At 40.8% G+C, this 227113-nt stretch overlaps 1 protein-coding gene and 1 long non-coding RNA gene across 7 annotated transcripts; both read left to right on the top strand.

Moving 5' to 3' along the window:
- Nucleotides 1-58406: 58406 nt before the first annotated feature.
- On the top strand, nt 58407-66698 carry LOC110362982 (uncharacterized). Its single transcript, XR_002420765.2, has 5 exons — nt 58407-58550; nt 58741-58832; nt 59011-59077; nt 65538-65601; nt 65970-66698. It is a non-coding gene; the product is annotated as an uncharacterized LOC110362982 (long non-coding RNA).
- Nucleotides 66699-98113: 31415 nt separating this feature from the next.
- On the top strand, nt 98114-221559 carry EGFLAM (EGF like, fibronectin type III and laminin G domains). 6 transcript variants are annotated; one of them, XM_065047597.1, is made up of 24 exons: nt 98114-98459; nt 132569-132694; nt 163458-163567; nt 165554-165637; nt 167402-167428; nt 171953-172070; nt 172335-172470; nt 178287-178453; nt 187102-187217; nt 187460-187796; nt 190244-190344; nt 191612-191712; nt 192810-192954; nt 195365-195554; nt 198607-198732; nt 199468-199711; nt 204004-204115; nt 205681-205797; nt 209652-209832; nt 214830-214908; nt 215780-215923; nt 218535-218618; nt 219684-219787; nt 220350-221559. In XM_065047597.1, exons 3-24 carry the CDS (start codon nt 163529-163531, stop codon nt 220502-220504), a joined length of 2907 nt encoding a protein of 968 aa, XP_064903669.1. In that variant the 5' UTR covers nt 98114-98459; nt 132569-132694; nt 163458-163528; the 3' UTR covers nt 220505-221559. The 6 variants fall into 6 exon arrangements, with proteins under 6 accessions (XP_064903669.1, XP_064903668.1, XP_064903664.1 ...); XM_065047596.1 differs by lacking the exon at nt 98114-98459 and adding an exon at nt 212487-212510 and having other exon boundaries at nt 132574-132694; XM_065047592.1 differs by lacking the exons at nt 98114-98459; nt 132569-132694 and adding exons at nt 144370-144698; nt 212487-212510 and having other exon boundaries at nt 163455-163567.
- The last annotated feature ends 5554 nt before the right edge of the window (nt 221560-227113 follow it).

Consider the following 227113-nt stretch of genomic DNA (forward strand, 5'->3'; position numbering starts at 1 on the left):
TTAATTTTATATTTATTTGTTTGTTTGTTTATTTTTTCCCCGGGACATATTTCTCAGATGGGTTAGGAAGTTGAAATCTGAGGTTGAATGTTTTGTATACCTTCACGTATAATGCCTCCTGATGATTATACAGCTACTTTTCCAGATCCTGTCCATGAAAGAGAAGCAGTAAAATCCTGAAGATGAAAACTTATCTTTTCAACCCTTCTGAGAAGCCTGGTAGCAGGGAATGAGAGCAATTGTCCATTCCCAGATGCCTTGTACTATTGCAATGATCCAGACTTTTTCTGAGCTGTTCTTGCTGCTGTATCTCCGTGCTCTGCTCACCTTCAGAGGTCTTTTTTTTCTCTTTACAGCTTTTTAGAAAATGTAACAGATGATGGTAATACCAAAGGTATGCTCTGATGGACTGTTCCAGAGAGGAGGGTTCAGAAATGGCCTTGCACATTGCTTTCCATTGCTATGATAATATTGATTGTAATCACAGGTACTATTTTAAGGAAATTTCTGGCTCAGCAACATGGATTGTATGCTCTTTGTTCAAATCCAAGGCATGGTTCCCACTGCCTGGAGTCTCCAGCAGAGATGCTGTGGGGTGGCCAGATGAGGGCCAAAGAGTGCTGTGAAGGCCTAACATTTTGGGACTGCAAATTGTCTTGGTTAGGTTGATAGAACTAAATGGCTTGATGCTGCCCTGTGCCAATTAATTCCTGCAAAAAACCTTACCCAGGGAGGAAGGTTAAACACTTAAATTTCTATAGCCTAAATCTCAGACTGGAATCTTTGTATCCCATTTTGTGGAGAGTTCCAGAGAAATTAAGCTGTCAGATATATATATATATATATATACACACGTGTGTGTGTATGTATATATTTATACATATGCATATACATATACACATACCTCTGGGGGGAGCAAGCTGATAGACATTTCCCTCAAAGATTGCCCTGTTGAATGCTGTAATTTCTGTGGGGAGGTAGAATAAAAGAGATTAGCCTTCATATGACACAAATGTAGGGAGGAAGTCTTAATTGTTCTTGAGATTGTGATCTAGACATAAACAGTAATTTGGTTCCAGCAGTAAAATGTACATCCAACTGAAATTTGATTTTATTGCTGCAGGCAAAAATGTGCTCATACGATTTGTTACTACCTAAATAGCTACCTCTTTTAACTTCCTCTTTAAAGATTTATGAAGATTTATTCTCCACCATCTTAGTTTGACAGTCTAACCAAAATGGCCATTTGATTTCAATGTTTCTGCTAATTTGTCTGTTTGCTGTGGCTTTAATCTTGATTTGACTGGTTTTTAGGGCTCATTAAGATTAAACATGTTAATAGCTATTTAGTCTTAGTGGCACTGTAACTCAGAGCTCACTGAGAATTACCTCTACTTAAAGTCTAATGAATAGGATAACGAGACTGATTAAAATAATTAAGGGTAGTGGAAATAACACTGGTAGGGAACATGGATAAAAAGACTGTGAGGCAAAAACAAAGACTGATAGAAAATTCTAACCCTGTTCCAACCACTTTTTGCATATGAAAGAGAAGAAAAATAAATCTTGAAACCATACAGGAAATTGGGAATTGCATCCCTCTTGTGATATTCAGAACAGAGGTCTACCTCCTTGGGAGCATATTGGGTGGATCTCTTCCTTGCTAGGTAAGGCTTGATGTACATAAGGAGCCATTGTATGTAATCTGGGATGGAAATTTTAAATGTAGTTCCTTACTGGCTCCTACATGAGCACTGATGCTTGTCAGAAGGTGAGCTCAACCCACTTCAAGGCAGGCTGCACCAGTGGGATGATGCACCTGCTCCGCCTGATCCCAGAGGCCACTGCATCCTTCAGCTACCCCAGCTACTGCCAATACAGCTGTGTCCTCTCCATCTCCTCACCTTCTCCACAGTCTGGGCCTGGCCTTTGCCACCTATGGCTCTAGGACAGCTTATTGTAAGGTGAAGTCTGTTCTGTCTTGTGGTATCAAATAAATCTCATAATGTGTCCGAATTCTTAGGTTCTGCTTTTTTTGTTTGTTTGTTTTTAATTTTAATTTTTATTTTATTTTATTTTATTTTAATTCTTTGCTTGATGATAGATTATTTCTGTAAAATATCTTGTTGTAACAAGGATTTTTGATTACAGTGTGGATAGGCTTGATATCCTCCTAACATCTTGTGCTACTTCAGTGTTTGTACTGTTTGATATCTCATAAAACCTGAAATTCTCATCTGAAAGTACGGAAAGGTTTTTGTTTCTAATTAGGGATACAGAAAGGGTTATTCATGAATACTGCTTTTGGAGCACATGGTGAATCCAGCATAGTGGAGGCAGCTACTTGGAAATCTTCAGGCAAACATCATAATTTTATGCATGCAAATGATTCAGGATGGATAAGACTACCTTGAAGCATTGTTACTGGGCTATAAGCACTTTTTACTTTTAAACCAGTATTTTCCAAGAACTAGACAGCTGCGGTGGCAACAGGTGATAGTATTTGGTGTTGATACTTAGTGCTGATGGTTATCCAGTGTTGGCGTCCACCTTCTGTATCCTGTATCACATTTATGCAGTATGATACAAAGACATAGGAAAAAACAGAGAAAATAGTGATCCAAGTGAGGTGGTATGAGGATGTGCTGTTTCCCATTATTATTTAGTTCACTGAATTTCCCCTATTGGGAAAGACTGAAATTATTTTAGCATAGTTCTCAGGACTTTCACCACTTGTATGGTAAACATATTGCAAAAACTTATTGCTAAAACATGTCGGCCACTGCAGGGAGGTAGCAAAGAAGAGCAGTAGGATGAGGAGGATGGATATATTTACCTCTCCATCATACCTGTAAAGATGACTTTAGCTCTGTGTCCTGTCTTGAGCCAAGGCTGAGAAAGCCTAGCATGTTTTTTTTTGCTAGGCTTTCTGCAGAATGGGAGATTTCATGCTGGGAATGAATATAGCTGGGTAGGACCAGTGCATCTGGGATGGGTGTCTGGTCTTTAAAGGAAGACGATCTGGGTCCTGTGAATGATGCATTGGCTATTTTGGTCTGAAATTTCACCAGTTGCTCATGACCCTTCTCACAAGCCAGGAAGGGCATGGGTTATATTCACAAGTCTTCGTTTAAGACTCATGGATACACAGTAGATCTGACATAAGCTGTTCTGCCATGCCTCAGATTTCATAATCACAGGGCAGTTGGATTCCTGACCGGCTGCACTAGGCAGGAATTTTGGGTTCCAGTTTATGCCGGACGTGTCAGAGACGTGCTGGCACTGTCAGCCACTGATTTTATAACTGTCTCACATAAGGATTTCTGGTTCAGTTATTGTGTTTTGTAAGTGATCTACACAGCACAGGATTAACTTTAATACCCACTAGAGTAATTATCAAAGCATGTGGTATCCTGATGACACACTTACAGCTTCACCTGAACTGGTAGATGCTCTGCTGATTGTAGGCCAGAAAGTTAAAATCCTCAGCCAGTCAGCGGGAAAGAAACTGCCTGTATCTCCTCTCTTCAGATATCTACATAATTTTCAGGTTTGGAGAATGACTTGCTGGGGAAAGCTTGGAAGCATCAAAATTTGAGGTTTCTGGGATGAAGCAGATAGATAGGCCTCTCTCTGTCCACCAGCCTGGTCAGGAGGGTTTAAGTCCCTCAAGCAGGCTGCAGGCTTCAGTGTTAATTGCACAGAATTAAAACACAACTCCCCAGATTTTAGTGACAGCATGGTTTGGTCTGGGTGTTTGAGGGACACCGGGAACCTCATGGTCACTGAATCAAGTGAATCAGAGGCCTTGTTTTTCCACTCCTTGGAGCTGCTGACACCATGGGAAAGAGCTGGGAAAGAGCAGCCTTACAGGTGTGAAGGGTCCAGGAGTGGGAGGCAGCCTCACAGATCTAGTCAGGGCCAGTACTTTGAGGATGATGCTTCATCTGGGTGGCAGTGTGTCCAGAAGAAACCAGCACCTTCAGGATCTTCCTGTTGAGTAACACGAGTACACGTGCTACATGAGCTTCTCTGTGTGCATGCAAGAAAATATGAGGAAAGTATATAAATATGTTCCCTTCATATGTCTTGCACACACCTCAGCCCTTGTATTGCTGTCTTGGTAGACTTCATCTACTGCTTTCCAATAATTTGTACCATGCTGTGTAGAAATGAAAATTTCATCTTTCATTGATCTTGCAAGACACAGAGAAAAAGAGGGTCATTGAGCTCATGTGAACACCTGGCTGTCATTTACCCCTGGTCTTGATCTGGAATTCACAGGAAGACAGAATTTTCTTGTCTCAGATCTTTGTCTTATATGGTGTGGGGAGACTTGGTTCTGACTTGACTGTGACCTGTGGATATAAACCTGTTTCTGTGCAGGAGAGTGTCCCAAGTGGTGACCCATGAGGGCACAGAGTACAGCTAGCACACACAGCCACACTTTCCTAGGAGTTCAGCTAAATGTTTGACAGTAATGGTGATTGATGGTGTGTAAGTAATGCTAAGAGTTGACAGTGAGGCAAGGTCCAAAACAGTTTGGAAACCATTGCCTTGGAACATGTATTAAAAAATAAAGGCTGTGATTTATCATTTTCTTCAGAGAAAAACATTTTAGGCAATTGTGACATGAAACAGTGCGCTGTATCAGATACTTGTGAAGTTAATCTGGTGTTTGCTATCTTATCTTTCTTCAGCAGATGGTAAAGGCCAGGTACTAATTAAGAAGAAGCAGAAAAAAGAAAAGAAAAAAGTTTTAGCTTGACAAAATGCTACATCATGTAATAAATAGCATTGTATTTATTATTTCTACTAACAATTACGGACTGGAATGAGACCTCTCATAAGTAGTAGATCACACCTCCATCTGTCTCGTGCTGGGTTATTCCCCTTGCATTTGAAGCATCTTGTTCTGAACTTATTAAAGTCAGATCATGGAACAGTTGGATGATTAGGACTAAACTTCAGGAGCAGTTTCCCTCCTGTGTTGATATTCACAAGGATAATGGCTGTTCTTAGGTCTGAGACAAGTTACTCATCCGTTTTCAGCTTTTCTAGGTCCTCTTTAGAAAGAGTGCTGGTTTGTTCCTGGATAAACCTCTGCAGACCTGAACTGGATTGAAATATGGAGGCTAAAATGAACTTTACAAATCAACAGATCAGAGATACTGAGTCTCTGCCAGAGAATATCTAAAAAATGAGCACATGAAGGAAGAATGTAAATTGGTAATGAATAATCAGAAATATTTTTTTAGTTGAGGGTTTGATTCAGATTTCTCCGAAATTTCTCAATACAAAGATGTAAAACCTGCTTTGACTTAGCCTTTTGCTGCCCTCCCTCTTTGCAGAGGGCAGACTAGAATGAAGGTGTGGATGTAGACTGCTCTGCTTTGATGTGTGGAGACACAATGATTCTGAGGTGCTGCAAAGCTCTTGGGGCAGCCCAAGGACCAGGTTCCCAGAACTGAAAAATCAGCTTTGAAATATCAAGCTACATTATCAAATTTCACCAAAAAAGAGCATACAGCTGAATCTGGAAGAGTACAGATAAGACACAAGTACAAAACACCCTCAGTTTCCGCAAGTCTGAAAAATGGAGAGAAGCTAAAACCAAAGAGGGAGGGAAAAGACCAGGCAACCCTGCATCAGCTAGCAGTGTCAAATGAGACAGTTAAAGTGAAAGAAATTCTCTGGGCTTGTGCAACAACTTAAACCATTGAAATCAATCAATGAAGGTATCGCTACAGCCGAAGCTGCAAAGTTTTATCTGAGAAGGGCTGAAGAGAGAAATTTAATTCCTGACCCAATACATTAGAGAAGAATAGGATACTTTCAGTTAAAAAAAAAAAAAAAAAAAAAAGAAAGAAAGAAAAACCTTGGCTCATAATAGAAACAGAAATGAAATAATCTGCGGAAAGTTTCTCAGAATCTGTACTTAAAGGACATATTTCATATTTTTCCATGGGAACTATTAAGAAGTGCTCTAAAAATAAAGTTTAAAACCACTTTTCAGTATTCTTAGTGATCCATAATATCTAACAGACATTCCCATCAATATTTTGGAAGGTATAGAAGTAAATTTTATTTTATCTCAATAAAATGCAAATGGATTTGCCTCATCATTAATTAAATATATTTTAATTTTCTTGCATGTTAAGCCATGCTTTTTTGTTCCCTTCCCCTCCTGGCTTCTAGAAAAAAATAAGTTTGTGTTTTGTTTTGTTTTTGTATTTATGTGCATTATTAATGTTGTAACATTGCATGTAAATGTTTGACTCATTTGGCAAAAACTTGCTGTACCAAGAAATATTTATCAGATGTGATGCAGATCTAGATCAAATAAATAGTTTTCCCTTGTAAAGTAAATCGGTTTTCTTAGTATAAAATATGTGCCTTTACTGCATGCAGCTGGCCCTCTTTTGTTTGCCCATATCTGTGTGCAGTCTCGGTAGCCTCTGCGATGGGTTTCCAGTAGTTTCAGGATGGAACATTTGGATTTTTTTTTTTAAATATCACAATTATTGGATTATTTTGTTTGGCTTGACTAAGTATTTGAAAATATCATGTGGTTTGTATTTATTAACGAAACACATGGTCCCTTAGTCTTCCAGTATATCTGAATTTGTTTGTCTCAAAATATTGGCAAGATACACAAGTTGTAATTGTAATTTCCACTGAGTAGCAGTTAGCTTAGACACAGAAATCTAGGTTCAGAGTAGCTAGCAATACTAGCTCTGCAAGGAATTCCTAGCTGGCCATGGTCCTCATGCCCCGCCAGTCTCCTCATAGGCTTTAAAGGTATAAATAGAGAGACACTGGCATATCTCTCTTCCTGCCCCTCCAAGCTTCCAGAAGGGATGACTCCTACTGTGCTTTGTTGCTATAGAAAGGTCTGGCTCAGGGTTTGACAGCTCAAAAGACTGTATAGGAAAACGTGTCTTTTGTGGGGATTAAAAATGACTATTAGACTTTCTTTCCAAAAAACAGGGGAGAAACCTAACGGCATTGATGGACAAGCCCTCAGTATCACAAGCGACTTTGGCCGAAGGTCCTACAGAAACTCCAAACACTGGATGATTTGAGAAAAGACACATCCTTTCTTCAGTGTTGTTACTGGCAATCTCTTCCTGCCTTGTTACTGAGTAAGGGATAAAATGCCACATTTCTGAAGTGTTAGTAATGCCACAAGATGATAAAAATTTAAACCTATCAGACTGGAAATCCAGAGGAAAACCACTCCTATTTAGACTCCTACTTGAAATTCTGCATTTTCTTTAGTGCAATTTTTCTGCCTTATAATTCTCCACCATCTTTCCATGCTGTACTCCAGGGCTGGAATCTGTTATCTAGCCAGTAAAGACTTCAATAAAAAAGATGTTTACAGGACAGAAATCCTTAGTTCTGCAGTATGTAAGGATCCTTTTGAATACTGTCCCTTTATACTCCCTTTGCATTATTTTTAGATTTTCTCTGGGTTATTGTTGTAATTTATCATTCTCCTCCTGGCAAAAGTTCTCTTCTTCAGCTTCAGGTGGCAAGTAATTAATGGAGAAACCATTGATTCTTTTTTCCTTTTCCTTTTCCTTTTCCTTTTCCTTTTCCTTTTCCTTTTCCTTTTCCTTTTCCTTTTCCTTTTCCTTTTCCTTTTCCTTTTCCTTTTCCTTTTCCTTTTCCTTTTCCTTTTCCTTATTAGATGGAATAGTAGTCTAGTATTAAATCCAATTAACTTTTTGCTATATAAAGCTCTGTGAAATTATGACATTCACTTTTTGGTACTCTATTTAGAATATCTGAAAGCTCTGGGTTTTGATCTTATTCCCTGTATCCCTGTATGAGAAGTCTTCTCCCTAATGTGGAGTTTGGAAGAGCTCTTGTACTCAGGAAGGCTTCTGAGATCATAGAAGCCATTGATCAGCTATAATGTGTTTTGATTAAACCCTTCAATATTTTACTTAAGGAACTTAGTGTAAAAGTAGAGGAGAGAAAATCAGCCTGCAGCTGGGCAGGGACGAGTGGGCTAAGCCACAGCTTCAGCACTTTGCTGTTGTCAGCTCTTGGTGGACATCACTACAAAAGTAAATTTTAAGAAGGAATCTGAAAGAGGATAGTGACGCAGTCTTGTGACTGCTTGTGGGGAGCTGCTCCCAAGTGTGGGGACCATTGTGGTTATAAAAAGAAGGTATTTCTTTTAAAATTTAGCAATAGATTATGGCAGTTTGAAATGGGACCATTAGAAAGGACCTGTCTCCAGTGTTTAATTTGGCCATTCAGAATTGGGTAGGAGCTGCAAGGCAAGCTGGGGTAGGCGGTGTTTGGCCGTGCAAGTGCAGATATGGAGTTATAGCTGATGAGAGAGAACAAAGTGCAGATGATGTAATCTATCAAGATTACAGGAAGGAAGCGGCAGAAACTTTGCCAACAATCACGGCTGTCTCTCATTTACTTATTTCTGCTTCTATTTTTTCTTTTCTATGTGTCTGAAATTGATAAAGGTGATTCCAGGAAACAGTGGGGATAAAGGAATCTTTTCTTTAAAAATAGTGATGAGCTTGCTGTAATTGTGTTAATGTTTTTGATAGGTACAGGTGTCGGGGACTTAGTGCTTCCTCATTTTGGCAGCATGTCTAGCACATATGTTATCCTGTAGATGTCATTTTCGATGTCACGGATTTTTTTTCCTTGTGTGAAAGTGATAGAGTGGCTGTGGCCTCCTGAGGCTTATTTTCTGCCTTAGGATTAGAGCAAGTTCAGATCAGCACACAGACACTATGCTGGGAGATGTTTTTCTGTAGTGCTAGCATGCACAATATGAAAAAAAACTGTAATATTTAAAAGCCACTTTGTAATTTTACTTGTTTCCTAGTCATTCAGCATAGATAGCCCTGATGAGAACAATACAAGTAGAAACTAATAAAGAAAACAGAAAATATTGCCACTTGTGAAACAGAAAAAGTGGGAAAAAAGTAACTTTTATAACACTATCGATGAAGGAGTTAAGTGGTGTAAGTTTCTTTTTACCAAATCTGACTTCTTCTAGGAGTATACAGATACCCCAAGAAATTTTCTTACTGGGTCAGTGAAGTGCTTCTAGATAATATGATAAAAGTGATTGCAGATTCCCAGCAGTTTGATGACCCAACAAGTGACTTTTCTGTGTTGCCAACTGTTAAACTGCTGACTGGAAACTTGCCAGCCTTCTACTGTGAATAAGAACAACTTTTTTTCTATTTGATGTTTTTTGATAAATATATATTTGGTTGTTGCCATAATAAAATGCTGTAGAAGTCCCAGTTGTAGCATCTGCTTAATGAAATCCCTCCTGTACCACCTGCTGTGTTTGCCTGATGGATGCCATGCTTCCATTCAGGACTTCTCCCTCGTAACTACAAATGTGTGAACAGAAATGCTTTTCCAAGTGCTCTTATTTACAGTCCTGGATCAACCCACAAGGTCATGGAGTGCCTAGGGAAAACAGTAGCGCTTATTTCCAGAGGTATCATAGTGGCATAACTTCTTAACTCACTCACAAGCTGCATGTGACATTGTCATTTAAAATGTGTTCTCTGGTCTATCCAGAGCTGGTTAGCAATTCAAGGTATGTATCGTTCATGGAGCTGAGTTGTTCATATGCTCTGTAGGGCGTTGATTTAAATTGACTTGAAACAAAAGGGCATTTGATAGTTGGTTTGTATTTCATAAAAAGATACACATGCCTAAAAGAGCTGGCTAATTGTGTGGTTGAATGAAATGAAAAGAGTAAATAAATATTGTCCCAGCATGGGCTATCCTGCTGAAGGAACTATAGCAGAAAACCAAGGGTCTGGGTTTTGCTGTTTTAGAAAAATAAATCTTACCCAGAAAAATAGTAATTCTGGCTTCAGTGGGAGTAGCTACACCTGTGACTGGATTATTTGTAAAAGAGTAACAGAATAAAACTCAAAGTATATACCTGCTAGTTTTTACCTAACGAGGCATTGTCTAAAGGAGCCCCAACAGGGTAAAAAATTCCCTGCTTACTAGAAAAAAAATGAAATGAGGTTGCTGTATTCCTAATTTAAGATTTCTCAGCCATCAGTCTTGGACCTGAGAGATTGTGTTCTTGCAGGATTGAGCTGGTTTAGAGGAGCTATGTCAATCACTGGCCATAGTTATGTCTCTATGTGGTAGATGGTACGTTAAAACTTACAGCGAGTCATACACAGAATTTATCAAGCTTTGAGTGCATGTAAGTGATACACAGACTGGACAAAATGGGTATATACATAATTCCTAACATGGGAATAATTTCTTAAAGTGAGGGAGTACCATAGCACCAAACACAGTTTGAACAGAGCTATATTAAGTCAAAACGTGCTGTAATATGGACCAAATTACTTCCCTGAAATGCTGCTCTGGAGTTGTTAGGACAAGGCTGACTTAGCGCTTGGCTGTTGCTGCTCCAGAAACGTTGTTCCCACCAGGGGCAGATGTGGGTGTTTCTGGACTGCAGCCTGGGTTGCTGTGGAACACGTGAGGTGTCTGGTGTGAGAGGAGAGGCCCAGCACCCAACGGTGGCTGCCCCTCCTGCTCTTACCCCTCCCTTCACCCAGGCTGCAGGTACAGACAAAAGGGGCCAAAAGGGCTGTGCTTGTGATGCTGCTGCTGGACGTTGCCACAGCCCACTCTCTAGCCAGTGCAGCATAAACCCCTTCTGCTGGAGAAAGACTGCAGCTCTGGCTCTGTCGCAGGCTTAGATGTCTGTCTGGATCTCAGTCAGACAGATGCTTGTTTGCTAGATGGATGAATTGTCTGTCTGTAAAACCTGACATGAAGGATATCGTAAAGAAAACAACCTGCCACCGTTCTCTCCTATACCAGTATTTCAATGACTAATGCTTCCTTGGCTTGTCTTGTGTCAACGATCCTTTCCTCTATGTTACGTGCATTCCTGTTGCTTAGTATCATTTGTTTTTATTTTGGTCTTTCTAGGAGAGGCTGTGTAGAGATCAGGCCCATTCTGGCTTCCTCTAAAGTCTGAGAAAATATTGGCCTTGAACCAGCAAAGCACTTACGGTCCGATAATGCTCCTATAAAAGTCAATGGCAAGACTCCCACTCACTTCAACAGTGCAACCCAAAGCGCTGGGATTACTCAGTTTCTTGAAGTTATGAGTGTGCCTGAGTATTTTTGCTGTTTGGAAGCATAACCAATAAAAGCAGTTCTGGAAACTGGGACTTACATGGAGAAGGCCACTAAGTATCGATCATAAAATATTTTCTCTATTGAAGCTAAAAACTAGAATAGCGATGACCTTTTCTGCCCCAGTAGCATTTGTACTCGGCACAAAGACTCGGCCTATTTGATCCACCTTTGGCAAAGTTCCAAGTTGCAATGGTGTTATTTAATGGTTTTGATATCCAGAAGAAATTAATTGTAGGGTATTTCAGGAACTGAACAGAAATGGAAACTGGAAATTCTTTCCTGAACCTGAAATTCAAGATGAAATTGAGTTCTGCAAAGAGAAACCAGTGGAAATACTTGAAGGGCTCCAGAGACACAGCACAGCTGTGGAGTCCCATCTGCTTTACCTGACAGTATTCAGCTCCTTTGGCTCCAGTGGTATCAAAGTCTGTAAAGAAAAGTAATTTTTAGCACTGTTTCCTGTTGTTTTGATGTCTTCTACCCCACTTTGCTCCACAGAGCAGATACTTGTTCAGCATGTTTATCAAAATGTCAGCCCAGTCTTGTGTTCCGCTGCAGCTCCCACGGAAGGCCGTGCAGAAATGCAGACTTAGACACTGAAGGGTTTGCTACAATAGCCACTGCACTCTGTGGGAAGTGGAAGCATAACAGGCTTTGGACAGGCCCAGATCAGTATCATTTAGACAAAAGTGTAGTCTATCACAGACAGAAGTAGATTGTTCCATTCCACTCTAGTTTAAACCCTGCTTCATACCGTATTCACGGTGAGAGATGCTGAGGTACTGGTGTTAGTGGAAGTTTTGTCAATGAATTCATCTGAGCCATGGTTTTGCCCACAATATATAAGGCTTTTGGTAACCTGACTTTTAGGTAATCTACTATTTTGCACCACAGTGTGACTAGACTTATTAAAGAACTCCATATTAAATTCTGGCTTTGCACAGCAAGTGCACAAAAATGCCTGCATACATAATTGTTTAGTTCTCATATAACGTATACTGCATATACTGTTATGCTAACAAATCGAAGGTTTGGACAGTGATACAATTATTGCATATAATTATAATACCTCCTACTCCATATCTGATGAGTGGCTGCAGGTATCACTCGAACTGAGGCCCTTGACTCCTGAGCTGTTGAAAACTGTGACTGTAAAAACTGAGGCTACTAAAAAGTACCACTTCAAAGAAAGGATGTTCTGATAGTCATCAGATCCCTTTCAGCAACTGTTCTACTTTGCATTCTGCCCACAGAAAATGTGTATTTATAAAAGAGGAGTGACAAAGATCAGCATAAACAAAGTTGCCTAATCCCTAATAAAAGGACTGTCAAAAATAAAGATATACCAATAAAAGTAAAGAAAAAAAAAAAGTTGCAGGGTTGATGCCATCATTCGCTTGCATAACACCACCACTACAAGTCTGCATACATACTTTGCCTTTGCAATGGAAATGCTGGACTGCAGCCCTTGGAAATGTAGTTTCACATGAGCTAGGAAGTAATATACCCTACCGAGCTGGCACGTAGCTACCAAACAGGAACCCATGGCTTTGGGTCCTAGCTGTATTTCTGTTTTGCTGTCTGATCTTGGGTAGGTTTGTTAAGAGGAGAGTCAGTAGGTTTGTTAAGAGGGCCTTACTGCACCAGCTCTTCTGAATTTACTTCGTTTTTATCTCCTTGTCTGTTAAGTGCTAATGAAGCTCAGAGGAACCCATGGGACCTCCTCATTAGAGGGGCTGCATTCTTAAAGGCAAAAAAAGCCTTGTACATAAATTATGTGTGCTAATATACTGTTCATCCCACACTCCCCATGACATCCATAATCACCCAGCAGGGCTCGGTGCATGTTTCAAGTGAACATGAGCCACCCTAGTTTAAATCAACCTGTCCAGTCACTTTGCACTATCTCAGTATTGACGCTCACCCCATCATGCTGCATGACAGTGAACAGCTGACAGAATAAATCAGTGATCCTGGACATGACAAGAACTCACTTGACCTTGCTTGACTTGACCTATAATATCTTGTTGGCGCGAGAGGACAGTAGGCTTTCTCTAGTAAAGTAATCATATCCTCACTAATTTTCCTTCATCCTATTCAGAGCATGGTGTTGTGTGTGCATGGAGTGAGGGGATTTGTGAGGGAGGAAATACTTTTTCCTTCTTGAAGATTATTCTAGGAAACCACAATATAAATCTTCATTCAGTAGAGAAGTATTTGTCCCATGAAAAATGTTAATAAAAAAAATCTTGTATAAACTGAATTGGAGAGAGAGTGAGAAAGGTCCAGTGCTTTACTCCTGAGCCTGATCATTATTTTGTGCTGAAGAGACTGGAGAACTGTAAATTTTAATGAATATATTTCTACAAGTTGTCACAGGTTGTTAACTTTGCATGATAATCAGAAAAGAATAGGAAGACTAGAAAACAGGACAAATTTCTGAAACTTACACACTACAGCTCTTCTTCTATGCATTGGAAATCTGACTCAACCAACCATGTGTATGTGGGGAAGCACTGAAAACCTAAAGGTACTAATGAGGTCTTTGCTCATATAAACTTCCCTATGCCAGAATGCAGGTTACTGGGAGACTTAGTGAGCTAAACCACCAGGCATCTATTTCTGCATTTCAACAGGCAGATATCAGATAGATGAAAGGGATGCTAATGAAGGCTGCTTGGATAGTATTATGGTAGATGAAAGAAGTAGTATTGCACATCACAAATTGATTTGTATTTTCCCACACCATTTTTCTCTATTTCAAGTAAAGTTATTACAATTGCAATAGTGGCAAAAATTTATACCAATTATTACTTTAGGTGATGAGATGTCATCAACATGCTAGGCCCTGGACAATCCAAAATCTTACAGTAATATAAAATATATTTCATTTTAGCTGCTGCAACTCTTCCAAGTCTATTCAGACTGATAGATTACATGTTTAATTTATTGTGCTGTTTTCATTGTTCTGTCAAAATAGTTTTTATTTTAATGGAAGCTTTTGTGATTTCTGAAAGAATTTAGTGATAATATAACCAAAAAGATTATTTCCCCACCCTGATTACCAGTGAATTATAAAATAATGCATACCATTAATTCTTACACAGAAATTTCTTACTGAGGTTCATGACCTGCTGGACTTAGCTCCCAAATGTTTGAACTGATGGTACTCATATGTTTTATGTATAAAAATTTGGCATAGATTCTTCCCTTTGTTTCTAAGTTTTGTATCCTCATGGTCATGCAAAAAGTTTTTCCTTTATATTATAGGTATATTTATAGTCTATTTGCTTTTTAGTAATCTTGCCAACATATACGAATATTTGACATACGCTATTTAAGTTTGAGTCACACAAACACCTACATTTTCTGGAAATAAGATACAGTGTCAAAGTACTTTGACACAAGGTCCGTCCTCACTTTTCTGAAGTGAGCCACAGCTGCACAAGAGTGATTTTAGTTACCCATGCCATTCTGAGAAATCCATCCCTGCTTTTGAAGAATGAACTGTTTAGTTTCATCCAGGGTGAGAGAAGTATTGCAGCTTCTATAAAAGTCATGTACACAGAGAACATCACCTGTTACCTTGTCTAAAACTTACAGGGGTAAAGGCAATTTCATTAAATAGATTATATCAAGATAACAGCAGAAGCTTACTGTTTCAGGGTTCTGATTTTCTTTAAGAGATTTATTCATCCAATACTTTTCTTTTTCTTGAGGTATTCAGGTTTTATCCCAGAGTATCAGCTTAGTGCTGCAGCAGAGAGAATGATAGACTCTAAGTGAGTTTTCTGCCGACAAGCGTCCACCAGCTCCAGTGAAGTCGTGCTTGTTTACATGAACTGAAAACTTGGCTCAGTGCCTGGGTGTGTGATAAAAGTTATCTACCTGCTCCTACTTTTTCAGATAGAGACATCCTGTGCGTATCTTGGCTTTCTTCTTTCATTCCATTTAAGTCAGAGGAGGCCTCCAGATAAGGAAAGCCTAGCAGATATAAATAGTGGAAAGCATTAAACTGATATGACTTTAGCAGGAAGCTGCTTTAAAAAGGAGTACTTGGAAATTTTTTCATAATGGCATAAGGATTGAACAACAACAAAAGTGGCTCTTCTACTCAGAACAGATGCAGATGTCTTTAGTTGTAACCATTCATTTGCCTAACTCTTGTAAGCCTGTTTTGGAAAGATGTACTTTCAAGTTCGTGCCATTTTATGGAAAACTATAAAACCTTTGTCTCCTGGAAAGATTATCTCTTTTCTCAACCATAGTGTCACATGTGAGGGGCAGGGAGCACTCTCTAGATTACAGCTCTGCCTAAAAGCTTCTTGTGCATGTGCCCGAGCTGTTTAACAGCCTGTTTTTCTAGCATGCACCCAAGTTTTCAGGAATTTGCCAGCATTTTCCATTTGGGCTTGATATTGCAAATTGAACAAAGACATATTCCTTCTTCACATTCTGCCACTGGTTTTCATTTCTTTTTTCTTTCTTTTTTTTTTTTTTTTTTTTTTTTTTTTTAATACTCAGAGGCTGCAATCTCTCTTTCTGGGAAGTTAGAGCCCTGACTTGTGATCAGTGTGGAGCTGGAAGCTGTGTACCCTGTGCTCTTCTGCTACATGTCAGGGAACATATTTTGCTAAATTCCATTTCAATGCAACTTGTTTCAGAATTATCCATTTGAGATTTCTGTGGAGCTTCTTGAATTACTCATTTATAGCAATGCTGTAGGGTGTAAATCATAATTCATTTTCCAGATTTTTTTTCCAGTGAGGCAACATTTACAAATTTAAAGTAGTATTTTCAGATGCAAAAAAACGTCTCTTGGTAATCCAGTTCCATGCCTTAAGAATTTTAAAGAAAACTTTTTTTGAATGATTCAGGTCTACTGGGAGTTCTTAGTTTCTGCAGTGTAATTTGAATCTCAGTATTTTCCTTCTGAGCATAAATACTATTATCTGTTACATTATACCAACTTTAACTGATTTTACAATAGGGAATTTGAGTGCAGGTGCTCAAAGCAAAAGGGAAAACTAGAAATATTATGTCACCATAGATACATGTTAGAGTTACATTTCAGAACTGTCTTTGACCACTAATGTCCATGGACACAAGTTCTGATAGACATGAAATTCACATTCTTCAAAAAGACCACTATGCCCTTTTATTATTTATTCCAGGTTCAGGTACAATATTGACCAAAATTAATTTCACTGCTAAAAGAATACTTTTCACAAGAAGTGATATGTTTTAAGGACATCTGTTTCATGTCAAACATCACTGCTAAATGTGTGTTTCTTTTTAACTCAGAGCTTATGACAGGTTAGCTTTAACTCAACCCTGTTTTTTGTCATGAGCCCTGTTTCCTGTGTAAAAGGAACGGCAGTTACTGTACAGGTGTGTGTGTTGTGGCCAAAAGAGAAAACTGTAAAATTAGCAAGAGACAACTGAAAAAGGCCACTGTGTGTTTGGGTGGGTTGTCCCAAATCATCAATACATAGTATTTTTTTATACAATAGGACAAAACCCGGAGAGAGCACAGCTGGTTTCTGGTGGGTGAAACCTGAGTTACAGGTAGAAAGATCTTTGCAAGGATGGTGTAGCTGATGTTTGAAAGAGGCAAGTGAAAGCTCATAGTGGTCTAGGATGATAGCAGGGGAAAGCTGGCCATGGGAAATAAGGTCTTATGAAGTGCTAAAACTGTCCATTTTCATTGTACACACCCGCAGCAGTGAGAACTGCTGCCAGAGTCACCATTAAAGTTAGGATTTCCTGGGGAAACTAAAGAAATCCAGTTCACATAATTCAAGCCATCTGCAGTGAGGGAACTCTGCGGGGAGGAAGGAGATGGTCCCCCAGCCAGTGTAGGAGCTCGTGTGCCCATGTACCTCTCCCTGGGCAGGCACTACCGGTGCCAGGGCATGATGTATGCGCAAATGCCGACACCTCTTGAGCATCCTGGCTGGGTTTTAGAAAGAAAACAGAAGCCTGACAAGGGCTGCCTGCTGGCGGGATGGAGCAGGGTCAGGCTCTATTTGGAGCTCTGACACGGGCGGATGCCATAGCTCTGGAGAGGGGACAAGAATTCGGCCACGCTCCTGCAATTAGCATTTCCAGCTCCAAGTGGCTCCCGCTCTACATGTGCTTTCTTGGATGGCCCTTCTGAGAGGTCTAACTTTGCATGTGCTCAATGGGGGGAGGCTTAGCACCCAGCTCTGGGTTTTGAATTTCGCAGAAGGAGCCAGATGCTTAGCGTCCAGGTATTCAGTGCCTAATCTGAAGGGGTTAACTGTTTTATTGGATCTACCTGCAAGAATTTGGCCTTGAGGATCACAGCTCCAATTAGACATTGTAGGAAATGGAAAACCCCACCCCTGCCCCTGCATGCTTTTTAAAATAGTTATATAGATAGGTCTGTGGCGAGCCTTTGTGCAGGCATGCGTGGGGATTCCAATGATAAGCCCCCGGCAAGCTGTATGCATCAAGCAATAGGTTCTGCTTTGGAATGCCATGGGCAAATTTTATGGCATGCTGCAACCTCCTCTTCCCCACTGGACATGTTTTCTCCATTTGCTTTTGATTTTGATTTGACTAAGAAAGGAGAAGTAAATGCTGCTTAAATTAGTTCCTACTTTAAACTTTGTGAATGAGTTTCATGTTGTGATTATAAACTCCTTCATACTCTGAAAATGAAATTAATGAGACTTTCTCCTGAGAGCTGAGGGACTGGGCTGACAGAATGTGACTTTAATAGAGGGGAAAGAAGAGCAAAGACTTGAAATCACTGCATGGCTTTCTGCTTATCCACCTACACATGGAAACAACTGTAGAAATGAGAGTCAGTCAAATTGCACCTAATTTCTGCACTTAATGCAACATTGTTTTCTACCTGCCACCAGGGCATTTAGCGCTGGGTTTTCTGTAATCTCCATCCCAAGCTGACCGAAGTGAAGGGAAAGTGTTGCCTGAGGCCTTTTCCAAGGTTAAGGGTCAACAGAAATAAAATTTACATCCCATTGCTGGGAGGAAAAGAGCTGGGTTTTGCTGCAGGAAAACCACACACTTGTGAAGGACGGTGACAAGATGCCATTCCCGTTAGGAGGGCAAACATCCATGTGGTGTTTTTTTAACACACAGTGAGGTGTTAAACAATGTTCCGCTGAACCTGCATCATGCAGGAATCCTCCAGTCCCTCACTAGGGCCTGACACCAGGTGTGGCGACACTGCCTGAGACCCCTTCTGGGGCCACTCTCTGGGGCCTACAGTCTGCCTAGCTTAGCTATAACATGTGGTACTGGTGAGCAGCCACATGCAGGGCTCTGTGCAAACACAGCTTATTCCCTTTTGCATCAGGCTTGGGTAACCTTGGCTACAGTACATCAGAAGTGACACGGTAGTCCTGGGGATGGACATCTTGGGACACCTGCAGGCCTCCCTCTCCCTTCCCTATATATGTCCTGCTTACTTGTGGTGCTGATAAGGGTATGTCCCACTTAAGCACATCACACTCAATGCAAAGTCTACTGCCAAGGTTGGATCAGGCAGTTCAGCTAGTGCTCTACTCAAAAGAAAGATGCTCCAGAGTTACAGGTTTAGCTTAATGCAAAACAGTATTTAATTAAGTATTTTGAAACAGTATTGGGATCAATGTTTTCTAGAAACCATGTTAAGGCTTGTAGATGTGATATAATGGATAGCACAGGAGTTTCAGTCTGAGACCTTCCAACCTCAAACAAGGAAGATGTGTGTGAGGATACATCAGACTTGAGGTTGATGAACTGTCTGTCTTTTTTTCTTGGCCAGGTCACCTGGGTCTCATTAGTTGCAGTCCAGGGCTATAAAAAGCTTGTGTGTCTTTCTGAGCCAAAGAGGCAGTCTGTGAGACAGTATTCCAGGTGGAAGCATATTATACCAAAATGTAACAGCATTAGAATGTACTTGGTATTCTTTTCCATGCCTCTTTTTATGCCTCCTAACATTTTCTTCAGTTGGGTGAATGTTATTTGTGAAGCTCAGTTCAATGTTTTTCAGGTTATAGCTTCACTGGGCAATGCAATGAGTATTCAGAGGTCCTCGGACTACTGTGTTTCTAAGATGCTGTGTAGCTTCACAAGCACTGTATTTTTATAAGTCTAATAAACTCTGCTTATTTACTAGGTCTAATTATGGATCATGAACTAGCTGGATGACAGACCTCAGAGGTTTGTGATCATCAGTGCAGAGCCTGCTTGGAGGTCTATAGCCAGTGGGGTTCCCCAGGGATCACTACTAGGTCCAGTCCTGTTCAACCTGTTCATCAATGACCTGGATGAGGAGTCTGAGTGCACTCTCAGCAAGTTTGCTGATGATACCAAGCTGGGAGGAAGGGCTGACACACCAGAAGGCTGTGCTGCCACCCAGCGAGAACCGGAAAGGCTGGAGGACTGGACAGGGAAGAACCTAATGAAATTCAACAAGGGCAAGAGTAGGGTCCTGCACCTGGGGAGAAATAACCCCAGGCACCAGTGCAGCTTAGGGGTGGAACTGCTGGAAAGCAGATCTGCAGAGAAGGACTTGGGAGTTATGGTCGACAACAGGTTGACCATGAGGAAACAATGTGCCCTTGTGGCCAAGAAGACAGAAGTACCTGACGTGCATTCAGAAAAATGTGACCAGCAGGTCAAGGGAGGTTGTCCGCACCCTCTACTCTGCTCTTGTGAGGTAGTATCTGGAGTACTACATCCAGTTCTGGGCTCCAAGTTAAAGAAGGACAAGGAATTACTGGAGAGAGTTCAGCGGCGAGCTTACAAAGATTATGAGGGATCTGGAGCAACTTTCTTTTGAGGAGAGACTGAGAGCTGGGTCTGTTCAGCCTGGAGAAGAGAAGGCTGAGAGGGGAATCTCATCAATGTTTATAAATATCTCAAGGTTGGATGTTAAGAGGATGGGACAAGACTCCTTTCAGCGGTGCCCAATGATAGGATGAGGGGCAACAGACCAAGACTGAAGCATAGAAGGTTCCATCTGAATATAAAGAAAAACTGCTACAACTTTAGGGTGCCAGAGCACTGGAACAGGCTGCCCAGAGGGGCTGTGAAGTCTCTGGAGAGATTAAAAACCCACCTGGACACATTCCTGTGCAATCTACTCTAGGTTTACCTGCTTTAGCAGGTGGGTTGGACTAGATGATCTCCAGAGGCCCCTTCCAATGCCAACTATTCTGTGATTCTGTGGTTATTCAGAATGAATTTTGTGCCATCAAGTTCTACTTCGAACCATAGTGTGGCAGGTGCACCACCCCTCACCACACCCCAAAAATACCAGAACCTTCTAGACCCACTGTGGTATGACCACTATGGTCATATGCATGCCTCTTGGTCAACAGACAGGGCTCTTGGCCAATGAAACACCTCAGCTGAGAGAAGGTTCTAGACCTCTGACCATATATGACCACAGCTCAGATTCAACTACTATGGATCCTGCTGGAGATCCCATTTTGAGTTGGTCTTCTCATAGCAGTGGGTCTGCAGCTGGAGACTCTCTCCTTGGGTAGAGATGCCACCTAAGGAAACTCCTTGAGTTTGAGACCTTCATCTTATATAGGTGACTGCGAATTTTAAATTATCGTTCTGGAGTTTGGAGATACCCTGTGTCACCTGTGTAATGATTGGATTCCCCTTCATATCTTGACCCTGTGGTTTACTAAATGTTTGTTGGAGCATAAAGTAATTTTGATTAAGAGCACATTTTATTCTTGGTTAATCACCGGCTAAATAATTTTGGTTGGAAGAGCAAAAATAAATGCGCCTTTTTGAGTTTGCCTTCTGCCTGAGTTGATTATTTTCTGTGCCTCCATGACACATAGTCACTATTTTCCCCGCATTTAACTCTGTTCCCTATTTTGCATTATATTGCATGTACAACCACTGATTTTCATCTGGTGCTCTGTTATTCCTTATAAGCCTTACTTATCTTCCCCAGGCTTGATGAGCCAGGATGTTGTTTCACATTCCAATGTTGCCACCTTGGTATTGTTTTCCTTTGTCTCTGTGTGCACCCATTTATACCTCTGAAAATGTTAAAATTTATGGGGTATCCACTGTTAATTCTTTTCTCTATCACTCCTTGTACTGTGACTTTAAACCATGTTTTAATCCAAATTAGAGATTCCTCCCCATCCAGTGAGTAATTAACCTTTGAGGAGATGGGGTGGAGATTTTTTTCACTGTCTTATGTATTCTGTGTCTGTACTTTTCCAAACAAAGACTTATTAGAAAAATGTAGAAGAAAAAAGTAGTATCTTCCTTGGTTTTGATCTCTTCTGAAAATTCCCATTTCCTTGCTGTGCTGTAGTGAACTTCAGGCTGATGAATAAGTTGGGGACTGACAGAGGAAGCCATGTGTTTTCCTTTGTCATTTACCAAACTGTACAAAGGTATTAGGAAAAGTCCTGAAAGGAGCTTGTGCACCTTGAACAGACGCTTGTTGACTTGACTTAGTGTTGTATTATTCTGGTTGTTTCTTGCCCTCAACACTTGCTCTCCCCTGAGGTTGGGCCTATCCTTGAAGGACACATGGTGAAGGTGCTTCACAGAATGAACTGGCTGAACCTCACATGCTCTTTCCAATGGGATCAATAGCACTAAGGGATACATCCTTTGGGTTTTCATTTCAGTGCTGCCCCACCCATCTTCAGTAGGATTGTGAAATTAAACATTTTTGTTACTTGAATGACATTGTTTGACCATAATGAAGTCAGCATATAATAGAGTCTTTCATTATCCTCAGGCACAGGAGTATATGAATGCAAGACCAACAAGAGAGGCTGGTTGTGTCATTGACTCCTGTCTTCATCAGGGTTGGGGAACCACATCTGAGGTGGTTAGTCCAGAAAAACTTTTACTCCATGTGCCTCAATCTATCAGAGACCACAAAGCACACAATCTCTACCGAATTTAGATCTGGTAAGACAATAAAATCAGTAGTGCTAATGTATTTGAATACCTTGGTCTACAGTATTTTTTTTACATGACTAATCTCCAATATGCTGAAGATTGAAGGGAAAAGAATATAGATGTCAAATTTTATAATAAAGGGGAAAGCAGTTCTCTCCTGATCACTTCAGGTAGCGAGCTGAAGCCGCAAATAAATGCCATGGTATAAGTATGCATCATAAAACAAAGATGATGAAGAAGTGAAGGTGGTATATTCTTTCTGCTCTCCTTGCTGCTAGCATACCAACAAAGCAACAACACAATGACTCATGACTAAAACTTAAAATTATACTATTTTCCAAAATTAGTATTTATTTCTTTTTTGTCTTTTCTTATTGTCTTTTTGTCTCTCCTACAACAGTGAGTCCAACAGTTGTTACACAGTGTACAGAAAATAGAGGACAGAAGGATGATTTGGTTTCAGTCATTTTAAAAGGTATTACAGAAACTTCAGTGAGTTTTACTTTTTTGTTTGTTTGTTTTTAAATTTAAAATGAATTACTAATCAGGTAGCTATATTTATAGGTAGCATAATGTGGATGCTTGTCTCTGTCATATTCCTTGTAGGGTCTGAAATCTTCACTCACTCATCCATCTCCCATGTTAGACCAGTTATTCCTTATGTAATATCTGGAGAATAATTTACTTAGAGACGCTCTTATTTATTCATGTGTAAAACATTGATGGAATGCTTTCCATTTGAAAACAAAACTTCTGATAGTTTAGCATTTATAGTGTGACTCATAACACAATATAGTTATTGAGTTGCCATTTAGATTTATTTCCTAAAGTTGCAGAGAGAACTCTCTAGATCTTGCAGCAGTAGGTTGAACTGCACCACAGATACAATTGCTTAAACTATTTTGCTAATGTTTTGTCTTGAGCTGTAGTTTACCTTGTTTTTTTTATTTTTAAAAGATGTAGGACTTACAAGTTCAAAAAACGTGGATCTCACAAGTTTGTGGAAACTCAGCCTGACCAAAAAAGATATTTGCTGACACCCTAGCATCACACATTCAGTGGTTACTGTGATGTTAAGGAATGCTTTAAATATTTGTTGCCAACACAAAATCATGAGAATTGTACTCATTTGCAGCAGATTTTTTGCTGGCCTTCTGTATTATGATCAAATTTGAGCATAAAAGCCTCAGTAATGACACTGCTCCAGAAATACTGCAGAAAAGGAAAGAATCTCATTAACTTCAGTGAGGTTTTGATTAGGATCTGTATCCATTCCAGTCTTTAGAAACAAACATAAAATCGTCAGTAACAACCTCTGGACTCCTGATCCATGTCTGTAGAGGACATGTTTTGGAGGGAAATTCAGGAAATAACTTGGCTACAACATTCATACCTTATTTCTATAGAAGATATAGGTAATAAAGTAACACACTCATTCACAAAGATGTTTTTGTATATGAAATTTCAGCCCCGATCATCAGAAAGTCCGGATTTTTAAGGTGGAGCCAGTATATATGACAGTAGAAAGTCACTTGTGTTGCAGAACAGTGAAAGTCAGAGCTTTGAAATGTGCTGCAGTTTTAAGATACTAATTCTGGGCATAACTCCAGATACTTTTGGAGTATGTAGAAAGGAAGCCTTTTGACTTTATTTTTTGTAACGATACTGGCAAAAGAAGATGGTAGGGCAGTAAAAATGAAAATTTCTGTTGTTGTAATAGTCAGGAATCAAAGAATGCTTTGAAATACAATTTCATAATTAAAAAGGAATAACGATTTTGCACTCTACCTCTCACAGAATCACAGAATCACAGAATGTTAGGGATTGGAAGGGACCTCAAAAGATCATCTAGCCCAATCCCCCTGCAGAAGCAGGAACACCTAGGTGAGGTTACACAGGAAGGTATCCAGGTAGATTTTGAATGTCTCCAGAACAGGACACTCCACAACCCCCTGGGCAGCCTGTTCCAGTGTCTGTCACCCTCACTGAGCAGAAGTTTCTTCTCAAATTTAAGCAGAACCTCTTGTGTTCCAGTTTGAACCCATTACCCCTTGTCCTACGGCTGGAGCAGTTCCCTTCATTAGAGGAGGTAAAACTATCATAAGAGAATACAGAATCAGAACTAAAAAGTAGCATAAAATGAGAATAGCCTCAGAGAAGCAGTCTCTGATTACAGAAAGTTCCAACTTATTCACACTAAAGGGATAGCAGAACTGAACCTTGTTTGTAGAAATCATGATCAGTAAATACACATGTTTTCTCCTCTCATGTTTGCAAAGGCTAAGGTTTTTTCTCAATATGGCTCCAGCTGACTCTGGGTAGTTCCAGGTATCTGCAAGAGCTTCATACATCTTGCTCATGCTGCCCTGCAGAGTTCTGCAGCTACTGCAGAGACACCACAGAGCCAACACTGGGCCAGATGCAGATGGAACATAATTGCTGAGATGAAGCAGTGCGTTGCTGTGAACCAGCTCTAGCATATCAGAGTGGTGTTGTGGAAAGTTGGGGCTGATTAAATCAGGAGCAACATCATCCTGGGGTGGTGGGATTGAGCTTGCATCACTGGTGCTGCACTTCACTGCAGGCCACACCAGTTTGGATCAACAGCAGTTCTGTATTTCATTGTAGAGGGGAGAGATGCCATAACTCCATGAATCCTAGGCCTGAGGATACTATCACTGAGCAAGTGCCTTAGTAGAAGGCTGTTGTAAATACTTGAGACCAAATGAAGAGCTTAATTTGTTAATAACTTGTTCAATTAGTCATTGCAATATCCTATGTCGTGTTAATTCTGAGGGAACCAATGGACCTGGAGACACCCAAGAAACTGCCCTGGTGTTACATATAGTGTTCTGAAGGCTTTGAGTGCAGGATTTCAATTTGCTTAGAGCGTCTTAAAGTCTTTTTAACTTAAAAAGATACAAGAGGGACGGGAGGCAGCTAGATAATTTAGAAAGTAAAAGAAAGCTCTGTTTCAATCAGATTCCTTCTCCCTTAAACTGTGGAGGGGTTTATTTGTCTAAGGAAAGCTCCTGTTCAATAGTCTTTCAGATTCAACAGTTAATACCTTTCCATTTAGGGAAAAACAAGACATGAGTTGGGTTCTGTGGCTGGACCCAATGTTGCTCCTATCATTAAAATCTGATTCTGTTTCTGAAAACAAAGCAAGATAAGGAGACCAAAGATGCAGAAAAGGGCAGTAGAAACAGCAAACACAGACTATGATTTCTGACCCTCAGATAAACAAAGCTACAGTCACTGCAAAACTTGGCAAGCTTACTAGCATCAGCCTGTTCACTGAACACTGCTTTTAGCTTCCTCTGAAGACACTGGATCACACCAGTGCTTCATAAGACACCCCGTGGGCTATCTAAACTGGAGTTTTCTGAGACAAATGGCTAAAATAATAGACATAGCAAGGGAAAGAAAGAAGATATGAAGGAGATGGTAGGGAAGAAGTAGGCAGGGAAGACATGGCAACAGGAAGGGAAGAAGCATATCTGAGGTAAAGTTTGGGGGTCTTTTGTTGCTGATGGAAGCTGTTATGCCCAGAGGTTCCTCTTCCTGCTGCTCAAACCATGTTTGAAGAAGCTATGTGTCCTGGCATAGTTTGAGCTATTCTTTGATTCCAGAGACTCTTCTTCCATAAGGTTTCTAAAGAGGGGTAGTTTGAATAGTTCATAATTTCATTCATCAGCTGAGTATTAATTACTTCCAGTACTTCCTTTTACATCACTGGTTTCTGAATCCACTCTCATATGTTTTCAACAAACTTAATCTTGATGCCACTCTTGGATAGCATTGTCAGGCTATTATACTGTATTCAGTTTTTCTCAATTTTACTGGCCTTTACAAACAGTGCCCTATAACACGCTATCACAGATGAGTGATTTAGGGTCCTGCTTGCTGCAGAGCAGTATTCAGATCGCTGAATGAAAAGTGTGACTTAACAGAGTTCCATGGCAAAGTTCACTTTATGACCTACTGCATGGAGGAAATATGCCAGGGATTATTGGGTGAGAGTTGTTTTAGAGTGGTTTATATAGAGACAGGAGATGCAAAAAGGTAGAGGGAGGCCCTTCTGTTCAGTCATGAGGTTCAGAATGGATCCCCCTTTGCTTTCTAAACTTCTCAGACGGAAATCTAGGTCAGTCTGGATCCAAATTTAGTCCCAGATTTGGTCAACGGTTTATGTCTAAGAGACATAGGGAGAAAAGGAAAACAGGTAAGGGATTATATGTGTTTATAGCCAAAGGATTATATGTGCACACACAATTTTCATATCACTTGGCTAGGATTTCAAAGTTTCACCATTCTGCATCTCAACCTGCTTACCTCCCCTCTATGGGTCTGGCGTCAGTGCACTCTGAAGTCTGGATCCCAGGACTCTTGAAGTAAACTCTCAGGCATCAACATTCATAGAAATAAATAATTTAATTGAGAAGTACAGCAACAGGGTTGGCTCAAGCTGGGTGCCTTCGCTGAGGTGCTGAGCTGAGCATAGAAATCCCCAGGTAATTATACTTTTATGGACTATTTAGCCACCCCTCACACAATGATTCAGTCCAATAGTAGTCTCTAAGTCTGGGGTCTTCTTGCTTCTCATTGGATTCTCTCACTGTCTTCAGACAGGCCCTTGTTTTGTTTAGCTGCTTTGATATCATTGTTGATAATTTGTAGCTGCTTTGTGCTGGCCTTGAAGGAGGCCATTTTGCTCAAATCGGTCATGTTTTGCTCAAAAAAGTACAAACCAAAGTTACCTTGCAGGTGTTGTTGATAGGTTGTAGCTGCTTTGTTTTCATTAAGCAGATACAACTTTGATTAATATGAGCAGAACTTTACAACACACTGTTTAAGATTTCAGTAAATTTAGCTACTAAGAAACACTAAGCAGACAGCAAACTAAAAATCACAGGTCCTTATAATTCTAAGTGATTAATTCTATTTAAAACATACTTATTTGAGCTAAACAATAAATAAAACTGAAATTGGGTTCATCCGTTGATGTGTGATTTGTAAAAAGATCATTGTCCTACAGCCATGCCTGTCTAGTAGAAGGAGCTCAACGTAGGCTCACACAGGCATTGTATTTATGGAATAAAATGGTTGGCTCAAAGTCAAATTGCATACAGCGGGCAAGGTCTGCACCAGACTCCTTGCACCCAAAACTTATCAGTGTTCAGTGCGTCGTTCTGCTTCCTTGTGAGTTTCCTAGAAGGAGATCCTGGCCCAGCAGCAGCTCAGATCTTTAGCTCCTTATGTGTGGCCGAGGGACTGTGGGGGGTTGACTCCATTCATCACACAGCCTTAGTTAGGTTCTTATGGGATCCAATGAAAGTTTGCATGTATGCAAGGAGCTGGTGTCTGCGCTATCAACACTGCTGGTTTTCAAAAACAATGAGTTAATTTGTCAGAGTTATTCTGTATCCTAAGGATCTTTTGTCTCTAATGGCCAAAGTTCTGCCTGCCTGGCATCTTACTGGATAAAAGCCTTGGTGCTTTCTTTCTTTGAAGATATGGGGAGTGTATGGCCTAATATTTAGTAAAACCTTGGTGAGGGTGTGTTGCTTTTTAGTGACTTTGTTTTCCATCGCAGCAAAGCCCAAGAATGTCCATCTGATTTGATGTGCAGACTCTGCTCAGTTTTAGTGTCGTTGATTGTCCAGCATGTCTATTGTACAATAGCCACGTTCACCTCATTCCAGAGTGGATCCTTTCATTCACTTTGCAAATTATAACTGCTTTGTTAAGGGTTGTTTGTCAAAGGCTCTTAGAGTTTTTGACTTCGATCCTAATGACAATCTAATTTGTGTTATGAACCCAGTTTGTTATCCTTTCTCCTCTTCATTTGTCTATATGAGACAGTTGTTTTTCATGTTTACAACACCCCCAAACTCTTCTATAGGTTGGCCTGTTTTCTACACTCTGTTTAAGAGGACATCTCTCATGTTTCATTTTTATAGGTCATGCAGAACTCTTATAATTTCTTAAGCATAGTTTCATAGTCTGCTCTGCCAGAAATAAATGAAAATTGATGAATACAAGTGCTTCAGAAGCTGCTGCTCTCTGAAGTCTGCCTTCTGTTGGACGTCTCTGCTGGCAGATACAGAATGAAATGTTATAAATGCTTTCCAAAAGTTTCTCCTTTTGTGGAGATTGTTAACTTGGTGCTGGTCATAATGGGAAGACAGAGGAACTGGAGGTGTGTCTAATTGTAGTCTTATTTTCCCCATGTAAGATATTTGGTGTATAAAGGGGGATGTCCTTTTCCCCGCTACTGTTGTGGGATACTCAGTTACTCATCAGTGATGGCAAGAAATCTGCTTTATTCTGTGTTCAACGTCTGTTCTTCAGGATAACAACAGCTTTTCTGTACATGTTCCAGACTGGAGTGCAGTGTAGAGATATGAAAGTAGCTTTGCACATGCCAGCTCAGGTACCGAAAGAGATCAAAAGATGGAAGTCTCCATGAGATAGTTAATTGATTTCTTGTTGGCTTGGACACAAGAAAGAAATCTCATAGATGTTATTTCTCACTCGTTGATGTCCTAACTACTACAGTCACTGAGACCAGGGGGAAATCTTAACAAAGGAAAATAAGACAATGAAGAGAAGGTAATGTAGGTGTGTTTGTTATGAATGACTCATGGCAAGCTAAATTATGTGTTTGGTGGTTATCTTAATGAAGTAAAGAAATGAAGTGCAGTGTGTTTTTGCTCGTGTAAAGTTTTCCTCTGAAAAGCTCATGGATGTGCTATAGGTGTAGCTGCCATAGTGAGACTCTAGACTTTTCTGACTAAGGTTAGTTAAAACAAACATAATCAGTAATTGCTATTTATTCAATAAATACTTATTATTTAATAATAATATATATGAATAAACAATATTATTATTTATTCAATAAATTCAGCTGATGTATGCAGAGCGTGCTTGGGAGTGTTTCTCAGAACCTTCATTATTAATTTTTCGTAACAGCAGTCTGAGAAGAGTCAGGAATTATTGGGAGAAGAGGGCTTAAAAATACTGTGTGAGTTATAACTGTAGAAAAAGACTGAAGTCAATCAAGTAAAGTTTCAAATGCAAACATAGTCTGTTTCACATAAGAAAGAATAAATATAGAATATGGGAAATCTTTCAGGACATGTATTTAATTCATAGAGAAGTATCTGGGGATTATAGTTGATGGCGATTTGAGTATGAGCTGGTAAACAGCACAGCACTAATGAAAAAAATAGCTACTATTGTATTTCATTGAAATACCAAGGGTATTGTATGTGAGGCAAGTGTTCTTAGCTTGCTGTAGTCAACACATGATTTGTAGTACTCTGCTCAGTTCTGGGCAACATGTTTTAAAAGAGACCCAGACAAGCTGGAGAGAGATCAGAGGAGAGAGCTAATGTGATAGATGTTTTGGAAATGAAGACCTGTGTGGAAAGAAGTGAGAATATGTAATGCAGAGATGACTGTTCGGAACACGGGACCTCAATATCTCACATCAAAACAATCTTACAAGGAGAAGCAGCAACATTGTTCATGTTAATCCAGGAGGATGGTAAAAGTAGTTTCTGCTCTTGATAGAGCAGAAATTAAAATACAAAGTGAGCAAGGAGGGCTTGATAGACAGCTGGAACAAAAAAGACAGCTGCCAAGGGAGGGTACGAAACTGCTGTTGTGGGATGCATTTCCAGCTGTTATAACTGTTGATCCATCAAGGACAGCTTCTGGGCTTAAAAAATATTTCTCCAAAGACGCAGGTGACTATTATACAGTCTCTAATTTCTGTCAGATGCTAAAACTGACTTGGCTTTCTCCTTTTTGTCCGGCACCTTCCATCCTTACCTCTCCTTCCGGCCTCAGGTGTGGCCCCAGCTGTTTTGCATCAGTGAAACACTTGGCTGATTGAGTGATTTAAGTTCAAGGAGTGGCATTAATGGAAGCCCTGGAACTACTTCTGGGTTAAAACCTGGATATGTGGGTCTGCTTAGAGATGTTGGGAAGCATTTGTAAAAGATTTTGAGTGCCTAAGGCCGTGAAAGAAGCATCCAGAGACTAAGGAAACTTTGCAGCTAGTAGCAATATGGCTGTCCTGATGCAGTGTGTGTTACCTATGAGCCTTATAAGCAGTCTAATTAGCACCAGGCTTATGCTGTACTGAGGACATGTCTGGTTTGAGGGTCCAAAATACGTTTTCTGCACATCTTTGCCCCGTTTTGTGATACATGCTAACATGTTTGGCTCTAATTTGGAGCTCTCTACCTCATTCTCTGTTGCACAATGTAGATGTAATCCCCGTTTTCCTGAAATGACTGAGAATTAAGAGCTTAACTATGTGCAGAATCTGTCTGTCCTGCAGCTGTTCTCCCATCCGTTACAGCCTGGTCTCAATGAAAGGGGGCTCCTGGTGGTTTATAACAAGGTATTGCCCTCACACTATAGGCCTTATGGATATGCAGTCATCTAAGGTTGCAGAGCACCTGTATTAGACTGTTTACATAATATAACCAAAGGAATAAAAATGACAGGACCAGGAACTGGATTTCTTCTGAATTGTAATCTGTACAGAACTTGTCCTTTTGAAAATACTTAAAATACTGATAGATTAACCCTCGCATCAGCACAGTCAACCAGGGAAATATTTTAAATGAAGTCTCCCAAGTGGAGACAGTGTGATGAAATGGTTTAAGGAACTGCCAGCTTTCCAGAAGGTGTTTTGGCTCCCACGACTTGCATTCTTCCCTCAAAAATTCTGAACACTTGGATAAAAGGAAAATATTTAATAGGAAAAAAAACCCCAACAACTCACAAACCAACACAAAACCCACCACCACCACCACCAAAACCAAACAAATAATCCCCCCCACCCCACCAACCCAAACAGGGGATAAATGCTCATTTAATGCAAATCAGCACCATGAAGGAACAATACTGCTGTTCGCTGTTCAGTATCTTGCTCTTTCTTAGCAGTATTGATCCACAGAAATGTGTTGGTTTTCCCTTTTACAAGACTAGAACCTTTCTGTACCAGCAAACCCTAAACCTATATTTCTGACTTTTTTCCTAATTTTAATGGAACTGTAAAAGGTTTTTTTTTCAGATAAAACTTGGCCATCAGCAGCTGAGTGCATGAAACACAAGGAAGTCTTAGGACATCTGAAAAAGGCAATTTGATGATTTTTAAGATAAAAGAGTACAAACAATAATAAAAGTCAAAGGCATTTTATGAGCACTTTTCATTAACATCTATAACTTCAAAGGATTTTGAGGAATTTTATTGTTCAAATTTCCAGGTCAGTGGTCAGGAGGGCGAATTATACTACGAATGAAATATTAAAAATAAAAATGAAAGGAAGGAATTATAATAAAACATTCACAGTCATTCATGTGCATGTGCAGACATATTTAAATTTACCCAAAAGTTTTGAGGTTTTTTGGCCTGTTCAGAGTATTTGTAAATGCCAGCACTGGTGTAGTCTAAACACCATAAATTGTCTTCTGTTCAGCTGCATTAAAGTCGCTTTACTACAGCATTAACCAGCGAGCTCTGTTTATTACTGCCAACAGTACATTACTTTCTCTTGCTGAGTTTCACTTACACATTCAATGATGTTATTTTGCCCGTCAATTATGCTAAGTGTGTGGACTGCCTAACGGTAGGAGAGACTTCACATTTGATTCCCTTTTCCCACTAACAATATGGTAAACGCAAATGATTACTTGTATTACTGCTATAATTTATTTTACTTGATTGCCAAGCTACTGTCAGAGACAAGATACAGAGATGAAAGAACTTTTGTCTTGAGTCCTGACCATTCTTTTGTCCAGAAAAAATTTACAGAACAGTGAGATGCCCAGGACAAATGTGGCACATCCTACACTTGTACTGCTTGTGTAAACTGAGTCTTTCCTTACCGTTCCCAGAATATATCTTGTGTGGACTGTTCTTGGTCTTCGCAAATGGCTCTTGTCACTGGGTGTGCTCCACACAGCTTGAGGCTCTGTTTACCCTGGGCAGTGTGTTGTTGGGCATTTTTTTGTTATCTCAACAGAAGATGTCAGCTTCTGTGGGAACAGTAGTGACATGTGGCCTGCTCTGACCACATCCACTTTGCTTTGTGACTTGCTAACTGGTGCGGTAGCAAAGCTAATCATGAGGTGAATTGGAGTGCCAGAACCTTATCTTTCCCTGCTGCCATGGAAGTGCTGCTCTGTTCCCCCTCAGCCCAGCTGTGCAATATGAAGCACAGTCTGCTCATGAGTTTGCTGTTTTTGTTTAATCTTGTGTTGTTCTTGTTCCTTTTCTTGTATCAGCTCGGTATTTCCCTAGTAAAGCTTTTGGATCAGCTTGTGAATTTGGCACTCGGTGAATTTCTAGGTAAAGCCTAGAACAGCAGGTTGCTGTAGCGGAAAGATCTGCAATTGCTAGTATGGCTCCTTGTGGCCATGAGGACATTGGTGTTAATTTGAACACTTTTACATCTACCTTCAAAGGGCACTTCTTCATACAGTCTGAGCTTGTGGTAGGCCATAAACATATCTTACCTTCTCAATGTCCTAACTCCTGAGCTTTGTACATTTGTACTTCAAGTCTAGGAACCATCACCTAAGGGTGGTTTTATGCTTACCTCTTTGGAAGATCTCCTGCTATATTATCACATATGACACTGAGACAGATACCCAAGTCTTCAGGCTTTAAGTGTTTTAGAACAACCTCATTTGTTTCAAGACATCATATTAGATATCGTGGGAAAAATCCTATTGTGCACACTTATGCAGCTGCCATGCAGTCATCTAAAAATCTTTCATAGTTGGCTTAAATTGAGTAGTTTGAATAAGCCACAACCTTTACTCTATGAAGAAAGTTATCCATACAAAAATGAAATTATAATAATAACTGTTTTTATGCAGGGTTTTATTTTGCATCGTAGTCACTGACTGGCAAAACTGATCTCTGCTTCCAAATAAACATTTTATTCATTTTTTTTTGGTTGCATTTCTGTCAGTATCCCCATTCAGTTTGGAGATTTTGTACTGATGATAATTAGTTTCAGCTCATACTTACTAACAGGTGTTTCTCCAAATCAGTGAAAATAAACAGAAGTATAATAACATTTTTAAAAGGGTTCATTGTTTTTGTTTTTAGAAGGCCAGAAAAGAAAACACAAATGCAAAAATACAGCAAGGTATCAAATGTGTAAAATCAATACTGTAAAGAAGACATCAGGAAAACACAGCAGTGTCTTCAGCATCAGCTAGCTGACTGCTAAGGATTATATCTTTTGCATGAAGATCTTCTGATGGGTAGAAAAAAAAAATCCTTCCATGACAGGGACTGTAGCTGACAGCCTAAAGCTTTTGCAGTGAGAACTGAGAAAAGTTCTGGATGTTAATAGAAGCTTTTACTGATAATGGCTTGAAGTTCCTGAATACCAGAAGTATGTTATTTCTGGTGTAAGGTTAAAAAGAGCATAATATGGTATTCATTAAACTGTGCAGCCAAAAATAACATCTGTCTCTCATGAATAAGGGATATGGTCTCATTTTATATCTCTTCATATTTGAAAACAGTATTTTTGCTAGAAAACTTAGAGATTTTGTACTCTTTAAAAAAAATCACAGTAATATGATCACACCATTTTAGCACAAAGTGATAAAAATATACACATGTTGGTTGAACTTGGTTATAACAACTTTGGAAACTCTACTCATGATTTTCACTGCCCAAGCAAGCCTTTGTTTGATTTTCTGGTAGGCTACATGGGTATTTGCCACATACACCAGCGATGGAACTGGGTCTTTAATCACTGATCTCTTTAGGCTCTCTGGAACACAGTTCATTCATGAAGACATAAAGTTCAGGCTGCCACTGCAGCAGCCTGAGTCTGTACAGAACCAAATGACTTGGGGAGGTTCTCAACACCTTTAGGTTCCTCTGGTTTAGCTCATGGGACATATTCACCATCACTGGTGTTTCTGTATGAAATTCACGTGTTTTGGTTGCCTAGAAATTATTTATACATTCATCTAGAATTCAGCAATTACTTATCTTCAGCCTGATTTTCATTTTGATTTCACACAAATATTTTTGGTTTTGATTAAGACTTTGTAAGTTCTACAGCAGGTCCATGACATGGGTCAGAGAACTTGGCTGACAGAGGAAAAAGATGACCATTTAAGAATAGGTTATCTTGATTTGTTAGTCTGCTCTTTCTTTCTTTCTATTTATTTTTTTTCTTTCCCCAATAAGAATTTAGTTAGCCAGAGGTGGTTTAAATGTAAATGTAGCAAAATAAGTTTGTGAGTGGATAGCAATTCTGTAATCTCACTTTCCATTTGGTGATGAAGTGTTGTTATTTAAAATGCTTAGCCAAAATGGAGCATTGGAGCCACATTCAATCTTGCAAATTCATCTTTGTTCAGGAGGAGTTTCAAATATGTCAGGAAGCAGTCAAAATTTTCTTGTTCATACACTGCAATCCTTATGACCCGAACAAAATTTGTTCAGAAATGTGCAATGCTGAGGAGCCTCTGATGTCGACCTGAAGCTCGTTGGGTTTATCTTGTGGTGCCTGCCTTTTAGCCATTGTCCCAAATGACAAAATTCACAGTCCTGGTGTAGTCAGGGAGGGGTGCCTGCCCAGTGCCCAAGGAAAGGAGAGGAATGTTAACCCGGGACACTACACAAGTGGCTGATCAGAGACGCTGAGGATGTGGGAAGACTTTCATCCTACTCTGTCTCTTGAAAAAGCTTAGGCAGCTAACTCCAAAGGAAAAGTGCCTCTGTTTCTTCTTGGCATTCGCAGCCATGTATCCTTTCCTGCAAGTAGGTGGGTGGCCAAGCCTTTCTCCCATAGAGTGCAGCTGTAATAGGAGGAGGGGAAGAAGCGTGTGGTGCATTTGCACTTCTGGCAAACAGCTTGGGCAGCAGAGATCTGTCTGAAATAAAGGAGGGTTATGTCCAAGCTCCTACTCCAGTGAATATTTAATTATATATGCAAAAATAGGTCATTATCTAGCTTTAGTCTGGTGTTCTTTCAGTTCAGCAAACCATCCCAAATCAGTTATTCACACAGTTCTCATTCACTCCAGTATCACAACAGCTTCAACAGGAGAGACAGCATTCCTTCAAATGCTCAATATTCTGGTAGTTAAAGCTTTTTCTTTGAAAATTGTCTTCAGATCTCTGCTTCAATTTGTACCTTACCTGGTTTTGAACTTGGTTTATTTACATCCGAATACTTCAGTACTTTACTTATAGACCACTTTGGTCTATCCCACAGTTTAGGCTTCTAAACAAAAATAAAAAGGTTGTTTTGGCATGAAGTCGGTCATTTTGTGAATGGTGAGGAGTGCTTACAGTACTCTTTCTTCCTTAAAATACAGAGATCACCTAATGCATGAAATTTTAAACTGTGCTTTAAATCTGGGGCAGGAACTGAGCTGCACAGTCCAATCATGATCTCTGCAGCTATGTGTATGGCTAGCAGCAAAACTGGATTTACCTAAGAGTTGTTTTGGTGAAAAATTTAGGGTGAAGTGTAGACTGGTCAGAACAGGCATGCATCTCTTCCACACTCTGTTGTGGTAGTTGATACGATTTGTGCGCTGGAACAGTGTAGTTGCAGCAACAGGACTGTCTGCTTGAGCAAAGCTTACCTGTAGAGGTAAGCAGAGCTCTGAGGACTTAAATTTTACATGTAGGTACCTATCTCTAAGTCTTTTGAATGTGAATGTGTTATGTTGTAGTGTTCCTGTTTGTTCTGAGCAATTTCTTTAAGCATGTCAGAGTAGGATTTGGTGTTATTAATATTCAAGATCTAGAATGCATAGTCAAGCAGTAGGAACTTATTACATGCTACAAAAGCAGAAAAAACCTCTCTGCACCAAAGAAATGTGAAATTTAAATACAGGATGAAAACAAAGAGAAACTTGGTAATTGTGGTCTGACCACACTAGATGGCCTAAGCCTTATTGGTGTATTAGAAGGGGGATGCTTAGTAGGTTGAGAGATGTTCTCCTTCCCCTCTCTCTGCCCTGATGAGACCACACCTGCAATGTTGTGTCCAGTTCTGAGCCCCTCAGTTCAAGAAGGACAGGGAACTGCTGGAAAGAGTCCAGCGCAGGGCAACAAAGATGATGAAGGAAGTGGAGCATCTCCCTTATGAGGAAAGGCTGAGGGAGCTGGGTCTCTTTAGCCTGGAGAAGAGGAGACTGAGGGGTGACCTTGTTAATGTTTACAGATATATAAAGGGTGAGTGTCACTAGGATGGAGCCAGGCTCTTCTCGGTGACAACCAATGGTAAGACAAGGGGTAATGGGTTCAAACTGGAACACAAGAGGTTCCACTTAAATTTGAGAAGAAACTTCACAGTGAGGGTGACAGACGCTGGAACAGGCTGCCCAGGGGTGTTGTGGAGTTTCCTTCTCTGGAGACATTCAAAATCCACCTGGACACATTCCTGTGTAACCTCATCTAGGTGTTGCTGCTCCAGCAGGGGGATTGGACTAGAACATCCTTTGAGATCCCTTCCAATCCCTAATGTTGTGGGATTCTGTAATTCTGTGATCTGGAACATGGAAAAACGAGTTATTTTTCTGGTACTTGCAGTGTGTGTGAGATGCACTATTGGGGTTAGCCCAGAAACATTAGAAATGTTAACAAGCAGATCATGCTGTCTGACAATCTGGGTGATTTGGAGATGTCTTGATAGTGAAAGAGATGGTACCTAAAGGATATTAAAGGGAATTTTCAGTATGGATATCTTGTTCCATTTGTCTCAATATTTTACCATGTAGAACAAACAAAATTTGAAGTACTTGTATAGCATCTTATCTAAGGTGACTGTGCAGTACGTATTAGGTTATTGCCTTAGTACTGTTTTCACTTTTGAGATTTAAGATAGGTTTCATTGAAGGCAGTGTATTGTGCAAGAAGCTAATAAGAAATACCATAATGTAGAGAACATTGAATGCCTTGGGATTAGAACTCCCAGTTCAAGAGGATAGGGCCAGTGTTTCCCACCACTTTATTAACATGTTAAATCACAGTCCTCTAATGAAATCCATATCAGCTGTGCTCTGAATGGGCAAATACTGTCTTTCTGATAAGACTCTTAGCTATAACCTGTGGTCCAACTTGCATGGAAAGGAATGAGGAGTTGTTCTCACTGCATGTTTAAGGTCTCAGTTCACCTTGACACCTGGAAATCTGTTTTTCATTGAAATCAAAGAATAATTTCCTAGGAGAATGATGCATTGAAAAGTACTGAGGTGAAAATGTCAGCATTAACTTCATACTTTCTTGTATTTCTCTGGTTGTCACAGATTTAGTATTATTGTGTTGAATATGTCAGAAATATTACTTTTATTCTGGATATGAGGATGCAAAATTACACTATGTTCAGCTAACATACTGTATGCTTTGGTTTTAATTTCAAATCTAATTTAATAAAGATGGCTCAACTGCAGAAGCTAATACGCAGTTGAAGTTGTACAGGAAAAGGTTTGAGGATATAATCTCTGAAGTACTCTGCATAGAACATGAACCTATTTTCAATCTACCTTAAGACTGTTTTTATGTAGTTTTTGAAACATGAAGTGGAGAAGCAATAGTTTTTAAGAGAAAAACAGTCAATGCAGCATATTTTGCATTTAATTAAATGAACCTTGTATACATGTACAATTCTTTAAGTTTTACAGTACTAAAATCTGGTAAGATGTCAGAAGAAGTTAGTTGAGAGAGAGAGATACATCCCTAGAAAATGCAAAATATTATATCTGTGCTTTAAAAGGCAAACTAATTTCTGATCTGCATCTAGCATAAATTCAACAGATTCCACAGGATGAAATCAGAGTGTTTTGTGACAGAGCTGCAGTGAAAACACATGAAAACAAGATTGGGCTAGAAAGTGAAATAGGAATTAAAAAGCACTTATGATAACCATACTCAACTTATGCAAGCAACTGTGGGATGACACTAAAACACTTTTCAGGCATTAAAGAGGCCTCCCAACAACTTGATGAAGTTGCTTATTGCATTCCACTTTACAGATAGGTTAAACTGAAAAAGAATGACATTTAAATGGCTAGGTCCCATGAAGAATCATTGGCAGAGCTGGGAACAGAAGCTTTCTCCTGCTTCTCCATTTTGAGAAAAGCAACAGTTTAAAAAAAAAAAAAACCAACAACAAAGCTTTCAACTTTACTTACAAAATCATAACTTAAAAAATATGGGGATAAAATTATTAATGCTTCTTTAATTTGAAAAGGTTTCCTTGTTCAGAAAAGCAGAGACTAACATTAGCTGAAAAGAAGCAGAATTTCTCAGAAACTATTAGAATGGGTTTGTTTTGAAGCAATTTCTAATGTTTATGCGAGAATTTCTGGTTTTACTAAGAAGATCAACTTTTTCCCATAAATTGGAGTCTTGGTTCATCTGAATTTGTACAAAGGAAAAGATGGGAAATAGAAGGTCAGCCTACCCTTGGATTCAGAGAATACCAGCAAAACCACAGTTTTATTATGGTGCCAATTAAGCAGATTTACACCAAATATCCAATCAGAAGTGTTCATAACAACTTGTTCCCTGAACAGAGGAATGGAGAGTTCCTATGCATTCCTGATCTGTTGTCTGTACAATGCAGGGTCTCCTGCAAGACCTTTGGTTCTCTGTCCCTGCCCCAGCCCCAGCTGTCTCTCTTCTTGTGTGCTTTCCTACAACATTACTGGCATATCCTCAGTTTTACCCAGTTCCCTGGTGTCTCTCCTCCTTTAATAGCCACAAGTCTGGACCTTCACTTCTCTGGGCCCTGCAGCCCCTCAGGTCCCTCATAACAACACAATGTCCTCAACACCCTCTCACATCTCCATCCCACTGGCCTGGCGGCAGGTAGTGAGAGCAGGGATGGGCCAGGGACCTCATTCAGCTCAAAGTGGTAAAGGGATTTGGGTAGTATTAGGGGAGACCTGGGAGACGATAGGATCATGTTCATACAGATATCACAGCCACATAAACATCATTTATCTGTGCAAAATAATAAGACAGTATTTTACAAGCTATGTTATTCAGACACCTGCTTGACTAATATTATAAAGTACTTGAATCGATAATAACCATAATTTACTGAACTTGTGATAACAGTGGGATGTGCAGAAATACAAATGGCAGGAGTAAATGTACCCATGTGAACAGAATTCAATGCCAATACAAAGATAGGAGGAAGGAACCTCTCAGAGAAACTCTGAAGCCCTTTTTGATGGTGCTGACAGAGAAATGGAAGTATTCATTTGCTGTCCAACAAACTGATGTCTATGATAGAGCAGAAGTATGATGTGTTTCTGTGGAAAAGCACCCTTTTCTCACTGGAGTCTCATAGAAGTTTCAGGAATCCCAGACAAAATTCCCAGTCACTTCAGCAGGCTTTGAAAAAGTACAGAAAACCTTCTTTTACCTTCCTATGCACTGAAGTCTGTATTCCTAATGATTTTGCTGCAGTGACAAACTCTGGATGGAGAAGACACTAAAGCTAAAATGAAAACTAAACCCCACTAGCACTATTTTTAAAGCATGACTCTGCTGCCATGGATTTTTTCCAAGAAGTTTTTGCCCATCTGTCCATGAAGCATTTTGCCCTGGCCATATTTTCATCCTCCTCATAAAGGACGTTTCACATCCAGTTGAGTGTCATTAGCTGCCCTTAACGCACTGAAAGTTCTGACGTTTTCTCACCTCCCACGCCTGGGACAGAAAAAGACCCCATCAAAACCATTCAGACTTTAATGCCTCCCCTGCTTCCTTCCTTTTTATGTTCTACAATTATACAGGCAATGAAGAACAGCTGTAACTAAAAAGCAGAATAACCATACTACCATTGCTTAGTGATTTGACTTCTGAGGGAAATACTCATTTCAGGACCGTGAGATTGCAATAGGCTTCAGTGAGTTTTTTGCATATTTTGCTTTGTTCTCCTTTTGGGAATACTTCAGTGTATGGTATTCATGTAGCTTTTTGGCTTGCAGATTACTATGCCACTGCCGGAAAAAGATTTAAACCTAGAAAACATGTTTAACCTATTGTGCCTATATTATGGCAGAGTTTTATTTGATCTTGGCAGGTCAAACATCTTTGGGGAACAGTTGAAAACATCTTTCTAAAATCATTACTGTTAGTCTAAAACAGGTCTCAAAAACTAAATAACTGCAAGCTTTTGTACAAGGGAGCTGTACATTTATGAGACATAGAAATGTTCAGCAGAAGTACTGTGTCTTAGATTAGCCAGGCTGATAACGTTTTATACTGTTCTAAGTGAGATTATGTGATGTATGCTAACAAGGCAATTAAATGTTTAAATGCATTTCTAACAGAGCACATAGATTAATATTATAGCCTTGTCAAAGCTGAGAAGCGTTTAGGATTTTCCGTAAAGGGACGGGCCTATGGGAGATACCAAGTATGAGCCAAAGGAAGGCAGAGAGCCAGTTGTATCAGTTGTCTCTCTGTATCAGAAAATAACTGTATCAGAAAATAACTGTGTAGAATGTAAAGGTTAACATTAAAGAAATTAGCTTAACCATTGGAGCTAAGCTTGTGGAATTGGAGGGAAAGTCATACTGGAAATGAACAACATGCTGATGTGGCCGTGGTGAGTCCCACGTATCTGTGAGATCCAGAGCAGAGAGACACCAAGTGTTCCAATTAACCAAGTGTTCAAACACACTGAAGTTCAGCCTGTGATGCCATTAATATTTCTGGACTTAATGTATACAGAACTGGCACTCTTAAGGACAATTATAGAAGGTCTGGGCTTTGTAACTTAAATAAACTTCTTTGCTTAAAGGATACAAAGAACTCTAAGCCCAGACATGACCCAGCCGTGGTATACAAGGAGGCCTAGAATAAGCAGGAGGCTGAAGTGCCAGGTCCTGTGCTCAAACAGATCTGAGAGTTGTTAGCACATCACGTGGTGTGTATACCACATATCATCCTGGGTCTAGCAAGAGTGGTCAGGCTGTGTGCTCAGGGGCATCTGTGTCCAGGGAATGTCTGCAGCTGGAGGTACACAGTGTCACTGAACTGCTTGCAAGCTGTTAACCCTGCCTGTGGTGTTGTTTCCCCTCCCTGGGAAGTCTGGCTGTGCTGACACTCTCTGGATTTCTCAGTCTCCTTGGCTTACTGATGAGCTAGTCCTGAGACACCAAGGATGCTGATGCATGGTGCAGACATCTGCATGTCTGCTCTCAAGAAGGCAGGATTTATAGTCTGGACTCTGCCTTACACTGATGCAGTCACATGGCATCTGGACTGCAGCTGGTTATGGAACAAGCTGGGAGTGTGAGGGACCATTCATGGGACTGTAGATGTGTTCTGATTCTGCATGTGAAGATGATTTTAAATTCTTCTTTCACAGAAAAATATAAGGGTTAAAACATTCTCCAAAAGAAAGCAGAGGTAGCAAAATCAGTTATCTGTTAGCTTTGTTGGCTGCAGTCCCAGAAGGCTAAAGAGCCATGTGTTTCTTCCATGTCACCTGAACAAAAATGAAACATTGTAAACTAATTGCACTCAAAAAACTCCTGGGTTTGAGCAGTTGCTCCATTTTGTGTAAACTGCTGGGCTTCTAACTATAAGCACTGTTCTCTTACAAATTCAGAAAACTCTTGCTATACATGATGTGTATATCTGGAGAAGGAGAGAAACACATACAAATAGAACAGATATTCCTGACAGAGTCAGCTAACAAACCCCTCATGGTAGAATTAGTTTGCTGGTTTCACTGAAATTGAGTAGATTTGCTTTATGCAGTTGGAATATTTTCTTTTTAGTAGCTAGCATGGTCTTTTGTTTTGGATTTAGTATTGGAGAAATATGTGAGAACACGCTAAGCTTCCTATGCTTTGCCTGCAAAGAACTTATTTCTTTCCAGTGGCTAAGCTGTGTTTTGGAGCAGATATGAAAACAATGTAAGAACTTACTGATATTTTGGCTGTTGCCAAGGAGACCAAGGACTTTTTCAACTTCCCAGTTGCACGTACAGATAGAAGCTGGGAAGAAGAATAGAGGGACAGCACCTAGATTGAAACCCAGGTTGGTCAATGAAATGTTCCCTACCATTGCATGGTAAAGAGCATTGATCTGAAAAAGGCTTACAGCAACAATAATAATTTGCAAACTACTTCAGTATAGACAGTAATACAGAGGCTAAGTGTATTGGGTACTGCATGCATCTTGTTTTTCTGTATTTTAGTTTCATGATTTGAACTCATGCAATGACTTTCTAGAAATTTATTGTATTAAATGTCATTCTGCATCCACTAAGATTATTTTTTGTAAGTAAGATTTCTTTCTGAACTGAACCTATCATTGACTAGCAGTTTTTTCTTTTAAATGAACAGAAAATACAGTTAGGTTGTAATACTGAGGTAGAACTGCCAAGTCTCTGTGAGTGCACATGCTGCTTAGAATTTGCAGTTGTCTTCGTTCTTTTTATTTGTAAGACACTCTTATGCCTAAGCATCCTCTGAAAATGCACCTGATAATAACACTATAATCCCTGAGTTATGGTTCACATACAAATGTGGCTGACATATCAGCTTGCTGTCCATGCAGTCTGCTATTGCTTGTTAGTGCACGTGGGAAAATACATAAGTAATATGCATGCATACCACTTGCCTTGTCACAAATACAGACAAACATTAATAATTTGACCCTCCCATTGTTTAGAGTGATTGCATTGGATGGGGCTCACTTGCTGAAAGGCAAAAGAAAATCATGAGGAATTCAAAGAGTTGGCCCTCTTTCTGAAGGATAGTCCAGTTCCACCATGATCTGAATAAACTGGTGGATTCTATTAATACCTCTCTGTTTAGTAACCTTGAATGTTTAATATAGTACAAGAATATTTCTAATGGCATTATCATTTAGGCATTGATATTAATCTTACACAGGCTTATTAACTAAAGTAAAATGAAGACAAGTGCATTGAAATGTTAGTGGTTAACATCATGGTGACTGACCTGCATTTCAGACTCACACATTGAAATGCAATCTTTTTGACGAATGGTATTCTTTTAGGATCAAAAATAACATTTTTGTTTATTTTTAAATAGAATTAGGACAACCATAAAACTGGAATTTGTCCAGTAAGACAATGAAATATGTGAGTGATCCCACTGCTTTACTACTTATTGCTCAGAAACAGACATTTACTAAAACACTTTCTTGAAGGGTTCCAGACACATTGTTTGATTTCATATATGTAAAAATTGGGCAAAAGTTAATAATGTACAGAATGTAGTGTCTAATGCAGAGGTAGCAAATGAAGCTGCCTGTTTCCTCAAATAAGAGCCTTGAAAACCACAGGATGAAAAAGCATAGTAGAAATAGGAGAAATACTTGAAAGGTCAGACTTCCCGAGTAGGACACAGCAAGAAAAAAGAAGTGATGCTTGCTGTCTGAACATAAAATCTGGATGCTGCTTTTGTATTTTCAGAGGATAACAGATTATTTTAAATTAAAAACTGAAGCCTTGACCTCCGTTGAGAGCAACCGTAAAGCACAGTACACTTACTTTTATGGGCTTAGGGATTGAGTCTGTCTTCCAAGGCCAGACTTGTGTCCTGGTTCAAGCTGTCTGGGATATCTCCTGCATCAGCAGTGAAAGCAAGAATTCCTGTTCCTTGACTGCTCTGAGGGTAGAAGGGTTTTTCCACTGAATAATTCTGCTCATTACAAGGTGAAGGAAGAAGTAGGAGAAGACTGACGGGGGTATCCATCCAGTGCACAGAGTCATGTTCTTGGGTCACCTACAGTCCCAGGCTTTTTTCAGAGGAGGCATGACAATGACAGATATGTGTAGGAAGATGATGTAAAGCATGGGACTGGCAGAAGGTCTGAGGGAAAAGAGGCTATATCGAGTAACCTAGAGACCCTGAGCTTGGCATGATCCTCTTCCACATACATTAGGGCCTGTAGCATGCAGAAAGCAGGTCTCAAACATCCATGCTGGCTTTCCTGCATACTGCTTGAGCACTGTCCTTGGAGCATGAACTTGACTGTCCCATGGGTATGTGCAGTCAAATTGCACTGAGAAGGGTGCTAAAGGCAGGGATGAGGTCTTCTTCCATATTACAGCTGTTCATGTAACACATATTTGCATCATGAACCTCTGGAGGCATTCATTCTGAAGATAAATAATCTACTCTATCATCAGCTGTGTTACTCTGGGCTGGAAGGGAATCTTGCACTGTCATTGCAGTTTGTGCAGAGAACTGTGGTCAGTCAGCTTTGGTCCGGCTGCTATCACCAGCACTTGTTTTCACATTAGTTCCAGTTACTTCACTGGCATTCCACTGAATTGATTTTAATATACCATTGTGGATATGAATTCAGTGTGCACACAGTCTGGACAGGGTTTGTTTGTTTCTATTTTGATGGTTTGTTTGTCTTGGAGATAATTTTAGGGCAGGGCTGATATTCTTACCCTGTCCAAAGAAAAAGGCAGACTGTAGCCTCACTGCCACAGTGCAAGGATCCCATTTGATGCTTTTTTCTTTGCCAGAACAGGCAGCCAAACTTCTTCAAGTATCTCTATACTTTTGTTTGTTTATTTGTTTTTTAAAGTAAGCCAGCTTGAAAATATGCATGTCCCATCATATGCATTCAAGGGAGAATTAATTTCACTGTTGTGTGCTCAGGTTTGTGCAGCTTCTTTAGATATCTCAAACCATGATTTAAATCATGACATTTTCTACTTTCACTATTGAAAGAGTCAGTACAAACACAGCAGCATCAATTACACTGAGTGGATGATCCCATTTCTTATACGGTGCTTTGAACATGCAAAACACTGAGGTATTACATGTTACAGTTTTTTATAACATCTTCTTGATGAGAATAGATTCTATTTCAAACATAACTTTGCTACACAAGGCTTTTACATCATCCAGCCCTGGTGGCAGCTCTGCACATGAAACTTAGCAGTTCTCCACACATTTGCAATTATAGAACTAGAAACGAGGGTGAAAGTGAACCTTTCTGATTGTTACTAAGAAGGAAGTCCTTGGAAGGTCTCCTCAGGGAACTGTAACCATGAGAATTAAGAGGGCTGCACAGAGAAGTGAGTAGTCTTTGTTGCTGTCTCCATGCCAGAGCCGGGGAGCTGATGTGAAGGCTGTTGTGCTTTACTTCTCTGCTTTCTATGCAGAGGAAATTCTTCCATTGATGTATCTGCTGCTATCAAACACTTGTTTTCTCATTCAGTGTCCTTTTCAGATGAATAGGTCAGTTTTATTCTCAGGAGCATGCACTTCTCTACCTCAGTGCTGCAGGAGTCTAACTCTATGTGCTCTTTGTGATAGACAGCCAGTATCTGGTTGTGTGAGAACGAAATAGTTTTTCAGGAGTTTCAACAGCACAAATTCATCCAGCAATACGTTCAGATGTTTTCTGATGAAGTTGGAAGCAAATACAAACTATTTATTTTGTTGCTGTTGTGAATCACACTAGACACAAATTGAGTGACTTTTTTCTTAAATAAAAACAGACATCGGTTTACTCTGTCAATGAAACACTTTCTGTTTAATGATTCTATCTGATACACCAACACAATGTACACCAATAGTTTGACCATTTCTATTAGCTGTGTTGACTAAATACATTTTTAAGATCTTCAATCCTTTCCATTTTTTTTTTGAAAAAAGGGTGTCTATTATAAAACATATTCTTTCAAATCGTTATGAGATAATTTAGTGGTTTATGTGTATAGTATATAATTTTTTCAGTGGAGAAAATTCACATGTAATGACCTCCAAAGCCTACCATCAAAAGGCCAAGGCTTAAGTAACTTTACCTCATTTTGATGTTTTATTCTGATCTTGAAACATGGTTGTATTGACTTTTTGTCTTCTATCTCACTGATTGTATCTCCAGTTTTGGTACTTAAACAGATATGAAGAGTAACAGGCATTTGGAAGGCCTTAAAGACAGCCAGAAGAATGTAGACATTTCTGTAAGTGGATGTGAGGGAAGCATGAGGCTAGATTGTAAAACCCAAATGACCTGGTCACCACACACTGTCTCTCTTTTCCCCACTCAAGCAGACTGTAATAGTTTAACAGAAGCCTAGAGCCTGATTCTATGTATCCCAATTTATTTTAATTTTTAGATCAAACACAAAATGTTTCAAAACATAGACTGAGTTTTGATTTATACTTCTACCATTGTTTGGTAGTTCAATAGAGGAGCAATGACTCTATCTTTCTGCCTGCACTAAAAGGTCATTTCCCAACACTGTTTAATGCAGCCTAACTAGATGTCGTGTCTATCCACTTTAACAAGACTTTCTGATGCAAAGCACAGCTTGGTGAAACATAGGTCAAATAGGACCTGAAATGTTGAGAAGCAAGCTCCACTATTTGTTGTTAACTCAGATTGTTCTATGCCCTGAGTAAGCAGAGCAGCAGACAAACACAAACAGCTTACTGCCTAAAAACCTCAGATGAGGAAAGGAACTAGCGAAAAAGCAGGACAGTGGAGAAGTGGCTGTAAGCATCATCCTGTCTACTTGTATTTTTAGTATTTTAATTTTGAAAGGAATTTCATTTCTGTATCTTAAAAATCTGGTCAAAGAGGGTCAGGCAGTGATTCTAACATTTGTTTTGAAATACTGTTTTTCAACATGATGCTCTAAAAAATAAATATTACTGAAATGCGAATATCTAAAAGTTCCAAATATACATTACCCTTTCTTTTTTTCTTGTTTTCTTTCTTAGTTGTTCACTTCCATTGCCTGATAGCAATGAGCTGAATGTAGCTTTTTGTTCACCAAGTTCCTTAGAAACCTATGTGCCTCATAGTGCATTAGCCTTATTCATCAAGTATGCCTAGTGCAACATTACATCTTGAAACTCTGTGGAAGTCTCTGATGTATTTTTCTTGCAGAGTCCCATTTCTTAAATCAAGACACTGTCTCCCTGTGATGTGTTTCAATTTATTTACAGATTGAAATGCAAGCATTTAATACTGTAATTGCATCTTTGTTGTCCTGGTCACAAAAGATATTGCATAGCCATCATGGTAACAAAGTAGATCCCATTTCACACCTCCAGTCAAACTTGCACATGTCTTGGTTAGAGAGAGGTCCCTCCCAGAGAAGACAGCTGAACACCCACACAGCATTAGCCAGCTGCATTTGGAGATGGAATTAGGAATAGAATGAACTTCCAAAGGAACAATATTTGAATGGAAGAGAGCCATAAAATGATTTAAACCGGTGAAACAACAAAGTGGAGGCACTATGGGTTTCCAATGACAACTAATGCATTGCGTCTACATCCGGCTCATGGTGTCTTGTAAATGTTTCCTATTTTTCTTTCTAAAGCAAAGTGATCAAAATGTTGTGTTAAGAGTAGGGTTTTTGTTTTGTTTTGTGGTTTTTTGGTGTGAGATTTTTTTTTTTTTTTCCCAAGCTACTCAGAAGCTGCATTGGTTCATATCCTCAGGAATAAATCAATAATATGCTAAAATCAATGTCCATGCCTCAATGGGAAATAAAGAGATCGCACCAGCCCAATCTTTCCTGGCTCTTCAGAAACAAAACTAGAACAACTTAATTGGAGAAAAATGGCAGTCAACTGTGCTGCTCCTCTTTTCTAAAGACAATAGCTTATAAGATGAGAACTGTTCGGGCAGTAGAATTATTGCTTATTGCCAAAAGCAAAATAGGGAATAGAAGATGGGGAAAATCCTAACTGTTGTCAAAGCCTGCGGAGTGATGTGAATATACAGCATTTTGGGCTTCTTCCTTATGTGGCCTCCCAGAACGTGAATGTGATTTACAGCTCTCTGCATACAATTTTTCTTTTTTTTACTTCCAAATATTCCATTATTGTTGCTTCTGACTGAAGGGTTGAAGAGGGCCTGAGGTTTAAAGAGTTGCACACTATGTGCTAAAGTTGGATCAAATGCTCAAATGTGCAATATTCAGGGCCTTTCACTCATCAGTGGCCTCAGTGCTAGGGCTCCTACTTTCGTACTTCTATCTAGTTTGGGTATCAGCTTAGATCTGTGCTTTGGGACAACCATACTTGGGTCAGGAGGGCACAACCACACAGGTGAATGCAGACAGCATTTGGGGAATTAATTCACAACGGTACAGTTAGCTAATTAAAGGAAAGGAATCAGACCCTGCCAACTCTTGAATGTACCAGTGCTGAGACTTTGTTGCAATAGGATGTCATCACCAGTCATCATTGTAGTGCAATTGATTACAACAAAATGAAGCATTAATTTCTCAAGTAGAACTTGAGTAATGACAGAAAATCAAAGACGCCATGGGAGGCTTAGGGTTTACATATGGCTTAAGATAGTGTCTTTGCGATTTTTCCCACTCAGGTTGAGAACCAGTTTGCAGGAAACATGTCAAGATTGAATCAATCATTATTAGTAAGTATAAGGTCTGACCCTCATGTTTTATATTTCTATAATTAGTTCTTTTTCAAATACAAGGAAATGGCTCCATCTGCATTATACTTCCTGTTGATGTTGATGGGTTCAATTCTAATTTCAAGAGGATTTTTGTCAGCAGTCAAATATAGCCTAGTGTATTAAGTGCTGCCTCTGCAGTGCTAGTATTGCATTTGTGCTCCTCTGAAACTACACAGTTCAGCATTGTACAGAAATAAATTGCACTTAAACAACCAGAGCAGGGAATGGTGCCTTTCCTGTTTATCTGGCACAGAACTATCAGGCTGCTAGAGTGTTTAAAGGCATCATAGGTGCCCTAAAACCCTGTTGCACTGTCAAGGAAGTCTCTCTCATTTTACTGGAATATTTTTAAAAGCAAAGGTATACCTTTGAATATACCTATGAAATAGCTTTTTATCTGTTTGTATAATCTATTGTATGTAATGGAACAGTAATAACTGTTTGTAGTTAAGGAAATATATTTAGCTTTCTAGTATGTGCCAAAAATATCCACAGTATTTAGTTTTCTAAGGAAGCTGATGTTCTTGAGATGCATTTCTTCATGGTGAATGGACTTCTCCTGCCTTCTACGCTCTTTTTTATTCATAGGCTGTGTTTGAGAAGCTATTAGATACTTCTGCTTCTCCAGAGTCTGCAGCTAGTTACACCTCTGGTTTGCTTGTGAAAGCATTCAAATACTCATTGCTAACAAGCAATACAATTTTTCATTTTAGTGTTCTACAAGTCCAGTATCTGGGAACTGTTACCACAGATCCTTCAAGTCTTTTCTGTAAAGGGTATGTGACACAATAAATACATCCCCTGGTGCATGTCAGTATATTACATTGCTCAGTGCTAATGGGGAAAAACAGTTAAATCTTCACCTCCTTGCAAGAGCTACAGTTTTTCTTTGCAGTAGTGGCTTTCTCACTCACCGGAATGAGTATGAAACTTCGTATTACTGTTGCTCCAGGACAAAATGTCCATTCTCAGGTCTCCTGTAGCTAGCCCAGGCTGTGCATCTCACATGCACATCAAGGTAGCTCTGGTTACGTGGGTATGCATGTGGGCCAAGATCAGAAACCTGACTGTGTGAGCTCAGATGTTGTTCAGATCCCACTTAACAGCATCATGCCTCTCCAAAGAAAGGCCAGCCAGGGAAAGACTCTCAGGTTTGACTGCCTGCATCCCTCTAGCAATTTATGTGCTTGTAAAGGAACTCTAATTAGTTGTATATGAACTGAAGGACTTCAAAAAATAGACATTTTAATCTTCCTTGCAGTGAGACAGAAACAAGGCCAGTGCCTGTCAGCATAATTTATGGGATCTGGACTGTTTCTCATTCATAGTTCATCACACCTTTACTTTTTTTTCAGCTGAAATTTGTCAATGTTGTGACTGTACAACTGTGGTTAGAGACTTCACTGCATCTGAATGTCAAAAAGGAAAACGGAATGGTATAAGATTGGCCCTGGGACGTGTACTGCAAATGAAGTGTATTGTTGGTGGTTTCTGGTTTAGCTGGGGTGACAGAGTCTCCATTACAGAAATCAGAGGGCTTACTTTTCTGAATAGGGTTGGAGTCCTGCTTTGCTTTGGGTACTCACTTCACCTGTATTGAAACCACAGAGCTAGGTCAGCTGGTCTGCACAAGAGACCTTAGGCCAGAGAACCAGTGGCAGAGGTACGGAAATTCACAGTTTGATCTTATGATGACCAAACCTGAGTAATCACAATTAAGAGATGATTTTGCTACAGAAACTCAATTAGCAGAACAACAGTGGTGTAGACCTAACTTGCCTGTGAGATCTTCTGTCCACGTGGTAGATTAAACAGCACTGGGCACTGGACCTTGGTCTTCTGTATTGTTAAATTGTTAGAATGACCTCAGGCATGGCTTTTACCTGGGTTAACTTCCCCAAACTCTGTGAGTTAGTGCAAAAGCAGGATAACTCCAGTGATCAGCTTGGTGGCAGTGTGGGTTTGATAGCACAGATGCATGTAATTTCATGCCAGTTGTCTCAGCTTAGAGAGGGGAGCACTTAATTGCTATTACAGATGTAGCCTATCGGTCCAACCATGACACATCAGAGGCAGTTCTGGTGGAGCTGTTGTCTCAGGCCTGAAACAGGCACTCAGGGGTCTTACAAATGCCTGGTACCTGGTGCTGAGGAAGCTTTCAAGTGGCTGGGTCTTGGGTTTGTTGTGAATTGTATTAGTCTATATATAGAGACAGATAAGTAGACCAATATTTAATATAAAGTAAAAAAGTTACTTTAAATGTCATATGCATGTGAATGTATATATGAAACATTTTAAAGAACATTTTTTCTCCTTTTTAAAATTTGTAGTCCCCAGAATTCCCACAGGCTTGAGAAAGTGGAAGAACAACAGTTAACATATGTTTTTATTGTAATTGTCCAAAGACAAAACTAACTGAGCAGAGGAAGGCTTAATGGCCCTGGAGGGAGTCCTAGAATATGGTTTTATTTATATTAGAAAATAATCTTTGCTGCAGCCATGGAGTTTGCAGGCTGTGCTGCACAAAAATGGGTATCCTTATGTGGCTGTGAATATGTTCAGTGCAGCAAAGTGGCCAAGTTTCATAGGTGATCTCTAAGGGACGTTGAAGCTGTCAGTTCTAAGTGGTCAAGGACCTAATTCTCTTTTATCTTAACGCTTCTGCCTGTTGTTGAGAAAACAGCTGCTCTCTTTTTGATTTTAAGAGAAGATGACACACTAAAACCAGATTGCACCTTTCAGCCATTTTGAGCTGATTTCATTGCCAGCCAGATACAGGCATTTTGTGTGGGACTGAGTGCCTCAGGAGTGTAGCCCTACAGCAGTACAACTGGAAATGAAACAGGCTGCTTTTGATGAGCAGTCATGCAGTGTTTGGGATGCAACTATTTGACATGGAATATCAGTCTCTTGGAAATGTTATACATCCCTTGTGTCTTGTTTTAGTTAGATTTACCTGTATTGGTTGAGCTGCCCCAGGAGTCCTCAGGAAGCATAGGTTGTGCTGTAAATTAGTTGCCATGATGCAGATGAGAATAATGTTTAATCTCTCTTTTGGATCAGGAAGAAATCATCAAGACCCCAAACTATGTTTTGGCAAGTTATAGTCCAGGATCTTTATCTGCATCACAACCTATATGAATGAGTAATTCTAATCCTTTGTGGGAAGATCATAAATCAGAAATGCATCAGTCACTACAACTTCAGAAAGCCTGTTTATGTAGTTATTTGGTGTCAGGCTAAAAATCCAGACCTTCTCACTCACATAAGCTCCTGCATTCAGAGACACTTCAATAGCTAGTCCCACTGACTCCCATCATCTGCCACGAATGTGACCCCAATAATTTTGTTGAAAAGACGAGTCTTGTGATGCATAAGCCTTTCTCTGCCTGAATACCAGAGTGTGTCTCCATCTATGCTTTTCAGCTTGCTTTGGGTTATTTCTGACTTTAGGACTTTTTACAACAACTATATGGTAGGTAGCTTGGACACCACTCCAGCTAAAGCAGCATAGGCTGTGAATTTTTACATTCATAAAATCACAGAATCATAGAATTATATGGGTTGAAAGGGACCTTAATGCCCATCTAGTTCCAACCCCACCTTCTACTAGACCAGGTTGCTCGAAGCCCTGTTCAACATGACCTTGAACACTTCCAGGAATGGGGCATCCACAGCTTCTCTGGACACCTTGGTCCAGTGCCTTACCACCCTTGTGGTGAACAGTTTCTTCCTTACATCTAAACTAAATCAACCCTATTTTCACTTAAAGCCATTCCTCCTGGTCCTATTGCTACATTCCCTTGTAAAAAGTCCTTCTCCAGCTTTTTTGTAGTTCTCCTTGAGGTACTGGAAGGCTGCTAGAAGATCTCCCTGGAGCCTGTTCTTCTCCAGGCTGAACAACCCCAACTCTCTCAGCCTGTCCTCGTAGGAGAGGTGCTCCAGCCACCTGATCATCTTTGTGGCCCTCCTCTAGACCCACTCCAACAGGCCCATACCCTTTTTTTTTCTGAAAATCATCAGGACCTCTCTATGTATGCCCTATCCTCTATTTTCAAGCCCTCCAGTTCAAGCTGTGCATTTAGCTGTGTTTAGGCACTATGAGTGGGTTTTATCTCCTCACCTAACTTGGCTACATAGAAATGAGGCATCCAGGCTTAGGCAGTAGTTAGGCTCCCTCTATAGTCAGTATCAGATACCTTAGAAGGAGATAATTTTATTTTGGATGTACCCAGACGAGATGCCTGTATAATTGCTATAGATTTAACAGAGGAAAAAGAAGCATCTGACTCAATCTGCTGACTCTAGCAGCTCCAAAATACACAGTACTAAGATATTAACCGTAACTTAGAGCCACAAAAACCCTAAGACATGTTTGATATTCTTGACTTCTTTAGGATAGGAGACAAAAACGCACCTCTGTAACTGAGCTCCATAAAGAAATTCTGAAAATTTGGGTTTGGTTTTGTTTTGGTTTTAAGTCTGTCTTCATTTTCCAGGTGGTATTGTTGATATTCAGGCACAGAAGAACTGTAGGTTGGTAGCAGTTTGACTGCAGGTTGGTGAAGAGCCAAGTTATGGCCCTGATTTTCCTCCAACTCTCTTGGTCAGTAGCACAGTCACCCCAGTCTACCGGAAGATGCTGAGCAGCCATGACCACATTATAAGCTGGTATACCATATGGCAGAGCAGGCAGTGGGAGTGGGAAGCAGAGGTTGTAGACCCTCAGGCATGAGCTGAGAACAGAAGAATTCAAGGAATCAATTTCAGAAAAACAAAGTATTCCAAAGAACTGGTTTGATAAGACCTCCACTGAAATTACTGATTTCTATGAACAATTCCAATTGATACCATTAAAATATATATACATATATATATATACCTAAGCAATATAATTGCTTACAAGAAACAGAATAAATAGTCTTACTATTGAAGTTCCTGCATGTGTTATGACGATAAAAAAATAAACAAATTCTTACTGGAGGCCCTCTAAATATGAAATTGATGGAAAGGGACAATCTATTGCATCTCCAGGTGGGAAGCTAGGTGTCCACATCAAATAGGAAGATATCCCCTTTTGCTATCTGATCTCATCTCATCTCTAATGTAAAGTTCCTTGTATAAAATATGGCAAGTGCATGTATTTAATTTATCAAACTGTTTATAGGCATAGTTGGTCAAGCCTTCAGCCATAGATTTTTTTATTTTGGGTTATCTTAGTAGGTTTGATCTTGTTCCTCAGTTAGTTCTAGTTGTATAAATAGTAAATCTGTTCCTTCTGTCACTTCTGACTTTTGCTTATTCCTTCTTCCATTGGCATCTCTTTTTGGCCTTAGACTAAGAGCCTTAATTTATACAGCATTTGACAAAACATTTCCAGAAGTCTATTAGCATTATTATCTTCCCCTCCAGTGAACTTGGTTCTTTGTTTGTACAGCACATACCACATGAATTCTAAAAGGTGTTGAATACAAAGGCAACAAATCTGTACCTGTGTATCTAGGCAGAGCTATCTTTCTCACTCCAGGCTGGTAAAAACTGAATCACCATACAGCTCAGTGAGGACCAGTTGTTTTTGTGGGTGCATATTTTTTACCTGCGCTTGTACATTTGGCTTCTGGATCATTTGGAAGGAAGTCCCAAGTATCTCTAAGAAAGGAAAGCACTATGAAGAGCAGAGATGAATACAAATATTAATGTTCCCATTGACTGTTTAGAAACCATAGTATTTGATAGCATTTGGGAGAAGCTTTCTGTGTGGCTATATAGTACAAAGTACAGATTCTAAAATGGAATTTTTGCAAAAGGTGAATGAAGTTGCTTTAATCTTTTAAAGTTTTGGGAGACTATAATGTTAGGATCTAATTTGTGCCTTCTCAGAATCAGAATATACTTAAACTTGGCTACACCAGAACATTCATGAACATGTTCTCTTGCAAATCCAGCTCTTCACGTTCACATTACTGTGGTGTTTGACATACTTGCATCAACTTTAAACTTGTCCAAAGAGCTAGGTAAATACAGAAACTGTCCAGATACAGCTTTGCTACTGGGATTTTGTTGCCAGCTATAGCTGAGGTGTAGGTTCAAATCCAGCTCAAGGATAATTTCATAAGATGCAGTCAATTCAGCAAAGGCTACCTGGGAGCAGAGCAGAGATTGCTGTTCAAGCAGTAGAGCTGACACAGGTGCTACAATTCACTCCCCAGTAATTGAACTGGAAATGCTGCCCTCTATTTTTAGGATTTACAAAGGATAATATGCCTTGTCCTGATGACTCTTTTGACTAGCATGGTTAATTTATCCAGTTTCCACAGCTCTGAGGCACAGACCACAGACAGTGCCTTTGACCCTCCTGCCTGAGTGACCAGTTGCCCACTTTTCAGGGCATGACTTTTATCCAAGTTCAGTCCTGTTCCTGTACGTCTTGTGGCAAGCTTGACTGTGTGTGGACACGTGTAAACATATATGTATGTACATATCTGCTTTTGGTGGAGATATCCTCTAAATTCTCTATAGAACTGAAACTCGGCTTTGGTTTTAAATAGTGCAAGGTTAAGCCCTCTTCCCCCTCTCACAGCACCTCCCCCTGAAAAAACCTGTGCATTCCTACATTACATCAGCATTTAGGATTCCTAGAATAATGAATAACAATTGTAGCAGTTTGTCTGAGTGCAGTTCATGCCAAATTTGTGCAACAATTAGAAACACAAACCCAAATGGTTTCACATTTCTAGTGTGAAAACAATGCAGAATGATGGGATAAATGTGTCCAGTTTGGGTTTTGTTTTGCAAAAAAGCCCTCGAAAACCCGAGCTCCAAACACCTGATCCTGCAGAATATTGAAGCTATTACTCAGTGCCAGGCATGTGAATAAACCAGTTGGGTTTGGAAAATTCATAAACGCTCTTTAAGGATTTGCTTAAAAGTTTTGCTGGAGTGATCATCACGGGTGTGCAAGACAGAGCCCTTTCTATTTCTCTGTCAGGTCTCTTGGTGACTATAACAGCAGTTCACTAAAACTTCATGTCAAAACCCATGTAGAATGGACAGAAATTTGTTGAGATTTTGGGTAGGGAGGATGTATGACGAAGGTGCACAGAAATCTATTTGATGGATGTAGGATCAATTTATTTAAAATGTGGTAGTCTTGCCAATCCCGAGATGTGGATAACCTTGAATAACCTTTGACAGCACTCCCAACTCCTCTTTGAACAGAGACATTTGTCAGAGGCCTTAGTTCTGCTCGTGTTGGGCTTCCTCCAAGACACCACTTATGGGATTCTGAGTCAGTGGGGCCCCTGTTCCCCACAGGGTGTCGTGAGAGCACAATGTGCTCAGGCCTCCAAAACCACTGTCCTGGCGGAACTACATTTGTGGCAATCAGGGTAACAGAGGGAAAGACAAAATAACTGGCCTAAGGAATTAATCTATAAGAAAACTCATAGTTTAGGTGCCTTTTATTTTTTCTTTTTTTTTTTTTTTTCCCAATAATCAAAGAAAAGAAGATAATATGTTTGAAGAGGTGGGTGTAGGATGTGTCATCAAATCTGCCAAGCCCTGATGCAGGAAGCAGTTTTAATTCACTGATAAAACTCCACTAGGATTGTTTCTATCAGACCACTGACTAGGATAAAATCATAACACATTCTTTAGGTTTTTGTTTTGTTTTGGTTTGGTTTTGATGTCCTTCAACCAGCACAAGGGGCCCAGTGCCTGAAGTCAACTGACATATCAAATTCAAGAGAATAATCCATGACATTCTAAGAAATGTTGTTGCAAGGTTAACTTACTTTTTTTGCTTTGAAGAGAGACAGTGACTACAGTTAAAAAAAAAAAAAAAAGCACATCAAATAATGGACAGACACAGGTTTCCTTTACAAAGACAGATGCTGCCAGGTTTTTGTTTGTTTGTTTGGGATTTTTTGTTTTGTTTTGTTTGTTTTTAAAGAATAAATCACGCTGCTCTGCTCCACCATCCCTCTTAGTAGCATAAAGGAGGAATACAATCAGTTTATTTCCTGAAGGTTTTAATGTTCTGCCTTTTTGATAAGGACTCTGATTTTCATCAGGCAGTACATTTTCTAACAACAGCAAAAGCGGAAGAAGAAATACTATGCTTAACATAGGCTGGTACTGTGTCAACCCCAGTTCCGTGCCTTTATTTATCTATATATGTTTTGCAGGTATGTGGGTGACACAGTCTTATTGACCACATGGTCATTGGTCTGACAGAGAAAGCTCCAGAACCACTATGGAGTTACATAAATCAAAATTAATATATTGTAGATCAACATGAAGTCTAAAGGCAATCTGTATCTGATTATTTAGCCCTGTTTTACAAGCTTAGTTCAAGTGAATTGCTGTTTATATGTAATGAGCATGGAAAGGAGTATTACAAATGTCCATTACACTATATAAAATCAAAACATATTTGAACTCAGTAACATATAGCACTTGCCAGATTAAGGTGCTAATTAATTATGTCAAGGAATACTGACAGAGAAGGTAATGAAGAAGATACGAAATCCTGGTAGTCTCACTGTAGAGTACTGCTCATAAACAAAGTTGTATTTAGGTAATTCTCAGATACCGAATTTGGTGCTTCTATTTGAGAAAAATGTATCTTAAATTAAGGTTTGGCCGAGGAGACCATATTAAAACTAAATGATGGTGAATGCCAGCTGTCTGTGTTCCATAAAAAGAAATCCTAGTAGCATAACCTTCCTGCAGGAAGAACATATAATATACCACTGAGGATTAAGTAAGAGAAATCTGAAATGAAAGCAAAATTCCATGAATAGCCCCTTCAGTCAGAGATTATAATAAAATGTCAACTGTCTTAATGGGGCAGGTCATCTACTTCTTCCAGTAAACACCCTAATTCAATTTGTTGTCTACAGAAAAGGATTCTTGTTCAGGAGTTGCTACAGGAAACTGAAAACTCTACCTGAATTGAATTTCTGTTACTTAACTATGATCTCCTGGAAAGTGCATAGTTCTAAGTAAATATGTGGACTTCAGCGCATAACATTCACATAATTACCTCAAGTATGTATGAGGAATTACTTAGAAGCATACAATCTCATTCTCTCATAGCCTCATGTTTGATTTCCTAGCTAGAATTTGGAAGATATTGAACTACAATATGAACTGTGATTTAAAAATTGGTTGGCATCAGATATGTTTTTCTTCCTCTTAAGCTTTTTCTCTGTAGATATTCAAGTGAAAGAGCTTTTCTAGAGGAAAAAATAGTTTGAAGTAATGTATTTTGAATTGCTTAGTGAGTAATGGTACTGGGTTCAAATATTTCCCCAGCTGGCCTCCATTTCCAGTTTGCATACTCGGCTGATTTTAGGCCTTCTGGTTCTCAGCAACTTGGTCCAAGCCACCCAGTTTTTTTTCCCCCGTTCTTGCTAGCCCTGCTCCTGGCCTTTCATTCTCATCTGTTCAGGTTAAAACACATGCTGCAAGGATACTGGGTGGTAAGGTGGTAAGTACACATATGCTAACATGTAGCATAGGCTTATTTATCCCTGTCTTTTGAATTGCTTTGAAGGTCACGTAAAGCCTGAATGTCACTTAACTTCGTAGCAGCATGGATGTCAAATATTTTGGACAATCAGTAATATAAACATAACCAAAAGGCCCAATGCAATTGCAAGTCCAAGACACTTAGTATCTTAGGTACCTGATAGTTATTTAAAAGTATAGTCTGTAATTTGGCAGTCCCAGTATGTATAGCACTGTGAACCAGCAGCATGAAAAAAAATCCATTTTCTCGGTCTCTTTACATTGTGTCTTCTTCAGCACCTGTGCCCAAGCAGCCTGGTTGAGAATATGTCCTGAGGACCCATTTGTCTCTTTTATGGCAGTGGATATATTTTTAAGCCTCTGGATAACAGGAGCAGGATCTGAATCCTGTGTTTCTGCAGGGAGAGCTCAGCTGAAATATCAGGTGAGTGTTATCAGTGGATGGAGGGGTTTGCTGGGGACAGGTAGGCAGTAGGTCCCATGCGGTTGCCATGGGACGGGGATAAGAATTTGAGGGCTTATATCAAGCCTATTGTCTCATTAGTTGGGATGTTGCTGCTGAGAAAATGGTGCTCAAGTGGCTTTGGTGATAGGCTCTTTTTTTTTTTTTTCAGTCCACTAGGAAAGCTGAGGAGGTAATTTGCATTTGCTCTGTGAGTCTTGTGCCAAGCAGCTGTTACCACTTTCCTCGAGCTGGCATATCCAGGTAGGTGTTTGGCAACCCTGTTTTAGGAAGAGAAATCTGGAAAGAACCTGACGGGCTGTCTGAGACTGTGAGCACTGCCTTATGTGGACTCCTTCCTAAGCTTCCTGAGCTCAGACTTAAATGCAGGGAGCTTTTCTCCTTGTGCTTCACTCATTGGAAAGCTGCTTTATTGTTTCAGGGAGGGAAAAGAATAGAGGAAGCACATCTATGTCCTTGTGTGAGAGTCAGCCTCTGCAGGTGCCAAGGTGGGTATAAAGTAGCATTGCCAACTGAACAGCTTGCTCAAAATAAGCAAGATTACAATGGAAATTCTCCCTATAAGTTCTGTGGTTCTTTTTTTTTCTGAAGGTGATGCAATTCTTCCTGCGGTTGCATGTACAGGTTTGCATATCATATGTGTAAGTCTGCAAAGTGGGAAGATGTTTCTTCTCTTTTCTGTAAGGTTCAAACAATGCACACACATAATCTCCTTCCTTCTTTTGGGTGAGTTGGGTCTCCTGTGACATATTAAATCAGACATTATATACTTGTTAAGTTTTAATTTAAACCAGTTTCAAATTAACAGAAAACCTTAAGATAAATATTAAAAAATAGAATATAACTACCAAATCTTAAACCTTAATATCTAGGGCTGTGCCTGAATGGTTGCAGGACACATGCCTGACTTCAGCTGGGACCAAGCAGACACAGAACTGAGCCCAGGCCATCTATTGGTTATCTGCAATATCACCCTCAAATGTGACAACCCCGTGATATTTATGAATGTGTATTTTTCTAAAATCAACAGATAGTTCTGCTGCATAGTTCTAACTGAATTCCTTTTTCCAGCTGTAGTAACTAACTACTTTTAAACAAAATTAAATGATTACTACATGGTTTAAAAAAGTGGACTTTGAAGTTCTGGCATACTTCTGTTTAGTTCAGTGAATGCACATGTGTCTTTTTCCACTCATAATTCAACAACAGCGAGGAAAAAAGTATCTTGAATGTTTGGATGCCATTAAGGAAACTCTTATTTTGCTAAGCTTCAATTTGGTTGAATTTGGATGGTTGAATAGCTAAGCCCCCCAACTGGGAAACCCACAGGTATTGTCTGAGATCAAAACCAACCTTAACCACAGCAGCATCCATTAGCAATTCTGTAGCTGCTCTATAAAGGACCTTACAAGGCCAGCTAGCACATGGCCCAGGGGGTCCTGCCAGTGGCCTGTCCTCTGATGTCCTTTTGCTCTATTCCTCCTGGAAAGAGGAAGGGTGGAGCAGGGTGGTTGCTCCTTGGGTCTCCTGTGCAGCCTTTCTCTGCTGATGTTGAGAAGGGATATATTCTCCAGCTTTTTTATCTCATCTCTCCCACTAGAACCAACAAGAGAATTATGATACAGAAAGCCCTGGTGAGTGGGTTGTGTTAGCACTTCTGGGCTGCTCTTCCCAACCTCTCCCCCTTCCAGCTGGGCTGGCTCCCAAGCTGCAGTACCCAGGGTTTTCTTCTCATGCCTGGTGTTGCTGGCAGCAGTTGCTCACCTGGAACCTCTCAGGCCAGGGTCCCCTTGTGCTTCCCTGCTCAGAGCACATATGTAGTGTTTTTTCTTAATTTATAATTTAACAGTGTATGTAGTTCCTCATCAGGCATCAAACAAGGAGATATAATACAGGAATCTCTGTTATTAAACATTTTCCTGTTGTTTTTTTATAATACATGATGCTTTAAAGTGCACTTGCATTTGGTTGAGATTTCTAGGCGTCACTCTCATTGCTGCCAAGAGGTTTACAGTTTTGATACTGACTAGCTGAATTTTTGACATATTGCTTTAAATTGGCAAATGCCTGATCAACATTTGCAGAGACACAGGAAGACACTGATACTGTAATGTATAATTCTATGGATTCATGGCAAATATGGTTATTTAAGAACTTTTCTCAGAGTTACAGTAAAACTGCCTGTTTACAGGCAGACCAAGCTGCAGCAGGATTAATTTACGGCAGTGAATGAACTTGGATGTCTTTCTAGTGTGGTAGTAAAGTTTAACCCTTGGCTTAGTTTAAACAATATTTTCTTTACATGCTTTGATATAAACATTATTTAAAAATGGAGCAATGCCCATTTTTTCTAGCTAAGACTCTTCCCTGCTGCTTTGAATGAGTATATGTAAATAAACTCTAATGCAATTAACTAAACATAACTTCCGTAGACTTTGTTGTAGTGGTTGTGTGTCACATGCTTTGAATTTAGGAGAGGGGGTGATAAGACATGGGCTCATGTGTTTGGTTTTGTAGACTCAGTCCAGACATGAAGTTTCACCAGTTTGTCTGGTTCATACTAGCATTCCTTGTCACTTCAGAGAGCAAAGCCTTTACTGTAAAACTTACGTAAATAAATCAGTTCCAGCTCCCTCTTCATTTGTGAAAGGAACAAATCTTCTGTGACTGTTTCCCATTTTACAGTTCAGTGACAAAAAGGGGAATGCAGCTGCTAAAAAGGGTAGGGTCAGATGGCTGAGAGGCTTCTCCTTCCTTACCTCCCTCCCAGCCCTGGTGCTGATTAGCCAGGGAGAAAGGGAGGCACCTTCCACCAGGCAACCCACTGCAGATGTTCATCATTGCTTTACGTAACACAGGTAAAGGCAAGCCCTGCTCTGGGGAAAGGCTTTGTTTTTCCTTCCACCTATTATTAAATAAATAGGAGAGATAAATAGTCATGGCATAGCAACAAACATCAGGCTGGAGGGGTGAGTGTGCTCCATTGGCTGGGGGGAGAGTCTTAGCACTTGAGAATATAGCCAGGCAGAAACTATGGGGTAATCCCATGGGGTGACTCTTGTGTCAAAACATTTGGGGCATTCCCAATGCCATCTGGGGGTTTGTGTGTTACCAGTGACACACAGGTAGCCCCAGACAAGGGTGAATCCCTCACCTTGCCCAACTTTGGACACAACCTCACAGCATTTTTAAGGATACCCAGATGGCACAGCCACCAGTTTGACTGGAATGGGATTACTCATGAGAAACATCATCATAATTTTGCAAGAAGACCTAACTGAAAGTTGAAAATTGTTTTTAAATGTTGAATTTCATTCTGGAGAAATGATAGATGGCTCCCCATCTGCCTGCTTGGAGAGCTGGGCCCAGTTCACTTGTTGTTTACAGCAGAAAATGGAGCTGGCAGGTGCATCCCTGCCAGACAGCACAGAAACAAAAACATATGCATTTCTTTCCTCAAAATCCTTTCCACAGTAAGTAGTTTTTGTTTGTTTGTTTGTTTTTGGTTTTGTTTTGTTTTGTTTTTTTCCCTATAGTTCAGGGTATTTTTTATTGTGGTAGGGGTTTTCCAGTTCCTCGGGAGTACTAATAACAAAATCCAGCCCCTAAAAGAAGAGTTATAGAGATTCCATAAAAATAGCTTCCTCTGAAAACTCATCCCTTTCTAGATCTGGCTTCTCATATTGTTGTCATTGCTACAGCTTCCTGGTTCTATCAGCTTTTGTGATAACACCTGTGTCCTGCTGAGACTTCTTTAGGTCCATTGGTTCATTCAGATCTCTCTCTTTTTTTTTTTTTTTGATGCATGTATTGGAATTTTTCATCTAGTAAAACACCTGCTTAGCAAACTATATAAAAACACACTGCAGACTCAACTATACAGCAAAATATCAGGTCATGGTAGTTATCTTTGGTCCATTAAAAATTCATGTTTACAATTAAAAAATATATCACATACCATTACACTTTTCTAATAGAAACGAAGAATACCTGAGTAACATTACTAGTCCTTGTATTTACTTTTGCTTTTTCTAGTTGGGAAAAGAGTTCAGTATCCTTTGAACTTTCATCTGAAAACACAAGGTTAAAACAAAAGATTTCTTCAGCACTTTTCTGAAATCTACAGGAAAAGGCAGTTCCACTGTATTTAAGTATTCATTTGAAATCTCTCAATGAAAATCACTGTCAGTGTGCAGTCATCAGTTTTACCCTAGGGAATAAAACTCTTAGCTGTTGTCTTGTCAACAAGATCAATTGAGAGAGTAAGCAGGTTTAATTAGTTCCTTAATTTTCATAAGAAAATCGGTAAGAATAAGAAATGCTCTGCTTGTGAAACCAGCTACCTAGCTCCCTCTTGAGTCAAGATCCTCATGCTCAGGACAAAGGGAAATGCTTATCTTTGTTTTATAAGCATCTGCTGGATTTATTTTGCATTTACTTACACATAAATTACATCAAAATCTCTTTTATCTTACTTTGTAGATCTCAAAGTGATGGTTCTGCAAAGAGGACATACATTTAAATTTCAGCTTGTTGCATTAACATATCCTGGGCTAAAATGTGAACATACTGTCCATTCTCATGATCTTTATTTATTCAAATGCTAATTTATATAAAAACAATACTCTAAAACACAAAATCAGGAGGACAAATGTTCAAAATCACAACAAATAGTAGAAAATGTGGTGAAAACATATTTTAAGAGTTCCTTCACTTTTGCAACAAAACATTCATGTTTTCAATCGTGAGTTACATGCAGAATATCTGTCAGTGACATATGCCCAGGTTGTAGGAGCTACAGTATCAGTCCTCTGCTGGGCATGTGGACAAAAGAAGGTAGTTTTGGCTGTGTGACTGTTGCTTCTCTATGTAGTGTACAGAACTGGGCAAAAGTGAAAATCACACCACACCTTGATTGTCTAATAGGGGCTAATGCGTGCAAGTGAAAAGAAGAGCACTGTTGTTCTTCCATGCTTGCAAGAGGAAAGCTTTAGTTAGTGAAAAGCATCTCCTGGGGTGCAAGAAAGGCTAAGGAGATGGAGAAGAGGCTCAGACTTGTTGGCTGCATCACCTCACAGGTGCTGATGGAGTGCAGAAGCATCTCCTGCCCTTTTTCTTCTTCTTCATTCCCTCTGGGGAGAGATTGAACCTTAAACTGAGGCTTCAAGGACTTCCAAGATTTCTTATTTTGCTTTGCTTGTGGTTCTCAGGGCTTTGCTTTGCCTGTTACTGTTAGCCTTCCCACTTCCATCTGGTTCTGGCAGTTGCCAAGGGGCTGCAAAGGGCTTCTCTGTCATGGTCAAATGAATCAGGAGATTTTTGCTGCCTTCGGAGCCTGTGCAAGATGCAATGCTGCTTTCCTGAGGAAGCAGGAGGGGAACAGCTCCAGATGGCCAACATTTCCACACTTGCTGTATTATGAGTAGAGCCTTGAGAGATTGGACAGAAAGATCCCACCCTCTGCTAGACCACTGGCATCTTTTTGGTGTTCAGCCCTGCCTAAGCTTCTTAGGAAGAAGCATGGGGTTAATTATCTGCTGTGTCTGGGTCTCCTTCCAGGTTTGTTTGAGACAGGCTGTATTCTGCCTCTGAGAAGAAATTAGGAAGGTATTGGGCTCAGCCAGTGGGCTCAGCCTATATTCTAGAGAGGAGAATCCACTATTTTTCTGTTTGAATTACATTTGTTTATTTAAGTTTCTTGTTGTAGATATTATTCCCCAGTGAAAAAGCCTTTTTTTTTCCCCGGTTAAACCTTACTACCAGCTACTAGTCTGCCCTATAAAACTAATTTGTATATACAATAAAAACAGCACCAGATACATCAATGTTTTAGTCCATACTTCTCTCTTGTGACAGCTTCTGCCTAGTAAAGCTAATGACCTAATGTCTTCTGGGGAGGTTACACTGCAGTGGTATTGTATCTGCATAAATCTTTTCCTCATTCATTTTACAGTACAGAAGTAATGAGGACTGTTAACAGGAGATATGGCACTGGCAAGATTTTTATTCGGCTTTAGTTGTTCTGAAATTTGAGATCTAATATAGCCTTGATTCTTTATTAGTATGATGATGCTCCTACAGCTGGTAAGAGGAATGCTGGCTGGTTCTGCAGTCTTGATGGTTTCCATGCTAATTACATTATCCTCTTGTTACAGTCCCGTCAAGTGATTGCTATGAATTACTTTTGACTGTATTTAAGAAAATGTTAACTGCATGAATTTAAATACACAGAAGTCTGGATAGTAAAAGCTGTAAACTTTTGCACTTCCTGTGTGTATTGTTGTATATATGTAATATAAGCAGAAATGTATTAATGAACACATTTAAAAAGTAAAAGTGGATATAAAGAATGCTATGTTGTGCAGCTGAAAGAAAGGGTGCCTGAGAAACTTAGCTTTTTAATTTTTTTTCTTTTGAATATTTATCTTTGTATGTTCATTTCTATGCATCAAATTATGGAAGTTACTTTTCTGGCACAAAAGCACTCCTGGGTCTGAAAATACATACATCTGTGAGTACCCACATAACCATTGTATCCATTCTGAAAATGATAATTGTTTTCAGAAGAGCCTTTTGAGTATTCTGCTAAGTGAAAATAGTCTGAAGGTGGTCGTGTGTATTTTGCAGTGCCGTAAATTTTTAGTTGTCAGGGATTAGTTTCTAGCTTTTATTGTTTCTTATCTGTGGCAGTCCTGCCTGCTGTTCCAAATTTATTTTTATTTCCTTCCTATATTGTATTTTGTTGCCAATTTGTTAGATTTTTCATTTCTAAGTAAAGCTTTCAGTCCCATGCTTTCAGCAAATAAATTTCAAAAGTATATTGGCTTTGGTGATCTCATTCACTTTGGGAGTTGTTATTTGTGTTCAGAAATGATTTGTGTGGTCTAACTGAAGTGGTGTAACTGCATTTAATACTAACTTGATTACCTCTTCTGTGCTGTTTTCCAGCTGGAGTGTATGCTCAAATATACCCGCATGCTTCCAGTGACTCCACATGGTGCCATTGACTATGGTAGGATTTGCAAGCAATATATCTAATTGCACTTTTCATTATGTAGTCAATAGGCATATAAGTTAATTGCACAGTTTTGCTTTCATTTTAGAGATACGATAAAAATTGATTTTCCATGCTTCTTACATTCACTAACTGGGCAGCACAAAACTGCTTCAACGCAGATGAATGTCCAGTGTTTTCAGTAACCAGCATTCCCACTGCTTTAATGGTGGAACCAGCTTTTGACAGATTGTGCAGATGGGTGATGTACTTGCAGATATAGACTCTTATTCTTCCCTGTTCTTAAAAACGCACTGTTAGTAAAGCTGTGGATTTATGCAATACGTGGTTTGCAAGTTACTATTTTTTGCCTCTTCATCTTGAAGGTCCCAGACCGGTTGGCAACATTAGCAGCAACAGAAAGTGCCTTTGGTCCTGTGGATGGACACCTCTTCAGCTGATTGATGTAAACACACTTTAGAATGGTTCTCGGAAATTGCTTTGGGGTTCTGTGCAAACAATCAGGTTAAAAGCATAGATTTCTAATTAAAAATTCCACATACCCCATTAAACTGTCAGTATAGCATATCATTCTGGCTCTTCCTTCCTGTTGGGATGCCTTGACCTGTTCCCTGGATTAGGCATATAAACTCTTCCTCTGCTAGCCCACCCTTCTTGGCACTTTGGTCAACTTCTGTTCTCCAAGTTTGGCCAGCTGGCTACAGCTCCTCTGTAACAAGCAGCCTTCACATCCCATAGCCACAGCCGGCATACTCTGTGCGACTCTATCCACATGGCAGGAGGTCTGAATTTGTTATTGCTCTTGGCAGATTACATACAGATATGGAAATGAGATAATTCATTAATTCATATCAAATTACTTGGATATTGGCTACTAGTGGCTTCCTACCCTTTCCAACATCTGAGTTGTCTTATCCAACAAAATAAGAGGTAATGCTATCTAACCTCTCTAGCTGGGAGTTGTGCTGAAAACTCTGTGCATACACTGATCGTTAATATTTCTGCCAAATTTAGGTGTGGAAAATGACAAAGTTACTTCCTCCAGCTGTTTTTCTTATAAACTTGTTGGAGATACTTGCCCACTGCAGTAAGGCTGACAAAAAGACAATCAGGTATCCATAACTGTCGTGACACATTTATGACTGGGACACCTTTAAGTGATTCCTACTAAACTGAACATTTGCAGGGGCAAAAGTACTATAGGTCCTCAGGAAGGGAAAGAGCAGGGAATGGGCTGTGGGCCAATGTTAAATATTCTACCGATTTGTAATTGACTTGCAGTTTGTTTTCCAAATGGCTATGCTAGGGGAAAATGGACATCTCCGATCTTCTAGTTAATGTGGAAGATATGGGAGAAGTTTTTGCTATCTATCTATCTATCTATCTATCTATCTATCTATCTAATCTATCTATCTATCTCTGTTGAGCACCAAAGATTGTAAGAGAAGATCTGCATGACATTGATAATGTTAATCATTGGGCAGCTTAAGGAAAAGCAACAAGAACCAAATCCAGACTTTCTTGTGTCTGTGTCGATCCCCCAAAGCCAGCAGAGAAGATCATATGGAAACCATTAGCAGACTGCCCTGAAGCCTCCAGCCAGGTGATTGATTGCATCTGTGGCTGCAGGATGGCTACAGTGACTGAAGATGACAGGCATCCAAGTATTTCTTATTCCTTACAGTCACAAAGGGTTGTGCTCCAGCCTCTCTTGGTTTAGTACCATTTGTCCTTAGGTGTGTATATAGTTGCTTAAAGAAACTGCAGAGCTGTGGGATCAGCTGTAATTATACAGAAGATGGGCAGTCAGTGCATGTAACTGAAGGAGGTAGCTATTGTTGTGTATTGATAAGGATCACGGCTGAAAACATTGTGGCGAAACTGGTTCATCCAGCCACAGGAGATAACACATTCAGTATAGGAGGAACTGCAGTTTACATATCAACGACAAGCTAATGAGCCACAGACCAGGCCAGCTGGTCAGATATCAGAAGGTGAAGGATGTGCTGGAGGGCACATAGCCCCATCTTCTGATATGCCCAGCTTGGCAAACAAAGGAGAAAAGCTGAGACCCTTCAGTGTGGCCCAGGACTTGTCCAGACATCAGTCTTTCACAATCACCCTTTCCCCCGCCAGACTTTTCTCTACTCTATAAAAAAGCCCACCTAAAACAGCACTAGCAGGGAATCCATCACCCTGAAGACCTTCAGCCCACGAGCCTTGCCAAAGGGAATCCATCACCCTGAGGACCCTCAGCCCACCAGCTTCGGCGAAGGGAATCCACCCTCAGGACTCTTAGCCCACCAGCCTCACCTCGGGAACTGAACCAGACATCGGAGGATGCTCCTGAACTGCAAACCCCAGCATCCTTGCCGTGGAACACCGAGACCACACATCATTTTACAAGTCCTGTTATCTATGCTGTGGGGCCGTAAGAGTGTCTGGATCCCTCACTTTTTCTTGCTTCCTTTCTCTCTACTCTTTCCTTCTCTCCTTTTTTCTATATCCCTACTTCTTTGTCTCTCCTTCAGTGATACATTACTCTGTTTCTCTCTCTCTTATACCTTAGTTTTCCTTCCCTCTCTACCACTCTCTTTCTCTCTTTTCCTTTTGAACATATCAAGGTAACATCATCTTTAACCTCTGCTGTTGGATTCCGGTTAAATTTCATATGATAGCTACTAATGGTTGCCAATACATCGCCCATAGTAGAACTTTTGTTGTTAATGTGTTGATAAGTTCTGTTATACTTTTGCCAAGTCACTATTTGCTTTAACTAATATTCCAACACGTACTTTTAGTAAAACTCATAATTGAATTGGACCCCATAACCATGCAGAATTCACCCAGAGTTAACTTACACCTGATCTCATCTGTTGAGTCAGGGCACGTGTTGCATTTGGAGTTAACTCATCCCTCATCCCATCTGTTGGGACGGGACGGGACAGCTATGATGACTAATTAATGTCACTTTCTCCTTTGAATTAGGCAAAATTAAAACTGTGGGTTTAGTTAAACGTGGGTGCAGTTAGAGAAGATATTAATTTGGATCTTCAGTTTGGATCAGCTTATTTTGATGTTAGCAACCAGTAGAAAAGTTTGGAACTGAAATCATATCTCGGGAGATTTTCAGAGCTTGGATTTGGGTTTGTGTATCTGTTGGGGTGAAGATCGTTGTTGAGTTTTAAGAGGGGATATGACCAAAACAATGATAAAATATGGTCTAAGGCATTGTTAGTGGTCTTTGAGGTCCTGTGGTCCTTAATGGATGCACTGATATAGAAAACCATTTGTCCTCATGTTACTAGTATCTGAGATGTGTTATTTTCATCACTGAAGTCCTGTAAAGTGACTGCATGGGCTGTGTGGCTGAAGGTGGTAAAGCATATCAAGAGACATTGCTAAAGAAGATATTACTGAAGAAAGTCCTAATTGACGTATCCCAAAGAAAGTTTGTGTGGGAGAACTGGATTTAGAAAGCTGTCTCAATTACATTTTTCACAAAGACAAATAGACTTGCATAATTTAGCAGTTAGGTGTTTGCTGATTTGTTTCTCAAAGTAACCAGTATTTGGGAATAAATTGTGGCAGATATACTGACATCTTCATGCTAACTCATGTGGTTTAGTGAGAGAATGTAGGGAAAAAGGATGAACAGCATTAGAAACAGAATCTGTGATGGGCTGTTACACTGCAAATTTTTATTGGCCTGCGTTGGGTTGATGCTGTTAATCATAAACAGTAGACCTACATGTGAGTTGTGTTGATGGCCAAATGAGTGGCAAAAACATTTCTGCCACAGGATATCACATTTTAGGAAGGCTGAGTAAGTCACACCCATGAGCTGGAGAGCCCTGTGATAAATTGCACTTTTGAAGTTACTTGCTGTGTGCTAGTATGCCCTAATTGTCTAAATTGATTTTAAAAGGTGCAATCTAAAAACAAAAAAACCCACAAACCCAAACCAATAACCGGTTTTTCTTCAGAATGTGACCTACTAAGCCAGGATCATACCCATGTAGGGCAAACAATAATGGGTTAGGAGAGTGGACTTTGACACTCACCACAACTAGAGATGGAAACAATATGCAGTCAAAAATCCAAGAGGGCACATTTCCAATAGTATTAAAGTACTTGTTACTAGACACAGTAGATCATAAGATACTGGATCTTAATCTCCTAGCATTCTTATATGCAAGAATGCTATTTCAAGACATATTAGAAAGCTTTGGGTATATTTTAATGGTTGTTCTTCCTTCACTGACATTAGTTCTGGCTGATTTCTTAAAAGCACTCTCAGGCAGTTGTTTAAATAGTTGTCCTTCAGCACGAGTGTGCACAGTAAATACTGGCAGGGTTTTTGAGGAAGCCTTAACCTGTCAGTACAGATATCGTGACTAAAAGTTAGTGTCTTCCCTACTTCTGCCAGTTAAAACCCCTCCTTTCATGCCCACTTACCATCATTGTCTCTATGGCTGTCTAAAACACGTGTCTTCTGCAGTTAGTGTGCTCACTTAACTGTAATGGTGGCACCTACGAGCCAACCGTGTGTCCTGGCAGCCAAGAGGGCCAACTGTATCCCAGGGTGCATCAAGCACAGCATTGACAGCCGCGCAAGAGAGGTATCGTGGTTTAACCTGAGCTAGCTATACAACCATGATAGCCACTCACTCACCCTCTCCCCGTCCTCCCACATAGGGGAGAGAATTAAAAGGGAAGGGAGAAACATGGATTGTGATAAACACAGTTTAATAAAATAACAAAATGCTAATACACTACTAGTAAATATATATAGAAAATAGAAATAAAAGATACTCAAGGCAATTCCATCCACACTAAGCAGCAAGGCCCAGGAAGCACCACCCTGGTGATGAACAGACAAAAAAAGAGGAAAAAGGCAGAGAGGCTCAGAGGCCTTTGCAAAACAGCAAAAAGGCCATACTAAACATCCTGAACCAAAACTCACCCAGCCCCAGCAAAAAAGAGCGAGGAAAAATAAACCCACATGCAAGAGAAAGTGCCCAAGAGCCAGAGAGAGAATGCCTGAGAGAAAGAGAGAAAGATGGCCCCCTCCTTAAATATGAAACATGATGATAATGAGATGGAATACTCTTGTTGATCAGTCTGGATGTCAGTCAAGCTCTGCCCCATCCATGCCCCCCTTCCTCAATGTCTCACACCTGTAGGCAGAGTGTTCAGAATGTCCTTGGCTCTCAGATCAAAACAATTAAAAACATCAACTCTGTGCTGGTGTGTTACCTCTTGTTCTCAAACTAAGTCCAAATAATGACCATGTTAGCTATGATAAAGAAAGGTTTCTAACTGCATGAAGAAAAATTAACTCATTTTCAGTCGAACCAGCACAGGAGGTGATTGTCCCGCTCTGCTCTGCACTGGTGCGGCCTCACCTGGAGCACTGTGAGCAGTTCTGGGTGCCACATGATAAAAAAATTATAAAGCTACTGGAGAGTGTCCAGAAGAGGACTACAAAGTTGGTGAAGTATTTAGAGGGAAAGCCATATAAGAAGTGGCTAAAGTCACTGGGTTTGTTAATTCTGGAGAAGAGCAGATTGAGGGGAGACCTCATGGTGGCTGCAGCTTCCTCACAAGGGGAGGAGGAGGTGCAGGCACCGATGTCTTCTCTCTGGTGACCAATGACAGAACCTGAGGGAATGGCAGGAAGATGTGCCAGGGGAGGTTTAGGTTGCACATTAGGAAAAGATACTTCACCCAGAGGGTGGTGGAGCACTGAAATAGGCTCCCCAAGGAGGCTGTGACAGCCCCAAATCTGACAGCATTCAAGAAGAGACTGGACAATGCCCTTGGATGCATGGTGTGAACTGTGAAATTGTCGTATGAAGGGATGGGAGTTGGACTTGATGATCTTTGTGGGTCCCTTCCAACTCAGGACATTTTATGACTCTGTGATCTGGCTAATGCGTCACAGTTACCAAGCATGCCCAAGTCACAGAGATGCTTTGGCCTTGCACTTCCAAGCAGGTGGCCAGGAGGGCCAGGACACCACTAAAAAACTCTCTGAAGTGTAAAACTTCAATTTAGCATTATGCTTATATTCACTGGTGCTGTGAGTACAGCTGTTTTCAACTGAAGCAGAGTTTGTAAGACTGGTGTATGCTGCCTTCAGAAGTCTGTTGGCTTGCATGGCTGCTCCTGAGCTATCAGCAAAAAATAATGTGTGGATATACTCTGGGTTTTGGATAGTCCTCACTGAGACCTGTCCTGCTGCAGCTTATGTTCTGTATGTGTCCATACCAGCCCGGGTGTACCTCTCCCCTGCAGGAAAGCTGTCACTGCTCCAGACTGCAAGAGAGATATGGTGCTTAAATACTGTGAACACTATTACGGGATTGCTTACTGCTTAGGACATTTGGAGCTTGTTTTCTCAGCCAGTATAGATGATTTAAACAGATCTGGCAGCCAGGCAAGCTTGAAATCCCTGAAGTCAAATTTTATTTTCCCTTGAGAGAGATTTTAAGTACAAAGCACAACTGATGGAGCAATGGAAATCTTTCAAAGGAAGACGCATATTCCTCTTCAAGAGATGCATCCTGTCAACAAATCCTTTCTTATTTCTAGGCCAGAATGCTTCAGAGGTGCAGTCTGTTTTCATATTTTACAATATAGTTCAGAAGTTACACTGCCTTAGTTTTAGGAGTTATTTTCAAGCTTGTTTAGGTGAATGAAAGCTTAAGCATGTAAAGAAATTACCCCAGGTTGTCAAATTTTGCTAATCCATGGTTATCTATTGATGTTAAAATGACAGTGCTATCTGCTTTGGCAAAGACATATGAGTATCTGCATTGGCTAAAGAAGTGCGTAGAGGCTGTGGCTGTGGCTGTCTGTGTAGTATCTTGAGGTTATTTTGAAAATAGCGATGTATGCCTGAAGGTTAGTAAGTGATCTTCATAGTTTAATAAGTACGTATATGTCTAGTCACACATTTGAGTGAGCTAAGCTGTCGGAGAAAATGAGTATAAAAATTTGACCAAGCTGGCTCGCAGCTCTATGTTGTCTGTTCATTGCTCTGAAAACTGAAATGCAATATTTGTGAGGCCAAACCATGGTGGGACAGGGTAGTTTTGACTGTGCCCAGGCTCTTGTACAGGCCTCATGTTGAGGAAATGGCAGCTGCCATTTGAAGATGACCTGAGCTCAGTTTCCATCTGCTTAAGCAAATGTCAGTCGGGGAGGGAGGAGACCAGTCCTCTTAATTCATGCACAGGGTGCCACTGCCTGACCCAGGTCTACCGCAGTGCCAGTGGCTGTGGCTTCTATGAGATGGAAAACCTACCTACCACTTCTTTCCCTCCAGTAGTACTGGTGCCCTAAACCACTGAGGAATTTAAATCAGTATATTTCTTTTTCAGTGGAGCAATCCCAAGAAATGTGACAGGCACAGCAGACAGTTGCCTTGGTGCGATGTTCCTCAAATCCGTTGTAGCAAATCCTGTTGCAACTGAGCCGCTGGGTTGTGCCTGTTTCTGGAGGACACAGAGCAAAAAATGAGTATAGCCATCTGCCTTTGTATTTCCCATGGAATGTAAAAGCAGTAAATTTTATAGTACCCTGAATTAATCAAAGAAATATTCACTTCATTGAATTTTAGAGACCATGAAATTGCTAGGTGTTATTTAAACATGTGTGATACTTGAAAGAAGAGTGCACTGACAGGAGCTGATCCGTATAGGAGTTGGTGTATTAAAGGCAACTCCCAAAGAAAGCTGCAGATCTGGTGTGATGAAGTGCAGGCCTGCTGCATGTTAGGTAAGCCCTTATTTTTACACGCCCTTTTTTTTTTTTTTTTCTGAAAAGAAAATACTCTGACACCCACACAATTCCTTTACAATAGTGCTGGAAATGTTCTGTTCTATTTTGCATTGCTGGCTGCCATGCTGAGTATTTCCTGTAGGCTTTCTTATACTAAGTATATTTTAATGAAATTAACGATTTAACCACATTTCTGTTTGAATCAATTTAGTGGAAAGAATTTAGTTTCTGTGTCTACTTTCTTTAATCCTGGTGCATACAGGAGTATTTGCATTTTTGCATTTCAGTGGCAGAAACCTGGTATTCAACCATCTTTGGCCTCCATTTGAATGTGCATATATTCTGGTAGTACATCATGGTCCTGACTGAGACCTGCCAAATGTTGTACAAATCAAGAGACAGTCTCTGGTCTAAAGAATGTATAATCTAAAGAATCCTGTCAAACTGGATTAACTTCTCATTTTTCATTTCCTTTGTTGCAGAGTTTACTGTGCTATTAAAAACTTCTTGTTTGTAGAGTGTTACTATCAGCTCATTCACCTCCAATTTAGTTCTGGGCATCATATGCTTTTCATAAATCCAAACTTTCCATAGCCAGGCTTGCAGAAGAATTGAAATGTGCCTGTTTTAAAAGTGAGTTTCTGTTGCATGTGATTAGGGAAATGGAATTGGCATTCTCAGGCTCAAAACTGAGAAAAACCCAAAGTTCATTGACACCAGCTGTAGTATTAGGACCTTACTTGTGATTTTTGAATGTTTGAGATTTGTGGCTCTGAAGAAAACATATGCAACAAAAGCTTATACTGCTATCTTGCTATGGTAGGAATTTAAGGGGTGAAATGCCATCAAAAAGAAATCCTGATTAGAAATTTAATTTAATTTAATTTAATTTAATTTAATTTAATTTCTTACAAATACATGTCACAATGGTTGTCAACTGAACTTTCAAAGCTGACAGTCTCTTGGGCATTAGGGGGGCTGTGTAAATCACCCTGTTCTGCGCAGACAGCCTTTGTGGACCTAGTAACTGTATACTTTTTTTTTGGAAAAGAGCAGGAAGGTGACAAAACAGCAGGGACAACTTAATATGTAGGAATGGCTTCTGAAGTGGGATGGATACTTCATGGTTCCACTTTTACACTCTCAAAATTCGGATTTCTTGGGAGTCTATCTAGCAGCATGATTACTGTCCTTACATCTGCCCTGTCTGTGGTGAGTGCAGCTTTGAAGGGATGTGGAGTAGGGAGAATTTTAAGCTTGCTTTGTGCCTCTTGATGCCATCTGAGGAAAGGTATTGGTCTCCGTGAAACTATGTTCCAGAAAAAAGATCATACCTATTTATAGGAACAAATAATGAAAACGAATATCAGCTCTAGTTGGCAATCTAGTATCTCGTCTGTTATTCCAAGAGTTATTTAACTTCCAGGATTTGTGAAAATACAGCTCTAAGGTGAAAATGTAATTTCCAACTGTCAAGATCCAAGGGGTGTTGCAGCAGATAAAGGATATACAATAGCAACATCTATGCTCAGTTGAGTCCAGGCTATGGACTGGCATTCCGCCCTTGGAGAAACAATGAAGATAAGAACAAAAAAAGTCAGTTAATTACTTACTCAGCATATAAGATTACAGACTTTGACTTTTTACCAGACTTCCAGATGTCTTTTTATTTCAAGGGTCTGTATAAACTTCATCTAAAATATGGTATTTCTTGTCTCCTCTCTGTGAAATGCCTTTATGAGGTGAAGAGGGTTGTTCCAAAGTGCAGGAACTGCTCCCTGCTTATCACCTATTCAGCACAGGGAGCTCTGACTGCTTGGATTAGCTCTGCAAGAATGGGAAGTCAATCACAGACAATTGTTCCAACAAGTCTTTTCAGGGCACATTTTTTCCACACAGATCTTTTCTGACCCAATAAATTAGTAATTAAATTCTCCAAGGGAGTCTGAAACACTCTACTTATTATTAATGTGCTCTAGCCACTGCTTTCTAGACCTCTGAACTAGAAGCAGGAGAGGATATCAGTGTTGTGGCGAGGCAAGAGACCACACACAAAGAATGCAGGTGCTGTTGGGGAAGGAAATTCAACCTTGTGCAGCAGGTCAGAGTAAAAACATGTGTAAACCAAGGGGAAGCAAGGGGATACACTGATACTGAGCTGTACTGATGCAAAGGAGTTATTTTCATCTATCTAGGAGCTGGTTTTCTCAATTTTCATATCCAAGCACTTTCTGGGAAAATGCAAATGATTTGTAAACTAAGAAGAGACTTGATTTAGAATATTTGCAAATTTAGCTTTTGCAAAAATTTCTTTCCTTTGTCTCTTTATTATATCATTTTCTCTGCCCCACTTTTTTCCGTTTTTTATGTCCATGGTGTCAGGTAGAGATACCTGAGCTGACTTTAATGATCTGGGAAAACCACTGAAAGCAGCTCAGTGTCAGCAGACCCCTGTGCCAGACTGGCTCCCTCGTTCTGCTAAGAGAAAAAGGCCTGTCCTTTACCTCCAAATAAGTGTTGATAACATAAAGCCTGAGGGACATGATCCGTCTCTGCAGGGTTCCCAGATCAGGCTCTGCTTGGTCTCTCACTTCCTCAACCACGTCCGCTCTCGGTCTCACATGCTCGCACCTTCTTTTTTTGTCTCTTTGGGGACATGCATGACAGTAGGGCTAAGAATACTTTTGGCCGAGAGCTTCAAAGCTACCGCAGGAGGCAGATGCCTCATTCTCATTGAAGTTCATGGGAACTGTGTGTCTAAATTCTCCATGATACTTGGAGAGTTTCTTTGTAGTGGCTGATCTACCAATACCACTGGAGTACTGCGATCCAAATAGCATGCGCTATCAATGATATCAAACTGACGAGCTGATGATATTATCCTGGTTGCTTGTTCAGCTCCTACTTTGGGCTGCCCTGTGTAGCCTGGTGTGGTCTGGCTTTCTGCTGTCCTCTGCCCTTCCCGTCCCCTGCCTCACCTGAGCTGCCCTCCCTGCCTGCCTGCTTGCCAGCTTCCGCCCTGGAGAAAGATCCTCCCTTTGGCCAGCAAAGCCCTGGAGCAAAACTGCTATGCAAGGGGAGATCTATAGGCTCAGAGTATCCTAGGAATGAAAAAGTTTTCTTGAGGTGATCGCATGTCCTTGAGATCAAGGGGGAATATCAGACCTTCTTGTGCTGCAGTCCCTGTTGCTGTGTAGTGTCCTTAAATGATCCAGGTTTTATGGACAAGAGGGACACTGACAGACTTGCAGGAAACTGTGCAGACTACCTTGCTGCTCCGAGAGCCTCTGTGGTGTTTTGATGCCTTATTTGGTATAAGTAAGAGATTGGCATGGTATTGCCCATCACTAGTCTGTATATAATTAAACTGCTTTCAGATTTCTAACTGCTTTACCTGTGCATTAGTCATACAGTCATTACGCCTAAAACAGCTGGAAGATGTATTTGTTAGTATCACTGATCCTTTATGGTTTTCTAATACTCCATTTTATTGACAATAATAAAAGTGGTATTAGGATGCAAGTGTGTCTGGTCTTGGTTTTATGCATGGATTTTGTGAACGCTGTGTGCTGCTTTGTCTAAAACCCCTTGTACGGCGATACTAACAAGAGTAATGTTAGTAGGAGGATTTAAAGGGAACAAATCCTAATTTCTCCATTAATAATTTAAGTGGTACTTGATCTGGCATTTCTCTTCTTTCAAGTCATCACCCTGACTTAAGTTTCTTCCAGGTTTATTTTCACATACATAAAAATATCTTCCAAGCTTTTAATGAAGACTGGAGATAGAAATGCCTACATTCATATATATATATAAATATATACACACACACACACACATATATATATTATTATTTTTTTTTTCCCAGTGAAATCTGCTGTTGGAACTAAAGGACAAATCTACATAATGTGCAGTACTGGAATCCTGAAAATCAAATGAGCTTTGATTTTTCATTTTCCCTCTTGTTTGGACAATGAAAAATCTCCTCCTCTCTTCTTCAACTGCAATGACATGAAAAAGCCCAACCTATTCCCCCAGAGACAGCATGAATTTGCGAGAAAAAGATTTCCCTTTGAACCTCTTTTCTAAATACACAACTCTTTTCTACCACTGTGATGATTTTATTATTTTTTTCTCCTGCATTTTTCCTGTATGTTTTTTATCTAGTCTAAAAGCTGATTAGATCCGAAGCTGTTTGAATTGTCTTTTGTAAGAAGTTGACAGGAAATGCTACATAGTTGTGGAAGCCTTCTAGGTTTTGATGCAGAATGGCTTGTCCTAGGGGAATCACAGCTTTATCAACAGGGCACTTGTCTGTACCTGAGGCCTCAAATGCTGCAGACATTGTCAAATATATTTGCTTTCTAACAGGCTTTTGCTTTTTTTTTTTTTTTTTTAATATATGAAAAAAAGCTGCAACAGAAAATGTCATGGGTTGATTTACTTAATGCTGTATTACACATTGATACAAATGGTTGTTTGGCTGCAGAGAAGACAGGCTAGCTGGATGTCCCAGGAGTGGGACAGACTGAAGTTGATGGGCATGTTGCAGATAAGATAGTAATGTGTGATTATTCTGTAACTTCAAGGCACCAAACTCTTTAGTCTTTGATTGTCTGTAACTACTATCCACTTGAGCTGGTTGCCCCTCTTCTGTAGGTATGAGAGGAAGATGCATGTACCGTGGAGTATTCATTGTAATGGAAGTACTCAACAGTGAAAGTGTAGTGGCTGGAATTAAACCTATTTATTCTGTATCTGGTTTACTGGAAAGCTGCTATATACAGTTATTGTTCTGGGAAGTGTCACTATTGTGTACTGTCAGAGACCAACCCGTTTTGAGATTGGAACGCCCTGAGAAATCTGATCTACATTTGAAATTGGCCCTGCTTGGAGCAGAGGGATGAACTATGTGACCTCCAGAGGTCCCTTCCAGTCTGAATTATTCTATGATTCTGTGGAAGGTTCACCGATGTATTCAGGAATGTTATCCTGTAAAGCCTCCATCTGGCTATGTTCTAGTCTTGAACTCCATGGGCTACACAGCGAACATCAGCCTCTCCCATATTAAATCTGGCAGGTGAAGAGAGGAAAGTCAAGGTATGTGTGCGAACCATGTGATCATACTGCATCTTACAGGCAAATCTAGGAGGGTTAGAAGTGGTAAAAAGGAACGTCTCAGCTCTGAGAACAAAGCTGTCAAGAAATGCAGTGAGATGGCTTTTCTGGGGAAAGAGGTGTACAGTGGGGCTTCACTATCCTGCACCTGACCAAAGATACCGGGTCAACAAGTGATATTCACTTGGTATCACTCTATCAGTGGTAGTGGATTAAAAGCATTCCTGTTTTTCATCTGCAGCTATAGAGAACGTGTACATGATGGTGTCTTCAAATGGTAATGCAGCACCCAGCATTAATATTTGACACATAAAATGACAGAAAAATCATGACTTTGGAGCAAAACTTCTCCTCCCTGAAGCTGAAAAGCTGTAAACTCACAGCTCGAAGTAAAAGCAATGGCTATAAAAATACCTTTTCCATTGTATGGTGTTTACTGATTTATAGTGAGGTACAGGGGTTTTAGCTGCAGCTTAACAATTTGACACATCCGCATAAGCCTGAAAAATGTCATGTCCTGAACCTTCCTTTTTGCTCATCAGATTTTGTGGGGAGAAAAAAAAAAATGTCCTTCAACAATCATCAGAAAGGGAGCATCTGCCTAAATTAGGCAGGTTCGCAGTTCCATTAAATCCTTTTCTGCTCAGTTGAATGTTTGGTATGTTGTAGCAGACTCTTATCAACAGGAACTACTTGAATATGACACTCAAAGAGAAGCTTTAAAAACTAATGGGATTGTCTGTTTGTTTTTCTTTAAACTGTTAATCAACATCATCTGTTGTTACTAAAGGGCAATTAATAAAGACAATCAAAATTCAGAAGAGAATAACACATGTGGCATCCAATAAAGCCAGTGCAATAGATGTGCAAGGGCAAAAGCAAACCAAAAGCTTTTCAAGTCTGTGTGACCATTACTGTGAAGCACAAGGGACACAGAAGGCATAGGTGACAGTAAGAACATGAGGGATTCCTTTCATGACCACCACAATTGTATTAATTTTTATGATAACATGATTGATTAATAGGACTTGCAGAATTAGAAGGATTAGATCTTTGGAATACCATGTCAACACTAAATATTTTGGTTTTGTTGTTGTTACTGAGGTGGTTTCTTCAATTTGAAATCGGCATTCATTCATATTGTAGAATAAGTCACACTCCAAGCTCTGATAGAACTTTAAGGCAAGAAAAACGTGAACATGTTGTTAAGATGGGAAACGTGATGGAAATGACTCTAGGAGGATTTATGTGAGAAAGGAGACAGAGCGGAGGATTGGAAGGAGATTGATAATCAGGGTATGGGTGACATTGTCTTACTAGAAGTGGTGTAAGAGTGTGAAGCCATTGATAGTGGGAAATGAAGGACATTCTGTTTTGCTCATTTAGATTTTTTCAGTACTTAAATTTTTAAAAAGCCCAAAGCTTTCTAATCAAAAGGGAAAAGAAACACAATCAAACCAAACCAAAATCAAAACGTACCAAAAAAACGAAAACCAAACCCATGTGTTAGTGATGATCATGGAGCTGATGCTGAGTTTGTTTGAATCCATTAGTAACAGTCTTTACATGATGGTGTTTCCTCAGCCCTGGCTTAGAACTGCAGGACTTGGGTTAGTGCAAGCTCTTGGAGATCCCTCTTTGGCTCACTAGTGCAAAGAATAGTTTCCTTTCTGTGCACTAAGTCAGTCTCCTGGGACAAGATGGCTTTTTTGAGACCCTGTTAGCAGAGCTGCAGGACTTTCACATACAAACTCTATACATAAAATAAAATCAATTACACAGAAAATGAACTAATGCTTTAAAAAAAAATAGCAGGACTGAGTCACTCTGCTGCACAAAGGAGTGTAAAGCTGGGACAGCTGGAACTCACTGAATCTGGTGTACAGGGGGCACCCCCAGCAAAAGGGAATTCAACAAACCACCATGCTGAATGGCCAGTCTCTGCTGATAAAGGACAGCAGTCTCCACTGAAGGCATCCCATGGTGGCTTCTTCGCTTGTAATACTCTAGAAAACCTCCTTCTGTTTATTACTTACAGATATTGACTGTGTGACCCACAATATCTGTTTTTTGACCACCACTTCACCCCTTCAGCTGGTAAAGTGATGGGTTATGCGGAACTGTGTTTTCTCCCACACAAGGGGCATACCAAAACCAATAAAGCTAATAAACATTCCCTGCTCTGACTTCTACCTGCAGGATCCTTGGACAGTACAGTTTCATTCCGGCTTCCCAGCAATTGGCCTGACTGTCCAGGGGAACTTCATGCTGCAGTATCTCGCAGTCCAATGTTCTAAACCCCAAACACTTTTTATTTTCTTGCATAATATGCATTATTTCCATCTATTTCTTCCACTTAGCTTCCCCTGTATGTTTGTATACTTGTCTCAGGAAATCTCCTAGCTGCAAACTGATGTAGGCTATAAAAATGTTCTGGAGGTCTATTACTACCTATTAGCCCTGATTTTATACTGCTCCTTACATATCCATTGCTGAGTTGCCTGTGAAAGCAATAAAATATAGCAAGACTGATGTTGTCATACACTGGTGAAATCTGTTTATCGCTATTTTATAAAGGTATTTTATCTCAGGACAGGATTAAAGTAGAAGTATTTTTTCTTTCTACCTATATTTTATTCTCAAATAATGCACAAATAGGCTATGAGTACTATACCTGATTTTGGAGTGCAAAAATGCTTTTCCAGTTTGCAGAAGTCAACTCAGTTCTCTGTTGAATACTTTCTTTCTCTGTTGTTATAAAGCATGTTGGGTGTTCCTTGAGAGGATAACGTTCACTAAGAATCTTACCACTATTACTCCAGCAGCTACTAGATACATACAAATACAAAGTAATTGCATTTAAAAGTTTAAAACCTCTCCTCTTTTTAAAAAGAAACCTCTTTTTCTGGTTGAAAAATGTTCATTCCCTCCCATTTAGGAAAGCTTTAGCACGATCATCAGCTACAGCTGGAGAAAGTTCCTGCTTAGGAAAATTACAAGGAATGAAATAATTCCAGAGTTAGTGAGACATTTTTTCTCTTTTTAATCAAAACGGTATGTCTTCCTGTATTATGCACGTTCATGGAGTCCCCACCCCTGGAGGTATTTAACAGATGTGTAGACGTGGCATTTAAGGACATGGTTTAGTGGTGCACTTAGCAATGCTAGGTTTACAGTTGGACTTGATGATCTTAAAGATCTTTTCCAACCTAAATGATTCAACGATTCTATGACAAAACTTATTCAAGGAAGGGCTGCAAAGAGCTATAAAGATGATTAGGGGTCTGGAATATCTTGCTTATGAGGAAAGCCTGAGAGAGCTGGCTCTCTTCAGCCTGAAGAAGGCCAAGAGGGGATATTATGCTTATAAATATTTCAAAGCTGGACATCAAGAGGATGGACCAGACTCTTTCCAGTGGTGCCCAAAGACCAGGATGAGGGCAATGGGGACAAACTGAAACATAGATGGTTCCATCTGAATATCAGGAGAAACTTCTTTACTTTGAGAGTGCCAGAGCACTGGAACAGGCTGCACAGAGAGGTTGTGGAGGCTCCTTCTCTGGAGACATTCAAAATCTGCCTGGACACATTCCTGTGCGATCTGCTTGCTCTGGGTGAACCTGCTTTAGCAGGTGGGTTGGACTAGATGATCTCCAGAGACCACTTTCAACCCAAACCATTCTGTGATTCTGTGAGTCATTCTGTGAAGGGGCAAGTGAGGTGTTCTCATGTACAAAATAGTCTGGACAATATCCAGCACAAAGCCTGTGGAGGGAGAAAGTGGAAACAGCAGTTATACGAGACAAAAAAAAATAGAAGAAAAATCAGAATCCCAGGTAAGATTTGGATTTTGTGAGATCTGTAGAAACTTGGTAAAACACCCTGGTTTATAGTTTCTTTTCAGTGGACTTATTTTACTCTCATTCTACTGACTTTGCCCAGGTAATATCATATAAGTAAGGTAACTGCCAATGGAGTACGGTTGTGCAAAGCGGAGTATTCCAGTGATACATGCAGATACAGGCAGCTTTGTGATACCACGGCTAATAAATCATGTTGAATGTACTGCTTTCTAGCACTACCCTACGCAGGTGTATATGCTATAACCTGGCAGACAGCACATGCTGAAAATATACTGTACCTAATGTGTATGTTTCTATGATTTATCTGTGTGCTTTTCTGTACTGTACAACACTTTGAGACATTTTTATAACTTATGGCACTCAAACCCATGCATAATAGTACTTTAGTATTTGTTCTCTTGTAGCATCACCTTGGGAATCCAGGAGATATAATACTTCCTTCAGAGGACAAGTATCTATCTATAGCTGCATCTGCAGTAGAATTCATAGCACTTGAAAGGAATGTGTTAAAAGAAAATCTGTCTGTTCAGACTTACACTTAAATATTTGGTTTTACATTATATTTAGGATTGACTGGCTGTCAGCCAAGACAGAGCCTATCACAAATCTAAAACACTAGATGAAAAGATCATGTGGCTAGCAGGTTTTTTTTCTTCAAAATGCTTCTTTTGTTAGTACATTGTGATACTGTGCAATTAAAATGCATGGGAAATACTGTTACTGCATTTTCTTCAGAGAACATCTATCAGACTTTTTTTAGCCATGTAAAGGGCCAGCTCTGTTACTGGAATATTTACTATTTCCACCAACACCAAATGTGTTGTTTGTTACTGTGAAATGTCCCTGTGCTCAGCAGTATTTTTGAAGCACAACCTGATAGAACAATGAAGATGAGATGATGGGGAGTTTCCCCAAGATATGATGGGCTTACAGTAGGACACCCACACAGATTTTTCAGGGGAACTCTAAGTGACTTGCTTTGCTCTTTTGTCTCATTGACATGGGGGTAGAAGTAATTCACAGCTACACCACCAGGCCAGTAATTATAGACAGCGGAGTCTAGGAACTAGGGACTAAGGAGTTAAGTTCAACAATATTAAAAAGCCTTCCATTCCCAAATGTGTAGTCAATTATTCTTAGATGAAATGAGTGATTTAACTGCCCTGGTCAGTGGATGTGGATCTACTGTTTGTTACAAGAGACAGTGTCTCTCTGAGAGGGAGTTGCTATGTCCCAAATCCTCCTGACCTTTTACAGCATGGTCATGGCCTCTTACTTGGAAGCCTGTTTGACAGCCTTCCCCTGTGTTTACTTTGTCTTTCAAGGTACTTTGCTTCTCTCTGTGCCATTCTGTGCTGTGTTCACATTAACCAACGTGTGCACACCTTCTTCACAGTGGTGAATAGCTTAACTAATCAACGCCTCCAAAGAACTTTGAAGTGGAAAGAGTTACAGAGATACAAAATCTTATGACTTCAGATCCGCGCTACTCACATAGCAAAGTTAGAAGGGAACAACATGCCTTGAGCTGTGCTTGGGCATATGCTGGTTCTTCTCCGGCATGTACGTATCTTCTTTTTTTTTGTCAGGTACACACAATGCAGAAGCCAGAGACTGGGGGAAACATTTTTGGAAGACTAACTGCAGGAAACTACATATGTTAGTTTGGGACCAGTCATCCCACTTAATCATTTGGATGCCTTCAGCACCTTTTGCACTAAGACGTTTTACAAAAGTCTCTTCCAGGTGCTATGGGCCAGCCTCTGGTTTTAAATTCTTGGCAAAAGCAAAGGAGTTCTTGCATCAGCTCTTGGAGATGCTTTATGTTATGAAATTTAGGCATAGAGGAAGATTTCCCCTGGAAGATTTGGTCCAAGAAAAAACACTCCTGCTGCGGTGTCTAGCCCAGATGATGCTATTCTTCATCACCCTTACAGCTCCAGAGCACTGAGTGTTATCTGCAGAAATGCAGGGCTGGCAGGAAACACTCCCTGACCTTCCTAAACTGTGGGTGAACCTTCACAGGAATTATCTTAACTTGATATACCACCACCTTTCTTCCAGGGCCCCACCCTGTGCCTGCAGCCATCTCAGGGTAGAAGGCAGCAGCTGGTTAATAGTGCAGAGGAACAGTACATGATTGTTTAGGACAGGAAGTTGCAATATCCACTTGCAAGAATGTAATTGCTTTTGAGCTGGAATGGGGCCAGGACGGTTGAATCCAGCTGGTAGGAACAGCTGCAGCTCTGAAGGCAGCCAAGACTGGCCTGCTGCACAAAGGGGAAGGAGAGAAATGGAGCTTGCCAGCAACCTTCTGAACCCAGAAGTGTGCAGGGGAGGACCCTGCCTACACACCTCATCCTCCCTGCTCCCCTGCACTGTCCATGGGGAAACCCGCAGAGGAGCTAGCCAGATACTGCAGCCAGTCCCAGCCTGGGGCTTGTGGCACTCAGAGGACATTCCAGAGTTCTGTCTGGACTCCAGCTACCCACACTGATCGCCTGTTTGCTTCTATGCGCCCATTCCATTTTGTTCAGCTTTTCCAGCTCTGTATCACTCCACTCCTATCCCTTTGCCTGCTTCTTTTTATGGCAGCTTTCTCCCTTTCATCAGCTAAACATTCTGGCCAATACCCCTCTCCAATGCCAAGGACTACTGTTTTGTTTATGTTGTGCTGTCCAAGGGCTTGTGCGTTTCCTACCACTAGGTCTCTATTTGGACAAGGTCCTTCTGTGGGGCCAGGATGCTGTTCCCTTGGTGTGGCACCTAGCACAAAGCGTCATTCTCTGATGGTTTCTAAGGTGAAATGAAATTTTAAGTGACAATGAACTTTGCATTGTCATAATGTGTTGGGAATCCAACTGTAGATGGAGAATGCTGGCTTAAACACATGCCAGATCCTAAGTCTGTGGTCAAAGGATTTTGCTGCCTTTGATACTGGAAGTCCCCTAGGATAGTAGCAGACCACATGGATCCAACATACAGATTAAACACAACTGTTCAAACACCTTTTTTTTTTTTTTTTTTTTTTTAACTTGAAATTCCTATTTGAAAACCTTAACAAAACCCCCATGAGACTGAAATGGGTATCATGCCACTCTGACACAACAGTGGCTTGATTTTGTGGCTGGGCTGTGAAACCAAAGGTCTTGCACACTCAAAATTCTCCCAGGTTTTCTCCAGCTGCATATGGATTTTCCAGGGTTGATTTTTCAAGTAGAGGTATGTGTGACTTCTGAAAGTGTTAGGAAGCTTGGCAGGTCTGCCAAGCTGTCTAATGCTCTCTGCCGTGTGCAAGTATGGAAAACAAAAACGCTTTTCGCTTAGGAAAATCTCCTGTATTGCCTGGAGGCTCCTTGTGCACAGGACTGCTTCCCACCAGCTTGCTGTATGCCAGAGAAGGATATGGTCACAGGGCTGCTTCTGCTTTCCCCATAGTGCCAAGTCTTGAATTAGCCTGTGTAACTTCTCTAAGGGCAGGTCCATTACTCTTTGGCTCTGTTCAGGTATCATGTTGGGGCTCAGGATACTTCATAGAGTTTCTTAGTACTATATTTTTTTGTTTTTTAATTCACCACAGTCTTGATGAAAAACGCTTTGATCTTACCCAGCTACTTTAGCTTGGTTTAAATTAAAGGAGAGTTTTAGGAAGAGTGCCAGGAGAAGTATTTACAGCATCCAATATAGGTAACACAGTTACAAATGTTTATAAAAGAGGTAGGCAAAGAAATTACAGAAAGAGAACACTTAATCTAATCACAGCAAGCTCATATCTTCCAGGATATTTTGCATTTTGGCTGACATGTCAATGCCCCAAAACCCTTGTTAGGGTCTTTGCTGCCTTTTGTATCAGCAGCTCAGGGCCAGCTCTGTCCTGTGTGAAGGGATCAGCCTTGCCCCAGCTCTCTCTGGGAGGCTTCCCTTCACCATCACCCTTCCCTTCAGTCTCAGGCGGTGCCAGTGTTATGCTGTCCTCTGTGGGTTTGACACCGCACCAAAGCTAACCCTCAAAATACACTCTAATGTTTGCTTTTGCTCAAGCAAGGTCTATGGCTAGGTCTTTCAAAAATGGTAAGCTCCATTTGAAGATAATTAATTTTCAATTAATTAATGTTTGGACATCTGAAAGTAGAAGGCCAAGTAAGATACAGAGACAATGCTCTAGAAAAGGTTATGTTGTGTGGGGTTGAAAGCCGATAAAAAGCTTTACTTTCACACTTGGATGTCACCAGGTGATTCTGTGATAATCTTGCATGTGGAGGGACAGAGCAATTCATGCTCTTGGAGAATGCTCATGCAGGCGATACTTGCTGCAACCTCTTTGGGGTAAGGCATTGGATCATCCTATTTGGCACCATCAGACAACTGCACTGAATATTAAAGAAATAATCAAAAACATTATTTATTACTTTTCTTGATCCACTCTCCAGATCCATAGACAAATTCAATAGTTTTCCTCTTAGTTGAATATGCCTAATAAATATGAAAAAACTGCAAGAAATCAAGATAAAGAAACATCTTGGTTGGCTTATTGCTTTAATGTATATTCTTGGAGGTATTGTATTTTTTCCAGGGTTTTAGTATATGGTTGGTGAAAATGCCCATTGATACTTCTTTGCCCAGATATCATTCCCATATTCTTTGCCATATGTCCTGATGTCTGACTCAGAAGTTGGGACTATCCTTACATGGTGGAAAGCTATGACTTCTTTTCCAAATGCAAGGCTGTAACCATCTTGTCCTCTACAGTGAGCTTTGAAGAGAGAATATCTCTCAGTTGAAACCAGAGTTTGTTCTACAGTTGTTGGCTTTGACTGAATTCAGTTACTCATTTATAAACATTTGCAGAAAAAATGACCTGATAATATGCTGTGACCTATTGGGTATGTATTGCAGTACAATTTTTGGGAGAATGCAGAGTGTCCGTGTCCATTCTTTAGACCAAGAATAGAGATCTTTTTTTTAAAACATAGACATACTGCTATTCAGGGGAACATGCAACTACAGACACTTCAGAGGAAATTTGCAATGGTTTTGAATTTACAACCCTGAAGCCCAAGTAGTGCTTCTCCAAATGTTTAGTTACCACCATTTCTGCAGCTCCATGCACTGCTAAAAGCGCAGCAGAGACCTTGCAGTCCATGGCCACCTCCTCTTCCTCACTGGTTGCACAGCAGAGGTAAAAGACATTGGTGGGAGCACGGAGATAATTCAGATCACATCTTTCCTTACCTTTGAACAGTCAGTAATAACAAAATTGAATCACAACCATTTAGGTGAAAATAAAAATGTAGTTGTAGAAATTAATAACAGCAAACTATTTTGTTCATGTTAATTCAACATCAAAGCCAAAATCCAGTTCAGCCTGCTTTGTGTATTTAGTTTCAGGCATCAATGGGAGACTACTATTTGTGAAAACTCGTGTGAATTAATAATGCATTGGCTTGCCTTTTTAGAATGACTGCAAAAAGTGCACATTAAATTGCAGTCAATGGTAATGTTATGTAGATGGTAAATGGTATGCAAATGGTAAATTTTGTATTTACAAATGTGATTCAAATTGCTTTACAGACTATTTGCAGCTCAGGATTTACTTGCTGAAGAAATTTTGCCCAAAACATGAGCCAGCTTGCTCTGGTGGGTACACAAAGCAGCAGGGAGGAGCAGCAGAGGGTGTGGAGAACAAGCTGCTGGGGCATGGCAGCTGTTGTATTGTGAAGCCTCAGCCCCCAGGGCACGGAGTGTATATGGGCAGAGGAAGAAACAACAGATAACTGAATTGTGGACTATTTATTTATTACCTTATGAGTTACTTTCTTGTGTGTACCATGGAATAACCTGATGGTGAAATATTGGCTTTAAATAAGATGTTTTGATCCAATCTTCTAGCAGCATGGGATGGAGACAGCTTTGGAACATACTGTAATAATAAACACCTAAACCACGGGTATTTACCTGAGAAACACTTTCACTTCAAAAGACTCATAAACATTTCACTGTAACATTTCTGGATTTTATCTAACGTATGCACAGAAAATTCAATAAAATGGTATTCCATGTGGGTTCTTTGTGTTAAGGAGAATGCCATAAAATGTTATTTTAGGTTTCATTGTTCAAGCAGAGTGATGCCGTTGTTTGTTACTTATCTATAAACTTCTTTAAAATGCCTTTATGTGAACATAATTAGCTAAGGACTGATGTTCCACAGTTTGCTGAGAACAAAAATGGGCAGCATTTTTTTTTTTTCTATTCATCAGTCAGTTTTCTTTTAGTTTAAAACACATACATTTTTCAGCAAGGAAGGTAGTCTGTTGACAGTTTGGTTTTGTGAAGGACTCCTACAACACTTGAGATGAAAACTGTCCACTGGCATGTCTTCCTTGCAATGTTTGCTACCCACCCACAGCTAGAAGAAAAGGTCAAATGAATAAGTTTGTAAAAACCAGAGACTGCCTGCAAACAGCTCCCAGAGAGCAATAGGGTCCAAATCCACTGAGGACTTTATTTGTATCGCTAATGGACTAGGTCCATAACTGTATGCAAGCCAGAATGAGGGAGAGATGTTATGGCCAGATCAAACACGGTGGCTGGGGAGGAGGGAGGGAAGCTGGAACCACTCTTTCCTGATGCTAGGCCTGCCAAGGCCTGAGCGTGCTCATATTTCACTGCTACAGCTCCTATGCCATCTTTCTTTTGTGGGGAGTTTGCTATGGCACAACCTCATGGACCCTCTGATCCCCTGGGGTCTGTGGGAGAGTCACTGACTGGCAGGAGCTGGCCTTGTGTTCCTGGGTGGGAGCAGGACCAGGCAGTGTATCCTTAGACACAGTAGCCTAATGACACTCTGACAGCGTGTGACCTAGGGTACCTGAGGACATGCATGTCCTCTGTCCAAATGAAAGGCTTTGCCTGACCCTCTCTTCTGTCCTGAAGGGTGAATCTCATGTGGCAGCTTTCTGACAACTCACTTTGATGCTGCTGCTGTGGAATGGGGTGACAGGAGGCCTGTAATGTCCTTCAGATCTGAGTTGCCCAGGCCTCAAGGGAGTTTAGTTAATTGGAGATATCAACTAAAATTTGCTGCAGTAAATGGAAAGCTTGCATTGACTCCAGAGCTTTTTGGATCAGGTTCCAAATGATTAATTCCTCATAAACAAAGGGAAAAAAAACAGAGATTCCAAAGAGTCAAGTCTGGAAGAACGACAAAATTTGGTTCTATAACTGTCATACTCATTATAAACTGAGTTACATGGTTATATAGCTTCTAATTATCTTGTAATCTTCAGTGCTGTGTGAATATTAATATTTACATATACCATCTGGACATGTAGCATGATTGCCGTATGCTATAGTTCTGTGAGTACTTCCAAGAAATGGCTGTTCAAGAGTGAAACAAAAAACCTCATATAGGCGAATTAAGTTTAGCCTCCAGGAAAAACTTTCAAGTACATTGCTGAAATTCCAGAGTTGAGTATGATATAAACTGCAAAAAAGTTGACTGGGAGGGGGCAGAGGAGGAAGAAAGAAGCGGAGTGGAAATGAAAGTAGAGGAGAAGACGATGAAGAGTGAAGAAGAGGAAGACAAGGGTCTTGAGTTCAGGTGCATTCATTTGCAGCTTTCAACTGAACATTTTTAAAATAGCCAGGTTTAATTCTGTGCTGTTAAAACAGTGATGGTATGGCCAGAATATAGCCTAATAGGTAGGCAAGAAGAAGAGGGCATATGCATTTTCTTCTCCTAGCTTCATGCCTGTATTTTATGTTAGACAGTTGATATGGTCTTAATTCAGCTTTCTTGTACGTTAATCCCATACTTGTGGGATTCCTAGGAAAGGAAGCAAAGTTGCTCACTTTTGCTGATGGTTGGTGAACGAGAGGTTGTTTCAGAAGGTGTTGAGCTGTTGTCTGCTTGGGTGACACCAGCAGTCTGCTCCCCTGGATTTCAAAAGCAGTGTGCCAAGTGCATCTTGTCTATGTGTGAGGGATAGTCATAATCATGTGAAGCAAAGCAGCGAGAATTAACATAGCCTGAAAGATACATTCATTGTAGTCTGAGTTCTTTTGTGTAACTGAGCAGTGCAACTCAAAGATGGACAAGAAAAACTCCCTGCTCCTCCCTTAGCCTTTTCTGGAGCACAAACTGTATTATAGTTAAAATGTGAGGCAGGGTACTTAATAAGTGAATGAGTAGAGACACAAGAGCCAATATTTACCTGAAACTCACACAGATGCAATCACTGCTTTTACATTAGGGACCTGAGGTCCTTGAGTTGTACTATGAGGAGTGAACATAGTACCTTGCATTGACATGGTGTCTAGAGGAAGTGGCAAGGGAAGAGAGATCCATGCAGACATGACATTGCAGCTAAGACAGTGTTATAGGAACCAGGTTAACAAAGAAGGTCTCTTAAGCAAACTAGGCAGCATTTTCTTCCAGAAAGGAGTTCTGAATGTGCAACTTCTTTTGGCTCACAAAGCCTTTTATGGCTAGTGTGTGAAGGGATTTCAGCTGTGGATGTTTGTGATGGAACCAGCAGATCGTTGGTTTCACAGCCTCTTCCACCCTCCCTGGAAGTGGAGCCAATTACAGCTTGAATTGTCCAGCCAGCTTGGAGCTGTCAGTCAGCAGATTATGTCAGTCAGCAATGTTCTGTATTATATATAACAGGCCCTGGATACAATTTAACACACTTCCAATAAATTAAAAAAAATAAAAATTGTTCGGAAGTCTAAGGCAGAAATGCTGGTACAGAGAGTTGTGCAGAGCAAGTGCATGCTCAGGCAGAAAGAAAAGCTCAGACTGAACACTGTCACACTGTGTCACACTGTGTCACACTGTCACACTGGGGCTGCAAGAATAAAAACTTCTGACTGGCCGATTTTAGAAAGATAAAGATGGCAGTAATTTTACATGGTGGGTCTGTTGTGTAGAATTCGCACTGTCAATCAGAAAAAGCCTTTTTGCTCTGTGCGCATTGCCCAGGATAGAGAAATGAACCAGAGATACCATGGCAGTTGTGTGTGTCATGCCAAAGGAAGCCAATTAGTGAGATTTGTCAACAATATTTCCTATGACCTTAATGATATCCTTACTATTGCATACTTATAATGTGTTTGTTTAAGGCTTCTCCACGTGGTTATGTTTGTGCTTGACCAATAGCTTGGGGCCATGTGTCTGATCATGAGGTGTTTTTGCTCTAGAATTAGCATATAAAACAAGTTGTGAGTCCACTCAGGTCCAGCCTGAGCACAGGCCATTTTTCCATACTAGCAGTGTAAAGTGCTCAGAAGCAGATTTGATCTCTAAACCTCCATCCTAAGGCAGGGAACACCACAGTGACTAAAGCTGTCAGCTGGAATCTTCCAGATTTTTGCTTAGCCCTTCTCAGCTGAGATAGTGACTCTCGTGAGCACTTTGATTCAGAGCTAAGCAGAGCAGGGTCACTTCAGTTGGCTGTTGATTTGAAGCTGTCCCACTTTCTTCTGAACTGGGCTGAGTGCTCACATGGCCGTTATTTCGCCTTAGCGCGGAATCGGCAATGGACAGCTGGAACATAACTCAGACAGCTGAGCTGTCTTGCAAGTGATTCTGTGGTTTGCCACTGCGTGTGAGCACCTTACAATTAACATAGCAGTGGAAAAGAGAGCTTAGGTACTCTTCACAGGCCTAGCAAGTTTTTGGTTCCCTGGGAGGTGAAAACTTTCCGAGGTGCCCAAAAACATGACCTGGCTCAAAGCAAGAGGTTTGATTGGTGAACAGCCAGTGGGTCTTGTATCTGGCTTCCTCCCAGGCCAGTGTGAACTTGCCCTTTATTAGTGAGGTTTGACAGGAATCCAGCTCCAGTTTCTGCTCCCTGACTTTACAGACTCTCACGTGAGAAGCTCAACTGCAGAAAAGCAAACTGTGTAAAAGCAGTGAAAAAGTGCTGACCTATCAGTGGATAATATTCTTGCTGTGTTTCCAGGCTTCTTTTTTTTACCCTGTCAGGGACACATGCCTATGACAAGCCAAAGAAACTATATAGATAGCCAGAATATGAGTGGCTGATTCACACTCAGTTGATGTGTTTAAATCTAGAACATTGCTCAGGAAATGCAGGCTCCAGTTGACTGGAGACATGATCGTGTTTCCGTTTGTTTCAGTTACAGCACATGGTGTCCTAATTCTACAGTTAGAGAGGAGACAAGACATCATGCTATATTGGCCAATGTACATGAAGTTTAGTACCGTAGATGTTTCCAGTTGCAGCAATGAATGTCTCCCATCTCTTGACCTCCTAGCTCATGCAAGCGATCTGGAAATATTTGCAGTAAAACTTTTCACACCCAGTGCTGTCCCAAGTCACCTGCTCCCTTACTGTTGTGAAAAAAGCGGGTGAGCACCCTGGGAAGAGAAAACTTAATGGGCAAGAGATCCTATTTTGAGGTGATCTGGGGGTGCATTTCAAAATGTGGTGGGGGAACATCAGTTTTCTGGTTCCAAATGTTGTGCTGCTGTTTTCTATCATTGGTAAAGGCAGATTCATTTTTACCCTAGAGGATGGGCTTCCAATATTTTAATTGTAACAGTTCATGGGCTGCACAGAGTTTTATTTTTGACATATGTTCCCTGGTATATCAGTTGGAATAAATTGCACTCCTTAAAAAGTCATTTGACCCAGTATGGGACATTTCTTTTTATACTAGTTGTTTGTAAATGTTAACACTCAGATGATGATGGGTATCCTTTGAAGTGAACACTGGCCTCTAGATCAACTGCTGAAAATAGCACCTTGGTTGTTTTTGCTATCGTCTGTCTGCTTGAGCTCTCTATAACATATGAGTTGATTGTTTTACAGCTTGGAGGTTATCTTTGACATCTAAAGGGGCAAAGAACATCATTCACTCCTCTTCTCAGTTGGACTTCAGAAGTAGAGAAGGTCTCCAAAATTTCTCTACCTGACAAATTGCACTACAGCAATTTTGATGCAAACACCCAGCACAAATATATTAGTCTTGGGCAGGCAATGAAACATGGAGGAGTCTTCAAAGCAGCAAGGCTGCAGGTTGTTTGCCATGCAGTATCACCAGTAGGTTGCACTAGAAGTTGATTTAAGGGAAAAATCTAGTGAGTGTGAGTGCCTCCCTATTAGACTGGCTAACATGAGGCACCAGAAATGCTGTTATTTTCAGGCAGTACCCTAAGCCCTGGAAATCAGACCTCTTTATGGAGTCTCAAGGGACCTACAGTCATTAGTCACTTTAAAAAAATCCTGACTCTTGTTTGGATAAGGCTTAAAGGATACTGCAAGGTTATTTTCTTTCTTGCTCCTTGCTCTCAGAATAGAATATGCTCCTGAGGAGCTTAATCTTATGGAAAAGCAAGGCATTTTCTGGGTTGCAGATCGTTGCCCAAACAATTCGTACAGACCTTTTCAGGAAGCCAAGAAGGAATTTTACCTCCCCCAAATATTTTTCCCCTTTTTTCTAAGAATATTTGCAGATCTTGCCTATGTTTGTACAAGAAAAGATAAGACACACATGCCTCACTGTGAAATATACATTAAGGAACTCAGGGTGTGATTTATTTCCAGAATATATAACACAATACTCCACAAGCTACATTCATTATCTCATACTCTGAGATGATGGCAACCTGTGCACGTCAAAAAGATTCATCAATGTATCTTTATTTAGAATCCAGCAGGGCATTTGTACACAGCAGTTTTGTGAATATATCAGAAAAGCCAACTTTGTAGCAAATACAAGATTTCTCCCCTAAATAGCAGCAATAAAACCTTTCCAGTGCAGGAATAGGCATGTTCCTTAGAATATGCCCAAACTGGCTGAGATAACATGAAGATATGTCTAAATTTCTGGCAGGTTAGCACTGCCAGAAAACCACCACAAACGCTTCTTCAGGAGGTCCAAAGCCCCAAATAAAAACTGAAAAGACCATCAAAGAAAGGGGTGACTCCACCTGGTCTGAGACAGCAGGCAGGAATGCAGATTATTCATCTGCTGTAGTATGAGAGGGTTTAACTTTCTTCTAAAGCTTCTGGATTTTGTTGGCATTGCCAACATCCATCCACTTCAGTTTTTCTGTGACTGTGATGCATTGTGTCCTTGGTAACAGTTAAAGAAAAAGAACTCATGACTCACTTGAAGGTTCTTGTGAAGGGCTCTGTTAGAGGAAGAGACTTTCTGCTATGCACTAAAGCTGGGATTTGTGGAGGGCAGCTTTTTGGACCTGCTTGCCTTCTCCATTTCCTGGGCTCAGGGCATCTCTGAATAGCAAAGGTCATTGTACTGATGTGTAAAAAGAGCCCTGAACTGATGCTGGTGTGGGCAGCTTGGGCAAAGCCAGAAGTTTGAGATACTGGTCCAGGATGTGCAATTAAACACTAGAAATCACTTTCTCAAGTTCTCATAGAAGCAGAATTAAATTCATTATCTGAAACAATGGTTTTAGCTGAGATTATATAGAAATTTTAAAAGGAAAATTATGTCTCAGATGTCAGTAAAGTGCTAGTCCTTAAACGGATAAGAAATAAGCTTTTCCTGCAATTTGGTCTCTGTAGAACAGATTTCTTGCACTCGAATTGTGGCTGTGGTCACCATTGGAAACAAGACATGAGCAGGATGATTCACAGAGGCAAAACCTTTCCTCATGTGTTGTACTGCTGTGTTTATACATAGGCTATAAAAGATGTAGTGGCTGTTTGGTTTCATTGTATAAAACCGTTGCACAGGACCCAGCTAGCTAACACCAGGCCAAAGCCCCAGAAATCTTTAATTTAGCTGTCTCCAAAAAATAGGGGATATGGTTCTCAGGTTTCAAACTTTCTCTTTGATTGTTAATTTGCTTTAGTGGGATGACTACAAGGCAAATACTCAAAAATTTTGCTGAATAAGGGTCTGAGGAATGTCAAACTGCCAGTTGATTCTAATTAGAATTACTGTCTTAATTAGTCACTCAGTTAATTTTGGCACATCTAAAAGGTGTCCTCACTCGGAGTAAGCTTTCTCTTTCTTCTGATTGGCCTCTGTTTCTCAGTCCTCCTCCACAATATAATCTGTTCTTCAAACAGTACTATTAGCACAAGAATGAGGAACACTTTGCCCTTGTCAAGACTGAACCCTGTATAATTTTCCTCCCTTCCTGAATCATCTGTTGGAAGAATGCAAATCTAGAAAGTTATTTTTAAAATATTATCTCTGTGATTGAATATGGCATCTTTGATGTGGGTGACCCATTCAAAAAATACGTTCTGCTGGTAAATTTTAAGCCTCTTATTAAAGTTTAATCGTGACTTCGTGATATGGATGTCAATACACTTTATTTTAACTTAAATGTCATAGATGGTTTAGAGTTAGAAAAGAAGTTGACATTTCAATGGTCACATGTAGCTGTTCTGGAAGAATAAGGCTCCAGCATTTTATTCTGCTGCTGCACAAGACTGTGGTGTAACTTCTGGCTCCTGTTCCCTGAAACTCTGCATGTACCCCTTGCTGATAGAGCCAGCTCAGGAAGGAGATGTTCCCTTGTCAAGGTAGAGTCTGTGCTTTGTTCTCTTGCTACCCTGGTAGGAATCCTATGTGATTCTTTCTGAATTCATTTTAATTTCATATCTTGTGAGTTCTCATATGTCCCTGAAAAATTCAGAAGACAGCGACACAGATGTGATCTCTTCTGGAGTTAGATGAACATATTCAGAGGACAAGCTATAGGAGAGATGAAGCCAGGCTCTAGCAGTTTTCCTGAACTGTCTCTATCTTAAAAAAATCATAGTGCATCATGGATCCATGACCTTTTATAAACTCATGATGACCATATGTGAACTACTTAGCGTAAGTCACAGAATTTAACTAATCCTTTTTTGTCTTAAGCATGCAAATTCTGTTTCAGCTCAGTGGTACCTGTCTGAAGGACCCTGGTGAAAAACTTTAAGTAGTATGGAAGTCATTGTTCCTGCAGAAATTATTCAGGGACTTAACTACAACTGCTGGTTTGGGTAGACTCCCATAGTTAACTTTGAGGAGATATTTTTGTGTTATTAGGTATATGTGAACAGTAGGCTGAGGAGAGCATGGTTGAGTTTCCAATACTGTGTGGTCTCTCCTGTGTTGGCTGACCTGACTGACTTTGTTATAAAGCCACCTTTTCCGTTTCACTCAATAAATCCTCTAGGTGAAATATACGGTTACAATTCACTACTAGGATAACTTCAGACAAGTAAATGGAAGTGCACTGTGAATAAATTTTAGCCATTGTTTAGTTTTTAAAAACTTCACTCCTCCTTTGATTGAGAACAAAGTTCACAAGGTTGCAGATCCTCCAGAAAGAGCAGAGCCCAAGATTCCTCACATTGTCAAGTGCCAAGGATTTTGCAGTTGGGAGACAGCTTAAAAATATATATGTTTTCAAAAAAATCCATTTGTTAACTCGTTTGTCATCAGTTGATCTCTACTCCAATTTGACCGAGTCTTAACTGAAACTCTTTCCTAATGTTCCCTTATCTCCATCAGCTTTGGACTTATAGCCTATGTGGCCAAATTTAAACAGAGAGGCTCGAAAGGAAAATAGTTTAGCTAGTAGATTAAGTTAACATGCAAGAGCAGGAGGAAGCTGTCATTTTATTTTGTATTTTTAATTTATAGCCACATCCCCAAGAATAAAACCTAGGTCTCACCAATAAACTCATCTGGGGTACATGTGTAAGCAGTTAAAAAAGAATGCTTGACTTTGGCAGTACATCTGTCCTAAATAGTCAAGAAACAGACTGGGAGTTGCTTTTTATTCATTTCACTAAAAAACTTTCAATATGAGATTCTAAAAAAAAAAAGGCAGGGAGTGGGGGAAAACAATGTTCAAAGTTTCTACCCTTATAAATGCATTGAACTTCTGTTGTGAGTTTTGGTCCCCAAAGCCAGAGGAACAGTCAGAATATAAATAATTTTAAACCTCTTTTCCCCTCTAGTCACGTTGACAGCATGATTTCTACAAAGTCACCTCCAAAAGCACCATTTGAAGTAAAACTCTGTTCACCAGATACTTGGGTATTGGGAGTTGCCCTACAGAATTTAAAATAAATGATAATACTTCTTCTTTTTTTTTTTTTTTTTTTCTCCTGATAAGTTTGTTATTGTTATATAATTAAAATAATAAAATGTGCTTGATCCTGGGATCAGGATAAATCTACTAGTGTAGACTGGGTATCCACACTGAAAGACAGAAGTTTAGTGAATTCAGATACACATTTCTTTTGTCCTTTTTCACTCCAGTGGATTTTAATTGACCCAAATCTGTGCAAGCTGCAATGTATTCTAATAGATTTTTAATTTAAAAATAGTTTTGATGAAGTCTTACTGTATTTCTCTTTGGATTACTGCTAATGCTTCATAATTACTGCTTTCTATTTCTATTTATCTTTCTAGTGTTCTTATAGTATATGTTTTCTAATGTTTTGATCACGTACACCAGTAAGGAGGAGTTACAATAGGAAATTTCTCTAGCTCAGGGCAGAGGAGATTGTGTTTTTCATATGATTTTAGGAACTTTTATCCATGAAAATAAAAGAAAATCACATTGACAATTCTGAGAAAAAAAAAAGAGCATGCAAATCATATGGAAATAATTCGCTAAAATATGTATTAAAATATTGGTAAGCTTGAGCCAGTTCTGTATACAAGCTGTTTTAGGGCCTGACTGACCTCCCTGTGGCTCACTGAATAACCGGTTTTCCTTTGTGTCTGCCTAGTTCCAGTGTGCCACCGTGTTTTGGGAACAGGAGACATGCTTGGGAGACAGTTCCATTCTACTTCTCGTTGAAGCCAGTTTTCAGTACAAGGATCTGAATATCGCAAGTTCTTATTTCAAAACAGCCTGCTGAGTCTTTGCATTGGAAGATGAATTAGAAGGAAATGACTGTGACTTTACCTCATCTTTTGTGAAAACGCAGCAGGTTTTCACTGCACTTCCCACAAGGCGAGTGAGGCCAGGTATTGTTTGGAACAAAGAAATGTTTAAACAGCCAAAACCTTTAGAGCCTGCAAGCTGAACACACATGTGAGACAACAGCAGTCACCTCTGTGCTTTTAGCTCTGGTAAGTGGAATTTTAAAGACTTTGGCTTTGATGAATACTAACTTTAATGAAGGTTTCCCTCTAACAAGTGCTGTGTTTTGGGGATGTCTTGGGAAGGACTTTCATTAAAATCTCAATACCATGCTGAAAAGACCTGGGAATAGTTTCCTAACATTCTAACATCCTGATCTCTAGTTACTGTCAATCAGTTGTCCCCACTGAGACAATTATTGTCATTTACACCTACAGCATTTATTTTCAACACTGAACCCTTTGCAGGCTGCATCAAAGAGCAAGTAGCTTAAAAGCAGATACTTGCCATTACATATCAGGTACAACGTCTTTCAAGCCTCTAAAGGCTCTACTTGTGCTCAGCATCAAACACATCAGACACTGTTATGCATATTGCTACAAGTAGATGAACACTTTTAGACAGGATGCTTAACAGGAATGTATTAGTCAATGTGTTCTGTCTCTTGTTCTACATTTTTTTTCTATAAACAGGACAAAACAGCATGAGAAGTCACTCTTTGCAACATCTGCATGTCTATTTAATAGATAAAAATCTTTGTGACTCAGGCTGCTTCTGCCCTGTCTGCCAGGCCTCTGCTGCCACCCACCGTAGGTTGCAGAGGAGAAGCTCCAGGCATGTGGTCAGCTGGAAGTCTTCTGTATCTGTTATCCAGACAAACTGCAAAATGAATCGACCAACAATGTGATTAACTCAGTATGCAGTAATTTGCAATGAAATAATTGTTTTTCTGTAAACAAGTACATCTTCAAATATTTTAAAGGTCTGTTTGCCTTCAGAGGGGTTGCTGGATGATACCGCTTAAATCCTGCAGAAGCAGAATTTGAAACCTGCTAAACTGAGCTTGAATGATGATCTCTGGAAATAGAGAGTAACTGGGGCCAGCTTTTTCTTACATTAGTCTCTGAAATAGCATAGGCACCTTTGAAAATGTCATCCTGTGTTAAAATTCTGTTAGTCGTCCCTGCTCCAAGGAGACCTGATGTAAGTCACTGCTCTTCAATGTGTGGAGACCCAGGACTTTTCTCCTCAAACCATCATATTTGGGTAATGACTTAAAATCATTCATGTCCAGTAGTACTTGGACAATTATATTAGTTACTTAATTATTAACCCAGTTGTCAATGCCTGCCTGTTCCTCAAAAGCAGCACCTTGTTTCTGGCAGGAGGCAGCCATCACCCTGCCGGGCTGGGCCTCCTCAGAGCTCTTCTCATGGCAGCTTTCCCAAACAGTAAATTCCTCTGATATAAAACAGCGCCAAGTTAATTTTATTATCTTATGTCACTAGTACGTGCCAAAATGGTGCTAGTGATGAATCAGTTAGCAAAATCCTTCACCCTGTCCTTTTAGTGTCCCATCTTCCATGCAGTGTTTGGGTATATGGGCTTTGTAAAGGCACCAGTGATAACACTCATGAGCAAAGACTTGTGCGGAGCCATAGATATGTGTAAGCAAGAGAAGGTTGCTGATATGCTGGGAAAATCTGTCTCTTCACAGAGGGCACTCCAAAAATAGTATTCTAACTGGTATGTATTAACTCTTCAATGTCCTCATCCCTTCTGCTGTGCATGTGCTTGGACTGCTTCTTTCAAGTGAGCGGATGTCCCGTTTTCTCTTCAAACATCTCAGAAGTGTGTGATCTGTTGCTTCATGGATTTTAGCATGCTTACTTGTGCACTGAAGTTCAAAACTTGATAAAGAATTTTCACAGATGTTACTGGGGGAAGACGGGCTCTGACATATTCGTACTTTGAGTTCAAACACCCCCATCACAATAAGCTGTGGTCAGAGTTGTCCGCTGCCCAGAAATAGGCCAAGGAGAGGAGAACAGAGAGGTGTGTCTCCTTCTCTTTTCTAGAGGACTGATGGGTAAAAGCTGGGCCTGTGGGCAATCTGTCTTTCCCTCCTAATGTCTTGTACACCCATAGCCAGGAGAAAGGAACAACAGAAAAGCCGCACACCATGAAGGTCCTGTTGGGAGCTGACAGTACACAATAAACATCCTTTTGAGGTTGGCAGAGCTGTACTGTTTGACTGGGGGTCCCCTTAGGTAAATGTGACTCCAGCATCAGGGAAAGGAGCTGCTCCAGGGTGTAGGGCAAGAGTGTCACATCATGAGATTTTCTGAAGTCAGTCAGCAGGTACTTGGGTCTGCCTCATGGTACCTTGTTGGGCTGCTTTTCAAATCGTAAATGGCTTATCAGAAGGGCTAGTCCTAGGGGAAGCTGTCCAAGAAAGTGGACCCAGTCTGCAGCCCAAGTCTGTGCCATGTGTAGCTGATAGTTCATGTTTCTAGCACTGCTGATGGCCCGTACATGTGGCCAGCCTGTCTTTCATTCTCAGTATAAAAGCTTTTTCCCATCAAAGATGCCTTCAGCAGCATGTACTTTTCAGCTGATACAGTCTGGAGAAAGCAAAACCTTTTTCCCCTCACTGCTTTCAGGATGCAAGAGAAATACCCAGCTAAACTATGAGTGGTATCATTTTAGATGCAATGTGAAGATTTCTGGCTGCTTCCTCTGGTGAAACTTTTCCATTTGGCATTAGAATGACATGAGGCTGGGAGGGCCAAATTTCCTCTTTGTGAGAGCAGGTACTTTGATTTGTAGGTGAAGGGAGCAGAAAAACCAAAGTATTATAGTGTAAAATTAAAATCACAAATTGAACTGTTCTGATGCAGGTTGTGGGGAAAGTTTACCCATCATCCTAGCTGGATCCTCTTCAGCCTCTACAGCACAGAGCAAGACAAAAGGACATGATCCACAAGGAAGGGACATGAACACACATTTCTCAGATTGCTGCTAACAACAGTTTTATTAAACAACAGATACATGTCACAACGCAAGGCATTACTGTGCATACTGAACTGAGAGTATGAAGGTCATTTATGTGAAAAATGCATGGTAGACACTTATTGATAAGTTGCAGGCGACCACAGAGAGGAGTGAAAAGCTTTATGTGCTACTAGCATGAAACAGAGTTTTCAGTCCAATGACAGCATTAACTCTACTGAAACCCCTCGGGGTCAATCCTGTAAGTGTGTCCTCATATGCCCAGGATTCATGCATCTCTCTCCATCTGGCTCTTCTCTCAGAACAGTTTTATATTGTTCTACTGACTGTGGTGCATATACCTCTCTGCTCAGATCTTCATGAGAGTAGAACTGAGTAAAGAGACTTCAAGATGAACTTTGTAAAGTTTACAGTGAGACTAGGTGACAGGAAAGCATCTGAAAATTAGCATTTTCAAGGAAGTTAAGGAAGAAGTTTGAGCAAAGAGGCAAACATAGCTGGGCAGAGAAAAATGAATAGTTGTTTCATGGATCCAGAATTAAGTCAGTATAAAGCAAGATAAAACTACATCCTTAAAAATGATGCAAAGCACAAAAGCAAGTGCTTGTAATGTACAAGTTCCAGGTAGGGAACAGGGAGAATGGAAGTGATTTAAGTAGGATTGCTAGTGGGCTGCTAGATGTGGTAATTGAAAATGGGCTACTGTTCATAAATTTAAAAGCTGGATGGGCTTTTTGGGTATGTGTTAATCCAGAGATTGACTCCATATGAGCGGTATGTGAGTGACAGTTTTCTGATTCCAAACCTAGCTCTGTGTGTGACATGGTTTCTCACTGCTTTTTTTACCTTTTGTGTTCTGGAGTAACATCTAGCTTAGACCTTATGGAGAGTTTAACTCTAATCATGTAACAGGACAGCAGGAAATGGAAAGGGGTCATAAAAGCCAGTAGAATTTATATTAAATGGGTCTAACATACCTGAGAGGCATTTGGGTATGGATCTGCTGTACTACGTCCACATACATACATAGGTGATGTGGAGCTCCAGTGTCCAAAGGAAAAATGTTTTGTCTCTATGAGGAACCACCCAAATTCTGTGCAAGAGCCAAAATCTCTTGTCCTCTCCTGGCTGAAATTCAGCTTTTAGGTTTTAAGGGCTGTCTGTAAGTCCAGATGACCAGTCATGACATTGTTATTTTGCTGGTGGATGAGCAGAGTTGGCCTCACCAGGCAGAGCTGAGCAAACCCTGGGGAGCAGGGGATGAGGGCTTTGAAGTGTTGGAGGAAGGTACCAGTGCTGTCCTTCCTTGAGGATCAGACCACCACAAGCCTGAGCAACACTTGCTTTTCAACCAGGTAGATTATTAATGATTTCTAATAATTTCTCCTCATTTTCTTTAGCTATCTGTTTTAAATGAAGGGGTGTTCTTCCTCTATCAGCCCTTTATTGCTGTCTGCCTTTTCCTGTTTTCCAGATGGTAAGGAGCCCTTCACAACTGTTGTATTTCACTGTCTTTGGGGAGTTCTCCTTTTCCTCAAGAGATGGCACATCCCTGTCTGACAAATAAATGGTAGTACATAAGAGATGCGCACAGGGTCATCATGTGCTGCAGAAACAGACCCTCATGTTTTTTGCAATAAAGCAAATTCTATCTGGTGTTCTCATTGCCTCCCACTTGAGCATAGCAATTCTCTGTCGGGTACAGCATCAGATTGCAGTGGAGTTAGCATGTGGTAGCAAGAATGATGCTGGGGGGGGGCTGAAGGAGGGAGAGAATTGCTCTAATTTTAAATCACTGAACTGGCAGCTTCATCTTAGATCAGCTTACTCAGTCTCAAAGGATATTGCTATGATCTATTTAACTGAATTTAACCTCTACTGATACGAGGCAATTAGGTTCCAAAATCAGCAATGAACTTCTGCTAATCAGTCCCCATTTGACACTGTCTTTAGGTTTAAGAGCATTACATTCAAGCTGTGAGAACATGCTTTTAAGTCCAGCTTCAGGACTTCCTGAGTCCCAGCCAACTCATGGGTAGTTCAGTGTGTGTTGCACAGTTTTTAATTGAATGTATTCTGCTGTTCTGACGGTTTTGCAGAACAGGCTGAGCCTAGCTTGTGTCTGAGCTCACCTGGCTCCTGGGCACTTTTGCCTTCAGGAGCGAAGGGGAAGGCAAGAAGCCTCCTTGCGTGTTCTCTTCTGTGTGCACTGAGGTCACCCAGCTCCCACAACCTCTTCCCCATGCAATGCCGGAACTAGCATGGCCACCACAGTCCTATCCTAAAAGAAGGCAGGAAGAGACTGGGAGAGGCCAGCACAGGCGACACCTCTTACTGGAGAAATGCTGAGTCAGTTATCAAAGCAATTCGTATTTGTGGGTCGTGAAGAAGGACAGAAACAGGAATCCACCTTGTTCACATCTTCAATTAACGATGACTAATGGACACAGGAGATGAAACAGTTATTGAATGGCAACAGCAGATCCAAAGTCAGGTTGCTCTGCTGTTCAAATAGGTAAAACCCAGTGGTGATCTTCAGAGGATGGCAGAGTGTCCTGGAGAAAGTTTATGTGTAGGAGAAGAGTAAGCAGCTCTGCTTCTCACCCCATAACTCTTTCCCACAAGCCTCTGTAAAGAGACCTTCCTAAAGAGTAATGCTTGGACATGAAGATGTCTGGTCATCTAGAACCTTGTGGCTTTAAGAAATCAGCCAAATTGATTGATATTTGACTGTATCTAACTGTTCAGAAGCTCCACATTTAGGCAGTCATCTGGAGACACAGGTGAGTCAGGACCCATGTGTTACTGTCCACATGGCCTTCAGTTTTATTATAATGGTTTTCCAGACTGGTGGCTCTTTTGAAGGTATTTTAGGTTTGAAGCTATGCTACCTTTGTTAATACTCACATTGCTGTGATACTTTTCCTTCTTTTAATATCCTGTGACAATCTACAAACTTCTAAGTTTTCTTTATGTAGCCTTAGAGTCTGTGTGAAAGATTTCTTGTTACATCGTTTTCTGATTCTCACCAGTGATGTTTCTTAAACTGCATTTGTTGAAGGCTTAATGCAACAAGCTCTATTTCGCATTCAAGTAAAGACCTTTCATGACTATAAGGGAAGGTAAATGAGAGCAGAAGGTAAGTATTGGCTAGCTAAACTTAAGAACAGTTGAGTTGCTAAGCTATCCCCGTTTCACCTCCTTGCCCATCACCTTCACTCTCACTGTCAGACCTCACAGGTGGTGGTGGTGGCCATTGCTGTGCAGGATTCTTCCTAGTCTGCTTCAAAACACTTGCTTTTCTCTTTGAAGTTTTCTTGGAAGTCTCCTTACAAAGTGAGTTTGAACAAATCTGCTTCTACTTGTGTCATCTTGAGTCTAGGTTCAGATTGTGTCCAGAAGCAGCTCAGCATTTTTTTGTGCCTCAGCCCATGTATAGAGGAAAGCAGCTTACTGAAGTCAAGACCAATAACCAGACCTCTGTATTTCTACTGAAATAGAAATTATGTGGGAAAAGATCAGGCTTTGTTTATTCAGGGCAGAGAAAAGATCCTGCTATGGCTGAGACATAAGGCAGCGGGATATATACATCTAAATGTAATGCTACCAAGGTGCTTGTAGAAGCTCAGAGCTGTCAAGCATCCTCATTGCATTCTAGTGCCTAAACCAAACAGAGAGGAAAAGTGCCTCTGTGATTTAATGACCTTTTCTGGGGTCAGTTTCTAGTGCCATTCATTTGAGGATTGAATCCTTTTTTTTCTTTCTCCCTTCAGCAAATGTTTAAACGTTGAAGTTCACTGTGAGTCTTGGATGAATTTCTGTGCCCTTCCTAAAGCCCTTTGCAGCACTCCCACCTCCCTGCTCCCTGTCTGCTGATGCTGACCTGCTATATAACTTATTTTGTATGAGATTTCAAATAATGCCTGATTTGGACTGCCTGCTGATGTCAAACATAAAAAAAAAAAAAAAAAAAAGCAAAAACAAAAAACCAAAACCCCAAAAACGCAACTTAAAAATCACAAGCGCATTGGTAAATATAGTAGAACTATTACTTTCGTAGGACAGGACTTCTGTGTTCTCAGTCCAGTGTGCTCATTGACTCACTGGATGACCTCGGGGAAAGTGTACTGGAACAGGGATTGACTTCATCAGGCTGGTGACTGACTCATCTCAGCCTTGTATTGGTAAAAGGGCTTCTGTGTCAAAAGATACCCCCACCCCGGACCCTATTCAGCTCTTTTCACTGTTGGACTTCACTGTGAGTTTTCTTTGAAGAAAACAGTACGATCTTTTATGTATGGTAGGAACAGAGTTTGTCTGAACAGAGTGATATAATAGAGAGGTTTCCATCTGCCAAAGATTCAATCCAACATTGATGGGAAAATCTAAAAGAAGCTCCTCCAAATGTTACTGATTCATACTGTAATATTATTGGAAACCAGATATATCTCCATCTTCATCTTTGTGCATTTTCATAACGGACTACCCCAAAGCTCACATCTCTTACTCTCGATTTTGAAAGAAGTATCTAGTAGCTCTTCTCTATGCCATACTTTTATAGTAAGCTTGGAGAATGTTTGCATTGGAAAACTGCCCAGAGAGCATTTTATTGGTCACATTCAATTTAAAAGTGGTTTAGATCTCCCCAAAACCCAGGTTTACAGCATTTAATATTACTAATGGGATGGTAAGATCACCAATCATTTATCAGCATAGAGATATCAGAATGGAAATTGTAAAATGACACATTAATCTTTGAGTTCTCAATATGTCGCCACAGAAACACCCGCTGCCCATTATCCAGCTGTTATGAAAATACCAAGTTCTTAACAACAGACATATTGGAAGAGAGGCAGAAGTGCTGGGGAATGAATATTGCAGTTGGCTCAATCCTCTCTTTTCTTGTTCAGCTTCAGTCACAACCAGTTTTATCTTGCAGGCAGAGCTGCCTGCCTCCCATGGAGAGAGGTCATTGCCAGGCTGTATATAAAAGGGAAGATAAAGAGACAGTTTGTAACCTTTTTTTTTTTTTCTCTTTTTTTCTTTCTTTTTCTTTTTTTTTTTTTTTTTTCTGTTAAATAATGACATAGTCAGTACTCTTACGCAGGGCACTTGGTCTATGATGACAGCAGAGCTCTCATTGGATTCACTGGCACTAGATTAAACTCTCAGGGACCTGACATCCTGACATTTATTACACACACTAGTTATAGTTATAAGGGTGAGCACGGGTTCAAATCACAGGCTGCCCAGTGACAGGGCTGTGTTTTTGCAGCTAACACCACCTCTAGGCTTGGGAGCCCCCCGTGCCCCAGGTTCTGAAAATACCCATAGCCTGTTCTCCAGGGTATGAATTAAAAAACTGAGAAACCACACATTTGAAATTCCTGGCTGACATCCTTATCTGATGAGAGGAGAGTTAGCAGCATTTGCACCTGAGCCTGAATGAACCTAAATCCTCCTGCCTGCTCAAACTGCTTCCCACAAACTTTAATGAGTAAACAAATTTTAGTTAACTCTTACCTCATTAAAAAGCCTGCTTCTCTCTGGATGGAAAAAGGAACTGGAACTGAATAATACATGTATGAAGGTGCTTCTGCCTTTTACTACAAGCCAAAATAATTGATCTCTTAGTAATAAGCAAATTCAAAGGAAATCTTTTCCTTTACGAGTGGGGAGGTGGAAAGTTTGTCTGACACCAAATCTTTTTTGATATACTGGGATGATAGTCTTTCCTTAGACAGAAGGCTCCTCTGGTATGTTCTCCGGCATACACAGGAACAGGCAGTCCAACCTGAGAAGCTCAGCTGTTTTTGGCTCTGTTTACTCCTTCAGACTAACCTCTAGCGAAGCAGAAGAAAAAACTCTTCCCCAGCTGGGGTCAAGCCACTGCCCTTTCTTGGATCAGGAACCGTGCTGTAAAGAGCAGTGCACCGTGCAGGCTCATGGCTCTGGGCAGAAGCAGCATCTTATCCATAGGTTATGGTGCAAATATTTTCCAAAGACTCTTAACGAGAAATGAAATGGCTGCTTTATAACTGGCCTTCATGCAAGCACTGGTTATTTTATTTGTGGAATAGACAATACGGTAAACTGGAGATTCTTCTAATCCAAATGTTCTCAGAAATAGAGAGCAAATTAAGCTATACATGGGTTTTGTCAACTTTAATATGCAGCCCTGCTTTTTTATAAGGAGTACACACAAGCACTTTCCCTGATGAACAAAAGATCTGATGTTAACTGGTACATATTCAAGCTTACAGTTCTTTGGCATGTCTTTCTAATAGCACTGTTGGCCCATCTCTTCCAAAATCAGATCCCACAGGCAAAAGTGTGTTTAAGTCAAACTTTCCTGTGAGACACTTATTTTAAGCTCCACAGAGGCTTTGCAGGTGTGTCAGGAATAACCAGAGCTCATATAACTGCAGGGAAAATAAAAAGATCTGTTTATTCACTTAGCGATCTGGCTGCTTGTGTCATCCATGATGTCAGACAAAAAGTCAGCACCTCTGTTTAACTCATGTTTGCATTTTTCACAGACCAGATATCCTTAAGTACATCTGATATCTGCTCCATATCTTAGGAAGAGTCAGGAGGCATGTGTGAAAATCACAGCAGCAGTTCTATAAGAGATCTAAGCATTCATTCAGTGCCTGTGCATTAACTTTACCAGGGGCTATCCCACACAAGCATGTGTACAGATAATAATGATCCTTTGGGTGCATTTTAGAATGGAAAAAAGCTCCAACTACTGGCCTTGTAGATTCTTGTTGTTCCTTGCCCAGAGCATTTTATTCAACCAGAATAAACACTCTGCTGGGATGATGACCTAGTAGAGCACACTGCAGGGGAAATCATTAATGCCCACACATTTGTTCTGTTGGGCACCACTGCCTAAGAATAAAAAGTCATCTGTGGTGATGCATGTGCACTTTGCAGGGATTAGCCCATCTGTATCTTTCCATTTTTTAATAGAATGCCAGCTACATGAGTGTTTCAGCACTCATGATGATTACTGTATTGTGCATCTGCTAAAACTAATGATGCAAGGAATTTCTGAAGTTCAAACACTTTCTTCATTTCCTAAAGCTCAAAGGTAGAACACTTCTGGGAACTGAATGCAAATTTCTGAATCGAATTAGGAAGAAAATTAGATTAGGAGGGTATTTTTTTCAGATTCTAAGAAATGGGAGTTAAATGTTCTAGTGCAGTAAGACAACACACAGTAGGCAACACATAGTAATAATTCAGAACTAGATAAACATAAGGCTTGATTTACATTTATTTTTGGATGCACAGAATGAGTCAAAGACCCATCTTCTCACTGAAGTAATGGATTTTTTTGAGGGCTTTTTTGAACTGTGCATATGGTACCTGGTTTTCTCTCCAATAGTCTGGGACATTGTTGTGTGTATATATATATATATTTATTTATTTAGTAAGGAATAAACTTGCATTATAAGCATAAAACTCTACCTAGACCTGTCTCTAGCTATTCTTGCCAGCTCTGTAGTCAGCCAGTTTGTTTTCCTGACCTGATCACCTTTTCTAACATAGGCTAACTGCTGAGGCTGACTGCAGCAAAGCATCCATTTCAGCAGAGGGCTGGTATTGGTGGGGAAGATACTGTGTATTGAGGTAGTGTGTGGTTTATGTTGTATTCCCGCTCTGAACTAGCTGTCCATGGAAATGTGCTCAGTGAGCAGATGGTATGGAGAATAACTCTACTCTGAAAGTGTCAAACATCATTAGGCTTTGAAAGTAAAGGAATTTCCTTATGTTGGCAACTGCAGGGTTGCACTACGGATGATTTTCTTTTCTCAGTAAGAAAAAAGCAACTGTTCCCTGCCATAGTACCCTAAAGCAAACTCTTACTCATCTATCAGCTCACCATTCCTCTATGGTGTCCAATATAAGCTGATATGGCCCAAAGATCCCAGACTCGGTAGCTGCTTAGCTGTTTTCAGAATCAAATTCCTAGTCCAGAAAATCTTCTAGTCCTAACTCACTCTTAGGAAAGGTTAAATTTTGGGACTGCTCCAGCTCTTTAGGGAAGGCAGTGTCCCTGAGAGCTGAGGCTTAGACCAAATCGGGTCGGACAGGTTCGAAGGACCACCTTGCACAACCTCACAACCTGCAAGGAGGAAGTAATGTCAGCCACTGTAATTACAGTAATGTGATCCTCCCTGGTTAATACTGTCTTACAGAAGTTCAGTCACAGCTGGATGAAAAGTGATTTTGACTAGGCATAGCATTTGAAACTTCAGGAACACTTGCTGAATAAAAGACATCCCAAAATACTTTACTTCCCTTCAGTGAATACAGTGCAGTGTCAGTAATCATCAGAGGTAAATTCTGATGTCCTTAACTCCTCCTCTCTGCTTTCTCATTTGCCTTCACCTTTCAGCTTTCTTCTCCATGTCCACATGTCACCCAATGCCAGTGCTAGAAAACCTGTATGCTTGTCTCTGGTAATGGTGGAACCACAGCCTGAAGTATCTGATGGTAAAACTTGCTCATTTTGGAAGTTCATATAGTTGCATATTCCTTGCCTTTCCAACATAGTGGTGCAAACTATGATATTGAATGAATGAAGCTGCACAAAAAAACCCCAACTGTTATCTCACAGTATTCACTTTTCTGAATATAGGACCTAACTAAAGAGAAACCTGCAAACTTCTATAGAAATAAATTCTTAATAATGTGGTCTTTTCACTTAGGTTCAGAAGTGTATTAAATGATAGCAGGCATAAAGATGAGTATTAATACTCTTCTGGGTCACGCCTTACTGTTGAGAACAGGTTTGCCCTGTGTTTGGAAACATCTAGAATGATGTGGTGAGACTGTCACAGTACTCTCATGTCTCTAAGAAAATAGCTTTTCCAGTTCCCTTGGCAGAAGGAATACCTGAAGGTTCTTAAGGCAAGGAGCCACGTGCCTGTGGTGCACCTTCACCTTGCTCAGTGGTGTGCCCTGGCACACTTAATTCTTCCCTGACAGGCTTGAACACAGCAATTCTAAACAACTTTTTGTAAAGCAGCCTCTGAAGTCCTAGGACTGCTTGAGAAGGAAACCAAGATTTACAAGACCTAACTAGGACCCTAAATGGAGATTAGCCATGGCTCCTTGAGCTCTGCAGGCATTGCTGCAGAGAACTCATCGGCATTTCCAAGACTGTGGTGCACACGTTTTTAATGGCCTGGTTGCATTAGAGACTGGATGTCTGAACTGAGATTCGCACTGGCATGTCTGACTGCATAACAACAGACAGACGTACCCAAGTCTCCGAGGGCACATTGTTCTGTGTTTGGAGGTGGCTGCCATGTCTCTACAGACCACCTTAGTAGCAGGCTGCCATGTGGGCAGAACAGGTGGTTGTGGGTGGAAGTATCATTTACCCACTGCCATCAGAATGGAGTCACCACACCATACAGTGAGCAGTGTCAGTAGCAGTTGTCTGCCCAAGATTGTGATCCACACAGGCATGGGATTAGAGCAGATTGCTGGTCACAGCCGCCTGAGTCCATAAGCTGCTCAAACGTGAAGAGGGCTAGAAAGTGGGCTGCTGGTTTTGCCTTCTGTCTAAAAATATTTGTATTCAGTATGCTTTACTTAGCACAACACAGCAGAACACAAGCTGGTAGCAACGAAGAAACTTAAGGAAATGCTTTAAATGTGCTAATAAATACATATACCCTGAAGATGAAATAAAAGCAATTTCAGGGCCAGCAGAGATTGCTCTGCAAACACCTTTAGGGAAACTAAACCTGAATATATTTTCCATATAAAATTCTTTAAAGATTGGAAGGAAGAAATGAAATACTTCTTTCCCGCAGGAAGGAGCTCTGTTCCGTGTGTTTCAGCACAATGCAATCTTCTATTGACTGCAGATGTAAAAGCAAATCTGGTGGCTTGGCCCTGGGGCTGTGCTGGGCAGGCATGAAGGTAGCCCACGAGCAAGTGACAGCAGAAAAGGCCGTGCTGCCTGGTGGTGCAGCAGCTCCTCACCGTGGGCATCACTGCTGTAACTCCAGGACCACCTGACCAGGGATTTTTGTGAGGCTAAATCTTCTGTTCACATGACTTCACAGAAGATCTGGGTTTAGCTAAATCTGTCAACTTGTAAACTCATACTTCCATCTCTCAGAGTGCTGCAGTCACTCTTTCAAGTCCTATAAGTGCAATGCATTGAATGATAGTCACTTGGAAAAGCTGATATTTAACAACCAGCCTATGTGTATTTACTGCGAACATCAACTGAAATGTTACAAATACAGGATGTTATAGTATGAACCTCCTTTGTCTCTACAGGGAATATGTTTCTCTCCATCTTCTGTCTAACAGTATGTGACTGTTTCATTAGGAGCCCTGTGATTAGACACAAACCAGTCCTTTGAAGTTGTAAATGCAATTAAAGGTGTCTAGACACAATCCTGGTGTAACTTCCATTATTCTTGAGTAGTACAACACCAAATTCAGTTCACAGGTTTAACTTAACTGAATAATATTCATGATGCTGTATGGAGGAACCACTTTGACAGGTGAATTAAGATTTACTTTATTCAATTTTTATAAAGAGATCAGCACTTAAAGTGCTTTTCATAGGAGCTCAATTCTACAAGGCCAAGCTACTGAATACCATCAAATCTGCATTTTAACTATAGGTTTCCAGTAAATAGACAACACCTTGTAGAATCCAGCTCAAAATTATTCTTATCAGGGAACACAGCATGTTGTCTCTGAAGCTGTAATTTATGTGAAATTTTGCTACTTTCAGTGAACAGAAGGATGTGCAGCACCTTCAAGTATTGAACATTAGCGTTTGGACGATCCTGTCGCAAGTGTTTGATTAAATGGTCTTTCTTTAGCAGGGGTTAAGGATACTCAGTAAATTGCAGAAGTGACCCTGAACATGGATTTATTTCATAGAGTCTTAAAAGAGATTGCTGACACTTAACAGCCTTGTTTACTGCAAAAACTGTTTCAAACGAACACTTATCTAAATGCATTTGTTCCTGAAGGTCAGCACAGGGAAAGGAACAATATGTCCATTAAGGATATCTCTCAGATATGGTTTCTGCTGTTGATTTTTGCTTCATCTGGATACTGTGTCTAGTATTAGTGGTGAACCATGGGATAAAAGCTTTTCAGCAGCAGTGAGTGGTCTTGCAGCCATTCTGGGGCTGCAAGGCTTGTTGCTGGTGCTGACACAGGCATCTGCAAAGATTGTCACAGGGTTAAATGTTACCCTTGGATAAATAGTCTAAAACCTGAGACAATGACAGAGCCATTTGATGCTCAGCAGAGCTTCCGTGGCTAAGCTAAAAGATTTTAGCTCATTTATTTGTGGTTGGTACTAGAGATTGAGGATAACTACAAAATCAGCCCCAGCTGTCAGCAGAATGAACACTGCCATTTAAATGCTCTGTTGAACCTGCCTTTAAATTCTGGCCCAAGTTAAAAGCAGGTATGCTATCTCAATATTCATGGCTTAACAGCAGCAGAAATGCAGGTGATGCACAGAAACCTGTTAGTGATGCCATGTATTGCAAGAATGGGTTCATTTTTGAAGTCTTTGGGGATTCCTGAGAACTACCAAAAGTGAAGTGCTTCAGACTCTGAACTGCTTCTCTTTCTCTCCATTTATTGTATATAAGGATGGCTAAATTTGCAACTCTCCTGATTTTTTGGAATGTGGCTGAGATAAACTTTGCCCTTTTAACTCTTGTTTTTCTTTCCAAACTGTGTTGAAATACTTTCGTCCTGTTTAGTTTTTTATTACAAGGAAAACATACTTGCTCTGCGCTTCTTTGTGTCACCATTTTGACACACCAATCCCTTCTTTTCTCTCCAGGCAGTCTCTGGAGAGCCTGGAAGAGCATAATAGCTCATTGACTTGCAATGTGATTAATCCTTGGATTAGTCAAAATATGATGCAAACAGATCCTGACCCAGTGCTGAATGTTGTTCTTGCCTGTGCATGCAGTGTTAGGTACCTTACAACTGTCTCGAATTGATCAGGACATCCGGATTTTGTAACCTCATTTTATAACTGTTCCTCTCTCTCTAATTCCATCCTGTGAAGTTCTGAGGATATGTAACAAGAAGCCACCCAGTTTCTATTCCTCGCGCTATCTGCCAGCGTCACCTGCTTCTCTGGCATCATCATACAAGCATGCACTGTCACACTCCCCGCTGGAATCTCATCTCGCGGGTTGAGATTCACACCATCACTCAGCCTGACGAGAGTGTTGACTCCTGGAGCCAGAGCTGTGTTTGGGAGAACATAAAAGCACTGGAGTCCCCTACATCTTGGCAGGACTTCAAGGACTATCCCAACCAAGCGATCTTGACAGCATAGTTGTAAACTCCACAGGCCCCAAGGGCTCAGACACCATGATATTTATGCTGCAGACTGGATTGCCAAAATAGTATTGCTGTTATGCTGACATCGGTCTCTGGGTAAGAAGTAGCATTTCTCACACCTGTTAATTGTCATTCGAAAAAATTGAAACTGACTGAAGTGGGCAGTGTGGTTAAGAAAGACAATGCGTGCAAAGCTGTATCCAGTGTTTCTTCTGTTGTCTGTTAAACGAGACTTCTGCTGCATGGGTACCACAAATCTGTGAAAGGCAGTATTAACTGAAGGAATTGCATACTGCATTATCGACGTTCCTGATATATTTAGTACTGTGCTTTTACACTCCTTTCAGTCTTTATTGCAACGTCAATCTCTGCAAAAATGTAAGAAGTCCAGAGCTCTTAAATTAGAAACAGGTTTAGGAAGCACCTAATTGTATTATAAACTACTGTGAGAGTACATGCAGGCTTTCAAATTAAGCATAATCCTTCATACTTTACTCAGCTTTATCCCTGATGGAAATACTATGTATAAGGTAGGTTCTCCACAATGTTTCACCAGACTAGTCTGACTGTAGTAGTAAACCCAGGTATTTCTGTATTAGAAGGCAGTAACTACAACATCGAAGACAAAGAGGTGAAGCTGGAGAAATTTTGGCAGGTATTGCTTCTGGCACTTCAGGCAGTGTGAGATAAGTGCAGTTGCTGACTGTTTCATTTAAAACAGCCAGCACTGAAATTAGTTCATGAAGTCAAGTGTTGACAGCAGATTTCAGACTCAACCTGTTGAAGTAAATAGGACAATTAACACCTTTGATAACTAATTTTTAAGTTCACTTGTGGGGAAAAAACCTTAAGAACTTCAGAAGACATCATTTTATTACTCAGCTCTGATCTTCACTATATTTTCCTGGGAACTGCAAGTTTTTTATATTAGCATAACATTTAAAAAACATCGGACCATGAAGGGCATATTCTGTGACTCAAACAGACTGCTCCATAAGTAGAACATCAGACCAGAATACACAAAATCCTGCTAATAACTTTTAACTCTGTTTTTCTGATCTAAAGATCTAACTTTCTTTCCGAACATACTCATTTGAATTTGGAAAACCTCCATTCATTTCAAACAAGTTATAATAAAAATAAAGCCCCCGTCGGTAATATGAGAATCTCAACCATGGGAAGCCAAACCCCAAACCATCTTGAAATTATTCAGCCTTATATATAGTATCTGCAAAGTACTCCCATCTAATAGTCAGCAGCAATTCATAAGATTCTTAGAAAAAATTCTCCTAATTAACATAAGAAAAATGAGAACAAAGGGTAACATTTTTACAAGTAGCTGAAAACAGGCATCCTAAAACTTAACAACTGCAAGAATTCTGTGATAATACTCCTGCTCAGATTTTCTTCTAGTTTTGTCTCTATTTCTAATAGGAGTGAAAAAATCAGCACTCTAGGCTAAAATGCTGCTGAGCTGTTCACCCCTCACCCCCATTCTGGATATGCCCTCGGACTTCTTACTCATTTTGGCTGTTTAATTTCAGGGTCTACCTTCGCACTTTTCTCCCATGGCCTTTTTTATACGGCTTCTCCCGTCTCATCCAGCCTTCCAGTTTCTGAGACAACGACCTGGCGTTTGAAACCAGCACGAACAGATCCTCCCTGCTCAGTAAAAAACACACAGGAGAGGGAGTTTTGCGGGGAAACAACCGCGGGAGCCCCCGGGGTGAGCGGAGGCCGGAGAAGGGCCCGCAGGACGCGGGCCGGCAGCGCCCCCTGGCGGCCGCTACTGCGCACCACCCCCGCCGCCGCCTCTCCCTGTGAGCGGGACCGTGCGAGCGGGAAGCGCAGCCTCGAACCTGGAGAAGAGAAGGCTGGGAGGGGATTTCATTGATGTTTATAAATATCCCAGGGGTGGGTGTCAAGGGGATGGGACCAGACTCCTTTCGGTGATACCCGGCGCCAGGATGAGGGACAACAGGCAGAGACACAGGAGGTTCCATCTAAACATGAGAAGAAACATCTTTACTCTGAGGGTGCCAGAACGCTGGAACAGGCTGCCCAGAGAGGTTGTGGAGCCTCCTTCTCGGGAGATATTAAAAATCCACCTGGACACATTCCTGTGCGGTCTGCTCTGGGTGAACTTGCTTTAGCAGGTGGGTTGGACTGGGTGATCTCCAGAGGTCCCTTTCAGTCCCAACCATTTTGTGATTCTGTAAAGATTTTCAGTTGTCAAACTCATCTTCCACTTCTTCGTTAAGTTCTGTACTTACCCTGCATTATATAAGTGACTTGAAAAATGTTGGCTGTATTAGCGGCCAACTGTCTGACATTAGAATTTAGAGTGCAAAAATGTTTACATGATGCTAGCTTGCTATTCCAGCTAACGCTATTTTAAACTTACAAATCCCCATCTATTGGCAAAATATTCTTGCCGTAGCATGCTTCTATTAGATTTTTAGAGTAAGTGTTGAGAGGGTCTCTGGCCAAAGCTGTTCCTAGTGCAACCCAAATTCTGAATCCTGATTCGAATTTCTTGGGCAGCTCATATCTTTAGGAATTGCTGCCAGCTTGTGTTGAGCCAAAACTTGGGAAATGTTGACCCCAATATGGAGTTTTGTTCCTGGGCTGCTTAGCCTGGCAATATGTTAACATGGGTGTTTTCAGACTTTTCTGATATGTGGAACCTCTCACTTGCAACTTAAACCCACTGGCAACAGGCCTGATTTCCTTAGTAGTCTTTCAATGAACTCTAAGTCTGAACTCCTGCACTTACTGTAATTAAAGTTATCTTGTTGCTTCTCCAGATCATATACTTTGTGAGTTTACAAGTTTTGATATTGTAGTAGTGCATAAAACCCTTTCAGTTTCTTCCACAGCATTATAAGCGAGCTCTTTTTTTACATTCTTGCTGAAGCTTTATTAGCAAGAAGTGTCACCTGCACAGGGCTTTATGCAAGGACCTTGTCACAGTTATTTGAATTAATCTCAGAGTTGAACATAGAATATTAGATGGATTCCTTCAGCAGTGTTGAAATAGCATAAGTGGGCATATCTGATGCTGACCATGCATGTGATATCCCCAGCAACTGATTGGCGTGCCTTCGAAAGATCAAATTCAGCCTTACTTGCATGGTATAAGATAAAAATCTGGCCTAGGATTTAACTGTACCTGGTAATTAAGTTTAAAGAACAATAATGCCTCACAAACCTCTCCAGGCCTACAATAAGCTTGCTGGAATCTTGGTTGCCATTTCTGCAAACTGTTTACAATTCACATACCTCTGCAAATTCAATCCCAATCTCAAATTGCTGCTCATAAACAACATAGCAGAGATTTGATGTATGAGGGCATGTTCTGAATTCCCCTTCGCTAGCAGTAGCATGGCTAACTTCTAGCTTTAAAGGAACCGTCTTATGTCTCTTCTTATTACAAGCAGCACTCTGTTAAATTCTTTAATACATCTCTCAAACAATTTTTTTGGTGACCAGTATCAGGAAGGCAGATGTAACATGCTTTGTTCTTCTCTTCTTCTGCTAGCTATGTGTAAATGAATCTTTTTCAAAACTGGAGGCAGTGTAGCCTTTGTTAACCATCCCAGAATTTCTCTGGCAGTCCCTCAAAGCCAGATGTTTTTAACCTTCAAAGCAGGATACCAAGCTGATCTTTCAGGCTGTGCTCTTGCTTAGTTTTAATACATGAGTGTTTATTAGTGAACCTCGATAGTGAAATGATAATTAAAAATGAGGTAAACTCTATTCTTTAATGAACTGCATTTTAAAGAGAAGGAGGAAGGTCTTTGCAGGACATATTGTTCAAATAAGAATGAAATAAATTACTTGCCTGTATTTACTTAACAATATACACAAAATTAAGGGCTCTGTCCTCAGTTATTAGCTGTTTCATGAAGACAGGTGAGCATCCCAATATATATGTTACCCTAGGGAACTAAAAAAATTTTGCAGAAATTAAGCTTGAGCTTATTCTAAAAGAATTGTGTTTGAAGAGAGATTTAGGGTCGGAAAAACTAGGAAAGGAGAACTGGGATATACAAGACTGATTCGTGCAAAGTCAAAACCAGAAACTGGTCTCCCTCATTTTAGCTTGCTTTCATTTACCTATGTTTAACCTGACACATGTTTTATGAGCTCACTGAAATCAGAGGAAAGGCTCCTGTCCCAAGCTGGCGTTGTTCCCAGTGGCCATTGATCTAATGGTAAGTTATTTCTAAGAGGCAAGTGACATGGGCCTTAAAAGAACCAGAGATATGAAGTATGCATTCAGACAGGAATACCCATATTTAATATAGCCTAGTCCCAGGGCTGTAGAAGCTGGTTGTCATTTGTCCTCTGTTCTTGGATTGTTATGTACCCCAAGGGTGGGTATTCTCTTGCCTTGGGCAAGTGCTGGGGATGAGGGATAATACAAAAGAGCATGATGGAACAGAGAGTGCAGGGGAGCCCAGTCTGGGCTCCATGACACCGCTGCAAAATGGCCTTCATCTTATTTCTTCTTCACAAGAACGATGCTATAAAACTAGGGCTTTTTCATCTTAATTATGTTGCTCATATTCATGTAAAACTCATTTTAGGATAATGGGCACAAAGCTTATACTTGATTGTGCTTGTGAAGTGGTTGGATCTGGCATTTGGGAGGCATGCTAGCAAAACAGGTATCAAATAACAGACTAGTGAGCCTAAATAAGTCTTATTTGAAAAGCTGGTAGATGCTGGGTTAAAAACTTAGGTCTGGTAGAGACCTGGATTTACATGCCATAGTGGAGAAAGAGCGGTGTGCCTTTACTGGAAGAAAATAGCACCTCAGGGATGTGTTGGAACTCTTTGAAAAATCTCTTGGTTGTGTGGACACATGCTCATCTGCAGAAGGCTTTTGACAAGATTTCTCAAAGTGACAAAATAAGCCCAATCCTCATCTATGACAGAATGAGATTAAAGGTCCTCCATGGATTCATGCGTGATTACAGGTAAAAAGAAAGAGTAACAAGAAGTCAGTTTTTTCAGTCCTCTGCAGATCTGTCCTAGGATCTGTACTATTTGACATATTCATAAATGATGTAGAAAAAACGAGTGAGAAGGAGACTACAAATTTTGCATGTGGTAGTAAATTAGTCAGAGCCTAAACCCCAGAAACTGCTATGAAGGATTACTTGCCTTGCAGAAAGATTTCCTGCTGCTGGTATGCTGGAGGGTGCAATACCCAGTGAGATCCAGTGCTGCCAAACATGAAATGATGCATTTGGAGAAAAAAAAAACAGGCACAGTGATGGAATCACAGTATCACAGTATCACAGTATCACAGTACGTTTGGGATTGGAAGGGACCTCAAAAGATCATCTAGTCCAATCCCCCTGCTGGAGCAGGAACGCCCAGGTGAGGTCGCACAGGAACATGTCCAGGCTGGTTTTGAATGTCTCCAGAGAAGGAGACTCCACAACCTCCCTGGGCAGCCTGTTCCAGTGTTCTGTCACCCTCACTGAGAAGAAGTTTTTTCTCAAATTTAAGTGGAACCTCTTGTGTTCCAGCTTGATCCCATTACCCCTTGTCCTATCATTGTTTGCCAACGAGAAGAGCCTGACTCCATCCTCATGGCACTCACCCTTTATATATTTATAAACATTAATGAGGTCCCCCCTTAGTCTCCTCTTCTCCAAACTAAAGAGACCCAGCTCCCTCAGCCTTTCTTCATAAGGGAGATGCTCCACTCCCTTAATCATCTTCGTTGCCCTACGCTGGACCCTCTCCAGCAGTTCCTTGTCCTTCTGGAACTGAGGGGCCCAGAACTGGACACAATATTCCAGATGTGGTCTCGCCAGGGCGGAGTAGAGGGGAAGGAGGACCTCTCTCGATCTACTAACCACCCACCTTCTAATACACCCCAGGATGCCATTGGCCTTCCTGGCCACAAGGGCACAGTGCTGGCTCATGGTCATCCTGTTGTCCACCAGGACCCCCAGGTCCCTTTCCCCTACACTGCTCTCTAATATGTAATTTCCCAACCTATACTGGAACCTGGGGTTGTTCCTGCCCAGATGCGGGACTCTACACTTTCCCTTGTTAAATTTCATCAGGTTATTCCCCGCCCAACTCTCCAGCCTGTCCAGGTCCCGCTGGATGGCAGCACAGCCTTCTGGCGTGTCAGCCACTCCTCCCAGCTTGGTGTCATCAGCAAACTTGCTGATAGTACACTCAATTCCCTTGTCCAAATTGTTAATGAATATATTGAATATTGAATAATATTGGCCCCAGTACTGACCCCTGAGGCACTCGACTAGATACTGGCCTCCAACTAGACTCTGCACCACTGACTACCACTAGTCAATGGTGCGGAGTCTATAATAATAACACTAGTCTATAATAATAGCACTAGTTATTATTTCCCTGGAAGGAGATTCATAACATATTTCTCTGAAAATGCCATCTTACTTTGCAGAGTTACTTAAGCATAGAATAGCAAGAGTTACTAGGAAAAGGCAGGCAAAAAGGAAATACCATTATGCTACTACAAAAATTTGTGATGTAAGTGTATCCTGACCACTGTTTTCAGTTCAGAACTCATGTTGCTGAGAGAACATAGCAGAACTTAAAAAAAAAGAAAAAAAAAAGAAAAAAAAAAAGATATTTCGAAGGGTGACAAAGATGAGCAAATACTTGCAACAGCATGTGTACAAGAATCGACTAAACAGGCAAGGTTTCTACTGCCTGCAAAAAAACATACATTAGAGGGGAGAACAGAAAAGGTGGCTATACAACTGTGAGTGATATAGAGAAGGTGTTTAGAAAGAGGGTCCATTCTTTTTCATAATAATACCGGAACTCGGGGATGTTAAATAAAACAATGTAAAGTCAGTCAAAAGGAGGTATTTCATCACAGGCACTGAAGTGTGGAAACATTGGCATAGGTTTATGAATACCAAGAGTTAGCATGGATTAGAAAATATGATTAATTAGTTGAATGGAGAGAGAAAGAAAATGCTGCTTGACACAAAGGTAACATTTCTGGCAGAGGAGTTTCTGAGGCAGAAACTGCTGGAGGCTGGGAAAGTACTGTGGGACTGCCTGTAACTCTTCAGGGGCTTTTTCTGGAGAGGAATGCTGAACTGGTTAAATCTACACTGTGACCCACTATAGCCTCCATGTATCTTTATGGCCAGGAGAAGTAGCAATGGAAATTAAGAGTTAAAGGTAAGCAGAGAGTATGGGCTGTGCACGACCCCAGGAACATGCTGAAGGTGCCATGCTGACACCTGGGCTGCTCTACTTTCACTGCAGTTTTTACCCTGTATCAACATGCCAGATGGTATGATAACTAGCCAGAGGGAATGCCTTTTCTGCGGCACTGGTGGTGCCAGGCTGCAATGGAAGGGCAGACAGAGTTCGTGCTCTAGGAAACACGCTCGAAGTAGCAGATGACCTTCCTATCAGGCACTCGAGTACAAGTTCCCTTGTGTTTCTCACAACAATTTTCTTTAATGTAGGATCGTCTGTCTCCTGTATTAGTGTGTGTGTGAGCAACTGAAAATCCACTACAATACCCTTTTTTTCCACTAGATGTCTCACAAAGCCAGTGACAGCCGTCATCGTGCTCAACTTGCACTTCTTTCACCTATAGAAGTTTATTGTCTTTAAAATAAATAGTTTTGCTAAATATAAATGCTTTATTCATCTGTATGCTGATGCTTGAGATAGTACTGTATGATAAACTTAATATTTCAAACGACATTTATTAATCTAGACTTCAGTGTGAATTTATTTTTGCAAGCTGGTCTCTCTTAAAGTTGTAACTTCAGTCAAGTTGTAAATACCTAAGTGAACCACAGGGGAAACGAGAGAACAAACCACCTTGGGAACTGGTGCTTCTCTGCACAGTTCACAACACAGGGCTTCTTTTCAGAGTTGGTCACAATATCTTGTTATTCATGGTGGCTTTTGTTTGCTTGTTTGTTTCTTTGTTTGTTTTGGTGCAGGGAAAAGCCTTTGTAAGGAAGGCTTTTGCTTTCAAATTTCCAGCTCTTACCTCTCTAAACATATGTAATATCTAATATAGAGGTCACCACATGCATTCAAGTTAACTCTGCTTAATGTAGGAAGATCTGCTTTTTAACTATTCCACTGAAGATATGGAGTTCTAATTGCCTGAGTATTAGTATGTTTTCGTTTTTCTACACACAGCCAAGAACTGCTGCTCCTGCTTCAGGAGAGACAACGGTGCTTGATGCATGAGCTGAAAGCTGTTGCAGTTACTGACTCTACAGCTAGCACTGTTCTCTGGAATTCCCTTTCTAGGCATCTAAATTTTGGAGCCCCTGCTCTAGAAGTTGATAAACTATATTCACAGTGAAAATATGAGTTTTGTTATTTTTGCAGTAGTAATACTGCTCACAAAATGGCTTACTAAGATTTTTTTTTTTTTTTTTAACTAAATGCAGACTAAATCTGACATCCTTTCCTTTACAACAGAGACCAGATATACAGACCATACAGTGGCTAAAACACACATTTGGAAAGGTCTCTAGAGCTGTTGAGTGGAATGTTTTTTTGCCCAGAGTAGCATAGTTTCTAGAAAGACACCCAATCTTCAATGACAGGCTGAAAAGTCTACTATGATAATAGGTGTGTTGTTCTGATATGTAATTACTTTCATAGTTAAAAAGGTACATGTTTCTTCACATTGAATTCTTCTAGCTTTACTTAAACACTGGACCTTATTATACCTTTCCCTGTTCAGCTAAGGACTACCAGACTGATATCAAGGCCTAGGAACAAGGTTACTGTATTTGTTACATTTGGTAATACACTTTAAGGCCCGTCATGGTGTCTACATGGTACAAGTTTATAGAGAGATGTAGAAGAGAGACTGCAGGAACCAGATTCAGATTACTTGGAAGAAGCTTATGTTCAAGAGTCTTCACTATTACATCCTTTGGAATGGTTCTCCCTCCACCTATCTGCTCGGTTAGAGCTTGGGAAAATAATATAGAAATTATTTAGAGTAGCATGTTTTAGAAGTGCCTTTTGCTGGGAGGGGAAACCTCTGTGTTTTCACAGCCCTGCCTGGCAGATCCTTTGATAAAGTTAAAATGAGGAGTGAGAGCTGCCTTCTATAGCTAATGTTTGTCTGAAATCACAGTACCTTTTTGGGGGGTGGGTCAGATGATTCGAACTTTTATGGCTATTACAGTGTTAAAACAGAATAATAAGGTTTATCTTCCTTGTTGGTAACAAGATTTTTAGTGCTCCTGTTTTAATCCAAACTTATCACAAAGTTGTCATCCTTCTTCAGAATGAAAAACCTTTTGTATTTTCAACATGTTCTCAGCAGCTGCTGCCAAAATCTGGAGTTCTTTGACTTAATTCTTCTACTTCTACCGTGTCTCAGGGGAGACTTTCTAGCAGTCCTAGGGTGAAAGAAGCACTAGAAACTCTGTCTGCACAATGTGTGCTGAGGGGAGATTTGCCATGCAGTGATAAGAAAGCAGCTGAGGAAATGCTTTAGATACTGACTTTTGAGTTAGGAAGGAGCTGAATCTGGGATAGCAGAATGAAATTTGGGAAACTGAGGAAGAAAAGAGTTTGTGAAAGATGGTTGAGACAGGAATAGAAAGAAGATTTTCTCTAAGTTGGTAAGATTTGGAATAGACCCAAATCAGCTGTTTAGTTCAGTAGTATTTTAGGAAGGTGGGACAATGGGTGGAAGGGGCTTTCCTGGGTCGTAGGTCTGACCTCCTGTGAGACACCACGCACCTACACCCAGTCCAGCTGCATCTGGAAACTAATTTATTCTTGCCCCTTGAGTAGTTGTGTTGGAGGACTTGCTCAGATAGTTACTCCTTTGCTGATCACTAATGTTGTGATTTACAGATTAAATTCACCATGAGCCTGTTTGCAACCATTTTTTAAAATGTCAGCACTACCCTTTATTTTAAATAAGTTTTTTCATTTCTTTTTTTTTAATATCAGAAAACAATCATAGACAGAAATAATTCTCTCAGCCTTCATTTTCTTAATATGTCTAGTCCAATCCTGTTTTTCTCTTCCTTTGGTGAGTTGTTGTCATTGTTGCAAAAGGCCTTTAGGGGCTTTGTTCGCTTGGTGTAGAGATCTAGATGAAAAAAACAGATGTATATTATTGGTTTAATAAGTACACTTAAGCCTGATCCAAAACACAGTGAAAGCAAAAGACTTCCAATAGCTTTTATGGTCCTGATTTGATGCCCTTTAAACATTAAAATATCCTCCAGTGCAGCAGTTGATAAACTGCTGCTGACTGTGGCCTGTGACAATGGAGTATGCTGGGAGTTTCAACACTTCCAACAGGAACTCACCAAGTTAATAATTATGCACCAATATACTTTTACAAAGCTAAATAAGAGAAACATTTGTTCTGTAGTATATTAGTTATGTTTTTCCCCTTGCCAGCACCTTTTTAATTGCACTCCCCCTTTACTATTTATTATTTATCTCTGTAATTGTATTCTTTCAGTACACATAACCTGTTGGGATATAGTTGGTATGAAAGGCACCATAGGACATAAAGTTTTATAGCATGAAGAATTGTTTCTAAATGTTGGACATATTGGCCATTGATTTCATTTTTATTGCACTCTGAAATCATAAGCAACTTCTAACAGCAAACTTTCACATCCTTACAGCAAATAAGCAAGGAAGAAATGAATAATACATTTTATTTATATTGCTTCCTGCAAGTTCCATCTAAGCCCATCAGGCAAAGATTTAATTTTTATTACACTGTCTAGCTAGCAGTTTCACATCCATAACCTACCACAGAGTAAATAACCTATAAGTATTGTTGCATTAAAAAACAAACAAAAAAAACCCCTGAGAACTGCATTACCATTGAATATGGCCCTTAGTTCAGTTTTTACTCAGAGATCTCAGACAGGTATGATGAGTTATATGTTCAAGTGGAGGTGGATGAAATGAAATTAAATTGTATTTAGACAACTAATGAAATGGTTTTGGATAGCCAGACCATTGATTTCGGTATACAAATTAACTAGCTTTGACAATAGGGTTGATGAGACTTCTTTGCAGGTGACACACAAATGTTAGAACAGCCTCTTGTTTATTCCTACAACAATCATCAAACACATGTACCACAGAAGCCTTAAGAATTCAATGTGAGTGTCTTGCCAGCACTCAGATTGCTATCTGAATGTTAGTAAAATGAAGTATAATTCTCTAGTACACTCCCTTTCCAATTAATCCTTCTTCTCCATTTTTTTTTTCCTCCATTCTTGCTAGCAGAACAACCTAAGGATAGTTTTAGCTGTTTTTTTTCCAACAGACATAGTCTGTACTTCGCTGTCTCTGTTGATTTGAGGAGTGTGCTGGTTTGACTGAAAATGGGTAAAATTTCTTCATGCGGTTAGAAACTTTTCTTTCTCACAGATAGCATGCTCATTATTTGGACTTAGTTTGAGAACAAGTGGATAACATCCCAGCACAGAGTTAAAGTTTTTAATTACTCTGGTCTGAGAGCCAAGGACATTCTGAGTGCTCTGCCCATAGGTGTGAGACAGCAAGGCAGAGGTGAGGCAGAGCTTGACTGACATCCAGATTGATCAATAAGAGTATTCCATCCCATTAGTGTCATGCTAATTATTTAAGGAGAGTTGGGAGTTGGAAACTTCTGAATTTGGGGTCTTCTGATCTCTCTGGTTATTCTCTGTCTTCTTCTCTCCACTCTTCCATTTTTCTCTCGAGCTGAGGGAGTTTTGGTCAGGATGTTTAGTTTGACCTTTTGCCATTTTGCAGAGGCCTCTGAGCCTTTCTGCCTTTTTCCTCTTTTTCTATCTCTGGGATTGGCTTTAGGACCAGGTGTGGCTTGCTGGGACTGGCTGCCCAGTTATGGACAGAGTTTGTGAGGAATTGCCTTGAGTATCTTTTATTTCTATTTTATATATATTTACTAGTAGTGTATTAGTGTTTTGTTATTCTATTAAACTGTGTTTATCTCAATGCAAGTTTCTCCCTTCCCTTCCGATTCTCTCCCCTGTTAGGGGTAGAGAGGGGGTGAGTGATCAGCTATCGTGGTTGCATTGCTAGCTAGGGTTAAAAAACAACTAGGAGTTTTTATCAAAATAGTTTCACAGTCTGTTTTAAAGGAGTAACAAGACAGAAAAGGGAATAGGCAGAGCATCAGGATAACAAACAGAAGCACTGTTGTGGCAGCTTTTCAGGCAGCAGAGCCCTTCCACTAAGGTACAGACAAATGCTTATACTAACCCAAATTTTTATATTCATGCTTTCCTGTGCCTGTTTTGCACTGTGTTATTCTATGCTGAAGATGGGGAACCCACTGCAACATAAGACAGATTCCAAGATGGCCTTTGCAATGCCTACGACTGCTCCTCTGGCACAGATGGGGTAGAGGCACCACCCAGACCTACAAGACCCCAGGGGTCTTGACTCTGCTGAGTAGTTTGAACCCTGCATGCCTGAGAGGCTTTTGAAAGTCACTTCTCTATGGCTCAGTTTTCTCATCAGCTATGCAGGTGTACCCCTTCCTAATAAAAGTATTTCAGCTCCACTGATGGAGGTCTCAGAGCTGAGAAATGTCAATACTGTAAAGCAGCATGAGGGTGTTTCCACCATATTCTTGTGACATTGCAGGTAGACACTGTATATAAAACAACTCTGCAAAATAATAAAAAACATTCACCAATAACTTCATGTTCATACTGATCTGAGTGAGTTTTCTTCTACAATGAAGAGAGAGCAAGCAAAAAGTCTGTTCTAAACACAACATAAAGTCTGTAACAATTCCATTTCTTTGAAAGGCTTGACTTTGTGTTTATCATCTCTTATGCTGACAAGGCAGAGCTGGACTCTTGGTAGCCCATTCCCCTTAGGTAGCCAAGGAGGGTTAGTGTCATCACATCAAAGTTTCCTTCAATGGTTGCCTTCCCCCAGGAAGAATGATACAGGATACCTCTCGCAGTCCTATGAGCCACCGTCCTGGCGGCCCTTGAGCACTCTTTTTGTCCTACAATACCCCAGGTTGATCTTTCCTGCCACAACCAGTAGGCTGAAGTAAGGGCTGTCACTGAAATACAAGGGTAGCTCATATGCTTCATTACTACTGTTTCCAGCTATTTGTATTGGTTACATTCAGTCATGTTCATAAGCTTTTCTTCTTACTGCAAAGGCTAGAAACTTACTTATTTCAATTTTCACTGCTGGTTTAATCTCATGACTCTAGTACATGGGTCTCTTAGTGTGGGACTGTGATATTTATAATATGGAGGACAAATGAAGATCAGAATAATTGCTATTTAATTTGGAGGCAAGAAATTACAGTGAGTTGTGTTTTTATTGATGTAGCTCTTCTGCCCATCATCATTCCTTGCTAAGCTTAACTACTCTTCCAAAGGTTCCTTCTTGTTCACCACAATTAGTAATTTTAAACATCTCAGTCCCACTTGGAAATAAATTCAGATCTCAGCTCTTGCCTCACAGCTTCTGTGTCCTTGTGCTCTGCTGCTCTTCTGACCTCTCAATTACTTCCCCAGCCCACTGCTGTGTTCAGCTGCTGTCTTTTTCTCATCTCTTGCAGAAGGCTTACTTCTACAGGCTTAATCAGTATTAAACTGCACTAGGTAGCATTTGACATGATGTTCACAGAAAAAGAAATTAAACCTCTGAATTCTTCTATGTCTTCCTGTGCATCTTTTCCTTGGAAGGGGGTGAACTTCACGGCTCGTACAGGACTCTTCCACTCACCAGCTCTTAAGCTTTTAGGGATTTAATCCCAAGTTCCCTCGCTGACATACATGTTTTCCCCTGAATGTTGTAGCAGAAGTTAGGATACATCTTTGCTGGTCAAGCAGTTGTATTGAACAACAATAGCACTATACATCATCAGAAGTATTTTTCCAATGAGCAGCTCTTGACAGCACAATGCCCTCTCTCATCGGGCGATGCCTATGGATGTGCAGAATACAAAGTCAGACTGTGTGCAGGAGCTGTTTAACAGAACAACACTATGCACTTTACCAACTACAGGCGACAGCGGAAAGGGGAGTGGGGCATGGAAAGTCAGACTGAGAACAAAACTTAGTTCTTAGATACAGAGTCCAAATCTCATAGCAGCTAAGCTCGTCATGCAAAGACCCGTTCAGTAAAAGCAATCCTCCTGAAGATGCATTACAGAAAATGTTCTGACACAGAAATCCTATTTACTACATGATAAATTGAATACAGCACAGCTTTCAGTCCTTTTGCAATAGGAAGGCCCTGTTCTATAGCAGAAAGGATCATCAAGTAATTCCTGTGCAGAGATTTCTGAGACATCAGCTCTGTAATTTTGGGAAGTCACAGGTCTCAGCAAAGGCAATCGATCCATGAGACGTGTACATGTGTAATATAATGCCCATATTCAACAGCAGGTTTCCAAACATATCCCACAGAAATATCTTTTCGTCTCTACACCAGTGCCACATAAAGTGTGAGAAATAAGATGAATTTGGGAGTCTCCTTTTTTTTTCCTCTCGGTCTGGGCAGAAGTCTGAGACTAAAGACCTCAGACAGACCATCCTTCATAATAAATGCTACTAGATTCCAAATATTATTTGCTAATTCACGTTCCACATGCAAATCAGTCCGGTAGATCCCATGCTTTCTCCCAAAACTGGTCTAGTTCTCTAAAGGCCCAAGGTGGGAGGTGCAGAGTGATTGTGAGATGTCCTCTGCTGATGATGGCAGCACACCCAGCTGCGTGCTGTGTGTGTTTTTCTGCCCTGCACAGTTACATTTTGGTTATAAGGTGCTCTATCTCCTCCATGGGGAGTAGATGAAATGAGCATCTCCAGGTGGAGTAACATGAGATAACCAAGATACTGAAATTCTCTCACCAGGCAGTTAACCCTCCAGGCAGGCAAGTCATCTTCACAGTGTGATCTTAAACCAGCGCAGTGAAATTTATGCTTAGGAATGCTTTGCTTTAAACCAGTTGTGTCTGTTGTTCCAGTAAATGAGGACTGCTTTAATGGCTTGCATGGAACAACTCTATCCTACACGGAAATACAAGTGTCCACAGAGCAAATTACTTGAGATTGGCTAAAGAGGGTCCATGTACGGACAAGTGTGGGTTGCAAGGTGACCTCTCTTGGGACTCCTGGTATAATGTGGCTGTGCAGTTTTTTGCTCATCTTCAACATCTCGGGTCCTCTGGGCTCAGTAGGTCACTTGGACATCCCCTTTTTTCTTTGCTCATTCTCTTTCAGTGGTGTTGTGATAAGACAAACACCTGCTGCTGAAGCCATAAGGACTCCTGACTTTCTGGTAAGCACTAAGTTGTACTGGATAAGGGAGAAGCCAAAACTTGTACAACCTCTCACTTCCCCCCACCAGGCCTCAAAGGGATCTGTGTGTGATTTCCATTATGGTACATCCCTCCTCACACTGGAAAAGTGGCAAAACCTCAGGAACATAAATTCTTACATGGATTTTATGTTCAGAGGGTTTTTTTAGTAGGGCCTGTTGACATAGGACATGGGGTAATTGTTTTAAACTAAAAGAGGGCAGATTTAGACTTGACATAAGAAAGACATTTTTAATTTGAGGTTGGTGAAACACTGGAACCATTACCCAGAGAGGTGGTAGATGCCCCATCCCTGGAGACATTCAAGGCCAGGCTGGACAAGGCTCTGAGCAACCTGATCTGGTTGAAGATGTCCCTGCTCATTGCAGAGGGGCTGGACTACATGAGCTTTCAAGGTGCCCTCCAATCCAAAGGATTCTATGACTTTACGATTCTTACCAGGCTTTAAAATGGGTATTTTCTGCTTCCAATGTAAAACACAATAACACTTATCTTTATAACATCAGGTGAGAATGCTGCATCCATCGCTGGGCTGTGAGGGGTTATAAACAGGACTGGAGAGGTTTCTCCTGACTCTCCTGAATGGCTGTCCTTAAAGTGGGACTCAGGAGGCAGGGGGACTATGAATGTTCAGAGATAACATTATTGGCTTGAAAGTTATTTTTAAAATACCCAGAAGAATCAATTTTCTTCCCACTGATTGGCTTTTGCTGTTGGATTCCTCAGAATTTGTGCAGAACACTTTTTTTTCCTCCAATTTAAACTATGACAAATGTGTTTTAAAATGAAACCCTTCATTCTTCACATGGTCATGCAACTGAAAGCTGAAGCTTTACAATGCACATGAAAAAGCTGGGTAACCTAACAAACACATATGGTGTATTTCATTGAAAAAAAGGAAAATCTCTTCCCTCCTTTCCTGGCCAGGCAGCAGCAGAGTTGGAACTCAGCCCTGGGTAACAAGCTGGTCTTGTCCTTCATGCACAGGAAAGAGGGATAGTAAAATGTATCCCAAAAACTGGTGTCTTAAGTGTTGTTATTAGGTCAAAGCATGAAGAATGTTAGAAAAGTCTCCCACAGAGGGTTTGTTGCCTCTTAACCTGAATATTTGAGTGTAGACTAGCATTGAACCTTTCACTGTATCAAAGCAGCTGTGTTTTGGGTGGTTAATGCTCACCCTCCTGTCCTGAACATGCCGCTCTCTCTTCCCATCCATATTGATCTCAGGTCAACTTCTGGATTCCGATTTTGTTAGTAAGCAGAAAAAAATCACTTCAAAGAAAATATTTCACAGAAAGATTAATTCACTGCACTGCAGGTATTCCTTTGCTGAAAAAGGTATTAAGTCTACACCTTAAATCACCTTGATACCCAGTTTTTATGGTCACCTCAAATATTTCCTTTAAAAATTGAGGGATCCAGAGCTTCTATAGCTTCTCAAGAGAACTGTAGTCCTTTGCTGGTTTCTTTACCCTTCTCTTTGGCTTCCTATCTTTAGCACTCTCCTTAGTCTTGTTCCATGTCCTCTGACCTTGCATACCCTGCATGCTTACAGACTTGGCTCTAGTTTTTCCCCCTGGATTTTGCTCTTTGCTGGTCCTGCTCCATCTGGCATTTGCTTCCCCTGTCTATCAAGATGCAACCTCTTATTGAATGTGCTTCGCAAATCTTCCTATTTGCAGTTACGCTGAACGCATTTCAGGACTGTATCCAAGTACTTTCATCTTTGCCTTGCAGACAGAGTGTTTTTTATCTTCTCTGTTAGTTTCTTTCCTCTTTTCTTTTAACCTATCTATTAGTACAGTTTCCCTGTTTACAGGCAAGGCTATGCTAAACTATCTTGTCCTTCCATCTGACCAAATATTTTCTGACTCTTTGGATGATAAGCCATATTATTATGTTTCAAATGCTAGAACCAGTTCCTTGCATGCAACCCTCACTAGTATTTTTTTTGTCCTTTCATCCTAGTGATTCATGTTGGGTATGCAATTACCTTGATTATACATTAACTATGCACATGGTTAATTAAGCATATTTGCATATACAATTTTGGCAACTGCACAATATTAATCTTGCTTTGAAATGATGGCTCTCAATATTTAATAGTTTAACTAGTTACACTGAAGATCATGTCATTCAGTCAGTAGAAGTTATGCATTTCACATCTCCACCATCTGAAAATATGTCAGTTTTTACCTAAACAGTAGTTACTGAGCTATACAGGCTTACAAGGGAAGAAATGGAGAGCTAGGTCATCTGACTGAGGTCAAGCACATCTCATAGACATAATACCATGCAAGCATGACAAAAATTGCAATAGTCCGTCTAGCCTAAGTCATTGTTCTATCTTTTTCTGGGAAGAAAGGGAGGAACAATACAGTCTTTCTCCTTAGCCGTTCATTCATTTCAAAGTGAAAAAGTTTAGCTGTGGTACCCTGTCTCTACCCATCCTTTCTCTGCCTAGTTGCATGGGAAGAGAAGCAAACGTCACAGGTAATAGTTTCATATCTCAGCCTGGGCTGCAGATCTCCAGGGTGAAGGTCAGGAAGGACACCACCAGCTGTGTGTACCAGATAGTGCCAGACCATGAGGGAGAGGGACATCTATAGCCATCTCTTTGCTTTATTTACATAGATAGGTGTGAATGAAAGTTTTCAGTCCCTCTGTTTATGAGAACAGCTCTTGAAAAGGCAAATGTCCCAGTTGTCTACAACTGTCCTTCAATTTTGCTGATTATGCACATGCGTTTTCCCTTTCTGTGCTACTTATTTTCTGGGGGTTATTTCCTCAGAGTTTTCCAGCCTTTTGATCTCTCCAACATCTTCCAAGGTAGACACTAACATCACATTTAGGAAAAGAGAGCAGTCCCTTAGGGCTGGATTGTGAATCTCCAATCTAAGCTGTGTTAGACAAGAGGAGCAGCATCTACTTTGGTGGAAACCGAAGTATAGACTTTAGCTCTATTTCCTGCTCCCTCCCTTGTTCTGGAAAAGCTCGTATCTCTAGCCCATATGATGCCTCCCCACTTCCCTGCTTGCCATCAGCCCCCAACAGTGGCTGGATTCTGCAGAACAGGAGGAACTTCTGTTTCTCCACTCTACCACTGCCCACTTCCTTATGTAAGTAAAGCAGAGAATGAAAGTCTTTTTATTCCCTTTGCTGGCTAAATTGAAGCAGAGTCGATTTAGTTCTCAGACAACATGCCACACTAGCAAATAAATAAATAAATAACCCAAATGATCCCCTACAGCTTTCACAGGCCTACACTTTAGCATTTGATTTCTGAGGCTCCCACTGCAGCTAATTGAAAAGGTCTGTTTGCATCTTGTTTCTAAGTGCTCTGCATGACATGCAAACTATTTTGTGCACATAAAACACAGGCAAGGAATTTAAATGCTTTTAACATGGCCAGGTACTCACAAGTGTTTAAAAAGAAACAGAATCTGTGAGCCCAAGCCCCCAGTGCATGGTTGCATTTCTGAGTCCCAGATTTTGTCTGAAATCCTTCTTGTTCATAAGGAAACAATTTGGCAATTTTTTTACCCCCTAAAACAATTTTGCTTTTTGTTTTTCTAGAGTTCATGAACAATGAGTCTGGAAATAGCAGGATAAGTGGTTACAGCATGTGATTACGACCAGCAGCTGAGTGTGTCTGGAAGGATTGACACAGCCATTGTGACACCAAATCTTTTGCACTCAAAGGTGAGAGATCTGCCAATGGTTCAGGTGTCTGTTCTAATCACAACTGCCTCAAAGTCAGTGTCCTGGTTGCAAAATAGTTTACTATCGTGTGGGTGTGCTTGCACGCAAGCTGTGGATTTTCTGGTGTGGGTTCTGGTCTCTGGCCCGGAGCAGAGCTGCAGTGTGGCTGTGAGCTGCAGCCTTCAAGCCAGAGCATCCTAGGGACATCAGAGGAAAGAAGGCACTGCAGACACACTCCTCCTGCTGTGGCTTTTTGGCTGTGCTGGTCAGAGAAAATAGCAGTTATTTAAAAATTAAAGTCTTCATCAAGTCAGTATCAGTCTAATAGTTACAGTATTGGTTTTCAGCAGTAAATATTGATGTAATACTTCTCAAAATGAAGATGAAACCATTTAAAGTTCCGAATTATGTGCCACATGGGCATCACAGAATATATTTAGTTAATCAAAATCTTGGCAAACTGACAGGCTATGAAGAGTAAAACACATAGTTTATTGGGCAAGGAAGTTGAAAGTGTGAGCCCGGATAAAGTGAAATCTTATTGCATGTAAAGAAGACAGCATTAGATGTATTCAAGTGGCTGTCTTAACAGAAAATAGCGTGGCTTACAACTGTGATTGGTGCAGAAATACAAATAAATTAAATAAAAATTGTTCCGAGAAATATACAGAACTATATTCATGGGGAAAGAGACCTAAGTATGACACCACCAAAACAGGATTCAGTACATTTTAAATTGGCTTAATCCAAGGCGCATCGTGATGTCTCACAGATACAATACAGTGGATGCAAGCTTCTATTATTTCTGTTAACACAGTGCATCTGGAAGCCTGTGAAGATCTGAACAAGTTTTTATGGGCTTAAGTTTGTTCTGTGCTTCTTTCTTTTGAATTTTTTTTTTTTTCTGAATGCAGCAAAAGGTAGAAAAAACACACACGTATCTTCTCTGTGTAAAATAAAAAGTAAAAATAGTTTGTAATGTTAAATATTATGTTAGGTTATTTTTAATTAATGGGAAGACTTGATCATCATTGTCTTTGACCTGGATAAGGTGAGAAAAAAATAACCTTGAAGATTTTGAGGAAGGGCTTGGAAAACTCAAGCAACATTATCAGTGGAATCTTATTTGATGAGTAGGCTGTTTGTCTCCACTTCCCGTTCTGCTGTAGGGTAATGTGTTGGAGCCAGACCCTTGGTCACTGCAGGAGGCTTTGTATTTCTGGAGACGATGCTGTCTCCAAAGGAGCTGTCCTGACTTAAACCTACAGAGGATCTCACCCAATATATTACAAGAGATAATATGGTTGAGTTAAAGAGGACATACATTTATATTCTTATTGGCTACCTGTCTCTTTGTCAGTGGCAATGCTGAAATCAGGATAGGTGTCTGCAAAAGAAAGTCACTGGGGGCATTTGTTGCTATGGCAGGTCCAGATGAAGCCATGAGTATAGAGTGAAATAGCAAAAAATGACTCAGTATTTCCTCTTAATAACATCCTTGGTTTTCTTGCAACCAGTGGTTATGAAATTTGACTCTTTTATGTGGAGGGTCCTTTTGTGAAAAAATACAAATAAAAAAAAAATACTGTCACTTAGTAATTAGAATATTGAAAATAGCCCAGTTCATTCTACTTTATCTATAGTTATTTATATGCCCTATATCACTGCTCTGTCTAGAGCCTGATTCTGATCTGAAAAATAGTGGTATAAACCCAGAATATCTTCATTGACATGGGTAGAGATGGATAGATTACTCTGAGTATAAGCTGTTGTATTTTCATTTTTCAAGCTGTGTAAAGGTCAATATTTACTTTCTTCTTCAAAATAGGTAGTTTATCTAATTTTCGATAGAACTCATCACTTACTAGAACATAAATGTAAAGTAGGCTGCTCTCCAATGCAGTTAGAGCAACTGTTTGTCTGCATTTTCTTGTTCTGTCTGAAAATTTTGTCTGGACAGAATTTAAGAACTTTTGCACATTTTCTAGGATTGCTAGGTATCAGCACAAATGCAGCAGCATGTCTGACAATACTGATTAGGTAACCACATTCCATCTAGCACACATGCTCTTTATACAAACAGAGCAGCACTACACGATGCATGTGCAAATGTGTTTCTGAAAGGAAAACCTGGACAAACCCATAGCAGTACTAATAAAATTATAATAGCACATAATATTGTAAGCTAAAACAGTTTTAAAAATATGTGGCATACTGTAAAGTCCCTAAAAATGTGAAGTTCTCAACTCTTACAACACAGACTCTTAAAAAAGAGGAACTTAATTTTATTTTTCCCTTTAGCTCTATATTGTCAATATTACAGCTTATTTAGGTCATCCTTAACTTTACCATCCTTGTTGCATTGTATCTGTGCAGATATTAAGACTACATAGGAAACCCTATTAATCTGTAGCATGTGCACCTGAAGAACTAAGGAAGCTGTCTCTAGGGTGAATAGCTGCCTCTCTATCGTCTTGATAAGCCAAAGCATAATTTGTTGCTTCCAAACTTTCTATTAGAAAGTAAAATTGATGGGTTCTTCTTCCTGTGTACACATGAGATTTCTGGACTTACTGAGACTACACAGAGTTTTGCTACTTTGCTGTGTTGAGAGCAGTGTAGCTTAGAGGTCTTCATACTGTTTGTTAGCTGAACAGAAAGTCCTACATATGCACATGGATCAAAACATAGGAAAGGAAGTTTTCTGGCTGTAGCAGCTGCACTTTCTGCCTTGAGTTCAACTGCAATAGGAGCAGCGTGGTTGCAGTTTCATGAAGCTCCAGGCAGAGAGATTCTATAAATTATGCCTAAACACCTCAACATTCACCTGAAAAATGGAAAGTCCACTAAGGTCACTAAAAGTCTTTCAGTAGACTTTACCAGCTTTGGATCAAGCCCAGTAAGGCAATTTCATTTGTTAAGTTTGTAGAACTATGTGCTCCAAGTTACAATTTGTCTATTCGTGTCAGATAAATGATAACAGATGCTAACTCAGATAAGGGAAGAATTCACATTCGAATTGCAAGCTGAATATACCTTTCTTTTCACTTTCTCTGACAAAAATGAAGTTAGTAGGTCCATGGCAAGGGGACAACTGGTTCTTTGTGCCCCTGTTCATATCCTCACTAGGTGAGTAGGTTTTCATCTGCACTTGGTGGCATCATGCTCTGCTGTGCAACATGAGGGTGGGCAGCAAGTTGATACTGGGAGGACACAGCATGGTCTTCTCCAGGAATTTAATACATAACTTTGAGTCCAAAGCCTCTCTCTCACAACAACTTGAGATGTTCGCTTGGGATGTCATGTGTCTCCGCAGTGGGCAGCAGAGAAGCCAAAGTTAAGATGGTCAACATTGCAACTGGGGTGTTAATTTTGGGCAAATGAGCTCCAGATGGATAGGGGGTTAGCGGCATGTTGTCCTACACCCTACCCTCTCCCCACCATGATGGGAACATTGAGTGGAAATGCATGTGTCAAAACTGATCCTTAGTGTTAGACAACTGTGCTAGAAAACATCTGGTCTTTTATGTCAAAGACAAAGGAAATTGGGGTGCATGAATAGTCCATAAAATATGCCACACTATGACTACACATAAGTTCATTTGGTCTTGTGCTCTTTGGGAAACAAAGAGCCTCCCAGCTCCTATATGTTAACAGTCTGGGCAGTTCAAGTGCCAGCAGTTGCCTCCAAACAATTGTTCTTAATAACCACAGATGAATTTGCCTCTCAAGAATCTGGTGGAACTTTGGTGTTACCCTATGCAGGTGAAACAAAGCCAAGTTGCCATATTGTGTAAAACGTCTTTCAGCCCAAAGAATAAGAATCATCGCTCTATGATAAAATGAGTGGCTCACTAACGCACTAGTTTCATATTTTTGCAAGCAGGGGCTTTTTCTGATGACAAGAAAGAGATAAGATTATTTCAGTTTAGGCTTATAAAACAAATAAAGCAATTTCCTTGTGTTTTCTAGGCCAAAACCGAAAAAGCTAAAGGTTTCACAATTTCTTCACCATGTAATCCTATCTTGGTGCTGTCAGTATCTCAATGGTCTATTGATTGGATCTTGCTACTGGTATTTTTAAAGAAGTATTATTTCTCTGCTAGAGCAAACATGAAAAACTGCTTTTAAAGATCTTTTAAAAGTTTTATGATTTTTCAAAAGCTTCTTAGAGGCTTATCAACTCTAAGGCAGCTTGAATGAAAATCACATTCCTTCTGCACGTATAGCAGAAGCAGACAATTGTGTACCTGTCTCTAGTGTATGTGTACTCCTTCCAACAGAGTGGGAATTATCAGCAGGTTTGACAAAAACATGAATTGTGGTACTTTTTATGTGTTATTTCTGCAGAATTCATCTCCTCTCCCTCTTATTCCCTGTAAATAAACTATGCAAGTCCAAAGATGCATGGAGTTAACCCTAAAATCTGGATGGTTCTTTGTGATCTCTTTTTTCCTCATTCTGAAATCCTGATCAAGAAAGTGGAGGAAATACCCCAGCAGATTGTACAATAAATATTAGCAATGTACCAGTCTGTGAGATTAACAGATGAGGGTATGGGAAGAGCATACATATTACATTAATTAGAAAACCAAAGAAAGTCAGTCTTTGAAGTCATATTTTTTGAGAGCAGCAGAAAGACAGAAATGGGAAAACGAACATGAAGACAGTGTCCTGAGCAACCCAGAGCACTGTGGATCATTCATTTTTCTTTATACCATCATAATAAACTGAAAAGAAAGAAAAAATAGGTCTTAATTGTATAGCACATAATTTTCCTAATGTCACTCACACTTGCAAATGCTGAAGATGTAATATTTGGTGCAAACAAACTTTATGAGTGTCTAAAGCAACACTCAGGTTTGTAAAAGATCTCCCTTCCACTGTTTTGCCTTACATTTACTATAGGTTCTGAGTCTGGCAAGAACTGATTTGTTAACAAGAGGAAGAGAATATGCTCCATTAAATCACCAGGAACAAAACTGGCAAATATTGATATATCTGAGATAGGAAGGTGAGAAGTAAGAGATAAGAGAGATGCATAACAATGTACTCAGATTCTTAGGTGACAATTTTTTTGATTTTGGGTCTTGATTCCTCTGTTCTCCAATAGAAAGCACTCTCTGAGCTCAAAACAATACCTTCTCCACCTTACCAAATCCTAGCCATAGAAAATTAGAGGAGAAGGAGAACAAAGTTATTAAAACTGGAACCTTCAAATCCACAAACAACTCTGATAGAATAACTCAAAAACTTTTTCATAAACCACAAGTGTAAGGTTTGGCTTTTATAAGCTACCACTCATGTTTCTAGCCTTATTTCCAAGTGACTCCTTGTGCTTATGAATCTGTCCATCTAGAGGTTAAATTTACTCAGATTAAGTGATCTTTGTAGCTTACCTTGGGCATTTGTAGAATAGTGACATAACCCATGGCCAAAATGCTGTTAAATTATTTGCTATATAAGTAATAAACAGTACTAAACTTCAGGATTTGAACACATAAACAAAACCATCCATTTTGGAGTACTGGCACAAAGGAATGATTGTGCTTATTGCTAATCACATTTATTTTAAATTTTAAACAAAGTAATAAAGTTGGCCCAGAAGTGGAAGAAAGCGACATTAAATGTTTTTCCAATATAATCCTATTGTTCTAACAGTGTAATGCATACTAATTCTTAATTATAAATATACTGCTGATGCTTGGCAAAGTGTTATCCTGTTAGTAACTAAAATATATAAAGTGTTAGGAAAGAGCAGTTTGTAACATGATAAATACTAATGTGACGTCAAAAAAGTGAAAATGAGTGAGGGCAAAAGAGTGAGACAACAATGAGGAATATAATGATTTATACTGGCCAGGTAACTGTAGGGCTATGACTATTGTTTATGTGGCTGCTCATAATCCTCCCATTCCTCTGTTTTGTTTGAAGTGTTTACTTGTTGCATGCTCAAAAGCTTTTGGCACAACAAGGACTTTTATGTAATCTATTTGTGTGTAGAATACTGGTCATGGCTGGGGTTTGTGAGTTCTGATATAGTACTAGTAATGAGTGAAATGTAATTAATAAAAATAACCTGGAATGCAGTAGGAAGATGGGAGACTGGGGATTAGAGCAGACAGCATGAAGAAAGAAGGCTGTAAAGACTCTGATGCAGACGTGGTCAGCAGAGGCCCTTTTTCTAGCACAGCTGTTGCTTGCAAATATATGAGCTGCTCATATGTATTGACTGCTTGGCTATGCCACAGCCAGTCCATGTGAGACACAACAGAGGAGACTAAGACTGTGAGTCCTTGGAAAGTTTAATGGGTTTAAATGGTCAGTTTGGTGAAAAAAAAAAATATGGCAAATATTTATTGGTGTGACAAGACAGAAAACCAATGCTACTTTGTTTGGGTTTGTATTTTCAGCATTTAATACATTTAAAACATGTTTACACATGTTGTATGCCTCTGATCTTTAGTTGTTGTTTCTATATTTAAATATGAGTGAATCAAATCTTGGCTCTACAGATTGTTTGATGGAAAAAAATGAGAGGACAAGAGCCTTGAAGGCTCAGCTCAGATTCAGATCCAAAACAAGTAAAAAGTGTGAAAAGTTAAGAACCTAATACTTTACAGTCATCCCTTCACTGTTTCAAAGTAGTTTAAATTTACATTAACCTTTATGTGTTTCCTAATAATATCCTATAGAACAAACCCTACCAACTCTGCAGGGAAACTAGTGAACTCTCCTTGAGTTCATTGGGCAGACTGAACTCCCTTCCTGACCTATTCGGATGTATGCTGGCTATAAGGCCACTTTTTCATGCATATAAATCCTAATTATGAGGGTGCTCTGAGCATGTGTTGTAGGCTTCCTGGGTGCTCTAGGCAACAAAATTCTCCATTACCATCCTCTGTTCAAATCAGAAACAGTCCTATCCAAGACACTCTACTCAGTTAAGACAGAAAGAAACAGGGTTTGCAGAAGAGTTATGACTTTAGATGCCATGTTGTAATATGCACTCTATGCACATCTATGTCATTTTGTAAGTGATAAATGATATAAGGAATGTAAACAGCTATTATACTGCAATGTAACTAATTATCTGTTTTTTGTTACTAGTTAGACAATCATTAATTACAGTGATTAGTAGAAGTGACAAATACATACATTCATGAAACATTACTCTTTTCTAATTAAATTACAGTAAGATACAAATTACTGTGACTTTTTTTGGTATTGCTATAAAACTAAATGTGACCTGACAAAATAAAGTTTGCTGCCTTTCAGTTACATTTACATTTACGAGGTTTGTATTTGAAAACTACTAAGTTAATGGTTGTTCATATTTTCAGCAAATTTATGAAGTTACCAGAGTCAATAAAAAGACCTTCACTTCTCTATAATTCTATATATCACATACCTAGATTGCTATAACTTGTAGTCAGTATTTTATGTCGGAATGAATATCAGGATGGTAAAATAGGTAGGATGACCTTGGTATACTAAGAGGACCTTAAAAGGTCAAGTCTTTATGCACTTCTTTCAAGAGGAAAATTCCTGAAAATAGTCTATAGCGGATTATGGACAAATTGGCACAATGCCATGTATTCAGCATTTTTCTTTTAAAAAGTTGTGGATTATTAAGGAGAAAAAGAGGGAGAAAAACAGAAATTTTGAGCCTCTATTTAAAGAGATAAAAATCCATTCTTCATAATTTTGAAAATGTACTGATACCTTATTTCCTAAATAGAGCCCTACAGTGTCGTCGTAAAAAAAACTATAAAGATATAAAATGCCCATTTCATCATATTTGCCTCAATTTTTATACTTCTACCTCAAAAGACTTCTTCACTGGTTTTCTTTTAAACTTATTCTGGACTAAACATGTCCACATATGGAGCTACTCTGAAAAATGTTACAAATTCAAACTCTTCTTTTATCCCAAATATCTTTTAAGTGAAGGCAAGCCCCAAGGCAAAGATGTGGTTTTCTCCTCTCCTGCCATGAATCACAGTGGAAAAGCCTGCTAACCCCACTGGCCAGGCTCCTACACTCTCCAGTCCCTCCATCTGCTCACTTACCTGACCACAGAAAAAGCTTCCTCATTTTTACCAAATGGTTTTGGGGTAAATACTGTGCTTCAGCTCCTTTAACAGCAAACTGCTTCCTCAGTGATTTATTGTAAAATGAAGTGTTGAAAATAATTGTAGGGATTGATTTTTTTACTATGACTGAATAGCAGTCTAGATATCTGCTAAAAACAATTTGTTTCACCATGAGACTTGATGTACCAGCTGCGAAGTTTAGCCCCAAAATGAATTCATGTTATGCTGGACCTCCAAAACCTGAAAGGGAGCCTATGGCCATGTTTGAACATTTGCTGCCTTACATTCATTCTATTTTTATCTGTTGCTTCTTCAAAGAAAAGGGATGGCTCTTGATTTCAGCACTTGCAAACCATGCATGACATACCAGTGTAACGCAGTTGCAAGCTGAATAGAGACAACCCTTCTGCATGTAGAGCTTTTAGGAGGGTCTAGGTACTCCGAAGTATGAGACTGTTTCTCCTGCTTTCCCAGGACATCATTCCTAGCATTCCTGTTCCTGCATGCAGAGAAGGGCCATGTGTTGCCTCTTAGAGAAGAGATACGAAGGAAAAAGTCTGTGCTCTGTGTTGTATCTCTTTGCTTCCCAGAGTAAGAAACTATGTGGACCGGAGCCCAATTCCAACCCACAGCTACAGTATGTGATGAAAGGATGGAATATTTGACCTGAAAACAGGTCTAGAACAAGTGTCTTCTCCAGTGGAGAACGTTCAGCAGATAATGATGGAAAACTGCTCCCACCATCACTAAACACCTGGACTTATGGACTTCCAAAGGATTGCATCTCAGTCCTTATCAACAATTATATACAACCACTACTGAACCAGAAACATGATGAATAGTTTACAGATCTACTATACTTACTCTCGATGGCAAAGAATTCTCATCACTAGCACAAAGACAGTTCTGGGACTGGATCAAATCACAGACCACTGATTAAAGCCGAATCCAGACAAAGAATGTTTCAGGCGAGGACAAGGAGAAGTAACCGGATGACTGTGCAGCCATGGTGTGTCATTAGTAACAACTGTGCTACTCTGGCACATGGAGTCCTCCATGATAAAGTTAATTTTTTCATCTGTGAGAGGATGATGTATCTCAGGCTGGTCTGAGACTGGCAGATTAATTCTTCCCAAAACTCAGGGCTGTCAGAAGTATGTGGTACACTTCACTTCTCATACCTTGTCCTAGATCAATGAACAGCAAGGCATACATTTATCTTTTAAATGTTCTTCTAAGTTTTAATTCTAGAAACTCCACTAAAATGCTTTTCCCTCTGGAGAGAGGTTGCCATAACAAATGTTTGCCAAGCGTTATTCATGTTAAACAGTATGCTACTGGAAGATAACTGGGGACTATGCCAGTGAGAAGACTGTAAAAACCGTAACAGTCAGAAAGCCACTGGGATTCATCTCTCATTTAGAGAGAGTTCAATGGGCTTGTGATGGATTACCTTTGCTGGTAGAATTTTCAAGAAGAGCACCTGTTCATGTGCCCAGAACTGAAAATCTCACTCCATCCTAACAGAAGACAAGCTTTCAGCTTGCATGGCTGCACAGATAATCTTCCAAAACTGTAATTAAATTTTCAAAATCTGTCTGAATCTTACACCTGCCTGAAACTCAGCAGTACGAACTTTTGTGATCCAATCAGTTTGGCCTCTTGATTGATAGGTGAGGGAAAAGATGAACTACAACAGTGGCCAATATGAGTATTGCCAGAAAAAAAAGAGGAGAGAAGACACTAGAGATACAGGAATGAAAAAAGGAAGAAAGGAGATCAAGGAAGAAGAAAATCAGAAGTAGCAATGTATGTGATGACAGCATGCTGTACAAATAACAATTGCTTGGACCATATATAAAGGAAGGACTTAGCTTTTCTTCTCACCTTGCCATGATCTTTTAGCCATCTTTTACTGAAGAGACAGCAGTCCCATGTGACTTGTGGGCAAATGTGGAGTCCAGAGTTCATTCTCTGCCTTAACTGCAGTTACACAATGCACTGCAGCCCCAGACCCCACCAGGAATTCCTTCCATGGGCTCTGCACTTCTCCCACATGTACTGCAATTCCTACTGCTCTGCAAATCAGGCTGACAGGGTGTGAGACACCACTGGCATCTCAAATACGCCAACAGTACTACTCTTCACCTCTAATTCCTAGAGCCTTGAGTGTGCTCTCCTTGCAGAGATCACCCTGTAACTCACATGCTGCCCTTTCTGAGGGAACCAGATTCCTGTTTCCTTGTCTTGGCTCTGAGGAACGTAAGGACTGTCCTGTCCACCATCTCCTGTGAGGATTTTGATTTCCCCCTTTAACTACCTTCTGCGTTACTTGCAGTGCTTTTACAGCATATGGGCTCCAACTCCCTTCCTCTGATCTTCTGTCCAAAAGGACTTCAGCACCGTTTCCTTGTCTTGTCTCTTACTGCAAAACGGTATAGTTTTCCTTGTTTTACTGTCTCATCATTGTTTCCACAGAGAGACAGCTTTTCCTCTGATCTCCTCCTGGTTTTTCCCCCACATGTCATGAAATTACAGCCTGGAAATAATTGAGCAGAGTATTAGTGTTACAGATTTAATAAAATTCAAAAAGGGACTGTATAAACATACATAATTTATATGGACATCAAAACCACTCAAAGTTATCAAAGTGAACAGCAAAACAAACAAATGAACCTCATTTCCAAAACAAAGCCCACACAAACCCTTGAGACATAACAACTCTGATGTTTCAGGGTTTAAACTGATCTCTAACCAACCAAGATTAGGATGAGACCTAAAGCAGAGGGTAGATAATCCCACATTTGCCTCATAAGAATTTTCTCACACCTTGTTCTGTCTGTTGAATTTTGAAGACAGGATACTGGACAAAACAGATCCGGCTTCTTTTCCCACCAATGCTATATTGCGCTGAAGGGATGGTTTGGGCTCCTTCTTGCTCATCCTTTCCTGTTTTTCCATGGGATCCTCAAACTCCGTGGCTTCTCCTTGCCTTCCTCCCCCAACCCTCCCTATCCCCTCTAATCGCCCCAGGAGTTTCTATATTAGTCTGAGTGGCTGGATTGGTCTCAGCCTCCATCTGGGGGGATTAGATTTAATTTATCCTCTTAATTCAGCAACAACTTCCTCACTGAATCCTCTCCCTAGCTTCGCCTTCGCCCCTGCACTTGGCTACCACTTCATCCCCGTCCCTCTCAGGGAAACCAGGGGGAAAAAAAGGAAGAAACCATGAACCCAAGTGTTGAAGCCAATGCCCCCTGGGTAGAGAGGTAGAGTTTGGCTCCCGTAGCACGGGAGGGACCCGAGGACATCAATTTGTGCAGGGCGTGGGCAGGGATGGCAAGGGGTCTCTGCTGAGGACGGGGGAACGCGCCGCCCCAGGGCGCCCGCGGTGGTCCCGAGTGTCCAGCCCTCGGGCAGGGCCGGTCTGCCGAGGGGGCACTGGCCGGCACTGGTGTCACCCGGCAGGGGACGCCCTGACACATCCACCAGCGCCGGGCCGGGGCCGGGGGCAGCGCCCCGCGGGGGAGGTGCCGAGCAGTGCCCCGCGCTGCCGCGGCCGCCCCACGGGCGGTGGTAATCCCATCAAAGGCCGGACCCAGCCTCCTCCTCCCTTTTCTTCCTTCCCTCCCCGGCCCTGCCCGGCGCGGGTACAAGCCCAGCCGCTCTGCTCCGCGCCGGCCCCAGCCCAGCTCCCCGCCCGCCTGCCGCCCAGACGGGACGCGCGGCGGCGCCCCTCGCCCGCGGCCACCGGCCCACACCTCCCCGGCTCGGGCGGCGGCTGGGGAACGCGGCGCACATGGAGGTGCTCGGCGGCTGTCACCGCCACTGCCTCGCCTGGCTGCTGCTCCTGGCTTCGTGCATCGGATGCGCCGCGGCGCCGCGGAGGAGCATCCCTCGCCGGCAAGGTAGGGCGGGCGGCTGTGCCAGGGTGGGAAGACGCCCTTTCAGCGCCACGCTTGCACCCTGCAAAGTTTCTCGTCCCTTTATAACTGGTGTTGCTGCGGGGTGGGTGAAGGCTTCAGTGGGGCAGGGGGAGCTCGGCTGGCCGGGCAGTGGTGGGGGGGCAGTGCCCGACGCCGGCCGCTCCTCGGCGTTCTGCCGTGAGAAGTGAACTCGTCCGTGAGCTCCCAGGGCGGCCGAGGTGCCCAGCGAGGTGGTCGCTGCCTCCTGCTCTTCCCTGCAAGCCCGTGCTTCGTCCTCCCACCCGCGGGTAGGAGAGGATGTCCAGGCAGTGGCAGGGAATGTGCCATTGGCAGCCGTCAAGTTGCAAAATCGGTGTGCGATCCATTTTTTTCTGCCATTTTCCACCCGATGCCTGTGGGTTCACTCACGTTACAGACCAGGACCCGAGTGCTGCTGCGGAAGGAATTGGCAAACATTTAATCCTTTTTTCCTTGGAGCCCATAACCTGTGGTGCTGTGTGAGCAGAGTTAGAAGCCAGGTGGACCTATGTGCCAATCAAAAGGTTTCTGATCAGCAAGGCTGTGCTTTGGCTGTGACAAGTGTGTGTGGTAGTGAATAGCGTAAGACATAGAGTAGTAAATGTGAAAGAAAAAGTGGCTAGGGAAGCAAAACTTTCATCCAAAAATGTAGTTATTCTGTACCAAGTGTGACATGGGATGCTTCAAGGTCCTGCTTCTGTCTGAGAATTACCTGTGATCTGCAAGAGAGTTCCTACTACTGTCAGGGGTTTTGCACATTGATCAAGGTGGTCCTTAGTGGTTGAAAGTTAAAAACTGGGACTCTAAGCAGCTTTTGCAGGCATTGCAGTCTGCAGTGTGTGAAACAGTAAAATGTAAACAGTGAGATGGGATGCAGTGCATGGTGAAGTTTGACATCCTGCATACTTAAAAAATTGTGCTAAGAGAAAATACAGGCCCAAAACTATCTCAGACACTGGGAGTGTCCTCGAGTCTTTGAGGCCAACACTGATTTTTATCCCTAACTTCACCAGGATCAGATAAATGGAAAAAATACAACAAGTTTAGTAAATTATGTCAGTTCACAAAGTGTTTGCAGCTTCAGACCCTTTTTCTATATATTCCAAAGTGTTAATTCCAAAGTGTTAAGTTGTATTTCTGCATTTTTGTTGTTGTTGGTGGTGGTTGGTTTGTTTGCTTGTTTGTTTTTAATCAGTATTGTTCATTCTCTTGCTCATGTGAGTAAAAAAGACAAATGCCTGTACAGTTGGAAACTTAATACTTAAATACAGCCTGAGCTTAAAGCCCTTACTGGACAGATGGCTAATTTTACAGGTTTGACCTTGTCTCTTAGGGATCTAGTCCCATGATGCTTGGTTATCATAATAGCTAGCATTAAGTACTGGAGGAAACTGGGCAGACAGGTAGTTGTGAATGAGGTGATCAGTAACTTGCATTAAAATACTAGATATGTGAAGTTGGACATGGAAATATGTAAATATTTTTTAAAAATTCCTGTACCATACTGGCATACTTGTTTCTCCTAATCATGGCAGAATGACAGACCTAGGGAAAATGTATTTCTGTGCATTAAATTAAAAGAGTTTAAAGCTTGGAAACAAATTTTTTGTAGTATTGTGGAGGAGATAAATTAATATGCTAACATCACATTTACCTTACTTTTGTTAATTGCATATTGTATGTTCTTATATATATAAAACTTATGTTATTTCAAGTTCACTGATGGATTCAATAATTTCTTTTGTACTTCTTTGGCTCTGTAAGAAGTAGCCAGTTTTATATGGGAATAATTTTTTCAGAATCTGTGAAAACATTTGAAAATCCACTTGTAGTGAGATTTGAAGAGGGAAATCCCCCAGAGAGTTTATGTGCAGTGGTATATGGTTTAAAACCTATCTACATTCTGCCAATGGCTATTGAAGCTGCAGGGCTTCCAATAATCCCATGTCTGGGTCCCTACTGTGAAATATTGCTGTCAGAACACTGAGAACAGGTATAGTTCCAGGTAGTTCACAGCTCTCCCTTGTTCTGCAGTGTATCACATGCCAGGTGGTTAAGAGTGAAAGGGAACTGTCATTTACTCACACATCCAAAATTAATGGGTGAAGAAGAGATAAGATACTAAAAAGTTCATTAAGATTTTTTTTTCTTTCATTTTGCCCTTTTAATAGAAGTCAGACTTGTACAGAAATTGTTACTGAGGTGAAATCAAAAGGCTATATTGAGACAGAATTGATAAAACCAGTTCATCTTCAATAATGGGAGCTGACGGGGTGGTCTTCTGGGTCTGAAGAAAAAAAACTGTCAAATACATCTCCATTTTTCCCGGTTTTTTGTTCATGGCTCACCTTACAAGGATCATTTTTGTAATCCCAAGAAAGCAGCAAAGTGAGAAATATGTCTGCAAAGTTAAAAATAAGTAGTAAAATGCCCACAAATGCAACTTCTTAAATTAAATATCAGGGGGAAAAAAGCCATCGTGCTCAAATTTGAAACATCCTGATGACTGCTAAGCTCATTTGAACATTTATTTACAGTTACATTTGCTGGAGACAAGAAAACAGGATGACAGACACTTTAGGAAGGGCTTAAAACAAATCCTTAGACACTGTGTGGTAAATTGCGTAGTTGGGAACAGATTAGGCTGGGATTCTCTAAATCTTATACTCCCAGAAGCTGGCACTTGTGTTGCTGCTTCCACGTTGTTTTTTTTGCTTTTGTCTTCTGCAAAGACATAGATTTTTGCCACTTCTATTTCAAATTTCAGTCAATTCATTGAAGGCTGGAAAACCTAAACTTAGGTCCCAGTGTGCAATACTAATGCTAAAGTAAACACAATAGTATTGCATTTTAATTGTTCTGTGATTTTAGAGAATTATAGGAGAAAGAGATGACCACTTAGCCATTTTCCCATGGATGTTCATGTTGTGAACTTGTTGCACTATATTGCATTGTTCCAGTTTTAGTATCAGTGTAAAGTTCCCATGCCCTGTAAAAAACTGAAACTGTTGAGCTGGTCTGCACAGAGAAAATAAAATATTAATTTCTCATGCTTAGGAATCATCTTCATTTATGCGTATGCGTATGCGTATGCGTATGCGTATGCGTATGCGTATGCGTATGCGTATGCGTATGTATATGTATATGTATATGTATATGTATATGTATATGTATATGTATATGTATATGTATATGTATATGTATATGTATATGTATATGTATATGTATATGTATATGTATATGTATATGTATATAATGCTTGTCAACTAATATAAAAAAAGAATTTGGCTTGTATTCTATTCTATTTCCCAGATGTCCATAATAGTAGACTTCACTGGCTTTGTGTGTAAATGCAGGAGGAATCAGACCTGTTAAAGTATGAAGAGTTTACAAGAGTGTAGCACTCAATATCAGGGCTACATTTTCGGAACAGCCCAGCTCCCTGGTCAGCACTACAGTAATTTTCTTCTTTTTTTCCAAAGAACTTGGCACTGCAATACTTGAATTCTTTAGAAAGTCTGACTATAATAAGAGCTGCTGGATACGGAACACTTTTGAAAGTCTAGACCTCTCTAGGTGTCAAAATAGGACAAACTAACTACCTTGAAAATCAGGACTACACATATGGAAAATGCAGCAGTCTTTGGGAAAGAAGGTGCTTAATAGAGTTTATTTTGAACAATAGAGTAAATTGTAATTCACTGCCATAGTAAATCCCATATGTAAAGTGTGCAACAGTGAGGTTGATCTGCTGCTGAATATGAAGTGTGTGAGAAATGGAATGAGTCTGAAGCCGAACGATTTCTAATGCAAGGGTTGCCAGGCTGGCAGAGATGGTGTGTATCAGTGAGCTAAAACTAATACAGAGATGCGGATAATTTATTTTGGGGACGGTTAAATTTTTTTTTTTAATTGTTTCAGACACAGGCCAAACATGGGCTATCAGATGTTTGATGCCTTCAATGACAATAAAATCAACTAAACACTGATTACATTTGCATTTGGTGCTTATCAAATTTGGGTTTAAGTTGTGTCACGTTATATGACATTTTCATTTAGATTGGACTCCCTCTTGCACCTCTAGGGTCTGTACTCTGGTAAATCCTGAGAGCACCACTCAGTGCCATCACCACCTCATGCAGATACAAGCATTCCCATAATGCCTTCTGAAGCAGCAATGGGAATGGACTAAATTATTTCACTTCAGCATGTTACCTATTATGTCACTGTTAGTCACTCATTTGCAAGTATGTTTTCAATTTTAGTTAGTCTTACTCCCAGCAAAACAAGTTGTGTCCTTTCCATCCTGAAGTCGTTATCTTCCTCTGTAGAAAGAAACTTGCCCTAAATGTTTTTCTTGGGCACCATTTTTCCAATGCCCTTTCTAAAACTACTACACAGACTTCCACCAGTGTTCAGAAAGGTACAATTAGCCAAGAAGTTTCAAAAAATTGGTGGAATTATACCTATAGCAGATATTGCCAGATATTGCCAGTGATGCTTCAGAGAAGAGGGATTGTTTTGCAGTTAAGGCACTAGAGTGAACCTTGGGAAATTTTTGTGTTCTGAGGCTGTCAGAGACTTGCTCTGAGGTTTTGCCAGTCCTTCCCTGACGAGATTTTCAGTTTTCACAGTGCGGTTAGAGTGGTTTTATGCTTTTATCCTTCTCCAACCATGCCATACTAGACAGTACTAGGACTTCTGTAGGGTACTCAAGGCAGATCTACCCCAATTTTAGTCAAGGCTTCTGTGAGTGGCAGGGATTCTGAGCATCAGACAGCCAAAAGACACCCTGAGGAGCAGGAGAGTACCAGAAAATGTCAGTGGGTGGGTTCTCTTCAGTGCCCCACAATCTCATCAGTTAGCTGAAAGTACACTTAGGAGTTTCCTGTTCCTCAAATCATGCTTATATTGGTACTCAACCTTATGCCTGATTCTGCTTCTACCCCTTTCATGTGGTCTTACTGAAAACAACCAACCAACCCCAAAGTAAACCCAAAACAAACTAAAAAAACCCACCAAACAAACAAAACCAAAATGAAACAACAAAAAAATAAAATAGGTGGCTAACATTGTTGCTTCATGATGGATACTTAGGATTTAAAGGACCTTTACACAGCTTTTGTGCCATAATGAAGTAAAATACTAAAATAAAAGGTTATAGAAAGTTTTTATCATATTAAAAATTTATCAAAATATATAAAAGGTGCCTGACATCCGAGTAATTTACCATGAAGAGATCTTTGCAGACTTTATTACTTCTTATATTAAAATGTGTACACTTTGGTGCTTTATTTATCAGTGAATGTGCAACAGTGGTCTGTGATCGTGTAATAAAAGACTTTCTAAACCGTAGGCACAAAGGAGACTATTAGCGATGTGATCTTGAATAAAATTTCCTAGTGGTTTTCTGTGCAAATGAATGATCTGCCTAAAAAACCCTCCACATAACAGACAAAACCCAAAACCTGTTCTTCATAATTAATTCCAACTGAAGGAAAATACTTTTGGATAAGAATAGGCAAGACTTTATTTCCTTTTATTTTGTACTTTTAGTGAAGACACTTAGACATGAAAATCAAATTAGTTATTTCATACGTGAACATCCCAACCACAGCAAAATATGAACATTATTTTTTGAGACTTTGCAGAGTTGCTGAGCTGAAAACAAGCACGGCTGAATTCATCTTTGAAAGTAACTGCTTTAGGAGGGCACGAACAACTGAAAATTGGAGGCTTAGAGGAAAAGCTCTATCACAACAAGGTGGCTAACTGAAACCTAGGTAATGATATGGTGTGTGGTGATCCATAAAACTCTCCAGGGGAGAGGTGTATAGTGCGAAAGTCCACACCAGTTCTACTGAGCACAGGATAACTACACCCAGGAGTAAGGGCTACTCATGAGGCAAGTTCATTATGCCAATCTCCAATGAAAGAGAAATTCACAGAATAGTGACCCAGGAAGCCTTTTATTCAAAAAGAAGAGAGCAGCTATGACTCCATGTGAGAAACTCTTTGTTCTGTTAGTGAGTAGCTAGCCATGTAATTGGATAGTCAAAATACACTGACTTTGTTTTCTTAAAAAGATCTTTCATTCAAGCCTTCCCAAAAGTTATGCTCGATAATTTTTAGACCTTGAAGAGATAGACTATGTTCAGGCTCTAACACACTCTGCACCTGGTTTTCTCTGTGTATCACCAAGTGGTGATGGGGTGTTTTTCCATTTATATATATTAACCTTGTAGTTAATAAACACTTTTAAAATAACAGTGTAGATAGCAGCCATGTCAGGAGTATCTGTTCTGATAAAAAGACGCTGAGGGGTTCTGAGTTTCCTTGTGTCCTCAGAGGACAGTCACTAGTGTAACTCACACAGAGAGATCTCCAAAGCTGGAAGAATGCCAAGTCAAATTGTTCTTTGCATCTCTCAGTTAAGATTGTTGGCACCTGTGAAAATGATGGTACAATCAAATATCAACACCTGTGTACATTTGAAATTTGCAATTTGAATAATCTTTCTAAAATGAGGGGAAACGAGCATTTTGTGAATGCTGAGCATGCTTCTTTAAAATAGAGAAAGAATTCTGATTCTTCTGATGTGTCAGAGGTATTATTGCACATACAAAGGTTTAAACCAATACTGTGTTGCTGAGCTCAAAAATCTTCTGAAAAAATCCTAAGGGTAATGATTATAGAGAATTTTACTCAAATTAAATTATTTCGAGCATGAGAAACTTCAAGTAGAAGATCATTTAGGAAAAAAAAAAAACGGAACAAAACCTGTCAAACTGCAAACAATGGAAAGTAAGCATCTAGGACCAGAACTTTTGTGGTTAAATTAGAGACAGCAGAAGCCAGAATTTGTTACTTGGAACAGAAATGTTTCAGCTCTGTTTTATATTCTGCTTTCTGGATAATCACAGGAAAATAAAACATGTTTCTAAAAATAGACAGGCTTTTAATGAAGATGACTATTTACAGAGATGGTGACATTGCAGCTCATACTCCAGCCATGAATACAGAGACCAATGTCCTGCTGACATTTTTAATTCCTGTTCCCGTTTCATGACAGTCCTATTCCTGTGTGAACCCATTGTGTGTGGGTTGCTACTGTTCCCATCTTAATTGAACAATTATAATCACAGCACTATCGTGTGGTGAACTGTACAGTCAAGAACTGCACTTCTCTCCATGTATGTGCTAAGGGCCTCAGTAGGCTGAGATGAGAGCATTCAAGCCATTTACCTCTGTGGAGTCATAAGGGATCATTTGTGATCATAGGGAGGATGGAAGAAACCTGCAGAATATAAGGGGAAGAAAGCCACTGCTGGGCAAAGGACCAGGCAGCACCTAAAATATGCCAAAAGGGGACAGGAAAGAGATGTTTTACCAGCAGATGCAAAGAGAAGGGCATGGCTTGCATGGTGAGGCAGCCCTGGTAAGGGTTTGGGCCAAAGGGTTGAACTCTGCAAACTGAAATGGATCAGGGAGTGCTTTGGTGGATTTGGGAGTATTACATGCTAGCTTTGTGGACATCATAACTCCACCTGTGTCATTTGCTGCTTGTTCCATTACATATTGGGTCTTTATTTATGCTGAGATATATTTCTATGTCTCATTGCTTCTTGCAGCAGAGAAGCTTTCATCCCTCCCAGTCATTCCCCCAGCGTTCACATCCCACTGCTTGCTCCTGGCTTTTCAGAGACACAAGCCCATGTCCCACACTACATTAGTGTGGGGATTCAGGTTTAAAAAACACATCTATTTCTGTCACTTAATAGAGAAAAGTAATTTCCTCCGTGGTTTTTACTGGTACTACTGGTGAATGGAGAGACCTGCTGACTGCAGAAGGTAGTGAAATTATGCCATTTCTTACAGAGGAACTGAGTCAGAGAAGAATTTCTTGCTACTTGAGAAGATGCTAGATTTCCTCCCTGACCTGGTCTTCAGCAGCCTTCAGTAAAATCACAGTCGCAAGTGGACTGGTTTCTCCAGTCAAGTCAGGATCGCTGTGCAGGGGCAGCCCTGGTGAATGCTACTTTGCAGCAAAAAGGTCAGCAGCATCCTGGGCTGCATTAGGAGAAGTGTTGCCAGCAGGTTGAGGCAGGTGATCCTACCTCTCTACTGAGCAGTGATGAGACACACCTGGAGGATCTGGTCCAGTTCTTGGCTTCCCAGTATGAGAAAGACATGGACATGCTGGAGCAAGTACAGCAAAGGGCCACAAAGATAATTAAACACTAGAGCGTCTCAGGGACAAGGGTGGGCTGAGAGGGACAGTTGAGCCTGGAGAGTAAAAGAGTTGAGGTGATCTTATCAACGCGTGTAAATATCTGATGGAGGGAGTAATGAAGATGGAGCCAGGGTTTTCTCAGTGCTGCCCTGTGACAGAACTGGAGACAGTGGGCACAAACTGAAAGACAGGAAATTCCTTTTAAACATAAGAAAAATATTTTTTACAGTGAGGATGACTGAGCACTTGCCCAAAGAAGTTATGGAGTCCCCATCCTTAGACACATTCAAACCCCAACTGGGTGAAGTCTTGAGCAATCTGCTGTAGTTGAGCCTGCTCTGAGCATGGATTTGGACTTTGTGATCTTGAGAGGTGCCTTCAAATCTCATCCTCTCTGTGATTTTGCAAAGTACCGCGTGTATCTTTTGAAACTGAGTATTTGGTGGGAGGTTGCTACCATTTTGCGTGGTGTAGCCATATGAGGCCTGTGCCACAACCTTCAGGATAACCAACCTGCACATTTATTTGTGTGGTACTCTCTGGGGCATGACTGGGTCATTTGTGTCCAACAATAATGAGCTTCAAAACAATTACTCAGGACTTGTAGGAATTGTGGGAACCTAAGATGCTGCATGTCCTGTCCTCACCCTGCACATTTATTGCTTGTCACATGGCCAGCTTTGTTCTCCTTATACTTTATTTTTTTTTGTGTGTGTCTGCAATATATGTGTGATTATCAGGTTTTTCTATATTACTGCTTTTTCAGAAGCTCCTCTTGAATTTTTTTTCTTATACCAAGTAAGCTGTTTCTTCAAGACCTCAGTTTTGCATTGTGTATCAGTGAGAAATAGATTTGTACTAGATAAAGCAGAGAGATTCAGATACTTCAAGGACAACATTTTTCAAGTAGCATGAAAAATTTAGCTGTGATTCCCATTGAAGACAATAAGCTTTGGAAAGTAAACACCTGGAAAATATATACCTAAGTTTTATTGATTGAATTTGCTTATTTGGTATTTTTAAATCTTAACTGCCTTTTTTATTCATATATTTTATATATATATAATTATCTGTATTTTTTAATAATAAATATAAAGTCTTCAATATGTGGTTCTCTTATGTATTTTACCCATGTTATAGATGTTCAGAAAATACACGATGCTGGCTTTTATCCTCTTTTTTATAATTTCATTTCAGAATCATAATAGCTTGCTTAGTAGAGTTTATTTTCACCAACAATGCCTAAGACTCATTTAGGAACTTTAAGCTCTGTGTGATCAACTTGGTTAATGTTTTCCTGTTTCTGCTTCCAGTAGTGTTTGGAGTATCATGTTTTCTGGAGCTCCTCCAGTGTTTGTGCTTCCTAATATTTCAGATGCATAATGTACGAGAGGAAAGAGAACAGCCTTTTTTATTTTTTTCCTGGTGGAAGTGGGTTTAATTCTTTTACATGACACCCAAATCTGTGCAAAAGGGGAGGGAGAAGCCCCGGGGTAGGAAGGTGGAGGTAAATGGCTGGAGGGAGAGGGATGGAAGAGTTGTGAGGTGGCAGGGCAGGAGAAGGCATGAGACCTTGCCCTTGCTGTTCACAGTGAGCTTCTGCTTTTGCTCAGTGGTAGGATGAAAATGCACCTCTGGATGGCACAGTTTTCCTTTGGTGCAGAGTTTTCTTCATGGCTCACCGGGTCCATCTCATCTGGGCAGCACATGCAAACCCACTGGGGTGCCTGGCTGGAAAGCTGCTGCTGGATGTCAGCTGAGTGGCTTTTTAACTTATTGCTGTTCCCAGTGTATTCCCAGTATAGAAAACCATGGAGGGAGACAGGGTTGGAGGGTATGCCAGGAAATGCGCTCGGCACGCTGGTTCGTATCCACACTGTCCTACTGATGATTGAAGCCTGTTGCACAGACATGCTAACATGCTGTTGCTTGTTTTCAGCAGCTTTCTAATACCTACTTTAAACATCCCAGAGATATTTTTATTTTTTTAATATTATTTGAAAACTGGGGCCGATGAGAAGGCAGGCATGGATGTGGCAGCAGTCAGGGCCAGCTGCAGTCCGCCAGCCACTGGACACATCTGCAGGTCCGAGCCCAGCCAGGAAATCCCAAACCAGGAAAATGTTGCACCAAAGTAGGCTGTAGGCTTGAGCAGGGAGCCCTAGTGCTTCCTCTTCTCTGGGAATAATGGCCTGGCTACTGTTTTCCTCTGCCAGGCCAAAACGCTGAGGAGATGTCAGGAATTAGGGCAGCCATGCTCCAGCACTGGGGCCTCAACGGGTGAAGCACAAGCCTAGTTTTAGGGATGCGAGCATGAGATTTTGATTCAGACTTCCAGGAGTGCACCCGAGATTATGCAGGTGGAGTGTCTTGGTGTGGCTTTTTACAGGCATCTGTACAACATTTGTACTGGAAGTGGAAAGAGCTTCCATGAGGAGAAATATTTCACCAAGTTATCTCAGGTACAGTGTACAGCACTTGTGTTAGTCAGACTGGCCTCTGATCAGTAATTACTGAAAACACAAGCCTGTAAGACTTACCCAGATTTTCCTTATCTGTTCTTCTTGACAAAGGTAGGACAGGTATCAACTAGACCTTTGCTCAGAGACGATGACATCCCCTGCTTTCAATAACCTTCAACACCAGGATTTCCCCAAAAGTAGTTCCAGTGTTTAACAATCCACAGCTTTAAGCTTTTTTCTGTATCTAGGTCTTAAAAAAAAAAAGCAAACAGTTTCTGCTTTCTCACAACTGGAAGCCACTGTGCAGAGCTCTCCTCCTTTCTCCCTTCCTTCTGTGTAGAGTCAGAGCCTTCCCCAGGTGCAGAGCCTTGCTGTGGGGGAGTGTGGGGAGGAGAACGGGGCTTCCCGCCTCTGTCCTTCTCTTCTGTGATCTGGAGGGCCAAGGCAAAGCAGGAAAAGCCATGATAAAGTCACCACGGACACTGTGCCTATTTTTAATGGGATTCACTGTGTTGCACTCTAGCTTAAATGCTGAGCTTTGCCTCCTTTATTCCTCTTCCTTGGGCTATAAATACCCCAGTGACTGTCACCTCAGATGTACCCGGGACACATAACACAAGCTATATACTGCATCAGAAAGACATCACGTGGGTCCGAGCCCACTATTGTTATAATATTGAGGGTTTGTTTGTTTGTTTGTTTGTTTTTAATTGTGTTTATTGTAGTATTTTTAAAGGACTAGTGGACTCTTTGCTAGCCTTTCCAAAGGTTTATGCACTGCGATCTGGGTCACAAACTGTGATACCTCTATAGGGCCATACTACCTGCAGTCTCTGCACACATGCTCCTTGTGGCAGCATGCAGGTGATCCAGTGGATTTCCTCTTGTCAGGATCTAGTGTCCTAGCAGTGGTAGGTGATTCATTTAGGGCAATAACTATCAAGATTTCTCAATTTTTTGTTGTTTTCCATGTTGATGTTGCTACTCAAGGTACAGGACAAGGAGACAGAAGCTGAGATTTTCCAGTTTCAAGCCCTTGTCCTTTGTAGTTGCTGCAGCTGGGAGATTCTTGCTCTCTTATGTATCACTGCTGAGCAGGTGGAGTTGGAAAATGCTTCAAAGAGACCGTTTTTTATTTAAGACTTCCTGACCTCTTTCAATTTGTCATGTTGTCTTCATTCCACTGTGGTGTATGCATAACATCATTCAGCCTGTAAAAATAAGGGAAACAAGAAAAGACCCTGTCACTGTTTATTGTTTTACAACTGCAAATTTCACCCATATTTCAGTGAGAGGATTAATGTGCCATAATAAACTTTGTTTCACATGAGTTTCCACTGAGTGGACAGACTTTATTTATTGAAAACAGCTTTTTCAATGATATAATCCTGTTTCAATTATTTTTTTTAATAGATTAGTGAATTGAATCAAATAATGTTTGAAACAAAAGAAATTCAAAGGAATTTCTCTTTCTGGAAGACTTTTTTTCTGAAAACTTCAATTTAGAATCAGTTTGAGTTGTCTTTCTTGAAGTTTTTTTCCTATTTCCTTATACTGTGACATGTTAGTACTGACAGCTGGCATTTCATCAACAAATTTCTCTTGTTCTATGGGACACAAATAGGAGACATATCAACAGTGAAAATAAGCAGCCCTTCAGTTAGCACCTCCTAGCTGTTACCCACAAAGATTTAGAAGTAAAACAATGAAATAGTTTTCTAATTTTGTTGACCTATGCCTCTATTCATTGTTAGTTGTAGTACACAATAAGGTGTATAAATATTTTAGTTTTCCAAACCATAAATTAGTGGAGATGAAATTAATAATCTGGTTTCCCTTAAATGAATTACAATATTACTGCATGTGGATTGTACCAGTTGTATTATTCGTGTATTATTTCAGGACCTGTAAGTACCTGTGACTACTGTATGCTTTGAAATGTTATAAACATCTAAAAAGGAACAATAAGATGAAATGCAAAATACAATTACAAGTCTAAAATAAAATATTTCAACCCAAATCCTTTCAGATATTCTGTCCATGAATAGTTTTTAAAAATCCTGTTTTCAGTCAAAGTTAGTTTTGTATAATTTAAAATTTAAATCAATTTTGAAATTTCCTCAAAATAGAAGTACCAACTGTGATGAGCTTTACCCAGCTCATCCAAAGTGCTTCAGATTTGAAGCTTGAGAACATTAAAAAATATATTTGTTTTGAAGTTGAGTTTTTTTCGATAACTATTCATCACTGTAGAAAGGTTTTGGGGCCATTTCATGACTGGAAGGAGGAAGGAATTTGCCTGTGTCTGCAGTGGCAGTTTTCTTGCAGTAGCTGGAGGAAAGAATCAAGTTTAAGTGGTTCCTCCTGAGTTCTGCATGAGGTTAGGCTGGGAACAATGGGTGGGTTAGTTTGAAGTATTCGTGTTAGGTACTCAAGCAAGCTCTGCTTAAAACCGCAAAGGTAGACATGGAAGTGAGACCTCTGCTTGTAGATTCGGTGATGACAAGGATTATCCTGAGGATTATCCTACGTCATTGACTGTCACAAGCTTGGGATTGTTCCCAGGAGGCACTTTGCCTGTGGACACCCTGATGGTAGCCTGTGGGTGTTTCATATATGGGCAGAGGCTGTTGTATGCTCAGTGAGAACCACAACAGAAATTGTACTTGTTTTGATGGAATAAGCTTTTTCACCATTTTTTATATGAGTTGCTTTTGTGAAGCAAAAAATTAAATAATGGTAATTATTTTAAAATGGTAAAATTAACCCCAGCCTAGGGAAACGGCTCATCTATTCTTCAGCTCACCTTGAGAGCTTGTTTTGTGACTTCTTTACTGGTTTAGCAGTTTTTGCAGGAAAGTAAATAAAGTGTTGCCAGCTCAGCATTGTTTATCTACAGCGGAATCCTCAATAACTGCTTGTATTTTATATACTTTTACAATATACAGTCACGTGTAAGAGTGCTTCCCCTTGATTAATGGCTTTCTTTGAATGGGACCAAAGTAATTGCCTCCATTACCAGTTTCATCAAAGAATTTTAGACAATGTCAAAATTTTTGTCTAACAGGTCAGATAGAAGAATGACTGTGTTTGTACAAAATGTGGGATTTTTATTATAAGTTGGCTCCTTGTTTTTATAATGAGAGCTAATGTCCATACCTTTTTAGGCATTTGCAGTTCCAACCGCATAGGACATCTGCATGTGGGATCATCAGTGAGGCAGATCTACAGAATATGTTAAAGTGGTAGATATATTGCACCTCCTTTGTTTACAGATTCTTATCCAGCAGGCTGCAGGGGGTGACAGGCTCCATTGTGGGTTTGCAATGTGCATGGTGCTACCAAATTAACAGAGATTTCTTGCTGAATTTTGAGAAAAGAGGTATTTCTGACCTGAACTGTAGGGGAAACTACAAAAACCCAAAGAGTTTTACCCTCAAAAACTATTTTTATTTCTTATAGTCTAAACATGACCTTTGACATAAAGACATAAATGTTTCAACCAGTTTTAATATCAATTTTTAGTGTGCCTAATACATGATCTGCAAAATCTTGCAAAATACCTCAAGCACATGTTTATCTCAAAAAAATTTGTTAGTAGAACAGCAATATGTATTGCAAAAGTTGTGATCAGCTGGCAAACCATTTCAAAGCCATGTTATCTTCTGCCTCTCAGTGGTATAAACATTGCTTATATCAGATCGCACAGCCACTTCCTTATAGTTGCAAAGGGAACAGTCAGTCCAAAAATGGAAATTTTTTGCTTTCTGCGGGGTTGTGTGAAATTCAGATTCTGGCTACCAGAAATGACTCTCAATCCCCAGATGCGCATCAATAAGCTACAAGGTCAAGAGCAGTGACACTGAACTGTGGGGCTGGCCACACTGCTTGAGATGCTCCTCTGTGCCTTGCCCTTTATACTCCCCAAGAAATAACTCGGTGTGTGGAGCAGGGCTGGCCCGGGTTTTCCTTTTTCTTTTCACTCCTGGTTTGAGCAGGCAGCAGTGTAGACCCTGCAGGGTGAGCACCATGTGCTTGCTCGTCATGCAGTTTTGTCGTGGGAAAGGATGCAGTGGTACAGCGAGCAGATCCTGTGCAGCCCCGAAACCATCGCTTGACTGCTGAGCATCATCTGAGTCTGCCCATGAAGACAGTGCCAGGTGTTGCTGGAGCTTATACCTGGTTCCCAAGCATGTCTCTTGCCTCTGTCTTTGTAGTGTTAAGGAATTCCCTTACTTTTAGGGAGAATTAAACAAGGGTGGTGGAGATATCAACATCTCTGGCTCCATGCTCTCATTTTCCATGGCTAAAGTTAGTATTTACTCCTCCAGTGGTAATCTATAAGCCAATGTATCTGAGGTCGGTGTTTGGCTTTCTGTATCTCTTTCATCATCTGTGAACTGGAGAGAATAGTGTTTAGTAGGACTGGGTAAATAATTTATGGTGTAGCTCTCTGTTAAACAGATATTGCCTCTCTGTTTACAGATAGTCTGCAAATGGAGTGTGGTTTTTTCAAATTTGTTTGTTCCAAATTATTCAGCAAATACTTTATGTAAATAATTTTATTGGGCTATAGTGCATTTAGAATATGAATTTGAAACGTGCCTTATATTTGTCATTGCTGGTTAAAATTTTTATTTCAGCAACTACGCTTCCCAACAAAGTTGTCTTATAGAGTCACCCCAAGAAGTAATACAAGGATGGCATAAATATGTTAAGAATTAATGTTTAGGGGGTATTTTTTTTCCTTTACTATTGTTGCAGCTGTAATACTAATCTGCCTCACTGGATATTGTGAAGATTGGAAGGGTGTTTTTTGAATGTGAAATGCTGCCTAAGTAGACAGTGACATTCCACCCCCGGCAGCTCTTTCCTTCTTCTCCTTTCAGTAGCAGGTAGTATGTGGTGGTGTATGGTACAACTACTGCTGAATATAGGGCAGGAACTGAGCAAGCACAAGGTGGTACTCTGCTGTGCTCAGCACCCCTGAACCAAGCAGGGAACCATGAGACTAAGTCTGTGCTATAATAATAAAGAAAATGTTTGAGGGTCCAGAAAGCAAGTAGCATGGCATGGTTTAGCTCTTATCTGTATGGCTGAACTCCTTTCCTTCCCAAAAGATGTCCGTACTGACTTAGGGGCATGGTTTGTGAACTGTGCTATGTTCCAAACCATGCCTGGGAGACTTTCCTGGGAGGTTGAACCTGTGCCACAGACTGTACAGGCACTATGGATGTGTGAATGTCCTTGTCTTTGGGTGCGGGGTAGTTTCCAGCATCTCAGGAACATGAGCTTATAGGTTGCTCCATGGCATTGCTCAAAGTAGTAGGTGGTTATTTGTTTATGGGAGGATCCACTTAGGATGTGCTTAGCCTCTCCATGCTGGGAATTTTTTTAGGGGAGAGTGGCTGAAGCTTTAGGTGTAGGGACAAAATGGTGGGAGAAGTTAGCGTCTCTTAAACTGATTTTATATTTTTCCTTGAATGATTCCACCTAGCACTGCCCAGGATTTCTTTTGGCCTTGAAGAGAAATAAATAAATAAAAAGAAGTGCAAAACACGAAATCATCAGTGTTAAACAAGAAGCGTGGAGCCCGACTGGCCACACTTGCTTACTCAAATTAAGAAACACAAACCAAAAAGTTTCCAGCAGTGGAAAAATGCAGGGTCAATTAGAAATGAACCACAATATCAGTTCTGCTCTTATTTTAAATACTCAGGTATTGATGCTGATAGATACTGTGCAGAATTTGTGACCTATTAAGTTTTGTATTTAGCTTCAAATCAAATATGTTGGTGGACGTGACAAGTATAAATCTGATGTAGGCTTGCTTCATAGTTAAAAATTACCTTTACAGTAGCTTGTTTTCACTCGATATTTTGTCAGAGGTAGTGGAAAAAAAGGAGGGGGAAAAAAGGGTTTTCTTAGCCATTACTTAAAATTTTCATAGCTAAGGGCATGTGAAAACCTAAATATAGTAAAACTTAAAAATGAAGTTGTTTTTAAAGTGTTTGAATCAGTTCTCTGTTGCAGTTTTTCATTGGGTGGGTTTGATTTCAAGAGGACAAACATTGGTGGTTTGGTGAATTTGTGTTAAAAATCTTGCTTGGATTACAGTATCACAGTATGTTTGGGATTGGAAGGGACCTCAGAAGATCATCTAGTTCAATCTCCCTGCTGGAGCAGGAACACCTAGGTGAGGTCGCACAGGAACATGTCCAGGCTGGTTTTGAATGTCTCCAGAGAAGGAGACTCCACAACCTCCCTGGGCAGCCTGTTCCAGTGCTCTGTCACCTTCACTGAGAAGAAGTTTTTTCTCAAATTTAAGTGGAACCTCTTGTGTTCCAGCTTGATCCCATTACCCCTTGTCCTATTATTGTTTGCCACCGAGAAGAGCCTGACTCCATCCTCATGGCACTCACCCTTTATATATTTATAAACATTAATAAGGTCACCCCTCAGTCTCCTCTTCTCCATGCTAAAGAGACCCAGCTCCCTCACCCTTTCTTCATAAGGGAGGTGCTCCACTCCCTTAATCATGTTTGTTGCCCTACACTGGACCCTCTCCAGCAGTTCCCTGTCCTTCTTGAACTGAGGGGCCCAGAACTGGACACAATATTCTAGATGGGGTCTCACCAGGGCAGAGTAGAGAGGAAGGAGGACCTCTCTTGACCTACTAACCACCCCACTTGTAATACACCCCAGGATGCCATTGGCCTTCCTGGCCACAAGGGTACAGTGCTGGCTCATGGTCATCCTGTTGTCCACCAGGACCCCCAGGTCCCTTTCCCCTACACTGCTCTCTAATATGTAATTTCCCAACCTATACTGGAACCTGGGGTTGTTCCTGCCCAGATGCAGGACTCTACACTTGCCCTTGTTAAATTTCATTAGGTTATTCCCCGCCCAACTCTCCAGCCTGTCCAGGTCCCGCTGGATGGCAGCACAGCCTTCTGGTGTGTCAGCCACTCCTCCCAGCTTGGTGTCATCAGCAAACTTGCTGATAGTACACTCAATTCCCTCGTCCAAATCGTTAATGAATATATTGAATAATATTGGCCCCAGTACTGACCCCTGAGGCACTCCACTAGATACTGGCCTCCAACTAGACTCCGCACCATTGACTACCACTCTCTGGCTTCTCTCCAGAAGACACACACCTCTGCCTGCCCATTTCTCAGACAGTAAATGAAATTGCTACCATGTTACTGGAGACATGGAGCTCAGGATTTCCTTCTCCAAACTTTTTTTACTTGCAGTAGTTGAATAAGCCATTGTACTGAAACACCAACCTGTGCCATGGGAAGAGAAGGAGACAGATAGGTCAGTGAGACCAGTATAGCGAAGTGGAAATGCCCTTCTCCTGTTGCAGCTGGTGAGATACAGCGTTGATCATGGTGGCACCGAGAGTCTGTTCAGGAGCAGGATGGTGGGACAAGATCTGATCACAATAACCTGGGTCCAGAGAGGGGGGGGCAGGAAATGAGGGGTTCTTCATGCTTTTCTCATCAGGCTAGATTTTTTGTCTGAAGTCGTTGTCCTTCCCATCCATAGCTGTCATGCAGGAACTGAGGTTGCAGAGGTTAGTGGTGATTGCTCAGGCGTTTTCTTGGCTTGTGCCAAAGCTGCAAAGAGCTGAGGAGAAGAAGGCATATTTTGGGTTTGGTCTGGTTCTCCTCACACTGGGGTGCTGATGTTGGATGTGGAGCATGGTGTGGGGTAGCAGGTAAGGGAGAGGCTGAAGATGTCCGTGAAGTGTCCTCAGCTGAGCTGATCAACAGCTCCTTGGCACTGAGAGAAGGAATGTCCCCCTTCGCTCCCTCTCTCCTGAGATCCCACTGCTGCCTTGGAGGACAAAGGTAGAGAGAGAAAAGGTACATCCAAGTAAATGAGTAGTGGGCTATGTTTGATAGTTTGTAATGAGGGCAGCACATGTTTATTTTTCTTCAAATACATACCTGCCAGGTGGCTAAAGGAGAGGTTTTACGGCCTGTGGCTTCTTATACAATGTCATTTTGTTTTAAGCAGATAGACTGGGGCCTCCTCTTGATATACTGCTGGATTCACTGAACTGTACAGCGCTTAGTGTGCAATGGAGGATGCCAAAGCAGCATGCGAGCACCATCACAGGATATACAGTAAGTGATCCTCTATGCTGCTAGCAGGGGATTGCAATACCCTACATGGCCTCAGACTGTGCACGTACCATGGTGAAGTAAGCAGGAGAGACCACTCTTGGAACAAACGGTACCATTGCCCAGAAAGTGGTCAAGGGACAGTGGGCTTAGATTGAGCTGTAGCTTTAAGAAATAAGCAGTTAATTTGTTAGAAGCAAACTATGATAGGAATTTGGGTTGGATGCCAAGGGCTTGCAGTGGATATAGATTGCTTTTCTATGTGGTTTTCATACAAGGATCTTGACTCTTCCTACAGCTGATAAAACAGTTGAGCAGTGCAGGTCAATATTACGCTCTGCAAGGGAGGGGAGATGCATGGTGATTGCAGGGCTGTTCAGATCCTTTGACTTGTACTTCCAGCCTGAGTATTGCTTTAGCAGGAATAGTTTTTCCCAGTTACACCTCTAAACTTTCCCAGACTGGCAGCAGTTACAGGGGAAGGAGAGTTTCGTGGTGTCTCTTCCCTGATAGCTACTGTTCTGCATAGCGTATCTGGGAGCCCAGCCACAGCCTTAAATATCAAAAGGGACTTGACTTTGTTTTCCCCTACCTCAGTGGTGAATTTACCCTAAAGAAGTTGTGTAATTTTCCTGTTTTACCCAGAAATTTCATGGGTGAGTATCTGACCCCCTCCAATCTTCTGCCATGTTACCTTCTGCCTTTCGGGCAAAACAGAGTGGCTAGCCTAAGCTAGATACTGTGTTTAAGTGTGCAAGCAGAAAAACAGAGAGCACTAATTTGCCATTCATTCATTTCTGTTAGGTATTGCTTTAACAGGTATTCCCTGGCAATGAAACTCAGTCCCAAAGTGGAAGTTAGTCAGTGAGGAATTAGCAGCACAGATGTGGGAAATCAATTAAGAATTCATTGTTTTGCCCTTCAGCAGAGGACAGCAGTTTTTCTTACCATTTTCTGTGGAAGGATTTGATTTTTCCAGAAAAAAAAAAAAAAAAAATCCAAAATTTGGTTTTGCATAAAAAGGTGGGAGCAGAAAGTTCCTGACTACCTTTATTATTAGTGTGCACTAAAGGAGAAAATTCATGCAACAGGTGTTTCTGGTATGTGTACCCCTTCATCCCATGGACTTGTAAATGACACTAATGCAGCCCAGCTGCAGGGTTGTTTTATTGTTATTAAAGTGGTTCTAGTCTCGGACATTGAGAAGTACTTGCTGTGTCCAGAACCTGCCTCAGCTGGGCTCTGTCTTTGGTTGAGTCCATTCTTGTGTGAAAAAAAAGGTGCAGTGAGTAAGTGGCCTTTCTATAGGTCATGATATTTTTCAAACAGTTGCAATACTTTATAGTCAGAAGTTATAAACAGTTTTCACTGCTCATGCAGTGCATCAAGCATCCAAGCCCTAGTGTGTTTTTAAGCCCTGATATCATGTGTGTCATGATGGTAAAACCTATGACAAACAGCATTGATAGTGCTGTACCCGAACCGTTTTCACTTCGTGTTAGCTTTTGACCCTCTGGCATCTCAGGATCTCTGTGCACAGGAAATCAAACCCTCCCTGGCTCATTAGTCTACAGTACACAGAAAAAGGCATGGAGAGACATTTGTGATACAGCAATTTTTATAATGACATAATCATGTGATGTTGATATCTTCCATATATGAAGTAAAATTACTAACTTGTGCAGGCCAGTCCCACAAATCTTCAGCTGTCCAAGCTGACTGTGCCTGAATGATGCACAATTAAAGTTGTCAGCTCAAGACTCCCCTGAAAGCTAGGCTGTGTTTCACCTTGGTTCAGTGTATACACTATTGTCCTTTGGTCATACTGGCAACTTTTAGCAAAGGTGAAGGGAATGTTAAAGGGCTTTGGGAAAGGTAGGGGATCATAGGTTCAAATGCTGTCTACAATGTGATAATGCACTTGTTTTTGAGTAATTCTGAATCACCGATTTATTGCTTTAACCCATTTGACTATATCTTCTTCCAAAGGTCTTTTACTCAGAGGTTGAAGATGACAAAGCAGTTAAACAGCTCTCGCACGATGTTCCCCTGAGTTTGGATATGCTTAGCATGGTGAGTATTTCTTTTCATCAACAGTCAGAGCACTGGAGCAGAGCTTGCAAGTGGGAACTTGGCTTGCTGCTGGTTTGTGAATTATGCCAAGGATCCAAACCCCAGATCTGCTCTGAGTATTGAGCAAAAGGAAATCACAATGTTTGTCTGTAATCCTGTCCATTTTTTCCTTGTTGTCTGACTAGTTTTAGCATGTAAAGCTGTTGGGACTTACTTGCATCTTTCTACTGCTGACCTTTGGCATCTACTAAAATAGAACTTTTTTATTTTGAGTATGTATTTTCTGTGGACTTCAACACATTGAAAGGGAATTACAAGACTGTGCACAGAGTCACAGTATCAGTGTATGTGTATTGCAGTGTCTGAGACAGGTAAGCGTGTGAGTTAAAAGAGACACAGTTTTCAGTGTATTTTTGTCTCTATGTGAGCCTATAGCCTCCTGAAATATGGAATTTAAAGTTTAATAGCACTGCCTTAGTTGCAATTGTGCAAGTCCATCTCCTAGAAAATTCCCTCAACTTCTGTTTTGTTTTTTTTTTGGTTGGTTGGTTGTGTGTGGTGTTTTTTTTTGTTTGTTTTTGTTTTTGTTTTTTTTTTTCTTGAAAGCACCACTCCTTGTTTCCCATTTCCTCCCTTTCCTTTAGTTCCGTTTTCTCTTTTATCACTCATTTGCTTTCTTACTTTGCTTTATTTCAATCTCCCCTTCTCTTTCCTCCTTCCATTTTTCTGTCTCATTTCCCCTTCCTTTTCCATTTGCAAATCAACACCGCTCATCCTTTTCAGCTGCACAGCTGAGCAATTAGTCCTGAGATTAAAGCAATTCCTCTGTGCTTCTGGATGGTTTAAATACTGTCAGCGTTTAAAGGGTATTCTCAAAACATGCTGCTGCTTCCACAGTGTGGAGAAGTTACTTTTTGAGTTCAGCAAGACAGAAATAGAGATTTTCAATCCTCTGCTTGGGCAGAAAGTGTAGGAGTATTGCAGGCTGGGTGCTGTAAGGGAAGGACTTTCATACCATGCTCTGCAAAGGGCAGTCTGTCCATGAGACAGCTATGTTACCAGCACAGGAAAAAAAGGCTTACATATGTTCACAGAGGAATGTTGCAGGCTTTACAATCTTTATTTGGTGATCTGTTTTCACAATTCTTTTTTTTTTTCTTCCTTATACTCTTCTTAATTTTCCTTAATTTCCTCAACCTTCCTTCAGCATCCCCGCCTGGTGTTCAATGTGTTCAATGGCTTGCATTCACTGATGTTTCCTCATCTCTGCTTGGTAGTGCTCAGAAACCTTCTTTGGGAGAAGTGTAAATGAGAGGGATGCTCAGGTTCCCTGCAGTTTTCATCACTCTCGTTGCCAGTTCTGACTCCTGCAGGTTTCTGGGATCATGGCAAATGAAATAAGCCTGTTGCTGAGGTTATATTATTTCTTTACTTATGCATTATTTTCTCCCTTCTGATCTTTATCTCTGTATTCCTCACTTGCTGCCTTTTTTTTCCTCCCTGAAAAACCATTCTTCCTAATAGTGCCAACTAACATCAAACAGCACATAGGTTTTTTTATCTTAATCATGACAGCAGTAATTCTTAGTCACGGGGAGAATAGAGTCTGTGTCCCCGTATTCACACACATGGATAATAGCCACATAGTCTACTATATGCTGCCACATTGGCCTTGATTTAATTCTCTAACCTGTTATTTATGTGGTTTTGCATCACTTTTTAGTATGTTACTTCATTAACAAGTCCTATTTCGCTTTTTCCCAGGGTCAACTTGAAGGACAAGCAATTTTTGTAAGTATTGCTTGATGTGAAACTTGGTCGTGCCTGTGTTTTACAATGAAATTTAATGTTTCTGGCCTGGTCTTTCCACAGCTTCACACACAGAAGTTGATCTCAAATGTTGATTCTACTTGGCACTTATGCAGGATCTTTTGTAGTCAAAATGTTACAAATAGTAGCTGAATCTCAAAATCTAGAGACGAAAAAGACAGACACGAGTAGCTTCTCCCTTTTTAGCAATGGATAATTTTTTCTATTGTTCATCAAATGTGTTTATGAATGGCTTGTTTTGCTGGAGGAAGTTTGTGTAAAAAATGAGCTATATCCAGGCAGTGAGGACTTACAGGGGACAGGGCAGACACAGAGTGACAGGGAAGAACAAAACAGTCTGGCAGTGGGAGAGGGGACAGAGAGGAAAAACCTGAGCCAGACTTGCAAAAGCCTAGGAGGAAGAAGGCAGGAAGAGACCAGCCACAAAATGCTCCGGAGGAAGGAGGGGGAGGCGAACAACTGTATAAAACAGGTTTGAAAGAAATACCAACTCTCTTAATGGCTTTGCAGCTGGTGAATTATTCAGAATAATTATTTCCAGTCATGCACTCAGTCCAGTCTGTTTCCTATGAGCAGTAAACAGATCAGGCGTTTTGTGAGGGGCGAAACAATGAGGAGGTGCTTGGGTTTGGGAAGGATGAAGGCAGTGATTTCAGTGTTTAACTGAAGTCTCTAACATCAGGAACCTCCTGCAAACTTTTTTTTCTCTGAGGTCTGTTCTAGGAATGAAGGAATCCCACAAAGTTGGTGGATCTCACGTAACTTTCATGGTTTGAGTTAAGGGAACTTTGGCTGGACTGTCAGAATCTGATGTTCAGATGAGACCTCAGGATGCACTTGAACCAGGACTATCTGGTTTGATTGCAGCTGAGCTGAGTCTGGATTATGACATTTTAGAGTTGAAATTCCATGCTGGGCCCTTTCTTTCTGCTGATAAAAATAACACTTCTGAGGAGTACTTGTGGAGAAGTATGACTGACTGGGATTAATCAGCTCCCAGCTGTCATTAATCCTCAGGAAGTCATGTTCTAGCTGAACTGTTTTCGGTCATATTCATACCAAACTCAACAGAAATCTGCAAGAGTTTTGTGGTTAAGTGTGCACAATTTGTGTTTCCATCCCTAAGCCTCCTCTGCTGGAGCTGGGTACGACCCTGCTGCTTTCTTAGAGGCTTCTCTGGACCATCTGTGACTGACAGAGCAAGAGCTGAACTGGGTCACCTGTTTCTGTGTATGTGCGTGTGTGCATGTGCCTGTGCATTACCAAAGTTGATAATCTATTATAGTTGTATTATGTCATCTTATAATAGAGAGCATGTTCATTGAGAGCAGCCAGGAGAAGTGCAGATGCAGTACAACTTAATATGGCAGTTGTTCTACTGGGCATAACATTCATGAAGTTAAGCATAAATATTTAAAAAAATAGAAAGCAAGAAAAATTAGCAGGCTTTAGAGGTGGCAGCTTTTAGGTCAGGCACAGAGCCCTGGAAAGCAGTAGTGCTCCCTATCAAATCACCAGTACAAACTGGGGAGTGACCAGCTGAGACCAGTAGTGCAGGGAAGGAGTTGTCAAGGGATCAAGTGTCGTTAAACCTGGCTCAGTTTCTGCAGCTGTGCTGTTATCAAGTTTCTTTTGTTTGTTTGTTAGTTTGTTTTTTTTGGTGTTTGCTCTTTTTTTTTTTTTTTTTTTTTTTTTTTAAATTAAACCAAATCAAAACAGAGAAGAGATCTTCTTTGGAAAATAATTTATAATCCATGTTTCTGTGAGTCATCTTACTGTGCAGGCTCACAAACAATTCAGCACACTTGGGCGGAGGGCAAGCTGTGTGGCAGGGAAGGGTATATGGTTTCTATGTACACCTGACTCCTCTACCACAGGAAAGGCATCGTGTTGCTTCACCCCATTCAGGAATGTGAGACTGTAATGAAAATAACAAATGTAATTTTGCAGGGTTTTAGCAAGAGTGTTGTGTAAGAGAAGAAAGTGAGGTTGGTGGGCAGTAAAGCCTCATTGGCAATGTAATGTCCAGTTTGGGGTATCATTTTTCAAAATATAGAGGCAATCCAAGCAGGGAGAAAGACTACAGAAATTATGGGGAGCTAACTCTTTCACATACCACCTAAATTCCTTAGCTCTGGGGCCATTATCTTTCTTCTGGGATGGAGAAGCTTGGGTTTAAGACCCTTCTCCCAAATACATGCAAAAAGAGAGATTAAATATGTACTCTCAGGCCCATGGACAGCGGGGTACAAGGAAAGGTGTTTCTTCTCCAGAATCTCATTTGAAAGTGTTCTAGTGTGTTGTGGGTATTCCCTAAGATTGCCATGAGTCAGGTTAGCTTGATAATGTTCTGAGTCTTTACCTATTCACCAATGTCTTGATCCTAGAAGGTTACAAGACACTTGATCTCAAAGATACTATATGTCCAACAGCTGTGATCATGGAGATGTCATTGTCAGAAGAAAGCAGCAGATAGCCATGTGTGTAAGGCAAGAGGGCACCTTGCTGAGGTTTGAAGGGTACATATGTTGAACTTTAAAGCTAAGTAGATATTAGGACTTTGATCTTAATTGGACTTGTAGTCAATGAGATTTGTTCTGCTTGGTTTATTGTAGACTTGAGTCTGGAAGTAATAATATGAGGCAAGTACATCAATATCCCAATCTCTGCAGCAGCCAAGTTCCTGAATAGTGTGAAAGCAATAAGACATATAATGAAGGACTTTTTCTCATAAGGATGCATGTAATAAAGCAGGATGCTGGCAGGAAAAAATGCACACAGTTTAAATACAGACAGACAGTATTTATGGCATAGAGGATGGAATGGCAGGAGCAGGATCATCAGTGCTGTTTTTGGGAGGAGATGCTGGGTTTTCAGCAACTGGCTTTTCAGATCACATTTTGAAAGAACTCAGTCTCTCAGCTGCAAGACTGAAATACTCAGGTAAATCATATTATAGAATCACAGAACGGTTTGGGTTTGAAGGGCCCTAACTGATCATCTAGTTCCAACACCCCTGCCATTGTGAAGAATTTCTTCCTTATATCTAATTTAAATCAACCCTCTTCCAGTTTAAAGCCACTAAATCTTTTGGTGTGAGTGTTCTTGCTGTCTCTCTCTGGGCAGTTACTTTTCCAGCATTGTTATCCTCTCTCTCAGATGAATCCAAATCATTCAAACAGATCATGAGTGAATGATGGAAAAACAGGATAATGGTCACGTGGTCCGTGTTAATAGGAAATCAGTGATGGAGCTCCAAAACTGTGGTTAGAGAGAAGACAGATGGCAGAGTGTTGCCAGACAATGTTGTAGTAATAACGTAAGTTCCCCAAAGAATAGAGAAAGTTTTTCCAAAAGACAGTCATAAGGAAATTTAGCAGTTAATAAAATTTTGGGATTGTTTACTATTTTTACTGCAACTGGAAATGCAGATTTAAGGTCTGTTCCAGCATGAAGAGAAAGGAGATTTCTGCATTTTCACATGCACTGTGAATAATGTTTTTAATATCAGAAAATGAAAAACAGAAGAAAAATCCCTGCAAAAGAGTTTTTTGTGTTTTTTTCCACACCAAAACAGTCTGTGGTGTAGATCTCAGTATCTCTGTTTACTTGTATATGCTGTCAGAATTTATAAATCTGGAATTTGCATCTCTCTACAGATAGGCTGCAGTAAAGAATTCTGAATTTCCATAATAATGTACACAGCGTCCATTAAAGATCAGATCTAAATTTCTGAAATTGATCCATGATATGTCCACCCAAACAGTGATAAAATGGTTTGGTGACATTTGCTAATTTCTGGGAGATTTGAGCAGGCTCCTCTGAACAGTATTCAGCAGCACAAGCTCTTCAAGTGGAGGTCTACATGGCCTCCCTTATAGTAGTTGTCTGTGGGTTGCTCTTTCTGTGTTTATGTCAGAAGGACAAATAAGGGAAATACTTCAGGTCACAACAGTTAGCTAGATTAGGAAAACTGTGAGAGGTAATGGGACTGGTTTCTGCTCCATGAGAAATGAAATATTATCAGTTCACACTGCAGCAACTTGCTTCTTTCTCAGGAGTTTCTACAGTTTCTGGATTTAAAAGAAAAACAAAGAAACTAATAAACAAACAAAAACAAACTATTAAAAAAATAAAAATGCACCAAACTGATACCAAATGTCAGCAATAGGCTCAAGGGAGGGAATAGTATGTGACTTTGACTTCGCCAACAAATGCACACAGTCTGCAACCTTGTGAGTTACACTGAGAAATGGGCCCAGGTCATCCCTGTGGATTCCCCTGGGGTGAAGCTGCAGCTTGAGAGGAAACATGTGGTGCTGTGTTTGTGTTTGTTGCTTCTGAGCTGGACTGGGGACAATCCTCCTAGGAGGTTACATGGAAAATACTGTCTAAGATCCATGAATCCCAGCTCACAGTGTTGTCTCCAGTTACGTGGAACAGATTTCACAATGTTCTTATCTTCTGCTCTCTTGACTCTTGTAGGAAGTTGTTATCGGTGACCTAAAGCCAGGCACTCCTCACCGCGTTAGCGTTGGAGCATACGGCTGGGCAGGGAAAGGACGACCCAGCATGCCCAGAGACGTGACAACCTTATCCCAAGGTAACACTGCACACATGGCTTTCTCCTGTGAAAATGCCAGGGCACATATCTGTAACGCAGCAGGTCACTTGCACCCCAATCTCTGTCATGTGCAGTATTATAATATTTTACTATTACTTTTCCACAAGTGTGGGGCATTGGAGGGGCAAGAGTTGAGGGGAGGAGTCTATGACTTTGATTCCCAAGTCTGTGGGTACTGGGTTATTTTGTGTATTAGTCCATCAGCTGCTCTAATGCTATTCCTTTGCATTTCTTCTGGCTTAGATAAGTGCATGCCCCCTGCGCCACCCTATCAGCCTCAGATTGTGGTAGTTTCTGATTCAGAAGTTGCATTGTCCTGGAAGCCTGGAGTGAGTGAAGGAAGTTCTCCCATCCAGTACTACGTGGTGGAGTTTATCAGGCAAGTTGGCCAGTGAAGTCTGAATTTCAGTGTTTGTGCAGTAGAGAGTTTTTTTGCTTAAACTGCACTACTAAACTGCGTATAGAGTCTTCTTATGATTTATTTACTTATTGTGTATAGTACACTTAGTTTTCTTTTCAATGCATTACCATGAAAATTTAAAGACAAAACTAGAAATAATCTAATTTTTTATAAAATCACCAATAATTCATACCTTCCAATTGAAGAAAATAAGGTCTAATTTGATCTGTTCCCTCTCATAAAGGAATGGGTGAATGAAGTTTTAAGTTTCTCCTGTCATCAAACACAGAGAACAGTGTGTGGCAGAGCAGTTCCCTTGAGCAGGAGTACCTTGGGCTGCTATAAGAAATAATCCACAAACTGCAAACTCATATGTTAGGCAGTTTTACCTGGCGAAAGTCTTTTGGGTCTGGAGCTTGCAGGACTCAGACTTGTTTTGCTGTCCTAATGCTAATCAAGTTTAAATGAAACACTGACCTTACCGTTTAGATTTTTCGGGGGAAGGTGGACTGTTGGTGTTTTGTTTGTTTGTTTGTTTTTCTTTTATGTTGCACTCTGTAAAATTTGCAGTAATAGAACTGAACTGTGAAAAGTTGCCAATCAGGTTGCTTTTATAAGATGCATATATAGGGTCAGGAGAATTGCTTCTTTAACTACTCTGAGCTGTAAATGTGAAAAAAAATTGTTCTCCAGAAAAACACAGTAATTTTTTAAAATAATAATTATTAAAACAGACAGAAAGATCTATTGGTTTTCAGTACTGAAAGTCTGGTTACAATCTAGAAGAAATTGATATAATGAAAAGAATTCCCAGGCTGAAAGCCTGCTTGTGAACTTATGTTGCAGTTTTGTGTTTGAATCAAAATGCTCCATATTTAGTGGGAAACCATACAATGTTCATTGTATTGGGAGACAGGACATGATGGCTGAAGATACGTTGCGGCCATCATGTAAACTCTACTGTAGCATTACTATGGAATTTCTCCAGTATCTATTTTTTGAGCACAATAGTTATCTGAACCCTTATCTCTTCTCCCCATATCTTCAAGCTTGTTAGCTTGGTGGATGGGGAAGGGATTTTCTTGGGTTCTGGTTGACTGCACTTGTGCCCCCGTGCTTTTGCTGGAAGCTGGATCCTGCAGGTTTACGTACACCTCTTCATAGCACTGGGAAACTGCTAATGGAAGAAGTGAGCACCATCATCTCCCATCTGACACACTGAAAGTGCACCCTTGAATGCTTTTGTTCAGCCAGGGAGTGGAAAGCTGCCTTCACTGCTGAAGTCAAAAGATGAGAGTAATTGAAATTTCAGTGTTTCATTGTTTTCAGACTTAAGGAAAGAATTTGATAACAGCACAATGTTTGGATTACACTGTTTAGTTTGAGGTTTAAAGCTAAGATGGAAGTGTATTTGTTAATTTTGGGATTGTGCTCTCTTAGACTTGGAAACTTGATTATATATTGGGAGAAAGTTCAATGAGCCACAAGCCCTAACAGCAGTTAGAGGTAAAGATTTAACTTTAAGCTTCGTTGTCTTTTGCTGCATATAGTTCTAATTACTATAAAATATATTAACATGAGTTAAAGCTGTTCAATTAAACCAATATAAAACCAAAACAAAACAGTGCAAGTAAATTTATAATTAAATCCTCTTATGTAAAAGAAATAGAATATTATCCTGTGCTTTTGCAAAATTAATGACTTTATTATGCAAATCTGTAATTTCTCTTGGGTGAAGCAAAAACCTTTAAACTATGACACTGTTTACATCATTTCAGTTCTCTTAGAACTAACTTTATGGCTTTAACCCTAGAAGAGCCACGCTGGAAGACTGAGATGAGGGAAAAATAGTCATTTCATTTTCTCAGCTCTGATATTGGGGATTAAAACCTCATGAAAATTCACTACATATTAGTTGTTTGCATATATCAGAATCTAATTGGAACCAGAGCTAATCTGCAGTCTGTTTTTGCTTGGGGTCTAAATTTGGGCCTTAATTTAGGCACTTTCATGGGTTTATTGGGGAACATTTTTGTTTGCTGTATGCAGTGGAGGGCTGAAGATGGTTTCAACTGTAGGATGAGCTGGTCTAACTCAGGCTCTGCTCTGCTGTTGACTGTAAGAGGCCACTAAGGAGACCGTAATCCCAACTTGGCTAAATACTGGAAAGCAGGAGGGCAAATCTAGGCCCACTGGTCATGGCACAGTTCATAGGGAATGTGTGAAAGAATATGCTAAACTCAAAATAGCTAATGGTGTCTGTGAAAGCTTGCAGGCTCATTGTAAATAGTTTGTTGATTTATGCTGAGAAATGGTTTATTACGAATGGTATTCTTATGAAAGCTTCTAAAGTGAGACCCTGGACTTAAACATACTATCATAGCATCATCACATCATAGAATGCCCTGAGCTGGAAGGGACCCACAAGGATCAGAGTCCAACTCCTGTCCCTGCACATGACAACTCCACAGTTCACCCCATGTGTCTGAGGACGTTTGTCCAGTATCTTCTTGAACACTGTCAGGCTTGGGGCCGTGACACCTCCCTGGGGAGCCTGTTCCCGTGCTCCACCACCCTCTGGGGGAAAAACCTTTTCCTAATGTCTAACCTAAACCTCCCCTGGCACATCTTCCTGCTGTTGCCCCCCCCAGAAAGGTTTATCCCTGAATCCATTCCCTATTGAATGATCTGTCCCTGATGCTGTACTGAACTGTGCAGTCATATTCAGTTTTTTTTGCAAGGAGCCTGAAACAACAGATCTGACCAATGAGACACCTCCTAATGCCCAACAAAAGTAACTTTAATACTGTTTTCCTGATTAATGTATTAAACAGATACATCTGCCGCAACATTTACCTCACTGTTTGTGGAAGTTAAATCCTTGAAAAGGAAATTAATGAAGAAAGAGAGTGGAAGATGTGGAAATTAGGGAAGAAGTGCTTAACAATTTTAGACAGCATCAGAATAATATTTAACAAAAGAATGAGGTTAGAAAATTGTCTACTTTTCCTTTTCTCAGAGTCAACCTGGCATATTGGTTGATATATTTTGTATAAAGTGTCACAATAAAACTAAATAATAATAATTACTAAAAATAGTACCCTGTAGTGTGTTATTTTCTACAATTACTATTTTCCATAGCAGATAAGAATGCATTGTACACCATATTTATTATTTCTAAGAATATTAAAAAATAATGTAGGGATGAATTTGCCACTTGAGATGAGAGCAATCAAAAACCTTATAAAAATTTGATTTCTAGCAGGTGCTTCACTCATAAATCATTTTCAGATGATTTTAAGAAGAAGTTCAAATGAGTATAAAATTGTTCTTTACATCAGAAATATTTCCTTTCTTAAGTTGAATCAGTCCCCAGGTTACAACGTAAAGCAATAATCCAAATGTTTGAGTACGTTTGGGTCAGAATTCTGCCCTTAATTTATATTCATGCAGTCCTATTGACTTTGCATGTATGTTTATTATCTTAAAAATGCTCTGACTTTGTCACAGGCCAGATCCTTACTACATGGCATTTCTGTGTTGGATATACACAGGTGTAACTTCGAGAGCAGAAAGTGCCCATGGAATTTGTCTGGTCTCCCTGTGCACAGATAAAACGTCTGGAGGGGCCCTAGAGGTCTCAGCTAGAGACAGAGAGACCTGTGCCATACCCGGAAATGTAGCACTGCAAAAAGATGGGAAAAGTGGCATCAAAATGACCCCCTCTGATGTAAGAGCTGACACAAACTGAAATTTTATGCACAAAGGACCATGGAGACAGTTTTCAACAAAATGTTCACAGCTTAGAAAACATGGGAGCTGGCTGTCCCTGGACACAGTCACCAGCTGAGTTTGTTGTGTTCCTCTCCCCATCTGTTTGCCATTTTTTCATCTTGTACCGATTTGCTTGTACAGGGAGCATTCTGGAGAAATAGCAAAGGTCAAGTGATAAATCTCCCTCTTTCCTTCAGCTGCAGATACTTAAGGGTCTGCAGGCATTTCCATTAATATTCACTTCTGCAGAGGATATCCTGCAAAAGACAGTGGAGTTGAAGGCTAGCCTACAGTTTGTGTTATCTCCTAAATCTTTGTAGGGTCCAGTACCTGGTTTGAGTCGATTTATTAGACATATGTTTTCATTTGGGTGCAGGCATCAGCAGGGTCTGGTGCAAAGGGACTGGTATGGCAGCTCTAGAGCTAGCAGGAATTCCTTGGGCTGGAATGAGAGCCAAAAAAAGATACTCCAAAGAGAGCAAGGAAGCAGTGTTAAGAGCTTTCATTTGGAAAACACTATATGTTTTCATTTTGGCCCAGGCATCAAAAGCTCAGAGAAGGGAAACAATGAAAGAGTAGCCAAAATAAATGCCCTCCTGTCTACCAGGAAATGGTGGTGGAGGGTGACTTAAGATGGTCTGTTTTGCTGTCATTACATCTTCTGCATTTGTCTGATTTTATTTTTAGTGAGCCAACAAAATATTAACACCCGGTGTGCCTTCATGCATAGGAGCAGGGCAGCTGGGAGCTGCTGCTTTCTCGCAGCATTTGCCCTGCTGGCATAAAGCAATGAAACCTCAGTGATCAATAAATCTTGTATTGACTGGTAAAAGAAAACATACATTAACTTTGGCATTTCCTTCCAGCTGCAAATAAACACATACAGAACCCTTGGCTTGTGCTATAATTTTCATTGCAAGACTGTTGGAGACGTTTGCAGCTAGTCCTGTGTAAACATTGGTAGATTCAGGGAGCACTTGGAGGTTATTTCCTGTAATAAATATCACAAGGACATCTTAGAAAAGGACACTGGAATAATTTTCTCTGAAAGTAATTTTTGTTCCTATTTTCTTTCATAGGTTTCCTCATGTTTACATTTTTATTTTGTTTGTATTGCTTACCTTCTCACTCCTTTGTCTCTTTGATAGGAAGAGACTACTTTTAGAGAGAGTGGATATAGTGTGAAAGCATCAGAATACTTGAATATTTGAAGCAGCCCCCCCCTTTCCGAAGTCCCTCTGCGTATGAACATCAGCATTGAGACCAAACTGCCATGTGAATGGTTGTACTGATTTCAAATGGATTATAGCACACTTCAAGCATTTATTGGCAGTTCACTTCCAGTATGAATCAGGAGTTAACCAGACATTGTCCAAAGGCAGACATAGGAATTATGTTACAAAATCCACATACATAGACCAGGTTCTCTGAACTATTGTTCTGGGTTTTTTTTTGTTATTTTTTGCTTGTTTGTTTGTTTTGTAGTGTGTGTTTGTTTTCTGAAGTGAAATTGGATCCAGATTATCCAGTGTGGGTGGATTGTGAGATCAAATGTTAGATTCTCATCCTCCTAGTATTTGTATATGTTTGAAGAGACTTAGTGACATTACAGCACAAACTCCTAGTAGTAAACCAGGATCTTTTCCTCTATTGCAAAGTATACAGCCAAACAGGGCATCAGGAACTGCCAGAAATGCGTCTCCACCTGAAAACCGTGAACCCAAAATCCATGAAAACAGATAAACAAAACTTGATTTGTCAAATTGTCCTCTAAACCTCCTCCTTGGCTGTATAAGGAAAATCAGAGTATTGTTTTTGTCTCACTGTGTAGTTTTGATATCACAGGCTTCACAGCTTAGTAATGTTTGCACAGTCTGGCCCCTTAAGAGTGAAGGATTTCAGTGATGATTTAGCAGGCTTATATCTCATTTATTTGTGCTTTTCCCAGGGAAGTTTAAAGGCAATTAATTTTTACAGCCAGCTTTAATTATTTATGATCTTGGCTTTTTTTGATCCTGAAGGCCAGACCTTGACAGCAATTGGACAGTAATAAGAGAGCAGATCCAGATGGAGTCCATGGTTCTCAAGGGACTTCTCCCAAACACCAAGTATCAGTTTGCCGTCAGAGCAGCAAACTCCTATGGATCGAGCCCCGCCAGTGCACCAAGTGATGTCATTCGAACATTCCGTGAGTAGAAATGCCTTTTTGTAATTAAAGCCACATAAAAATAAAGTATATCTGTAATTAAAGCATATTGGGGTGACCTGTGGAATGCTTCTGGTGGAAAGGATCACTCTCCAAGCACAGGCAGCCCCTGTTTGACACGTCTTGGTCCTGTCTGTGGAGCTTGCAGCATCCTGTGAAAGTCAAGCCACAAGCAAAGATTTGAAAAGCTCCACGGAGAAGCACCTTTATGCTATTTCTCTGCTCTGTAGATCATTGCCAGATATTTTTGAATCACTGCTTACTGACTTTTACGCTGGCTTCATGCAGAATTGATAAGTGAATATTGTGTGGAGAAATGAGAGAGACAAGTCTGTTGTTCACCTTTCTTTATGTTCTTGGAAACTGAACTGTAAATATTACATTTATAATTGAAAGAACTCAGAAAGACCAAAGCAAATCTGTATTATTTTCTGAAGATTAAGGCACTTAAACTATTAGGAACAGTCATGAAAATAATGATATAAACAAACAAGCATCTCTTTTTGATCAGAAGCTGCATAGTTGAAAGTGCATTCATCAGAACTTGTTAACAATTGTATTCACATTTGTCTAACAATGTAGGCCATGCACATTGCAATAAGAGGTAGGTCCTGCACACAACTTCTGATGTCCTTCCTTGAGATGTAATCCTCTGTCAGTGCTCATGTCTCTGTGGGCTGACTTTGAGGTGCTGTTTCTTCTCATCACCCCCAAAGTCATAGCTGTGTGTGAAAATCTAAACCAACATGATGCAGAACACATTGAGATTCATGCAAATCACATCTCTTGCACAGCAAAAACCCAGTGTCACAAAGAGAGTCAATGCAGGAAGCAGATCCAAGGCTGGCAGGGTATGGGCACTAACTGAGATGTATCCTTAATGTGCCAAACTTGTTTAAATGTTGTCGGTACTTCTAAGTTCTGGTTTTGAAGGCATTTATAGGGGACAGAATACCATGCAAGAAAATGCCTGGATATAATTATAGCGGATTAATGATCTATAAAAAAGAACAACCAAACTGACTTCTTTTCTCACCTGCATGCTCAATTGCAAATCATCTTTAGTTAACAGGTAGAAAATGAGCAACTGATATTCAGGTAGGAGTGTGAGCTCTGCAAGAAGAATTTGCATGCTGCGGAAATGAGGACCACATCCACCAGTTTAACCTGCTAAGGACTTATTTCTAAACTGCTTCCCTATCTCAGAATTCCTTCTTTTCATTGACTCTTCTATGGCAGTTACCATTTTTTCCCCTCTGTCATAAATTCAGTCCCATGAGCAGTTTGCATGAAGTTTGTTATGACTGCTGAACTCATAAGTTCAACCTGAAGCAAATGTTTGTGAAAACTACAAAGGTGTGGCGTGCTCTGTGGTTCCTTGGCCCCGGGATCCTCAAGGGCCAGCTCCTGTTGCCTCAAACACGCTTGTGTGCTCCTTGGTATCCTGTTTATCTTTGGATGTGAATAGCTACATTCTTTGGTCAGAAGAGATCAAGTTTTTTAGCTTTGTTAATCAGGGTGGAGTAGTCTTCATGCTGTGCTTATTACTGTGGCACTCTGGGGTAGCCGCTTTGCCTTTGGAAACCACCTGTTCTGCAGAGACCTGTCAAGATAGCTCTAAAACATAGATTTTGGTGAGTAGAGCTTGGAATCAAATTCATGCCTGATGTTTATAAACATCGATTTCTAGAGAGGTTCATAGGGGACATGAGCTTTGTGCCTGGATCAGATCTGAAAATTGAATATATTATGTATGTTGCACTGCTCTCTGAATAGGCTCAAAAACTCTGTGCCAGTCCCTGGTGGGCACTGTGGTTGAAAGGCTGGTCTCCCTGCACCAGGGGGCTGGCAATGTTTCAGGAAGACCCTCGTGAGAGTGCAGATCTCCCACAGCCTGGGCCCATGTCATGTCCGTGATGTGCTCCAGCCCTGCACCCGGCCACTTGTACTTCAGGCTACTTCAGCAAACTCTGGGTCATTTGGCAAATGCAAATGTTGTTCTTTTGCCAGTCTGCTCTTAGTTTCCAGGGTGGATTTTGCAAATAGGCTTAAAACTCAATATAGCCACTATCCGTGAAAACCTGTGTTATATTTTGGATACCTGTCTTCATAACAACCATTTTTTTGCAGAGCAAGGAGTGGTGTTCAAAGACAGCAAAATTTGCATGCTTTCAGAAATAAGTTTTGTGACTTTCTGGAATCAGGAGTGTAGCTGAGTATCGGAGCTCTCACTTGGCTTTAGTGGTGATGTCTGTGTAAGAAACTGGTTTGATATAAACCAGATACACAACTACATTGTGCATTAATAGAAAAGCTAAACTTGTTGTGAAAAAATGTCCCTGATTAAAGCCATGCACAGGCTGAACATTTTTTTCCCCCCCAAACACTAAAATACTCTGAAGAGTGATTTAAACTTGTTGACAAGTTTAATCTAACAAAAAGTGCATGCTAAGCTTAAGAGCAACCAAGTGAAACTCACTCCTTGTTCACATTATATACTATGGGTATCTTCTCCCTTCTAGTAGCCAGAAAGCCAATGGTTACATTAATAATTCACTTTGGTTGCTCAGGTATAGATATTAAGTGGCTCTGAGGTCTCCTAGGTCTGGTGGGTTTTCAGCTGTCACTGCAGGAAGACAAGTGCCTCCCAGACATCTCCCAGATACCTGACAGTCCTCTGGGGATGTCTCAGGTACCGTAATGCATCTCAAATAGCACCGGATGCCTGAATTTCTCAAAGTGCCAGCAGATACCTCTTAGCCACCTGTGGCTACTGGACATTCAGCTGACATGTCTGAAAACGATGCACCTTTGCTCTTTGGGGTGTGCATTGTAGAAGTTACTACAGTCATTATTAAAATGGTGCCTTCTTCCATGTAAACAGTGAAACATGCCACCGATATTTGATGCTATTTTCTGAGTGCCTGTATATTCCTCAGGAATACCTGAAATATCTTAGAAAGCTGGCAGAAATGCACATGATGTCTGGCTCCTTTGCATTACACTTAGTCCAAACAGTGCTGTCACTAAGGTCCTTAGTGTGTCTGCATTTTAAAAAATTGTAGTATTATGTTTGTATATCCTGGATTTTATGCTTGTTTTGAAATAATTAATACTTTCTGATTATTATTTTAACTGAAGAACAAGTTCCCAGAATTACCTCAAATGCAGTGGAACTTCAGGGTCTGTGTTGCACTGTGTAGGGTCTCTTGCAGCTCTTCTAGGCAGGCTGAAACAGAGACGAGTCTTGCAGACACTGAGTCCATGCTACTTGGGAGAGTTTGCCACTGGGGTTTATCTCAATCACACATGTAATTCTTCCATTTTGGTTTTAGAAGGTGGCTGGCTTTGCAGTACTCTTGTCTGCATCGTCTCAGGTCAGCATAGGGAACTCGCCTTTGCTAAAAAGTTCCTCAGAAGGGTTGCTGACAGTATCATCTACGTGACAGACCTCCCAAGGTCTGTGCAAGTAATACATGTGGCCTTGATTATAAGCAGTTACCCCATTACTTGGTAAAAGATGTATGCTTTGTTTATGTTACATTGCTCCGTTTTGAGAGAGGAAAGCAAGGGCAAGTTTCCCCAAGGGTCCTAATTGCTTGGTGATTTGGTTTCTTTTTTTTTTTTTTTTTTCTAGAGGGAAAAGTTGTAATAAATAAATGTTAATTGCCTTTCTTAATTACAGATGGAGTTTGCAGGTATTTCAATATTTGTTTTTTTGGTGTGTTTTTTTTTTTTTTTTATTCTGTATCAAATCTGTCAATGTGTCATTGGCAATTTACTTGAGAAAAAAGTTTTCAAATATCAAATTTAGTAACAACAAAATAAACCATCCCAAAGAATCAAACAAAGTGTCATCACCTGCATCGCTTAAATACCCTTCATCTCCTGGGGAAACAGATGGAGTTTGCTCTGTGCCTGGAAGGTCACCAGCCTTGAGCTTTGCCAGACCAACAGAGGAAGTGTCTTCTGTTAAAAATACCCTTCTGCTTGTCTCCACAGCAAATGTGAAAGAAGTGGCTGCTTAATCTGGGTACATCCCTTCCTCTGGCCCTGGCCGTTACCACCAGGCTCATACTGAGTGAGGCATTTGCACAGGTGCTTAAATATCTGCATAGTGCTTGAATGTGTCTGCTGAGGCTCAGGAACAGCAAAAGAACAGTCCCTTGGGCCCAAATCTTGATGTAAATGGTGGTGATGTGTCTTGGAGATAGCAAATGGAGAAGGTTTTCCACAGAACTGCTTCCTGCAGGTCTCAAAAAGCTTTACAAAGGCAGCGTTCATATTTATACAGACAGGGACAAAAAGCAAGAGACAGGCCAAGCAATATGCAGTCCTTCACTGTGAGTCACTGACAAAAATAAAACTCAGATTAAAATGTCTCTAATGTATTCTGGATTTAGACCTGTGAGAGGTTTTGCATGAAGGCAATCAGTCTGTTAACACCTCCACTCAATCTGCCCGTGTTGCAGTGACCAGTGATGTACCCGCTATGCTCTCTGGTGTCTCCTCGTCAGTACACTGGTGGCCACCTAATAGGAAAAACAAAAGTTTGTGTGGCTTTCTCTTTGTTTTGAGAAAGATTTCTTTAGTAGAACTTAACCCCTGATTATTGGAAAATAAGCTGTCTGAAGTTCATGACCCACCACAGGTTTTACAATTAATTATAAAACAGGACAGGCTTCACCTCCTTGTACAGTGAAACACTGATTTAATTAAATATAGCACACTTACAATCTCTGTAGTCCTTGTTTTGATATTTGCAGAGTATCACTTTGCCTAATTGTCCCTGAGTGTCCCTGAGATGAGTTCTCCACCAAAGCCACACAAAGCATTCAAGATATGGGCTTGCACGGGGGTTTGTCTACAAAAAGTCATGTTAGTTTCTCTGCTTTCTGTCATTTTGCAGTTTTGTTGCATCATGTCACATGTGGGTATCTTGTCACATCCAGTGAGCAAACACCAAATGTAGGGCAGAGCAAGGTGACTGAGAAGCCAGTGGGCTGTTAGATGGTCTCATCGTTGGTTTGTGTATTCACCTGTATAAATTCAGGCATAGTTAGAAGAGAGTACTGCTGCATGTCTTCATTGCTCCCAGGTGTGCTATGTGTTACCAAAACTGCTCACAGATCATCAAGTAATGCAGCATGTGCTGGCTCGGAGTCAGAGGGAGTCAAAGCAGAGATTTGAGACCTAATAATTGAGAGTATGGATATTAGGACACCTTCTGAAGTTATACTTTTCCTGGTGATGCCACTTATGTCCAGAAGGTCTTTGAAGAAGAGCCTCAAAGCAGTCTTTTCTACCAGCAACAATAAGCGATACTTTCTTTGCTCTCTCCAGGCTCTAAATGTTGTACCAGTGCAACAAGGTGAAAGGAGTCATTATCTCGTTTAAAATAGTAGGTACATTTAGTCTCCCTAGATCTTCTGTTGCAAAGGCATGTAACATTTTGGTCTGCTAGATAAAAGAGACACATCTTCTGTTTGGGGAGCTGCCTGTCTCTCCTAAATTACCAGATGTCACTGTATGCTGGCGGTTATTGATATAGTTTGGTGATAAGTCCACTCAAAACAGGAGAGTTAACTCTTCTATAAAACTGGCATGGCATTAAAATTATATATATATATACATGTAAAGCAGGTGTGCACACCTGAATGTGAATTTGAGGCCTAACATTTTCCTACATGTGTATATGGAGGTACTTCATGCTCTCTATTGCTTCATTCCTCCTGTTCTTCTTGAACCTAAATCCCATTAAACCAACAGAAAGTTTCCTTTAAAAGAGAAAAAGTGTGGCAGAATTTGGTCTGCATTGTTTCCCTGAAAATAAGGCAGGGTCTTATATTAGTTTTTGCTTCAAAAGATGCTTACTTTTCTACACGTGTATCTGCCTGAAATACTTAAATTCACTTTTTAAAATGAACTGTAACTAGGGCTTATTTTTGGATTAAGGCTTGTATTTCGAGCATCCTCAAAAATCCTGAAAAATCATGCTAGGGCTTATTTTTGGGGTGGGTCTTGTTTTTGGGGAAACAGGATACAATAGATGTTTATTTTGTAGCTTGTGACTTCTAAATTAGAAAGGGGAGTTTGCATATCACAGCTCGTACAAGTATAGATTATATTTCTTTTCCTGACACGGGACTGATTTTTCCTTTCCTTTTCCCAGTTTAGCTTTATGGCTTCTGTTCCTCCTAGGGAAATTACAGTTTAATGTATTAGAAGGACTGAATTACTTCTGAAATAGTTTCAGACACACATTATAAAGGCAATAAGTAATATTATGCATGTGACTTAAAAGCAGCAGTATTGTAGTGCGCTAAAAATTGCTGCATCTGTTGGGATCTGAGTTAGTGCTGGGCTCTGTTTTGTTCATATAATTTCTGTTAAACTGCAAGTCACATTTATAAGGTTTATGTTTGAGGTCTTGCACACTGAAATTCTTTCATAAAAATCCATGTCTTCTAAAAGCAATGTTGCCAAAGAAGGAGCTTCTGATGCAGTGATGGATGGAAGAGGTCAGCCTTGCAGTTGGACTAGATGATTGCTATAGGTACCTTCCAATGTAACTATTCTATTCTATTCTATTCTATTCTATTCTATTCTATTCTATTCTATTCTATTCTATTCTATTCTATTCTATTCTATTCTATTCTATTCTATTCTATTCTATTCTACATCTTTCCTACTTGGACTAAAATTATCCTGTGTTCCTGATGAACCTGAGTGACTATACAGGTGAATACTAAGAGGAAGATATTTTGCCCACATTTGGATAATACCTGTTGTTTTCCATATTGAATGCAGGATTGCAACCAGTTAATAAACCTGTGGTCTGTTTCTCCAGTAGTAAACCTTTGCCTGTGCATTCACAGTCACCCACAGAAGTTATCAGGATGTAGTTTATCCAGTTAGCCTCCTCTCATTACCAGTGACAAAGCTATGAGTTCTCTGCTTACCACACCTGATAGAATTCTGTGCTGAATAATTATGTTTAATATACAGTTAAAGTGTATTATTTACAGATTATTAGGTATACATGTTAGAGTGGAAAAGTTTATACACTTTTTTTCCCAGCCTCCCGTGTTGTTTTGGTTTCAAATATGTATGCTTCATTACCTCTGCTCATCTGCTTCTGTTTTTTCTGTATGCTCATGTAACATGTAAAGTCCATTGATAAGTAACTGTGACAGAGTGTATGGTGGGTAACCAATTAGCCAGGCTTGCATTTGTATCTGGTGCACATATGCTTGGTTTCATAACTCTCTGCCAGGATTTCTGGATTGCAGTCACGGCAAAGGAAAAGAGAGTACAATAGGATTTAGACAAGTGCTCTTTTGCCTGAATCAGGTCAGTGAGATGTTTTTTCTTTATCCTCCACTGAGGTGGGAGATGGCTGACCCCAGTGAGACAGGCTCAAAGGGTCCGACAGCACTGTGCCCACCCTGCTCTCTCTGAAAGCCTGCTGAGCTTCTTTAGTGTTGTCTTGCTCCACTGGGTTGTTCAGTGGTGGCAGTGAAGCTCTCACTACCATCAGGTGGCATTTTCTGGGTTGTCAGGTCTCCTTTCCCCCAACAGCCACTGCCCAGCAAGACTTTGTGTCTCTCCATGTTGCAATGCAGAGGACCTGCTAACTTGGGAGAAAATACAGACAGCTTGCAGCTGCTGAAATAAGGCACATATGGTGAACCTGTACAGAGGTTTTGTAAAGCAAGGACTACCTATGCTCCTTTTAAGTGACTGCAAAATATTTTATGGTAAAAGCAAATTTATGAAGTCTGTTGTTCTAATATTTATCAAATGTTCATCAATTCTTGCTTAAATGACAAGTAATAATAGTGATGAAGTTACTCATATTATCTTTCTTCAAGATTTCTGTTAAATTGTAAAACCTAAAAAGCATAAACCATTTTTTTAAGCAGAATTTGCTGTGTAAAGTGCAGAAAAGCGTGGATGTTTACTACAAAGACCCTCTTACTGTTTAAAGTGGACATTCCCAGTCTGGAGTCCTTCAGCACTCCACACACCTAAAAAACACATGAACTTTGTGCACATTCCTTTTTTTGAGGTGTTTTAAAAAATAGTCTAAAATATACTTATGATGCTAATTTGAGGAGCATTAGAGCCAGTGAAGGCAGAAAAAGTCCTAAGCAAGGTGTGCCAGAAAAACCTTACCTAGAAGCATCTCTTTTGCTGTTCCAATTTTTTGGTCACCGGTACGGAGGATACAGGACTCCGTATTTTCAGAAAGGAAAAGTTTGATCTTTTATCAGTACAGTTGTTAAAATGTTATCCATGCTGAAAACATTCAGGTCTGTTCTCCTGAAAGAATGGTGGATAAAAAGTCGGTTTGCAGTGGGAGAACTGAGTTTTACTTGCTTTGTTCGGGCATCACAGTAAGTGATTAAATTAAGGTCTTCGCTTTGTTTTAACTTGCATGTGTATCACTTGGCCAGAATCTACCATCTTCAGGCTGACACTTGCATTGTCTGTACAGGATGAACATTAACACCACTTCAGATTTTGGTGTGTTGAATCAGAGGTGGTAAGATCTGAGCTAATGTGCAAAGAAAAAACCAAAACAAAACAAAGAACATGAACTGAATATACCAGTTGTGTCTTTGTAGGCTCTGAGGAGTTAGGAAGTGGAAGCTATGGGCATCGGTATATCACAGACACAGTGACTGGTGATGATGATGGATTTGATATTGATGACTCAGACTACGACATTTACATAGAAGAGGTAAATTTCAATATTACATTCTGGCATTCCTGTTTTCTTTATAGTCTTGATATTTTAAAGTGTCCAGTCTTGTCAGGAATTTTAATATCTGATATTATATGCCGAAGCATAATAATGTGGTGGTTTCTTTTTCTTCAATGACGATGAGTGTTGCCTCAGATCTGAACCTTGGAAAGTATTAGTTTGATTTCCAGGTAGCATTTTAGGTTTTACTGAATTTGTGTTCTTTTATCTATTTTCAGCTCAGACCACTGCCTGCTATCAAAGGAGGCAACAGAAAATTTCTGGTTGAAACTAAGGTCGCGCCAGGGTCTAGTTCCAGGCTCCTCTCACGAGTCCTTACAACCACTTCTGAACCCACCACTTCCACTCCCACCACTACACGACCTTCCACCACAACGAGGGTGACTACAGCTCAGTCAGCAAGAAGGGGTGGCATGTCTTCTGCAGCACGTCTGTTTGATCTCTCCTGTGATGAGGCCATCTGTTCTGCAGACAGCTTTTGTGTCAATGACTACGACCGGGGTGGCTCACGCTGCCACTGCAACTTGGGAAAAGGAGGAGAAATATGTGCAGAAGGTAGGTTTATGTGTGTGTGCTGATGCTGGTTTCTCTTTCTCTGGAGCAAGAAGCAGCTTCATGGTAAACTGTCTAAAGTGTGCTTTGGGAATGGCAGTGTGGGCTTAATGGATCCCTAAGAACAGAAGCAGCTTCCACATCCCAGTTCAGACATCATCCTCTTGGCTTGTCTTTCCTCAACTAGGTTTGAAGAAGTTATTCTCTACTAAAGCTGAATGCAGAACTCATGTGAAGGTACATGGGGGAGGTTAATGCTCCTTCCCCCATCTAGGAGTGGGAAGGTGATGGAGCAAGGTATGCTGGATGGCACCCAGGCCTGACAGGGTCCAGCCATGACATCTACACCTTCCAGCAGCAACATTCAACCCCCTTTACCTTTTGCCTGCAGCTGAAGACCTGAACCACCCATGTTTCCAGTGTGGTCCATCAGATAATGCTGATCCTGCAGCACAGATGTGAGACAGAGTCTCCATTGTAAAACCATCTACAGAAGAGGCTTTGCTCATGGTCTGCAGGGCAGAACTACAGGGCAGAAGTAGTAGCCCCAGCACTTGTGTCGGCCAGCCTGGGGCAAGGGAGGAACAAAACCCCCTCCCAGGTTAAGAAAGCATGACCTGAAGCCTCGGTTAATGTGAGGAGATGTGGTTGTCCCAGTCAGGACTTGCCACATGTTCTCTTGCCTCTCTGCAGGGCAGCTGAGCCAGGGCAAGAGCTCACTGAGCTGAAGGAAGCTGTCCTGCTTCTCCTTGCCTCCTTCTTGTCCTTTCCCTCTGCAGACCTAACCTTGCCCTTTTGCTGAGCCTGACATTGAGCTGATCACCCGGTAAGCCAGACCAGCTCCCTTACCAGGCCTTAAGCAGACAATTTTTTTCCCTTTGGACTTATTTTTTGTCTGGTTTGCTGAGTGAAAGGTCAAATGAATGCCAGAGCTAATGCAAAGTTAGTGTCCCTTTGCTTGTAGTGGTGTCCCACCAGCTAAGAAAGAGCTAATGCATCCCTCTGCACAGCAGAGCATTGGAGGCACACATTTCTTCTGCAGGCTCATGTTAGACATTCGTGATGCACAATGTCATGCATTGAGGATACAGACACTAAGGGTGTTTGATGTCCTCCTGCTGATGGAGTAGAGAGCTCATTCTGAAAATAATCTGTTATGACTCAGCCACATGGAACATCTGCAGATGTGATTTTTGGCCTTAATCAAGTGTGAAGAGTCAAGGATTTATTTGAACTGACATAACTGTATACAACTTGTGGACTGGGCTTGTTAATGTCGGTCCAAAACCACTGTTTTCACAAGGGAGTAAGCAGTAGCATCATGTACCGATATTGCCTTGTACTGAATTTCTTCACAGCAGCCAATATTGTTAAACAGTATATTAATCTGAATGAAAATAGGCTATTCTTTGCAATCAACAGCTGTATGGGGCTCTGGTCCAGTCAGTTTTGCTTGTGATCAGAGCATTAGTTAATTGCTGTCTGCTGCAGTTGCATTCAGGTTTATGGCACCACTTCTCTTCCCCTCAGCCTAAAATGTACACCTGGCAAACAAAAATGCTGAAAGAGCTGTATCCAGATCCAAATACACAAGAAAAGATAGTTCAAATAGTAAAGAAGAATACTATGCCTCATCCTTCCTTCCTCGCTAGACTTAGATCCACTGCAAAAATAAAAATTCAGGCCTGAAACTGTCTGTCCACAGTGCTGCTTAGAAAAATGATCTGCAAATGTAGCAGTAAGCCATCTCTCTGATTTTCTGTGCTGAAGACAGGATGGTCCTCTAACATAAGACAACAAAGAGTATGGATTGGTAACACCAGCTGACAAGAACAATATGAAGCGTGACTTGCAGCCAGGGGTGCAAGAGGGGAATGCCTTCAGGGACTCACTTCTCTCCATCACTCCCTTTACTTTCTGCCCTGAACTGACTTGAGGGAAGCACTGGAAGCTCCTGGGCTCTTATGAGCCATCCAAGGATTCTGCAGATGCTGGACGCAGCAGCTATGGAGCAGCAGTGACTAATGTGGTGTAGCGTCTGGCCACATTTCCTGCATGTGTTTTTATAATCCTGCAAAATGGAAAATTACTTTTTTGTCTTTGTGTTAAATTAATTCTTAAAATGAAATAAACATAAAGTCATTGGGTTCTGTCTTCTCTAAGACATGTGAAAATCTAGAGAAATTTCCACTGAATCCAGCAGTTAAACTGTTTGGCCCTCAGTATCCTGTTCCTTTACAAGTTCACTAGGTCCTTTGATACAGAGGAATTAGTTGTGAAAAGTAGTGGGAGGACAAGACAACTGATTGCTGACTGCTGCTGACTAATGGTTGTCTCTGGATGACCTCTGCCTTGCATTTTCACTTGGTGTTATTTAGCGCTAAGTGTGTATATTGATTTTTATATGGGAGAAAACTGCTAAATAACATGCTTCTGTTTTTGTTTTTCAGATATTATTATCCAGTATCCTCAGTTCTCTGGCTACTCATACCTCACCTTTGAACCACTGAAGAACTCCTATCAGACATTTCAAATTACCCTTGAATTCAGAGTAAGTTTAAGCAATTTCAAGCTCACCTGGGAGCCTTCAATTTTTTTTATCTGATTTTGATGCTGTGGACAATGGAACAATAATTTAGCTTCAATATAGCTTATAATGTAATCGTGGTGAGCCTATACATAGCCTTTCCTAAAGATTTAGTTTCACCTTCAATGAATGCACATGAAGTTGGTAAATTAAGCTAAATTGTTTGCATCCATTATTGGTAGGCAGTGCATGAGTGAATCCTTGGGGCTAGTAATACTGATGTTGCAGACTAGCAGTACTGTAAGTTGGCAAGGTTATGGCTGTGTGAATGAGCAACAGGTTCACCTGGAATTTTTGTGAATTACAGGTTAGAAGTGGCATGCAGTAGCTTTGCATATAAGAAAGTGTGGTCATTTTCAGCGAGCAAAATACTGCCCTTTATTCAGAGTTCCTTTCTGACCTTGCAGAATTTAAGTAGGCATTATTTTACAGCTCTGAAGTTTGGGACACTGGCTATTAATGCGTGCAAGATACTGGACTACTCAAACCAGAGGCCTCCAGTGACGGGGTACATCCCACAGTGACTTGTCTTAATGCTGCCTGTGTATTAAGGAGAGACCTGATAGGGCTGCCTACAGGGACAGTGGCCGAGCTCTCAGGTGCACCCCTGCCCCCGTGTAAGGCAGACTTGCCAGCCTCACAGCTGAAGTACAAGACTGTCACTAGAGCATCAAAAGTCTGTTGCCTCACGTGGCGATCTGACACTCCTTTGGCACTTTATCAGTTTGAAATGCAGGATGGCTGTGAAAAGCCACTGTGTGAGCTGCTATGCACATATGGAGAAGTCCTGCCTGCACAGGTTGTTCGGCTTGGAAAGTGTCAGGCTGACTGAACGTGTGAAGCAGAGTGTGCGAACTCATGTGCGATAAGTCTGATGTGTCTACACTTAACAGGCTTGCTAGGACATTCTTGCTAGGCTTTGTGCTCAGATTTCTCATATGGGCCATGTCTGACAGTATATAATGCTTTCAGGCTTGTCTTTAGACCAGTTAGTACCATACTGTAAGTAGAAGAGATCATCTTAAATAATTTAAGAATTGAGGCAATGTTTTTCTAGGTTCTTCAAATGCAGGATTCAAAATAGATCAAACAATTTCTGATTCTGCAAGTTAAAAACTCAATCTGAAAAATGCTGTCCTTTTTCTGGAGAAAAATCACCCAGTGCTGTTTGCATTTATCTGTCACTGTGAGGCTTAGACTTTGATTTTTCATGTTGGTGCTGTGATTGCAGGCTGAATCAGAAGATGGCTTGCTGTTATACTGTGGAGAAAATGAACATGGTCGTGGTGATTTTATGTCACTAGCAATCATCCGACGTAGCATCCAGTTCAGGTAAAACCTACAGCCTAAACCTAATGCAAAGAAAAAAGGCCATTGTCGCCTCCCAGGTCTTGCTATGTGTGATGAATAACTGTTGTGTCTTTGACTTCTGCTGCATGCAGTGCACAAACTGGACAGTATTACTTCATTTAATAGTTCTTCAATTTTTTTTTTCTCTTATCCTTCTTTAGTGTTTGGACATGTGCCCTATTGAACTCTTTTTAGTCAGACCTTGGTTAAAAGACAAAATGATCAGTTTTTGTCAAGGCATTAGTCTGGGGTTCATTGCTATGATATCAGAAATGCTAGTGAGCTGTTACATTTGCTAAGCTTATGCTATATTTAGCTGTGCATAGTCAATGCTTTTGCTTCACAGCAAAAGGACCTGCAGATAATGTAGCAAAAGAAAGCATTTAATGCCAACAAGGGCTTTGGAACTTCATCTTATATCACTTGTTTAGATGGGATTTGTACTTTTTTTAAATGAAGATGGAGGATATTTCTTGCAATCCCATATATATGAAGCATGTGAAAGAATATCTCAACAATCTCCTTACTTGGGAGGCTGAGTCCTTTCAAAATGATAAACAACAAAGTGGGTGATTTGCCTTAGTTGTGGTTCTCTTCACCTGCACTGAATGGCAGTCAGAGAAAATGGCACTTTTTATGCATATTCTGCTGAACAGAGACTCTCCTGGAGGTGGCTTAGTCAATCAGTATTCAGTTTCCTGTAGAATCAGTGTGTTATTAATGTGACACTGCCTTTCACCAAGGAGCTAGAAGAATTCCCAAGAGAAATTACTGTGATAGCAGGAATTGTAATAACCTCCATCTTGAAACAGTTTCAGCTGTTGGTAAGCTTTGCAATGCACTTGGTACAGCCAGAGGATGCAAAATCTTCTCCGTGGGAGAAAACCAGATAATGATGTTTGAAACTTAGAATAGATCACGTGTAGACCTGCTGCCTAATTTTCCTGTGGTCTGCTAACATGCAATGTGAAACAGAGAGGTTCCCAGGACTGAAGGGAATATTTGGACTCTAAGAACAACATTCAGTTATTTGGTTAATGTAATATTGTCATCTTGCCCTCTATGTTTCATGCTCCCAGGTTCAACTGTGGCACTGGAGTTGCAGTCATAACAAGTGAAAACAAAATCAAACTGGGGAACTGGCACAGTGTCACATTGTTCAGAGATGGGATGGAAGGCCGGCTCAGAATGGACAATGATGCTCCAGTGACAGGAAAATCTCAGGTAGGTGGTCCTCTCCCTGCAGCTTGAACTTGGGCTTCTCAAGATTATGATGACTTTTTTTCTTACCAACAAATTCTGATCAGATTTAAAAGGTACATTTTTAATTATCAGTGTTAGGGCTTTCAGTGAACCAGGATCACTTTCAGTGATCATACTTCCACATGTGTAGTCTAGAAATCTCTTAGAGGAATATCCCAGTGCTGAATCCCATCACAGTTTTCCTATCGTCCTCCATGCTTGCTCTGTTTCCCTTCTGCTACACTTGGTTAGTCTTAGATGCAGGCTGCTGTTAAAAGTTTGCCAGGTTTTACACCTGCTGTCCCTGATTGCTGCTTTTCCAAGCCTCACAGAGCTGTTCTGCCAGAAAATTAGATGCATATGTGTGAATGTGTAGATGCTTATGTTTAACATGCACGTAGCTACAAAAGGTCTGTATACAGAAGTGTAATTACATGTACACCATAGACATAGATTTAAGCACAGTAATGGAGATAGACATTTTGCCGTGTCTTATGTTAACATCAACAAATTTCATGTAAGGATGACAGGATAAAATATAATAAAGGAAGATGTCTTGACTTGATCATCTGTTGCCAGGCTGGAAAACACAAGTGAAATTAAGACACTGGAAAAAAAGACAGTTGCAAATTGTTTCAGATGTCTTTTTTCTTCCCTTTGATAGCCACCATAATCATGCCATCCCTAGCCCTGAAAAAAGTGGCTTCAGACATCTTATTACTTTACACTTACACGTACAGTCACTGAAGGGAAAAAAAAAAATGCTGCATATTTTGTTCTCGTCAGTTGAAAATGACAAAGGAAAAGATTTCAATGTCTTGTCACATGTTGCTGTGTTACCAGTACTATGAGGCCACACAAAAGGCAAATGTGAATCAGGAGAGATATGTCCAGTAAAGACTAATGCCATTGTGCAGCACTTTGGTAAGACTTCATCTGGTTATGCATGACTGTGATCACCCATAGCCGAGAAAGATGAAGTCAAAGAAGGTGCAAAAAAGGGCTGGTACGGGGGATATGGCCCACAGAGTCTATTAAAAGAAGAGTTTGACAGTGGACACACATTTTTCTAGCTGCAGAAATGCCAGAAAAAATTGTTACTTGCTCCAGGTGCTGCTTTTCACCAGAACTTGCTGCTCCTGTAGTACTGTTGCTCCTGTGAGTTCTCCTCAGCCCTTTCTAGTTAGAATGACCTGGGTTAGTCTCAGCAGAGTGATAGTCCTTTCTGACCTGCTTCCTTTTGACTTAAACAGTCTCAGAGAGTGCCCACAAGAGAAGTGGAGCTTGATAGACCAAGGAGGCTGGAGAACTGTGTGCTCACAGCCCTAGCATAAGCTCACCATGAAATCCTGTGGACATCTGAACTTTCTTCCACCAAAGGCTCCACCTGAATTATTTTTCCCTGCTGAAATGGAGATGTTCAATGTATTTCTTCAGTGCACTGTGCAGTGAACACGTGTAGACTCAATAACCTTGGCTTATTTATCCTGGCAAAATATAGGCTATGGGGATATAATTTATTGTTACAAATACCAGGGAGGCAGGGCAGGGGTGAAAAATCTGGAGAGCTTTCAGGCTCAGGGTCATTGCTGGCAGAAGGACACATTGGTAAATGTGGGAGTTCTGAATATTTTCTTCTAAAGGGCAGTGGGGTTATGAAACAGCCTATGAGTCAGAGGCAAAAGACATATTTTGATCAATTTATGGAAGGAATTATGACTCCATTGCATACAATAGCATGCAGTTTGACCCAATGGTCCAGAACATACTGTTTAATTTTGGGTGTTTTTTTTGGTTCCTTTCCTGTGCAATATAGCAGTGTTAGTAAATTCATACATGTATGTTTATATAGGCAGGTTAAGGTTTAAAAAAAAAAAAAAAAAGGGAAATAAATTTCGTGCCAACAAAGTGAGCAGAAACCCACTGAAACTGTAGTTGTGACATGGTTTTTACTGTTGTTTTTTGTCTTTTCATTATTATATTGTTCAACACTAAGCACTTGCTGGGTTTTCTCCAAAAGGCATGATTGCTTTGGTCTGTGTCCCTTAGTACTTAGAGTTTAGAACACAAACAAATTTTGCAAAAGTAAAGGAAGAAATTGCAGCAAAAGACAGATCACTATCCCTCCTCAGAACATAGTGGTTTTTAAGTTTTTCATTTTGCATGAAATAGTCTATATTGTCATGATGGATTTTGGGTGCAAAAAGTAACATTTAAAATGACAGACTGAGTAGAGGAATGACTAATGGAAAGGAATTACTGATGAGCAACCTGCGTATCCTCTGACACAATTCTTTGTGGAGAAAAAAGATTGATTATACACAGTGTGGCTTAATTAGTTGTCCTGTGTTATATCTGTTCTACATCATGTCATCTTCTGTTTTCCCTTCAGGGCCAATATAGTAAAATTACGTTCCGGACTCCCTTCTATGTTGGTGGTGCCCCCAGCGTGTACTGGCTGGTCAGAGCTGCAGGCACCAACCGTGGCTTTCAGGGCTGCGTTCAGTCACTGAGCATCAACGGAAAGATAATTGATATGAGACCTTGGCCTTTGGGGAAAGCTCTCAGTGGTGCTGATGTCGGTAAGTGCAGGGGCATAGGGTCTTTAATCAGTGATAAACCAGGGTTACTCTTTTTGCCTGTTGAAAAAAACTGAGCAGTGATCCAGGTGTGAGAGATGGAAGGTGTGGTCTCTATTTTCAGCATGGTATGTCTCTGTGCCTTTGAACGTTGCTTTTGCTGGGTCTGTAGTAGGAGAGTTTTATCACATTGTACAAGTGAACATCCCTGAAGTATACCAAAACCGCTTGTGGACACAGTTATCCAGCACAATACTAAAACCAGTTCCCATGAGCAGACACTGTTGCCGATATTATTACGTCTGTGCCAGTATTTCTGCCAATGTCTCTCAGGATGCCTCTTCATTCTTCTGACTGACACAGTCATACCATCAGAAATCAATAGTATGTTCACTATGTTTGTATTTAAAACACTATGCACACAACGAAATGTGTTTGGCCTAAAGGCATCATTGCATTTGTCTAAAGCAACACAGAGAGCTTTCAGACCCACAGCAGTGCTGTGGCCATTACACAGGGCTTTACATCATGAAACCCTGTTACTGATGAGGCAAATAAGCTTTCCTGTTGACCATCCATTTTCATTTTCAGTACATTTGAAAAATATCATGGAATAAATCTATGAAGTGGTATTATAACATTATCTGCCCTTCACAGATAAAAAGATAGAGAAGTAGGGGAGTTAATTAACTAGTCTTTTCTTATTCATTAAGCTCAATTTCATCCATGCAATGGGCATTGAAAAAAAGGTAGGGCGTAAAAATCCTTGCTTTAATGACCTCCCTTTGTAAACAGTTTGTGGTAAAGGCAGGAAACAGATGCCATATCACTTAACACTCCATGCCGTGCTTCAGCCACAAAGTCATATTTCTTCTTTTCGATACCTGGGCATTTGGCATCTCAAGAAGGAACCGATTAATGAGAAAATTCCTAACAATTGCTCTGTATTCTCTAGATAACATGAACAAACTTCTGTGCCATATAGGGGAGAAAAAAGTGGCCCAAGAAACAGATGCTGATAAGAATCAGACTTTGGAAGCAGAGAGTGATTTCACGATAGAGTGAGAATCTGTGGAGTTTAGATAGATAGATGAAAGCCCTGCTGAAGTTCTCCAAGCCCTAATCTCTATTGCCTTTTGGGTTACAGCTAGCTTCATTCCCATCCATGAATGCTCTATTTACTACTGCATTAACAATCAGCATCAACAAAAATAAATGCTGGGTTCTGCCACGTGTGATTCAAAACTGAGTAATAGAGACTTAGTGTCCTTACCTGGCTGCACATGCTTATATGAAACTATACCACGAGAGACTTGCAAACAATATGCTGTACAATTCAAGCTTAAAATAAATAGATTGCACGTGAACTATACTATGATTTAGGGATGTTTTTTACTGGCTGGTGTTTTGTTTCTTTTCTATTAGCATAGTGTATAAACTAGGGGTGCTCTGGTACATGGACTGCTGAATTAAGGGTGGGGAGGGGAAGGGTCCATCCTACCCCTGCTCCACCACTACCAGCTGCAGAAGTCCCACCAGACTGCGAGCCCTGATGAATGAGGCAGTGCTTATGGTTTGGAGGAGGCACAGCAGAACCCTCTGCTCCTGTGGCCCCTTCCCTCCTTCCTCATCTGCCACTGCACCAAAGCAGATGCAGCCATCAGACCTGTGATTTGTCTTTTCGGTGTAGTCACCTGTGCTAGCCCAAGGGCAGCAATAAGTCACTGAGATATTATGAGAGCAGCCTGTCCTTAAATACCAAGACTTCTGCAGTTCAAGCTATCCCTCAAACCAGTGAGCCTCTGACTTGTCCTGTTATTGTCATCTTCCTTGTACTTTTCTTTTTCTCAAAGACTTTGTTTAACTTTGGTCTGTTTGAACACACTGCCCCCATTGACCAACAGCACAGTAGATGCAGTAAAGATGAGCCTTGTCGTAGTTTTCTGTTTGCATCTCAAAGTCGATACACTAGGTCCTTGTTTACCCACATCTTGACTCTGTTTCCTCTTCTATAAAGCAGAGCTAGTGCTCTTTCTGTCACCATCACAATAATTCATGAGTATGTGAAGGATCTCAGAGACTAGATAACCTGTCCTTCTCTGGTTCTCCGTGGCCATTACAGTGTAGCCTCAAAGGGAAAAAGATGTCTCCGTGAGCACTGCGAGCACCTCTGCTCCTATGGCTGGGCATAGGTCAGCCATCTGAAGGGCTAATTGTTCCCTACCATGCAGAAAGAGTATGTATGGCCTTTCAGCGGACTTGTATATTTTCTTTGTGCTCCTTGGGTTAGCCCTGGAGCTCTGTGTTATGACTGCTGTATTCATTTGACTACTGCATAGCCTACCTTTACAGATATAATTTTTAAGAAGTAAATAAGAAAATCAGTTTTCTACAACAATTTCAGCTTAATTCCAGCAAGAAGAAATCATCTCCTTGTTATTTTAGTTGATGTGCCAGCATGGTAGAAATGCCTCCTAAAAAAGCCATATGCTGATGATATGGATCCCTTTTAATGCAGACAAGAGGGCTGGCAACCTCATTTCAGTTAATAGGATTAGTTGATGGTGATTAACACCTTCCATGCTTACAATGGTGTGAACTTGGAGTGAACGAAGCACTTAAGGTAATTGAAAGTAAACACGTCACAGTGCTTGTAAACAAGCTGGAGAGATTTGTATTTTATGAGAAAATAAAGACAGGAACAAGAGCACGAAAAAAGTAATCCATGGAATGATTGAAAGCTACAACTGTCATGGTTTGCTAAGAAGGACTAATTTCTGCTGGTTTTAAGGTATCTTTCTGGTCTGTTACTAAAAAAAAAAAAACAAAAAAAAAAAAACCAACCCTAAAAATAATGTTGCCTTTTCTAAATTGCACACCATTTAAAAAACTGGGAAATAATCTAGGCAGGAGAGCAAATTCTGTTAGTTAGTAGTGTTAGCATTCAAGAACCTGTGGTTATGTGTCTTGAATGCTAACAGTAGCAATGATCAACAGCCAGATTTCTTCTTTGCCAAACTTCTCTGATGAACCAGTGTTCTGGCTCTGTGTTTAGGTGAGTGTAGCAGTGGCATCTGTGACGAGGCTGCCTGCATCAACAGTGGTACCTGTGCTGCAAACAAAGCGGATTCATACATTTGCCTTTGCCCTCTGGGATTTAAAGGTCATCATTGTGAAGAAGGTGAGAGAATGCTTATAGTTGTTTGCATGTGTTATTTAATGTTCAATGTGTTTTCCACATAACAATATACAAGGAGGTCTTACACTATTACACTGACTGAAAAGACTACTTTTTATTAATCTTTTTAAAATCACATAGTGAAACCTTTCCCCACCATTTGCTTTGGGGCTACATGCAACTCCTACATAATCAGTGATTCTCAAGCCTCTTAACTTATTTAAACTAACTATAATTAAGCATCCTAAACTTAGTTTTCAGAAGTTAAAATAATGTACCCCTCCACAACTGCACATTAACTCTAAAAATTTCTCCACTTCTCTCCTAAAGCTGATGTCAGTCCTGTATTCTGAAATGTAAGGGATCCAATATCAAATTCCTGGTGAAATCACAGAGGTACAAACAAATAGTCAAATACATACAGCATTATTTTCTGTGCTGCAAAACTTTTCATGCCACTACCCATTGCTACTTTGAAAACACCGTCGTGAGTCACTAAAGAAAAAGAGCACGAAGCTTTATAATACAAATGGATTCCTGGAAAAAGAAGGGATTAAGAAGGGAAGCACTGTTGGTTAGGATAAAAAAATAATTTTAATTTAGAAGGTGAAATTTTTCAGTTGTTATTTCTTAACATTAGCTTCAAACACCTGTCGAAGGGAATTGACACTGGTTGGTAGGAGTCAATCCCTTACCTTGGAGCCTCATGTGACCTTCTTGTGTATTCTGTATTTCCAGCACTCACCTTGGCCATACCTCAGTTCAACGAGTCCTTAAAGTCATTTGCTAGCACACCCTGGCCCTTGGAATCACAAAATTACCTGTCCTTCATGGAGTTTGAGATGACATTTCGTCCAGATTTAGAGACTGGTGTCCTTTTGTACAGCTATGACACAGACAGCAAGGACTTCCTCTCTATTAACATGGTGGCTGGTTACGTGGAGTTCAGGTTCGACTGTGGCTCAGGAACGGCTGTTATCAGGTAAACAGCATTGCTTGTATTTCCTTTCCAACAGTGTCATGGTACTGATCTAGCAGAGGAGTGGGCTGGAAAGAGTAATAGCCTATAATTAGGGATGGGAGCCCATCCATCTCTTATGCCTACTTCTTCTAAGGAAGCACAGGAACACTAGAACTGTATTCAAGGGGAGAGGTTTTTCCCCCTACTTAAATTGGTGTTTCAAAGCTTTACTATCAGTGTTACCATGTCATACCACCAGCTTACTGCAGATACCACTTTTGTTTCTGTATGGCATTGCAGAAATTCCCTTCTTGCCTCCACAACATGGTATCACTGCTGATTAGGGGATCTATAAATATTTTACGTATATACTTTCTAGCCACAGGATTGCACAATATTGGCACTGCTGTGAGCATCCTCCTGCCTGGTGCCCAGTTCCAGGCTGGAGGTGTCACTGGAAGGTATATCACCAGGTCCCCTCTTTCCTCATAGCACTGTTTTTTCGAGGGTATCTGAGGCTAATATCCAAATTACCTAACTTAAGCAGCCTAAGAAACAAATACGAATATATGGTTTAAACAAGTCATCCAGGCTCCCAGACAAAGGCAGACATTCTGAGAAAGGTTCATCACACCCTAAAATTGATGCCTAGTATGGGAGCAATGAAATACCTCAAAAAGGGTGCTCACTCTCTCTGTGTAACAGACTGCCCAGTTTCCAGGCTGCTGTCCTCTGGGCTCTTCTGGAAAGGCAATGGGCTGAACAGAGGCACTCAGCACCTTGGATGTGGTCCAAGACACTGTTGGTTTGAGCAGGCTGACATAATATTTATAAATAATTTATGTAAAGCTTTTGGAAAATGTGTACAGTGCCTGAAAGTCTTGCATGCCTTATGTTGCCTGTGGATGGATGTCAGAAATTTTGCCTATATTGTGATTAGGAGAAATGTACTGATTTTCCACTAAATGAGGACTCAAGCAAATAAACACTTTCAGATGATGAAGTGAGAGATGAAATTTCAAGGGAGCAAATGCAAAATAATACACAAACCTATCAATCCACAGCTGTGGCAATACAGCTAGTGTTGTCAGACAAAGATCCTAGAGTCATCACAAATGGTTCTATGGAAGCAACAGCTAATGGCTTGGAGAAGAATACAGAAATGCATGTACAATGCAGAGAATTATCAGGAATGGAATAAGGCACAATGCCACTTCAAAAATCCACAATGCACCCTATATTGAAAAATTATTGCTATTCTGGTCACTTCATTTCAGAATAAAAAAAAAAAAAAAAAAAAAGTAGTGTTGATACACAGAGGAGGGAAAGAAACATCTTCCACAAATACAACAGGGCTCTTCAACCTGGAAAATAAAGTGTTCGGTAGAAGTATGATGAAGATTTTTAAATCGTGAATGACAGGAATATAATGATTATTCTGTATTTTTCAATATGGAAGAATAAGGAGAAACCCAGTGAAATTACAAACCAAAAAACCAGCAGATTAAGAAAATAAGACCTTTTTTTTTTTTTTTCCAGCCACCATAAAAATAGGTTGTGGAAACTAATTGTCACAGTATGTTACAGATGCCAGAACTATAAATAGGTCAAAAAAAAAATCAGACAAATTTGAAGAAAGCTCCATTGAGGGAGATCAAACACAATTGTACGGATGCAGCCTCTGACTCAGGAAATTGCTAAATGATGAGTTGCCAGAAGCTGGGAGGATATATCAAGGGAAGAATCACTCCATACTTGCTCTTTTTTTTTCTCTTGCTGAAAAGAAGCAGAAATAGCTAATGTCAAAGACCTTTGCTCTGACCCAAGATGGCTCTTCTTACAACAGCCTTCAATCTTTTTCTGATTACAGCTGTCTATTTCCTATTACTAGCAACCATAAGACATTAAAGTAGACCTAATGTCCCTCCCTCCACCCCCCAACAATATTATAATGTTTCAGAACACCTTGGACTAAAGTTTAACTGACATGTTGACTTGTGAAAAGTGTCAAGAGCCACAAGCATGTGCCTGGAAAGTGGAAAATGCGCCTTTCTATTTGTAATTGGATATCGTGCATTGTGGAAAATGTGTGGTGTGATAGCTGGGCCATGGAGGAGACCCATGAGTCTGGCAGGCTTCATTGAAAGTTGTTGGGATGCCCTGTTCAGGTCCTTTTTCTAGATAAGGTGTGCATCTTGCACTCTGTCATCAGCTCTGTCAGTGATTAAATAAGATAGGTAGATACCCTGTTTTTCATGCCTGCTTAGCCAATATTCACTTAAGAGTCTGCCTTGATCTTCACCATACTGCTTCATGCCTACCCTTTGTCCTAGATAGGGATATAACTCTGGTCATCCTGACTATCTCTTCCATAGGACCAGGCTGTTAAATATTGTAATATGATCAGAACACAATTATAATGTCTTTATAATTAAGGATGAGGCAAGCTCATTCACCTGTGTCAGCAGCACAGTAGGAAATCTGACACTGTTGAAGCTTTTGCCTGAAGTGTCCTGGGACTGTGCACAAGAGAGAGAAGCAGGAATGCCAAGTGGAAGGACAGATGGATGCAAAACCTGAGCTATTTACCAAGATACATCAGAGAAGAATTTGTTGTCTCCTGGGATTTCCCTTGGCCAAGCATTCACAGGATCAAGATATTCACCATTTGGTGTATTTTTTAAGGTTCAGTTTATGCACAGAAAGGTATCCCTTAACCTACAGCACCTAAAGAGCCAGAAGCATTCAAACATCCACCAAGCTTAGACTGGTTTCAAAAAACCTGGGGAATCAAGAAATAGTGTGCAATTCAGAGCTGATGACTATGCTTATGACTTCATCATCCCTAATTGTAATTAAATATAGCAGAATAGGAGGGTTAGCATGATGATGACCTCTTCAGCAGAGGAGATAAAATGTATGTATTACTACTTATTAGGTAGCCCAAACTATCTGCTTCCGTTATATGTATATATTGACTCCTTCAAGGTTATTAAATTCTGTTACCTATTGATTTACCCAAGGTAGTTAAACCCTAAATAACACTACATATGGAAAAGGATAAGTGAATGGCATTGCTCTGCAAAATTTTTTGATGGGATTTTCTGTAACAAGTGTCAAAGTAATATTGCCAGCATTGCCCAAACAGTTGAAAACGGGCTTTGAAAAAGTTTTGAGGAGCAAAATAGATATAACGAAAAGATTTCAAAGCTCGTGTTGGTTGTTCAGAAAAAAAGAAAAAATGACACACCTTTTCTAATCAGCATTTGGATCACTATTGATTTACTCTTTCAAATCACATTTTTAAAGATTTATTTCATTTTGAAATATATATATTTTCAGTTTTATATGTAAGTAGACTGAAAATACAAAACGTCTTTTCACTCAAAACAATTTTGTATTTTTTGATTGAAAGCTAGAAAGTCTCCGGGTATCCCAGATAAGGCAGTTTCTGATTTTTCCAGCTTAATCAGTGAATCAAACGCAAGTTTTCATTACTCCTGGTAGAAAGGCTGCAAGATAACATTTAGTCACAAAATCTTTTAACCAGTGTAGTAAATGACCTTTGAAAACAAGATACAAACTTCTGTAGAACTTGTAAAGTGGAATTTGCTTTTTTCCTTTATACCGATTGCGATTCATATTAGTGCTGAACTAATAAAGATTGTAAGAACAGTTTTAAAATGCTTCCTTTGAGACTGGTGAATACTTTGCATAACTGGTGATTATTGTTCCTAGCCAGGATCTCATCACATCATTAGGATCATATTTTAGTTACTTCCCCTTAACGTACAGCAGATGGGCTGTGTGTTTGTGTGTGTATGTGCACAATGTCGGTGAAACAGGATGCATAAATAGAGCTGATAAAGCCAAAACAAAGTTGGATTTTAAAGAGGACAAAGAATGTGAGACTAGACTGACCACTAAGTGAGAAGCTTTATCTCTAGCCTTATGTCATTGTGAAACAAGGTTGTATAGCTGAGACAAAAATTTTGTCTTTATGCATTATAAATGACCGAGTGAAAAAAATAGTTCAGGGGTAGATACAACACATGCTGTTTATAGAAATTCTTCATTTACAAGTAAAAGCAGAGTGCTTGTTATTTGCTACAGGAACATGGTATTATTTTCCTTTGTTGACTGGACTCAGAAATTGTTACTTCCTTATAAGAAAAGAAACACAGTGATTTATTTTTAGTTTTTTGTTTAGAAAATCATCCCAGAGGACCTGAGTTTTTGACAAACAACAATATTTGAAAGTATCAGAAAGGCAAAGCATGAAATGCTTGACAGTTTTCTTCCTCTTAAAACAGGAGTGAAGAACCTGTCAGTCTGGGTCAATGGCATGAGTTGCGAGTGTCTCGCACAGCGAAGAATGGTATCTTACAAGTGGACAAACAAAAGCCTGTGGAAGGAATGGCAGAGGTAAGCATACCGCATGGGTTGTCATGAGTACAGCTGCTAAGACTATAAAATTATTTAGTAGAAAACTACACAGGCTGCTTTTAAAGCTCTTATAAGCTCAGAAAAAGTATATACATTAGAACAACATTTTATTGAGCCCCAAACTGGAAATTTGCACATGTAGTCTTCCCTTTGAGGACAGGGATCCTGTAAAAGCAGCCGAAACCACAATTTACCTGCTTTTGCCACGTATCTAGAATCACATTTTCATGTTTGGTTCATATATGCTCTTGCAGTTCTTTTCATGGTATTTGCTGGTTGTGGCTAAGTCTGTTGAACAACGTATGCACTATTAAATGCATCATCTGGAGAAGGATGAAATCAGACATTATGCACTGAAAGTCTTGGGTTTACATTTCTCTGGATATTGTGTGGAAAAAGGAGGCCAAGAGATAATGGTTTCTTTGTCTTTTCCTTCCAAAAGTAATTTTCAGGATAGAGTAACAGCTGGAATAGCCAGATAGTTTTATTATTTTATTCTTATTATTTTATTCTTCACTCACCAAGAGGTCAAGTTTTTAATGATGTGAAATTTTGCTTGTACAGAGCAGGGTATGCACTCTAAACATTCAAATGCATACACAGACATGCTTTTTTAATCCCAAGAACCTGAGGTTAGAACTGCTTAGAAAATGTGTTTTACTCTCTCCTAGTGGAAAGTCTGGCCAGAAACCCCAACTCCAGATTCTGTTAGCAGAAGAATCCACAGCTTTTTCTGCAAGCTAGGAAAGTGTTTGAAGTGTTGAAAAATCTAAATAAATTGATATTCCAGTTGTCTGTCAAGAAACAGATTTGAGTGGTAAACATTCAAACTGAGCAGTTGAGACTTCTTTAGATGGCTGGATCAATGTAGAAGACTCATATTTTTTTTTTCTCTAAGTGCTGCAATGGAGATTGACTCGGAGCTGCTGACTAATAAAACACAAGAGCTTCTACAGGACTGAAATTACACAGCTATCCCACTTCTAGCTGTTAAACGTCTTCCAGTTCCCATCCTTAGCTGTTAAACCTCTTCCAGTTTACTTCAGGATCCTGACTGGTTCCATAGGTATCCTGAGCAACTGCTTCTGGTAACTGATGCAAACTCAGTTTTTTTTCCATTTGGCCCCATATCTTGCTATGGGTTAAAATTTTCAGATGTTGTAAACAATAAATGAGTCTCTGTTCCATGGACTTTGCTCTGATTTTAAATTTATGAACCTCATTCTGGTTCTAGATTCACATCAATGTCCCTTGAGTCATGGCAAATCGAGCTAGAAGTCAGAATGAGTCTGTCTCCTTTCTTTCTTCCTTCAGTATTCCCATTTTGAAATACTTGAGATTTTTCAGCTAGTTGTGATTAGGATAAAACACAGTGAGTATAGAGTGTCCTGCAGTGGCTTTCTTGAGAGCATTGTACAAAGAAATGCAATTAACAGAAGTAATGAGGGATCAAAGTAAGCTATAACATCTAATGTAAACGAATCTGAAGATACAAGCGTGGTTGCAGCTACTCTCATAAAATCTTATTCCTATGTTTCTTGCAGGGGGCTTTCACACAGATAAAGTGCAGCTCTGAAATATTTATTGGTGGAGTCCCTAGTTATGATGCCGTGAAGAAGAATTCAGGGATCCTCCGGCCCTTCAGTGGGAGCATCCAGAAGGTATGTGCCCAGAGTAGTGCAATGGAGGCATTTATTTCCATCTCATCCAGTGTACACTTTAGGTGGAAACCTGCGCTTATACCACTGGCAATATTCAAAATAATCTAGGATTTCACCTCAGGAGCCCACAACAAACTTCTTAAACACATATTTCACACTGAAGAGCCGTTCTAAATTTAATAGCCAGTAAATACCAGTACTATTCAATATATTCATCAATGATTTGGATGAGGGAATAGAGTGCACTGTCAGCAAGTTTGCTGATGACACCAAGCTGGGAGGAGTGGCTGTGCTGCCATCCAGCGAGACCTGGACAGGCTAGAGAATTGGGCAGGGAAAAATTTAATGAAATATAACAAGGGCAAGTGTAGAGTCTTGCATCTGGGCAGGAACAACCCCAGGTTCCAGTACAAGTCAGGGAACAACCTATTAGAGAGCAGCATAGGGGAAAGGGACCTGGGGATCCTGGTGGACAGCAGGATGACCATGAGCCAGCACTGTGCCCTTGTGGCCAGGAAGGCCAATGCATCCTGGGGTATATCAGAAGGGGGTTAGTTAGTAAGTCCAGAGAGGTTCTCCTTGCCCTCTACTCTGCCCTGGCGAGACCACATCTGGAATATTGTGTCCAGTTCTGGGGCCCTCAGTTCAAGAAGGATAGGGAACTGCTGGAGAGAGTCCAGCACAGGGCAACAAAGACGATCAAGGGAGTGGAGCATCTGCCATGTGAGGAAAGGCTGAGGGAGCTGGGGCTCTTTAGCTTGGAGAGGAGGAGACTGAGGGGCGACCTCATTAATGTTTATAAATATATAAAGGGTGAGTGTCACAAGGATGAAGCCAGGCTCTTCTCGGTGACAACCAATGATAAGACAAGGGGCAGTGAGTATAAGCTGGAACACAGGAGGTTTCATTTAAATTTGAGAAGAAACTTCACAGTGAGGTTGACAGAACACTGGAACAGGCTGCCTGGGGGGGTTGTGGAGTCTGCTTCTCTGGAGACATTCAAAACCTGCCTGGAGACCTTCCTGTGTAACCTCATCTGGGTGTTCCTGCTCTGGCAGGGGGATTGGACTAGATGATCTTTCAATGTCCCTTCCAATCCCTGACATTCTGTGATTCTGTGATTCTGTAAATATTATCACTGCCATAATATGCATACTGTACAAATAAGTGAGCAGGAGTCAAACAGGATCAAGTTCAGAATAAATACATGAAGTTATATCAACATGAGAGCCCTCCGAGTGCCCTTCAGCACCATATATGAATAAATGAACAAAAGAAATGTTCAAATACTTCAAGGTATGCATTCGAGGCAGCTAAATGTCTGATTTAACCATAGAGTAGTGAGTGAAAAAGAAGCTGCAAATTGCAGTGGATCTCAGTCCAGCTAATGTATTCTTATACCAGACAGCAGTTACACCCTCACTGCCTTCCCCTCTCACAATTTTATATGGGGCACATGAATGGAGATGATCTTTTTATTTTTGGCAGACATTAGGGATGATGTTCCAGTGGGGTCAACTGTGCATGGATGTGATTCTTTTCTGGAGAATAGATCAGTAAATTCGTAATAAGTCCTAATAAGTAATCAAAAGAAAGTTCAAACTTATCTAACATTTGCTTTCCATAAATTAGGCATACTTAAAATAATTTGGATAACGCTGAAAGGCTAGCCCTGAAAGAGTTTTAAATTAGTGGATTATTGCATCAAATTTATATAAAAACTAACAAAATTAATAGTGCATCTCAGAACAATTGATCAAGGGCAGAAAGGTAATCACAATTCAGTGTAAATGGTTTCATCACTTGGTCCAACATTTTTTACTATTTTTGTCAGCTGACTAGTAGAAAACGTGAATTTCAAGAAAACTGGAGGAGTGAGTAATAGTGATGGGAACAGGTCCATCACATTAATGTCTTTGGAAAGGTGGCTTGATTAAATGCAGTGCATTTTGGAGTGCAAGAGAGGAAGCCTAGGAGCAATTAACATAGTTCACACTTGCAAGGTAAAGGATTGTATCCCAGAGTACAGAGGCACTGATAAGGATTGGGAAATGCTGAGTATGATCTGATTACTTCTGTGATGTAGATAAGAAGATGGATTTACCTTCCCAGAGATGTGAATGAGATGTCAAGGAGCAGTATTTGCTTGTCTTTTGGGCACTAGTTGTCTGCTGTGTTCACACATAGTAGGATTTGGGTAATTGTATAGAAATAAAGCTACAAACATCAACAAGTACTGGAAAACATACTATGTATAGAACATATTTAGTTTACACAGGTAAGGTTAAGTGACTTTATTGTAGTCTGCTAGTTCCTACACGAGGGTGAGATTTCTTTGAGTACCTGGCTCCAAAATGATGCAGAGAAAGGCCAATGAGAAACAATGTCTGGAAGCTGAAGGTAAGTTTAAGTCTGGAAATAAGAGACACATTTTTAAGAGTGAGGGCTTGTTAACAGTTGGGACAATATATCCAGAAGTTAGAAAGAAGCTGAAAAGGTAGTGGATTCTTTGTTGATTCACCTTTATGATAGGACTGCATGTTTTTCTGCTGATAAACCTCTTTATTGCTGTTTCAAACTGAGTATACGGTTAATGCAATTTGTCCCTGCAATAGACCACCCCCTGGGGTACATTGTCTGAGTTATGGAGGAGCCAAAGTCACTGTTGCCATTCTTACTTCTGGCCTTAAATACATATTTTTTTTTGTGAAGATGGGCTTCTTATTTTGATTTGGCTGAGATCAGAAGCCATAGCTACATGTAATCTCTCTGCCAAGACAACAGCTGAGATATACAAATTATGGTTTGTGTTGGAAAACATATGTTGCTGTCACATTGGAAAAACCCCAATATTTAACAATTCTCTTCAGTTTATATGCAAATAATTTTGTGAAGTCATGTTTTTTCTCCATTCTTAACTCTCACTCTTTCTGGCAAGACGACATACCAGAAAGCAATAGAAAATGTGAAAAAGTTTAGTATTTCTGTTGTCAACATGCGTCTTCTGGGTGGTTTCCTAAGCTCAGAAACAGTACACAGCAGTACACATCTAATTTTACAGTCCTAGCTCACGGCTGTGCTACGAAGCTTTGCACTGGTATTCAGACACAACTGGTAAATCCTGCACAGCTTCACCCTGTGTGCGGGTTGATTAAGTCTGTGCCACAAAACACAAAAATTCATCTCCACTGGAAAACACTCATCACAAGATATATGCTTTGACCAAGTTTTGAGGCTTACCTTTGTCTGAAGTCTTTTAGAATCATAGAATCATAGAACCATTTCAGTTGGAAGAGACCTTCAGGATCATCGAGTCCAAGCATAACCTAACTCTAGCACTAAACCCTGTCCCTAAGAACCTTGTCTAAATGCCTTTTAAACACCTCCAGGGATGGTGACTCCACCACTTCCCTGGGCAGCCTGTTCCAATGCCCGACAACCCTTTCTGGGAAGAATTATTTCCTAATATCCAATCTAAACCTCCCCTGGTGCAACTTGAGGCCATTTCCTCTAGTCCTATCTCTTGGTACTTGGGAGAAGAGACCAACACTCTCCATGCTACAACCTCCTTTCAGGTAATTGTAGACAGTGATAAGGTCTCCCATCAACCTTCTTTTCTCCAGGCTGAACAGCCCCATTTCCCTCCGCTGCTCCTCATCAGACTTGTGCTCCAGACCCTTCAGCAACTTCATTACCCTTCTCTGCACTCTCTCTAGTACCTCAATGTCTTTCTTATGTTGAAGGGCCTAAAACTTTCAAGAAGTCTTCTGACTAGCACTGCAATACTGAAAATTTACTAGGTTTCAGCATGAATTTTTCCTTTTTTTTTTTTTTTTTTTTCTTTTAACACCTAGATTATCTTGAATGACCGGACAATTGATGTGAAACGTGATTTTACTTTTGGAGTCAACGTAGCAAATGCTGCCCACCCCTGCGTGAGCTCACCATGTGCAAATGGAGGCACCTGTGTTCCCAAGAAGGACAGCTATGAATGTGACTGTCCCCTGGGCTTCGATGGGCAACATTGCCAAAAAGGTAACAATGACTGCATTTAAATTCAGAGATCCAGGGTTGGTCACAAAAATAAGAGAGATTTAGCACCTACAACTGCTGTTGTACACATTTCTTGAAATAGAAACCAGAGCTCCCATTGCATCTGTGCACATCCCACTTATCCAGGGAAGAATTCATTTTGTTAGTTAGGAACATCATAACTGTTACCCCAGCACAGACCTGTGATCTATAGATAGCAGCCTGGTATCTGGTAGCTTGTGGTGGCCAACACTCAACACTTCATACACCTCCCTAATTATGCAGTGTTATACAAAGGGAGAATTCCTGGCAACGTCCTCCAGCCAGTGATTATGTTACATCCTGAAGCATGAGCATTGATAACCCTTGTAATTTTATACTCCCTAGGACTGTTCTCACATATAGAGAAAGGTCTAGTCCTTTTTTAGGCACTGACTACTCTGATGGTAATTTCACCATATGCAAAAACTGTGCCTTGATACATTAATGGAGACCACCAAGGAAGAAAACCTGCCCAAGTGCACATTATTCTTCTTTCCTCAGAGCTGCTGTAATAGTTCAAACTTTAGATTCAGGAAAGTGTTCAGATCGCGTGTTTAAAAGAAATGCACTTTAGGTTATTCCACTAGATGGAGATGTTTCCTTTCTGTCAGGCTTGTTCTTCAAGAATTCCTAAGGGAAGCATTTGTAATGTAACAGGAACTCAGAAGAGCTGACTGACATTATTGTCTTCACCCCCTCCTTCATTTCTCACAAACTTAAAAGTAGTGGTTTTGGTTGATGAATAGATTGGCCTTTTCTTCCAAAATATAAAATATCTTAGAACAAAACCATTTTATTAAAATACAATGCAATAAAGCCCTTTGCTTACGTTTTTGCGGTCTAACTAATAGTTGGAGCAACGTCATTTATTCTGGCTTCTCTGTGGGGAGGAGGCAGAATTAAAATTTTGGTTTTCTAGGTACGTGCAGGCTGCTAAATCCTGACTTTGAGATGGTATCTGCAGCAACACTGAGATCTCCACGGGGAGTTATAAAATCATAGAATCACAGAATGGTTTGGGCTAGAAGAGACCTTAAAGATCATCTAGTTCCAGCCCCCCTGCCATGGGCAGGGACACCTTTCACTAGACCAGGTTGCTCAAAGCTCTCTCCAGCCTGACCTTGAGCACTTCCAGGGATGGGACATCCAAAGCTTCTCTGGGCAGCCTGTGTCAGTGCCTCCCTACCCTCATGGTGAAGAATTTCTTCTTTAACCTAAATATCCCCTCCTTCAATTTAAAGCCATTACCCTTTGTCCTATCACTACATGCCCTGGTAAAAAGTCCCTCTCCAGGTTTCCTGCAGGTCACCTTTTGGTATTTGAAGGCTGCTTTAAGGTCTTCTGTCAAAACAGGTTAATACTTTGCAGCTTGGGTGTGTGGCTTCTGGCCTGTTCAATGAGCCTTGGCATGTTGGTTGGGCCTCAGCTCCTCACTGCTGGTCTGCTCCTGACCTGTGTTAATCCCCAAAGGCAGTGGGCTGAGCTGCCCACCACTGGAGCTGCCCAGTGGCACTGGGAGAGCTGCTGCTCAGCTGGTGTGCTGTTGCTCTCCTCCCTGTCATAACCTGAATGAGTGCCCAGGCTTGCAGAGACAGTCTGAAGGGCCTTTGGCTTAGGCTGGATCCTGGGTGTTGCTTCCTATGTGAATCCAACCTTAATTCGTTTTTAAGAGTGTCCAAAAGCACGAGTCATCTGTCTTCTGTTCCTGCTGCCTGTGACTGCTGTTCCTCAACGCCCCTCTGCATTTGAGCAGCCTCAGCTAGCACTGAAAATCCAAGTTTTTGCTGATGGATGCACAGAGAGCATGAATGTCCCTCCTTCCTTCCCCCTGAACGTCAGTCCAAGACAGCTCAGATAAACTTGTAGTAGATTTTTTAAAATAGTCCTCAGGTCACTTCAGTAGGGTGTAGGCCCAGTTAAGGCAGAATGCATGTGCGCGTCTGCTCTTCCGTCAGAACAGGGTTTTGGTTTGCATATCCAGAGGGTCTGTGACAGGCTGAAGGTGCTGTTTCCATCTTGTTTGCTGGTGGGCTTCTGTAATGCCATACTCTGAAAAACCAAAGTCCTTGTGAAGGACTGCACCTCATTCTCCAAAGTTATGCAACTTAAATGGTGTTATTATGAGGTATATGAGATATTGATCTATAACATAATGGCTCATTGGCTGAGGATTCAATAGAGTTTTTGCTGGCATTGCTGGGTTTTAAATCTTCTGTCCAAGCTGTGGGGAGGGTTAAAGGTATTTTTATACTTAGTTGTAAGATGGAGTGGAACAGAAGACTGTTGCTTTGCCCTCATTAGAGCAGATCCCCACAGAAACTGCGGACAGTTCCTGGGATTTGAAAACTAGGACTAGTAAAGGGTTTTGGTGCTGGTCGTGCCTGTCTACACCCTGCTGTGTTTTGACTGGGCAAATACAAATACTTGGGAAAACCACTAATAAAAGAGTGCTACCTTCATAGGTGGTTATAATTGCCTATGCAACAGGGAAGTAGGCATCACACATTTGCAGAAAGGTGGGCATGAAACTGGACAGTCATTGGAAAGGAAGCTTCTGTGCTATGGAAGAATAAAACCAGTATGTTCTTCTTTTGTTTTGTGCTGACTCACTGCAGAGTGTGGAAGCTACTGCCTAAACAGTAAGTACTGCAAATGATAAGAAAACTGCTCTGTCATTGTGTGTCTGTGCTTGCTCCAGCAAGCTGGATGCTGGATTTCTGTTCAGCCTGGCAAGCTTCGGTCAATAATCGAAAATATTTTCTGGGATTATACAGTACTTTCTTAAACCTTGTTCTGTTGATATTTTAAACTGTATCCAGAGCACCTGTCAAGTGCAGAGCAGTGGCTGTAGAGGTGGTCCCCACATTCACACAGCGGGGACAGGAGCTGGCTGAGTGCTTTGTAGGGGTAGGGCAGGCTTTCCTCCAGTTCAGACCTCACTCTCCCTTGTCATGAGAGCTTAGGTGCCTCTCCACCAAACTGCGACGAGCAGAGAGTGAAGTTGTTTAGTCCTTGATCTCCTTACTGACCCTGTTCCCCGCCTGTTGGAAAGACCCTACATGCATCAAGGGTGCTGCTAAAATGTACTTGGTTTTCTCTGGTCAAATTCCATGCAGCAAGTGAAGGGCATAAGAAAAAAACAAGCAGAGATAAATGCCCATCAAGCTCTGTAGAAGAAATCAAAGTGCTACAGCAAGGGCAAGGACACCTTCTCCTGCCAAAGGCAGACGCAGCGGGGCTCTGGGGCTGGTGTGGGATGTCATGGGGAAGAATGGCTCCTTTCACACTCCGCCACCATCCACTGTGGTCAGAGACTGCCCAGTGAATAAAGCATCAGACCCGGTGAGGAATGTCCTTGCTAGTGTAACATGACTTTTGCAATCTTCCAGTGATGCTGGCAGGCTGCAGGCTGGAGACCGCCTGTGGTGGTTTCTTTAGACACATTAGGCAGCTTTCCTGATTTCAGCACAGATGGAAACAGGCATTTGTCACTATCTAAAATTCTCAGTCTTGGCAACTGAAGCTAAATTTCATATTGCTGGTTTTGGCTGGCAGACTACACCAATTGTTGCATATCTATGTTACAGTGAGCTCTTAAAGCCAAGCCATTCTCTGCATTGCACAAAGAAAGCAAGCATCCATGCACTGAAAAGCTTGACATTTATATAGATGGGATTAGCTGTGAGTTGAAGGGATTAGTTCTCAGGAAGAAAGCTGGATGAAGGCAGCTATTTTAAGGAATTTATAAAACTAGCTTTTATTAATGCAGCAGTCAGTTATGAGTGTTCAGCAGCAAACTGTAGAATGTTCACTCAGAAGAAAATTTGCTCATGCCAGTGCTCATAGCCTACCAAAGTCTGTGTATCAGGGATGTTCAGTGATTTACATCACACATGTGAGTTATTTTGCTGAAGTTTCCTCCATTGGCAGTACTCCACCTCCAGGTCTGTTTGCGGTGCGTGCTGCCATCCCAGCAACTGTACACCACAGCTGTATCAGGAGCTGTGCCTAGAGAAATGGAAGAAGCTGTGTGGGGAACAATGGGGAGGCTCTGAGCAAAACACCCCCGAGGCAGCACTGCATGCAGCATGTCAAATACATGTGCCATGAGGCTTTGCAGCCTTTGACATACAGCCTTTAGCATAGTCTCATTTGCTTTTAATAGACCTAACATGATTAGGGGCACCCTGTATGGCCTCCCCAGAGTTAACCTTCCCCTGCACTACTCTCCAGGGGTAAGCCCTGTGTGGCAGCAGCTGCTCTGTGTAAAGTTACGTACCCTGAAGGAAAAAATGGGGAGCTCACAGGCTGCCTGTGCCGCTTCCCAACTTTGCTTTGCAGGGCTGAGAGGTCCCTGCACGTGCTCTCCACATGGTGCTCCATTAGGAGCTGTGGAGGAGTTTCTTAGACGAAGAACAAAGGGTGGTTAATGCATAAGATTTGGCAGGAGGGTGGCTTGAACCACACGGAGAATCAAGGGATGTGGAAACAGGAACAAAAATAAAATTTGCTACGTTTTCCCAATACTTCATGTTTTGCTGTGCTAACATTTATGGTGGGGCAATATGTTAGGCCTGTGGCACGAAGGCCATAAGTAGAGGGACTGCTAGCTGCTTAAACTGCCTTAACTACTGCCCTGACACTTAGATACAAACCGGCTGTGTGTTCAGCTCAGTTTTGTGCCACCAGCCGGTACCTACCATTGCAGAAGTGAATCAATAAAGTAGTTTTATCTCTTTTTTCTTCCATATACATGTAAGCTATCTGACAGACTTCTCTTTTCTTTGTTTTGTTTTGTTTTTGTTTTGTTTTGTTTTGTGTTTGTTGTTGTTTTTGGTTTTGTTTTTTGTGGTTTTTGGGGTTTTGTTTGTGGGGTTTGTTTTATTTGTTTGTTTTGTGGGTTTTTGTTGTTTTGTTTTGTTTTGTTTTGTTTGTTTGTTTGTTTATATGCTTTTCAGCCATCACAGAAGCAATTGAAATCCCACAGTTTATTGGTCGCAGCTACCTCACGTATGATAATCCAGATATCCTGAAAAGGTAATTTTTCTCCCGTAAACATAAATGATTGTGCTGTTTGTTCGCCATTGTAATGCTAGGAGCCTCACATGGATGTTGTGTATTTAGGTGTTTCAAGATATACTTGACATATTTCTGAATTTTAGGAAAAAATACTTTTTTGTGTGTGCATGCTTATGGTTTAGTTTGTTACAATATCTGGGCATCTTGCAACCTTTAGAGAAATGGCACGAACAGCATATGTCTGACACGGAGAAGGACTGGTGTGCTCTTTCTGAGAACAAAGAAAGATATACAGAGCCTGTATCTGTAGAGGAACTAAGGATTTTAGCCCCTTCTGTCCCCTAAAATGTAGGTCCTCAAACTTATTTTTGGCTGTTCTGTACCCTAGAAGATGCCCAAATTCCTGTAAATTTGTGTTATTTCAACAAATATGCCTGTATTTTAGCCACTGGCATATGGGAGGCTTTGCAGATATCCTCACCTGCAGCTTGGTACCTCTTCTCTACAAGGACTTTATGATTTGCCCTTATTATAGTTCTTCCACTGGCCTCTGAGGGTACCATCTACTAGACTTTCTCAAAATTTGCCTGCTGGACTGGATTTCACACTAGGTTTGAGGAGAAAAAGAATTTCTTCTTATTTGCATGAAGGAGCCCAGCAGCTATTGCATTTGGGATTCTGGACAGACAAGTTAAATTTCCTCACTCGAAAATGCTGGAAATGGGAATGTGAATCAGAGTCACTCACACATCAGCATGTAGGCAAGTTGTAAGACATTAACCAGCAAGACCAGTGGAGAAAAAATACCGCACCATCTTTTAGGTTTGTTTGAAAGAAGACTGTTCCAGTTAAATATTTTACTATTATTTCCTTCTTCTGCATTAAACAGGGTGTCAGGATCAAGAACAAATGTGTTCATGAGGTTTAAAACCACTATGAAGGAAGGTCTTTTGATGTGGAGAGGTGACAGCCCCATGCGACCTAACAGTGATTTCATTTCTCTAGGCCTTCAAGAAGGAGCATTAATATTCAGGTAAACTATCACTCCCTTATTTATGTTGCATGCAGTACACTCAAGGCTTGAAGGAGCTGCCACAATACAACCACTAGTCCTTCAGAATAGTGTGAGACAATTATATCCTCCAGGTTTTGTTCAGTGCTGTGTGCTGTTTTTCTCTGGGAAAGGTTGTGAGTTGAAGGGGTAATATGCTGCAAGCTTTGCATCATTCCCACCACCTCCGTCCCAGTTCTTAAAACATGAGATAGGTAGCATGGTTTTCTAAAAGCCACCCTATGAGGGTGCAAGTGCTGTCAGTGACTCCTCCATGCCTCTTGAAGCCCTTGCCATGTCAGTTAATTAGAGCAGATGCGTGGTTTGCAGAGAGAGCAGGGTTCAAGGAAGGAAATCTGCTGATGCCTGTGCTCCCCACAGGCTCAGTATTCAACCAATATCCATCTTTATCCATCCCACCTTCTCAAAACCCCGTGACACCAACAACACCCACAGAACCACTTGTTTGAGAAACAAATAATATTAGCATCAAAAAGCTGAAACTGGGGAGTGTTGGGAAATGGCTGAACTCATATTCTCTCCCTCCAGAATAATTTTTTTCCATGCAGATACTTGGGAGGACTCCTTGCAACTTTGTGCATGGTTCTTTTTGGGACTCCTTTTTGAAAGACCTTGTCTTTCCTCATGACAGCCTTTTCAGTTGTGTAATACAAATATGGAAACACCAAACTACAAATGCCATCATTATTATGGACTTTTGCGAGATATTGTTGATTAAATAACAAAGATCTTGTTAATCATTTAAGCTAATTTGAAGCTATCTTTTACTTGTTTGTTGTTTGCTACCTACCATGGACACACAGATGAAGTTGCACATTTCTGTTTAAATTCATTTCTTTAAAGCTTTTTTAAATGTGGTTTTCTGTGGTTAACTTTGCAAAAACTCTTAGCTTCCTTACCGACCCTGCAGAAATGGTGCATTTTTTAAACGTTTCTGAGAGAGACTGTCTTTCCAGAATGCTGAGTAGTGACTGGTCATTCTGTTCTGTCTCTTTTCTAGGCAAAGTGCATTTTTATTAGGGTTGTTGCTATCCCCAAAAGATGAAGATACACAGAGGTTTTAGGTTGAAACAGCCAATTTTTATTCAGGCATTTGTACCTTCCACACGCATTTAGGAAGGCACAAAAACTAAAATCCCAAATAAAAACTCTCATAGACACTTACTGCATACTGAAAGGAAGCACTGAAGAAGACTGAAAAAATAAAAGCAGGAAGAAAAGCATCATGTTCTTTCACAAAGATTGACCCTCATGCTACTTTTGTAACTTTTAGTCGGGTCAGGATAATATCCACAACCGTGAATTGATCAGAAATATTTTCTTGCAACACAAAATTAGATAATCTGTGCTCTGGTCCAGTTTAAAGTTAAAACCGCACCATTTCTTTCTCATTTCCTTTGGCCTAGCAGAGTAAATTCTATGTACAGTGCAGCTGCTGCTGCTAAGTCTTTCTGTTGCTCCCTGCTTCTGCAGAAGGTTCTGTCACTATTGTAGGGGATCCCCATTCGTTAGGGACATGAATCTCAATTTTGTAACCAAAGGTCTAACACTTGGACACAATCCTGAACACTCACATCCTTCTGGACCTTTCAATTGAGACTAGTATCTGCATCCTGAGGTAAAGGAGATGCTTGTTTGAGACTCACTGAAGCCTCTGGGCGAGCAGTGAAATTCAGAACAGCCATATTACTCTGTGCCGCTGACAACATGCTTTTCTCAAGCACCTAACCCTGGCCATGAACTTAATTCCTGGTTCAGTCTTTTCTGAAGAGACAATGACGTTTGCTCTAAACTCTCAAGCTCAGTACAGACAGAAGGCCAGCAGCTCAGGCTGGTTCATCCTGATTATTTAGGCATCTGAGCACCTAAAAGCTGGCTGTGTTGTGGCATCTACTTCACCTTTGTGAAGGTTGAACCAGGTTTCTGGGACCTAGAAATTAAGATGCCTGAAGTGTAAACATAATAAGAACACTATATCTGCTGAGTAATTCTAGTAGCAGCAAACACAAAGAAATAATCAGCACTGCAGCTGAAGCAGGGAACTTCATGATTATCTCTGCATTTATTTATTAGGCTTCATCCTTTCTAACATCACAGGTCTCAACCTTCCCTATAATTCAGATGATTTATAGTTCTGTTATAGGTCACATGTTTATTTCCTCTTGCAATAGTTTATTTAGTAACCATTATTCACAACCTCCCACTGCTCTCTCCCATTTGGCCAAAGGTCTGTAGGTCACTGACCTTCATAATCTCCTGTTTCTTGGAGGAACTGCCATGCAGAAGGGCCCTCCTTGCTCCCATGGGATAATGGTGATGGTAGCTACTCTGACCTGGGCAGGAAGGAGTTTTGCCTGTTCCTCTGCGAGCCTGACTTTGCAAAATAAGTGCATCACTGCTGGACTTACAAAGGATCCACTGGTTCCCCCCAAAATCTGAGCCGTAAGCTTTGCCTCTGGGGACTGAGCAGGTGAATAGGGCACAGAGTAAGGATGCCTGAGCAATTTGGCAGGAAGACAGTCTTTGCAAGGGAGGCAATAACATTTTTTTTTTTTTTTTTTTGTAATTGCAGCTACAATTTGGGCAGCGGCCTTGCTTCCATCATGGTGAATGGCTCTTTCAGTGATGGCCGGTGGCACAGAGTCAAGGCTGTTCGGTAAGCTGCCATGCTTCATCTGGGAGATGTTTTGGAGCCATCCTGCTGCTAAAGGTGCTGGCTGGTGCGTGTGGATGCTGGCTGGGTGTGAATCACTGTGGCTCCACACTCTCACATTGCTTAGGAGTTGAACTGTCAGCAACTTGGCTGTTTCAGGACGATAGACACAAAGATTATTGTATTAGAGTTGACAGTGCCAACTCTGAAACTCTGCACAGCTCAAGGCAGGCTGCCAAAGTCACACAGGGCTATTCTGGGCTGTGACAGACATTCTCTTAAACCCATACCATTTGGGTTAAGAGTATTTTTCTTTAATGTCTGCATTTTGAAATTCCCTAGTGAGCACTTTGTGGGCTGGCAGAAGCACTGGAACGCAGACCGTATATGCCTACTTCTTCTATTTGGAGGAGGTGCAGACATCTTGCAGTGTATATATAACTCATATTTATAACTCACTACCTCATGGGAGGCAAGTGTGCCCAGCAGGGAAAGCATGCGTCCCTCTCTTCATGGATGTCAGTTCCCTGGAAATCGCAGGCTAACATTAGCACAACTTGTCGCCAAATTCAGTGAGAAGTCCATCAAGTGGCTCTTCTGTTAATGCAATTATTTACCATATATAAAATGAAAGTGGCATAAACGCTCTAGTAAGAAACAAAACTGCTAATAAATATGTTCTGCTTTAGCTTGCCTATTTCTTCCCTTCTGTTGAAGCTTCTGCTGTTTACTTTTTATATTACATTTGATTTTTTAACATGTTAGAACCTGTGCATCTTCTCCCCTAGCTCTGCAATTTACTTCTTTTCCATTTTTTTTTCCTCCTCTGCAAATATGTCCTCCAGCCTTTGTGGAACTCTGGCATCCTAGCCCTTGGATATTAAACACCCTGTAGGGTCTGAATTGCTGTAGCACACTGCTGCTGTCCAGCATCAGTCCCAAGCCTTCGCCATGAACCCTTCTGAACACTCTGTCTCCACGCTCTCCTGGTGAGGGGGAGATGCTGCTGCTTCTCCTCCTGCCCAGTTGTATGCTGGACACATGAGAGCAGTTTGTTTTTCCTTTCAGGGATGGACAGTCTGGCAAAGTAACTGTGGATGATTATGGTGCCAGGACTGGTAAATCCCCTGGGAAGATGAGGCAGCTAAACATTAACGGAGACCTCTATGTAGGTGAGTGCTCACCGTTCCTGTTCAGGACCCATGTGCATTTTTGTTTGAGAGATTGGCTGCAAGGCAGGGCACCCCAGCTCCATCCACCTCAAGGTGAAGTCTTCATGTGTCAGCCTCTGGTCCTCCACAGCCTGGTTTTTGTGTGGAGGCCTCTCTGGGTGGGATGGGGGCAACTGCCATGAGAAGGGAGCAGCACCATGGGGCGCACTGTGGTAGGTACACACAGAAACAGGAAAAGTCATCTGCAAACTCTGCACCTTAGTGGGAATCTGGGCACAAGCTTATTCAGCTCTTAGTGAAGCTGTAATTTCTGCAATAAATAATTATCATCCTAGTTTATTATCTCCTGCTTATCCCCTCTGTACTTTCCAGTGTTTAAAAGCTGTATTAAAACAAAACAAAACAAAACAAAACAAAAAACAAAACACAGAACAATCTGTAAATTAAAATTCACTTCTGAGGTGTGCTAGGAAAGCTAATGGCATTACCAGGCGTGCAGTCTGCCAGGCTGGAGCAGACACCCATGTCCATGGAGAGCTTCTCATCGCTGCCTTTCCCACAGGTGGCATGAAGGAAATTGCCCTGCACACGAACAGGCAGTACCTGCGGGGCCTGGTGGGCTGCATCTCCCACTTCACGCTGTCAACTGATTACCACATCTCGCTGGTGGAGGATGCTGCTGATGGGAAGAACATCAACACATGTGGGACCAAGTGACAGGAGAGGAATCGTGGTGCTGAGGATGCATCATGTGCTTGTGTGTGTGGCTAAGCACGTGGCTGGCCTATGTTTGCCATCTGGGAAGGTGACAGAGCCAAAGGGACACCCCTTCACCCCCCCCAAAAAAGGAACATTTTTCCTCTCGTTTCTCTGCTGACCAAACCAAACTGAGTATTTTATGTAGGAGCCATCTCCTCTACCCATTAAGTGTTTAGTGGACACCAAAGTTTGTGCATCAGTGCAAATGGCAAAGAAAGGTGTGATGTTTTGAGTAGCTCAATGACTGTGTTGTGGTCCTTAGGTTGTCTTTTGTAACATCAGAGAAAGCAGTTGTGAAACACCTGCATTCATCCCACCCTGCAGTAGTATAATCACTGTGCTTTTCAATAAGTATGCCACCGGGCAGTGTACCTATGCATTCAAATCTATGTCCCAGAAGTATCAGTTCTCCTTACCATCTCTGATGTAGCTAAATTATGTTTGATCCAATGTAAATAACAGCTACAGTTACTGGTTTCAAAATAGTGTTGTTTGTTGAGAAGGAAAGTTCTTAAAGTCTACTTTTTTATGACAAGCAACCGAACCAATGAAACAATTTTGTAGAAGTAATTTTATATTTGTATATTTTTATAGCAGCAGGAACAGACTTGCTAACATGGTGTAACTTTTAACAGTTAGGTGTACTATACAATTAGCTCTTTGCATACTTTCCTTAAAATAGCAAAGTGACCTGTGGTTTAAATTTGTTATACAAGAAGCTTAATTTCTGTATTATACAGTTTTGATGGGGATATTTGTGCGTTGTGACCAGTTTTAAATCTGACTCTTTTTGTTTTGTAAATTTTGACAGTTTAAAATTGTACATTATGAAGCTTTCCTGGCTTAAACAGATTAAAAGATTAGGAAAAAAAAAAAGAGCAAATGGTTGCTACTGTGGTATTATAAATCACTACTTTTTTTTTTTTTTTTTTTTGAAAGCTGAGAAAAGGGATGTGCAAGAGATCTTGGAAGGTCATAGTCCTCTTAAAATAAAATGTTTTCTGGGCACTGGACCAATACTTATGCAACCTTGATTGCCAAACTGTAATTTAAGCAGACGAGCAGAGTGCTGTCAAGACACTAAGGAAGTGGTTCAGAATTTAATAGTCTGGAGGTTTTTCTTCCTTAACTCTTTGTTCAAAGTGGATCAATGAGCCATCATGGTGGGAGGGGAGAAAAGAGACTCACCACACAGTAGGGCGCCCCATAGCTTGCCAAGTGCAGGCAACAGAAGCATAAACCTCCTCAGCATCATAGGCTTGTCTGAAGGCCTAAGAGATGAAAGGACCTGATGTGGCAAAAGCAATGGAGATCAGGAGGTTTCTGCTGCATTTTTTTACTGTGGCCAGGGTGTTCTCAGCTCCCTGGGAGCCAAAGTTCCTGAGACTTGTCCTGACTACAGCTGACCTTGAGCAGCTGCAGGCTTGGCTGGAAAAACTAATAGTACTAGATAACAGCACATGCAAAATAAATGCCAAGGAAACCCCAGCTCCTCTCACGCACGCTGAAAAGGACACCCTGATCACTCAGATGAAAGGTCTTGTGCTCCTCGAAAATATGGCAGCAGTGTTCAAAAACAAATACAGGTACTTGTTAGAAATAGGAGGAATTAGAAAAATACATGACGGTGTCAGCCTGTAATGTGCACCTGAGCTCTGCCTTGTGTTCAAATCACACTTAGAAAAACTGTAGTGGACATGGGCAACTTGCAGAGGACCTGGAGATGCTCACAGCTCTCCTAAGAGGAGAAAGTGAAGTTTTGTTTGGCTTGGGGAGCCCCATAGGGAGAGAGAAATCTGTGCATCGTTGGGAAAAAAAAAACACAAAACACAACAGGATAAAGTATGTATGACCTAGATATGGCTTGAAAATGAAAGTAAATTGGATTTGGTGCCACAGGGTGTAAAGGGGCAATGTGCAGAGTTTGAAAAAGGGGAAAAACTAAAACCTCTGGAGCTGAAGATATTTCTGGCTGCTCACTGCAGCAGCCCGGTGGTGGTGGTAGGACAGAACCTGTGCCTGGGCTGCATCTCAGTCACTGCTGCTGGAGAGGAAAGAATCACATTTTATGGGCTCAAGGGGGTTTCCCAAGCAATAATGACCTCTTCTGACCTGGTGCAGGGTAGGGACATCTAACTGACTGTACACCAAGTCCTGGGGACCTGCTGTGCTGCCAGTGATGGAGGATAACACTGGTCCAGAAACAGTGTCAGCTCTGTCACATGTGTCTCACTTTCCCCATCCTTTCATTTCTGTCACAGGGTTTGGACAATGGCTCCAAGACAAACATCTGGCAGGAGAGATCTCTATTTAAGACAATTTACTGCAGTGTAACAGGCGTTTTGGTACAAAGTGATACTTCTCCAGAACAAAAGCTGTTTTTTGGAATACAGTGTAGGAGATAGCTGGTAGGAAACAATTCTGTTGCTGTGGAAAATGAAGAGCAACAAACGGCAGCTCCACAAATGCCTTTTTCCAATTATGCATATCACCATATGGGAATTCGGAGCTGGCAACATTACCCCACTGCGGCACAGACCAAGCACGAGTGGCACAGCTGCATGATGCCAGTCAGGCCAGGGAGAATAGCAAGGACACTGTGGAGTTTGAATCTTTTAAATTTTTAAAAAAGTCCTTTCTGCATATTTTTAAAGATAGTCTCAGAAACTTCCAAAGAGGGAAGTATCCTGCATCCACATCTCCAGTCTCCCTGGTGAAGCTTGGGATTGTGTGAGAGGACACGGTCTCCATTCAAGCAGCTGAGCACTATGTAGGTCAGAAACATGTGACCAGATGTTGAGGCTTGGCCACCCCTCCTACCCCCTGGTGCTGGGCCAGGGAAGGGGAGGTGAAAGGCTGACAGGGTGTGGCAGAGTACTTAGTCATTTTCCCAGGAACTGTCCTGGAGGTGCTGCTCATTGTTTCCAAGGCTGTTTCTTAATACCAATATTTTTCTTGGGCCGTATCAGATGCTCAGCATCACCCTGATGCTGCTGCAGGATGAGCTCTTGCCCATTGACAGAGCCACATTTTTTTGCCACAGGTACCTGTGCAAACTGGCAATGAAAGCAGCAGCCCCAGGTGCTTGTGACTCTGCAATTTAATACCCTTCCTAAAAATGCAGTTAGAATCATAGAATCACAGAATCGTTTCAGTTGGAAGAGACCCTCAAGATCATCAAGTCCAGACATTAATCTAACACTGCAACTAAACCATGTTCGTAAGAACCTCATCTATACGTCTTTTAAACACCTCCAGGGATAGTGGCTCAACCAAATCCCTGGGCAGCCTGTTCCAGTGTTTCACAACCCTGTCTGTGCAGAATATTCTCCTAATATCCAATCTGAACCTACCCTGGTGCAGCCTGATGTGCAACTTGAGGCCATTTCCTCTCGTCCTATCACTTGCTACTTGAGAGAAGAGCCCAACACCCTCCATGCTACAACCTCCTGCAAGTTCTTAGCTTTCTTCTTAATTTTCCATATTAATTCCAAAATGTATCCCCCTCTGCTTTCTAGGGCTAAGCAACCCCGCTGGTGCCAACCTTGGCTGGGTCAAGTCAGGCTTTGTGCTGGGCACTGGCAGTTGGGCAGAGCTGTTCCCTGCCTGCCCCTCACCCTGCCCAGGGCACGGCCTGTCTTGCTGCTCTCTACCACTCCTCCATGTCTCTGGGGACCAGCTGCTTGGGAATCATCAGCTGAGTTTATTGAGGTCATCCTAAAGAAAAACAAGGAAGAAAAAAAAAGAAAATATAATTTTAAAAAAAGGAAAAATAAAATAAAAAGAAGAAAAAATAAAAATAAAAAGAAGTGTCAAGGAGAATTAAAGCCAGATGAGACTTAGCAATGGTCCTTACGATATGTAAATTCTTGTTGCACTAGTGTGTTCTGGGTCATCAAAGGTGATGGGCCAGAAGCTCTTTTCCATTCCAGTCCTCCTGGCCTGGGGGAGCAAAGAGGAGAAGAGCAGGATGGCTGTCAGGGTTGGGAAGCTGCCCATTCCCCACTGGTGCATTAGCCTGCCACAGGTGCCTATTAAAAGTTACTATTTTGTCAGCCAGGTTTTGCTTTTGAGAAACTATTTTTGTTCTGTTGATGAGGTAAAATAAGCCAGGTTGGAAATGTCTTGTCCCAACTCTGCAAGTGCAGCTCCCTCCACAGTGGCATCACCCGTCAAGGGGAAAACCTCCTCACTTTGAAGGACCTTGCAAAATGCAGCCATGGTTGACCCATGGAAAGCAGCAGCCACATCCCATCAGCTGGATGCATGTTTTTATTGGCATTTTATTTCTTGGTGTGTGTGCTCACAGTGGGGTTTTCCATTCTCCAAAGCAACACCTTGCTCTGATGTCCAAGCGGGGCATCGCTGGCTCTGATGAGCTAGCTCATCCTTCCCTCCCATTCCATTTGAGTCACCATGGGCACCCCTGGGCCCCTCATTGGGTGATGATGTGTCCCTGCCCTGCACTGTGGTGTCTCACAACATGAGTAACAGCCAAGCCAGAGCACCTGCAGCCACTGAAGTTCTGCCAGGTCCTGGCTTTCTGCCCCCAGGGACATGACCCAATTCATCTGCGAGCACCGTCTTCCCAAACCCCTGTGATGGCGACTGTCTGCCAGTGCTGCAACCGACTGCTCTTATTTCTCTTGAATATCTGTCCACTGTTAGAGCAGTTTTCTTTGTTTATTGTGCACAGGACAGAGGCGACATTGTTCCTCTCCCACCACTATTTCTTTTTTAAGCTTCCCTCAGTCTTCCTTTCTATGAACACAGTGGTGCTGCTTCTCTCAACAACCATCCCCACATGTTGTATTTTCCAGCACTGTACTTTAATATGACATATGGGGACAGCATTCCAACCTTTTTTTTGTTTTGTTTTGTAGACTCTTAAATAGTTTCTAGTGGCAAAAGCAGCATTGTGTGTAGTCACTTTTGTAGACACAGTGGAATTTTCCTGTTTTCCTGTCTCTTGAAGGCACTTGAAAGGCAATATTTAATATTTGCTTTATAATTTCTCTTGCTTCCATTTTTTTTTCCTCACTACAACTTTTAATGTTGGTGTCAGCAAAGCAGAATTTGCAGCAGAAATCACTGATTTATCATCCTGTTTAGGCAGTTCTCATTTGAACTTTTCACTGGTCTTACCAAAACACAGCGTTTTTTCTAAGCACTAAGAAATGCTTCATATACATGGACTCTGTAATGCTTATTTATGTGTTGAGAGTAACTTTTTGCAGTTTGAAACATGGAGAAATGTTGGATGCTGATGCTACAGCCAGAGTCATGTTAAGGGCAGTCAGTGTTGACAGCACAGGGAGAGCCAAGCAGAAGGTAAGGATGCATGCTGGAACAGAGCCAGGAAACATGGACATTTTGAGTCCCTCTCCCCATCCTTTTCCTGATGGTGAAAAATGGAGCAGTCCCTGTGCTCCATCATTACTGAACCTTCAAAGTCAATTGCTGTGATTTCGTAGCACAAATTATAATATTTTCTTTGAATGGCCACAATGCTACATGAAACTCAGACCCTGTGATTTTAATTACTTTGTAGAAGTGCTGTATTTGTAGTTCCCAGGTACCTCATAAATGCACCCAAAATTACAAGCTCCATCTCACAACTGTCTGGGGATATTTCATCTATATTGGCTGTATTTTGTAAATATGACATGGTAGGGTATCATCAGTAAGTGATTTCTGTGCCGGCTTAGTGACCAGAATCCCCTGGATTTGCCCTGGGGGTGAGTTGGCACAGTTGTGGGTCTGCAGACCCACACACCCCGCAGGAACATGTGCCCATGGGCACAGTAGGCGGTGGGACCACTGACAGCAGCCCACTGGTGATGTTTGCGGTGGGGACAAACCCTCCTCACCTCTCCCAGGGCTGGAGCTCTCTGGTGCTCTCACATGTTCAATCTGTGGTGGCAGAGCACAGCCCGGGCTATCTGGTCTGCACCTACTGCAGACATGATATGCTCCGTCTCTGCAGACTCGCTACTTTCATGTTCCTCTGATGCTGCTGTCACATGAGTACCTCTGTGCCAATGGACAGGGAGCTCCAGCTGTCCCTGAGCTGTGTTAAATACCAAACCCAGCAGGGTAAGTCCAGTCTTGACAAGGTTCAAATGAGCTATGTCTGAACAACCTGCAATACCTTCAGAAGATCTGGCAAAACCATAATCCTTTTACTTAATTTAGTCCTTAGGTGCAGATGATGGAGTGAGACCCATCCTGATCTCAACCCTGGTGTTCTTACACTGGTCAGAGAAATTGCAGGGTGTAAGAGCGCAGCTGTGGGATTTCACCTGTGGAACAATTAAAGCCTTTCTTCATTTCCACCACTCCACCACACATCCTACCTAGTTGCTGTCATCACAGTAGGCTGCACAAAACAGCTATAGCAAGTACAAGGAATCGACCCTCTGACTTTTCAGACTGCCTCCGAAGAGGTGTAAAGAGCACAGTGCTACCGTGGAAGGCTTCATGAGATGTGATGTGGCACCTGTCTGTCTGCACACAGGTAAGCCTGTGTGCCACTCCCTCGTTCAGATGCTGTGGTTAGATGAGCCA

Source organism: Columba livia, chromosome Z (assembly GCF_036013475.1).
Source record: "Columba livia isolate bColLiv1 breed racing homer chromosome Z, bColLiv1.pat.W.v2, whole genome shotgun sequence".
In the NCBI taxonomy this organism is placed as follows: Eukaryota; Metazoa; Chordata; class Aves; order Columbiformes; family Columbidae; genus Columba; species Columba livia.

Coding starts and splice junctions, on each gene's coding strand:
- EGFLAM (XM_065047592.1), top strand. CDS start 144,590: ATGGAGGTGCTCGGCGGCTGTCACCGCCACTGCCTCGCCTGGCTGCTG. Junction 192,955..195,364: donor CAGTGACAGGAAAATCTCAG/GTAGGTGGTCCT, acceptor TTTTCCCTTCAG/GGCCAATATAGTAAAATTAC. Junction 209,833..212,486: donor TGGGCAACATTGCCAAAAAG/GTAACAATGACT, acceptor GACTCACTGCAG/AGTGTGGAAGCTACTGCCTA.